The sequence below is a fragment of the Grus americana genome, chromosome 3 (assembly GCF_028858705.1).
Source record: "Grus americana isolate bGruAme1 chromosome 3, bGruAme1.mat, whole genome shotgun sequence".
NCBI classification, from domain to species: Eukaryota; Metazoa; Chordata; class Aves; order Gruiformes; family Gruidae; genus Grus; species Grus americana.
Window position 1 is genome coordinate 98,767,032 of NC_072854.1, and position 274,355 is coordinate 99,041,386.

At 39.5% G+C, this 274,355-nt stretch overlaps 3 protein-coding genes and 1 long non-coding RNA gene across 10 annotated transcripts; 2 read left to right on the forward strand and 2 right to left on the reverse strand.

The window, feature by feature from the left end:
- Positions 1 to 49,052: 49,052 nt before the first annotated feature.
- MTA3 (metastasis associated 1 family member 3) lies at positions 49,053 to 187,751 on the reverse strand. 3 transcript variants are annotated; one of them, XM_054821861.1, is made up of 20 exons: positions 187,658 to 187,751; positions 185,343 to 185,410; positions 183,351 to 183,444; positions 165,877 to 166,003; positions 151,807 to 151,870; positions 150,512 to 150,629; positions 134,436 to 134,538; positions 125,420 to 125,519; positions 120,091 to 120,279; positions 115,315 to 115,389; positions 110,443 to 110,501; positions 107,703 to 107,827; positions 106,266 to 106,417; positions 105,547 to 105,769; positions 97,061 to 97,147; positions 91,682 to 91,828; positions 80,005 to 80,036; positions 72,689 to 72,843; positions 67,175 to 67,202; positions 53,348 to 53,467 (listed from the first exon to the last, which is right to left on the reverse strand). In XM_054821861.1, exons 1-20 carry the CDS (start codon positions 187,683 to 187,685, stop codon positions 53,456 to 53,458), a joined length of 1,986 nt encoding a protein of 661 aa, XP_054677836.1. In that variant the 5' UTR covers positions 187,686 to 187,751; the 3' UTR covers positions 53,348 to 53,455. The 3 variants fall into 3 exon arrangements, with proteins under 3 accessions (XP_054677835.1, XP_054677837.1, XP_054677836.1); XM_054821860.1 differs by lacking the exon at positions 67,175 to 67,202 and having other exon boundaries at positions 49,053 to 53,467; XM_054821862.1 differs by lacking the exons at positions 67,175 to 67,202; positions 187,658 to 187,751 and adding an exon at positions 186,662 to 186,782 and having other exon boundaries at positions 49,053 to 53,467.
- Positions 187,752 to 206,273: 18,522 nt separating this feature from the next.
- KCNG3 (potassium voltage-gated channel modifier subfamily G member 3) lies at positions 206,274 to 222,436 on the forward strand. Of its 2 annotated transcripts, none has more exons than XM_054820858.1 (2): positions 206,274 to 207,678; positions 216,671 to 222,436. In XM_054820858.1, the coding sequence occupies exons 1-2, from the start codon at positions 207,023 to 207,025 to the stop codon at positions 217,314 to 217,316; spliced, it is 1,302 nt and encodes a 433-aa protein (XP_054676833.1). In that variant the 5' UTR covers positions 206,274 to 207,022; the 3' UTR covers positions 217,317 to 222,436. The 2 variants fall into 2 exon arrangements, with proteins under 2 accessions (XP_054676833.1, XP_054676834.1); XM_054820859.1 differs by having other exon boundaries at positions 206,274 to 207,645.
- LOC129204622 (uncharacterized) lies at positions 207,674 to 237,624 on the reverse strand. Of its 3 annotated transcripts, XR_008576442.1 has the most exons (6): positions 237,121 to 237,624; positions 221,494 to 221,626; positions 218,850 to 218,920; positions 215,386 to 215,515; positions 211,632 to 211,773; positions 207,674 to 208,414 (listed from the first exon to the last, which is right to left on the reverse strand). It is a non-coding gene; the product is annotated as an uncharacterized LOC129204622 (long non-coding RNA). The 3 variants fall into 3 exon arrangements; XR_008576443.1 differs by having other exon boundaries at positions 218,850 to 221,626; positions 237,435 to 237,624; XR_008576444.1 differs by lacking the exon at positions 218,850 to 218,920.
- Positions 237,625 to 237,835: 211 nt separating this feature from the next.
- Positions 237,836 to 247,690, forward strand: LOC129204621 (cytochrome c oxidase subunit 7A-related protein, mitochondrial). Of its 2 annotated transcripts, XM_054820860.1 has the most exons (3): positions 237,836 to 238,214; positions 245,797 to 245,931; positions 246,828 to 247,690. In XM_054820860.1, exons 1-3 carry the CDS (start codon positions 238,143 to 238,145, stop codon positions 246,969 to 246,971), a joined length of 351 nt encoding a protein of 116 aa, XP_054676835.1. In that variant the 5' UTR covers positions 237,836 to 238,142; the 3' UTR covers positions 246,972 to 247,690. The 2 variants fall into 2 exon arrangements, with proteins under 2 accessions (XP_054676835.1, XP_054676836.1); XM_054820861.1 differs by lacking the exon at positions 245,797 to 245,931 and having other exon boundaries at positions 237,982 to 238,214.
- The last annotated feature ends 26,665 nt before the right edge of the window (positions 247,691 to 274,355 follow it).

The window sequence follows — 274,355 nt, forward strand, 5'->3', positions numbered from 1 at the left end:
AAGTAAACTAACTTTCCTTTTTCTCTATGAGAACTAACTTCAGAATCATTCACTAAGGTAAAGAAAAACCCTTATGTTTTGGGTTTTGGGTTTTTTTTTTTTTTTTTTTTACAAGAAACAATAATTCATTTACATATACACATATAGCTGAAATAATGAGTTCCTCAAATTACCTAGTATACAGTACATCAGGTAGCGTATAGAAAGCCTACATGAAGGAAATTATACCAGAGTGAACCCAAACAGGCACAAAAGCAGATTTTGTAAAACATTTCCAAGTCTATTGAAATTCACCTACAAAGAGATTCCAAAGAGATGACAAGTGCTCAACGGTCATTAAAATATTCAAAAAAATAAGTACTCACCAGTACATTGAAGCTGCTACAACAAGTTTGAAGTTCTAGCATGACATAACAGTAAAAAGAGCAACTTACATTAATAAGCATTGCTCCAGAGTGAAGAAGAAAAAACCAATCTGATACCTGCCTTAGCAAACACAAAACTGGAGCAGCCAGATCTTTTATACCTCTTTCCCTTCCCTCCAGGTGTAGTCTTGATTTTACCAGGCATGAGTTAGGGGCAGGAATGAAGCACACTCTGCTAATCCCAACCTGCAGACTCTTTAGAGATCACAACAGCCAGCGTAGATGACAGGTTAATTTATAATTGGATGGGACTGATAGGGAACAAGTCCTAAAACCACTTGGCCCCAAGTAACTCTTCTCAGCCCTGGTCTTCATGGTGTTTGCTTGATCCAGCTGAAGGTATTCATCACACAGAGCCAATAGCTGATATCTTTACTCATTAGCTAAGGTCATACTTTAAAAGCTCTCCTTCTGCAATATAGTACAGTTAATATAGATCATTAAAGTCAGCTTGAAAAACATAGTTTACTTTTATGCAATCATCTGAAAGAGAGAATTTTATATCAACTCAAGTAAAGCTCCACACAATACCTAGTTTTTATATTGTCTTTAATTCTCATATCTATTTCAGATCTCCATTAAAACCGCATAACATTAATTTATTCAGGAAAGCTTAATAGTCTCCTGTTGGAAGTTTTCTCCATTAAGTTGATATTACTGTCGCTTCATGGAAGGCCTGAACAGATGTCCTTTTTTCCCTATAAGGGTTATTATTCAGAGCTATGCTTACAGAGACAGTTTCTTACAGTAAAATTGCCTGGAAATAAATGTTCTCTGTGATATACCATCTCATCTCCTTATCCTCTGATGGGTCCAACAATGACAAAACCATATTGTTCATTTTAAAGGACATTTAAGGACTCATTCATGAAATACATAATAGTGGTGGAGAAACCTATCAAGGAAGAGCAATGAGCCAGACTGTCGGCAGCCGCATCAGCTGGAGGAAGCCACATACATCCAGGCTGCACATGAACTCCTTGAACAATTCTACTCTGTTTATTTTTAGCGCTGAGAAACACTTTAAATTCTACTCTCTTGGGAAAAAGGAAGATGGCAAGGTTTAAAGGGACTTGTCCTGGGATTGCAGTGATAGGCAGCAGAGCCCTGCAAATGGGACAAAGGAAAGGATGAGCTAGAGAAGAACAAAGGCAGAGTTAATGCACAAATTCCTATACCTGCTCATCAGCTAAGTGTCCTGAAAGCAGGGTCTGGGCACAGAAACAACTCCATTGCCGGAGCTGAGTGGGGAGGGGATATTTATTCTCGCTGCCCCCCACAGCTAACATCACTGCCTCTCAACCTGGGCACTGGAGAATGGCATATCCTCCTTGTCTTTATTTGCTCCCACTGAGTTCGTTAAGTGCTTTTCTTCACCAGGGATGAAACTATAGAGTTGCCGAACATGCTATGCGTGGGGTTTTTACTGCATTCACTACCACATACAGCTACAAAGCATGTGGATAAGACATAATATGTCCCATGAGGCTCGGATAGACATTGCTATTGCTACATGCTCAGAGGAGTTTTTTCTTTAGGATTCCCTGTCCTCTGGGAGAAAGCTAACCCTCTCTGTTTAGGCTTGTGCTATTGCTGGAGACCAGGAAGGAAAAGCTGCACAGAAGGCAAATCCCACTATATCTGAGTGATCAATAAAGCAAATACTTTATGATGTAAGGCTCCGATGCTCAGCAAGACACTCTAAAAATTTGGATTGAGACAATCTGTTTCCCTGAGGCTTGTAGGCTAAATAGCAAGCTAGAGAAAGGGAGCTACGCAACAAGCGGAGAAAGGCATCTGACAAAAGCTTCATTAGCCCTCTGTTTCCTTCACCCACAGCATATGTTTGTTTGTTCTCAGAGCTGGCATTTCCGAAGGGCTGTACACTCAGTACTTACCCTAGGTATCCAGCAGTGAGAAACAAAGACCGCACAGTCTTCTGAGTTAGAGAGTTACATGTTAAAACTTTGCTTCCCTAATCACCCTATGTTGTGAAAATTCAGGTGCCCAACTGAGAAAAAGACACTTAGAGCAGAACAGAGATGACTAAGGAAAAGATTCCTGCCACTTTAATTGCTTTTGTATCAAGATATTACCCTTGATGTGTAAACATCAAATTAGCAATATTCTCAGGGTGAGCAGTAATATAGCGATCAAATAATTCCTTCCAGCTATATAGCAACAACTATGTGCTCTCCTGTCCTACCGTCTTTTCTTCAGTATTTGGCACACTGCACACCGAGTATACTTAAAAATATCCCTGTGCTGTAGACACTGTTAAATTCCAATTATTCTGTTCCTTTGTACTAACTTCATAACTTTGAAGCTTATCAGCAATTGTGTTTCCATTTTATAGAGGGAACTGTATGCCATGGCTGGCGGCAGTAATGTGGGAGTCAGTGAGCCAGAATGTTACTTCAAGACCTGTGTTTGTACACTGATGGCGCTCTCACATTCCACTGGAATCTGCTACAGCAGAATTCTGGCATTAGCCAAACCAGTTTCAAAATAACCTTAATATTTCTTAGCATTAAAAAATAACTTTTATGTATAGTAATTTTCTTTTTTTACCCATATTTCTAATTAAATCAGATCAGTTTTTGCAATATTACTGTCCTGTCACTACCTCACACCTTAATATCCTTTGTAATCTGAGTACGTACTTTATCAGCAGTTTAGATATTGTCTACGGGATCTTAACTCCCATTGCAAAAAGGGAACTATTCACATTTTGTAACTGTGAGGATGGCATGAGTTCATTCAATAAATTGTCTTGGAATACCCTGTGATTCAGGATGCACCTCTGTTGCTGAACAGGCAAGTGCTGGAAGCAAGACAGAGCTGTTCCCAGTCTCATCCCGCAGCTCTCTTCTGGGGTGTTCCAGCTAGCACCCTTCAAAATTAGGGAGTCCCGTGAGGGAAGAGCACTCCTAAGGACCCCTCCCTGCGGTATGAATGAGGTTACAGGTTTGTCTCCCTCCAGCCTTTGCAATCCTCTGGCATTACCCCACCATGGTTTGCATTCTCCATGACTCCTGGCATACCCTCGTACCACATCCTAGACCATAAAACATGTGGCACGAGCTGCTCAAGTGCACCATGTCCTCTCTAAACACACTATCATTTAGGAACTTCTCATTTAGACCGACTTGTTTTCAAGTCAAAACAAGCTTGCATTATTATTATTCACAGCTCATTTTCTGCTTCCCCCAGAACCACATCTCTGTACATTTATCCTCTCTCTGATGCATAAATTCACCTGACTATGCTATATGCATAGCTATGTTTGAATGAGTATTTACAATGAAAAAGTTGTTCCAATGAATGCTAGGGATGTGTTCCCTGTTCTCTGAGTTCAATCAGCAAAAACTCAATGGATGTCAACAGAGTCAGTCGGGATTTTCATCTGTATAAATTGGAGCAGGATCTGACAACCATACAAATTGCATCTGTTCCATTGCAGCCATCTGTAATTCAATCTCCAAAATATTAATCAAGTTTATCTGACATGATTTTTCCTCCATCATCAGCTCATGCTGCTTATTGCTTCTTGGTCTGTTACCATTATACACTAAGAGATTTTTATCCCCTTAATATTTATGCCTTTACTTTAAGAGAGATTGAGTTAGATTTATTGGACAACCTTTTTAGTGATCAATACCACATTACCTTCTCTTTAATCGTTCTATACATATCATCTGTTCACTGTATGGCTCTCTGTGGTCTGCTCTTTCTTTGCACTGCTAACCTAACACAATATGCTCAGGTTTAGCAGTACATTTCAGTATTATAACTCTCTATACACTCAAAGACTAGTAGGTCAAGCACCATCTTGATTTTTATGCCAATTTCTTACAGTTCAATTTTATTATCCTGAGTGCTCAGGCCTTACTCTGAAGTAAGGTTACATTTCATTTTTCTCAACAATGACAAGGGCTAGAGTACTTCTCCCCCCCCCTTTTATTAAAGCTTTGATTTCTTTAAGCAGTTTATTTCTGCTGGAATTCAGAAAAACACTACCTGTTTTGAGATCTGACAGAAATGGCTATACTATACTCTTTTTGAAAACCTGTTGATACTGAAGTTTTTCTTTGGTAAAGCACTGCAGTTGCACTATCACATCATTTTACCTTACTGTCTTCTCCGGGGATGACTGGCTGTCCCACCTTTTTTTTTTTTTCGCATTTGTTCAGCTGTACTTTACATTTTTTCCTCTAATTAATAAACCATATAAACATAAGAATCAGAACATATGTGCCTAGAGCTCTCCTACCACACTATATCAAAACACTTCTATAGTCCAATCTTGGCTACTGAATCCACTTAAATACATATGGGATTATTTCACCACAATTTAAATTTGCAACTTCCAGATATTATGTGATTTTGAAAAACCTCCGCTGAGCTTCCTGAAAGTATCTTCTTTCCAATTCTTGTTAGATCTCATTAACTACTCTAAAGAATATTTCAAGAGAAGCAAAGAAAATGATCCATGTGTTTTATGTTTTTAATAAATATCTTTGACGTCCCTCTAGTTTGACCAGGAACAGTCCACCTTTTTTGATCTTTGGGTCTTACTGATGCTATGGATGGTATATGGAAATCTCTGATTTTCTTAAGTAATCTTTTTATATCTTATTAGTCTTCTCATTACCCAGCATAGAACAGTGAACTAAACCAGTAATTTTTCTACAAGAATACATAAACTGTATAAGTCTACAATTTCTTGAATGGTTTAACAACAACTAACATCAGGTCAACAACAACTAACATTGGGTCGAGCCAATCATCTAATTTCCTTCTAGAAAAAAGGTAAGTAAAGGAGAAATAGTACCTGTCATATTTTGACCCCACTAAGGCCCAAAACAATGGCTCACATAGAAGAGAAACTAATCAAGAAAGTATTGTCTAGGTGAAAATACACGCAGTTGAACTTCAAGGGATACTTAAACCTGGTTTAATAAAATACTGCAGAGAATTGTTAGCTGTTGACTGGCAAAATGGTCTTGCATTCAATGCTGTATAGTCACAGTAATCTGGATGATGTGATAACATATGAATTTAAAACACATACAATCCCAAACCAGGTAGAATTGCAGTGTCCTAGAGGGCAGGCTTAGAATTCAAAACTTTCTTGATACATTTGTAGAAAGTTCTAAAAACAATAGAGTGAAATTCACTGGGGACAACTGTAACACACATAAGCGCAAACAAGTGAACTGCTTAGAAACATGGGCAACAACTTCTATGGGAATCTTCTCCTGGAAAACATTTGGAGGTTATTGTGGATCACAAGAGGAAAATGAATCATCACCAGGGCATTAGAAAGAAAAGAAAAGACTGCATTGAGATGCACAATCAACTCCCAAAGGAAATCCTTCCAGTCTATGGAGGACTCACAAGGCTGCAGGTAAAGTCTTGCTTCCAGTAGAGAGTACCACATCTCAGGAGGGAGGTAGGCAATACACAGTTACCTCCCCTCCCAACAACCACCCTGCAAAAAAAGTCAAAGTCTAGGTGTTTTGATTAATATGCAACATCTGAATACTTTCTCCACTAAGGTGGAAGAGATACTTGTTCATGAGCCTTCATATAAAGTTTATGTGCTAGTCTTCTCAAAGATTCCCATGATATCTTCTGCCTTTTTTAAAAACCCCAAATTGTATTTTCTTATTTTAAAAGCTTGTCTGTATCAGTTTTGGAGGGGAAAAATAATTAATTAGACACAGGCTAATTCTTCACATGAATGTTGATTTTAAATATGGCTGATAAAATCTGAAAGGCTGAGGTTAGTAAACCAGTGTCTCTGTATGAGGTGCTTATTCTTTTTGTCATTCTTCAAATGGAGACTTCAAATTAGAAAGACTTGACCTATTCAACCCCTGATACAGATACCAAGGAAGTCATAACAGACAAGAAGAGAGCTGTTTCTACCCAACATTACCAAGCAAAAGTCAAGAATCTTAAATGAAAATGACCTAAAAGTGACCAAAGGACAGCCAATGTTAATGCTGAATTATAATCAAATCTCAGTAAATGTTTTCTACTTCTGGCGTTGCAGCTCAAGAGGACATAAATTACTGTTTCATTCCTTAGTGAGCAATTTAGCTTTCTTTTTAAAGGTATTATAAAACCTTGTAAACTCCAGACAAGACTCTTCACATCTGGTCACTGCTCTGCAAATATTAAGGGTGCCTAGATTTTTAAATATTTTTAGGCAGTTTGTTTTGACATACAGCAACATGTCAATTATCCAATTTTGGCCTCTCTGTTTGCCCCAACTTTTTATTATAGTAAATCTAAATTAATACCAAGTAAATTTAGGGGAATTGATACTGATTTCAATAGCAGGAAGTTGTATCAGAATACATTTCCTAAACAAAGGACACATTTACATATGTTTTGTAATACCTAGTACAATGTCTATTATCTCAGATGGAACTGGCTGCCTTCTGCAAAAATTTAAGAGTTTACCCCTTAACAGTCAATATTGCTACTGTCAGATATTAAAAAAATCCTAATCACAAAAATTATTTAAAAATCATATTTGGTAAACATAAAAAAGTATTTAAGATTTCCATTTTTACCCATCTACTTTCGGGTTTAACCCATCTCATTTACAAACTTCATCGCATTATCTCAAGAGCTAGAGACATCTAGGAAGCAGGAAATATGCTGGGATTTATTCCTTCCTCTCTTCCTCACTGCCTCACTGCCAAGTACTATATGACTGAAGAAGAGCTGGCAATCCTGGTTATCAGAATTAAGATGACAAACTGAGTGTCTAGGGTCCAAGACCATAATCCAGCCAAGCTGTTGCTCCTTCCCTTTCCTCGTATTCATAACAGCATCTGTTCCCTCAATCTTCATAGTGAGTAGCAAAGTTGAAGAGGCAATTTTCCCTTTATTTACTCATCTGCATGGCCTGTTGCCTAACTACCTGCCTGCCACTCAGTACACGTAGCATGTGAAGCCTATTTCAAAAAGACATAGGCCACTACCTTGTTATTTGATGGAACGAAAAGAAGGAATTTTCAAATTGCAGTGAGGGGGGATGATTACAGAAGGCTCTCTTTGTAAGTGCTGCCAGCTTTGCAGAACTTGGCTTAGTAAAAGACAGACAAGTGCATGAAACATGTTTCATCATTGAGCTCTCCTGCCTTTTCCTTATCAGTAATTAGCATGAGTAGCAGAATGTGTGCACTTCCTCAATAGAAGTAATTACTGTGTAGAGGGCCAGAAGTTTTCAAACCGAAGCTTAAAAGACATCAAAATGACATAGGCCTTCTGCAGGATTTCTAGAAGAACAATTTTTTCGTCTCTCATTAAAAAAATAAAATTGTAACCATATATTTTTGTTACCACAGTCTCTATTGATAAAAGACAGCATAATAGTGATGAGGCATCCTTCAAGGCTGGACCAAAATTCCTGTACCGTCATGATGAACTATCCCAGAAACAACAGATATCCAGCACTGCTGTCCAGATCTTAAAGCATTTTTTTTGTCACTGATGAGTTAGGCTTTCCAACTTTACTCCTGTCTTTCACAAATGAGTTTTTCTTTTCAGGCAGGAAAAGACTGCAGTTTCTGGAAGGAAGAAAATAGGAAATTTGTAACCAGGCAAGAAATTGAAAACAACTCTAGGTTTAGGTTAAAGGCAAAACTCTCTCCCTCCCCCCCCCAATTAAATACAATAATTCTGCCTTCTCTCAACAGATCATCTTCTTCAAGTCACACAAACGCTCTTCAGTCTCAGGCGGAAGAGTAGAAGAGATCGATGAGGTCAGTGTGAGACAGGTCTTGCCTTTCACAGGACTACTGAAGACACTGAAGTACATCCAACAGTCCTGTGTTCATGCTTGTCACTCATTTGTGAAAGGTAACCAGAACCAGCGGGAATAGTTTATGATACTCAAGGTTGAACAGAAGAAAAAGAACAAGCATAGATTGAAGATAATGTGTGAAGGGAATAAAAAAATGGTAACAGTGATGAAGGACAGACAAAAAAACCCCACTGAAAATAATTACATTCCCATAAACAGCGTCTCACAGAAGAGGCTTTTATACTGGTTCCTACAGGGTTGAAAGGCGTAATGCTGAAGAGAGCAATTATTACTGGTAAATATGGAAGAATATCATACTGCCATAGCTACGAATAGATGTTCCCTTTCCAGTAACTTGAAAAGTGCAGCTAAATGTTTGAGAGAGATGTAAGTTTCCAAGCCCTAGTCACTAGCGTGGGATGCCCTAGTGGCATCCTAGCAGGTAAGTGACAGTACTATTTTGAAAGCTACATTCAGCATGTACCCAAATTAACAGCATCATAGAGAACACATTTCCTCTACAGTGTTCTAGGGAAGTTTCAGAAACTGAGATTACAACATGATACCAAAATGCAGCCAAATGTATCTGCTATTTTAAAATAGTCTAAGACTAAAGAGTCTCCTTAAAGCCATAGAAAGAGTTGTTCAACACCATGTGCCAGAAAAACATACTAATAAATCCAGCATTTCACCTGTGGCTCAAGATCACAGATTTCAGCAATGAAGGGCTTTGGTTTTGATAAGATGTTTTGTGTTCAACAAGGAATGGTAAAGCAAGAGAATTTGTGGTTCAGCCTGGAGGAGACCAGGATGGGTGTGCTTTGCCCACAGAGTATGTGTGCTACATGATGAAAGGGACCTTTGGGTACAAGCCTATGAACACTGTCACTGGTCATGACTCACTAATTTCATCTTTGTCATGGTCTCTATCATCATAACAAAACAAAACAGTTTTTGAAAAGGGCCAAAAGAAGCTAAGTACTTCATTCCCATGGAGGTCTTTAGGGAAAGAATCACACTATCATTGAACAAAGATCAAATTAAAACAGACCAAGAATTTTCCCATATTTGTAAGTGGGAACAGTTTTTAGGGTAAGCTGTTGTTGAATGGTCATGGCAGATAATCAGGTTTGTGGGGCAGGGTCTCTGGCTTCAGAGTACAATTAATTTATAAATATCATTTGAGACATGGACCATTTGGAAAATTACTCACCTGCCTCCTCATGGATGACCAAGTTATTTTCTTAGCTCTGTGTAACTAAATCAGTTAACTGGAAACTGAGTGATTCACACTTTATACAGAAAATTTTATCACATAGTTTACCACTAATTTTTTTCCCCTCCCATTCTTCTACAAAGAATTTAACAAGGCTGGATTTAGTGGATCCTTTGGCTTCTAGTTCTCTTCATGAAAATGATGCATGGATCAGATCTCCTGTTCAATCACCCAGCACTTTCTATTGATATTCCCGAAGTAACATCAACAGCTACATGAATTCTTAGCCTTTCTGCACCGCTGTGTAATGCTAAACCAGGCACATTCCACAGGCTCTGGAAAGGTCTCCTTAACTCCATTTGTTTTCTGGAAGGGGCTCATTCCATTAATCGCACAGACAGATGGGCTCACATTTTGTGCTATTGTCCTACCTGACACCGCTTTCTTTGGCTTTCATAGCAAGACATTCATTATTGTTAATGTCCAGAGAATAGCGGGTATGCCAGGACTCCTGTAGTGTCCAAGTGTCTCCTTGAACAATAGCATGCTCCTAAAAGAATCCCTGTCTGCTCTATGAGTTCCTTTTCTAAGATCCTTCCAGCCTTCTTCTTCCTGCTGGTGTCTGAAAAGAAATTAAATTAATGTTCTGGATATCTGGCCACATAATATATGAAAATGCTTCTTCCTGAAAGCACTGTATGTTTGCAGCCCTCACTAGAGTGTGCCTGCATAAATGTGTGTGTGTGTGTATAGTCCTTACCTTATATCTTAGTCAACCTAACTGACTCAAATTTTGCCATCTCAGAAAGGTGACGGTTAACTCCTGTTGCAGAATCTGGGGACTCCAAGTGCATAATAATGCAGGTACATTTTAGGACAGTTCAGACAGAAGCTTTATTAACTATGAAAGCTGGGACATCACCTGTCCCTCTGCTCATGGATCTCTGCCAAGTGTTTGCAGAGACCCAACCTATATACTCTTTCAGAAAAAAATGAAAAAAAGTGAGGAAAACCAATCATTTCAATGTTAACAAAGCCAGGTATCCATTCCTGGGAGGGATGAACTCCTTAAGTTGCTTGCTAACTGCCACGTTTCTAAGGAATAAAACAGTAAATAACATGACAATATGGAGAGATGTCTCTTGATGGAGCCTATAGGAGTGGCACAGCCAGTATTAGCTTAGCTCAAAAGTGGGGAGTTGGAAACAATCACAGACTGTTAGCTTTTAGTTGAAAGGAATGTTCTTTAAGTAAAGGTAGCTTTTTAGCCAGACTTCTCGATTTTAAATATTAATAATTTTACCACCCCAATCCGTCCATGCCAGCATCATAGACTATAAATTGTCTCAGCGTGTGGAGCATATTTTGTAGGTGTGGGAACTTACTGTTCTGGATTTCAAGCACAGGGTAGCTGTTCCTTTAGCAAGAATTACTACCAATGGACTTTAACTTCCCATATAACATGATGCCATGGGTTTCCTATACTGTCCTGTAAAGACACTCTGCACTTTCTGAGTGGGCAGAAAGAGTTCCCTCCTAAGTGAGAAAAACCAGCTGAGAGGAGATAAGACTACACCACGGATAAGATTGCCAAACTGCAAAAGACTGACTACTTAGCCAGATTTCAGAAAAACCCAGGAATCTTGAGAATAGAACTTTAAAAATAATCTTCAGACTTACCTACAATACATGACAGTTTTACAGTATCCCATAAAAGACGTCCTTCCTTTCAATGAAAAGTGAAGTTTATGGGAAGAGAGCATATCTTAGAGCAACAGAGAGAAACTCTGCTTACTCTTCAAAGTCTCACACTCAAGGTAGTGATTTCCTGTCCTCAGACCAAATGCAGGGTCCTTCTCTCAATTCCTTCTGTCCACATTCCTCTCCCTCTATATCTGACTATTCACATTCATAATCTACCAGGTGTGCCAGACACACCTCTTGCCTCGGCCCACATCATATGCCTGTGACGCTGGAACACCATTTTACTGGGGGCAACAATGGAGGCCATACTGGCACGCCATTGCTTCTAATGGCACATCAGAGGCAGAGCACACCATAACATAACCCCATGCAAGATAAGAGACAGGCAAACTTGCATGTCAGCAGGAATCCCAGGTAGCTGATCACAGGAGGAGGGCAGCCCATGACATCCTTCACAATGCTGGTAGCACACAAATAAGAGAGAGATGAGGATCCTCAGCACCATCTGGTTTGATCTACTGTTCTATTCCTGTGTGCTGAATTACAAATGTAGACAGAGCTCAAGAGAACTCATTAGTTCCCTCCAGAAGAGAGCTGGGGAGTAAACTAACATATCCATAAGTTACATAATCAGAGAACCAGGTCAGGATGCTGTGTTATATGACAGTGTAGATATACCCATTGTCACCTCTTTTTGCAATGACATGCACTGGTCCTGTAAGGAAACAGCAACTTATAGCAGTTGGTAACACCAAGGTAATATAATTTAAAAGAACAGATGATGTAGTCCATTCTCTCTCTTTCTTTCTTACCTACCCTTGCTACATAGAAAAGACATAAAATTTTAGTTAGATCTCTGATTGGTATGGATACAAAGGCACAAGTGATACTGCAGCAAAGGAGGAGCAAGGCATTACAGATGTGGGATTTCTTAGGAAAGAAAGTTAAAAGTAGACAGAAACCAGTTTGACTTAGATTCTTCCATGAGAAGAACATTTAAAAACTGTCAATTGAATGTTATTAATATTGTAAATTGGAAGCAAAATCCCAGTAGAAATTGTGGCTGGACCCAAACATGGTGGGAGCTGAAGAATGAGGAACCATCAAGCAAGTTACAGGAGACACCATTTTGTTGCAACTGAAAGTCTGGTGAACAAGGCTGTCAAGAAAAAATTATCAATCCCATATGCAATTCACATTGTTTTATTTAATCTGGCAATATACCAGCATATAACCAGAACAGTCTCAATGCTTATGTATTTTTGTTGCCTGCCCACCTTGTGTACAGGTTCAAGAAGAGATATTGCCTCCCCTTCAAGCTTGGTTTCTCCTGGATCTCTGGATCTTCAGACAATCATGTTTACAGCAGCAATGTAACTATCTCTATCTTACAACTACTGTTCTAAGCAACAAAAAAGTGTTGTGCATTAATATTTATATTACACAAGAACACTGTACTGAACCAGATTAACTCCTTATATATCTTCACTACTGTTTAAAGTGTTTTAAAACTTCATACTCATGTGGTAGTTGTTTTCTCCATGGTACCAAAGTTTCAATTACTACACACAGAGAAAGCTAATTTCAGGAGAGCTAACACCACTAATTTGTTTCTTGCTATCGCTAATTTGTTCCCTTTCTTTCTACAGTCTAGAGCCCGTAAGAGCACCCCTAATGTAGGAAAGCACTGTACCTCTTCTCCCCAAGTGTAATTTTATTTGATTTGCTGTATAATAAACATGATTATTACATTATTCTTCAAGTTGAGACATTTACTTCACATTTACATTTTTAAAATACTTAGCTTTTTAGAAAGAGAAGCATATAATCCACAAGCTGTAAAAGCCTGATGTATACTGAATATAAAGGCTCTTGGAAGATAAATTACAATAATGACTACCCCTTAGTATAAACACATAAAACCCCACTAATAAGAACTGTAAATGGTATTGAAGTGTGAACTGAAGGAGTCATATATAATTATTGTATATATGACAGACAGAGACAGTCATGTCATGCATTCTTAGAAGAGTGATCATTTCTACTTGTTCTCAGGGCAAAGAGGGAACTGGCTTCTGAATCTGAGGCTTTTCCAAGGCTAAATGATTTTTTTCTTTTCCCTATCAGGCACTGAAAGTCTTTTTTAGATTTAGCCCTACTTCTAGATGAAATCCAATCACACAAACACAAAAGCACAGAAATAAGTTTACTGTGAAGGAAGTTAACTAAACAATTAGATACTTGGAAGCCTCCGTTTGATAGTTATATCAATATATTTGATCAGCTTGTAGTCAAGTATTTCACAAAACCTCAGAGGAGAAGTGAAGGACTCAGTGTTTGTCTCCACAAAATGGCAGGCATTCTTGTGAAATATTTATGCCAAATTTTCAACAAAACTCGTGGGAGTTAAAGACTCCCACCAGCTCCCAGAAAAGCTCAGCATCTTGCAGTAAACCATAAATGAGCAAGAGGATAAAATATCTTCCTTATACTGTATTTGAATGCTTGTACATCAGAGTTAAATATAGGCATATTGGCTAGATTGAATAAGAAACGCATGTTACCTCTGCCAGTGGTATGAAAACTGTCGGTTTGGCAGCTTCCAAGAGTGTAATTTTGTATGTGGACTTTTATCAAGAAAGTTTCCTATTCTAGATCAACAGTGGAAACAGTACACAGAAATACATGTAGTCACCAGCATCTCTGTACTTTCTTATCTGTGTGACTCATCTCTCAAAACAGAAGATATTTTATGCCTGTGAGATCCTCGGACTTTCTGCTCTGAATTTTCAGCTAGGATGCCAAACACAATTAGTGTCAAACATACGATGCCTGTTTCTGAGACCATGAAGGTCTGGTCAACTGATCGCGAACTTTTAGCCAATTGTTTTCACTGAAGTTGTTGGGCCTTCTACTTCTTTCCTGAGCAGATAAAGCTATTATCAGTTTGCATAACACAGGAGTGGTCAGGACCCTTGGTAAGGTAGCACAATTTATAGTGTGCCTGGGTAGAAACAGATGTGAAGGCATGATCCTAGCCACCAACAGTTTCTAAATCTAGGGCCCTAACTCTCCTGTCTATGTTTGCATGAGTGTGTTCATCCCACTCTAGAGTTGACAATTTATTTATTTGTGTAAGGTACTACATATAATACACATAAGAAAATGCACAGATTTTCCATTCATTTCCTTATATATTTTAATTGTCAGAAAGAAGATGAAGTATCAGCCTTCCCCATCTGCCTTTCTACCCATTATTATCTGTCTTCAGCTCCTTGGACTGGAGGAGGATTGGGGGAGGTTGGTTTTCAAGTGGTCAAAGTCTTTGGGGGTTTTTACCCTCAAACTAAAACACCATTGAAAGAAGCCTACAAATATTGAGCTGTTTATTTTCCATTTCTGTTGATTAAAGTATGAGCTCATTTTTTACTCTGCCTCTTTCATACTCTTAATAAACTTATGCCCTGTGGTATTGGTGACTTTTACAAATCAACTTCTCAACTACCCATCAATCTTTACACAGCACATTAATGTTTTATTGTTCTTGTTCTGGTAGTAATGATTTTTCACTTCCTCTGCTGATTTTTTTAATCAAAAGTAATTTACAGCACTCTTCACCAAGATGAGCCTTTGCCAATTCTAAATACATCATATGTGTGTTCTCTGCCACTTGGTCAAATCAGAAATTTGACTTATATGTTTTGTTGGCTTTAAATCAAGCCATATTAGGTAATAAATAAAAAGGGCCTATAGGAATTTCCTTAACCATTTACATATAAAGAAAAAATATAATTTAAGTCACTTAAAATTCTGGTTTTGCAAGTAATTTTATTATTATTAACTGCATGAAATAGCCTTTAAAATAACTTATCTTGTAATGCTTTGGTCTGCAGTCTCATTAAAAAAAACAGGTTTCTTAACACATCCAAATGATTTTTCACTATTTATGAAACAATCAGTTTGGAAGTTATTAAGTTCATTATGAATAACTTAAAAGTTGTTCAGAATCAATATGAATTAAGGCAAACACCTACCTGGCTTTTCATGTATGATCTATTCTACAAGAAGCAGTTCTGATGTTCTCCAAGACCTCACTTAGCAGGTGATCAGCTTTGCCAAGGATTTTCCTTATAACATTGGCATAAACCTCACTTTCAGTTCTCTGCTGTGCAATAGAGATAAGACTATGTCCTTTCTAACACACTGTTTTGTGTGCTTTTAAGCTCATAAGATCCTTGGATAGTGATAGCCTTTTACTATAGGCATTGTATAGTACTTCTTATTACTTCCAGTAGGAAAGATAATAAAATTATAAAAATGTTAGACCTATCAGATCTTCTCAGCAATAATTTATAATGGTTTGCTAAATGCTCAGCAATTAATTTCTCAATCTTTTTTTACGTTGCTGCAACCAAAAAAATCAGCTGGTTATACTCATCTGTGAATTTTCTGTGAATGTGCTTTATAACATGGTTAATGCTTAAATCCAGTCAATATTTGTTAACTTTTTGAAACTTTAGATTTATGTATACCCAAATTTTTTCTATATCTTGGAAGTTTTTCAGAGCTGTAAGCAAGAAATTATCTCGTCCCTTGGCAGAGACATTGTAAAAATACCTTTTTTCTGTCCATCTCCCTGCTGTTTAAGAAATAGGCTGATGAGATCACAGACAGTAAGTGCTTCTTCCTTCAGACTCTATTGCCAAAAAGCTTCAGTCTAAAGAAGAGAGAGTTTCTTCTGCCAGTGTGAAATCCTTGAATTTTGAACAAGCTTGACATTTATATTATATAATTAGGAGTAGCAGTTATGTTGCTATGCTGCTTTTCCCATATGGCACAAAAACCCAACATCGGAGACCGAAAGGTCATGACACCATTATACATTCAATAGCCCATCTCCGCTGAAATATATTTTTCTCTTCTCATTTGTGTTAGATAGTTATCATTTTTTATTACAGGGAATACTGCCAGATTGAACAACAGAGGAACTGAGTGCAAAGGTGTGGGGGAGAGGAAAGAGTGCAGGGGTGACTTACCAGCTCGCAAGGTGCAACATAAGGACACAGGTTAGGCACATGACTGAAAGCCGCATTTGAAAAAGGAAAAACGAAGTACTTTACTTTAAAAAAAGATAAAGAACAGCCTACACTATAGTTCTTTTTTGGCTATGTGCTGTTTTTTGAATGACAGGCCCCTTAAAGTGCTTGATTCAACAGAAATGGAAATGGAAAGCAAAACTACAGCTAGGGTAGTAAGATCTACAGATCTATATGCTGCCTCAAGCAGCAGCTGAAATCATACCACTATCAATCATACATCAGGAACAAAGAAAATACAGGCCCCATAGCATTATAAATCATCATAAGGAAACATTTGGAAGAATCTGTATGAAACTATGAGGACCTTCCACCAGACTTACTTAGTTGCTTACTCTGTGGTATAACAGAATATATTTTATTTCAAAACTCTGCACAGATTTGCTATCAGGATGGTTATACATAATGTTAATATACAGATGTCTAATATTTTATTGAACATCCAAACATGCTATACCATATCACAGATGCCAGTGTCCCTTGGAAAGAAGGTTCTTATGAGCAAGAATATGACGTTCAGTGAGATCAGAAGAGCCCGCTTCCTCTCCTATCTTCGGTACAGACATCTTGTGATGTCTTGCAGCTGCTAAAGAGCTCTCACACTTTAGACTGTGAAGACAATATTGGGTATCTATTAAGCAAGAGGTCTGTCAAGCATAAATCCTGGGAGAAGAGATAGGAATGCAAATTAGCTTGTTCAAAAGAGTCAAAAGCCAAAGGTCTCATTTATTCTTTAAAAAAGAATAGATTAAGTCCATGGTCATTTCTGTTAAAAAACTGTTGTTGTCAAAGTATTACACCAAGGTTACAATTCAGGCAATCTCAGCTTTTAAATTCTCCCTGAATGCAGAAAAGGTAGTTCAGGCATAACCTTGATGTGCAGAAAATGTATTTCTAATGAGGCCTCCTGTCTGCATACAGCCCACTAAATAAAGCCATGACTAAAAAAATATATTTTTTTTTAATCAGAAAATACAGTGGAATTAACTGGAATTTGTGTTGGGAGGCTAAAGGGTCTTCACATATTCAGGACTTAAAGTGAAAAAAAAGTCATTTCAAAAGCTGAGAAAGAAGGATTTTATTAACGTCAGCTGGCCTTTTTCACGGCACACAAGGAAAAACAGTAGGACTACTTTTAAGATAAAATAGTTAAGCTAGCTTCCTTCAATGTTCTCAAAACACTAGCAGGATCTTCAATGATATCAAATGTTAGGGGAAATATGTATTTTAGGGCTTGCTTATGCATAGAAAGATTGCTTTATTCACATCTGTTCGTACTGAGGCAATCAGAGCACTATTGTAGACTAATTACAATATGAAAAGCAAATTAAATTATACCAGTGCAATTTCGTTCAAATAATGCTTCACCAAGAATAACTCAGTTGGAAGAAAAGATTAAAAAAAGTCATGGCTGGGAAAAACTTCTGTGCCAGGAGACAAACTGTGTGCAGACCAAACCTTCAGTATATGGTACTTATGAAGTCTCAGTGGTTATTTAACTTTTTTTGTTAGAAAAATAGAAGTAAATGCATCTGCATGAAGATCTTGGTCCTAACAGTAACTGCCACCTTTGAGAAAGGCATCTTCAGGTCTCACTGATACATGAAGATACTATTACAGGAAGATAATGATTTTCAGTAAGTGATTATACACAGCAGTATCAGAAGGACTGTTACAAGATTGCGCTTTAATATCTTCCTACCATCTATCAGTATTTGGCAGCTTAAATGCTGAAGCACATGATTTGGTATCTATAGAAAGACAACATAGCAGAGATAAATATATAAATATTTAGGGAAACTGAAGTAGTAACACTGAGCTTTCTGAAACTGAGGTGGGGGTAACTAAAAACTAACCATCTAATAAATAATGGGAAAGCAAACTCAGGAACACCCTATAGTTTGCTGTGATATACAGAGTCAGGAAGCTCACGGAGAGATCCAGACAACCTGAAGGCCTTGGAAAAATCAAGGTGAACTTCCAGAGATCCTCTGGGAGTTTCTGTGCAGAGAAACAAACATGGGAGCGCACAAGCCACAGCCCTGAGATGTGCACAGGGCTCAGGAGGATACAAACCCATGGAACCAAATGCTGGCAAGGGTCTTGTGCCATAGGGACCACTTTGTGTTCTGGGAATTCCAGATACTTGCCCATGCCTCACTCTTGTTTCCCTCTCCCCAAAAAAAGGGGAGGGGAAAGGGAATATGTTATTTTGTATAATGGCTCTTGTGTGATGCTCTGGTAGGAAGGAGCACTTAAAAGAAATAAGAACCTGTCAAGTCTCTTATAGTGATTAGTGCTCTGAGTCTCACAGGGCAGAAGAAAAGAGGCTTGAGAAGTCTGCATTAGCCAAAGTCTTATTTAGAAAGGGGAGCTCAAAAAAAATCAATGGAATTATGGGTGGAATGAATAGCGGAAAACAGAAAATAGACAACAAGAAATCAGCAAGCCAGCAGTTAGAAAAGCACATAATACTACTTTCACCACAATAATTTGAGGAGGGACTCACCGAGGAAGTACTGGAGTGATCAGAATGGTGTATAATCCCTCCACAAACAAAGTAAATGAGGAAGAAAACACACAATTATTTCTCTCTTGAGCACCTATAGAAAACGAAGCAAAACAAAACAGCAGGGAACAAATAAAAAAGATGCAAAATTGCCTGTGAAAGCCGTGATGACCTCAGACTGTGACTAAGCTCAGAGAACACCTGCTGTGTGAATTGCTTGGGCTTTTATTAAAAATTCAATTAATATAAACAGTTGTAATAATGGAACAAAAACTAAACAGTGGTTATGTACAGCCAAGCCACAGCCCAATAATCCTGTTTCCTTTCTCAAGCAAAAGCCTAATAAAAACAACAAAGTACTCAGAGCGCCTGCTTGGACAGGAGGGGTTCAGGGTATAGCAAAGGACGTGCAAGTGCTCGGTCACTGCGTTTGGAGAGCACAGGCTTCAAACCCACAGTCCAGAAAGAACACATATGAACAAAAAGCCACCTTTCACTCTGAGGCAATTGCGGTTGAAATGCAGTTGAACACAGTTGTGTGTCCTGTACTCTCACGATACATATCTAGCTGCCACAAGTATTCGTCACACTTTGGCAGCAGGTAGGTACAGATGTCTTGGACTGCAGCAAGGGCCCAACCTCTTCTGGCAGGCCCTAAACAGGAGAGGCAGGCATTGCCTCTCTACATTCATTGACATCTCTGAATTTCTCTCCTTCTCTAGAGATATTCAGCTGAGACACATCGTCCTGCAATGACCTCTTCTTTTGTGGTCTTTTGCAGATAAAGCTCTGAAATAGCATGTCAGAAGAAGCATAAACGTCGCAGAGGAAACTATGTCACAAGACTAAAGAACTCAGAATAAAAAAAACCCTCACTCCCTAAAGCTCCAAAGAAAACATAAGCTACTCTTTGCCCTCTCTTCACAAAATACATGCAAACCAATCAATTGAAACCTAACCCAACTTCACTCTGGGCATTAGCACAGGAGGAGGAATGTACCAGACGCAATCCAGCTAACCAACTAGATATGTCAGGAATCTGTCATATTACATAGTCCAGCAGTAGAAGGTGGTTAGAACAGTGCGAGAGGTTTCTACAAGTAACATTTGTGAAGATTTCAAGCTATCTTTTTTTTTTTCTTTTCCCCCCAAAATATAAATAATAGTTTTTGGTTGCAAAGCCTAGTTGTCTAAAAAAAAAGATGCCTTTATCTTTACAATTCATCATCTAACAAACTAATTCAAGGCACGGAAGCAATTAAAATGCAAAAATAAAACAAAACAGAGACAACATTCTGTATGTTCACAGCCATCAATGTGGTTTGGAGTTAAGTTTACATGGGCTTAGGCATGGTACGGTTGAAAGATAGAAGCAATCTTGTCATTAGACGAGTGTATCAAATCATAAAGCTCACGTGACTGGGAACAGCATTGCTGAATTTCTGTGTTGCCCAAAGTAAAGTATTCAATAGAAAACACAGCAAGAAATCAGCCATGCTGTGAAAGTGCAAGACATGAGTATCATGTTTACTTCTCACTATGACTTCTGCCCCTATTCACTAGCTCCTTTAACTCAAAAAACCAGACGTACAGTACCTCTCATAGGATTAATAACTACATCAATCAAATTGGAGCTTAAATTCATTTTGTTAATTTAGAGACCAAACAGGCTCATAAGGCAAAGTCTCCACTGGCAGTTCCGCAGGCAGAGTCTCCAGAACATCAGGGTGGATTTCATACTGCTCAGCATTGGTGCCCTTTCCAGAACCCATGAAGACACGACAGCTTATTTAGGCAGCCTTACTGCAGCCCAAAACCAGTGCTTTCGCTTTAGAGGGTTCCCAGGGCAGGAAAGAAAAGAATGTCTCTCTATCCTCCCCCACATCCAGGCATATACTAAGAAGAAGAAGGAAAAAAAGCCTGAGAAAGAGCCAAAACCCACCGGATTATCATGGGCTTTCTATGGTATTTATATTTTTATAATTTAATTTCCTTGTGCATTGCAACTATGTAATGCATGTGATAAAACTTAAACCAACAGAAGTCACTTGGGTCACTGTTACCCCATCTCACTCTCACAGCCAAACAGATTTCAGTTAAGAGGACAATTTGCCATTCAAAAACTTTCATTGGGATTTATGAGCAAAAAATTAATCTTATTGATTGGTGCCATGCAGGCCCTTCTGTAACTTCCTGTGTTAATTAGGGTCACTCTTTTATCATCAATACTGGAAGAAGGGGAATAGAAATATGACAAAATTAGCTGGGTTTTATACATCTTAACACTTGCTCTTCCTAACACTCTAGAGTAGTATATTTCTTCGTGACTACTTCTAAGTCAGTAATATTGGGAAAAGAAGGAAGAATATAAGGAATATAGTAAGGCAGCAATGTTACAAAATGTTCTGGGTGCCATCCCATAGATTTTTTTATATATAATATAAACACACATGTGCATTCTTCTGCAATGAATGACCAAAATGAATAAGAATGGCATTTTGTGTCTAAACTTTCCCCAAAATAATTTTAAATGGTTGAGCAGCAAATACAAATACATACGGAGCCTAGTTCTGAAGTTATTGTTGCAATTTTACATCCAGGATCTTGGTTTGCCAATCACACATTTCAGTTGAATTGTAAACATACTTCATTTGGCCTGATGTTATCCAAAGATAGCTGTGAGTAAATGGAAAAAAGGGGTTTTTTTACATGTTTAAGAAATCTTGTGTAAGCTGTAACTTTCTTGCATGTATGGAAGTTGCATCAAGAATTATCATAGCACTTTATATCTAAAATATAATGAGACAACAACAGTTCAAAGAAAGTCAGAACCACTGCAGGTGAAAACATCCTGTTAAACTTGAGAAACCTTTGCACGGTGATGCAAACTTTTCTATCAGCAAACTTCTGTAACAGTTCTGAAGTGTGCCATGAAAGACAAATGCTGCTGTACATTTTAGGCATGGCTTATGCTAAAAACCCATTCAGTCTAATATTTCTGCTGCTGTTATATCAAATATACTACTGATAGCTCAGATTTACTGAGCAATGCAGGCCCTCTGGACTTCCAGAATGGGCAGCACGGAGGGTAAAGCATGAAGTACTCCCCATGATGAAGAAGCCTAAGAACCTCTGTCCCTGCCTTTTCACAGCTATTGAGTTACCAAACTAACAGGCTTTGGGGCTTCTGAACACCCTACAGAACTGTAGAAAGGTTTTATAAAAGTGAAATAATAATTTTCTTATTCTCTTCTTCAGAACAGAGGTATTAATTCACATTATGTGACAAAAATCAACATGTCAATTTTTTTTTCTATTTCAAAATTATTTGTTTCTATTTAAGAATTTCTTCTGGTTTTCTGACAGCTGTGATATAATCATAAAAAACATAATTCTTCACATCACAGATGAAATGAATAAGAAGTACTGTGATAAATGCTTTGAAAATAAAGAATCTTTTTCTTATTTATTTCCTCTGACAACTGAAGAAAAAGGGGATATTCCAGAAGACAGCATATGGGAAATTAATGCATAAGAACACATTTTACAAGGTACAGACATGCCTGTAAAATTAATTTCTATTAGATAGCTTCAGCTATGTCTAGACTTCCTATAAACCTTAAGTTCATGTCCCAGTTCATGCTGAAACCGAACCATTTGGACATAAGGCCATATCTAGGCAAACGGTGTCTGCTACCCAACAGAACTAAAAGAATAAAGTGAAGAGCCTAGAAGTATTCCCTGGGAATCTAATATTTTAATGGACAAAAGGAAAAAAAAAAAAGAGGTTTAGTGACAATTTAAAAGATGTTACAACATTAAACATTTTCTTTCAGGGAACACTCTGGTATATCTGATAAGGGAGCACAAGGAGTCTTTCCCTCTTACCTGGCTTCTTAGCTACAGAGTTCCTTCCTTGTGATACCACTGTTGATGGCAGTTGTAGAAACAAAGTGCTGAACAGACACGTACAAAGACTAACGGACATTAATGTCCTTCAAAAGGAAGCCAGATGCTTAAATGCTTTGACAAATGTGAGTCCGACTATTACTCTGTACTTGTTGACTGATGAACACCGATCTGCAGATTTAGTATCCTGAATAAAGGAAACCACTTGTGGGTGTTGGACCAGTTCATGACACTCAACTAAAGCAAGAACAAAATTAATGGATTTAGTGTACATGTGGTTTTGCTGAAGACCTAAAAACAGTACAGCCAAGTTTTGCATGCTGTGGCAATGCTTTATCTCAGCAAATATTTCATTAGTCACCTCTCTCAGCAGTTTGAAAGAGTCCATCGTACTCACTATGATTCATAATTTGCATATAAATACACCACATCTTGAAACTTCACTGTACTTCCTCTACAGCTCACTTCACAGACTCTTGGCTAGAAAACAGCTCAGTTGTTTACCAACTCACTGTAGGCAGTAGGCTTTGAGCAACAACAACAACAACAACGATGATGATGATGAAGCCAGGAAAAGCTCCAGAACTGCAGCAATGATTAAAATGACAAGTGGACATTCTACAGTTTTAATAATTCTTGACCCTGTGCTTGGCAGTGGAATTGCTTTGAGATCTTTTGAGCTTCTATAGGAATTGCTAGAGACCAAGCACCACATATCTATTCAGCATAATTGTTGCTGATTTCTTACTGATGATTAGTCTGTTATTTCATATGCAGTACAACCTGAAAAGAGAATATTGGATTTCTCTGCAGTTTTGATCTATTCATGTTGCCACTGAACAGGACTGGGAGTATTGTATTTCTTGCTGTCATCACATTAGATTGGTTATTTAGAGTGGTTCATCTGCACCACCAGTTGAATAAAATATCAATAGTTTGTGCTATAAGAATAGCAGTTATGGTCTGGATTACTGCTGTGTTGCTGAACCTGCATGTCGTTGCCATGAAAGCTTTTCATTATGAAAAATCTTGTCAAAATTACATACCTGACCAGTAAGATACATGCAGCAGTTGTATGACATAAAACTTCAATTTGTTCTTGATTTCTTTTCTGCTTTTTAGGCATTTTCTTCAGTATTTTCTGCATTATCTTCAAACTGAAGGAGTTGGCTGAAAGGAACACAGTCCAAAGAGCTATAAAGTGATAATAAGCATTGTTCTTTGTTCATTGTTATATTGATATTGCCTGCTTCTTTCCTGTTCTTCTCTTTGTTCTGAATGACACTGTGGAAAGCATTACAGAAACTATTGGTATTGCAGTCACCTTATTCCATGCTTCAATTGCCTTTACATACCTAAATAATGTGCCTGAACAGGTATGTGTTGCTTTTAAAGTCCAGGGTTCATAAATAGATGCAAAAAAAAAAAAAGAAAGAAAAAAAAAACCAAACCCTACACCTATTTAGAGAGACTTCTGTAACAGGTAAGAGTGAGAGTTCAGCAAGAAATGTAGAACAAAGACTTCAGTCTCTCAAAGCATTAATGTTAGGAAAGTAGAACTACTTCAGAATTGTGTTTGCATCCCCCTGTTACTCCTGATTTTTGCCTGCTAAATTTAAAGGGTGGTTTGGGGGTTTGGATACAATATGGCATCATGGATACATGTGTGATTTGGATACGATGAGGCACTATGCCCCAGCATTTCAAGAAAAAGAAGCATGAGGAAATTCTTGGTTAACATTTATGGTCTTTTTCCAGCAGGTAAAACTTTGGGCAAGTCAAATGGCCTCAGAGTTTTTAATTGGCTTCACTTAATTTTGTATGTATTCAGCTAATGCTTTGTTTGATATTCTGGGACATTAAGGTTTCAGATGAAATCTGAGCTGCCCAGACTTGGAGTCTAGTCAGCACAAACATCACTGTAGTCACCAGAGAGAGACAACAGCACATCCAGAGGGTGATACATATCATAGAGAAGTAGACCTGTCTCCTTAGACTGTTTTTCTCTACCTACTGATTACAGAGGAAAGCTAGCATGACTCAATTCTTGATATAGAGACCTTACCTAAACTGCTGATAGTAGGTAGGGTGAATAAGAGTGTAAATGTTACTATCTCTGAAGTCCCAATCTCAGAGAGACTCAGCTTTCATTTAACAGGAGTGGAAAAATCTTTTCAGAAGCACTAAGCACTCTCAAAAATTAAAAATCTGGCCAGCGTAGGTTCTGGAAATCTATCCAATTGTCTCTGCCCCAAATGCTTTGCAATCTTTCTTTGACAAATCCAGATGTAGAAAGTTAAATTTGTCTCTCAGGAAGCCATGGGAGTTTTGCATTTATCTTCAATGAAGTCAGAATTTCATTTATGAAACAGAAGTATGAGATGAAAACTATGGTATAAGAAATAGGTTTTGAGACGCACTTTGAATAATGCAGTTTACAGGCTTGACACAAAATGAAAGGCTGGTCCAAGCACAGAACATATATCAGAAGAGGCACTGAGGTATGACGCAGAAGACGGAATAATAACGTGAGAGCAGAGGTGAACAGATGGAGCACTGGCAGAAAAAAGAGGAGCAGGGCTTTGAAATCATGGGACCACTCCAAACTGACACTCAAATACTAAGATCAGAAACTGGTTTCTCATAGTGTAAATTCTGCCTTGGTTACAAGAAAAGAAAATAAAATCAATTTTCCATGACTTGATCATCACAATCTAGAATCAAGCCCAATTTCTTAGTCCAAATCTGCTTCTCTTTGCATCCAGTGCAGAATGAACAGTGCACAAACAACATAATGAATAGCACATTGTGAGAAGTCAGGTCTGAGTCTGTTGTTTACATTATTACCTAATCTCTAGAAAACAGCTAAATAGCAAGACCAGTTTCTCTTAAGAAGCATATATCATGTTACGAGTTATCTTCTTTGAATCATGCAGAAAACAACCTGGGAGAATATTTTTATTGGTATCACTAGCTGATCCAGCTATGGTTTCGTAGTATTTTTTAGAAAGCAGCAGTTCAGTTCTGTTAGCATTGATTAACCTGGTATTAACTCAGTATTAACCCGGTATTAAATCAGGATTCTCATACACTTCATTTAAAGATCACAGTGTTTAAGTTTTTTATATGGCTGAACTCTTCTTGCCTTCATAAACATTAGGAATCATGTCTCATCTCCTCCTTTAGTGATAGTGGACATTGCAAAGTCAATGGACCAATGTCAAATTATATCAGTTATGAAGCTGGCCAAGGTTCAAAGTTAATTTAAAATTTCTAAGCTATCATAGAGTATGCAGTAGTCATGCGGCTGAAAGCATTACCACAAAAAACCACCAGCAGTAGGAGAAATATAATTAACTTCACCTGCTTATACCAGATCTAAATAAGTGAACTTAATGGCTAGGGATGGTAAGAAGTTGTTCAGACTTCTAGGTATTCTTCTTCAAATGGTCATGGAAAAATAATTTAACTCTGCTATTTTTTTCCTTTTTTTTTCTTTTTAAATGAGCATTGCTGCCTTAAGGGGTTGTTGTAAAATGTGTTCCTTGATAGGCTGCTAGATGGAGAGTGGTAGCAGATCACCAGTAATTCTTATCAGAGAGGCTTATTGGGGGTATATTCAGAATTACCATTCAGCTTCAATTTTCATTTAAAAATTCCAGAAGGAAAGGCTATGTCATATTGCTACAAAAGGCTGATCTGATCTTCTTCCAACTGAATGAAATCTACCTTATGCTGATATCATGAGATTAGAGTCAGGCCCAATGCTTTAAAAGGGAGAAGCTGTTTAAAAATCCTGATTAAAGCACATTGTGGTTTTATGGTTAATTTCATACCCTGCACATGTTCAGAGCCACAGCTGAGTTCTTTAAGCCCTTCATTTGTGTGTGGAATTAGCCCCTTCCTTTGGGGCTAAAGCAATAGCGCCGTAATATTTAATTTCATCTCATCGTATTTTTGGTAGCCACTGAGCAGAAAGAACCAAGCACTGTTTTCATTTACTGTTATCTCATACGCAACACAGTGGCATGAAGCTAATCAAAGTACAACTGGTGGTATGGAATCTTCTGATAGAAATTTCAAGAAGTATTTTAAACTGTTAAGAACTCCTCCAGTATGCCATCTCTGTATTTTTGGCTGTCGGCTGGTACAGAGTAAGATGCAGTGGGCATTGTTCCAAAAAGTTTGGTAACTACTGATGGGGTTTATTGCAATTCTTGTGTGCTATGAGAGTTCTCTGCCAAACACCTGTCCAAATACATTTTCCTCACTGAATGGGTTATTATTCTTAGTGAGCTAAGAATGTTTCTTCTCTGTAGTTGGGCACAACTGTGTAAAATTAAAACTCATTCAACCTATTTGGCACAAAGTAGTTTTCCTGTGCCTACAGATTACTACCATACATTCTGAATCAGACTGTCACAATAGTCGATGACAGGTGCTTCAGTTATACTTAAGGATATGCCTAAACTTTCTGCATTTTTTTCCTGCAAAGGGAGGAACCAACTACATCCATTGATTCTGGTCAAGAAATGAGGAAATTTGCATACCTGTTTTTTTGCAATATTTATTAATCTAAAACAACAATGGAAAATATTTCTGTCTAGCTAGCACTCTGTTTTGGAAGTGGCTTACACTTGCTTTGCCTTCTTTTGACCTAACACTACGAATACAAGACTCAAAAGCCAGAAAGAATAAAGACTTTTATCTGCAGCACAATCCTCAGAGTTTTGAATGAATTATAAGTTTTTTACTTAACTGAGAAAGGAAGAAAGATTTCTGGGATGCAAGTTCAACTACTGTTAAAATTATATCTTTGCAAGCAGACTGCTTCTACAACCAAGGGGTGCAGACATGTGTTTGTGTTGCATGCAAAAGTAGTTTTCAGCTAATCCACATCTGCTCGTCTGTGAGCACCCTGCACCAGCCCAGCCATGTTTTACAGCAGCCAAAAAGCTGCACCGGAAGCTACTGATCCACAGAGTAAGGATGGAGAACAGGACCACTAGCTGCAGCAAAGACAAGTCTCCGTAGAGAAACAGTGCAGCATCTGGGGTGCTAGGTTTAGGGCCAAATAGGACTTTGCAGCTCCTGAGCCTGACTGCATGCGAGCCAGAGACATCTGAACTTACCCTGAGATTCAGATCTATACCAGTGTCTCAGGGAAAAGGAACACCAGGCAATGTGGCACTGCTAAGCTCAACTCATTAAGTGGACTAAGCGAGGGATAAGCTTTGGCCGGAAAAGCTTTACACTCACACACACAAACCATGACCCACCCCAGTTACCACTTGAGCGGGTTGGCTCAGTCTTGCCTGGAGGAAGCGCGACACCCATGGCGATCAGACCCAGTGTCAGGCTCTGTTCAGCGGCTCAGCACCAACAAGTAACAGTTTCACCTTGGATCCTCCTTCTACACAAAGTTGGATATCTGTATTGCAATGTTTCCCTTGATCGCAATTACTGGAGGGTTTTACAGCCAGGATTTGGCACCGGCTGCCAATCAAATTAGAACTCAGTGATATCACTATCTTTCCAGCAGTTTCAAATAATGCACTTGTATACCATGTTGATCCACGGCCCATGCCAAGGCTCCATACACTCAGTTCTTGTTTGCATTTTCTTGTCAGATATTACTCATTATACCTAACTGTGGATGAAAGCATGGTCATGAAGGTACAGCGACAACCAACCTGGCCCCTTTTTCCTCTTGATCTTCCCTCTGACATTCCCTCCTCCCTATGGAGGAATCATTCATAGAAGCAAACCAGAAAATCCGAACAAAGATGTTCCTGCAACATGCTGCAGACAGAGCTCAATTCCTCGTCTAGATGAACCTTAAACATCCCGACTCTAGTCAGAGTGCCTATGCAAACCAATCCACCTACTCCAAAATCCAGTTCCTATGCAAACCTGACTAGACAATACCCTGAGAAAGCTTTTCTAATTCCCCCTTGAGTGGGAATGGAACCAGATGCCCTCCAGTGGTCCTTTCCAATCTATAAGGTCCTTTCCAAAGTGTTTTTTTCTATGATCGTCTGACATGATCTCCCTTCAACACAAGTTGTTTGCTGTTGACTTTACCACTTACATCTTTCCAATAAGAAAATCCTGATGCAACCCTGAGGCAATTTGCATGTACCAAGGAGACAGACAAATCCTCAGCTCGAACAGGCATCAGGAGAACTTTTCAACATCTCTCTCAAAGTACAGGGTAGAAGCCAGCTTTTGGAGAATATGCTTTCAGGGCACCTATTCATTGTAATAACTGAAGATGTCATAGATAAGAAAAATATTGGTTCTTGCTACTGGCCGAACAACCCTTTTTCTCTTTAGAGCTGCATTCAGGAACTGTAACACGTTGCTTCAATGCTGCAACATACTGAAAAAAAGCTGTGTTGATGTAATGTAAAAACAATCCATTGATCATCCTGACACCCAACAAATAACTTTTCCTCTTTAATCTGGAAATGATGGCTGTTGCATGTGTTACTAAATCATGCTATTGCTGTTCTACAGTCTTTATTGCTCAGCTTTATGTTTTGGTGTGGGTTTTGGTTTTTTTTTTTTTTTCCAGTGGCACACATTTCCAGCTTTCTCCTTCCAGGTGCCACTGTGACATTTCCTTTACAGGGGAATGTGAGTAGGGCCAGATGAGCTACTTAGAGTGTACAGTTCACACATTTGTTATTATCTACAGCTCACATGATACCAGAGAGTAATAAAAAGTCCTTTCCCCAAAGACTAGCCAGGATAAAAACAGCACAACCTAAAGAGACTACCAATTCAGAGCTGGGAATCCTGCTGGGATAAGAAACCAGTACATATAGATTTCAGTTCAGTAGACTACCTTTCAGCTGACTGTGCTGGCCTTCCTCATAAAATGCCAGTGAGACATTACATTGATTGAAGTGCTTCTTAACAATTTTCCCTTCCTGCAAATGACCCATGTGCAGATTTCTGCTTATTAGTAATTTGTTGCTTTTTTGAGATGTTAAAAAATGACTTCTAGGAATATAAATCAGACCGTAGATTCCCTGAGGAATACTTGCCATATCATTTTACTAGGTATTCACCGTTTATGCTTATTTCAGCTATGTAGCTGCCATGTTATCTAATTTACACATCTTACTCAGCAAACCCCAAATATTTTCCATGCAGCTTGGTGGCCTGACCCACAGCTCCTTTCCATCTCTCATTACCAAGTTTCCTTCCCACATGAAGAAAGCACCAAGGCAAAAGCCCAGCATACACATCTGAACCTGGAGTTCATGTTCACGGGTCTAGTTTAGACAGTCATATCCTTTCTAGCAGCATTAAATACAACTTCCAAATCAGTTCCCTGCAACGACCAAGACTACTCATCATTTTAAAAATAAATATTTGCCAAGAGTTGCCAGTGCAACTGTGTGAGTAGCATTAACATCACCAAAGACATTCAATTGGCTTCTAATTAGAAATGTGATTTAATGTTTTTACCACCCTTTTTTGTTTCCTTTTTAAAACATCCATATGTTTGACATTTTGTTCGTAGGAATATTCACAGAAATGAATTCTGGGTCCATGGTTGAGATACATAAGGAGATTACACTTTTTGTTTCAAGTGTAAGGCACTTTTAAAGGTTCGTTTGTTGAGTCAAAGAACTAAAATAGTAATGAACATTCATAATATAACATGTCACACAGCTTCATTATTAATCATGAATACTGACTACTCAACTAAACAAGCTGGTAGAAAAAAAGGACTTTTCCCGGAAAAATGCTAACAAAAATGAAAAACAATGAAGAAGAGCTATCAGCATTTTTATAAGGAACTATTTCTGTTCCTCACCACCATACCCACCCCCCAAAAGAAAACCTAACAGCAAAAATTATTTCAGAAGAAAACAAAATATTTCACTCCAGAAGTATCGCCAACTCCCTCCCAACTACAGGGGAACTGTAGTTCTAATATTTCATATTACTAGTCTCCCTCACAGATTTATCTTCTAGGTTGTACTACATTTTCAATGGTACAACATAATCTTTTGCATCATGAGAGAAGCCAGGTATGTCATGGAAGTCTGTGGTCAGAGCACATCAAGAACAATTTAATGGAGCTTGAGATCCCAGTCTTATAATCTAAGGAAAGACAACCATGATTCCCATGATGCGATGTAGCAGAATTTTTGAATGAAATGTCTTATTATCAGCCAAATATTGGCACATTCAACCACTTGTATTGTTGAAGAAAAATAACAGACCCAAGTCAGATACTTGTGAAAATTCTTGTTCTGTCAAAAAACACTTTTTCTACAAAATAGCAATATTGACTGTAAAAAAAAATGTACAATCAGCCCAGCTATTTAGAGGAAATGGATGTAAATACAAATAGCTACATTGGTTAGGGAAATTATTTACCTATTTAACTTTGCATTTGGGCTGCTACAGTATTTCTATTTCTGTTGGCAAGGCTGGATTTCATGGCAGTACATTGTCCCAGCAGTACAGTGGCAGAGAAAGAAGCTATACCACAGCTTTGTGTAACACTGTGCATGCAGAGTTACACATGGAGTAATAGTAAATACTGTTTAGAAGCCTTTGAAATGTAGAAGCAAGATAAACATAGTCAGGGAACTTTATTAAATGGAATAGTTACCTACTTGAAAAGGATCTTTTTCCCTCACATTCCTACATAAAATTTCATTTATTTCTGTGAGATTAATTGCATGCATCTGGGTTGCAAGAACCTCTGACAACCTTTGAGCAAACAAAATGGGTGTCTAAACAGCAGTTTTGCATTCAAAGCCTGTTATGTCTCTGCTCACCATCTACCATGATTATTATTGTTTCTTCTGAATGTTTAGTGCATTTGAAATGTCTTTGAACAACATTGTTCTTACTAGTTCTAAAATGGTTCTTATAATGGATTACCAAATTACTAATTCAATGCTTTGTCACAAGTCAGCCACAGAAAATAGCACATTCCATAATTATGCATTTTGCAGAGGTTTACTAAAAAAAAAAAAAAAAAAAAGGTAACTAGAAAGAAGGCTTTTCATTGCTGTTTTTACCTTACTTATCCATCTCTTAACTGTATTTTCCATAGTTGATGCAAAACTACAAAACTACCATGCAGGAAGAAAATGATCAGCAGACTGTCAATTCTCATCTCTTGATTACTACAGTGAGTAAATTTTTGATGCCTGAGTTCCCAGAGTTCAGGGATTATATGAAAAATTTAACAAACTTTTTGAAGTGAATGGAGAGTGTGGAGAGGCTTGAGAATATGCCTCATGCATTTCCTTGTGTTTCAGAGAGCTGAATGCTTTTTGGAAAAAAAGTAGTGCTTTTTACTGAGCCTGGAGATGTTGTTAGAAGTGTAAGTCCATTCTGACAATTTTTTTTCTTACAGGAATTTGATTATGTGTTCTTCATGCCAAAGAAGTCAGCTATTTCATATGCTACAGAGCGGGTCTCTAACACGGTAGAGCCCAGCTCACATGATGTTACACACTGGAAAGGACACTTTTTCCATTCCAGACAGAGGAATGAAATTGTCTGCATTACAGAACATTTTGCTGAAGCAACAGCCCCTTCTTGACTGGTTTCTAATGGACTTTGGAGAGTGATTCGTTACGGGCCAGGACATAAGGCAGGCATAAAGTGCTGCCCGCTTCCATTAGCAGCCCGTGGGGTTTACAAGGAAAACCTTTCTGCAGGAACAGCCAGACCAAAACTCAGAGTGACTGAAAGTGCGTCAGATTTTTAAAAGCTTTCTCCTAAAGCAGGGGGCCAGGGCAGAAAGGGCTACCAGTGTTACTGAAAACCCCATTATAAATCAGCTATCCCTGTAGCATAGCCAGAAAATGTCCATCACCAGCTCTGGAGAATTTACCACAGTGCTGATTCACGTGCTCCTCCCTGAGCACAGTGTTATAAACAGCAGCCGCCATCAAGGCCCAGACCGGCCATCGCGAGCCACCCGCCTGAGGCATGCATAGCCACTGGCCTCCACCGCAGCTCACCTGGAGGGCGGCCATTTCAGGGCAGCCGTTCCTAGGCGGCCATTTCAGGGCCCACACGCCCCACAACAGGTGCCACGCGTTGTGGCGGCCAGCATCCTGCTCTGAGTGCTCCTAGTTGCCTCATCAGATCAACAGTCCAGCTATGTGCAGCTCTCACCAAGCCTGTATTTCTTACAGCAACAGAATGCTTTCAATTTTTCCATGATCAATACATTTAGATTATGTACCTGTAACTATCATCTGGTTAAGTTTATTTTAGGATACAGAAGCCTATTTGCATAGGAGCCTGCAAATGCAGCATATACTTTTGAAAATCACCAGCATTTCAACAATAGGGCAGCTACAACTGTTTCTCAAATAAAGTAAGCTTTGAGTGGAAGAGGGCACTTGATACTTTCTTCTACTTTTAATTGAAAGTTACTTTAAGTGCTCTAGAAATAAAATTAAAAGATATCGTGGGATCATTCAGGTTGGAAGGCACCTCGGACATAAATATAATGAACTGCTTGAGGATCTGAATTTTTGTTTGCCGCTGCAATGAATATTAAAAGAAAAGCTTTATTTTCCCTTGCTCTTATCTTTAAAATTCTCATTTTCTTCTAATAAGATAGGAGACAGATATATATAAGCTTACAAAAAAAATGCAAAGTATTGGGAGCCTAGCCTGCATGTGCAACTAAGCACTTTGCTAGGACAAGCTGCTCTTTGCTCGCCAAAAAAAATGCTGAACAAAAATAAGGCTCCTGTAATTTAGTGAAGAGATAATGCTGTGTTATTCAATAATAAACCGTCTCCCTCACATTCTCAACAAACACAGCGAAGACGAGACATTAATTTTCAAAGGGGAAAATATTCCTACTGTGACAGAACCATTACCACGCCTTTACTGTCTTAATGTGAAACAATTGATTTGGACACAATACTAACAAGTAGTTTGTGGAGGGAAGATCTCCAGCACAGAAAAGAAATAGTCTTTTCCTTAGAGTAACAGCAGTTACTCATGCTTCTACCTTTCTGGTAGAAGACTGTTCACAGTCATTGAATTAGAAACATTTATTGGTACTTACCAACATTTAGGACCATGTAAGATCTCAGATTAAAAACTCAGAAGAGTAGAAAATTTGATGGGATTCTTTAATTTCATATTTTTGTGTCATTACCTTTTTGTCTATTTTTATATTTGGGGATGATTAGCAATAAGAGATTATGAGATCTGGCATACTGTGACAACTATATTTCTAAGGATGTGCTTGAGCTCAAGCTTGTGAACTCCTGGCTAATATGTCCTGGAAAAACAAATTTATGTAACACAAAAATATCTAAAGTTATACTTTAACCAACAGAATCTTAGTGTTGGGTGCAAGTTACTCATATTAAAGGCATTTTTTTTATTTGAATTTCAAAACAAGATTTTTACCATTTTCCTAAGTTTCAGAAAATCCCTAAATTAAATTCCTTTTTTCACTTCTACAGTTTAGTTTGGAACCCATTCTGTCATGGACCTTTTGGAGTGAGTTCAGAGGAGGGCCACAAAGACTATCAGAGGGCTGGAACACTTCTCCTGTGGGGACAAGCGGAGAGAGTTGGGGTTGTTCAGCCTGGAGAAGAGAAGGCTCCAGGGAGAACTTCTAGCAGTCTTCCAGTACCTAAAAGGACCTACAGGAAAGCTGGAGAGGGGCTGTTTACAAGGGCATGGAGTGACAGGACAAGGGGTAATGGCCTTAAGCTGAAGGAGGGTCGATTTAGGGTAGATATTAGAAAGAAATTCTTTACTGTGAGGGTGGTGAGGCACTGGAACAGGTTGCCCAGAGAGGCTGTGGATGCCCCCTCCCTGGAAGTGTTCAAGGCCAGGTTGGATGGGGCTTTGGGCAACCTGGTCTAGTGGAGGGTGTCCCTGCCCATGGCAGGGGGGGTTAGAACTAGATGGTCTTGAAGGTCCCTTCCCACCCAAACCATTCTATGATTCTATGATATTTGTGATACAGAAGTCTTCTGAAATCAATAAATAAATGGGATTGGTTTCACATGAATAGGAAAATGGCTGAATACCTCTAGGAGAACTTAGTCTGATCCCTACCCATTGCCTCCAATCTTTCCAGGCAAAGCATGGGAAGTGAAGGAGATGCCAAGCAGCTGAGCAATCACTGTATGTCGCACCACTGAAGTTACACTGTTTGCCCTTATACATCTATGAACACAGGATATTTCCAGAGAACCCCTTAACTAATTCCTTTCTGTATTATCTCAGATGCTGACAAGGAAAGATTTTTTTTCTTTTTCCTGATGTGGGTTGTACACAGCCTATGTGCATCTTTGTTGCTTTCTTCTTGGGCTTTTTTTTTGTAGTATTTTGTAAAAATGAAATAAAGTCCAAATTCAATTAAAAAATAGCAATCCAAATGAATTGCAGCAAATTCAATGGCATTGACAAATGTAGCATGCAGTCTTGAGTAAATTTACCCAACTTTGCATATTTACCCTAATGTTTTTCTTGGCTACAGAGATGTCATTGAAAAATGTCCCTTTAAACATTTCATTTAACATATCACATAATAAATTAATTACTGTTCTATAATTTTGTTTCATTTGTCCTCAAGTTTTAAACAACAGTAAAGTAAGAATAGACTGAGAAAACTAGATATCAATTTGCCCAATGGCTTTACTACACAACTTCTTAATTAGTTAGGAATATATGTGACCTAAAAGTTAGTTCTTGGAAAATACTGAAAGAAGTTAATGAAAGTCTTTCACTTTAATTCATTGTATGCAATGGTACTTACACATCAGGACTGTTATACCTGCATGGAACAGTCTGCAACATACACAACCCAACATCTTCATTTAAAAATCCATTTGAAAGCAAGTGGGGAGCAGATGCTCTTCTCTCTTATATGACACCACTGGAATTCAGAATACTCTGGTCTAAAGGCACAGTCAAAATTCATGCAGAACTCTTGAGTGGCTGCCAAAGTCAGCTTTAGCTGGAAGGCACAGCAGCTTTTTCCCAAAGGCAGCTCTCTCTGCACAGATGTGTCACTGGCAGATGGGCTATGGGATGAGCAGCTGCTCCACCCACCATGAATGGGCAGTATGAAATTTCCTGACCGGACTTCCCTCTGGCAGCTGAGGCAGAAGAGATGCTCTCTAAAAAACGTACCGGCATTGGTAGGAGTGCAGCTCCTCTCTTTTCTACTCCTGTGAAGGTCCAAGGAAGCATGGGGTCCCCAGCCTCTAGGAACTGATTATTCTGACATAACAAGCAACACAGGTTAAACACACAAAACTCATCACACTTCAACCCTGAAAAATAAGAGGACCTCTGTAAAAAATGAGAAATGTATTTAAATTTCCCACATACTCAAGTACTAAGATATGATATTCTGTAACCAATCTTTGGTGATTACCACATCAAGCTTGTCTCTCCACAGCATGTCTCCATTATGGTCTTCCTAATAGAGCAGGGGAAACAGCATGATCTGTTTTCAGTCTCTCTCTGTCTTGGTAAAATCCCTAATCACTTCTGTCATTACACACAAAAGTAATTTCAGGTGACTGCTTTCCATTTGCTAAGAAATGTCACAAGAGCTTGCCCCATACCCTACCTGCCCTGTCAATTCATATTTCCCATGTCAACAATGCTCAACTATGGACCTCTTTCTAGAAGTCATCAAGGGACTGTGGGTACTTTGTCCACAGATACAAACATCAGTCAGCTAGCATGGGCAGCCAGCACAGGTTACAGATAAGCAAAGTACTGTGGCACATCCCACAGCAAGGAAGCTGATGGCCAAAAATTTAGCGTTTGATCTAACCATGTTTTGGGGTGGAGGTTTTGGGTTTGGGGGTTTTTTTTGTTGTTTTTGTTTATTTTTTTACATACTGCCCTGCAAAGCAGAGGAGTGTGTTGCAGAAATTGGAATCCAAAGATGGAATGCCATCATCATGATGATGGCATTACAGCAGTACAGCAAATGCTGCAATTGCAGCAAAGCCAAGACCTGGAAAAAGATTTTTCATTCTTCTTGATCACAGCTACTGACTGAGCACGTATAAACTGTCTAAAAGCTAATAAGGTTCCTAAAGGGTGAAGCAGAATAAAAAGCTGTACTGTGACTAGCCTAGAGAAGAGAAGGCTCAGGGCAGATCTCATCAACGTATATTGAAATACCTGAAGAGGGGCTGTGAAGATGGAGCCAGGCTCTTTTCTGTGGTGCCCAGTGCCAGGATCAGAGGCAATGGGCACAAATAGAAACACAGGAGGCTCCCTATGAACATCAGGAAACACATTTTTACTGCGAGGGTGACCAAGCACAGGCACGAGTTGCCCAGAAAGGTTGTGGAGTCTCCTTCCTTGGAGATATTCAGAAGCCATCTGGACATGGTCCTACGCAACTGGCTCTAGGTTGCCCTACTTGAGCGGAGGGTTGTTCAAGATGACCTCCAGAGGTCCCTTCCAACCTCAATCCTTCTGTGATCCTGTGATAAATACTAATATGAAATGCTAATATAAAGTGCTAATACAAACCACAGCTACTTTACTGATTGGGATACTGCAACTTTATGTCAGTTCAACTTCTCTTTGTTTGTCCTAATTGATATTTCTGTCTTGTTCAGATATTAGACTACTCAGTCTGGACAGAGGTCTTCAGTACAGTAGAGATATTGCCCTCTCTCTCCTAATACAGGGAATCCTGATGAACTGTTCCCACTAGGGAAAGGACCAGTTCATCCAAGCTGTCCCTTGGAATTACACCAGAGCACCCCATCTACTCTCCAGTTAGACTCCAATCACAGCCAATCTGTGTTAACAATGGACCAGGAAGCACTTCCCAGCTCTAAGAGTTCATTAATTCCCTTGCTATTCTCCTGTGCCATATCCGAGCATCAAAAAGAGCTAACACAGAATCAGCTGCAACAGGCATTCTTACTAACCCTCATGCTGTTGGAAAGAGATAAAATTAAGTCATTAATAAGCACAATTTGATCTAAAGAGAAGCCTTTACAAGCAGTGGGCACCCCTTTCCTACGAATACAGACATAATGCCCAAAGGTGTATTTTAATGCAAGACGTAACCAATCATTGCTATTTATTCCCCACCTTATCCAGGAAAGTCACTGGTTTCACAGAGACAAAAATATCATTCATATTTGAACCTCATAAAAATCCTAATTTTGAAACTTAGCAAGAGCCTTTTGAGGACAACGTTCTATTCCATCCATTGCAAATTATCCACAAAGTATCATGAGATTGCGTTACAATGGGCTCTCATATCCAGCGATTTTTTAGTACTTGAGTATGTTTCTGCCATGCAGTCTATGCTGTGATGATGACATTTTTAACAGCATGCTTCTTCATTCTTCAGGATGACTGGCATGGCAAACACCCGGTTTCTTTCTGCTCATCCAATGATATATATCATTTCAGGAAGCATGATTTTCACAATAGTAAATCAACTTATTTCATTTTAGATTGAAATGGATTGCTAAAAAGAATTACTTTCAAGGAGCTGGAGGTTCAGTTCCACATTGTATTGTGACTCAGATACTGCCAGTGGCCACCTGCTTCCTTCAGAAGTTGAGAGTTTACTGTTAGCAACTGAGAATTCCCTGTCACAATTCTGGGAAGGAGTTTGTCCTAAAGAGAAAATTCACCCTTAGTAACACACTTATAATGGTAGCTGCATACGCACTTACTGAGATCTTGCTTTTGTAATACAAAATACAAGAAAATACAAATTTGAGTATGATTCAAATAAAAGAAAAAAATGTATGTGAATCATTATCTTTAGATTTTTTTTTTTTTTTAAATAGTACAAACATAAGATCACATACAGTCTAAAAAAAAATATCGGTCACATTAATGACAAGACAAAAACAGGTAAGGGATTAACACAATTATTCTTGAAAACACAATATGCAATAGACCTACATGAAAAATAACAGTTGGAATTTTCCATAAAGGATGCTTTTCAGTATAACCACAGCCAAATGTTAGTCTGCTTCTCATTTGGTCTTAATTTCCCTGTTCAGAGTCATTATATAAACCCTGCCTGTTAAACTAACCAATTCTCCTAAGGCTGGCTGTTTCATTTTTATAAGAGCAACAATATTTTAAGTATACTTGGGAGCTGCTCTCAGGAGTTAATTACAGGGGGAGAAAATGGGACCATGCAGGAGTATGGCTTTCAGACTCTGACACAAAGATGTATTCACTTATGATCAAAAAACCCCCAAAACCAAAACAGTTGAAGATTTGATGTCCCTGGACTTTAAATACATATATATATATATTTGAAAACTAGAAATGCAGATACCTCATTTGTTCAGTCAGGCAGTCTGTCTTCTTTCATGAGATACCTACAAATAATGAACATCTGGCAAGATGGGAATTCAGTGAGCTCAGCCTATTCCTTAACTTCACAGGTGGTACAGCAGTAGCACACAGACAGATGACTCGGTCAAGGAATAGGACTAGTTGCTACTTTTTCCACAGAATGAAATAACAGAAAAATGACAAAATTTTGACAGAATTATACTAGCCCTCTCAAAGCCATTTCAGTTGTGCTGGTAGGAAGCTTGGAGTGCTGGTGTTCAGACTTCCCCATTCACTGGCATCAGACCAGCAGCTCTCCTCTTCATTCACTGCCCTTAAGAATTTATAATTGTTCCGACTTTAACGTTTCGTATGTGACTGTCACAAGCACAGAGCCTTGACCCAGCACTGAAAGTGGCTACATAGACTGTGAGATCTGTGGTGTTAACTCTGCCTGGCTTCTGACCACAGTTCACGTTGGGATGTCAGATATCTCCTCCTCATCCCACATAACATGATGGCCCAAGCTGCTTCACCCATCTGTTAGATTTTGTCTTTTAAAGAAATTGTTGGAGAGGGTGAGGACCAATGAATGTTTGCAGTAGACTTAACAGTCCTCTAGTATTACAAAAATACAGCTGAAGAAGAAAGAAGTTAGGCCAAATCTAAGTGCTTTTAAAACCACACCCTTGAAAGAAAAGAATACATATCTCTGCATGCAAAATATAGAAAGTCCATTTAACAATCCCATCAAAAATTACAACTTTGCTTATTCCAGGAAGAAAAGGCAGAATGGCAAAGCTCTCAAACTATATTCCAAATGATAAAGCCAAATCCCCTGTGAGATACTGAAATCCTGTCTTGCCAGTAAAGCACTAATGGGAAGCGGTTCTTTTCCATGCAGATAACTTTAATAGCTGACTGTGCAAGGAGTATTAAAACACCTAGGAATTAAATGCTGAACTTTTTAGAAATTACACAAAGAAATGGAGAACCACTGAAGCAGAGCTTTCCAAGAGACTGCACCAGCAAATTCTCTTTGCTCTGTGTGCTTCAGGTAAGCAAAACAATTCCAGTAGTGCTAGAAGCAACACGCTTAACCCTTAGGTTGGTGGCATTTTCTATGCTGCCTTCCAGAAACCAACAACTTCGCCTGAACTTTGGTAAGATTGGAATGGAAATCATACCTTAGTGATGTAGGAGACTGCAAGTCTTTTGATATGTGTATGTGGTGGGAGGAGTAAGGTTGAAGACTGGTACTTTTAGAGTCCATAAATCATTTCATTTTTGCTCTCTTCAACATATTTCTACATAAGGGAAAATAAGCCGTTCCTGTCTGCTTTCTAGCCTCTGACCAAGTACACATTTGTGTGTGCTTTTGTAATCAATTTACCCATGAAAGTTCAGATCAGACACAACATCTGCTTTGCAGCAAGATTTTCCTTTCCAAAAGAAAAATTGAATTAGCCTATTATGAATCATTCAACAGTATTGATATTACAATCTGAGCTGAAGTAAACGTCATAAAACTACCAGACAGTAAACGCAACACTAATAAGTGTAGGTCATCTAACTTTAACAATTTTAAAAAATTATTTTCATGAATGTTTGGCATTGTCAATTTTTCTGACATCTCACCTGAATTTGCACTGAGCCATCCCTTTCTCTCTAGCCCAGTATGTATATTTTCCATTTGGCATCGCACTCCTAGACTGTATCAAATGGCTAGAGAGAGAAAACTTCCTCTGCCTAAAGAGGAGACCTCACACTGCATAGTCTTCACTTAGCATAGTCCAAAGAAAGAGAGAAGTGTTTTAGATGAAGGTATTTCCCACCAGAGGATCCCCCCGAAACACGCATTTACTGAATCTGTCCCCTACATCAGACAGCGTACAACTCTTACACATGTGAGGTGATGAACAGTTTTCAAAACCCAATGGTCGATGGGGTCACTCACAGTAATGTAGTTTTTATCACTTACTATCTGGACAATATATTTTGAAAATTCATTTGATGTGTGCTGCACTGGACACTAGATGTCTGTGTAGCGAGTCAGCAAATGATAGGTGAAGTTCAAAAGCTTTATCCAAATACAGCCACTAAGCATTAAAAATTGCAGTTATTGATCTGAATTATTTCAGATTAGAACTAGTTCACACAGAAACACAACATCAGAGCAAGGCGGTCTTAAGTCTGCCAGAGCACATGGGCCTGTTGAGACCAGTTATGTCCATTCCCAGAACCCTCCTACCTTGTTTGAACTGAGAAAGAGAAATGCCCCCAAATAGGCTTTTTTCTTTCCTTAGTTCTGTAAAAAGTTGATTCTCTGGGTGTAGTTTTACCAGCTTTGCTTTTCATATCAGGGCTTCAAATAATACTGTCTTGTCTGCATAGGCAGCCTCTGTTTCATAAAATAATGGCAGCAAAAATCCAAAAGGCTCTCAAGTCCAAAATTTAAAAAAAACTTGGTAACATCGCCTTCCTTTGTTTTCCAACTCCCAAAAGAATCATTTGCTTGACGAACAAATCATAAGCTTTTTTTTTTAAAAAAAAAAAATAAAATCAAATGGTAGATTTTGATCTCCTCTGATTTTAAAACTACTCAGAAGTACCCAGGGGAGCAGGAGGTCTTTCCCTCATCACGGGAGCTCTTGTAGCAAGCGGCAGAACCATGACTGGTGATGGATGCTTGAAAATGAGTAACACTCCCCAGCAGCAGCTCTAAATCTTGTTACGCTGAGGAACGTGAGGTGACTAGAAAGAGGGCAAAACTTATGGCCAGAGGGACTTTGCAACGCAGGTGCGAACAGAATGTATTGCAAACAGCAGCATGAAGTTCATTAGCAATGGTAATAATGGCTGGGCCTCTCCCGTAGCATGCCACGGAGCACACGCTGCATGAAGCAATGCTAATAGGAAAAGTATCAGCACACTGAACTTCTCACAAATGCACTCCACTCTGATCCAGGCACACAGGAAAGAAAATCATCTCTGACTGTATTCCAAGGCTGGGAAAGATCTAGAGAACATCTGCCAAGATACATTTAGCTGAAAGCTAGGGGTTTGGTGGAGCAGACAGTATCAACTTCCAGCAATGTGCAGGATTCGACATTCATATTTGCATGAATATACAAATATGTATTTGCATTTGGAAAAAACCAGCTGTTGCATTTTGATTTTTGTATTTTTAACCTGCTTGTAAATAGATACATCTAGTTTTCATGCATTTCATTTCTTGCATTTATTTTAAGTGCAAGCAAGTGTTTAAGTGAGGCACAAATTAAAAGGGGGAGGGAGCTCATAAGAATATATGTCACTTGAAGCTTGTTTTACTGAAAGTTAGCAGGACCTAAGCTCTGATGTGCTTGTTTCCTTTTGACATTGAAAACACACCAGCACTTCCACCGCTAAGTGCCATAATGAACTGGCCTTCTGTTTATTTTTTAAATTATTTTTATCATGCACACTAGATGGTGCTCAAGTTAAAAAATGAGTGCCGACTTCAATAAACTTTTCATGAGATTAGGAAAATACATGTTCTTCCTTTGCAGTACTTATAACAAGAAATCAGGAAAACCTGCCTATTTAACTGAGTCTGGTTCCTGACTGCTGATCATCATGCATTTTACTAAAATTGTATTTAACTGGCTTTGTTCATAATCACTACTGATTTTTAGTTGCATATTTATGAAATTTTTGCAGTCACTTATAGCATCCTGCATTATTGAGAGCTGAATGAATTACATGACTATAAGTACACAGCTACAAAATCCATGGAAATACATTTCAGCAGCCATCAGAAATTCAATATCTGTGCTCATGATGGTACTGGCTTGTGGAAACATTTGAAAATAGAATTATTTCTTTCTCAGTGATCATATTGGATTAACCTATTAGTTTATGGAAAAGTTATCATGTTACTTGACATTTCAAACAGATAAACTGCACTGAGTATGTCACTGACCTTTATCTTAGCCGCAGCCTGAGTTTTTAGCAAATCAGGCTCTTTCCAAGCAGAGGAGAGAGAAAGGACCAAGCAGTTCAGAGTCTGACACTGTTTAACAGGTGTCCAGTCCTGGCTGAAGACTGATAGACCCTCCTAAATTGGCAGTGATTGAACACAAGTGCTCGCAATCAGACTCAGATGAGAACACAAAATTGGTGAGGAGCAGACGCTGACAGCAATACTGGATTGCTCACAGGCAGAGATACATGCAGATGTCGAATTAGTCAGAAATATATAGATGCTTGAATCTGGCTGATGACATTCAATTGATTAATTTGAGATCTTTTCTACTTTTTCAATACCATAATAACTCCTCATGGAAAGTTATATATTTCTGCAAGGTTAATAATTCCTTAGGTAAACCCAGAGGCTTACTTGGGCTGTGGACAGATGTCCTTTTCCAGACCTAGGTGTGCAGCTGAAGATGCTGCTGACCTGAGCTATTTGTCTTCCATGGCCATCAGAGGTTCTTCTCTACTCCCCTCCCTCCTTGTTAGTGGATTCACACGAATCATCTTTCTCTCATTTCAGAAAATACCACACAGGTAAGCCTAGTTTTCAGGCTAACTTTGAAGCAGAAAACAGCAGAGTCCGTGCTATTCTCTCCGCTGAGAGAGGGCAGAACCCCCCAGCAGAGTATTAGTAGCAAGCAGCTGTTCCAGGGGGACATCTTCAGTCAGCACGACAGTTTGCAAAGTGAGCACCACCAACACCACAGCCTTAGCCCAGTCCAGCTACCAGCTCCAGATTTGGAAAAAAAAAGATGACAAATTGAAAATCAATGGTCTAGGGAAAAGGAGGTAGGAAGCAAATCTGAATTGAATTTTACAGCACTTCACAAATCTCTCTAAATATTTGCACAAAACCTGAAAGTGATCTTGATTCTTTTTATCCAACACCTGCTGCTCTGCCACAGTTCAGCATTAAAAAACAAATGACTCCAATCTGCTGGAAATAACAAAAGGCAAGAGAGTGTCAAGTGCTGTTTGCACAAAGAGAACTGTGCAATAAAGAAGTTCATAAAATCACGAGCAAAGTTCACCTTTATCCTCTACAAATAACATTTCAACTTCCCTGTGTGTGTGTATAATGAAAAAAGCAATGTTTCATCACATAAAACCATGCTGTACCTTTCAGCGTATTATCCTATCTTTTTTTGCCATGAAGTGAAAAGCATTTAAAAAGCTGTGAACAGAAACCACCAAGGATTTAAATGTGGGGAGACCATTAGGAGCTAGTAACCCTCACTCACCCCTTGATTCAGAGAAGAATACATCTTTTTCTTTCTCATATCAGTTAACAGCACACCTCTTCTGTAGATACTAGTGACATCCTCTTCTGTGTCCGTTGCTAAGACGACCCTGTATCTACTACCAGCTCTTGAATCTCTTTTGTTTTTTAATATCACAGACGTTGCCACAAAACTATAAAACTAAGAAGCATTTTTTAATAATTACAGGAGGATATCAGCCCTTACCTAAAGAGCTTACAGCTTAGCCTTCAATCCTACTTCAGGATTCCTTGTTGCTTTCAAGAGGATTTGCACAGATGCAGGAGTTCGACCAGAAGGGCATTTCTCGAAGCATCACGCGACTTTACAGAGATTAATTCTACAGTTCTTATGGTGAGCATGGGATTCTTTCAGAACATCCCCAGACAGGATAAACTGATCTGCTCAGGAAATAATTTCTCTGTCTATGCAACTCCACAGTCTTATATACTGCCACCAGATTTGAACATCCAGAGAACTGAATGGTTAAATGGATAGTCTGTCTGATTGTCTCCCAGGCACAAGAGAAAATTAATTGCAGAGTAAAGCCCCCTCTTTCATTGAGGATTTTACCCATAAGAAAGCAGAGGGTCGGAGTACGCTGTCATAGACAGCACTTTGCTGGGTTGTCAGGCTGAGTGTCTTTGACTTTGGTGATGTGCACCAATGAGTTTACACACTGGTTTTAGAACAGTATACACAGATTGGCCCAGATGGGCAGAAGGCTGAAATCAAATCAGCACAATGAAAAGAGCTAGTGAATCAGATTTTCTCAAATTAACTGCTATTTAAAAATAATAAGCAACTGCAATTGATTCTCATTAGTGCATCAAGGGAAGATGGAGAAAATCCAGAGCTAGGCAGTTACTTCATTTATATTCTTCTACTGATATCTTTCAAATTTAATCCACACAAGCAATAAACAGAAGAAAGCTACTCAGCATTCAAGTAGCAGGTCTAATTACAGGGTGGCAAGGCATGTGTAATAGGTACAGTCAAGCCAAATCCTAGAGCAGAACTCCTCTAAGCCTTAAGGAAGGGTAAAAAAGCCAAACATGTTGAGATTGCAAGTCTGCAGCAAGCCCCAGTCTTCGGGGGTACAAAACCACTGTCTCCAAATACCTGAGAAACTGAGCAGGTTTGAAACATCAATCTGCACTTGAATTCTGACAATTTGGCCAATATGCTATCTAGGCTTATTGAGCTAGAAGCCCACATCAAATGTTCAATGCCCTCACCACGATAGGTAAAAAACTGTGATTTTTTTTTTTTTTTTGAAGGCTATGTCTTATTTCAATGATGATCTGAGCATATTAGATGAATCTTTACCAGTAAGGGAAAGACCAATGGAAAGGAAGGTGAAAAGGAAAAAGTAATGGAATAAAAATGGCCTTAAACTGGAAATGAAGAAGGAGTGAGGGAGCAAACACTTCTATATGCTTATAGCGTCTTAACTATAATCTTCCTTGACATCATTCTGAAAAGTTTGTTAAAATTCATAGAGATTAGTATTCAAGGAAGCAAAGTAAACATAACATGGCAGGATTAGGGTGCCTGAGCATTGGTGAAGCAACTTAGAAGGGGAGTGGATCCAAATATGCCATTAGGATCCAAATATGCTATTAAATGAGAGGGCTGGCAGCGTGTTCCAGTTATGCAGCAGCGGAATGGGAGCATCTCCAGTGGGCTCAGCCTCTCCGAGCCGTTTATTACACTCCAAACTGCAGCAGTGCCACAGAACCTGCTTTAGCCACAGAACAAGACGCTATTGTGCTATGGGTGACAGCAGCACCAGCCAGCCAGGCTGTCGCCATACCTACAATTTTAGAATAAGTAGTATCGGAGTGGTTTGTAGTGCCCAGTACACAGTCTGCACAAAGGGACAGTCAGCCGTGCTCCAGCCTTTCCTTCTCCCAGGCATTCAGCAGCAACTGAGCCAAACCCCCACACACTAGGAAGGGGAGCAGCTTTGAGCTCTCTTTTCTTCTAAACACATATAAGAAGCAGGAGAGCAAAGAGAGACCATAAAAAAGCAGAAAATATTTAACCATGCCTTAACTGTGCATGTACAAATTAAAAAGGCCAATCAATATTTGACTTACTGTTACTAATAGGGAAAATAAACAATGGGGCAGGATTAACAAACAGCTAGGATAGTCAGGCTCCTGCAAGCAGACTGTGCAACACAACTACCTTATGGATTATGGAATAAACACATATCCTAAGGATCAAAGGCATTCAGTGTAATTTTTCTTAAATTCACTGTCTGAAGAGAGATTAAAATTCTAACAGAAATCTAGACTGAAGGAAAGAAAACAAATATGGAGCCATTCATCAATATTATAGTCTCTTAACTTCTATTATGTCTGCCCCAATAACTTACCTTATTGAAAAGTTAAAGTATGAATAGTTCCATTTTCCAGTATGTGACTACTGGGCAGAGAAAACCACATAAATGGAGGAGTTTGATAGATACAGCAAAAGCAAGTGCAGTGTCCAGGGAACCGGAACGGAAAGGACTGCTGGAAAGAATGATCCTTCAGTCATGGACAGTTGCACCCATGTAACAACAGAAAATCATGTTCAGTGTCCTGTTCTGCTATATCGTGCTAGTTAAAGGTTGTACATTCTTTACTTCTTAACTTCACAGAAATCCTTGTGAAATTCCTTTTCTTTTTTTTGCTATTATTATATAGAATGTTCTTTTATGTGCCTAAGAAGAAGAAACCAGGGAAAGAGCCACTTTTAGCCCAAAGGTGATATGAACTGCTTCCTCCACATTAATGAAACTATTGATTCAGATTACTGAGGAGCAAATCTCCAAAGTAATAACATAGCTAGCAAGAAGGGAAAAAAAACCTCCTACAAACAAATTAGGGAGTCATCATACTCCTCCAGGCTCACTGGGGCTTAACTTTGGGGAGGAATTTCTGCAGCCTTGCATCATTAACTTGGTAGGAAGAGAATCAGGATCGAAATCTGGCTCTAATCCTTTTCCTCCCATTCTATTGCCCAAAGCAGTACAGACTAAGATTTATTTCTTGCAGGAGATTTTGTTCCTTACAAGACTCTATTAAGCCACTTAAAAACAAATGTCCTCATCACATAGTGCTTAAAGAACATCCCAGCTACACAAAGAGGACTTTGATTTGAGTGTGTAGCTCAAAAATTATTGGCCACAAACAGTGCTTTGGCCTGGCATCTAGGTTTTATCATCATTTAAATGGGTAATAAAGAATTTTAATTTCCATAATTTTTCTCTCTACTTAGCTTATAAGAATTACACATTTAATGTACAGACAAATATTTGAAGAACCTTTGGTCTTGCCACAGTGGTAACAAGTGGCTGTAATATAACAGGGTCCTAAAGCCCATGTAGGGTTTTTATGTTAAGTTGAAATGGTAACAGTCACTCGTCTGCCAGTTTCCTATTATATAAAACAGCCAAAGTGCATCTGACTTCATGGAAAAGTGTCATGGTGTCAAACCAGTCTCACAGAAAATGTATTCTGCATTTACAGTGTTTTATGAAAGTTCTGCATATGCCAAGGACCAAGACAGAATTCAGCCCCTAGTAAAATGCCCTTTCCGATCATTTCTGCTTTCAAGTAGACAGCACAGCTTTTTTATTTATTATTTATTTCATTTTTTTTCTTCTTTTTTTCTGACTGCTAGTGCAAGGGACAAGAAAAACACTATATATATATGTCCTTTCATTGCTGAGGCTTTGTATGTGTGATCAATACCTTTACAGTGAACTAAAGAATTACGAGATTAAAGTGGTCCCTCAACTACATATTTCAACTGGACAAGGGAAAGGCTTTATGGTTGTACTTTGGAAGTGATGAGTATCTTGGACGTCCTCCTTTTTGACTGAGATTCCTTGTAAGCCTGGTTAAAGAGATCCCCATGTCCTCGGTTCCCCCAGCAAAGGACTGCTTCCAGAGATTATCCCCTCCTTGCTACCAATGCAACTCACCCAGAAGGACTAGTAAATGTAACTCATCTTGCCAAAGAAATCCAAACACCACAGAAGAACTTGAGTTTTGCGGCTTGGAATCTGCACAGGTCTCTTCAGGGGAGGGGAAAAATCCATTCTAATGCACATACTTGAAACAAAAGTTAGTGTGTGGAGCAAGCAGCATGGATCCACATAAATCCTGCCTTCCCCAAGACAGATGGGGGAATTAGGAAGTGGAAACAGTTGCCTTGGACAAACCTGTGAAGTAGCAGCCCTTACATCTGTTCAGAAGCTCTTTGTATGATTCTCCTTCTCTGCAAAAAAAATATCCAATTTCTTTGGGGAAGTTACTTCAGATGTTAGTAAGGAAGACAATTCAGATTATGTCCCATATTCACATAGAAGCCACCAGTTCCAGGTGCTACCCAATTAACAACATGCAAAGTTTTTGACACTAATAACGACCTGCAAAGTTTAGATGGGCTAACACCTGGAGACTGCAATGCACTGTAACTTCTAGTATTTTTTATGGACTATGAGTTGTTTTGCCTAGATTTCAGTTCAGTCCTAAGAAGTTTTCTAGTATTCCAATGCAATGCCTAATACCTCATCTCTCTCTGACTTTTGAGCTTTCTTTCCTCATCCCCATTTCATCTACTTGTGCCTTTAACTCTAGTGCAGTTTAAACAGCTCACCAGTTTTCCGTCTCTTGATTATTCAATAGCCTACTGTAAAATAAGATGATAGTGTCAATGCAGAAATTCAGTTTCCTGCAAAAAGGGCCAAGAGTCACAAAGTTTGTACACAAAGACACTTTAATGCAAATCAAATAGTACTATGTTTCATTCTAAGGTGCTCCACATCCTCACACACTCAACATTGAGCTTCCCAGTTTTACCATTCCCTTGAGAAAATCACTTTCAGTCTAAACAACAGAATTTTAAAAAGACAGCTCTTTAACGCCTCTATTTTTTATTTAATCAATACTGTATTTCAATACCAACTGTTAAATCTTCATGAGCAACAGGAGCATATTCTGCAAATTTGTTGATCACTATATAGTACAACCTCAAAACTCTTATCCAAAACCCATGTATTCCAAAATTAGGTTTCCTCCCTCAACATGCAACATTTGAATAAAAAAGTCCTGACTTACTCCAAAAAATTCCACTGTGCAGTTATATAAACTCAGATCTCTTGACACCCACTCTGGTTTATGAAGACACAGGTTTATATAAAGGACCTTCAACAGAAAATGAAAAATGAATATTATTTTGCTGAAATTTCCAGAGGATTCTAACACTTCCATTACCATAGCAGTACACATATATAAAGACACCGTGTCCACTATATTGTACTTTGCAATATAATATTTCTGAAGGACTATAATTGTTCTCTGCGAGAGGCTGTAGCATGTTATGCTGTGACTATATCAGAAACTTCTACACAGCCATTCCATTTTATTTAAGCCTTCATAATTAGGAAAGTACCTACACTGAAATTATAGTTATTAAAAAAAGGTAAATCTTCTTTTAGACTAATAAAAAGTGCACATTCTGTAAGTCCAGATTCCATTTCACCATTTCTACTGCTTGTTTGTTCTTCATTTCAGCTTCAATAGTCAGTTTTTCATAACATGCTGCAAGGTTTGGACTGCAGAAATGAAGGCTGTATTTACCCTTAATCAAAACACTGGTTTAAAAGATGTTGTTTTCATATCACCAACACATTTCAAGCAGTCTCAAGTATTTCAAAAGCTCATTTTTCCATCCTACAGAACCAGAACTTCCATCACTAAATAGGGGCCTTTAAAAATAATCTGAAAACAATATACAAAATACTTCCAAGAGAGCAGAATAGCCGTATAGTTGAAATGAGCAACATTGACATTTTAAAGGTTAAAACAATCTTCCCAATTTTTATATGAGACCTCTGGACACAAAAAGATCGTGCATTTTGCATGGTTTTCCAGCCCCGTATTTGTAAGAAGAGAGGCAGATTTTCAGATAGATTTCTTATTTAGCTAACAGGAAAATAAATCATACTGTGAATGCAGTGCTGATGCTGCCTAGATTCTCTTGCGTACATCCATGCTAAGTACCAAACTTCTTGTCCTTGCTTCTGAGGTTTATGTTTATACTCAGCGTCATTGTTGATGACTGATATATGTTAGCTAGTTTTAAAATAACTATCTTGGGAAACTTGATAAAAACACTACTGAGCTCTGATTTGCTGTGGATATACTGTTACAGTTTACACAGGAATGTATTATCTTTGCTCACAACCAGTAGAAAAATCTTTAACTCAACAGAAAGCATGGAGCTGTACGATACTGTGGTAAGGAGTGTCACAATTTCTACAAAAATTTAAATCTTTATGCCCGAACCCAGCAGGAACATGTCTTCAGCTAATCTTCCATCGATGCTTTCGGTTGAAATTCACAGGTAAATCCCGTATCCATCTCTGGAGAACATCTTGCAGGAAAGGTAAGATGGAGAGAGAGCAGGTAAAGACAAAGGTGCGATACACGGCGTGCAGTTTCTCTGTGCACTGTGTGCATTTTAGAGGAGGGAAAAGTCTCTGTGCAGCTGCATGCAAAACAACTTAATGATGGAGCAGAGGTTACTCCAGCAAACAGTCTCCTCCGTGCCTTACCCACCCCAAGGTCGGCTATTCCAACCTGTGAAATGACTCTGCCGGGCAGGGGCACAGCATTATTTCCAGTGTATCCAGATGAAGCACCTCCGCTTGAAGCTGCAATGATTCTTCCTTACCTTAGCTGTTTGACGCAAAAGATATCGGTATGAGGCAGCTGGCTGCGTAACAGGGAGTCTTGTTACCAGTATCTCTCTCTCTCTCAACTCAGATGGAAAGAAGAAAAAATGACTTCACATCAGACTATTACAGATACTAATACTTTTGTCAAAAGCAGAAACACACAGACATTTTACAAAATACTGGCTAGACACTGTAGCACACTGACTTAAAAGAAGTAATTTGAGCACAAGCTTAATAAGGCAGGGTAAAAAAGTCCATCACCTTACAGCTAATGACACTTTGTAAATGAGTCTGCTGTGTGTGGTTTCACTGATGCCTGAGGGAAACAAAGCTCTTTCTGTTCATGTTTTTCATACTTTCAGTCAAACAGATTGCTGAATAATCATGTTTTCTTTATTTTAATGGGTGAGGAAGCTATTATACAGAAGGTGTTTCCATATGTCGTAGTTAATAAAGGCAGTTCTTACTAATAAGAATAGGTTGTCTCCGCTCAGTTATCTGATGAAAAGAGCCCTCCTGTTGCGAGGAAAAAAACAGATCCTGTGGCTAGAAGAGACTCCTAGGGCTGCACACTTCAGCAGCTACTGGAAGGAACTGTAAGCAGATGAATCCCAGGTCTTCCCCAATTGAGTTCAAATCAGTGACATTCACTAGGGTGCTCAGGGTACTAGGAGCACTTCATGTCACAATCCCTCCTTCATATTCACCCTTTTCTTGCTGGTGTAGGACAGTGGACAAGACCTGGATCCATCACTCCAGAAAATCATCAGCAAGTCCCTTCAGGAGGTCAAGGTGCTTTCTTTTTTGAAGAAGCATCTGGGTCACTGTCTCAGGAGCAGAAAATCCTACATGAAAAGTATGGCTAGTTATAGGCTGAGATCACAGATGCTCTTTCAGGCTGAAATCATGAATCATATGAGGGGAGAATAATTTGGGGGGAATCACCCAGAAGTATTAGGCACTACTTACATCTTTGTCTAACCACAGAGCTGAGTGCACGTCGACAACTGGATGAAAACCTCACATCTATACTATACTGTTAGAGCTATTGAGTAAAGAGATTTTTTAAAAAAAAAAAAAGTCTTGAAACTCATCTCAGCTTATTATGATGTGTTCAGTGTCTGTCTGCCTCTTCAAAAGCCATACAGAAACCAAACCTATTAAAGGACACAACTTGCCTCAGATAATCAACATATCCCACCTAGGTTTACACAGCAGTGCTACACACTGGTTGCCTCTTGATTTCAAAGTAGGGCAGAGATTGTTCACCTGTAAGTACCTGAGTAGAAAAAAAAAGACCTGCCTCTGTTGCCATTCCCACTTTCAGGGGGATTGACAGTTTCCTACAAGTAGTCTCAAAAGGCACATCATCTCTCCATGGTTAAGTTTCCACCTGTAGCCTTACAATTATGAACTTCAAAGCATTCTGCAAGACATATTTTTATCCAGACGTATCAAAATGTAGAAATTATTTTGTGGAGAGACATTTCTAATAGGAAATACTCTATTTCTTCATGTTTTCCTGGGAACGGTGTTCTGCTGGTTTTCACTATTCAGAATAGGCTTCAAGAAATGCAAAAAATACCCAAAGAAATAGGTGGATGCTTGCAAATATACAGACAATGGGACCAGTTCCTACACGTGCAACTAGTCCAGCTGGATGTTCACTGCCACACATAATACTTTCCAGGATTTTAACCAAAGTTAATATGGCCAGAATTCTGAAAATTGGCCTCTATGGGCACTTACTAACTCAGTCTGAGTTTCAGAACCGCTAAACAACTCCTTGTCCTCATTCCAGGGTCTGGATGCTCAGCAGTTCAGAAAATCAAATCCAAAGCGACTCAAGTCAATACTGGAAAATATGAACACCCAAAGTTTGCAGCTGTTTTTGAAAATGCAAGCCTCTCAATGCTAAATCCCACTTTAAAGACACTGCAATAGTTTTGAAAGCTGCATATTTTTGTATCAAGCCACTAGAAGGCATACACAAATGTGGTGGGTGGACCCTGCATCCATACTCCTTCAGTGTGGTCAGTGCAAACAGTCCCTCCCTGACCAGCCAACACTGGTGACTGGGAATGGAGGGAATAGCAGGACAATCCGGGATAGGCCTGCACAGTGAACCAGAAGTAGCCCTTGCAGAGACGAGGGAAACAAGGGCTGCTGTTGGATCCTGCCCAGAACACAGAACCCAGCCACAATCTGTCTGTACGGTGTTTCTGTCTTGAGGATGTGGAAGGTCCTGTTGTATCTGCATTCACAATTAAACATGATTCTGACATGATTATGGTGCTGATGCTGTTATATCTTCAGTGCATGATGGTTCCTGGCTCTGTTCGTGCCTGCCTATTGTTCATGAGACACTTTGTCTTTGCAATGATCGGAGAACAAGGTGTTCTGGAAGCTCTTTTCAGCTGTGATCTGGTGAACTTCTTACGGATTTTTCTGTAAGGAGGGAAGGAGGAAAGGAGGGAAAGAAGAGAGAGATAACAGAAGAGATAAATCTCAGTCTTTAACAGAAGACTGCTCAAGAGCCAATAACAAACATAACAAATACTCTTACCAGAGCAGAAGGCTAGTTCATGGAAAAGAGACTTGCAGTCAACAGGAGTGAGCCCTGTCCATCAACTGATGATTCACAGTTGTCTCCAACTAGTAACTGATAATTGCTCAGTGAAAAGTGAGTTGGTGTTAGACAATATTTGGACAGTAACATTTTATTGTATGAAATCTTGGGCCAGAATGCTCAATGGTGAATCCTCACATGTGATATCAATATAGGAATGAAGGACCACAGAAGAATGAACCTCATTAGCACCCAAGTGAATGTGTTACCTCTGTAAAAAAGTGATGGACTGGGAGTAATTGTTGTTATTTGCACTGTATCAATTCTGCAGATAACACAAGACCTGAGTGTCTGGGCTTTTTGTTCTAGTGCCTTTCAAGTGCAGTAAATTCACCTTAATTTTAGACTTTTAGATGATAAATCAAACGAATTAACTACAGGCAGCCATGTTGTTTGTATTGTAATCTTATACATTCAAGGATAGTTAATTCTTAAGCAAAAAGCTTTGTTACGTTCCAACTGCTCTGCCTCTCTACTATTATAAATCAATAACCACAATGCTGAGTGTATCCAGGATACAGTATCAGAAAACACAGAACTGACACACACAGAGTATGTCAAGAACCATATTCATTGGCTGAGTCTTGAATATTAGATGTTACTGGAAAATATCCTATTTTCTGAATTCACTCAAGTGGAGAATCCCAGCTTTTGTTTAGGTAGTTTTATAAATTAGAGATTTTGAGCTCATGGAAATGAATTAAAGTAAACTAGGGCCTCTAAACACTAAATGAAACCAGGCTTTCTGACTCAAACTTTCCAAGTCGAAAATATGACCTGACTACAAACTACAGGGTGATGATGTGCCTACCTGCATCAAGGCTTTGAGATGGTAACTCAAGATGTGATTTGTCCCTTTCATCTTAATGGGCTTTTAACTCTGAAACTGAAAAATGGTGGCACATGACACTGAAAATACAGGATCAGCTTAAAATAAATTCTATTGAATACTAAAATACTAATTTGCATATTAAATTTCAAACACATATTTAGTTACTGGCTCAATACTCCCCAGGAATGTAAGCTTCCAGTCAAGTAACTGGACCACAGAAGAGAACATAATCAAAGACAAACCAAAAAGTCAAAAATCAATTGAACATACTGTGCTCTTACAGGTTAAAGGGAGCCTGAAAAATACATCTATTTTGGTTAATATATTTAAAAGGTGCAGAGAAGTATTCACTTCAGCTGCCTGAAAGAAGGATGTCATCAGCATGTCATGGCCTGGAATACCAAATTTGGATTTAGCATCATTCAGTAACAAGGACAACAGAAGAAAAGGAAAGGAATTGCCAGAAAGTTGTTTAGGCTTTTCACACAATCCCACAGAGACACAAACTTACTGTTTGAGTACTTACTTTACATGGTCATCTTAAATTAAGCCTAAGAAGATATTAAACTGATTGACAAGATATTGCATACCTTCCAGAATGGTAAGATCATAGAAATGTAACCTGAGGCTTATAGAAACATGTATTTTTAAAATAATGAGACAGCTAGGTTTTATAAATTCATGTGAATAGACAATAGCTGTTACCCACACTGATTATTAATGGGGATCATTCCAGCAAAAGCTTACAGAACTGGATCCCTTTTGACATATTTGTTTGTAAAACTTTGTATTTATTTACAGAACAAATGTGGTCATTAATCATTTCAGAAGCCCACGGTTTACAAAAACATTAGATAATTGTTTGTCCCTTCTGAATTTTTAATATGGCAACTTCATAAACTGCCAAGACGTTCTTCCTAACGAAAGCAATTTCATTAGTTCAGCAAGGCCAATCGGGGCAATCCCAAGCACAACTACAGGCTGGATGGAGAATGGATTGAGAGCAGCCCTGAGCAGAAGGACTTGGGGATACTGGTGGATGAAAAGCTGGACATGACCTGATAATGTGCACTTGCAGCCCAGAAAGCCAACCATGTCCTGGGCTGCATCAAAAGGTGCATGACCAGCAGGTCAAGGGAGGTGATCCTGCCCCTCTACTCTGCTCTGGTGAGACCCCACCTGGAGTACTGCGTCCAGCTCTGGAGGCCCCAGCATAAGAAGGACATGGAGCTGTTGGAGCCAGCCCAGAGGAGGGCCACGAAGCTGATCAGAGGGCTGGAGCACCTCTCCTATGAAGACAGAATGAGATAGTTGGGCTTGTTCAGCCTAGAGAAGAGAAGGCTCCAGGGAGAACTTCTAGCAGTCTTCCAGTACCTGAAGGGGCCCCACAAGAAAGCTGGAGAGGGACTGTTTACAAGGGCATGGAGTGATAGGGCAAGGGGTAATGCCCTTAAGCTGAAGGAGGGCAGATTTAGATTAGATGTTAGAAAGAAATTCTTTACTGTGAGGGTGGTGAGGCACTGGAACAGGTTGCCCAGAGAAGTTGTGGATGCCCCCTCCCTGGAAGTGTTCAAGGCCAGGTTGGATGGAGCTTTGGGCAACCTGGTCTAGTGGAGGGTGTCCCTGCCCATGGCAGGGGGGTTGGAACTAGATGGTCTTGAAGGTCCCTTCCCACTCAAACCATTCTATGGTGATGATAATTTGCAGCTGACACTAAATATAAGGACAGTAAAGTATTTGTGATTACAATTTGTGAGTATTTTGTAAGGACAGTAAAGTCGAAAGATGTAGGTATTCTCATTAAATACTGGTTTGAAACTAGCATGAAGAAAGGCAGAAGAAAAAAGGGGGAGTCCTCCCATTATTACATCAAGCAAACCACATAAAGAGTCAACTCCTCGCTTAGTGTAAATGAAAGTAGCCCTATATAGGCTGTCAGAAGAACTAATCTGGTATGCACTCTAAAAAGACAATTCAGCACTTCTATTTAATCAGGAATGTGAAAATGCTTCCAGAAATTAGCTTTCTGGGATATAGCCTTTCAGAAATAAAATTGGAAGAACGGAAAGTTCCGCTGACTTCACTAAACATAAGATTTAAACAACCATTTCACTAAAAGCCAAAGCTATTCTTTTTACTGCGAAAAAAATACAGAGGGTGGAGGGAACTGATTCTTTACACTGAAGAATTTAGCATGTAAATACAGTCAAGCTTTTCAAGAGGCACTGATCAGGTTTTATAACGCTTCAGAGGTTTTTTTAATACTTAAGCATGCAGGTTGTAATAGTAGCTGACGAAAGGCAGGAAATTCAAAGATAAGGTTGTCGGTCGCCCTTTCACTCGGAGCACTTCAACACACTCTCCTCCCTCCCCCAACGATACAGTGAATTAAGGGCAGAGTCACCTTTAATGTTCAATTTCCTGTCCCTTTTTCAGTTAATACCAGCCATATGTTTTAATTGCATAAAGCTTTTATTTGGTGATGGCAAGTAAATGGCTTTAATATCTGTAGCGTTGATAACATCCTTTGCAGTTGTTATGAAAGAGTAATTGCCATTTTCCCCTGCTTTTTCCTTTGACTTTTGTACTAGTGCTTGAAGTATGATGCATTACAGACTTCATTTGAAATGTGAATTAAAAAGTATTTTAAAGCCTTTGCCCTTGTGAAGCCTTTTCTAGCCCTCCTGAGACCAAAGGTATGAGAATGAATCAAACTTTTAATAGGTGATTGGTATATAAAGCCTGCTGTGCTCATTTTTGTGTCAAATGTGATGCACTGCTGCTAATGTAGGAATAAGACAAATTCTTTATGTCTGCATGATACTTCAATTAGTAACTGCAGATAAAGGTATGCAAGAGCCCTGGCACCTATTCAGAGAAATCTGGAAATGTACGTAGAGTACCGCACACTATTAAGACCTGTCTTCTCTTTGCAAGTTTCATACACAGCCTGGAACCTGCTGGGTAGAAGAAGTAATAGTTAGGCTGTACAGGGCATTCATGCTACGCTTAAATTGAATCAGGCAAACCATTTCAACGAACCAACCCTTTCTCAGGATCCAAGTGAATTCCATGTAACTAACCATCTGGTGAATTAAGCACAATCCTATATAATCTGTTATGTCCAGATTTCTCAGGAGTAGGATGGCTTGTAACAAAATTTCTCCTTTGTAAGAACTGACTCAAAGTTCCCTGCTCTAATTATGCCACGCATTAAAACAGCAGCAATTTTTAAACTTAAATAAAATAAAGAAAGGTGACCTTCAGTTGATGTTAGTCAAGAATGTGTTTTTCATTCCTTTTCTAATAGGAGTTAAAGGCATTACTTGCTTTAGCGCTGTTGATATTGGGCGTATCTGTCTGTTGCTGCTTCTATATATAAACTGCTGTGCATCAGTCTTGCCTCCTCTGCACTAGCCTCAGAGTTGTGATGCCTAGAGTGACTTTGGTCTATCCGGCTATACCAACAGTACTTTAGAAGTTATGGCAGAACTTTTTACTGTGAGAGAAACTAATTGCATGTAAAGGTCCGCTGAAATTTTAGCAGCTGACAAACCTTGTTTTGAAAGTGAACGGAAAGAAACATTTTCCTATGAAGGGACACACACACACACCCCCCTCCCCATAACACACACAAACTTTTGAGATGTCCATAACCCTTCTTAAATAACAAGGTCCAGAAAGTAGTTTTGATGCTCTGTTTCCACTAAAAATACATTAAGGACCTAATACAAACCTGGGTACAGAGTTTTAAGCTGAAGGGCACAGTATTACGTTTCATGCTCTACCTAAATTGGTTTGATATTTTTGCTTGAGTCTTTCTTAGACTGATGCCATTCGAGCAACATCCTTATATACAAAGACCTAGCGCTGTGAAAAGGTATTATTATCCAGTTGTTGGTGACAGCACACGGAATATGCAGAGGTCAGCAGCAGGCATAAGGGAACCGATTATTCCCTGGACAATCACAGCTGAAATTCCACCGGATCTCTAGATTGGGGTGAAGTATTCCAGTATGACTTGCCAATTGTAAACAGCAACTTAAATGTGCCAGGTGCACAAAATACTGCCAACCCTGGAAGAAGATGGAGTTTTAGACATTAACTACAGCAAGGCTGGATTTTGCATTCTGGCACAAGTTTTCTGTGAAACTTGCAATCAGTCTAACCATAGAGACATTCAGAGAGAAAACCTAAACTAGAAAAAAAACAATAACAACAAAAAGTCTTCTAGACAAAGATTCGTTAAGTTGCTGCTGCTCCAGGGCAATGTAAATTTTGTGCAATGTAAATTTGCAGTGCAAGCTCAAGGCCAGTTAGCAAAAACAACTATTTAAAAAATAACCATCATTCCTTGGGGGTTATTAGATCTAATTATCACTCATTTCTCTGAGGGCTTCTTGTATCCAGAGGTACACAGTAACTATTCAGTGGATTAAATTACAATACAGGGCACTATCTTAGGAGGTTGATAGGCTTTCTATTAATTTCAACAGGCTTTTAAACAAAGTGAAAGGCCAAAACATGTGCAACGCTGAGTCTGCTGAAAGAGAATTTAACTGGGATGAAGCCGTAGGCACAGACCCTTAGAAACCTGACAGGTTACAGAGAGACTCAATGACTCACAGCGCTTCCTACATTTCTACCTGTGTGGAAATGAGAAGTATTTTATTTAACTGTCTGTTTGGCTTGCTGGTTTAGACATCTTTTTTTTTTTTTTTTCCCCTCAGCACTTTGAGTCTAAAGCTTACCCATATCCCATTAGAGTTTTAATCTAACCTCAAAATGACAGAAACTAGGAGAAATATATTTGGAAGGCAGAAGTGGGTTGACACTGATAGGCCTTTTAAAAATAAGACCCTTTGTGAAATGTTCATTTATAAAACAAATCAGAAGTGTTCTAATAAGCATCAGGCTACCAGAAAGCAGTTGCCATGAGCCACTTAGTTGCATTATAAAACTCACACAGATGGCAGATAGAGTGGTACAACCTTTATAAGATTAAAGAGGTGCTGCTGTAGACATGCCAACATCATTTAAATGTTTTAAGAGCTTGTCTTATTTTTCTCCTCCGAGCAAGGAAATGTTTTCCTTTGCTGGTGTTTATCTTCCAATTTGGCACCAATATTTATGGAGCAAAACTGTTCTCTATGGACAATAATTTATAGACAGATCAGTTACAAATTATGGTGTCAGACCTTCCTAAGCAGCTTAATATAGTACTCTCAAGCATTGCACCACCTTGAGGGCTTCTTTGATGTTTTGTGTTTCAGAGCAACAGCTTATAGCTACTACATATATAAATATATACAGCAATAAACAATGTTTTTTGAGCATTTTCTTTAGTGGGAGGAAAAAATCCAGGCCAAGAGTTTAAAGCACAGACTTCTATGACTGTATCATGCCTGACCTGTTCCATGGAACAGGCCACCTCTCTGTCTCTTTCTGCCTGCTGCTAATTTAAAATCTACTTAGATCAAAATGTCCTCAGAGCAGAAACCATCTCTTTGTGTGCATTTTTAGAGGGCCTAGAACAACAGGAACTTTACCCATTATTGAAAAGATTTATATCCAGGTTTACTGCAAGCAATTGGCATGGCTTTTGGGAAAATCACCTCATTCAACAGATTTTTCCATGCTTTCATTTCCCCTGAAAATGGCATATTTCATTAATATTTTAAAAATGGTTTAGGATGCTAGAGAAGGAATTAAAGAAGTGCAAAGTCTTATTCTCAGCGGTACTATTCATTTTGCAGTTGAATGCTGGAACTGAGAAAAACTTCTAACCCCTAAGAAACATTATAAATAGATGCTGTCATACAGCAGTCATCACATGATGGCTGAATCTAAATCTTAACAATCAGCAATGAAATTATCCTCCCGCTTCACCTGTGAGCTTGGTACTTACCACCAAGAGACCAAAGTTACCTACTGCAGGTGGCTAGGACAAGAACGATCACACATCAGTTTCGGTGCAGCGCTGACTTTCCGCAGAAGCCGGCAGCACGGAGGCCCTACCAGACTGATACGTGGTAGGCAGAGTTTAAAAACCAAAACCCTTGATCTAATTGGTAGGAATGATGGACACCACAGAGCTCAGCATGGATTAAGTAGCTCAGGACTTGCCCCGCATCTTGAGTGGAGCTTTGTTAACTCAGCAGTGCCGCTACCTCACACGCGACGCAGGAGTGATGATGGCAGAGGCATGCTCAGAGCCATGTTCCTCAGGCAGGTTTTTCCCTCGAAGAAGGGAGAAAAGCCTGGTTTTGGATTCACGGCATTTCACCACAGCATCCAGCTTCATGGAGAGGATTAGAACCCATAAGACCTAGCAAAGGTAGCTCGATGGAATGGGTAAAAAGTCAATTATTCATACTCCTTAAAACAAAACAATGGCTCAGGCTTCGACAGTCTTGTCGCCTAAGCTATGGAACAGCTGCTCTGCACCTTATCTGAAATTCATTAGCCTTTCCGTAGTTACCATCGACTTCAGACTTTTTAAGGCATGAAGTCTGCCGTACTGAAGAAAGAGTTGCTTGACCTCTCCTCCCCATGAATGCACACACAAGATCACTGCAAATCAGTCAATATGTAGGCACCCTGGGAATCCAAGAAGCCAGAAAACCTTCTACAGCTCACAGGCACAAACGCCAGAAGATCTCAAAGCTACTGCGTTATTCTTCCTAACTGCATCAACAGGGTGTGGGTGAAGTCCTAAACTACATAACTTTATACTCTACCAATAGCAATTTTCATCACCATCTAGTTATTCAGCAGAAGGATGGCCACGCTATATATTGATTAAACATCACCTGCTATTAGATGAAAATATTACCCACATGGCAGCATATATTTTTTCCTAAGTCAGGCAAGAAATTGGAAAGAAGATGCATCAGAGCCGGCTAAGAGTGGAACGCAATGTTGCTTTCAACTAATCCCCTAACATCTTGCAGATCAATTCACAATTCCAGCTTTATCCCAGACTTTAAGATGACAAAAATATTCAGAATATACAACTTCTGTTTCTGGGCTTGGGCTACAAGCATTAAGTGCCATTTCCCCAGCATCACTGAATACTATGTTGAAAATTTTCAAAAATACTGTGTTAACTAAATATGCTTATCTAAGTCCAAAATAGCAGAAAACGTTCCATTATATGCTCCATAGGAAAAAAAAAAGAAAAAAAAAAAAGATCATTTACTTTTGTTGCTGTTTCCAACTTTGACACACTTTAAACACCCCATCTTAACTATTTTAGTATTTTATTTATTAGAACTGTTTCAACACAAAACTTTTTGTACGGCTTCTTATTAGTGTTTTTCTTTCTTTCCGTATCTTGTTTGATTACTTCAGGGTAGGTTTCATGTGAGGGTTTTGGCCTGGACGCTGTGTTTACTGTATTACAGCTTGTAATATTACCTGAGGCTCAAAAAAATTGACAATATTTTTCTCTTTATCAATTATGCATATACTTTTTCTGGAATAATATATGTTCCAATAGAGTATATTTGGATGAGCTTCTTGGCATTCTGGCTACTTGCTATTAAGCAAGGACTGAAAATCAAAATTAATCATTCTTACCAGAACCAGTTGGAGAGCACGAGTTCCCTCACAAAACCGTCCCCTGGGGCTCTGCTCCACACCATCAATCTTTGCATGATCAGCGCTTACTCTACACACAGAAGCTCCGATGCAGACTACGGATTAGAAATCTGTACTGTGGCATCAACAGAGGAAAGCTTTGCCACAGAATGATTCGATGCTAATTTCTAAGGTCAGCTTCATTTTAAAGACTGGATTTTCACCTTTTTTTTTTTTTTTTATTTCCTATACACGTTACCAAAGGTCTATTTCAAGTTCACTTTCTGCTGCTCATCCTGCTCTCCACTCTTAAGGCCAGCACTTTTTGTGTCCGTAGCTCATAATGCTTGCTGGACTGCTTAATTAAAAACTGCACAGCGTCTTTAAGAGTAGGCATACATCAATATTATTCAAGTTTACAGACAAAAGTGGAGCTACTCAGAGGTTAAATGACTTGTCTGGTGTCTCACATCAAGGAACAGAGGCAACCTAGGAATTTTAAAGCACGGATCCTTGCTTCTTCCACTAGAACAACACTTCTGCTGTATTTTGTCAGGTAAATATTTTAGCCTCTAACCATAGCACAAGGAAGGAAAACAGCCAGCCACATCTCCTTAGATGTTTGACAAGAACAGATAGTTATCTCTGTGATTGGTTTTCACAGTCACAGGCATTATATTCTCTTCAGTATTTTACATTTAAAATGCCTATGTAGTTACTTAGCCAAGTTTTGTCAGAAAAAGAGACCAACTAACATTTGTTTTTCCACAGTCTGCCTTACATTAATTCCAGAGGGTCATGCATTTAAAAGATCTTCATGAGTTAAAAAAAATAATAATTAAAAAAAAATCAAACACCTGTCAGAGGAAAATTATAAGAATAAATGATTAAATACCTACACTGAAATACAGACCGGCTCAGAATTAAGTCCTCTATCTGTAATTTTAAATGAAGAAATCAATACAGGACAACTTAAAAATGAAAGCTAGTGGGCAGTCCTGTGTGAATTTTAAGAGCGTGAGGATCACCGACATTGTATTTTTGAACATATTCACCACAGTACAGTTTTATCATCATCTTTGCTATTTAACAACAGTGTGTTCACCACAGGACTTACCTAGATTCTATATCTGCGTTCAGATTATTGGTGGGTATTCCTCTGCCTTCAAATGAAATCATTCTTAACCCTGTGGCCAGCTTCTACTCCTTACAATTGCTCACATAGCGGAGAAATTGTAAAAAGGGAAAAAGATCTCTTAAGACTGATGTCTTGCAGTGTTTGAGGACTAAAATCATCAATAGCTAAGATTTAATGTGATAAACCTCTGTGGTTTAGGAATGGTGAGAGTACACTAATTTTAGTCCTAAAGCAGTGTTTCTCTCGCCTTGCTACAGGTAACAACTGTGTAATTGATCTTGTCTTTATCTTTTCTTTGATAACTGAAAGATGCAGAAGCCTATGCTGGTCTGACAAGTTAGCATTTTCACTGTTGTTTTGTATGTTTCCCAAAGCTTCCAAAGAGAAGCTGGCTTCCCATAGAAAGATGCTTCTTTATAGAAAAATTTCTTCTTGTTCAAAATGAAATTGGTTTTAACTCCCACAACAGAAGATGACCAAATATTACGAGATGACACATTCCTACTGGGGATGTGGATTTAGCAAAATCCTGAGCAGCATGCTAACAAAAAGCTAAGCCCCAAGACCTTCAGTTAAAACATCCTGTAAAAAGAGGATTGGGTTCAGTTACACCAAATCCTCTGCGCAAACACAAAAGACAGCTTCTGAGGGAAAACCTTTTGAAATGGCCAACCGTACTGCAGAAAATTCAAAATTTGTCAAGAACTGTAAGAAAACAGGTTAAACGAATTGCATGACGTCCCAACTTAACGTCTGACATACAAGGTGTATCACTGCCTGGGTGATGCACGCTAGCGGAGCGACTGCGCTCCGTGGGAGTCGCGCACGCGTTTAACAGCTTTGCTGAGCTGGGTTCGGAAGGTCTAATAAAGTGAGCGAGGTTTATGGAAAAGTTAAGTACTTACACAGGAGCTTCGCCAGCAACATCTGTGTTTAAGGCAATCCTTAATGCACTTATCAGCCCCGTGTTTCATTTCAATTCTTTTTTTCTCCCCCCGCCAAAGTTTCTCAAGACAATAAAATTTTGCAACAAGCCTCATTTCAGAAATTGTATTTCCCTTCCCAAACATAAAAAGCTCTGGCTACTTCTGCAGCTACTCTCTGAATGTGAGATGACTGTCGTCAAAGGGAGCGGAGAAGATTGCAAGTGGTTGAGTAACACCTCTAAATGTGTCACTGCTCTTTAGCTGAGTCATGTGAATTAAGCACATTCAAGCTCCTACCTAAGACGCAATTGCAAAATATACTTTGGTATCTAAGCCACCAGAAAGAGGCAGCATATATGAATTTCTGCTCGCACCAAGGCAGGATCAGACACGATCATTTTACAAGATCCGACGGCGTGACTCTTCAGGCAGCAGTAACTAGGTCATTTACAACCATCTGTTCTTAGCCTCTGTCTCCCTGCGGTCGTCACCCGAGCTGTGCACTAATTAATTTTCACCTGCTAATTAGCGGGGACACCTTTGAAACTAACAAATCACCCAGTTTCAGTCAGCAGCCTCTGGACTCCTGTGGGCAGCATTGCCATGAGATTTTGTTACCAATAAAGGTAAAAAGTTTTCTCGGAAAGAAGATCCCCCGTAAGGCTTCCGACCTGCTCCGTGTGCAACAGCCCTGTGAAAGAATAACGTGCTCTTCCTCGGATTCTTCAGACAGAGAACAGAAAGTACATCAACACTTGCCTCCAAATCTTCAACAAAGAAAGCATTTAGGCGCCTTGTTAATTTTGATGTGAGGAGTCAGGCATCTAAATGCTTGGAGATACGGACTTAAAAGACCTGATGGAGGTCTCAAGGGAAGTAAGTCTAGGGGGGGAGCAGGGAACTGAATCACATTTTCCCAAGTCGTAGGTGAGCACTCCAACCACTGCAACACCCTTCCCTTACCCCGTAGCTTTAAACTAGGCGAGTGGCTTACTACAGCATCACTGAAAATTCATCTTAAAACTGTGAGAAGATTAATACCTAGCTCCAAACCAGAACGGTTTTATTTCATTTGTTCTGAAGACTGACAAAAGCAAAACTATTAATGTCACACATTCTTCAAACCTACCAGCTCTACCTAATGGCACAATTTATACTGAATTTGGGTTTTGTTAGGTACATATTTTCCACGCATATATCTATTATTCCTTTTATATGTTAAAAAAAAATTTTAAAAATCACATTCTTCAAATGAGTTGATTTTAGCTTCATGGAATATTCCTGCTTTTAAAAACAAACGTCTGCATTATCATAGTAGTGTTACTTTGACTTCAGGTATTGTAAAAGATGCCAGAGGAAAATCTCACGTAGGGAAATAGAGAAAGCAAGTATCTGCAGGCCCATGAAAACTGCTCAATGAGAAACAAATGGCAAGAGATTATGATCTAGTTTCTATACCACTGGTTGCGACTCTGTATCACAGTACCTCAGCTAGGGCACAGAGAAGTATGATTTAAAAGGTGTGAACAGTGCGCGGCATTCATGAATAGTCCACACTAAGTAAGGTCAAAATAACAGCTCCCAGAAACTATCAGACTATGGGGTTTCACTCTCACGAGCACGTAACAACTTTGAGCAGTCGCCAGCCAAGTAGGACGGCTCCTGAAGTGCAGCAAGGACCATTCCTCCCCAGATTCCCACTGCGCCGTACTGGGTACGGTTGTCAGCTCACCTGTGCTCAGCTGCAGCCCATCAGCAAGATCTTTGCAATCCTATCAGGGAGGATTAGACATAATTCTACAGGATAGATTCTGTAAGCCCTGCTTTTCAAGAGGTATGACAACTATATAATACAGCAGAAGGAACCAGGAAATTACATCCTTAGAGGCTGATTTTTTGGTTAGAGGGTAGTAGCTGGTGCATCACATTCCCAGGCTTGCAGCGGATGCTCCAAGGGTGCAGCCAGGCATCTTCATGCAGTCGGTTACAGGGTCGGGGTCTAATGGCCACAGCACCATGCAGGTACGAAATGAAAATGCACTATGCCCTGGATCCAAGTATGGTGATGTTCAAAACCAGGATCCCCACTCAAATCGAATTGCCTCAACTTTATGAAAAGCAGAGGTCATCCCTCAGTGTATATTAAAAATACTTTTTTTGGTGCACAAATTTTTTTGCACAGTTGGGGACAACTGAAAAAAATAAAAGAACAAACACATCTAGGAACATTCCTGTGATACAATTTGCACATGTGAAGAGGAAGAAGGAGCAGAGCAGCTACACTGGAACTCTGACTTCGATCTAGACCTGCACCTATGTGCTGTAAAGCAGACCCCGGGCACTGGAGACTTTCTCCTCCACTTTTCCCTTTACTCCCAGCAGTGTGCTACAAGTGGTAACTCAAACGCTGTGCCTGACCTTGTCTAAGCATCGATTAAAACACTTGTGGGAGGGAGAAGGGTCAAGGGCAGGTCATTCACAACTCTTAATATTGGCGACAGTTAAAAGGGTTTGGTTCACCGGAGTTTTTGGTTTGCTTTTCAAGGTACAGATTAGGGTTTACACTGATAACGCTACAAGGCAGAGAGCGCTGGCGGCATATGCAGGAGCACGAAGGGCCGTGAGCACTAGCGTTACTCTCCCCCACCTCTGCAAGAGAACCGGACCGCTGACGGCAAGGCAAGACTCAACATTGTGCTGAAGTCGGCTGTCAGCCTCACGTTCTCTTCTTTCTCAACATGCAACTTCGGTTTTGAAGCTTTTTTGTGTGCACTATGAGACATGCATAAATAAAAATGAGTGGTATCAGGTAATTATCACAGCAGTTGTGATATCTTTATGCAGTACCTCGACAAATCAAGGGAAGCTTTTCCTTTTGGAGACAGAACATAAAGTGAAGAATATGAATAGTGCCTATATAATGCTGCCACAGGGATGCCTCTCATAATTTTATTGGCAAAAAAGATGCAATGTCTGCTGGTAACAGCTAAAGATCACGTTCTAATTTTAGCAGTTGCAGTTAACTCATTCCCAATGGAGTTGCACTTACCGTGAGAAGGTTTCTAACTGCTTCAGCACTGAAAGGAAACAAGCATCGAGTCATTCAACTGCAGTTCTATATGCAAATATGTTTTTTGGCCCATGAAGGGAAAGCATATGGAATCTGCTGCTATAACCCATTCAGCCAAACATTGCCAAACATTTCCACACATTTCTTATAATGCAAATGCTGAAAAAAAAATTTTATTTGCCACATGGTGTTTTAGCTGTCCCTATACAAGTACGACCATTATCATGCACATGCGTTCTGTTATGGACAGAGCATGTGTATAGGAACTGTATGCACACTGCATACCTAGAATTGGCAAGAAAAGTTTTAATCAACAGATACATTTCCCTTGACATCCAACAGCAATATTACTAATTTTATTCATAGATTATGCCTTATATAATTCAACAGATATTAAGCTGATATATTACATTTTTATTCAACTTCTGGAGACTGTAATATGAATTTTCCCATTTTTTCAATCATTATTTAACTCCCAGAGTGGTGATTCAGTATAAAGAATTTAATTTCACACAATATGGTCATTTTCTGCGTTAACCTCTAACCGGCCCTACAAAAGAATCCACATTACAGCTAGTCAACAAAAGGGGAATAAAACCCAGAAAGCTTTCTTATAGCAAAAGTGATTTAGTACAACGTCCTGAATAAAATTCTTTTGTAGTTATGAGACTTTCGGTTGATCCTAAAGCATGCACCTAGTGCTAGGAGAATCCTAGCAGCTAATATCTAAGTATATTAAAAAGAAATAAGGAGTCTCCCGTGGTGAGTAATGAAAAATGTAAGGCTCTTTAAAGAGTGATTTTTCAATGACTTGTGTAAACAGATTTGCACTTTAGAAGAAAATCTTGAACAAGTTATTTCGCAGTAGGGAATGAGAATTCCTTTTTTATTCAAAAAGGGTAAGAATAAAGGAAAATACAAAAACGTTCAATCCAGCAAAGGTCAACAGAAAATTATGATGTAATGTGAAGGTAAGTGTTCTTGAACTGTCACCTGGTTTTCTGCCTAGATTAATCCCTGCTTTGAGCCTGTGACTGAACAGAGGTGTGGAAATCCCAAGCCAGCTGGACTCCCACAAGCATCAGGACGGCTTCTGACTGCAGAGCGCAGCCTGTCACCACAGACGAAATGGCAAAACTCTGTATTTCCTGGCAAAATTCACTGAGCGTGCCGACAGGTATTCAGGAAGGGGATCTCTCTATATAGATGTAGAACAATCCAGACATTCACACGGGCGATTCATTCGTGGCACTAGTACGTAGGCAGATGCGAACTCGCTCTGTCCCTTCCCCACAGCGGCCAGGGGCTGTGACAACTGGGGCTACGGCACTGCGCTAACGCGCAGCCCAGCTTTGCAGAGGCCTCTGGGCTTGGAGACGGGGGAATACAAGTGGGATTTATGCCGGTATTTTTCCCCGGATGTGCAGATGCTGATACACAACGGGGGAGGAAACTGCTTTCAAATAGCTACACCTTCAAAAAAAAAAAACCCAAAACAAAAACCAAACCTGAAATGTATGAGGATGCAGATTACAGCTGATATAAAGTACATTCCTGTACCACTCTGAAAAGCAGATCAGCACCTAAAATATGTTGAACTTCAGACATAAACTCCAGTCTTTTTCTTTCAATGATACATACGCTCACACTAAATTTTAAGCGTACCTGCAGGCATCGTTGAACTGTGGCCTGAAAGAAGAGTGAAGGGCACTGCACCAAAATTCTAGGGCAACTCCAAGGGTTACCTTGGAAAGTTTAGATGATATATAATTTCTACAGTTATTTTTACTGCTCTGAATATTTAGCTCCCTACTCTTTCATCACTACAAACATCTGGAATCTGTGAGCAATTAGATACACAATTATTTAACTTTACAGAACTATGAGTGGTGCTTAGAGGCATAAATACATATATTCATCTTACCTACTGATAGATAATAAAATTTAGAATGCTGATGTTTTGCATCTTTGGCTTGGTTAGCATGAAATACGCTGGCACCTTATTTAGTTTAGTAGCAATATTACATTTTTCTTCCTCAACCAACTATTGTAGTATAACTTTTTTTTAGCTAAATGTCTGTAAAAATTTACCCTCTAGACTCCCTACTTGATGTTTTATTGAAATATGCATCTTAAACTTTAGTTCACTGCACAAAAAAAAATGTTTTAGGATGGAGAAATGAAAATTGTTATGGACCACTGCAAACAAAACATTATACTGAAAAATATTTTTCCTTTTGCTGTAATTAGCATGTGCTGGGGCAACCACCGGTATCAATACAGGCTGAGGGGATGCAGGGATTGAGAGCAGCCCTGAGCAGAAGGACTTGGGGGTTCTGGTGGATGAAAAGCTGGACATGACCTGACAATGTGCACTTGCAGCCCAGAAAGCCAACCATGTCCTGGGCTGCATCAAAAGAAGTGTGACCAGCAGGTCGAGGGAGGTGATCCTGCCCCTCTACTCTGCTCTGGTGAGACCCCACCTGGAGTACTGCGTCCAGCTCTGGGGGCCCCAGTACAGGAGAGACATGGAGCTGTTGGAGCCAGTCCAGGGGAGGGCCACGAAGCTGATCTGAGGGCTGGAGCACCTCTCCTGTGAGGACAGGCTGAGAGAGTTGGGGTTGTTCAGCCTGGAGAAAAGAAGGCTCCGGGGAGATCTAATTGCGGCTTACCAGTACCTGAAGGGGCCTACAGGAAAGCTGGTGAGGGACTGTTTATCAGGGAGTGTAGTGACAGGACAAGGGGGAATGGGTTTAAGCTGAAGGAGGGCAGATTTAGATTAGGTATTAGGAAGAAATTCTTCACTGTTTGTTAGAGTGGTGAGGCACTGGAACAGGTTGCCCAGAGAGGTTGCAGATGCCCCCTCCCTGGAAGTGTTCAAGGCCAGGTTGGATGGGGCTTTGGGCAACCTGGTCTAGTGGAGGGTGTCCCTGCCTACGGCAGGGGGTTGGAACTAGATGGTCTTTGGAGGTCCCTTCTAACACAAACCATTCTATGATTCTATCATTCTATGTGTCTGTCTTACATATATTTTTAATGCACAAATACAGAGACTAAAACAGACCAGATCCTGATGCAGCATGAAGCAAGTGCCCTAGAGAACGAGTTGTTACCTTGACTCAAATGGGATGATTATTTCTGAGCTGAATGTTCAGAACATATTTAAAACACCTAATGGCTGCTAACTGGCAACTGATTTTGGTTTTTTTTTTTCCCTATGGCAGGACTGGCTAAATTGCTTGCTGTGTTTTCACAAACGTCTCCTCCCCAGATATCTCCTCCCATTGCAATTATACAATTATATTGCATTCAATTGTGTCACGGCCGTGCTCAGCTAGGGGAACTCCTATCACAGGACAGGCTGGCTGCCAGGGACTAGTGTCCATTCCCTCTTCCCCCTTGTTCCCCAAATGAGCAGAGCGTTTCATTGTCATCTCGGGCATCAGTGCATTCCTAGCACCAGAACCAGGCAGCGTTTTCCACTTCACGCTGTAAAGGACAGAGGCGAGTGAGAGCCGAGGGGAGAATAAGCTACACCGTCTCTTCTAAATAATCTTGAGTAAAGGTGGAGGGAATCAAAGGACAAAGTTAGAAAGGAGAAAGCATGCCTGAGGTAGGGAAGGAATCAGTGGGGATGGGATGGGAACGGGGGGTGGGAAAAAAGAAAAAAAAGGAAAAGGATCCGATCTCACGTGAAACAGAGTTTCAAAGAAAAAAAGTTGCTGTCTCCCCTTAGTTATAGTTTTAAAGGTTAAGGTGAGTGAGGCACTGTTACTCCCCACATGCCACCAGCACAGAAGGATGGTGCACGTGTATGTCCTGACACTGAGCCCCTGGCGTTAGCCCTGGTCAGGCTGGGAATGGGTGTCCGGGGGGCTCAGTGCTCCTCCCCCCTGAAGCGCTGCGTCAGCACGGGCGAGCGGGACGCAGCACCACGGCCTCAGGCGCCTCCTCGTTTGAGGGACTATCAATAAGGTCTAACCGCCCTACGTTCCCCACACCAGGAGACTTCAAATGTTGCTTTTTTAAACATTGAACGATTTGGAGAAGAGTAGCAGACGCCGAGTCCCGAGGACTAAGCCCCTCGTTTACCCACCCCGCGGGTGCGCAGGGGGACGCAGTGCAAGTTCTGCCCTGCTGCCTGGCCGGGACAGCGTGTCCGCAGCCACGGGAGTGAGGAGGGGGATCTCCTGGGGTGGGAGCAGGCAGGGCTATCACGGATGAGTGACTTGCAAAGGCAAGACTCATCTCACCATGCTTCAATCCCCTAGAATTTAATCATCTAGTCTAGGCTAGCTGCCTGGTCTACTTCTGAGATCAGTGCGGAGAGACAAACGCTGTCAGTGTAGAACTCATCTTGTCCCTTGGCAGGCACTTCTCTGTAATAATTGAAAAAAATATTGAAAATTCTAAAACTTGGAAAGGTTACCAGTCTCACTTTGAGGGTATAATCACTAGGGATTAGTCTGATACTACTAAGCTCTTTGCATCAAACAACTCTCAAAATAGTGAATGCTATCAATCTGGGCTAGATATCAGAAGCCTAAGAGCTCATCATCCTCCTACCACTCTCTCTGAATTGTCGCATTCCTCATACAAAAGAAAAATGAAGTGTCGTATTTAATTGGTCTTGAAATAACCACTAAATCGTCACGTACCGGTATTTTGACTTCCCTAGCTGAATCTACCATAAACGGGACTAAATATGCACATTTTCCTTGGTTAGCTCTATATTTACATATGTTCTTTCTCTTCCCTCATTTTATTATTTACATTTTTGTTCAACGACAAGCATTTCTAGGCTTGTGAAATAATCACAGGAGTGAGGAGCAGTCTGATGTTACTTGTCGTAATAATCCCCTTTCTTAAGCAAGATTTTAAAGGTGTTTAAATAACAGGCCCAGCAACCACAGCTTACAAAAATAGTCTGTAACTTCTTGTCTTAGTCTGAATTAAATCAAGGAATGGCCGGATCTTAACAGGGGAAGAAAAGAACCGAGAAGCCTCCAGAAAACTAGTGACTCTTCCGTGATATCAAGCTCTATTGGGAAAAGCAAAAGCTCATTAATTTTTACCAATTAATCTGTAAATGAAAGACTGAAAAAGATGATCATCTTAGTTGCTTTTAAAGGAAATTGATTTCTAGCCTGGAAAAGATGCTATCTGCTACATATTTCTCTACTGGGTGAGTATAACCTACATCGTGGATGCATTTACATTTTGCTGAATGATCAGAAATGCCTTAAACTTTATTGTATATGAACTACAATTAGTAACAATGAAAAAGTTCTAATCTTTCCCACAGAGAAGTAGCCCTGATTAAATAAGTCCCATTAACGAAATACAGACAATATTAGTATGCAAGAGATGCAAAGTTGGGTGTACGTTTTGATGCAACATTGCTCTTCACTGTAACGCAACCTCCAACAATCATGTCAAAAACTGTGATTCAAATAGTGAAGAGCAATCACTGTCAGATTTCATTTCTCTTACCTGGTCTCTTCTGTAGCTATAAAGAAACCTTCATCTGAAGCATCAAGCCAATTTTGCCTCTGTCTCTTGATCACTGGAATAGTGCTTGTCTTAATGGCACTTGCACTGGCTTGCAAGGCTTTACCGTTAGTCATGTGAACATGGGGAGCAGCATGCTGAAATCATAATAAAAGGGAAAGGTATTTGCCTGAGAGTAAGCATAATTCTGTTTGCTGCTGCTGCTGCTGCTGTAAAGGGCAGCCTATACACAGCACCCTTCTCCAACACTGGCTAGTCTTCCTCAACCAGTACCTGGGGGTCAGATAACACCCTGTGCGCATTCACGTGTTTTATCTACAGGTCTTAAAAACGACATTAATTATTGCTAATGACATTTTATACAAAGAAAAACTGAGGCTTGAATCATGCCACGAACTAAGCAGTTCCACAACGGAAACCCATTGATTTCAGGAGAGAATTCACATTTTCTGAGTAAAAACCCAGCATCCCAACCAATGCAATAAGAGACTTGTTATTTCATCCAGGTATGGCATTAATTTTAAAACAACCATACTTCACACTTCCTATGTCCTTACCCTAGCTCTCTTTCTTTTTCACTAAAAGTCACTGAATAAGACAAGTGGTTTGGTCCTGCTGCTAACCAAAATGGGAGCAGGGTAACAAAGGTCTACGTCACCTTGCTGGCTCTGAGGTTTACTCACCAGTCATTACATATTAGAGCCGACTGCAGTATGTCTGCATTCATTTGAATACCGATAATGTTAAATATAAACCAATGCATTAATTGTCCACTAAACCTTTACCTGGAATAGTCGTGCAACAAGAGAGCAAGTACTCAGATCTAATGAGAGCAGCTGCCTTCTGATAAATGAAAAGGGAAGAGTGAAAATAATGTTTTCTGTAGGCAACATTGTGGAAGAATATCCCATGACAAATACATTCATTTTGGAAATTTGAATCTTGCTTCCTGCATAACTGATTATCAGCAGGACTAATAACGCTATTAAATTAAAACAGATATGAGAGAAGACATTATGCAAATAAGAAAGTTTGCTTACTTTCTCTCACACGGATTCAACATCACATTTTCTTAGGAAGATGTACTATTTTCATGGTGAAATAATACAAGTACTCCACATTACTGATAGCATTTTTGTAATATTCCTAAAATGCGCACAACGCTGCACATTCACGGGAGTACCCTCTAAATCGGGAACCAATTCCACAGTCACCGAGCAAGGAAGGGGCTGGCAGCACCCACAAAGACTAGCAGAACAGAACACAGAACTGATCTCTTAAATCACATCAGAAAAACGTAACAGCCAAAAATAATAAACAAGGGCCTCATTTCTTCTGCACAACTCTTACTCTTGTAATCAATGCATTATATTCAGATTATGCCACAACTTTCAACACCCCCTGAGATCCACACCCTTTTCTCCCTCCAGTAGGACAAATTTTGTGCATTGGATGGAAAATTCCAATGTTCATTATTTTAGTGCAAATAACTGAACAATCTCCTCTACGACTCCTTAGATCTGAGGTAACAAAACCAAACAACAACAAAAAGAGCAACAAGACATCAAATTTGAGTGAGTCACGCATAACCCTTTCTTAGAGCTCAACTATCTTCCTTTGCCTTAAACACAAACAAGGTTTATGGTGAATTTAGTTGTTGTTGCACATAGGGCTGTAAATCTGTCTTTGCAGTCCCTCTAAATACTTGCCTAATTTTTTTCCACTTTTTCATTCAGTGTCGAGACTGCACTTTGGTTTTCACTTATTTTTTTGTATTGGCTTTTGTGGGGAGGAGGAACTAAAGGTCATGCTACTAGAAGTAATTCAGCTGTTATTTAGAATAAATGCAGGATAAAATACAAAGTTTGGAAGTAGAAATTCATAAAGGTATTTAACTGATGACCTGTTAGTATACAAAGTGGATAGTTCTCAAAAAGTGAGTAAGAATTCATGCATGGAAAACACTGCCATACATCAGATTTCATAATAATTTTTTTTTTCTGGCAATTGCCAGTGTTGTACCTTCCAGAGGAACATTCGAGGGCTCAAAAGGCAATTTTTTGCTGTGCTTTCCCAGTCAGAAATGGGTCTAAGTTATCAAACATAATGGTTTATATCTTTTCCCAAGCTCCTTTAATACACCACTGAATGTTTCCTTTACTCAAGACAACACACCCAGGAAACACACGATGTACAAAGAGCACATTTCCAATGGCATAAACTCTGAAGAACAGTTAAACCTGTTGGAAAAAGTGATTTTTTTCATAATACTTTTCCCCTTGGCAGAGACAGATGTCAATATTAGTTCTGAACTTCTGCTTTATCGACTTTATTATTAGACCCTAACTCTTATTCCTGGCAAGAGATATCATTAGAGAAAATGGCGCAAGGCTTACAATATAATCTCATTTCTGCTGCATCATATTGGTTATAATTTTCTCTTTTATTTCCCTTCTCCCCCCAGTCCTTTCAAGCTATTTGAAGAAATTAATTACATTTCACTTAAGGACATGAGAAAATAAAATCATCGTTCTCCAGTCTGTGCTAGGGACCACGTTATCTTTAATTTCCAGTTAATCAAAACAATTGAAATTCTTGAGTAGAAAATCAGTTCATTAGTTCCTCTCAAAAAATATATTTGCCACTGCGTATAAAAATAAGCATTCACTGCCGCTGTCATACTAATATCAACACCAAGAGCAAAATGAACTTTCGCACAAAGTACTTGTAAAATGCTTTTTTAAAAAATTATGATAATTTAAAATTTCCCCCCTCTAGCACAGTTATGCTAGAAAGGTCACGAAAGCCTGAGGAATAGTGCCTGTACTACCACAGAAGCCCTATTCATTCAAAAACCCCGCATACAGAAAGCTCCAATAATTCCATCACAACACTGCCGCGTGCAATGAGCAGCCGGCCTTTGGATGTTGACCACGTACATCACTAACAAGCTGTGCTGTGAGTGTGCAGCAAAGCCCCTGCTACTCGGAGCCCGCACACCCGTGGCAGATCACAGAGCAGCACGAGCTTTACCCAACCTTTGCTAACCCCATGTCGGACAAATCCTCCTCCCTCCTGAGTGACTCCTTTCTCCCAAGCTTCTCCTCACCTCGATCTGGACATGTTCGTTGAGACCTCTTGCGTCACAGAGTGACCTGGGAAGAGTTTCACCTGCCGAACAGGAGGTCCCCATGCTGCAGACTGAACACGTCCTCAGAGACCTCCGAGACCACAGGCAAACTTTTCAGGGTCTTCAACATGGAGGAGTTCACGGGAAGACCATTTGTGATCATGTCTTCACGGCTTCACCCGTCCCCTGCTAACACGCTTCTCTGTGGGCGCCATTCTCAGGTACGTCTCTCGCGGGCTGGTGCACAGCTCCATTTTTGAGAGCTGCCTGCAAGCGCTGCTAATGGAAACTCAGCGGGCAGGGGCATGAATTGCCCATTTGCATACACAAGCGTTCTTTTCCCGGTGAGCGTCAGACACCTCCAATGGTCAATGAATGCAAGCAATAGTCCCTTCCATGAAGAAGCTACGTAAGAATGTGTTTCTCTCTGCTAAATCTTCTGGAGGCAGCAGCACTCACGCAACCAGTTACTTAACTAAACCCAGGTCTTTCAACGCAAGGGTGCACAAGGCGTAAGGTTTTTCTACGTCTGAGAAACAGAGGAATTAGCTATACAGCATCACTATACACCTGATATGCGCAGTAGGGACAGCCACCAGTCCAACAAAGTTTAGATAATATTCAAAAAAACACCTACAAAGATACTCCAAACACTTTATAGCAGAGTGACAACTTAAGACAGCACCTCTATTATGGAGGGCAAATCTCCTGTCCTCGCCGGCTCCCAGGGAAATTTCGAGCACAAGATATTAAGATGCATGTTGGAAAGTCAGAGAGGAATCCTGCACAAATTCAGCAATGGGACTCAGATCCCAAATCACAGTCGAGGTTCCTGTCTATAAGTTTCTCAACTTGTACCGGGATGTAAATGGCTGAGCATTTATCCACTGAGAGCCACAAAGATGCTGAAGAGACATCGAGCTTTGAAATAAATATGTAACACCAACAGGCATTGTAAGTGTAAAAACTAACGGTGAATGCTTATGCTGTGACTGAAAATGTTTAACTGGATTATCATAAATTACTAAGTGGACTTGAATTTATGATCTCTTACATTTTCCCCCCATCCTTTCAAAAAGGAAAAAAATGCCTTTGGCTTAAATTAGCATTTTTTAAACTCTTGTCACCTCTAAACAAAAAAAATCAAAACAAAATGAACAGAGTAAAACAAGCTCACTACATGAAGAAAAAAAAAATTACCAGAAGAAATCAGGCATGCTCAGATGATTGGTGGTAATCTATATTAATTGGCTCAATATATTTGACCTAGTTATACAGGATATGGTGTAAAACAAGTGTAGAATTACATTAAGTTTAAATCAGGTATTGATTCTTTTTTGCAACACCTGAAGCGTTCTTATTTGCAAAGGCATTAGCTCTGCACCTCTAACAAGCATCAAGGTTTGGGGCTGGTTTAGTTTACTTATTCATGGAGATTTGAGATGAATGCAAAAATTACAAAACACAATTTCCAGACAGCACAGAGTCACAAACCATGATATTAGCATGCAGGCACACATTCATTCTGGGTGCAGAATTTCATTTAAGCAGCCCAAAGGGTATTAAAAAAAAAAAAATTCAAACAACAGATCATCTACAAGAAATTAACCAAATAGTCAACACAAGTATTATTTCTGAACCTCCTGATTTGCTATCAAACCTTTCACGAAACACCTAGAATAGATGTAATGCTGAAAATCCAAATGAATGACTTTGTGTGCAAGGGGAAAGAAAGAAAAAAAAAAAAACAAACAAAAAACCCGACAGTTGACTTTCTAAAGCATCTGGGCTAAAATATTACAATGTTTATAGCCTCTGTACTGCATGGAAGTTACACAAAAGCCGAAGCAACCGTGTTTTTAAAAGCAGCATCTTTAAGTAAACATTTATTTATAGAAATCAGTAAATCAGTAATGAAAGACTAACTTGGGTGCCTAGCCACAGAATAAGAGGAAATTTGTTTTATATTTAAAACATAGAAGATCCCCTCTGAGACCCTCAAAAAATTTCCAGTTTTTTTATTTTTACAAACAAGAATCTGAAACAAAAAATAGACGTTATTGTATTTAAATATGGAAGAAGAATTCTTGTAACGATCTCAGAAAAACTGCACTTCTTTTTCCTTAGCAAAGTATACTCTCTTCCTCATTGGCTTTGATTTTAACATAAATCTGAATCTTCAGAGACAAGATCGGATTTAATGCCTTCCTTACGTTATTCTACCACCTACAAATGCAACTTAAAGGGAGTTCGAATACTTCGCCTTGGTAAGACAAAAGCTTTTTTACATCAAAGCATCCGAGACAGTATACAGATTTGCTGCTCTCTCTCCTACATTCTGATTGACTAAAGATCACGCTTTAACTTTTTATCTGTTACAGTATTAACCATAATCGGTCAGAAGAAGGGGACTTTATTTCAGAGTACTTATTTATTGCAGTAGTCATTCAAAAAACGTATCTCAGCAGTACTGCTTTACTACGTATTGAATAGATAACCTCATACTGTTTCTAACGCAAGGAATAGTATATTTTCTGGCTTTACTGACATATTCTACGTCATTCTTCTCTCATTGGAGAGTAAGAAATTTTCCGTTAAACATTCAGTTATGTTTTTAATTGCAGAGAAGCGCGGACGTAGCGTTATAACCTCTTCACACTAAAGAGAATACTAATTTTTAATTGTACTTGTATTTATTTAAGTGTAATGGGCAATTACTGTGCCCTGCAGAACATCAGTCTGAACGGTCTGAGCTGACAGCAGAGAGGTCTGGAGAGGTTCACAACCCAGGAACCTCAAGAACTCAAGTTGTTTAAAAACCTTTCTCCTACCTCTTTGAAGTCTGGCCATGTTTTGGTGTGAGGACACATCTATATAGGCAAACCCCCTATTCCTTTGGGTCAGTTTTTAGAGCTGTTCTGATACTTTAATGGAAAAGAGAGACTGACAAAATGTGTTATCTTCAGACTAAAATTAATATGAAAAAAATAAAGGGAAATGAAGAATGAAGTTTTCACCGGCTTCAGAATGAACCTCTAGCCCTCTTCCCAACACCAATGCAGAATTGGAGAAATACTGATAAATTTTTCAAAATTTATAGCACAAGAATACGCTTGAATAACTAAGCATCTTATTTTGAAATGGGTCTATTTAAATCAAATTCATGACAAACAAGGATTACATCACATCCACTAGAAAACAGAAACATCACTTTTTCCACACTTATCTTTTGAAATTTTGTGGTCTGTAGTCCTTATCTATCTATTATCCATTTGCACTGGATTATTAATGACTATTGATGATAAAGGCAATTATTCACCCTTTGTCCCCTGTTGAATCAAGTATCTGTGTGGGAATTTACGTGTCCCACAAATGCTGTACATACACAAGAGGTAATCAACTTGAAGGGACACCCTGTTTTGTTGGGTTTTATTCTAAAATTTCAAAACTTGCCTCAAAAATTGGTCTTCTTCCAAAAGTGGATAGCCTTCCCCCCAAATATCTACAGGATAGATATGAATCTTTCCCAGAGAAAGGTTTTCTTAACGTGAATTTTTGTTCAGTCCTTATTTAACTTTTTATTAAGAGTTTGAAACAGAAAAAGACTGATAAAATTCCTCACTCTATAAAAATCCAAGACAGACAATAAATCCATGACATTTTTATGCAGAAAAAAATTTTTAATCTCATTTTTGAAGCTCTGTCTGTCCTTTTAAACATTTCTCTGTTTCTGGAACCCAAACTATCAAACTCAAGGTAAAGTCAGAAACCAGCCTCACAGGAACATGATGCAAGAAATTACTCGGTGTATGTTTTGAACTTTAAATTTGCTCTGACTCAAGTGATACACAAACAATGCAGGAGATTTCATCAACATTAATTTGACATAATCAAAAATCACTTACATACATAACACACAGCATTTAATTAGATTTCTCACCTATTCAAACTGACACCACTGCTATTTCTTAGGCTATTCAACCTCACTTTTTTCCCAAGATTTCCCATGAAATGCGGTGGCAGACGGACTCATCGTATCTCTACGGTGATACTGGACTTCATAAAAAAAAATATGCCAAAGGCTGAGCATACTACTATTATATCCACTTTGTTTGCAAAGGAAAAATCGTATCTATAGATCGATACCTGTAATCTCCTCTATACTTACCATTATCGTTCTTGTTGTATGGCTGGATGATTCTGGAAAACAAAAGAACCACAGCATATTAGAGTACTGCCTTTACCCGTAAAAGTCCTATTTTCTGATGCTCACCCTGAAGGCTGAGATGCTACTGTTCAGCTACAACAACGAATATATCAGAAATGCAGAGATTGGAAAGATTTCTCATGAAATGAGCATGAGAATCATCGCTGGTCCTGAAAATATACGGCACAGTATAGTATGCTGTTAGCTGCACTCATTCTCTTCGCTTAATTATCCTCTTCTGCAAGAAAATTTAAAAATGGAACTAATTCATAATTCATGTTTCAAGAAGTGGGTTTTTTTTGATTTCGCTTTTAACATATGGCATCATTTCACATAGAGGATTAGCTCCACAGAAAAAAATACAAATAGTATCAGCATAATTCCGTTGCTATCGCCATTTGAAAAAACTTCATAAAACTAGACAATCCTTTTTCCTGAGAATTTTGAGATGGATTCTCAGTTTGAAATTGACAAAGTATATTGAGAAGTGTAACAGCCAGAAATCGTAATTATTCTCTCCTACATGATAAATCAGGAGTCAGGCAACTGAATTCATGGTTATATAAAATTGCTGAGGAATCATGACTAGGACAACAGCTAACATTGATTTCACCCCACCTTTTAAATTAAATTTTTTGTTTCCACAAGGAGAAATCTCACCCTCTTTGCCTTTAAAATGCTACAGTTGTCGTATTAAAGCCGCGTTCTTTTTCAAAGCAGCACAACTTCGGTAACAAAACATCCTCCCAACCAGCTAAAAAAAAAATGCGAGAAAATTTGCTGCTGATCTGTAAGATGCAAGATAACGCTACCAGCAATCTCATAGACTTGCTCCAAAATTGGAGTAAGACAGCATATCGGCTATAGTACACGAGTTCTGAAGGAAGAGACATTTAGCAACACTACATGCAGTTCTGGGTAGAACGTACACAATTCTGCACGGATTGAATCGGCAGCGTCTCAATTCTGCAAGTAAGATAAATGTACGATAATTACAGTGGTTTAGTTATTCTTGCCCCGGTTCCAAATTGCGATTCTTACGGGCGTCCCAACTGGCACCACTTACACAAAGAATTCTCCAGGGCTTTTGTTATTGTTAAAAATAGTATTGAATAGATTAAAAGGACATGAGAAAGAACAGCTGCACATCTCTTTCTGGAAAAAAAAAATGGTAATTACACTCTCAAACTGGTGTTTCTCTTTCATTTTGAGGAGTCATCTTAACCAGTCTGAAGGTACAATTCAATCACTGATAGAAACAAAGACAAGCCATTTTAAACATCCCAAACTATTTACAAACTTCAGTCTGATATTCAGCAGTAATTCCTGTATCTAGTTTACATATTTATTTTCACAAGACATCTTTAATTAAATCTAATTTTAAAAAAAAAAATCAATACAGGTATCAATAACTTCCCATTGATAAAGGTTCCGTGAAAACCTACCTAAAGCCACCAATATTTTAGTTGTGAGCTCTTGTCCCAGTCCCCTTTCCCTCACAAAAACTATCATATATAAAAATACATTTAGGTCACCAGTCCTCCAGGCACGTTTTAAGCTGGTAGTATAAAAATGAAATACTGTGACAGTCAACAATACCAAATATATTCAGATATCAGGAAACAGTAATCAAGTAAGAGAAGCTCACTGTAAAGAATTCTATAATGTGTTCATTTTTTTGTCTTCAGAGTAAAGTTATTTTTGTTATTACAAGTTTGTTTATTTTTTTGACATCCCAGTGAAATAACATTTCAGGACTTCGATGCTCCTGAGAAAACCCAGAGACTGCATTCATGGAGGTATAACCATCTGAATAACTCTTGAGACAAAGACTCATTCTGTTTATAAGTTCAACTCCCCAGAAAAAAACCCCATCCCATCTCCAAGAGCACAACTGCATTTGCTGAGGAATCTTCAAATTAAGCAGAATGATCAGTCACACCCAAAAAGATTGAACTGAACGAACAAAAATCCATACTTTTTATACTCAGATACCACAGTAATAACTTCTTCACTCTTCCTCAGAGGTGCTATGCTTTTGGCATAGCTTTATATGCCAAATCTATAAAAACTATGCTTAGCCGTGATTGTCCCAAAATACTCAGTCACTCTCGCAGTTCCGCAGGCAACCGTGTGAAACAGAGAATACCTCCCTAAAGGGAACGGAGGAACAGCCGAAAGTACCCGGCGGCTGTTAAACAGCGTAATTTTGAAGAATACCTTACAGACACTCCTAATGCAATGCCAACGGCTGTTAACTCCAGGATATTACCATACTGATAACCTATTAATAACACCAGGCAGAGAACTGAAGAAAGATCTGTTGTATTTGTAGAGTAATATCTCTGTGTTATATCAGCGGTTTTTGCGTATCTTTTTCTTGGCTTTAATTGCTGTAGATACTGAAATATCCTCTAATTTGCCAAATGTTTTTTAGAAAGACCTGAGTATGTTCATAAATAAAAAGCCATGGAAAGAACTATTTAATAAGCAGACATAGTCAAAAAATTCTAGGGTCTAACAAAGACTACTAACTAAGGTGCCATTGTTGCACAATTTAAACTCTTGCATACTCCGATACCCAAATATTCAGAACTGAGGAGGCCCTTACTTCTTCCAGAAAATAGTTACGCCCTGATGTGGCAGGATTCTGACTAACATTTATGCATGAACACACACCAGCCAATTCTGTGGAAAACTTTACTTCTAAAGACGACAACCAAGGAAGCAAATCCTCGCTTCCAATTAAAAAGGCAGTCACGCAGCATTCCAAAAGGTGCGTTTTACAAAAGGTCTGCGCGCCCGTGCAACCTCCGGCGCAGCTTGAGGGCAACAGAGCTTATTTAAAACCCGCAAATGTCTTTGTGTTCAACAGAACGGAAGACAAAACCTTGGATTTTTCAGTTTTATCTGCCGAGTTTCAGAACGCCTTGGGGAATTTAAATAATCAGGCTCGAATTTCAGTGAAACTGGCACCAGTGGACGCTTGGGTTATAAATGAGGCCTTACAGCAAATGGTTTTGTGCAAGGCGATAACCTGTGCTCGCGCTTCTCCAGTAGAAACTCCAGGATACAGAATGATCCTCCCCTTACGGCCGATGAAGTGCTAGCGACGTGGATTATTCCACCAGAAATGGTCAGACAGCCTCGCTAACAAGGGGTTTTGGTGATGTGATGCGAGTAAATTACAGTAAATGCAACTTCAGTCCTGTCAAGGTGTTTAGAAGTTTATTGTTGCGGAGAAATTGATGCACCAATGGCAGAAACTGCCTAAGCTGCTCCTTCTACAACATATTTATTTGAACTCAAATAGAAATGAGTAAGTTGTAAAAAGAAATGTCCTCCCATTAGAAGTTGCTTTACCAACCGTAGTGACCAATGAAGTGGCTCTCCCTGTTTATGGGCTCTAGGAGACTATAAAATTTCCCACTGTAAAACCATTTAAGGCTAAATCAGAAAAAGTCCAGTGCTAAGGGATGGTGCCAGCTACAGAATTATTTCAAGCTTACATATAACTCCCCAGCAACATATTTTTTTTCCCTTAATGGTTCTTCAAGCCAGGACAGAAACCACATCCTTAACAAAGCTCCAGTCCCTTCCCAGCTGTTCATGTGGTTGTTTTATATGTGCTATTCTTTAGTTCTGCTGACAGGAAACTTAGTTATCTGATAGTCATCTTTCTTTTTATATTAATGAGGTCATCAGCAATACTAATGGGTGAAAGATGCCCTTTTCCTAAACCTTCCAGAATAAATATGCTTCGAGATAATGTCATTTAAGCATGTGGGAAATAAAGGCAGACAGGCAATAGCAGAGGTGTTTCATCCTAGTAACGCTCTCAGTTTATCACGGTGCACAAGAGCATAAAGAACCTTTTCACCCAGGATGGACTACCTTATGAAATAAGCTGAGAAAGGAAAATTCTTTCATTATTTCTTCTCCACTTGGATTATGAATACTTTAAGTAACCAAACTTAATTGTTTATTTCCTACCAGTCTATAGCAATGCAACAAGTGACATTAAGTGTTACTTCAAAAGTATTATTTATAAATATATATATAAAAATGTATCTTATAATCATACTAAGTATGAGTTTGACTTAATTTGAGGAAGACCCTTAGTCTCCCAAGACAGAAATTTGAAACACTGGAGATACAGATGAGAAAAGCAAAAAGCACAAAACCGGACAAAATTATCACAAAGCATTTTCGCCAGGCGCAGGATCTTTCCAGTCACACTACCGAAGCGCTTTCTGAAGGTGCCTTCCCTAGTGCATTAGGTACTCAAATTGTTAAGAACTATTGCTCTGCAATCACAGCTTAGAAAAAATAATCAACCTACTTGTCAGTAATCATACACAGAAGCACTTTAAGTAAGAACTCCAGATCTCGAATCCAGAGCACGTAATTCACGAGGTAATACGCTGCTAATCCTGTTACCCACCAGACAGGATTCTCTTTCTGCAACTTTAATTCTTTAAAATAATACTAGGGGAAAGTAGTGATTCCAGGAATTAGGTTCTGGTTATCTGCATTGTGTTTTAAACGCTAACTTAATTACAGTGTTGTTCTTATTGTTTGCTGTTTTAAGAGCTGATTTATTCTGCCAATTAGAAAAGCCAGTGTTACGGCAATTTCATGCCTACACGTTACCTGCATGCAAAAAAAAAAACAAGAAAAAAAAAAAGAAAAAAATGAGACACTGATTCAGCAGCAGCAGCAGCAATGGGGCAGCTCCCCACGAAGTGCCCGTTCCCCCACCTGCGGTCCCACACAGCTTGCTCCTCCTCACCCCGGCTGTTGTCAGAGTTACCAGAAGCACACGTTACGCTGGTGAGTACACAGACACGATGCCAGCATCTTTTCGTAAGCGTTCCTTTCCTTACTACAACTGACGCACGGCACGCTCAAAGGGGTGCATCAAAGCATGAATGGTATTCTAGGTCTGTGCTTTTTGTGAATCAAACGTAGGCAAAGCAGCCTTACAAGTCCAAAGAAACGTTCTTGAAAGGAAATAAAAGCAAAAAGAAAAATAAATCCCCTATTCAATTGCTAGCGTACTTGCACCCTTGGAAAAAACTCGCGTTTCACGAGATACAGTAAGCCTGAGAACTGCAGCTGAATGAAAATTGTGTTTTCACTTCGGTAAAACAAAAGCAATCACTGTCTACATTGTAAAAATCCACAACACAGTGCTACGCTATGCTAACGCTTAGGAACAGCTCTTTCTCAGAGGAAATTCCAAAGAAACGTAGGTTTGCAGAAATGGTTTTGCTCCTCCCAAGTCCTCCTGTGCCCAAATTCATGGTAGCCAAGTGCCACTGCTTACCTGTGCCCGCCGAAAACACACCCTGCAGTCTGAGCAGTCGCCGGACACAGAACGCAATTTGTAATCAAAGAACTTTGAATACTTGGGAGATAATTGTAATGTGAATTCAGTGTAGGCATATGACCACCACACATTTAGCACTGCAAGGCAATAACTCTTCTTCTCAACTTTAAGAAATTTCTCATCTATTTTTCAGACAAAAATATTTTCCTGCTAGTTGATTATTTTTTGTGTTAAGTCACAGTGTCATTTGCATCACCGGGGCTGGAGGAATGAAGAGCAAAGTGGGGAGGGGGGAATCATCAACTCATTGTAAAGGAACCGAAAGAAAAATATTGTTTCGTAATATAGAAGTTTAAATAGGAAAAAAAAATACGGCTTGAGACGCGCAAACATGAGATGTAGTAGCTTAGTTCTACAAATGACTGTCAATGTCAGCAGTAACACCTTGCGGTAACTAAGGTCTGCATCATTTTTCCAGGTACATCATTTGGGCTCTGGAAGTTGTCACTAGTTCTTCATCTCCAGTATCATCATGTGTACCTCTGCAAAAACAAGCAAATACACTGGCCGCAGAAATGCAGGCTTCAGAGCATTTTAGTTTTCTACCAAATATTTAAAATGATTGCTTCCAATCGGGCAGTGAAAATAGGCAGAAATTGGCTACTTTTGTGCAAGTTGCAAAAATCAAAGGCAAAAAGGTTGTTCGGTTAAATCTCCTGAGGGTCAGAGAAGGCTTTAATGACTGTATAGAAAGGCACAACAGGCTCTTACCATAAAGCATTTCACATCATGACATAAATAAACACTCTGAGTAATATATTTTGGGAAATAACCAAGAGCATAAACACCCTTTTCATAGTCCTCTGCTTCTCCAGTAAATGACAGTAACACAGCATCAATTTTTCCAGCGAGATCTACCTGCCACGCTCACATTTCCATCCACAGCAGCGCTGACATTTCACTAAGAGATCTGTAGCCAAATATTTCAAAAGGTTTGCTGGCTATACCAAGGACCAAAGCTAGAACACGCATGCCCAAAGGAAATTTCAGAGGACAAACTGTCTGTGGAACAATATATAACTTTTGTTTCTCGCTTTTGGGAAGAGTGGGTATACACAATTCAACATTAATCGTATTTTGTGTTTCAGCATGGAAGAAATGACAAAAGTGGATTGACACAGTAGCTGGTTTATCACATCTCATTTCTTCTCTTTCAGTTGGAAATCATTGGTATGTAAAATAAGGTTTATAACAATTTAGGTAGGCTTACAGCTTATTAATATGTAAGAGAAAATTTAAAGTTTTAAAGTAATAGAGTGCCAGATGGTTTTTGGTATGCATTTCATGCTGCTGGCCTGCCACCACAGTAGAACATCTCCATCTTTATCAAAAAATAGTATTGTGATAACAACAATCGAACACCTTTGAGAAGAAAACGACTCCCTCTGCTGAGAAATTCCATCCTACAGCAAAACCTCCTTCCCTCTAACGTACTTTCACATGGGGTTACGTGAAGTTAACTATGAAGAAGCACATATTAGAATTGTTTTCTCTGTTTCAAGAAAATTTGGGGCAGGAAAGGCTCCAGTCTCCCTGCTTGTCAGTTCAGCTGCTTATATTTCATGTGTTTGTCAAAGGAGAGTCTCAAATTCCCCATGGAAAAACAGGAGTGAAATATAAGCCTTTCTTCCTTGCTTATCTCCTCAATAGCCAATACTCTTAGTCATAAGCAGAAAGAGAAGGATTGACCAAAATAGCATCTAAGAGATAGGGGTACTTTTTTTTTTTTCCTTTTTTTTTTACTTTTTTTTTTTTACTTTTTTTTTTTGAGGTTTTTCTCCCTTTGCCAATTACTCATGTCACTTTCTCAACTTGCTGTGCCAGAGACGTGCGGGTTCCTAGGAAAACAGACCCAGAAATTGCTGTCTCATTCTCAGATACAGCTGCATTCTTCAGTGTATTCAGGAACAGAAATCTGACTGTTGAACGAATCCTCTTGCAAGCACCAGGATGCCTCAGCCTGAAACACAGCATTAAAGGTCTGGGCAGGGGAAAAGAGCGGGAGGAGCGGGGCTGTTGATTAAAGTCTCTTCAGCTACGAACAACCGGTTCGCGTATTCCTGCCCACAAGTCATGAAAACGGTATCAAGAGGCACAGATTGATTTCTGTACCTCATTAGTGATGTTCATATCTTGGGCATTCCATGGATATTCTGGTTACGATGCATGTAAAAGTAAGGGAATGTCTGGCAGCTGATGGAGATTATACTTATGTAAAATACCTTTACCTGATCTTTCCAAATATTATATGGAAAATTATCATTACTCACTCTGCCAAAACAATAGCCTGACGTGAAACTTGACTACCTGGATGTACCGTTGCTCACAGTTAAGCAGCTTGTGGGTGAAAGTAATTGCTCGGAATAATTTCAGACACTGCAATTTAAAGATCAGATTGAAAATATCTACAAAGCACTTTACAGTCACACCTAAATCTTCCCATCGTCAACTCCAGTCATAAAACTGGATGCACGTAACATTCTGCAACATCATGATTTTCTGAAGACAGAGTTTTCCCACTTGCAAGAGACTGTCTTCACTGCTGAGAACCATTTAAATATCTTTTGTTGACTTTCTTTTCAGCAGCGATAGAAATTCTGCTTCTCAGAACACTTTAAAGCAGCAGCATGCATATTACACAAGAACTCCCCAAAGTACTGTGGTATTTTTCCAGAATGGAAGAAAGTTTTCTGGCATTTTTCATTCCACCCTACAGAATGTGAGATTTGCTGCTGTTTGAAAACAAAAACACTTTTCTAAGACCACCCAGAAAAAAGTCTTTCTCCTACAAGAAAGGACACAAACAACTACAAGATCTTCTATCTAGTTACAATACACAACGCTGAAGCAGCGCAATTTTATTTGTCTGCGCCTTATACGTGGGTTCACGCATACAACTACGTCTCAGCCACCAGCGACTGACACTCAGATCACTTAACAGTAAGATATCAGAGCACAAACGCCGCCAATTATGAAGAGATAAACGTGCTCCCTCATCATTCTCGATAAAGGCCGAGCAACGGTAGTCAGAAATGACAGGCTCCCGCACCCCTATCAGTCGCAGCAGACTCTTGCTGGAGGTGCATCCGTGGGGAAATGAAAGGGAAACTTGCGCTGCGTTGGCCAAAATCAAGACTCGAGCCAACATAAGTCTTCCCTAAGAAATGCTAATCACGTTCTTATTTATTACTCTTAAAAGCATTAAACCAAGTGCTAATGATGTTTCTCATCATCTCGCCCAACTCCCCCATGCAGGCATGAAGAAGTGCCATTTCCATATTGCATCGCTTTATTTCCGAGGCAATAATCATTATTTTGTTAATAACAAATTCTGTCAAAATACAGCACTCAACTCACCTAGGCGGTAAGACTGACTTAAAATATGCCAATCCAAATATATATTTACACAAGCCTAAGTGACATTTACTTGAATGCTGTAAATTATTGTATATCTTAAGTAAACATATTTATATGACTTCTTTACAAGAAATTTCTAATACTGTTGAAAAAAAGCAAACCTGAACACGCAGACATTTCTATGCCAATAACATTAAGATTATGAAAACAGCACGAGATAAGACTTAATACAAGCCCACTGTGCTCATTTTTGTTTGCTCATTTAATCAAAGCATATATTGAAAGACGGAGCATGTCATCACCTCCATAGGTGGCTTTCTGGATACTGTTAATTGATACAATGCAATAACCCCAGCAACAATCAGAAGTATTTTGGAACCAGAAAAGCTTTTTAGTGTATTTATAGTAACACAGAAACTCTGGAGGATGCAAAACCTTTCATTGCACAGATAGGACACCCTTGCCAGCGCAACTACACAGAAACCACCGTTTCCCAAGCTGGTCTGGTCACTGAGGTTTTGCTGTTGTACTAAAGAGAAGCTGGATACGTTACAACCCCAAAACCATATCTGATATTTACCAATAACCAGAGAAAGGGTTCAATGACAAATATTAAAGGTAATTGTTTATAAGTCAAAAGGAACAGAGGATCTGTGCCGTTGAGAATCATTACTACTGGTTTGATTGTTTTAGAGGGTTTGGGTTTCTTTTGCATTTTATTTACGCTTTGCAGGCTTTTAATTAAAGAGAGGGGCTAGGGTAAGAACCGAAATAGCCATTTTGAAATACTAAAATAGCCATTTTTACCCTAACAACATACAGATTTCAGTTATTTAGGATACGTGCTTTCCAATAAGTTACGTTTTCACAGAAAATAGATAAGCAGAAATAATTATCTCCTAAAGCAATGACTTACAGTTCTCAATACTCATTTTTTAAATTAAATGTTATTTTGTGCAAATTGCCTTAACATAGTTAGCTGACCGTTTGATACAAACCAATCAGCGTGGTTAATGACTGGTTTTATAAACTCTTTAGTTTGAAGAGAATATCCGTACGAAGCAGAAGAAAAATTTTAAAGACTTCCAAGCATGCCTCCTTACTGGGACATCATCACAATAATATTTACCTTGAACTTATTGCTACAAGTCTTCTCCACAGCAGAAATGTATCATCATCTTTATTGCCAGGTGAAAGTCATTCATCACTCAAAGCTCATACGGAGAGTCCAGGCTAATGGCCAGCACTGGGGGTGCGGGGAAAGCACCCTTCATCCACATTCCCACGTGGCAACTATCAGACCATCCCTGCAGAACTTCACGCTCAAAGATCGCAGCGGAAATTCAGCATTTATGGCTATGCCGGTTGACAGCATCATCTTTTCTTCCAAGTACAAGTCACTTCTTGGGCCACCGTATTGCCATGCATGTTATTTGCTGCCTACTGCGTAATGCCTGTTTGCAAGCGATCCTCTCTTCGGCGTATACCAAAGACCCACGTTTTGTCAAAGCATGCAGTGATTTCTATCTAGGTATTATTTAATGTACAGTAGATGTTTTCACTGCAAGATACAAATAGCGTTGGCAATGACAGAAAAACACGATCATTACGGGAAGATGATGGATAATGGATCAAGTTTTTCTTCCTGTATTTGGAATACTATCTCTATTAGCTTGTCTAAAAGGCGAGTCCCTCTCATTTCTACCTCGACCTGTTCTGTGATGCATGAAAACAGACAGTCAGCTGTTCTGTGCAGATCGTGTCCTGAACAGTCTATTCCAGAGCCTAACTTCTTTTAAATTTTTAATCTCAACAACCTTATTCAATTACAGAACAAATAAGCTAATGGCTTACAGAAGTTACATCTCACAAAAAGAGAGTTCAGGAACGCATGCATTTCTTTTCAGTGCAAACAAATTATATCCTGCTAAATTCTCCTCTTATTTGGACATGAGGTAAAACTGTTCACAGTTCCAGTTGAAAATCTTTCTTTTTGGTAATGATTAAAAAAAAAAATAAAATCGATAATACACAGTCACTTTTCAGCATAAGAAATAAAGACTATTTGAGAAAAATTAGCCTTACCCACAAATTTCCATCTGTGGTTTTTTTTTTTTTTTTTTTGCACAGCTTCATGTGTGCTCTCCATTTGCACCACACTGTAATGAACTGGCTGGATACACCAGGCTTAAACATCACCTGTGGCGCCGCACAGTGTGCAGGAAAAGCCTCTCCTGTACCGCTGTGACATCCCTTTTGCTTCCTCCTCTGCAAGTGCTATAAATGCAGGGACAGTCGCTTTTTAAGCAGCTCCTACCTTCGACCAGTCCTTACTGCCAAGACTACTTCTTGTTTTAACCGACTCCGTGACACTGGTCTTGGGATGCCAGATGCCAGAAGCTATTTTCCCCTCTATTCCCAATCACACTGTTGAGAATCCAGACTGAGCCGTATTTAGAATTCACATACTAGCAAAGAGATTGGTTGTAAACTAGCAGGTCCGGTACATATCAAGAACTTTCACAAAGAGCAACTCAAAAGGTCTTGCACATTTCTGCAAAATATTTCTTCAAATAAAAATGCAATGCGGCAAGCCAAGATGAAACATGTTGCATCTCTGCCTTCACCAAATTTGTTTTATTCTTTTCCTGTCCTTTCACATCAAGAAAAATGGTGAAAGGAGTTTTTGTAAGAGATGGCAATAATATATCCACGTTCAATGAAAAAGCACCACCATTCACTGCATTAAGAATCAACGCTATAAACATGCATTCCGTATCTTACATTTCTGTCGGTCTTTACCCCCTTATTTAATGTCATCTCAGGTCCACAGAAAGTTTTGCAATTCAGAGAACTTAAAGAACATTTCTTTTATATTCCTTCACATACCATCAAGACCATTATGATGGCTGTAGTTTCTTTTTCCCAAAATACTTAATGAAGAGTGATTGGAGGGTGCAAGCAGTCGTTTTGCACTTGAACTTTGAAGGCTTGGTGTTGACCTGATTACATTGGGTTTCACTGCAGGATGAATCTCTGTTTGAGACAAAAGAGAGAGAGAGAGAGAGAAATTATACATACTTGAGTTAAAAAATAAATAGTCTATTCAACATATTAAATTTACATTTAAATTCCTAGTGAAAGGAAAGAAAGTTTCTTCTGCGTGAGTGTGTTTACAGGACCTTGAATAACAATTCAAACACAAGTCTTCATACCTACAGTTCCTCCAAGAAAGAAAAAAAATATCTCTCACTTTAGATTGCCCGTGTTCCATACTATGGTGTAGATGAGTAAGGATTTCAGAGGTCAAAGAGATAACAGACCAATCTGAAACAGGCTTGCGATTACATTCTCCTACCCTTTTGAGGTTTGTATCGGAGCTGCGTGCCTACAGATTTTTCAGCAAGCAAATAAAAAGCATTATACTATCGCGAAATCACCTCAGTACTTCAAGCTATTCAATATTTTCTGTCTCAATAACAAGTTTCAAGGGATCTTCCCAAACACAAGCCACCAGGTGCAAGAGGCAGGGGGCCAGCCGCAGCAGGGCTCTGAAGCTAAAACTACCCAGAACTGCATCAGGAACACAAAAACCATTAAGGCTGCGCTGGGTTCCCCAGGTACTGCCGGACTCCCACACCCAGTCATCACTGGGGAGCTTCAAACACAGCAGGGTATCTATTACGGTTCAGAGAGCAGGATTATTTCGGAGGAGGAGGAAGGGAGGCGGGTAAGAGGCAGAGAAGTGCACCTGGCCAGCACGCTGCAGGGCGGCAGCTGCCGTGTTTGCCGAAAGCCGATACAGCTGTATGGAAATTTCTCACGTATCTGCCAGAGGAAAGCGGCAGCAGGAAGCCTCGGCAGAGTCTGCTGGTCCTGCACCAGGAACTTGCTGAACCAATTTATTCCCATCGCACAGCCGGGTTCAAAATGCCACCGCCACGTACGTCCTCAGACAGACCCAAATTTGGGAGGGAAGCCAGAGCGCCCGCGGGCAGGTCCCCATCCCTCTGACACAGCCGCCGGGCACGAGCTGCCGGCAGCGCGCGGGTTGCGAGGCGCTTGCAGCCCAGCTACAGCCGGCCGCCCTGCCTTCCCCACGGAGCGGAACAGACCTGCGGGCTGAGAACGGGAGGGCAGAGGGGCTGGCAGACGGATCAGGAGAGGCAGCTGCCCAAGGGCAGTAAGATCAGAAGACAAAAATTAAGTACTTCCTCAGTGATAGCCCAGGTGTGCACCTCCTGAAGAGCGCTTCTTTCTGCTTTTCTGTTTATATAATCGGGCGTAGAAGCTGGGAATACGCAACATCTAAAGCGAGGTCAGGTATCCAAGGAGGAAGCCCTCCAGCCTCTGCCATTCAGGGCTATCACGCAGGACAAACACAAACCACTGCAGAAAGGCAAAGTCCACTGCGATAGCAGATTTTTTTCCTCTTTCAGAAACACAAGGAAGTCTGACGTCCAAGCGCTCGCCTCACACTCTCGCCCCCACGGCGAGCCTTCCCTGGCAGCCGGCAGGTACCCAGCCACCCCCACCAGCGACCGGCCGCGGCTGCAGGGAGGCTGGGGCTGCACCGCGAGAAGTCGTGGTAGCCTTTAAAAGGCAGATACATAACGGTGGGACAGCCGAGCGGTTTCGCCGGTAGCCAAACCGGTGGAAAGGAGTAAGATGGCCGCCGTGGCTTGCCCAGGCTGTACTGGGAACGGCATGCCAGGAGGAGACAATGCCAACAATTTTCACATTTGAGAAGACTTTGTTTAATTGTTAACCACTGGTTTGGTCAGAGCACCCTCAGCCAAGATGCTTCAAGAGGGACAGATAAGGAAGAGCAGAGTAGGGCAATGCACGGGCAGGTGTTAGAAAAGGACAGAGCTAGGGTACGGTAATTGCTTCAGGGCAGTCCTGTAGGTTTGGGTGTGCACATAAACGCTAGTTTGGCGTCACAGATCTTCTCACCGCTTGTTTAGATGAGAGCTTTTTACTGCCATTCACTGCAGTACTCATCAGCTTTCATACAAAAGAGTTTAGGAACACCGAGCACCCAGCACGTCCCATTTTTCATGGTGTAGAGAACAAGCGTCTATTTTGCTTTTTTACTACAATGGGAACAGCAGCGTGCTTAATGCTATGAGCACTACTGATTGCTAAAGCAAAACTTTAACCTGAAATAGAAAGGTTTGCACCATTTGCTGAAGATGATTGGAATTTGGATTCTAAAATGCTCATTTGTCAATCTTTTCCAATTTTCTTAAGGAAACAGTTAATTTTCAGGGCTAACACCACGGAAATCTTCTTTGCCAAAGAGCTCCAGCAGCAACCACAATAATCCCAGCAGCTGCATCAACATACAAGAACTGATAAACTCCTCCTGTGTACAGCGTATAGGAGATGTAATTTTATACTTTCAGGGTGAGTGAACAGTTGAGGAAGGAAGCGTTTCCTTCGACTTTTCTTCAGTTTGGAGGTCACTAATCCTCTATTAGTTTACCACAAAGGCTGTCCTTTCTCTTTCTGCAGTAGAGGAAGCTAGCAAGACCACGATCTCCCTTTAAGTTCTAGTAATGAACTTAATTAAACACAGCCAGGTCCACTTCCCAATGGATCGAGTCCTTCCTGAGGGGTCTTTACACCTTACGCTCACTCACCCTCTACGAATAGACTTGCTTCAAATCTTTGCAGGCTTTAGACCAGCACTTTCTAACTAGCTGCTTCATCACACCTGAGGGGGTAAATGAGGCATTTCAGGGGGTTTGCCTGAATTATATTGTCCCATCATATTACTGTATTATGGAATAACAATAATTAGGGATTTTTTAATTCCTGCTGCTCTTACCCTTTTTCTATTGCCTAGTGCTTCACTGAGAATCTCCCAGCCACCTGCACCTTCTGCTAGCTTGGAGAACTACCTATAACATCCAAATAAGCCAAATTACCCCTTTCCCTACAGAAAAAATAACCAGTTGGCCAGATTCAGACTGTATGATCATTTCTGAAAAAAATAAAACAGGAGCAAGAAACAGTAGCTGAATGATGAATTAGGAACCCTTTTTATAAGGCCAGGTTGCAGCCACAAACAAGTAAATAGCAGTAACAACTCTAAAAACTTGTTCCATTTCCACTAGGCTAAAAAAAATAAAAAATCCAAAGCAAAGAAAGAGAAGTTGAAATCTCCTACTGAGTCTTTTAAATAAGCATCCTGGATTCCAGAGGTGCTTAAGCAGCTGCGCCTCTCATCTCCTCAACGCGCATCCCAGCTGGAAACGTTAGCCTGGTTCCCTCATCACCAGGAGGTAATACAGGACATTTAATTAGCCCAGGGGTCACCTCGGGGGGGTTGTTTAGTAATCACGGTGATGACTGAAGAGATTGCAGGGGATTAGCCCCAGCTCTCTAGAGGACAGGGCCTTCTTTTAATGCTTAACCGACCTCACCTGTGGGACTGGCGGCCAAGAAGCAGAACAGGGATAAAGGGAAGCGATGACCCAGGATGCGCTGGGCACTGAAATCCTCCCTGCCTTACAACTAGGGCTGAAAACAGTAGAGCCCCGAGACACACGCTAACCGTATGCCAATAAATGTCTGTGAGAATAGCACGGAAGGAATTTTAAAAAGAAAACAAATGCCTCCTCTAAAAGCTATGACATGAGAAAAATAACGCAAGCATAATTTAGTCACTGGAACATGCAAAAATCCAAAATAAACAAAAAGAAAAAAAATCACAGACTAAATTAAAAAACCCCCACCAAGCTAAATGGCAAACAAAAAGCCATTTCCTAGCCATCCTCATACAGCTGATTCAGATGCGTGTATTCAACTACAGTGGGTACACTTCATATCCCCGTAACACATATTATTTGCTTTCAACTGTAATGAGATACCTTCACTTCCCACACAGTTAAATGCTAAGCGGACTCTGCAGATACCTGGTATATTTTAGCACCGTTAATCTTCTACGAAACCTTCACCTAAGTACACATAATGCTGCCTGACACTGTTCATCCATTTACTCCCATTAAACTACAGACTTACGCTTCCTGATGTATCAAGACGACCCCTCACCGACTAAATAACGTGGCACTAAAAACATGCAGTATTTTCTAAGATTACACACACTTTCCCATCTCTTCTCCGGCCGCACAGGGGGGTCAGTCGGATGAACCACCTCCTGTCTGATCGCCCGCCCTCACAGCCACAGCTCCACCAAGTCAATCACTGCACTGCTTTCCTCATCCGCTCTGATGGCGGCATACGGCGCGCACACAGCTGGCATGCCTCTAGGAAATTATCACCAGCTTTTTTCTTAAACTCCAGGGAAGGAGGAATCAAAATTCAGTGAGAGCGGGCATGAACTCTTCATTATCCAGTTTTCTGTTGTTTGGATTTTGTTAAGATTGATGTTCTGGAAGAACAGTTACAACTACATTAATAGCTGATTCCTGGTTCAGTAAGTCAAGAGACTTATTGTTTACGTTGTTCTAGTACAAAAAAAACCCCTCCTGTTGACTGAAATTTTGAGCAAAACATCTAGACTGAGCTCTACCCTCAGCTTCACTTCTGTAGGATAGGATTAATACACTCCAGAATTATTTACTGCTGCTCTGATCAAGAGATCAATTTCTATACTCAGCTGAGGATTAATAAAAAGCCTCTGGGCTATCTCAACTCTTATATGACCGTGTAAATATTTAATAGTCAGTGGTGGTTCCTTGCAAAGAGGATGGTTTTCATTTTTTTTTAATAAAGAACCACAATTACTAGAATTTCTCCTATCCCCATTATTGTCACAACTGTTTGTTGTCCTCTTGGCTGCGATCCCAGCAGAGATTTCATTGCATCTTTTAAAATTATGTCATCAAATTACAAGATCAGTGTCTTAGTGTGGCTCAGGTCTCCTCCTTTTAAGTACATAGGAGTATTACAAATGGATTCAAGGGGCAGAGTAGAGCAGCACTGAGCGTACCGAGTATCTCCCCTTTGGGCACTCATTTGTTTATTCAGACTACCAGACTATTTTTCCCATTCTAAATTACATCAGGTGACACTCTGCCATTTTAAACCAATAACAAAGCGCCTTCTGCCTACATCCTGCAAGCTCAATCATGCCGTTTTGCAACTAATAGCGGACCAGAATTTTTATTAATTTATTAACTTTATAGTTTTCTTGTTACTAAAAGCATAAATCTCTCACTCTATGTATACAGGATTTTTAAGTATCAGTACATGCTGAATGTTCATTTGGTTCATTATTCTCCGGAGGCAGATACGCACCTAAATACCCAATGATACATGACAGTGGTTTTCTGGTGCTTTTTATCTTCAGAGGATTTCCAGCAAGTTCACAATGTCGATCCGCATCTGAGAATTTTAAAGAATAAAACTCAGTTTAAATATTTTACCATTACAAATATAATTAGGAAACACCTACCAGCTCCTGACTTGCATTTTTACCACATTTTTTTTTCCTTTCAGCACATCATCTTCTTTTTTTCACCAACGCTAACAACGATGGATATTTAAAGGCAGGCCATGTCCTCATTCATGCAAGTGATATTACGATTTTTTTTTTTTTTAAGTTCATGTAAGTTCTAACACAAACTTGATTGCATTTTTTGCTTACAAAGTCTTTTTGGAGACAGTCAGCTAGGCAAATGAAGCGCAGATGAAAACATGAGTACTAAAATAAAAGCAGCTCTGGCTATTAAAAATAATTTACATTGAATTCTTCATTGTTTTCTACAAGCTTGTCTGGCTCTAAACAAGGTAATACAGATGTAAGAAGGATTTAAAGTTGGGACTACTGATTTCTGTCACGTCTTACTCGCATGAGTGAGTGATTCATGTAATTCTTAATAAGCAAAACAGAACACAGGGACTATCATGGCAAGATGAAGCTTAAAAAAAAAAAAAAAAACCCACCAAAAAAACCAACCAACCAAAAACCCCCTTTAGTATAAGCTTTGAACTTTAGTATAAGCGGTTAGTTGTGACTGAGTACGACAGAGCTCCAAGGTCTTAAAGATCGTAACTTCCTGCAAAGTAAATGAAAATAAGCGGTTCAGTAACTACTTTTAATTTGGTGTTACAACTGTGAAGTCACATCTTTAAAGGCACTGTGACTGCACAAGCAGAGAATCTGTCTACATGCCCCAAACACAGGAAGCGCTACTATGAAGAGGTTCATGCTTAGACAGCAGAGTCAATCAGCCTACAGCAAAAATTCACAAGACACCAGGTTTCAAGAAATAGTTTCAAGACTACTGGAACTATACTACTTTTTTTTTTTTAAACTACTCAGAATGATTGGGTTATCTGTCTTCCAAAAGCACGTAAGTAATCCCCATATAGGGCTTCCAGCATCCCTAGAACAAAGTATGCTGGTTGGTACAAAACTGCATTCCTATGTTGTGTAGATCCAGAATTCTCTCACATGGCACTACTCCCCACACACGCATACCTACACGTACACGCTCTTTCTATAGGCTTCACGTATGCACACGCAGATCTGCGTCTTCTAACAAGCTTTACAATAGCTAGATATTACAAATAGATTCTAATAATTGTAATCCCACTGTCTCCACCTTGTCTTTTACCCAAAGGTTCCTGTTTGCTTCATTCCTGCACACGAGATGGAGTACGTAGTCACGCGACCAGGGTAAGACACTGCACAGAACAATTTACCATCTCTCTCTATATTCTCTCTGGCTCTGTGCAAAAAACACGTAGGTCACGAAACCACAGCAATGACTGAAATAAGTATTTCAGTATGTTCACGGATGTTTTCAACGCAGCAGACAATGCACAACTTGTTTCAATATATTAAGGAATCTACTTGAAATTCTGGAAACGCCAGCTGGTACCTGGGCAGCCCAAAGGTTCCAGAGCCCTAATGCCGAGTACACAAAGTACTTTATTATCTTGGTAACGAAATACACTCTTCCCAGTGGAAAAAAAAAAAAAAAAAAAGCACTGAACCTGGTGCCTGGAATATTTTTAATATTCCACAACACTTGAAATATTTTTAGTGAGAGCGTAGAATGATGTGTCTCCACTGTCTCCCTTAGTAAAATAAGCACAGACTATAGGGTATTTTATAGTTACTTTGGGAACAGCAAAGCATCACCTAAGAAGTAATTAGCAAGAAAATTTTCCATCTACATGTCTTCACTGTAAAAAAAGACATTGAATCCTGGTGAGATATTAATATGCTCACTGAGAATACAGACTGCAAAAAGAGCACAATTTCCGTGCTTGAGGCAAAGTGTGTTCACCAAAGGTACCGGGTGGGTATTCCAAAGCACACCTATCTATTAAAACAGTTACATATGGTTAACAGCAGCAAACTTTAATCCACAATATGGTACTCCCATAAAAAGTATAATAAAGTTTATGATCTTTATGCACTACATACAGAAAACCACAAAAGTTAGATTGTGCATCACTCTCAAGTGTAAAACCATAGAATAAAGTTTACGTAGGAAGTTGTCAAAAACAAAATTGAAAACAAGTCCTAAAATCAAGGATGAGCTTCCACATGAACAATAAAAATCTTAGTAAGATCAGTGAAACAGTGGAAGCAATGAGAAAAGAAATATTTTTTAAAAAGAGTATTCTATTTGATAGTGTATTTTTTCAAACATATCAAAAGCAGGAAGTGTACCAGTGCTGTAGCAACAGGAGATGATCAAGGTGTGAGAAAAATATACAAGAAAGATAAAGGCATGGCAGAAAAGCCGACTGCATTCTTTGCATCAGCATTCACTGCAGAAGCAGCTCACTTCCAAAATCCTTTTACGAGGAAAGTACGAGAACCGTGTCACATCGAAGCGGCCACAGGAAATATTTCAAAACAAACTGGTTAATGAATAAAACCAAGTTACCAGCACCAGGTAGAATTCATCCAAACAGAAACTGCTCAGCACGTACACTACTGGTGTTTAACTAATGCTTAAACTGGTCTCGCTTCATGAGAACAGGAACACGGCAAACGTGATAACATTCCTCAGCAAGCAGGTCTGCAGCCTGGCAAACGGGCTGAACTATTAATAGAGGCACACAGTTAAACATGGAAACGCCAAGGGAGCCAACAAAGACCTTGTAAAGGGAAAACACGTTTAACGTGTTCACATCGCTCAGCGGTGCGTCCTTGCAGCAAGGAGGACGACGGCACCCCGCGCCTCGCCAGCGTGGCGAGAGAGGTAACCCTTCCCCTCCGCCCTGGTGAAACCACGGCCAGACCCCGCGTGGAGGTCTGGGATCCCCACTACAACAGAGATACGGACACGCTGGAGCACGTCCAGCTATCGCAGAGCTGGCTGGGGGCTGGAGCGCAGGACGTACAGGGAGAGCCTGAGGGACCTGGGCTGCTCAGACTCGAGAGGTGGTGGCCACGGGGAGACCCCGCTGCCGCCTGTAACTGCCTAGCGGCAAAGCATAGGAAAGATCGAGCCAGACCCTTCTCGGAGGCACGTAGGGATAGGACAGCATACTCGTGCTGTCTGTGGCAGTGGACACAAACTGGGAGATGGAAAATTCTCATTATTTACTGTGCGATTGATCAAATGCTGGAACAGGTGCCCAGAGAAGCCATGGAGTCTCCATCCTCAGAGACACACAAATCTCATCTGGACAAAAGACCCATGAGCATGTGAACTTTATGCAGGGTGGGATTAGAGACCTCCAGACGTCCCTTCCTACCTACACGTCCTGTAAACCAGCGATCACACGTGTCACGGGTCTGCCAGGATCCTCTGAAGGAATCATGACACGTACACACGCAGCTGATCCGATCTGGCATCCAGCTGGGCATTTCAATTACCTTGTCACCAAAGACCGTGTCTGTCCAGCTGTTACAGGGTAAAAGAGAAGGTGTTTTTCAGGGATTATCACCTGATTAAAAACAATTGCCTACGAAATGCCCAAAAGATCTGTGCTGTTCAATATATAAAAGATTAGGAAAAGAGGCGACTAGGGAGTCAAACGTTTCCCGGTAAGAAAATACTCAGCATAAGCAAAGCTAAAACTGACTGCAAACGACACCAGCAGGATCAAGCAATAAATGTAAATTAATTCTTCAGGGGTAAAACAACTGTAACATACAGATATAATGACGGGTGCTAAACCACCACCGCCCAAAAAAGAATTAATGGAGTCGGTGTTAACAGCTTTCTAAAAATATCTAGGCAATACTAAAGAGTAGTCACTTAAAAAGGAATTAGAATCAGAATATTAGAAATGATGGCGATAGGATGAAAAAGCAAAATAGAAAACAGCACGTGACCCTCTCTAAAATGATGGGAAACCCGTATCTTGAAATGCATGAAATTTGGGGCACCATAATCCTAAAAAGTATACAGTACAATTAGAAAAACTACAGAAAACATGAGGAACCACAGTGCGAAACAGATTCTTTATGAGGTTTTAAACAGACCGAGTTCTTAACCTAGGAAAGTGATGACTGCTGTGGATATTACAGAAATCAACAAAACCGTGAATGCTATAGAGCTTAGAGACTCTCATTGGGGAGTTACGTCTCTTCAGTATTCCATCATATCTCTATCAAAATTCAGGTTATCTAGTCAATCTACTGTGCTCTGTGTATTCCCTGAATTCTGTTCTTAGAAACTCCGGAAAAAAACCTAGTGTGTTCCTGTAGTGGTTTTACTGGTTACTAAAATCTGGTACATATTCAGTAGTAACAGTAGAGAAAATATTTTCATCCTTGATGCAGCCAAAAGATCTTCGATAGCTATCAAAATCAAGGATGTAAGAGTTATTTGTGATTCAATACCTGTAAATGTTACTCAGTTCAGAGGAAAGGATAGTTTTACGTCAGTAGAACACAGCCTGTGTGCTTACAAAGGAAATCAGTAACACCATCTTTGCATATTCTACTTACCTTTCACATCTTTGTTTTATCAAACCAGATCATGACAAGCAAGTGCTGTGTACCAAACTTGTTATTAAATCTGCAGATTTAACGGTATGTTAAGTTTTGATCGTGAACAGTATACCCATTTCCAGATAATTATATGTTTTATATATATAATGCAGATAATATATTACCATCCACTGAAAACATTTTGACAATCACCTCTACATAGATGGAGTGTAGTTACCCAGATTTAAATTACTATAATTAATACCTATAGTTATATTGATATAACTATATCTGAGCAGGGCAGGGGGGGGGAATTCCTGAAAAGTCTTCCTGTGCTGCTGAAGTAATAAGGTTCACAGCTGCTCAGCTCACTGCCACACGTGCATCAACGTGCCTGTAAGCTGGAGACAGATCCAACCATGTCAATGACTGTCTGGAGAAGAATGCCCACTTTGGTTTCCTCTAATTAAGAGACCTTCCATAGACAAGAGTTTTGCTTACCTCCTAAAAAACGTGCAATATACACAAACTAAAAAGAAGGAATTTTGCCTAATTTAGATCATGGGAATTTCCTCTTACCGAAAGAGCTCACCAATTCCAATTATTCCTGAAAATCCATCAGACAAGTTTATTGCCAACAACTTCAGCACGTCTTATTATCTTCAGGCAGAACAAAGTCTGAGATTTCCACAAGAGGTTGTGCTCCTAGCAGGAGAGGCCATGCCTTCTCCACCTTCTGCTGACCGTCCCTACATTGCACTGGGATGTAAACGCGTCTCCACTACCTCCTGCTGGCATCTGGGCAGGGGTCATGCTATGGCATGGTTCACTAATGAGAAAAATCTAATTCTCCGCACTAAGTGAAGGAATGAAGATCATAGAATAGGACCTCATTTTCTGCCAGTGGATGTAATTGGCTGAGGGAGGCGATGTGGGTGGAATTACAATAATACAAAAATGCTCGGTCTGAAATCTGGGTTCACCTAGAATATTGTTGGGCCCGAGATTAACATTCTTGGAGGCTTCCATGCCCCTCCAAAACAAAGTAAGTATCTGCAGATGAGTTCAAGTGGACTGGAAAAATCAATTAATTTTACCAGCACAAGGTCTGACTTTTTCAGACTTTCTTTCTCAGAACTGGGAATTAGTTTCATTTACAAGCTGGCACTTCAACAAATCGCATATGACTAAGAAGGAATAAAGCCTGGCATGCTGCTGGGGTAAGTGCCCCGCCATCCTTCTGTCTTTTGATTTTATGGCTTCTGAGCATTGGTATGGTGCCTACTGCAATACAGTTGTGAAATGCAGTTACGTTTTCAAGCACTGGTTTGGCACACACAAAGAATCGGGTTAGTCTGACTAACCATCTAAGCAGTCATTAGATTCAAGTTGTTACAGCACGCCAACGCGGAAAACAAATTCCAGATCAGTTCTTGGATGTCCTATCTCATGCCATATCGCATCATGGTGACCTGCTACTCTGGCCAGGTTATGATCTAAGCACGATTCTATCTTTTGTAACACCAACACAGATATTTGTTCAATACTGTAATTACTCAACATTTGAAATCAGTACTGTTAATTAAGGATCTCATTTAAAAATTTAAAAAATTATGAAATTACTTGCATCAAGCTATCCTTAGAAAAGGATGCGAGGCATTCAGGAAGAGCGTCTATTTAGCTATAACATTAAAATCTACAGAGTGCACTGAACACAGGTCACCAGATATAATTACAGGAACAAAACCAGAAAATATTTTTTTTATTTACTCACTAGGCTTTACTAGAGTGAGAATATGACAATGACAATGCAGGTAAGAGCATTGCACGATTCCAAAGAGAGAGAGATTGCCAGAAACAGAATATAGATTATGTGTGTGTGTATATATACGTGTGTATGTACACACAGAGAAACAGGAGTTAAATTAACTGAGGTATAACCTGGTTTCCACTACTTTAGAGTAACTTGAAAGTTGTGCTCAAAAAACATTGATAACTGTGACTTTTTTTTTTTCCCCCAATCTGAGTTAGGTCTAATCAGGAAGCATCAGCATTCAAAAAAGACAAAATTGCAAGGTCTGAATTTTGCTTTAAGCAAAAAGAGTAACGAAAGACACAGATTACAGGAAAAAAGACCATCTTTCTGCTCTTGATGTTAATCTGATGTGGCAGTTGTTCATTCAAAGGAACAAAGAGGAAGCACTGCCAGTCTGATACGAGAATGACTATTTCCTGCTGAAAAGCTCGGCCTTTCACCCCTTTGTTTTAAAGTTGAACTGTGCATATAACACTTGTTCTAGTATGATGATTAACAGTTGGACGAAACATTTTTTCCTTCTGTTTTTTCTCTTCCTTAAATGCTTCATGTTCTTTCAAACTGACTGACTGCAGCGAGTGAGAAGAAATAGGGATAATGATAAAAAGATTCAAGGTTCAAGTGAAGTTCTAAAATTAGTTTTCCTCCATGATTCAAGATAAATCAGCGCCAGTTACATGATTTAAAACATACAACGCTTTCCCCTCAGAAAATAACTCTTATTTTGCATTAAGGTTTAAAAATATAATCCTAGTCCCGCTTTAGACACACTTCTTCCATAAAGTACAACCCATTTCATTCACATAGCAGACATACGGTTTCCTTAAATCCGAAGATGTTCCTGACTTGCACAGCTTTGAAAGAAGAAAGAAAATGGCCAACAGGACAACTAAATAAATAAGACAAGGACAATGAACAGAAATATTCGCCAAGTTCTGGACAACTGCAGAAATAGGTGAAGTGTTTGCATGTGAATAGTGGCTGGTGCTAAAGTACATAAGGGGAAAATAATTACTCAAAACCAGATTTTAAGCCTCCACGGAGTAAATTTCTTATAATCCTCACTGACATCATTGGCATCCCAGTTAAGTATGCTGGGAAAACATTTAGCGTTAATCTAGTAAATGTGATTATAAAACCAATATCTAATATTCTAAAAAAGGTCTCTTCAATTCTAATACAATTGACAGTACGATGAGCCAGCATGGCTCATCTTGGAATACCAAGTGTCTGCTCCAAGAACTGCACCTATGGAAGACTGGGAAACACAACCAGACAGCATGCGCAGTAAAATGACGTGCTCAGCACAGGTACAGAACCTGCTGAAATATTCAGTGATTTTGCAGTAGAATTTACACACATATGCACATAAAGAGACTTACTGTTGCTATCTACAACCACTCGTAACTTTTTGTTATACTACTAGTGACTTTATCTGTTCTTTATATCTTGGCTATAAAAAGAACAAGCATAATATAGAATTTTATTTAAAAATAAAATTTAAAACTGGGACAAAAAAAAGCAACTATGATGAAATAATAAACACGGCTATCACCACCATCTGATCACCACAGTAACAAAGGGCTGTGTTACAGGCCAGACTTAAATTCTCATGCGTCTTTGGCTCCTTATTCCTTGACCAACGCCACTGAGAAAAAGTAAAACATGTACAGATCTATACTTTCTGCTCAGCAAAAGAACAAATGAACAATAGAAAAGTGACCTTCTTTCACACTGCCTAGTAGGAAGCATGGTTTTTATGTCATGGGATTGATTTCCCCTCCCTGCCCCTGATTTTTTTTTAATGGCAATTTTTTGTAAGTGAATGAGGTAATAGTTATCCCCTTTTTAATTCATTTGAAATGTTTCCCCAGCCTGAAATCTGTTCAAGGCAGCCAGATTCTATCCAATGTGTGGGTGATATGCTGGACAAATGAAAAAAAAAATGAAAAGCAAAAGCGTATAGACAAGAAATGTTTATTGAAAAAGAAAATAAAATTAAAAGACAAAAATGTGTGGGAAGCACAGCACACAGAACTAAGAATTAAAAAAACATCTTACATTCTGCCTTAATGGCAGCACAGTTAATAGGGACAAAGGGACGTCTTGCTGCCTGCCGCAGCCGGAGGGTATTTTTGCAGACCTGACGAGCCAGTTTTGTCCAACACGTTGTGTGAAGGAAGAAAGCTTGACGTGTTTTCACTGCCGACTTTGGACTTCCAGTGTTACGAACTGGAGTTCCCTGTGTGGCCTGCCGGGACATATGAGTTCTAACATGGGATTCCTACAAAACCAAAGCAAAATAATTGAAAAATCATCACATGTACGTCTGAATTACAGCATGAAAAAAATCCACAATTTGGATAAATTCACAAGGTTAATCAAATAATATGTATAAGCACTATACAAAAAACTGGGACTTATGCAGGAAGCTATATAACACAGTGGAGAGCTATATTGAGTGGATGTCATTCTATATGAGATATACTATGTCATATTCATGTTTTATAGATACGCCATTTGATTTACAAGATGACATTTGTCCACCAAAAATGCATGAAGTGGATGTTTGTTTATCTAAGACTTGGTCATATAAAGACATGGCAGGACCTGCACACTGTTCAGTTCTACTCAGGACAGGAAAAGGATTAATAAATTAAATTTTGTAACACTAAAGTTGAACACACACATAAAACCCCATTCTATTAAATATTTAAATCGCAGCAATCTTGTGAAAGCACCACACTTCCTTTTAGGAAATTTTATCTACCCAATCCTACCTCTGTAGGTTGGCTGGAAGAGAGCTTATCTTCATCTGTCTGTGTGGGCATTTTCAGGCCACCGTATTTCTTCCAATAAATCCAGCAAGATGCACACAGTCTACATTGCATATTAGGAGGACCCCAAGAATACCACTGGTGAGACTGTGGAGCTAAGGAAGAAAAAACAGCACAGCTAAAATGGTGCATGCTGAATTCAATATCATAAATCCAGATGCTGTAATAGATGGCATTCCTCAAGACCATTATATAGATAAATATTCAATACGTTCACATGGAGAAAATAAGACCTTGGATTTTTAGTTTATTTTTTAAAAAAGTGACCCAAAAGTCAATTCCAAATGGAAATTTCAAAATACTTCCCTACTTAATTTCAAAGGAGGGGCTTTATATTGCCAAGAAGAGATCTTTTTCCAGGGGGACTAAAAGAAAAAAACAACAAACCACAAACCAACCAAATAAACAAACAAAAAAAACCCCAAACAGAAAAAAAAACCCAACAAACCAAAACCCCAAACCCTATAAACCCTCCACCATTTCTAGTGAAGAGACCATGGAAGAGAGGCTTATTAAGTTGCTTGCTACTGATTAGAATTACTAAAGATCTGGGTTTTTACCCAAGTCATGCAAAGTGAGTACTTGTAAGTCAAGATCGATATAAGTAAAGGACAAGCACTTCTACTGACCTTGGAGATGCATGGGTACCTTTACCTTGTGCATGTGGAGATTCAGCAGGAAACACTAATTTAACCTTTTTTATTTTCTTTTTGTAATCGTTCACAAGAAAACTATTCTTTATAAAATGTGATTTGAAAACCAACAAAGCATATAACTGGAACTTTCTATATACAGAATATGATTTTAATTTAATTGGTGTTTAAGACACAGGGAGCCATACCAATGATAAGTAAAGAACTCTCATATGGTAGACCTTTTCAATTCTTCCCAGTTCTGGATTTTATTACATATTCTCTCATATAACCTATGTTGAAAGCTGCTGTTTCAAGAAGTCCACAAGGGACCACCAGAAACACTCAAAGTACTAGGAAAAAAACCAACACCCACCCCAACAACAACAGAAGGGGAAGAGAACCCAAATAACTCAAAAAGCTTTGCAATGTTACAGGAGAACAAAAAATAAATTTGAATCTAGTATTCTGAAGGTAAACAAAAAACGTATCAGCGTCATCATATTATACTACTTTACCCTTCTGTACTTTCTGAATCATTAAAAAAAAAATCATAAAGCAGACTTGAATATTGACATTCAATCGACATGTTGAAGCCAGCTCTAACTTATTTCTCCCACACAATTCATTGAAAATTATACTCTATTTGTAGCATGCAAACAAAAGTACATACCTTTGTTGTTAAAAAGTGCATATTAAGATTAAAAATTAGTATTAAAAAATATTACTTACTTAAAAAAATACTTACTGTAGCAACTTTCACAAGCCCGACCTATTAGCGAGGCCTGTGCCTGATAAGAGGCTCCCATTGCTCCATTGACTGCAGCAGGTTTCCCATTGTTGCTGGATATTTGATTGGGATTTGGTTTATTGCTTTAAATAAAATAAATAAATAAATAAATTTTACTAACCAGTTAGTCGACATGAAAGCAAACAATCTAATTCTGGAATTCTGATGTGTGGTGACAACATCTGTAAAAACTGCTCTGAACAGCAAGACTAATTTTTATAGTCCTCTAGTATTTTCAGCACTGTAACAGACTTGCTATGTAAAGAGCGGCTTTGATACTCAGCCTTACAGATCTTTGTAAAACGCTCTCATATGGCCCAAGCTACCTGGCAATCTACTAAAAGACCAAGTTTCAGGGTAAAGCATTAACACGAGCCTGACACAGCACAGAGTTTAAGAAGGGCATTCCAGTCAACAGATGAAGCTTTACAAGGTGAGGCTGGGCTTAGGGTGAAGTATAACAAGTAAGAGTAGTAACACTGGCTACAATACTACAAGGCTGTCCACCCTAGAAGAGGGCCTGCTGCCTTGTATCTCAAGCAGAAGTACATACCTCTCCACCAACTGCAGTAAATGCATATTTTCTATAACCCTGGCAGAGCTCACTCATGTATCAGGCTGCTCTCCCTGGGCTGTGTCCTAAATTCCTTTCACACTCTGAGAAGGCTGAAGAACTCTTCTTGGATTTTTTTGTTATATTATGATGATGATTATTTTGCCTACTAATACTTCACTGACTGTAAGGTCAGTTAATTCAGAGAGAAGTAATATACTCCTCATTAGGTTAAGTACAGTACTTCCAAAGCTCCAACTTTGTGTGTGTTAATTACCCCTCTGACGAGCTATACTCACAATACAATACAAGGCTGGATACATTGATTCCTAAGATGATTATTCATTACTTTATGTAGCATAAAGTATATCCAAGATTAGTTAAAATGACTAACTGAAGAAACCTTAGCTGTATCAAGTCTCTACTCCAAATGTCAGCAAGTCTGTCTCCTGCCTTCTCCTTTGTCACTATATCCAGTGAGAGACTCTCTTACAATTTCCAGATACTCTTTATCAAGTACCTTCAAGAGAAGTACCTTGGGCTCAAAGTACAAAAGAGCAGAGATTACTGTCTCCCACGTTATGATCTGTTGCTTAGATACCTTCCAGGGCAACCACGAAGTGAAAGGGACTCTGGTTACTGAGGACAGAACCTTGCTTTTACAGGAAATACCTTATGATCAAGTTCAAAAAGGTATTCAGCTCTGAGAATCAATTCTACTCAGATTTCAAATACAATAAATCAGTCTTGAAACAGAGCATTAAGCAATCTATTTGCCCATGAGCGCCCCAGATTGCACAGTTATCAGACTTGAGAAGTCCTACCCTCTTACCATTGACTATGGATTTTGTCTTGACATGAAGGGAAAAGACAGACATTAAGAAAAAGGCAAAAATCCTACATTTCAAAACAGGTTCTGTCACCCAATATAATTAATCCCTACTGTGAACATATTGGCAAATCCTGAATTGTCCACATGGACCAAGGAAATTAAATTGAAAAGCATTATGTAAAGACTGAGCATCTCTCAGTTTTCCTAAAGCAGTCACTTCCTTGAGAGGGTTAGGGAACACCCATGCTAGAGTTTTCAGATTTTTTTAAAAGGCATCATTTATTAGAAACTTGAGCTTCAAAACTCACAACATTTCTTCAAGAGTAAGATTAAAAGACTGTTAAAAGTCTGCTGTATTATTAAATCTGTTTAAGAGACAAAAGTCTGTATGAAATATAGAAATGAAGCTCTATTGTATGTAATTTATACAAGTCCTCAAAAAGACAACAGTGGATTTTCAAAGTGTTTCATTTGGTATTCTAGTCTTCTGTTATACAAATATTCGTAACAATGGGAAATTCACATATGTGTAAACTGAATATACCCACAGAAAGCTTAAAAGAATGTTATCTGTAATCCTTTCTCTTCTCATAATCTTGAGAAAATTATGAATGGAAGACACAGATTATATCGTTTCTGTAAACTACATGTTAACAAAAGCAAATACAGCATCAAGTTTAAATGTAAAAAACCAGATTAAAACCCCCTCGGAAGAAAACACATTTCATTAACAAGACTTGTTCAAAGATAAAAGATTTTGAGCTCTGTGCTACCTTTACTTTACAGCCAGAACATCTTTTGCCTCTAGCTGAAGCACAGACTGTATCAACAAGGTAAAACTGTAATGGGAAAGTATCCGATTTTATTTTATATAACTACATTAACAACTGCTTCTGTTTTGAAATACTGCATTTACCCAAATCTGAAGTGTTGTGCTACAGGGATTCGGAAGCAATTATTCTGGAGAAACTTCTTTTTAAATGATAAGGCCCTTCTTGCATGTGAGCAGTCCATGTAGCACTTGATCAGCCTTTGTAAAACCAGAACTTCTCACTGTTCCCAAACAGGCAGTTTGCAGGTCAACGGCAAAGGGCTCAGTTAAGTACGAAGGTTTCACTTATGACAAGAGTTTGTGACATATTCTGATTATATCTCTGTATATTCTGTTTGTATGTAACAAATACTAAGTAACTATTAAAAAGATGACTAAGAAAATATGATGCATGTAACTGCATGTTACTGTTTCAATTTTACCTGTACATTGTTCAAAAAAAAAAAACCCAACAAAAAAACCACGTTATTGTTATACTCACTAGGTGGGGATGTATACTTGTTTCAATTTACTTTCTGCTTCTGCCGCTTTCAGACGTTTCTAGTCAAAAATTAACACATTAAAATGTATTATATTCAAGTACAAGATATCATAAAACTGCACACAATCCATCTTTAAATTATTTCTATTTTGTGTTTTCACAAGACCCTCCAAAACAAGTGTAGAAATCTACAAGATGAAAACCATGAAAAACAAGTTCTCTATTTTTATTATTAGCCTGAAATGATAGTATACTGTCCTCCCTAGTAAAACTCACAGGCCTCACGTATGACAACAAAACTGTAAAAACAACAAGTTACATAAGTTACATCTGTGTAAACATGTACGACATTGTGGCTAACCCTCATTGCAGAGTAAGTAGAAAATAAATGAGTGAAATTGCACATGATGAGTTCCTCATCAGTCATATAACTCAATACTTCTTGTGTACTCTGTCAAGCCTCAGGCTAGTATTTTATAAGCAGTGTAAGAAAGGGGAACAGTAAAGTCCACTGACTGTTAGAAATAACTAAACATCTACTAATTTTATTACAGAGGAGGAAAAAAACCAAGGGGTGACATTGATATCCAGCAATAATAAATCAACACTACCTGCCTGCCTCTCAAGATTCCCCCTTTCTTTATCAGGTATTTAAAGTTCAGTCCTCCATTCCTCCTACAACAGCCAATTCTCTCCTCTGCTATACTCCTATTTTCTCATAGCCAATCTCTGCAAGGTTCACAATCCAGGAAGGTATTTTCCACCTTGAGAGAAGTATCATCAAAAGGCTCTGTTCTGAGAGTCTCTTGCCTGAACCGTGAAGTTACAGGGTTAATCAGCTTTACTGGTCGAGCAGCCTGAGTAAACCTCCTCGTGTAAAGCACAGCTTTTTTCCATTTCAGAAAGCTGCCTCTGTGCTGTCCATCACTGTAACTCTCATTTATAAAAACTGCATCTTTGAGGGGCAATCTACGACAAAGAGTCCTTGGCAGTCCACACCATTATGAATTAATTCCCATGCAATATTAGAGTCCTTTTCCATTTATTTCCAAGACAGGCTTTTTTGTTTTTAACAGGATTTTGCTGTTCACAGATGCCTAGTTGTGTTTGGAGCTACAGAAGTAGAACCACTGATACATCTGGTGCAGTTGTGGTCTTTCCCCAGCACCAGGTTCGGCAACAGCACGCTCCCTTCGACAGGCCCACAGCAGAAATGCAAACCCAGTACGCTCTGCCTGCTCCAGTCTGTTTTTACAAGAGCAAGGAGCAAGAACAGTAGCAGCATGCTACAAGTCTCATAAACTGCCATGTTTTTAGTCTGAGAACATTTCATAGCCCCAGCAGAAGAGCTCTCAACGGTGAACTCTTTCCGTTTAACAGCTTCAGGCCCCAGGCTTTCCACCGCTCTTTTTCCTTTTCGTGTTATATCCAACAATACAGAATTTGTTTTCAAACTGAAAAAGCATGTGAGACTTCAGGTCAGCAAGTAACACCCGTTCCACAGAGGTTCATAACAAACTGGTCCCATTCTACCAAAAGAAATGAGTAAGTCTCACTGCACACCTAGTAAGATCATCAGAGCAAAAGAGAAAAACACAATAAAGGGAAAGAAATGAGGAAAGTAGCCTTGAAGCACTGTCAAAATGTGAAGGCATTTGTAGGAAAGCTGTATTAAGCCCTGATGGCAGTGTCAGAGAGAAGTGACTATAGACGTTAATTAAATTTTAGCATACTTTTAATACTGGTATGGGGGTCGTAAGGAATGCAATTTTAGCAATTGCTTTCCTCCTTTATTAACTGAAGGGAACCATATACTGCCTTCTACAAAAGAATCACAGAATGCCATTTCAGTATAAGCTATATTTTTATGCACTAAAACTATGGTTAACATTGCTCTGTAAAATCAACAGAAAATGTCACAGGTGGAATTCACACTGACCTATCAACTTTTAAGTACTGAGAGAGAAGAAAGGATGCAGAAAGAAAACTATGAACAAATAGTTGCAATTTCTGAGACGAAACCTCTGCCTGTTGAAATTTAGAGGATGAAAACTGGTAAACTGTAAAGGTTAGAAGTTCAAATTGGAAACATTTAGACAAGAAACAAAGCATCAGTTTGCAACAATACAGGTAAAAAAATCACTGGAGCAATGTAAAGGAGAGCTGATGCTTTTCCTAACGAAAAAAAAAAAAAGTATTTACATCTGATCTTGAACAGTAACTATTTCAAACAAGTCTTACAGACTGCATTGTAAGGGAGGTCAAACTACACACCAACCCAGCTTTTCACCTGGGCTCTATTACTTTTGATCAACTACCCTTGAAACTGAATGTTATTCCTTTTTAAGAACTTTTGTTATGAATATCAACTGATGAATATCCCAAGAAATTACCATTTTCCTACCTTAGTACTGTTTTCAACAGCGGAAATAAAGAAATGAGAGAGAAATGTAATGTATTGTTGTAGTACAGTAATTTAGTTATCCTTACATATGTTGTCCCTTTTTCTGTTGCAAAGTCTCAGTAAAAGTCTTTTTGCATTGAATCAGATTTTTGAGGAGGACACCACAAATAATGACAACACATTTCATTCAGTGGAACGAGCCACCTGGCCTTCCTCAAACACTATATAATGTAGTGGTCACGAAAAGCGCTGTATCACCAAGAATGATTACCTGAAGTCTGAATTAGTTTTGCTAGACAGGTCCAGCACAGACTGAGAACTTTAACATATCTTATTTCCCTTCACCTTGACTTGAAGGGAACGTTGCTCTGCAGGCAACGTGGCAGCGGTATCTCCACTGCCATTAAATCACCACCTTTAGCTACCAAGCAAGAATAACTTTTAGTACCAATTATGACAAGGAAAGCTTTCGCATGCCTGACACAATGCAGGCAATACACACAAAGAAATAAAGATAATTAAAGAGCAAATTTTCACATTAAATCACACCGAACTAGAATTTGGAGACTGTATTTTATGCATAAGATTCAAGTATGTACATCAACCTTTTTGTCTTGCCATTCCCCAAGCTGCCCTACCCCTCAAGCATGATGTTTAGAGAAGAATGACTCTGAAATTGCTACTTTCTTCCTGAATGTATTTTCTCCCTGAAACGCATTCAATTATCACAGTTTGTTCTGATGGGGGGAAAACCCCTACAGATACCGTTTTTACTGAACTGTATGATTTATGCCATTCCAGGATGAAGTTCAGATCTCTCATTGGGAAGGGTTACAGAAATGAGGTATTTGGCCTACACTGGTTTTGTTAGTGATGATCACGCGTGACCTTGGAAGAACGTGTCTAAAGCATTAAATCCTGTGAGGTATTGCCACATTCCGAGTTAGGACGTTGCAAGTTTACTTAGTTACAAGTAAAATACAGGCATTTATAAGAGTATTCAAGTTGTAGATAACCAAAAGCCTATCTGTTTTTCTCATATGTAAGACTAAAAAACCTAATCCCACAAAACTCAACACACCATCACACACGTTGATTGTTGTAGCAATGGAATCATAATGAAGCTCTAGAGAACTTTAGGAAAGGAGTCTCAGTCTTTCACCAACCACTCCAGAGCAAGTGTTTCAGAAAAATTTCATAGGAAACAAGATCAGTCTCTGAGTAACCTAAGCGTGCTGACAAAAGTAAATTTGCAGTTCAATTTATCCCTACACCATGGCTTTCAGTATCAATAACATTTTATTATCTGATTCTTCCAGATCATCTGTTGCCCAATCCTTAAGAGCTGACAAACAGCACAGCAAATCTCTGCTGGCACATCTTCCTAGGATAAAGATTAACAGTGCAAAAAAAAGAGTTAAAAATGAAATGAATGGAGACAAACCCAGAAAAACATGCTGTTACACATAGCATATTATTTTCTATTTGTATTATCCATAGAACTAAAAAGGTGCTAGTGATAGTCCAAGATTCTACTATGCGATGAGAGATTTTTCCATCACTTTCCATACCCTAACAAGATGATGTAGAAACACTTCCAAATTAACCAAAACAACCTGAAGCAATCATCCTTCTGACACATTGTAACAAAATCAGGAACAATTCCAAAGATCCATCTAACAATGCAGCTATAATCAATACAGTGTAACATGTATTTTCAACATGCTGTACACGCATCACCACTAATTATGTGGCAAGTAAAGGAGCTACAGACTTAAATGTTAAATCATAAATTAAAATGGGGTATTTTAATTTATTCTGTACATCTAAATCAAGGAGTAAATCTATATAGAGTGCAACATATAAAAAGCACCAACACTGAAATTTTGTCTAAAACTGCTTAAAATATCCCAGTGTAGGTAGCCAACATTATTTTACTGTGTTTCTGCTCTAGAGTAACCCAAACAATTCAACATTCAAACAGAAGGATGAACATGTCCACTGTGTGCTGAATGTTCTCAATTCTGTTTTTTAAATCCTGGTAATGCCAAAGTAATGTTCTACCATGGAGTATCTAGAAAAGGTCCATAACATTAGGAGCCACCTTTAACACAACATATATCCCTTTTCCTTTGGTCTCACACACAGCTTCACAGCCTAAAGCATTTGCTCCGCAGCCCCTTTCCTTCTTATCGCATACTGCAGTAAGAACCAGGAATCACACTGCCACAAAGCAGCACACAATACAAATGGCTTAAAAAGCTCTTCACAGCTATGTGATGTGCAGTAGGCATCAGAGGATTTGACAATGCCCCCTGTGAACAGCACAAAACCACTGGTCTATAGCTTAACACAGGCCTCCCACCATATTTCTTTTAAAGAATACAAACAGATTTTTATGCTTTAACAAATTCAGATTTTTTAAGAACGTGGCAGACTGGTTCATGCTGAAATAACCATTAAATTACCTGCTGCACATATCTGTCAGTGGTTTTCCACATGTAATAATACTCAATGATGCTAGTCAGCGACTTCCAAGGGAGCTGAAAAACATTTGTTTCAAATTAAAAGTGGTTCCAAGAAATTGCCATGTCCACATCTTATTAAACACATTAAAATCAAGTATAGATGATACACAAATACTAAAATGTAAATACATTAAATGCCTACATTAAAATCCATATGCAAATAAATACATATTACTATTAGTAATACACAATCTTTCATTACAGTTAAAGATGCAGAATTACAATATTACCCATCCAAATCCAAATGTAATTTATTCTCTTTAAGCCATATGGTTAAACAAAATGATCAAAACAGAATCCAGATTTCCATCAGGAAACACAGAAGGTAATATGTCTATTATAAAGTGTATCAGATGGAGAACAACATCAGGACTAAAATAAATCATCTTGACAAGACCGTGTTCGAGTCTCATGACAATTTTACTCTTAAAAAAATACAATGGTTATTGTACTTAGTTCACAGGTTTTTCAAGTCTCATAACAACTCAGCTGCTTATACAGTACCACTAGTTTTGCACAAACCTCTGCATACTCTTGACCATTAAACAAGAAACAAAAGGATCCCCGGAACAAATGCTACCTTGAGCAACAACAGTGATACTGACAATGGATATTTCACAATAATCTTTGTGCAAACTTGGGGCAAGTGATGATGATGATTTTGGGTGCCCATGTTCATTGGTAAAGTGAAAATATATTAGACTAAGTTTAGGGGAGAAAATTAAGCATACAGTAGCCATTTTTAATTACTACGAAATCACCTATTTAACTCCATAAATACTTCCGACCATTTCAATTAGTAATTCTCTTACAGAATTCAGGCAATTTTTCTTCATAACCTGAAAACATGCTACTATTTTGTGCATGTTTTTTTTCTATAGACATGCATTACGGCTAATATTCTCTACTCTCCAGAAACAAGGATGATTTTTAAGAAGTCCCAGACAATATACATGTGGAAACATTATTTTTCCAACCTTATTCAACTCCACTTTGGGGCTTTCTCCATGTCCTAAGCCAAAATAATATGTTCCTGAACCTCTAATTATGTTTCTAAAAGCAACAAATGAACATTGTACCAAGATGTCCCTCCCAGCATGCAAGAGCTCACAGAGTTTTTCAAGCTGCTTGCTTGCAGATACTTAAAGGACCAAAGTCTGGCTCCCACCTCTGCCTCTCAAGAGCTGGAATTCAGGTCCAGACTCAGTTGTGAAATCTTTTTCAGGCAGCGTACGACAGTGTGTAAATCCCTGGTCCAAACAATAGCAGTTTTGTCCATTTGCATTTCACATGTAGCAGTGTAACGAATACAAAAGCTGATGTTGCAATAGATAGCAACACAACTGGGTTTACTAAAATCCCTTTACTTTCTCAGGTATATTCTGCCTTAAGAGAAACCTGCCCAAGAAAAGGCCAGTGGCAGGAACATGTGTTTGGTGTGAGGTGACAGATGAGCTGCTTCTCAGTCTCTATGTCCATATTCTTCCTGGCATCCAGATGAAACAGTCACCCCATCTACCTGCCATTGTCAACTAGTATATTTGAGCTTCTCCTCATTTATTTTTCTTCCTGAACACTTACTAACACATCCACGCTATAGATTACGTTTGACATTTCTCTAGAAAATACTTTAATCTGTTGTAACTACGATTGTGACACCTGTATGTCATTCACTCAGTAGGCATCTACAATTAAAGAAAGGTAATTAAGGTGCTTGGACTAGATGACCATAATCCTTCTACACTTTGATTCACAACTCAGAAAACCCGTTTGACAGAATGACTATGACTATCCTGTGTTCTGCTAACCTACACACCTAAAGGACAAAACACTGTAGACACACACGAATTATCCAGAGGTTGCTCTCAACTGCCAGAGAAGCTGTGAACAGCCATAGAATAATGTACTCGCATTACCTGATTTTATTAAATGCTAATTGAAAGAAGTAAAAATGACCATCTGAAGACATTTTTGTCAGAGAAAATTAGCAAAGAGTGTCAGCAGTATAAAAGGAATTTTCAGTTTCTTTAGTTTCTGCAGGGTAAAAGCGTACAACTCAAATCCGACCAGCATGAAAAACTTAGCACGATAAAGTACTTTAAAATGAACATGTTAACTTTAAGGTATGTTTCCATAATTTTCTGAAGCTGGAAAACAGTGGCCCCTGTTTTCTATAAACAGTTCAAGTCTGACTCCCAAGGCCTCTTCTGTCATACTTGAGATGTAACAGTTATAAATTTGTGAAAACCAGTGATAATGAAAAACTAAGAATTAACAAGTGTAACAGCTGTCTCTTACCATTAGGAAAATAGTTATTATTTAGAGAACATAAAATATTCACAGTCTTCTCCCATTCTACTACCATGGGAAGTAATTCGAGTAAATCAAGTAAATTCAATTAACTTAAAAAGTTTAGGTTGATTAGGATTCACATAAGTTCTTAGAGACAGCAGAACCTCAACAAATGAGCTCCTCTAACAGTTGGTGAGTCAACAGCTGATGAAAATGTTTATTCAAAGGCTAGACTGGTAATTTGAAAACAAATGAGCTTTTCTATTAAAAAAAAAAAGGTAAACTCCTTTACATCATTTAATTTAAAATAATGGTCTTGCTTACTAATATTTAATGTTTCTAGCATAATGCTTGTGCTGCACATTGAATGTCAAATAGCACCAGCTCTTACTAATTGCTGGAAACGTAAATGAGCTTGCCCTTTAGAGAACTATCGTGTAAGGGCTGCAATTGCAGCTGCCATGCCCTGCAAATCCGGGCTGATTCAGAAAAGGCAACTCCTCTGGCATGTAATGACTCAAGCGGGTCCTACAGAACTCTGCTGCTTCAGGAGACACTCCCAACCACTTTCTGCCGTGCAACGTAAGTCCGGCCTGTGCTGTGGCACCACTCACTGCGTGACTGCTTAGATTCAAGTTTAATCTCAGGCGCCATAGGATTTAATTTTATCATTAGATCCTATATGGATATTCAAACAAGTCAGCATGTATGCTACCAGTCCATTAGCTTCTTTGTCCATGCTCTTACAATACATGTGAGTACTTAGTTTTCAGTGACTAGCCATTGAAGAGAGGGATGATAATAGATAAAATCACTGCTTAAGTGCTACATATTTACACCTACCTCACCTTGCAGAAAATTTTCATATATCCATCATCTAAATCTTGAAGGACTATTTTAGATCATTACTTAGAACTAAAGGTTTGTTTTCAAACCCCTATACTTTTAGAATGATACATAGGAAGTGAGAACACATACATTTTACTCTAGAGAAATTAAGATGTCCCAAGATTACACAATGATTAAATAAAACTGAAAGATTTCAAATTACACAGAATTAGACCCAGACTGTGTGCACTACATTACCAATACCATATAAATTGATATGTAAAATAGATGTTCTTCTAATGATGTTTTAAAAATGACATGCCAGTTTTCCAAAGGTTAAAAAAAACCTGACAAAGTAGTAATACGGAATTGTAGTTTACATTAAGATTTCAGTTCTAAACTCTATAATTCCACCCGTATTTTCTTGAGCTTAACAGAGCTATTTCATCCATGATGCAATTTTCAACCTTGTGATGAATGCAGCGAACATTTTCTCCCATAGGAATCTCAAAATTAAGTACGCAGATATAATACACCTGTTAAAATGTCAGTTTTTCAGAAAAACAATAGCCTTCCCTTCCCACCTTCATTCAATTATGCATTTCATTTCAGAACTGTGAAAGCGAAGATGACAGCTTAGCTCAGTGCCAAGCCTCCTCCCACTGTCCCGCACTCTGTCTTGGAAGGACTTCTACATTTACCATACAGTACTATTTTCCCTTCACAAAGATTATTAATAACATCTGCAAAGAAAAAAATAAAATCTGATCTCTCAGAGTCAAGCAGAATGGAGTTCTGAAAATGCTTCAATTAACTTCAGTCTTAAGTAACAGAATTCCTTTGGGTCAAATCCTAACCTTTTCACAAAGCCTAACTTGAACTTAGTACAACAGAGGAAATCTTTTTTTCCTTACAAGAAAGAGTCTCTCTAAGAAACACACAAAACATTTGCAGACAAATTACTAGCAAACCCAGCGATCAGTGTTAGAATCAATTTCTTTTAATTACTCTGCATTAGAACAGCAAATTAAAGCTTTGCTACCCTACAGTCTGATACTTCAGTACCAAAACCAGTGTAGTTAGACCATTGGAAAACGTTTCCTTTACTTTTCAGAAGTGCCAAAATACCTAATATGTCAAAATAACTCCCTGTAGTGCACTTTACAAGCTATCTGAGTATCAATTTCTCTCTGCTAACCATAGAAGGAAATCCCAGCTTTCAAAAACACTCAGGGGAGTCGGCCATGTAGTTGCTCATGAATTTCAATGGAAATGGTGGAAAAGTTCTGAAAAGCTGCTGGAACTTTGTTCCTCATGCTTGTAAAATCCTTGTAGAAATTCTTACCAAGACAAATCAGCATGGGATATCCTACCTGGTATTAAGCCATTAAACTGATTACCTTCTGTCAACATCTTTCCAAAGAACGGCACCAAACAAGAAAGCATATATGACTTTCATCCAGATAAAATGTATATGTATATTAATTACAGCTACACATATTTCTCCTCCAGCTAATCTTCCAAACCTACAGAAAGCAGTTATGCTCACCCATGTGAAAACACAGTAACAGAAAAGCATACTACTTTCATACTTACAAAGTCTTGTCGAATGTCATTGAAGTCCTTCCCATACTTTTCCAATGCCTCTTCAAATAAACTAGCTTCTGATGCTGACCACTCTTCCATTTCATCTCTACACAACACAGGCCCTCCAAGTGGCACTAGAACACTGATGGCACTGCTCAAATCATAGTTGTGTTTATGCAGTGTATCCATTGCATGAAACTAGCAAGGAGAAGGAGAGAATAAAAAACTTGCTTAAATAGACAGCAGTCCATTTCAGTTAATGCAAATGGAATGTATTCTGTCTATAAGCCATGCAAGAAACCTCAACTAATGTTAAATTTAGAGTCTATCTTGATATCATAGGTTTTCTGCTGTGGAACACAAGGAAAATAAACTGTTTATTACTTAATTTGGGAAAGGAAATGCCTTAATAAAATGTTTACTAAAAATGACATTAGTTTATTAGTTCCTGCAAATTACTAGCAAACATTTCTAGAGAATCTTCAGTTGGTAGAAACTGGTTCCAAGTAACCCAATACAGACAGTGGCATATATTGACTGAGGGGCCATTTTCAATTAACAGAAGTTCTAAATAGTAGCTAAATAGTTGTTGAGACATCTATGTGCTCAATATTCTCATTGCTGGGGAAGGAAGTAATTTATTGTTTTTATTATCATCATACTAAAAAGCGAGCGAGATTTTTGTCCCTTGCTAAACTCTTCTGTCAGAGATGAGTAAATGATGTCTCTGTGCTTACTTCACTTTCCTTTATAAAAGGGGAAAAGAGAAAACAAACAAGTTATAGCATTTCGGTTTAGAGGTAACACTGAATGCTCACATGAGTAACTGGTGATGAGGAATACGAAAGGTAAGCAACTACATCGCAAAACCGCCTGCAGGGAAAATGAGCAACATACAAGAAGCCTTTCTGACTCAGCATCCCAACAGACTTCACCACTGCAATCTTAAATAGTTGTGCTGAAGGAGGTAGTAGACAAATTCACCAGCCTTAAAATGAAGTATTCCAATACAGAAATATGTAACATAATGTCTAAAATACGTATCTTCAGATTACAGAATGTAAAGTGAAACCACTGATTTACCGCTTATCATTCAGGCAATGAGTAAACCAGGCCTAAAGATTGAACTCTCACAGTGTATGTGTTACCAAGGTTTAAACCTTTGTTTAAATTGCAGCCCTTGTGGAAAAGCAGTACATAACAGGCATTTTCCAAGCAGCTGCTAAATCCGGTCCTATTCATTGATATCAACTTAAAAATGACAACAGAAGTTAATAAATTAGGATCTTGCTCTTGCCTTATGTTCATTTTTCCATCTATAATAAACACCTGATTCCACAAAGCTTTTTCTGGTATTACTAAAGAAAAGATTCATAATGAACTCTGTGGATAAGTACTGTCTTCACTGAGCTTTCTGTGACAGAAGACCACTGACAAGTTTCTCTGATAACACACAGGTTTGTCAGCCCTCACCTGCAATGAAATTCCCACACAGCAGTGAGTAAATCGTGCCAGCAAAAGCAAGAGCAGCCTGAAGACATTACTAGAGCCCAAGACAAAAAGTCCTGGAGTATCTCATTTTTATCTGCTTTACCCAAGGATGAGAGGACTGCAAGAAACAACTAGTGGGTTCCTGACACCTAAGGAGCAGGAAGCTGGGAAGACCTGGCATTGCCTCTCCCAAATAGAAGCTTGAAGAACAGAGGAAGAACCACCCTGCCCTAGGAACTCTTGCCCAGAGCATACTGTCCAACACACACAAGGGGTCCCACCAGAGGAAAGGTATTAGCCACACACATAGAGGGAACTTCAAATCCAAATTTAAGCAGGTGAAAGAAGAAACTATCCACTCAAAGCCTAGAAAGGGCAGTATGGAACTGGGAGGAAAGGGAATGATAGAACACGAGGCCAACAAGCTCTAACACACAGTTTCCAGAACAGCTGCAATTTCAGTAGTCAGTTAAATCAACTAGACTGAACTGTCTCCAACAAAGCACTGAAACTAGAAACAGAGTATGTATTCTATAATTCAATAAAATTTTAAGCATGTTTATCTTAGGAGCCACATATATGGAAGTCTAATAAAATGCATTTAAAAGTTGTTGTTCAAAATGCAAAGGAAAAATCTGTTAATACTTTCCATTTTGAAGAGACATCTGAAACCAGATTTACTTCCTTACAGTAAATTAGTATGGGCTCTTCCGAACAAGCCCACCACAAGAATCAAATGATTCCATCAACCTGCTTTGCTTTAATGGCTCTCATTGTCAGTGTATGCACAACACAAGGTTAAGAAATCTGAAACAGGAAGTCTTCCCACTTTCCTTCTCTTCTCAGAGATCAATTTTCATTATAAAATAAAACACTGCCTCTGAGAAGGTCAGAAATGCAAGTTTCAGTTGGTTGGTTGTCTCACAAATGTTTATCACTGTAGGAAAAGGACATTTGCTATCATCTAAGAAGGTAAACACACACTGTTTCATGTCTTTAAGTAGGGTTTTCTAAAAGCATTGGTCTTTTCCTGCTTTGTCTCATTACCTTCCCCATGTTTTCAAAACAAGGAAACCTGAAAGTAGCCTCTCACTTACTGTTAAGCTGCAAGACCTCCCTAATGTGTACATCCACTGTGAATTTACTCAAGTTTACAACCTATGAATTTTTTTTAAATTTTTTTTAAATTTTTTTAGCATCAGTCTATTTACGGTCATCTCTAATTGAAACAACTAATTAGGAATACTGGAAAGCCACAGGTGTGCTGTACAGAAATCCCATTAATAGCACTTCAGGTGCAAGGGTTATCTGCCTTGCATTAAGAACAGAGACAGTATAATTTTCTTAGTGTTATGCACCTTCCGAAGCATAAATAAGATAACCACAAGTTCTGTGAAGGTCTGTACTAACCTTAACTGCTGCTCAAAATATGCTCACAATTAACATGGGAATATCTGAAAGAGTAACTATTATAATGACAAATAACGTCTTTTCTTAACTTAGAAGGAAGTACATTGCCAAAGAGCAAAAGAGAAGGGCTTAAAAAAGCTGTGGGGGTAGGAAAATGAGAACAGACAGACACAATAATTAAACCTGGGGTGGCTCCTCTGGTGCCTCATTATAAGATATGCCTTTCATTAAGTGAAATGGAACTTAATGGATCATTTGCAATGGAGAAACATTTATATGGCACTCAAACACTAAATGTATCCTTTTATTAGCAGCACTGCACATGTACTTTCAAACAAGAAGAAATTGCTACAAAGATGAATTTATTCTATTAATCACTGAATACAGCAAGAAGGTTGCACAATGTGTGGGATTTATGAGAAAATCTTAATCCAATGAAATCTTCATAAAATGAAAAATGTTAAACTAAAGAACTATGTTGATGGAAAAAATAAAGCATTTAACATGAACAGAATTGTGTTGCTAAGGTCATATCGGCAAGTGTGAAACAGAAAACTCACTTGGAGTATTACTGAAAACATTACATTTTGCCACTGCCTTTACTACGCTTCCATAGTCTAGATTAAATCAGTATTCCTGTTTAATAGCCTTGGAATACACCACAAAATGTAAGAAATGAAGTATTTTTCTCATAATACTAATGAATCTATTTTATCTGGGATATAAGAACTGCCCTACTGAATCAGACCAGTCATCCATCTAGCCAAGCGTTCTGTCTCTGACAGCAGCACAAAAGGACATTACTTAGAGAAAACACACAAGTAAGTTTAACCACAGTCTGAGATCAATTCCCATTTCATTCACCAGCAGCTACAAACCTTGGGAATTAGGAATCATAGAATTGTAGGATGATTTGGATTGGAAGGGACCTCAAAGACCATCTAGTTCCAGCCCCCCACCATGGACAGGGACACCCTCCACTAGACCGGGTTGCCCAAAGCCCCATCCAGCCTGGCCTTGAACACTTCCAGGGAGGGGGCATCCACAGCTTCTCTGGGCAACCTGTTCCAGTACCTCACCACCCTCACAGTGAAGAACTTCCTAATGCCTAATCTAAATCTGCCCTCCTTCAGCTTAAGGCCATTACCCATTGTCCCAGCACTACAATGCTAGACAGTACACCTCTCCCTATTCTCCTCAGTACCCATTCATGGACCCATGGTCCATAGTTTTTCTAACCCCTTTTTTTAACCTGCTGATATTGTCTGTTCTCAAGAAATTTTGTGTAACTAAATTCCAGGGGCTCTCTAGCCACTTTATAAGGCAGTACCTTAACTATTTTAAACTGTTAGTTTCATCAAGTGTCTTCTAGTTCAAACACCAAGTATCTGATGAATAGTAGATCTACTTTAGCCTTAACTATCATCTTCATGATTCTGTACACAAATTTCTGTCTTTGGAAATCTAAGTCAAACTTGATTCTACGAAACAGTAAGATTTTTTTGTTCTCACACAGTTTTGCTGGCATGCTTTTATTACTGTAGCACATCTTGTCATCTCAGCTAATATGAACATACAGAGACAAAATTTTGGTCCGTAATTGATATATTTTTAACATTCTCTAAAAGATGCAGGTGCTTACATTACAGTGAATACTTCAACAAACTAACGAAACATCCTAAGGATATCCTACAAAAGCATTCTTCAAGAAGTTGCTTACAAAGATTGCTTATACTTTATAAAATTTACTGACATACACATCTAGTAAGTACAAAATATTATCTAAACAATTTTCAATCAGCTTTATTACCACCACATACTTTAAATCACACTATTGATCAATTATACGGAATGAATCCCTATACGATGTGTATTATCCACTCTGCTGCGCAAATTATCACATATGAAGATATTATATTTAAATAGATTTCAAGTAAAATCAAGTAATTCACAGTATGATGTGCACAGTACACAGTAGTGTAGTGACAAGCCAAGGGGTAATGGGTTTAAGCTGACGGAGGGCAGATTTAGATTAGATGTAAGGAAGAAATTCTGTACTGTTAGAGCGGTGAGGCACTGGAACAGGTTGCCCAGAGAAGCTGTGGATGCCCCCTCCCTGGAAGTGTTCAAGGCCAGGTTGGATGGGGCTTTGGGCAACGTGGTCTAGTGGAGGATGTCCCTGCCCACAGCAGGGGGGGTGGAACTAGATGGTCTTTGAGGTCCCTTCCAACCCAAACCATTCTATGATTCTGTGACCAGAAGGGCAACACCAACATGCTTACAGAAACACACAAGATGATCTACAATACACGTAGGCACCCTGCACGCAGGTATCTAAAGGAAAACAGATAATCGGAGGACAGAGAATCTGGAGTAATAGATATTGCTGAAGTCACAGATGTAGACGAAGTTGTAGGGTTTTTAAGGAGCCACCTACCAGTGTGATGTCTCGGGAAGCAGCAGCTGCACTCATGTGTAAACTAGGCTGCCTGACAGAACTACTGCAGTCCAGTGCTCGAGCAAACGTGCCAACCGCACTACAACAGAAAAACAGCAGACAGTAAATGCATAGGTAGATTTAACCTCTTTTTTATTACCAGACTCTACGTCATATCTATAAAAGATTTCTTTTAAAAATAAAAGTCACATACTGTTACTCTTAAGATTTCAGATCTTTGCTATGAAAGGACAATTTGATGAAGTCAAATCACCAAGTACTGCAGTAAAAATTCTGACCTTCTCCCCCAAAAGTCACAACCTACACAGAAGAACAACAGCACGGAAACAAAAGATACTCAAGTGAATTCTGATGTACCATTTTTTTATTAATTATGAAGTCAGTTTGTGCTTTACAATCGTGACTATTATTTTTAAAATTAAAAAGCCAAAACACTGTTTAACAAATTACAATACAATTAAGAACACGGTGAACTCCCTTTTTTATGAGAAAATTAGTAACATTTTATTTACTTTAGTAATGCATGTTCACTACTACTTCCATTAACAAGGCAAAGAGAGTTTATTAGCTTAGAATTAGGTACCTCCAAAACCTTTTCGGTCACAGGTTTTATGTAATAATGAAATACATGGATCTCTCAGCCTACTTAATAAAAGCATTCCAGCATTACTGAACTGGACACATTTTTCCCCAAACCTTTACCTTTTTGCTGCACCTTTGTTGATATATTGTACATGGCATTTATTAGACTTACCAGACCAACAAAAGATAAGGAATAAAGATGGAGAATTAGTGTGATAGTGACTGTCCTAAACTGCAAACTTTTCTTGGAAGCACATCTATGATATAGCATACATGGTGAAGGGAAAGAAGCCTAAGAGAATTTGACTGGACTCAAGGTATCATAGAGGAAATGAGCAAAGATGCAGTGACATATGAGAAAGATTATTAATGAATCAAACGGGAGCTGCTCCAGTACCCTGAGTGACTCTTGAGGTGCATTGTGTCACTACGATATTAGAAAAAATGATTTGTTGCAGTTACGACATAAGTCCTCCTAAAATCAAAGAGACGATTACTCCCCTATCATTTTTAATACAGTGTAAGCCTCTGGACTAAAGGACTGGAGTCTTACTCAGCAGTCACATTTCACACAAGTTCTAAGCGTACAATTATACTAATGAGGAGTGTCAGAGATCAACACACTGAAAGTGTCACATTACAGTGTACTGTAAATCCAATATTCAACAATAATTTAACGTGCACCAAGATTTTAAGTGCTAAGGTATATCATTAATTGTGGAAAAACTGGTAATAACATCTGATATTGCAATTTTATCTTGAATCTCAAAACATTTAATACTGAATGCGTGTTTCAGTACTCACTGCCAAAAACTTGTAAGATGCAGTTAAGATTCAACAGCAGTGATTCACACACTCCAGATATTAACTGCTTAAATTTCTAAAGGCTGTGGAATAAATAAGTTATATTGGAATGTTGTTCCACAACCTTTGCCCCCTCTTTGCAGAGATGGCAAATATGTGTGTGACAAGAACACACACACACAATCTATTTTCTCTTGTCTGGCAGTACATAAGAGAGTATTTGTCCACAAATCAGCCCCAAGAATAAGGCTCTATTATGAACACATTTCCTGACAGTCAGTCAACCCCTTTAAACATGTTGGCATTGGTAAGGGTTGTAGCTAAACAGTCTTTCCTGTAATCCTTCTGTTGCTACTGTTCAAACCAGTAAAGCAGCATGCGGCACGACTGCATTTTCCTTCTGCTGCTACCTACTAGCTTATCTTCTTTTTGTATAATTAACACTATTTTCTTTTGACCATATTTCTAAAATAAAATTAGAGTACACTAAGGAAATTACAGGGTATGTCCTCACAATGCGTTCTCTAACACATCAAGCTGCCTTTTTAGGCTGACTTCAGAGCCCAAACATAGGTGAATTATGTTGCCCAGCAGGTAAAGTCAAAATTAAGACACAATATATATTTTGAGTAAGTGATGAAGAGGTAAGAATTGATGCACTAATCGACATGGCTTCCAGTGCTGTACTGAGTACGAGAGGATCACAACCATCAGAGGAATGATGTGTGGGAATACGGGGTATGCGAGTGCAAAGCAAGAACCACCACAAACTGTAGGCAGTGTGCCATTTTGAGGGGGCAGAGAGGAGTGTGTCTGCCTGTGGCTGTATCTTGAAATGAATGTAACTCCCAGATCATCTTTCCCTGGAAACTTTTGGAAAACAGTGGATATTCCAGATAATCTGAGTAAGTGTAGGAATTCTAGAGTATTTGGCTGTTAAATAGTAACTAGTCTCAAGTTTTGAGACTTTGCCATGCAATCCAAATCCAATATCAGTTTTAGAAATCATTAAAATATCTTAATTTTTATGTTTCTCCATTTAAAATACAATTATGAGGAAACATTTCCTTTGTCATTTTTCCTTTTATGATTTTTTCCTATTAATACCATCAAAGAATTATTTTTAAAAATGTTAAAATGAAAAAAAAAAACCCGCCAAAAAACCCAATGCCTTTTTCCAGAAGACACACTATTGTCTTCACCTACCTGCTACCACAATAAAATTCAGTATTAAACCAACACAGGCTGAACAGTCAGACCCTAGCTACTCATTTTTTCTTTTAAGCAGACTCTTTAATGTAAATGTTCCATTAAGTTGGTAGAATCCAAAGAATAACTGTAAATATTTAATTGAAACTATATTTAATTCACTAATAACAATAATAAACTCAGGTAACCAAAAAAATGTGCTCAGCAAGCTAGTCACAAATTAGTTATTCAACGAGTAATTAAAGTGCTGAGACTTCAAACAGAAACCAACACTCCCCACGCCTCCCAAAATAAGCTAAAGCCGAAAGGCATACAGACAGTGAATTAGACAGGTGGCAGAGAGATGGACAAAAATGATAAACAATTGGCGATACCAGCAGAGAGATCACTCTCTGCACAGGCTGTATCAGCAAGCAGGTATAAGAGCTTTAAGAGCTAGACCAAATTACCTTAATTAGGTTTTCATTGTTTTAATTATCTTAAAGACCAGAACGAAGAATGTTCTCTCAAGGACTTAGAGATTGCAGCTGACAACTGTACAAACACAAAACAAATCAAGACAATCTGGTGCCAGGATCTAAGACTATGGAATAAATCCACAAATTCAGCAAAACTCAACAGTATCTACGTCCAAAAAAAACCCACCTGACAGCAAACCCTCTAGGGATGAAGTATCTCATCATCATTTTGTTGTGCCCACATGCCTTGCATTCAAGCAAATCGTCAGATTAGGTACTGAACACAGAAAATATATCGCTCCAAATTTCTTATAACTCAAGTCTAAGACATTAAAGGAAGTAATTGTTCAAATTTTTGCATAAGATTAGTAGTAGTGGTAGCCAATGAAATTATGAAGCAGCAAACACAAGACACTATCATAACACATTTCTAAAGATTCAATTGCTCATCAGTAACTAGTTCTGAAAAAGGCCGTTATTTACCAAAGAAAATCTGGAACCGCTGCAATGATACATCAGGATTAAAACTGTCACTAGTCTCCCCGGTAGCAACAGCAATCTGGCATCAAATCAGATCCAGAAAGTTCTGGATCCAGGGCAGTAACTCTCTTACTTTCTTCTACCTTGTATTCTCAAAAATCCAATTGAGACAGAGATCCTTTTTAATCTGAGGGTGTTTATTTTAAAAACCTTTGCTTTTATACATTGTTTCTCTGTGTCAGTGATACCAGATGAGTAGTGGGCATACTCCGGATAAATCTGTTTAAAGTGAACCACCTCTGTGCATAGATGAATCTGCAAATTCACAATTTTCCTCACGTACTTGTAAACTAATGAATGAGACCTGTGCCTCACCTCAGACTTAACATTTTTGAGGAGAATAATTAAGTGGATCTTCAGTGGTTTCCTGCTCATTAGGAAAGCTTTTTGTTTTCCTTATTATTACATCAATGTTCCCCTTCACTATGAGTTGGAAACGGTCCTAGAAGATGACCTCTTAGACTGCTATCAATAACAGCATTTTACAAACAGCCAATAAATATCTGATTGCTCCTTAAGAGAGTCTCGTGATACTTGAAATCTTGGAAAGAAGAAAAAAATACTTCTTCAGTGCAGATATATCACCAGCACAATATTAATTAAAATTGAAAAATACTCGAGATTTTTACTACTGGATAATGCAAAATCTGATACGAAGAACATATTCATAGTAAAATGATGCTGTTCCAGAAGACACATTTTCCATGCATTTCTAAGCAATTATCTGTACAGTGCTATGCTTCATTATTATAACCTCAGATATTTAGAGCGCAAAGAGAGATGACAGGATAAACATAAAAAAAGTCGCCTGCCACTATTCCTTCTCTGAAAGACTCTCAAAGTTAGGGTAGGGGGTGGCATTACATATAATGTCCTCTAAGGGCCACAACTAACCTTCAGTTTCGTTATTAAGTGAACTGAAATGGAACACATGTGAAATCTTTATTATTCAACAGACACAGAATCTGATACCCACAAGTAGTTTAATTCACAGGATATGATTTAAGTGATCACCTGTACTCCATCCAGAAATTTCACGGTCAAAGAGGAGGAGATTTACAGCCCCCAAAAAGCAGGTCCTGGAAAACGCTGCTGCAGAAATTTTTTTCTTTATAATACAATAGATCAAAATTCATAAAAAAAAAGATGCGAAAAGAAATTCAGCTCCAAGCCTGCCTTAGTTGTTTTCAAATGAATTTGGTCAAGAAGAAATACAGTAGCAGAAAATGCACAAAGGAACAGCCAAGCATGACAGGCAGAAACATAGTATTTCTGATACTCCTAGTAAACTTGACATGAACATATTTTTCCTTTTTAGTGCCAAACCATCTGCCTACCATTAATGCTGTAATTTACCTTACTAGCAAACACCTAGATTTTTGAGTGCACCACATCAATATTTTTCACTATCTTTACTGCATAATTTTATGTTGTGATTCTGCCATTAAATTTCATTATCTCTTTAATGAACTCCAATTCCTCTTACTTCTCACCACCTAAAGAGAATCCAGAAGCATGCTAATACTGAAGCTTTCAAAACAGTGACTTTTATGTGTTTATTTGCATTGATGAGCTTTGGAAGTCTTGTCTACTGCCACTGTCTATACTGAATTATCTTGCAAGAACAGAGTATTACTATTTGAGCATACTTTTAAATGCTTTTACTTATTGTTCTCAGTTGACGATTGTGTTTTTTCCTCAATGTGATGAAAGAGACATTGCTAGCTGAAGCTGCATTTTGTTCCCTTCCTCACTGTAAGATAAATTCGTGTAACAAATAAACCGCTATATACCATGAGAACTTACAACTAAATCAATAGTAACCAACAGAAAACTACAATAATCATTTTCCTAAAGAAATGGAGAAGTGGAAACAACACAAGAAGGATCAAGCTCTAATTCAAAATTACTAACACATAATTGTCCATTCTTCTGTGACTTTACACCAAAAAAAAAGTGGGCAAATAAAAAGAAATATATTATGTTAGCCAGAGGCATGCAATGCCATTTTAATTCCAAAGAAATGAAAGACCAAAATTTTAAAGTAGAGATGTAATGCTTTAAGGCTATTTTAATTAGTCTTCAAAACTCTGTTTTAGTTTGAAATAAGGTGGGACCAAATATGTGTGCATAATAGCTGGATTTAGAGAGATATTCCTTCCAGAAGACTATGTTAATAATATAGTTAGATAAAGCAGAATAAAAGAACTAAGTTGTTAGCTGTTTCACTGCATCATAAATGGAATTAGAATGTACCAAAAGCTTATCACATAATGAATTATAAACCAAAAAACCCCACCAACAACCAACAAACAAAAGGGTCAGGTCTACAGCTCTCAGCGTCTGTCCAGACTGAAGCTCATAACTCCTACCACATTTGAGTCTGGCCAAGACTATTTTTGACTCCTTGACAAATTTAAAAAAAAAGATGACAGGGCTATGATGTTATACACACAACAGGAAAGTTTCTATTTCCTAATACTATGCAACCTGGAACAGAGTTAGAACATAAGATCTCATAAGGAAATGAAGTATGCCTTGTATATTAAGAATGATAGAGACTGATGACTGGAGAAAACAGGGTGCATCTACATCAGTGTTTTAGTTCAAATTAGGAATGGAGTTTCAAAGTAACTGTCCCCAGCATCTTTACCTACTGCACTTTAACCAACATCAAAAGGTATCTTGCAGCATACAAACTGGATTCCTGTTAAGAAACAAGCCAAGACTACTTAGGGAGCTCAAGGTTAAGGATCCTTCCACTCGAGTACTCTTACACTTTTTTCAAAATCTCCATAGATTTTTCTGGCACTGCTACCCTCTGATTTCTGGACAGGATAAGCATATTCTTCTATTTTTATATCGAGCAGATTATTGCACACTAGGGCTTAGCGACAAGCCCAGACGGACCAAGCATATAAACCTAGTAAAAAGGCCTCTCCTTCCTGAGACAGTAAACAAACCTTGTAAGACTGGAAAAGCACATGCCCAAGGCCAAACATAAACTTTCTTTCAAATGGACAACACAAATAGAAAAAGAGAGTATTTAAACACCTTCTGAAGAACCAAGTGTGCTTGTGTGACTGAAAAAGCTAAAGCCTGTAAGGAAAAAAGCAACTCTTCCTTCCACCAGAGCACACTGAAAAAAACGAGAAGAAATACTCCATGCCTTTAATGCACTATGTAAAAAGGACCACGTGAAAATGCTTTTAAAATTTCAAACGCAGATAGCATATACACACTTAACCAAAAATCACATATAGGAATGCATTTAGGAAAAAGTTCTTACTATCAGAATTTCAAATTTGCAAAACTAAACATAACTTCCAGGAACCAGAGAAACACCATTCTCATTGGAAACCCAGCAGGCACAGTGAACTGCAGTTAGCCCGCAGCAGAGCTATCGCCTGAGTCTGTAAGCGCAGTTTACCAGATCATAGTATCGACTCCACTGTTACTCAAGCAGCTTTTAATGGTCCAGTATAATGAAAGCCTTTACACACAAGCACACAACATACTGGATTTAAAGCTGCCACAATCATCATAGGAGAACTATTTCTCCAGATATTGGTGAAAAATCTGTCTCAGAAACACTTAATGCAACAAAAACGTGACCTTGCAGGCTTTGAATATATGTATATAGAAGCTTGGAAATAGTTTCTGTCAGTTCAAAAGTAGCTTACAAAGATGAATGGAGTTTTCTGGAAGAACATCAATAAAGTGGTACCTGAGTAACATCTGATTACAGATGGTCATTAGTGATTGCCTACTGCAAGACCTTGGATAGCTACAATTAGTCGGCTATGACCAAGACCCATTCCCTTGGTAACAGAAACCTTTTTTACAGTAATTTATCAACTTCTAAACAAATGCAGTCTTCGTCAGGGCACAGCATTGCACAGGACGTCTTAAATAAGGGGACAAAGAGAGAAGAATGTTTTTCTCTAAAAATTTCATTTATTCTCTGCAATTTATTCTGTCACTTCCCAGCAGACCGCTTACTGGTACACTCCTCTGGGAACATTGTCAGTTTCACAGTGTACTACTACAGCTCCCCGGAGTGGCTGCAAAATGGAGAGGGGAGGGATGAGAAGGCAATGAACTCACTCTTCAAAAATGCATGTAATCTTCACACAGATGGCATTTTTAAGGCACCCCACAATGGTTTGCCCATATATACCCAGGTATTACACTGCTGATGGTAGAAGTAGTTCTGTTTTCTGGGTTCTGTTCTATGGAGCATCTACCAGGCATTGTAATCTTCTGAACAGATGAATGTTCACACCTATAGCCTTCTGGCTTGCCTGGAAATTCAACAGGGGCAGGTAATTTTTACTACCGCAGAGAAATGAGACAGCACTACAAGAGTGGGAGAGAAAGAAGAAAACCAGGTGGATCAGCTTCTGAACTGTAAAACAATAAATTAGCAAGCCATTTCACCATACACAAGCTGGAAAATATAAAGCAACTTCTATTTCCTTCCTGAAATGGTTTGTTCAAAAGGGAGAAAGAATAAAGAACAGAAACTGGAAACAACGTGAAAGGATTATTTGCCTAAAAGATTTGACACTATGCTCTGCAATCAGGTTACAGAAACACAGGACATAGAGTGATTCAGGATAAAATCCCTACATTAGCTGTGATTAACAGTTCTCTGCCATCATTAGAACAGTACTTTTGTACTACATTTGTAAGTACAAATTACAGGACACGTGAAACATGCTGTATCTTATGAGTGTAGAGGTGTCCTTCAGTAAGAAGCCTATATATAGAGTTCTGAAAGTTCTTTTTAAAAGTAGAGAAATTATTTTAAATGTATTTATGAATTCCAAGGGCTTTGATGTTCCTCTTATAAATCTGCATAATCATGTTAATTTATAATAGTGAACTGACCAGATTTTTTTCACTAATGAAATGCATCACTTCAAAACTTTTATTTCAACATTCATGCAAAATAATTGCACTGCATATTATTCAGTTTATATGCAAACTGGGCAAGTTCTGCATCCATTTCATTTGTTAACATTTGATTTCTACTCTTAACTTTATATTACACTATGAAATTCCAAGTACTATAGTACAAGACTAAAATATTAGCACTAAAATCCTGTTTCATTTACTCTGAAGGGAAAACAGACTGATATCTACATTTAAAGCATCAAATTCTACTATAACCTGAAATACAGGCAGCGTGGCATTATTCCAAAACTCACTCTCTTTTTCTCTCTTCTGTATTGGTAGCTTCAATAAATATGCAGAAGATTATGGTCTGATTTTCTCTTTTAGCTAACTGTGGGAAACAAGGGCTCACAAAATGGAAAACGAGTAACACGATATAGGGGAATAAATAGTCAGTAGGAAAAGGAAAAGTAATTTTTTTTATTAGAGGATTTTAATCTTACCGTGCTACAACTAAAAACTGGTCAATCTGACGGTCAGTAAGGGGGCTATCTGGATCCCATACTTTTACTTCCAGCTTTGCCTGTTCTCTGTCATCTAATTCTCCTGTCAAAAGGTAGATGGGACAAAACACTTATTACTCACAATGTTTTTCTCTATGTATTTCTTGTACTATGCTTAAAAGAGACATTGTACATTTTTAAACACACACACATATAGTACATAACAATCAGCAGTTATCCATTTAAATTCCACAATGCAGCATCAGTAAAATAAATATCATCCCTTAACATCAGCATTTCAATTTAAGGAGGCATTCTTAGGAGGCGTAGTATCAAAGAATTTCAATAAAATGTGATTATAAACTTGAAACCATAACCTAAGTAACCAGCAGTTTCTTTAAATTGCTTCTCAACTATATCAAAGTTACTGTTTCACTGAAGCCTTATCAAAATTAATTTTACACTTAACCAGCTTTAGCAATTAAATTCTATCCAATTTGTATTCTATGCCCCAAAACAAAAATCATTATGAAAAAATGCTGTTTACTACATTTTTTTTTCAGCTCTTGCTCTCAGCCACATTATCTGTATCGTTAACACAAATCATACTATTAAAATTGCTGTGTATGTTGACTAGTTATATCATCTTATAAAATAAAGCTACAGCACAGGAAAGTTACAATATACTACTCCATGATTTCCAAACTCCATTTTTCTGAAGAGAACATTTGTGTACATGCATGTGGTCAAAACAATGGTGGTGGTTTCCAAAATTTAATTTGCCCCTTATTCATTATTAAAAGAATACAGCATTTGTACTGCTTGGAAGAACAGTGAAGCATGAAGAGTCTACAATGGTTCATGTTCATATGGAAGCCTAAATCTTGGCTTGACTACACCAGTAACTTCTACTGCAAAATGAGAAACATTAGAGAGGGATTAGGCAGGCAACACATACGCTACTAGTATGAGAAGATTTACCTATGGCATGTGGCCAACACATTTGGGACCACAAGAGATGATAAAAGCAAAGTTAGGATCATTGTCTTTCCTTGGTATTTTAGAATACAAGCACGTTCTTCCTTCAGTGAACATGTGGAAAACTCCCATGTTTAGTCAGATGCCAGTACTTTTATGAGCTACTAAAGAATAACAACCCAATCTCAAATATAACCATTCAATTTCCTTCGGAAATCTAGGTTGTGTAGGTACCTCTCTGACCGCACCGATCACCACTTTATTCTGTGTTATTTCTTATGACTTTAAGAAAACAGCCAGTTTACACATGCATAGTATCATCAAGACATGAAATAACCTGGACACTTCTGCAAACCAAGCACTGACTTTTCTGAAATCTGATCATATATGGCAAGTTTCTCTAGCACATTCATTCTGGAAGGAAATGAAAATGTGGTGTAGGTTTATCCCTACCAAATACACAAGTTAGAACTGCACCATGCTGTCTGGCTAATGTTTCAGGAACAAATTTCACAGTTACATTCTCAGAAAAATAAATTACTTCTGATACACAGGCAATAAAGAATTGTCTGCCTAATGGGACTTATGCTTGTTTTAGCTAATTCACATCCAGTACTGGAGATAAACTATTAATTTCTGGCCATCTTGGGTAGGATTTTAGGTCAATAAGTTTATTCAGCAGACTACACACTTGTCAATACATTCATTTTAGCCGGCAGCTAAGCACCACGCAGTCGCTCACTCACTGCCGCCCCCACAAGGGTATGAGGAGGAGAATGGAGGAAGGAAAAAAAAAAAGAAAAAAAAGAAAAACAACTTGTGGGTTGAGATAAAAACAGTTTAATAGGATAACAAATGAAGAGAAGAATAATAGTAATAACAATAACAATAATTAACAATAATAAAACAAGCAATGCACAAATGCAATTGTTCACCACATGCGGAAGGAAAAAAAAACCCAAAACAAAAAACAACCCGATGCCCAGTCTGTTTCCGAGCAGCGATTCCGCCTCCCGGCTAGCTTCCCCAGTTATATACGGAGCATGACGTGATATGGCAGGGAACATCCCTTTGGCCAGCCTGGGCCAGCTGTCCTGGCTGTGCTCTCCCAGCTTCTTGTGCACCTGGCAGGGCATGGGAAGCTGAAAAGTCCTTGACTTAGTGTGGACACTACAACTACCTAGTAACAACTAAAAACATCAGTGTGTTATCAACATTATTCTCATCCTAAATCCTGCACTATATTGGCTGCTAGAAAGAAAATTAACTCTATCTCACCTGAAACCAGGACAGCACTTCATTCCAATCTGTTAATATATAGTTTTTTAATATCTTTAATGTTAATTGTTTCAGGACATCATACCCTGGAGATCAATCATCATTGTACAAGTATGACAAAACCCAATACTCAGGCAAGGTATACTTCTCACAATGAGAAAACATCATACAAGCAAAGCAAACAAAACATGTCACTCTCCTGAATCAAGTTTACAAAAAGATGAAAACCACTGCAATACTACATGTCTTGCTTCAATTAGAGGTAATTAAAAAATTGCTACTACAAAATGTTGTTCTAACTGTTGATAAAGGTAAATCTGAAACATTGCCAAACAGTATTTTGTAATGGCAGTAGACATAAATAGATTACGAGCAACGAAATATCTATACCAAAAGAATCCAAACACAAATAATGTAATATTTGCAATATTAAATATTACTGCAACAATGGTAGACAGGTTTCCAGAAGATATGTGGTCTCTGTCAAACTGCACTTACAAAAAAATACTTCATTCCTGATTTTCCACTTAAATGGCAGGATATTATCACTTAAACAGGAAGAAAAGTAACCTAAACAGATTAAATCATGGAGGCAGTGAAGCAGTGCAGTAGAAATCTTTGAAAAGTTGATTTCAGGAATAAAAATTTTGTTTATTTCCTTTGAATGTGCTGAAAGAATCAGAGTAGGAGGATCACACAAGATAAACAGGTCTTCTTTCCAGAGGTCTTCTTTCAAAATAGTAATTGTAAAACCCTGTGTGTTTTCCTTGAGCTGTCTGTCCTTAGTTAATTATGCCTGTACCTTATATTATAGGATTTTTAATGTGGCTGACCCCTTTAAAACTATGACACAATTTCTCTGTTAACACCTCTACATTTATCTTTTATATTGTTGAATTTGACACAGAACTATAAAACATTCAAACTGAACAGGTATCAACGTTGCCATAGTATTCACTCCTTGTACCGCAAGCTCCAGGACACAAATGGAACAGGGGAGTTTAACTTCTGACATTTTCAGTGTTGCATCTGAGAAGGTTGTCAGGTTCTGTTTTACAAGTGTTACCTTCCCTCACCACCACCGACACACCAATTACGGCTTCTGAGAAGTGCTAGACTATTTTTTTTGAATGGCTGATATAACATACCAGTGTATCCAATTTATTTTGAGCCCTGCTTATGATTTTATTATAGCCAATCTAATCCTGAAGATTAATTTTACTGGAAAACATCAGTAGATGGCCAGAAATATACCTGGTTTTCTCCTCATCAATCATTCAATGCCTTACTTCCAGTGGTTCTCTCCTAATAAAAAGTAAAAAATTTTTTTCCTTAAAAAAAAAAAAGTTCTGCATTTCAATTAGTCATTTTAAACAAAGGAAAGCATGATATGCCCTCCCAGAAAACAATTGTAAGAAAAATTTTACAAAAGTAAACCAAATGCAACTTTTAACTGAATGCAATTAGGATGAACTACAAGATCTGCTTAGTCTTTTAGACTTCACTTCCTACAGATAAATACCCCCCAGGTAATTAGGACATTAGATTCAGCATGTTCTTCTTATAACACATACAACTAAAAGAAAATAACTTGTAATATTAATTATGAGCATTTTCTTAGAGTGCAATTATTTTAATTTTAGAGATATATAATAACGCTGCAATACTATATCCTTTTAAGAAGCTGAAATATGAAATCTGTAAGAGTTGGATTTTTTAAAAATGGTTTTCAGGGAAACAATGTCAATTCCACTTTTAATGACAAACAGTTGAAAGGTATCTGACTGAAAAATAGCCAGGAGGACAGTTTTCAGAGACACTATTTGTCAGGTATAATGTCTTATTTTTGTATTTTCCACAATTTGCACTATTTTTCAAAATACCTTTTTATTTTCCTTTTCAAAAAGAAATTTAGCAGTCACTTCAATCCAAACTAACAAACTAAACACCTGCAGTGCACAGCTTTCTGAGTGAATCTATCTTTCATGACACACAAAACACTGGTACCAGCTACTGCATCCTTAATCATATGGGTCAAAAAAATCTGTAGTTGCGAATTTTTGGTCAGACATAGTCATGGGCAGCAGTTGGACACCACACCAATAGTTGGTACCGCAGAGTTCATCCTACTACAGAAAGTAATTCAGGGCTCAATATAATCTCTTGAAATCAGCCAGGAGTTTTGAGTCATGCATTAATTACCCAGACTCACTAGATACCTAAGCACATAAACACAAAGGCCCTTGTAAATATTTATATTCTTAAAGCTTGGCACATATCTAAGAAGTAAATTCAGTGACTTCATCTTTGTGCTTCAGTTTTGTACCTGTGAAGCAGGAATATCTCTTAGCTACATTGCAAGGATGCAGAAGAGAGATCCTTGTCAGTTCTTAGCCTCCCTGAGTCCAGTTCAGCATGACACACAGTGAAATTGCTGTTATCGGAATGTGGGATGAGATTTAGTAGACACAGTATTTAGCAGATTTTTGTCAGAACTGTTGGGCAGTATACTAACTACAGGTAATCCTAAATGTCTTTTTGAACATAGCTTCACGTGCTATGTCACACTGTAAAAATAGGCAACTAACCTTTGAAAATGAGGTTTCGATTCATGAACCGCCTTCTCATGCTGCTAGTCAGGCTTACTATCTGCAAACTTTTTCTCCAACTTAACAGGTGAGAAAAATAGCATCACATTGGATTTTCTCACACCGTTGAGCTATGAACAAAGTTCCAGATACTGTCTGTCCAGAGTAAAATCTGAGCTTTCTCCTTCAATGAAAAGTTCAGTGCTCCCCCTCTAAACCACTCAGCATATTAATTCTGCATAAAATGAGTTATACATTCATTCACAGAGGTTAATTATCACAAAACTTTTGAAAAAGCTTCACACAGCTTTTGAAAAACAACTGATGGGGAGGGGGGCACATACAGCTTCACTGAGAAAGCCGGTTGCAAAACGTCGAAGTAATTGTCACTGGGAAAGTAAGTTTTACATGAGATATAGGAGGAAAGACATCTTTCAGATGGATTTACAAACTTCATCTACTGACACTTACTGAGTTCAACTGTGCATAAATTGAATTCACAGTAAACAGCTAGCTGTTGGTCTTAACTAAGAGAAATTACAACCCTTCTCACTATAAAAGCTCTGCAGACATAGAATTCTTATTACTCATTTTTTTATTTTTTATGATCTGCAGTTCTCATCAGTACTGATAATCAAAAATCATCCAGGAAGAAAGTTCAAAAACTTACACTCAACTCTGCAAAAAATAAAACTGAATTATATGCAAGTAATTTCTCTGATTAAAGTAACATGAGAAAGCTTAGATTATCTTAAAAGCATTGGCCAAAAGGAAAATCAACTGTTTACCTTTCAATTGCACAATTCCTCCCTCCCCTTAGCTTGCCTGATAGATGTATATCCAAGATTTCAATTAGTCATTCAGATAGTGAGCTGCATATTTACACAAATCTTATAGTAAAGCTCAATTTATGAACATAACACACATATGAAGACTAGAAATGAAAAACAGACTATATAAAGACTACATGTATAGAGAGTACAAATGAAAGATATCAGGTGATGAGACCCTTATTTGTCTATAGCAACTTAAACTGCTACTGACCATTTTCTAAGCCAGTAAAACATGCATAGTTCAATCACCTCCTATGCTCTACAGCTCTAGCCCGTAAAAAAAGTTCAGTCATTTTTCACTTGAAAAATCGCTTTCAAATTAAACTGCCTCCAACTCCAATGACCTTAGAGCTGTCTCAGTGCTCAGCCTTGAAGTGCTTATAAATCAACCACTGATGATCAAAAGACAAGACCTCACGAAGCACTCAAAAGAGCTTTAGTTCATCATGTTCTAGATTCCTAGAAATAAACAGAAAAAATTACAATTGGGCTCAGAATAAACTAAACTGTAACCATGCAGTAATAACAAACTTTTCCATAATGCTGCATCAAGAATGGCTAGCTTATGGGAATGTCCAGTGCTAGAAGAAAGGAACAAATAAGGTTGCCTCTTTCCCAAAACTCTGTAGAACAGTATGAAAAAAGGAACTTCCACAAATCGGAGAACACAGAGACATAATGTCCTAAAATCACGCTATTCCTCACTTTATAGTCCTTACATTAAATCACATTTAAGTAGAATCCCCACTGTTACAGGGATGAAATAATAAAAAGTCCTTCCTTTTTAGCTTTTTATGGCCATTCTAAAGGCAATGACCTAAATTAATCTATTGCATAAAGCTAAAAGGTCACTTTCAGTTCAAAGGCAAGGACGAGTATTCAACTAATGAAAAGATACCTGAAATTCAGCTTTATTTTGGAATTGGCTTCTTGTACTGCTTTGATATCTGCGAATAAACCTGTACAATGTGACTTGCACCAAGATTCCCCACCCCTCACCTCCTTTTTACATTATTTTTTTGGTTGGTAGACAGTGGTCTAGCACCTATTCCAATCGGAATACAGAAAGATTTCAATAGTTTTTCTGAATTCCTGAAATAACAACACATGAGGTAATACAGTTTTCAGGAAAGCATAGTGGAAACGATCCTGTGTATAAATAACAGTACCATACTACATCTGAATATTTACAATATTGAAAATACTTGTTTTGGAAAGAGGAATACCGCAATGCACAGACATTGTATTCTTAAAAAACAACCACTAAATTAAAATGAAATCTCTAGTCCTGCAATTTTTTTTTTTTACATAAACTTCCTGTTACAAATATGCAAATTCACTTTGACTATAGTATTCTAAAGATAAATAGGGCTATTCATTTGCATAAATTTAAACATATAATTTAGAGAACTTTTTTTTTGTTAGGATGAAATGTATTTTGACTTATTCAAGTGTAAAAACCACATTTCATCTGCATCTGAGATTTGTTTTTCATCTTCTACAGAATAAACGTAAAAGAAAATCAGACTTACAGTAAAACAGCAAAGGGAACAAAAATATGAACTTATTATAAGTCCATTTAGGCAAAGTTACTGAGGTAGAAAAAAAAAAAAAAACAGTAAAGTCAATTAAACCCTAAGATGTTGCGGCTTGAAAGGCGATTTTAGCACTCACTGTGGTACATTATTTGGGATAATAAGCACATGCACAGCATACAATAAATAACTGTATCCTTCCTAAGACCAACTACCAGATAGAACCCATTTAGCATTTGAACAATCTCAGCCAAGGCTCTACAGCTATTATTAATAAAGAAATCTTTCCAACAGCAATCCTGCACAACCTTCCACACCAACTATGCAGCACAGCCTTAGTCTCCTTAGGAAGCTAAAGACAGCAGGGGAAATCATAGTGCTCTTCTTACGAAGACTCCAACTAACTTCAAATACAAAGCAAACTTGAGAAAGGTAGCCTTGCTTTTACAGTTTGGGGCATGGACAGGTATTAAAACCATTCCAACAATCCCCAAGCAGAACAACCTGAGTAACTCACCTCAACTGTTGAACAGTTTTTATAAGACGTAATTGCTACACAGCATAGTTTCCAACTCTTCTAATTTACCATTTGAGTGTTAATGCAGAAGTTGCAAATTATCTGAGAAATGAAGCTCATAAATTTCCATTAACACATTATATCAGAATACTATAAGTATAGTAAGTATACAAGGAAGAAAAGAACCAACTTAATCCACCTAACTGCTTGTTTCATCAAAATTATACATGCACTTGATACCTCGATGAATTGTACCAAAAGGCAACAAACATTTTTAAATAACATTACTAAAAAGACTTCATAAAACACTATGTTTTATAATGTAAAACCTCCAAATACATAATTGAACTTCTGTAGTATATGTGGCTCCCAACTAAACTACAGATTTCCCTTGCATCTGCAAGGTCAAGCAGAAGTAAATGGAGTCTTTACCGAAAACAAAGAGGCTGTTTACATGTGCTTTGTTTAATTTATAGTAAAACTGACAAATCTATAAACATGCATTTAATTGCCCAGGACATAAGTCACTCCCTAGTAGAGAGATTGGCAAGACTGATGTAAAGGATATCATAATGCTATTAAAATTTTACATGAACAATATTGAAAAGAATACTATTTGTGATGATCATGAATTTGACAGTTAATTACGAAAAATTGACTCCATTGAGCTTAATAACAAGAAAAAAACCTGCAAATCAGACAAGTGACTACCATATTTAAATTTGCTAACCCTCAAGAAACAGCTCCTTCTTTTAGAAGGTATTAACGAAAAAGCTTTCATGTTAACTCAAAGTCAAAAGTGCAACCAACAGAAACTCCACATGAGAACAAAGTATATCTGAGTACACATAAACAGAAGTTTTATTCTGTTGTATTACCTTCAGCTAAGATTCATCTTAGCTAACCTTAAACATCCTCTGATCTATTTTAGATACCCATCTTCAGCAGAGATGAATCAAGTCTGTGCAACATTCTTCTACTCTGACCATAAAGGTCTTACTGGGTTAGCACAATCACATCTTTTCTGTCTCGCATTCCATTCCAATTTCCACAAGCAGAAGCTCCTGAATCTGCTTGCTGTACCTTTTGTTCCACGCATTCCTTCTGAAAACTTCATTAAAATAGAAAGTCATCATCTTTTACTTGAACCAATTGCCCTTAAAAGTCATAGAATCATAGAATGCATGTGAAGTATGAAAAATGTCCTAAAGAAAGAATATAATTACTTAGAAAGATGCTCCTTCTAGAATGAAATGAGCACTGGCCAATTTCCATGCTGAGATCAAAATTGAGGCCAATGTTAATGTGCTAAGCATGCTTTACAAAGCTACTGTAGGAAAAAATATTATGCATGCAGAACAATTAGTTGTATCTTGGTAGGGTTTGGTTGGTTGGTTTTTAATAGCAGAAACTATCACCTTTACAGATTAATTCCTTTTGCCAAGGTTCAGGGTTTTTTAAAAAAGTTTGTTTTAAAGACCACAAGCTAATAAAAGCATAGTTATAGCTTCAGTATGAAGTCATCCTGCTTTTTCCTGGGTCAAAAATGTCTTTCCGATGTCTTTAGAATGAGGGTCCAGAGATCACAGAATCATAGAATGGTTTGGGTTGGAAGGGACCTTCAAGATCATCTAGTTCCAACCCCCCCTGCCATGGGCAGGGACACCCTCCACTAGACCAGGTTGCCCAAAGCCCCATCCAACCTGGCCTTGAACACCTCCAGGGAGGGGGCATCCACCACCTCTCTGGGCAACCTGTTCCAGAGCCTCACCACTCTCACAGTGAAGAATTTCTAACATCTAATCTAAATCTGCCCTCCTTCAGCTTAAACCCATTACCCCTTCTGCTATCACTCCATGCCCTTGTAAACAGTCCCTCTCCAGCTTTCCTGTAGGTCCCTTTAGGTACTGGAAGGCTGCTATAAGGTCTCCCCGGAGTCTTCTCCAGGCTGAACAACCCCAACACTCTCAGCCTGTCCTCATAGGAGAGGTGCTCCAGCCCTCTGATCAGCTTCCTGGCCCTCCTCTGGACTCCCTCCAACAGCTTCATGTCTTTCTTGTACTGGTGGCCCCAGAACCAGAAACAGTACTCCAGGTGGGTTCTCACAAAAGCAGAGTAGAGGGGGAGAATCACCTCCCTCGACCTGCTGGTCACGGTTCTTTTGATACAGCTCAGGATACAGTTGGCTTTCTGGGCTTCAAGCACATGTTGCTGGGTCATGCTGAGCTTCTCATCCACCAACACCCCCAAGTCCTTCTCAGGGTTGCTCTCAATCCATTCTCCATCCAGCCTGTATTTATGCTTGGGACTGCCCTGAGCCATGTGCAGGACCTTGCACTTGGCCTTATTGAACTTCATGCGGTTCGCACAGGCCCACCGCTCAAGCCTGTCAATGTCCCTCTGGATGGCATCCCTTCCTTCCAGTGCATCAACCACACCACACAGTGTGGTGTTGTCATCAAACTTGCTGAGGGTGCACTCAATCCCACTGTCCATGTCGCCGACAAAGATGCTAAACGGATGTGTCTGCTTCTGGTATATTCTGACTGATATTTTGAAACGACCGTTTATTTTGCTTCTAACTTACTTACTACATTTTCCAACAACTTTGAAGCTTCAATGCATTTCACACTGAACTTGGTGGAATAGATTTCTACAAGGTTCCTGGGCGTCTTCTTGAAGCAAATGCAATTTAGGCATAAATGTTTCATTTTATACTTGCTCCTGAAGGTAGTTCTGGTACCAGAATTTGAGCTTTGCTTTCTGCTGTCTAGATCCCAGCACGGTCATCTTGAATTCACAGGAAATCTGGTTTTGGACAACAGGCTATGGACACTCAAATTGCTGCATGTGGAACAAAAGAGGTGCACAAGCTACTACACAAATGAGTTCTTCCACCCTATGTAAAAAAGTACTTTATAGTTCACAGATTTTTCCACAAAAATCTTTTCCTCGCATGCCAACACACTGCTAATGGAAGAGCCTAAAGCTGCTACTGCTGTTGTCACCTTCTACGTGTACAGGAAAAGCAATTCTTTCTTTGATGACTGTACCTAAGCAACTGGGTTTAAACTAAATCCACCGATTTGTTCTTGTAATTGCAATTTGGTTCACTCACAAAGGAAACATTAACTACTTCAGGACCACATCGCCTCAAAATCACCAGCCCTCATGACTCCTTAAAGCCAGTTAAAACCAAAAAGCTAGACATACACTATTTGTAAAATACTAAACTCCAGGAAAAAGAGGCAATATTTTCTGAATTTTATTTTCTAAGAACTGCCTATTGTACTAATGTGTCCAGTTCTCATATCCGGCAATTGTCAGTAAGACTGATCACTTAAGAGAAATTATGGACCATATTTTCTGAAAAATAAGAGGTCAAAGACATATTTGTTTATCCTGTCAGACATTTCTCATCGCCACACATGACCTGTCTTCAGAGCCTAACAATTTCATGGCTTTCCAATTTTTAATACTTAAATATTAAAATACAGAATATTCTAAAAATATTTCATATTACCTGATAAATTTTACCTTCTTGCAACAGAAAGAAATCATTGCAACTACATCAACACTAATAGTGATAATCCAGCACACAGATTTTTGACAAGAGCATCAGTTGCGCCATTCAAACAACTCCTGCAGGTCTCTGGCTAGTATGAGTGATTTTCAAATTCAGCAGTGATTCTTCCAAAAAGTATTAGGTACCGTGAAGTAACAGAACATGAGATTACAGCTGGGTTCCACTATTCTAAAACATGTTTTTCATTTATTAAATTAAAACAAAATTTCAGTGTATCTGGGAAGCATTTCAAGAACCAGAAAATGCAATACACTGAGTCTAGGCATCCTGCACTTTCATAACGTTAAAAATCCAAACAGTATCTAGATGAGTTTCTTATTTGTCTCTTTAGTTGTAACAATTTTAAAACTTAAAATCCTGGAATTCCAATATTCCCAAACAGTAATAGGCTTGAACTCTGAGTTTAAAAGTTTCTATCTGATATATCCAGTCTATTAAAAACAACATGCTCTTACAACTGAGTTGCAGTAAGAAGCAAAAAAACCCAAAACAACCAAACAACAAAAAACCAAAGATGACATTAGGAAATACCTCTAAAGGAATTATTTTGTTCTTTTTCAAAACAGAGAAAAGTTTTTGAAGTGTTGGATACAAGTTCTCTGAACATCACTCAAAATTTACAGCTTAAATTTCCCCAACTGCTCCCCTTCTTCCTATTAAGCACTCAGCTACTTGAACTTCATTAATTCTAAAATGCCTTGCCTTCACGAAATGGAAGTGACTGCACAGCAAGTGCTATTTCTAGGAGCCCTCTGGTATCTTCAGATGGACAAGAGGGATTCTAGGTTTTTATACAGATACTTTGACTATAGTTTATAATTATATTTATCAAAAAGAAAAAAAAAAAGCTTTGTACAGAATGTCTTTCCTACAATCCAGAGACTCTAATTCCTCTTCCTCTCTATGTCTTACTAAAGAGGGTAGTCCTCTTCCCTACCAACTCCAAACTCTTTGTACTGCTTTAAACAGCCAGAGAGTAACTAACTGCATCAAATTCCTGCTCCATAAAGAATTCCCCAGAACAGTGGTCTCCTTTTAAACCTAAATATAGCAGATAAGCAGCACCGGGCTAGGAAAAAGGACTGCAGCTGGGAGTGGACCATTAGCATGAGAAAAAAAATCCCATGCAGCAGTACAGAGAGATCCCCGTAACAGTGTTTCTAATTAAGCTCAGCCCTCCAGACTAATTAAAACAGGGATTTGCAAACAGTTTGCCACTGCTGGTAGTAGTACTCAATTAGGACTAGGAGTACTTAGTACTAGCAGCCAGTTCTTTACATAAACCTCTAAACCTAATCATTCCCCACCACACCTGTCAACCTCTTGATGCTCATCTCCTTCCATATACCTCTGCATGGAGACTAAAATCTCATTTCCCACCAACTGCCAAACAACCCTAACCCTTCGTGAATCCATCATCACACTTCCCATCCTGACATGTCTGTTTTGCCTAGTGATCTCTAGCTCCACACGACTTGCTCAGCACTCGGCATCCTTACAGCAGCACTATGAGCAGAGCCGGATGAGCTGACAGAAGCTGCTGCTATACATGGGCAATTAATTAGCAGTAAAAAACATTCTTACCAGGCACTTTCCACTGTTCAGACAAGTGTGTGCACGCTGATGGCTGCTAACTGCTGACACTGAGATGCTGCCCATCATAGGCTGGGAATCTTTGTCTGCCCAGAGACACCCTTCAGCCACCTGAACAACTTAGGAGAGGTAGAGAAAGTTCAGAGGTCAACTCCCTCTACAATCTACTTTCTAGCTGGTGCGTTTGTGCTAAATCTCAGGAATTACCCCATGTTTTTAAAAGAGAGAAACAAAGTTTTTAAAGGTTAGTAGCTGCTCTGTTAACTGAATCATACTATGCATATGTTATACTTTTTCTTATATTGCAGTATTATAATCTAACCATACTGAAGACTTTTTGGTAGGTATTAATGCTGTTAGCTTAACATTAGTGCTTGCAATTCCTAATCTTCAGGTGTTCCTTTTATTTTTAGACTGAGATTTGCTAAGAGCTCAACATATTGTCTCAAGCCTTTATGGAAAAGTCAGCTGAAACTGAGCACGCTAATGGCAATGACTGAACACATACAAAGAAGATGCTACAACCCAGCATCATCACTGGGGGGAAGGTGACTAAGTAGCAGTTTGTGGTTCACTAAGTAGCAATTTGAGGCTTCTCTTGCAGCTTCCCTTAACGAAATATAACTGCAGGTAAGCAAAGAAGATGTGGCCTAAAATCATCTTTGAAGCACAGGTGTTTAGATTAAACAACTGTGCACTCACATGCTTGTTTAATAAGACGTAAACTTCCAGTCCCAGCTCTTTCTCTACAGATAAAGGGTTCCCCAAGGTAAAAGGCAGAAGACTGGGCTGAATCTTGTCACTAGGTTGTTAATCTGGAGCACCATAGTAGGATCAGTTCAAGTTGGAAGGGATCTCAGGAGGTCTCTAGGCCAACCCTCTCCTCAAAACAGGCTCAGCTGTGAGGTCAGACCAGAGCTTTATCCACTTGGGTCTTGAAAACTTCTACGGACAGAGATGACACAACCTCCCCAGGTACTTGCTCCATCACCTGACTATCCTCATGGGAAAAAATTCTGCTCATGGCCATTCTGAACCTCTTATTTCAAGTTATGTTTGTTTTATCTCATCCTCCAACTACGCACCACTGTCAAGAACCTCCCCAGTCGCTGGGGGGCTGCTGTTGGTCCCCTCCCTTGAAGACACCTATCAGCTTACATAAAGACACAGTAACAGCTGAATCATCATCATCTTCTCCTTGAAGGTCAGAAGGCTACAGAAACATTTAGATAACTATCAGTCAAAACTACAATAATTCAGATGTTTTTATCCTAAAATCAAACTTTTTTTTTCCACCAGCCACTGGAAATAAATGCAGATTAATCCAACTAAACTGCCAAAGAAGTGCTCTGTATATCACCAGACCTTTGGTTTGTGGGAAACTTGGTGTTTCTGAACCTGAATAACTGATGGACTATTATTGCCTACTGAAGACAGCAAGAAGACTGCATCACTTACTGCACTTTGGGGATTAATGGGGTGTGAGAAAAACAAGACAGTAACACACCGTGAAATCCTGTCTTCATAAGGTAAGAAAAAGATCTTCTACTCATTTTACTGAATCACGGATTTAACTCAAAGTTAAGCTCCAGATTAATTCAGTAACTTAATTCTTAATCAATACAGAATTTAATTTTAGAAAAAAATTAAGTAAGTAAAATTTCCATGGGAAAAACATTTCCTTTATATGTAGTATTCATTAGGCTCTGTCTTCAGTAATTTAAGTAGCAGAACTCAGTGGGAAAAGACTTCCTGTCTGGCAGACAACCCCAGCTCATCCTGAAAATCCAACAATTCAACCCACTACTTCGGAAGCACATCAATGCTTCCTGGCTACTTGATACACACATTGAGACAGTCATTTTCTCTTGGTCCTCTGGGAAACTTTCCTCTTGAGCATATGAATGCCTACATAATTGTTTCCCCATGACAGGCACATTTTACAGCAAGAATAGCAGTGTATCATATTCTAGTCATAAACTTGCTCTGAAACAGGTCTATACACCTTATAAACCAATATGGAAAAGATTTCCTGAAGTTTATTTCTGGTTATTAAAAGAAAAGTCAGAATAATAATGCAGGTGAGCTACTAAACAGCATCCATTGTAAAATAATCTGCCACTTACCAGAAATTAAGTCATTCTTGTTTTATACAGTTTATTAGATAAACTTTGTAGAAATAATACTTGTTTTGTATGAAAGAAAAAGTATAGCAGAAAAAAAAGCAGCCCTTGACAAATGGAAAACACATCATTTAAGGTTACAAATATACATATTTGGGGCATTCAGAACTCCTTTGACTTACTGCAAGTGATATTCCTGTCACGTATCTTTTCTTATTAAGGAATAAATAGCAATATTCTTGAAAATAGTATCTATGTATAGATACTTCTCAGGCAACTTTTTCTTTCGTTAGCACTCAATGTAGAGTGCACATTTCACTGACAAAACCAGCTCATTTTAAAATTTACTAAGCAAATATAATTACAAACATAACAAGGCACAGCTGCTCATGCTTCTTAAATAACATCCAAACACTAAATAAATATTGTACTTGAAATTTTGTTTAAAAGAAAAAAGTTCCTATGTAGCTAAAGACCTAAGGCACAGGTAGTTGTGCTACATTATAAATAAATAAAATTTTAAAAATACCAGTGATTTTAAAGATATGCCAAGGTTTGAAACATTTGTTTCAGTCCTGCTACAAAACAGACCAGATGCTTTGATGGAAGCCAATGTTTTAAAATAAGACGACACAAGGACACACATCCTCTATGCAGAGCCTGCTTTAAAAGGGAGAGAAAGAACACATTTTTCACTTGTTTTGCTACCGTGTTATTGTTCTACAAAATGGGTGGGCCCTCAACGTCTTCTTTCCATGAGGCCTATATCAAAGAACTAACCAGACTGTACAATTAAATAAACAAACACTGAATGTCTAAACCCTGTTGTGCACAAACTGGAAACAGACAATGTCTTTTCAATAACTATTCAAGTGTCCTTTCTTTCTTGCCTCGTAATATCTGCTGGTATTTGTCAATTTTCTAAGACCTACTATTTTACTTTCTCTGCCTCTATGCTGATTAGTTTAGTTCAGAAAGTCAGCACAAGTCAAAATGCAAGATGAGGATTTTTTGTTTTCCCCCTAATGAAAGATCATATATTTACCTTCTGCAAGCATGTCTGGCACATCTGCTTGATATCTAGGCCCCACTCTGATTTCTCCCTTGTCTGCTAAAAGCGTTTTCAGTGATGGATCATACACCAATGAATAAAAAAAAGTATCCTGAAAAAGAAAACACATTTGCAACAGCGTAATGATTTTTAAAATTACATTTGTAAATCTGTATCATCTTTCATTTGGAAATTATTAAAGTAGCCTCCCTTACACACTTTGACAGAGCACAGGTTTGGTACATTAATCCTTACTTTAAATAATGCAGATGTTTCATGAGTACTCTTAAATGGCTAACTGAAGCTTCTCTCATTGCTAGGAGTTATTTCAGAACAGAGCAATAATGAAAAGATTCATACACAAATATGTATCAATAGATTTGAAAAGAATTGCTGTTAACTGCTTTCTGAATTTAACACATTTCCTCTCCTAAGTATCTCTACCATACTGACTTTGCATTATAAGTTAGTCTCAAAAAGCATAAAACACTGTCAGTGTCTGAAAAGAGCTTACACAAAAATAGTACTGGCATATTCATACAGTCACCTGAAGTACAGGGCAAGTCCTGCTTTCAGAAACATTTTTACCCATTATCAGTGTTTTTTAAAAATAGAGACATGCTAATTTCAGCTAAAAACCACTGTCTGCCTGATGTTATATTAAGACACTCCAAAGAAAAATGCATTTATTTTGAAAGTATTTCGCAATACAATTATCTGTCAAATTCTTGGGGAATTTTCTTCCCCTCTGGTAAAGTTAAGCACCCTAAATTCCTTCCACAGGAAATGAAAGGTGAGGAGATACTTTCCATACAATAATTCAGAGCCCTTAAAATTACACTCCTATGCTAAGTTGCCCTCTACAGGAGTCTCTCTTGCTCTCTCTGTCCATTGACTATGGAAGATTCTTCTTGCTAGAACATCTCGGGGAAGGAGGGGGGAGGGTGTGAAGGAAAAAAATAAGAAAGGAAAACAAAAAGCCATGTGAATTCCTCCTTAAGTATCTGCTACAGGAAACAGTCTGTGTATTTTTCTTTTGTAACATACTATACGAATTACTTTGAATTATTTATTTCTGAATACAACCATATTCATCATAAAAACATAATTTAAAAGCATCAATTATGTTTTTATCCAACAACATTTTAAAAATCAGTGTTTTCAACAACATACTTTTTCTAACTTTTTAAGGAAAAAATTGTCAAATTGTTTGCCCATTTATTAAAAATACAGTTGTAAAAGACCATAAACCCGTCCCAGTATTTACCCAAATAGAAGTCACATATTACCTCTTTCTCCAGATACGACAGCACAGACTCTGTCTCATTCAGAAGTGCAACACTGCATTTTCCCCTACACAAACAGAAGGAAGAACTGTTACTTTGTAAAAAGTTCAAATTTTTATTAAGTCAAAAAGTTATTTGCATAAAACAATCGAGACATACTTTAAACTTTTACATTAAAAATAGAGCAAAATGCACTTTGCCTTACTTTTAAGATACCAAAATTAACATCAAAGCAACAAAATGAATCGCTGTACTGACCCAAGCACTCAAATACATAAGAGTTCTGCCAAACTGGGAAATAGTTTCAGAAATAGAGAAGCAATGAAGGAACAAGAAATATTATGGCAAACAATAAATAACGCGTACAATAAAAAGGCGAAACATCACCTCCGAGTGACTTACCTCCAGTAAGTTCAGTGCCTAATTTGAAAACAAATAACTCAAACTTGAAACAATATCAAATGTAAAAATAAAGCGCTTTTCTTTTTTGAATGGAATTATTTCTAATAACTAATCATGAAGTTCTATTCAGTTGTACAGCCACATTAAAATGCTACCTACCACATTTTTGTGCAGACTGCCAGTACAGAGCTTCCCGTTGTTCAGCAGTGGTACAGAACTGCCCACGTGTACCGCACGCAGATAACACAATGGGAGTTCGACCCCACTACCCCCACCCCTTTCTCTCCCCTCTTTCTCATCCCCTTCTCCCCCAACACTCCTTTGGCCTCAAATTCTTCTGCCTCCAACATCTTTGCAAATAATCTGCAGAATTATTTTTAACAAATGGTATTTTAAAGAAACACACATAGATGTGGATGAAAAATGTTAAGCATGCTGAATCATCTTGCTAGCAACTGGCAGTTTTATGTTATCATTTTCAACTGAACTACCCTTTTATAATTATACGTATTTATTACCCCTTACATACATCATCTTGTACTTCATGCACCTGAGTTTTATTCAATGTCTATCAGCTTAGTTTTTATTTATCAGGAGGCTCCAGTGGCCTTATACATAAGGCTATAGGACCCCTGCCCTAAACGCCCTTCTCCCATGGAACAGACCAGCACACAAATGTAGAAAAGGTAACTGTTTCCAGAGACCTCCTCTATTTTAAGATAACACCAAAGATGTTATTGTAAAAAGTGTAGTTCATTTCAGTGAATGCTGACTGTTAAGCTCAACCACAAGCATCAGATGCCAATTGTTAACAGCTGATCATTAAGCAAACATACCCAGCTGATGTTTCATTATCATTGCACATCACAGGAAATGGGGATAAACCACGCATTCTGTCTGCAGTATGTAACCTCCTCAATTCCTCTTCGTCTCCATATTTGTCAGGAGAACCACATCACCAAAGAGAAATAGTGGGAAGATGAGCCAGAAAAATCTGTGCACAATACACACCACCAGAGGAAAAGACTCCTGCAGTAGAGAAGTAGGAAACATTCTCTACACCCGACCATGTCTTCGAATGGTTTTTGAAGCTTCTGGCCCTGGTAATTCCCTAACACTCACTTCTAAAAATTAATTATACATTGTACCATGAAGTCAGTTTGTCAAATTTCAATGGATTTTTTTTTTCAGTGTTAAAGGCTAAACAGGAGTTTACCTTTCCAGTTTGCTTCTGTTCTATATACCGCTAGTATGCCTTCTCTTCTCCACTACAGCCTACCCCTTACTTAACTCCAATTATTGCAGAGACGTGCCTTCACTTGCCATTGCAACTGCAAGAGTATTGGATTGACTGACCCTCTACCTTACTGCTGGTAATTTAAAAAAATTCATTTTATTTCATTAAGAGACAAGATTAATCCCCCCAGCACATCTTCTAAGACAGTGAATTTCTGTTTGATATTACATTTCTTTGTACAACATTTTAACCATCTAATGGCTGGAGTCACACACAGGTAACCTTTTCGATGCACACGATATCTCACATGCATGGACTAGAGTCTCAAAAAAGACAATACTAGACATACAGTAGTAGATACCACACTAAAATGAAAAAAAAAAAAAACAAAACAAAAAAAAAAAAACCCCAAAAAACCAAACCCCAAACTATTTGAAAATAGGTAAATTACACAGAGCCAAAATTAGAAACAACTGTCTGTATTACAGTTACCAGTTTCCATAATCTAGAAACCTACAATACTTAATACAAATTATTTAAAATCTTTACCAAACACATAAAAGCCTACCATTCATATAGCTTCTCTTTTTTTCCATCAGAGGAAATTCCTCTCAGCCTATTGTAAATGGTCTACTGGGCTGAACCAAGCATCTAGCTCATATTGCCTCCAGCATCTCTCAACCATGGATGCCTAGGAAATAACTTAAGTCAATACAGATTGGCAGCGATATGTCCCTAAATATTCTCCAGCCACCACTGCACTTTTCACCTTTTCCTCCAAAACTAATAATCAAAATGCCCTCGAGAGAAAGTTAATGTGGTTTAAACCACATTACAAGAAGACCTGGAGTTCTTTCTCTAAGCATGTATCTAAAAAACCCAGAGCTTCTCCAGATTTAAATATAATATTGTCCTTCTCAGAGTGTTCTGCAACTTTGTTCATTAACGTTTTCAAACCATTTCAGATAACTGGGACAGATGGACCTATATCAAACAAAGAATCAATATAACAGGGTAAAATCTGACTATTCTAACCTAAAGAGAGGGGAAAAAAAGTGGGAGCTAGCTACCTACAGAGACAAGTGAAAGAAAATACATACTGCATTTACCAGATTGTAAAATCAGCTACACATCAAAATAAAATGATACTCTTTTCCCAAAGACACTAGGATTTCTGAAAGTTTTGAATATTATTTAGACTGATAGAGTATAATGCCATAGTTTCATTGTTCTATTGGTGGAGTCTCCTGCCTGAAATGTGTCAAAAAACCTAACCAAAGTAAAAATTACAAAGAATTACCCAGCTTTCATGAAATGAAAAAATATTTAAAAAATTGGAGAGTTGTCTAATATTTATTCAGACATGAAACTTTCTTCCTGTTATCTGACTCTGCTTCTCTGATTTAGGCTATATTCCTCCACCAAGCAGCATTCTAGTAACTGGTATCAACAGGATGAGTTACTAGTAAATAGCATCAGGAGGTCTCAATGATGTTAAGATTATATATCTGGTTTTGATCTTTTTCTCAAATTAAAAATATTCAGAAAAAATATTTTTACTTCCTACTGAACTAGGCAAAATTATCTTGTATGAATGTTGAGGGAAAGTTTCAGATACCTCAGCAATGTACAAATAACCACAAACAAAAAATAAGTTAGCTTTTATGTCTTCACTTACAATTTAATTCTGATGAGACTAAATTGTCCTTTCAGAATCCTTTCTGCTCTTAGACGTACTTCATATTTAAACTGGTCACAAATAAAAAGTTCTTCCATTGAGCTGACAACAATACCAACAAAACTTGTTATAGGATTAAATCAGTCAGCAATAAAAAAGTAATTTAGAGGTCTTGAAGTAAAGGAGACAACAAAGCTTGCCTATACATATGCTCATGGTATTATCAGCCTCTATCATATAAACCACTCAGGATTCAATTGTTTCCCCTGTCCTAAGAACCAGAGTTAGAACTCGTAACTTCTTTCTTTCAAGCATTAACCACGTGAAAGCTGTTTTCATGTTAGACCTTCCTTCGCTCTCATTAGTTAGAAGCTTTTGTCTGCTTGCAATTTTTTTACGTTTCAGGTGACTCCACCAGTAAGTTGACAATTCTTGATTGTTTACACCCATCAGGTAAGGGATGCCTGACAACCTATTTCTCCACACCTACAACCTACTTCCATGCTTCAGTGATGCCCTTCTGTTACATTATAGAAATGAGACTCAAACACGTTCCACAAAAATACTCTAAAATACTACATTGGAAAAAATGCCTTAATGATTTTGTAGAAAAGGACCTAGCAGAAAGCCAGGACCATATAGTCCCAAAATGCTAACCATCTACAATTGAAACAGCAAAGCACAGAGACGCTAATAAGGGTTATAAGGAAATGGCAAGACATACTAGTCATCATGAAGTCTAGGTAGAAGTCTCAGTGCAGTGAACATAAGGATTTTTTTTTTCCCCTCTTGTTTTGGGGAGCTATTTTTGATTTTGTTTTGGGGGGTTTCTTTGGGTTTTTTGTTGTTTGGTTTGGTTTTTTTTACTGTGGAACAAAGAAAAGGAGACTAAAAAGAAAGAACTAGAAAATAAATGGCAGCTTTGTGAGACACTCATAGATAAGACAGTCTTGGACAAGTCAATAAGGAGCTAACAAAAATTAACACTCTATATGAAATGTCAGTTAGCATGTCAGTCCTGAAGGAGAGACATCACAGACAGTAAACAGAGATAGGACCTAACAGGCCTTGAAAACTAAAGACAAAAGCGCGCCACGTTTGAGTGAGACCCAATGGAGGAGTGAAAAACACATGGGAACATCGCTCACCCAAAGCCATGACAACAATCAATATTTAGAACAGAGAAGTACAACAAGACTGACCTTACCAACCTGTTCCATTGAAGACACAAGACAATGATAAACAGCTCAAGAATTTAAGATGTACAAAAAAAGTCATACCGAGGCTATTATACAAGACAATGTTATGAAAAGATTTCAGTATAGCCTGGTTAAACAACCTAGAGTAAAATACCAAATTCTTCAGAACATACACTAAATGCATATCTGGGAAAAAAAAATATCAGGCTTCTTGTTTGCACTGTCTGGGTAATTGTCCTTTAATAAGTTTTTTCTTAAAGCAAATGAAAATATAGCTTCAAACCTTTACCAAATTTAAAAAAAAAACTGATGTAAACACTGAGCTTTTAAAACTACCAAAATGAATCAAAATCAACAGCAACTGTTTCGATCTTTTAAAGTCCTTGTTTGTTTCAGCACAGCCCCTACTTTTAAACCAGTAGAAAGCTCTACAAATCCTGTTCTGCTATTCTTGCAGGCTATTTCTTCATGTTTTCACCAGGTAAGACAACCCACAAGATACAAATCTGATTTTAATAATGATTTCTTGGGACAGGAGGTATGCAAACAAAAATTACAGAAAGAAATTACAAAAGAAACAAAAAGTATTTAGTGCCTGTTAACCAGGACAAACCATAGGAGTAGAAAAGGCACCCTCATGGGTATGGTATCATGCGGTGTAAGTTTCCTGTTGTAACGCAGATGCAGTCTGGGTGGGATCAACGCAGTGTAAGAACTCTCAGGACTCACTGCTCTGGGTTCCCACCGACTCACTGAAACTTGATATGCATTGGTGATTCAGTTGAAGAAATACAGATAACATATGCAGGCATGACCCCACAGAAATAGCAGAAATTCTGCTATTAACAATTATTAATTGCCCTCCTGAATACGACAGAATGATATTGGGTAATTCTGTACAGATATACCACATGTCTCTTGCTGATCTTCATCAAGAAACGTTGGTATCTCAGTAGAGATTTGGAACACAGAAGCGTGAGTCACTAGCTAGACAGTCTGAGAATAAAATAACAGGAGAGAATATTAGAAAATATTATGCTTGTGAGGAAAATCTGATTTGTTTTTAACATATGCTGTTACTCCAATAACAATCAGAGATTATACTAAAAAGAAGGTACATAATGAAGAGGGGCAGAAAGGGTTTTTGCAGGAGCAGAACTCAGGAGTAACCTTTCCCGTATTTGGAATAAAGGGAAAGAAGGGGAAGAAAAAAGGTACAGTAGAGGAGGAGAGAGCTCCCTTAAATAAAAAAGGTTTTTCCTGAACTGTCTTAAATGGGAAAGTGTTTTTAAGATTTCCAATTAAACAACCACTTTGAGCCAAGTCTTGATCCCTTACAAGCAGTCTAAATTGCAGTGATGATCATCAAACCACAGACTAGGAACTGCGGAGTCCAAAGAGCTTCTGCTAATTATATGAAATCAATTCCCCAGTTATGGGAAGCCAATACCAAGAGTATTTGCGTATTTTACTTTTAGGCGCAGTTTAAGGGGCACAGAATGATGCTGACAGACACACACTAAAATCTTTATAGCAAATTTCAAGTTCTCCAGATTGCAAAGGTCTTTAGAACTGGAGAGCAAGCTATTGCACAACACTAAAAACAAGAAAACAGAAGCATCATCGTAGTGATTTAAATCTGCAACAGACCTCGAACTAGAGTTTGACTTTTTAAATAATCAATCAATATCTGGAATTGACAGAAGATCTGTATTGTACTGATTCATACTTAATTGGCTCGAGTTTGGCTCTGCTCATTTACAGAGCCATCTCAAACCATGAGAAAAAAGCCCAACAAAACAACCCACATTTGATAGGTGAATACTACTGGGATTTGTGTCTCTCAACAAAATGATACAGATTTCCCAAACAGTACAAGATAGTGTATCTGTGGCCAAAAGATCAATAAACTTGGTATTAACTGATTAACACACACTCTTAATCAAATAAAATTAGAAACAGAATGCACAGCAAATTGATTTATGTACCTCTAAATGAACCAGGAAATGCCTGGCATCTAAACATATGCATAGATCATATGGATGGCCCAGGCTTTTTATGCTGCATGTGGCTTTTAGTCAAAAAATTCAGAGTTTTAATCTTAATTAGAGCTGGAGTGCTGATTTTGAACACTCCAAATTGGTAACATTTAAAGACAGTCTCTTGGAGCAACCACACACAACTGATGTGGATTTAAGAGTAATTTGTAGATAATGTTCAAAATTATTGCATATTCTTAAGGTTTCAACTTTTAGATTGTGATTAGACAACTACATAACAGGAAAAAAGCATTCCCAATGTGAAACAAATTTACAAAAGACAAAATTAAAGGAAACTTTGCATTCAGTAACAATTTACACAGTTTATATGTTTAAACTACTATGTTGTTAGCTGAAGAGGCAAAGCATTCAACAACGCTACCAGCAGATCTTACCTTAACAGTTGTAGGAAATGTTAAGAGGTAAATGTATGGGTCTATCAACGTACATATATTTGAAACAAGCTTTAGTGCATTATCACTTAAAACTGGATTTACACTAAAATTGTTCCAGTCTACATTACTGACTGAATCTTGTGTTATGTGGCTGAGGAGGTTCTGCAAGAAAACACCAAGTAGAAAGAACACTGCACTGAGTGCCACAGAGAGGTAAATTTTTCTTGGTCTGGGCTGAGTAAAAGTACATGGTTTGATGTCTCAAAATAAGCATAATCATGTATATACTTTCTATAAACTATTGTAGGAAACTCAAATCATTGATATTTTTCCTCTAAGGATCAATTCTTGCTAAAAAGTAAAAAAATTGTTACCTTGTAGCACAGCAGCAGCAATGCACATGTACTGAACAAAAGCACAGGAGGCTGGTCAGGAATGATTCTTCAGTGTGAGATTACAAGGCCACCCAGTTCAGAAGCAATGCACATCACTCCATGCAACTAAACTTAAAGTTTTTGCACCATATGAAAGACTCCTACTTTGTAATTATGTCACTACAGGGCAATATGTACTGATTTTCAGGTATTTAAGTGACCACCTTCTGCCAATAAATACACTTTTTCTTATACTGTTACTAGTACTGGCTATCGACCACATCTGAAAACAAGATTCTGGCCTAGATTGAATTTCCATCTTAATTCGTGTAAGAATTCTCTGAATTCTATTGAAAACAAATTAACAAACAAACAGCTCCACCAGATACGCTTTGAAAGTCCCTTTGCTCTAAATAACTCAATCCAGAAAGGAAGAATTCCTTTCTTAACAATCCAAATCATCAGGTAAGTACATGCCTATGAAAAGTAGATTCACTCCTTATCCAGTCTGATTTATGTCAGAAACTAGATCAGGCTTATAAGGCTCAAAGTAAGTTTTTAAAAATTAGCTAGAATTTGTATCTCATATATATACACACACAAGGTATATAAACACATACACACACACCCCCCATATGCCAGAAACTTCTAATTTGCCAAGAATGCCAAAACTAGAAATCCTGAGGTAATACCACTAAATCTTAAGGTGCCATGCCTTAAAAAGTCACAACATTTCTTCTATAAAATGGGCTTCCCTATCTGTCTTGAGCTCCGCACCATTCAGAAAAAAAGTATCTCTCTACACCTTAGTTGTCTGAAGTAGCAACGTTAGTGAGTCCTGATGAGATCATGGAGAAGAAAGCACAGCATAAAGACAGGTGTATGGTAAAACGGAGTCATTTATTATGCATCTAAAAAGCATCGCAGTCTTACAAGCAGTTTGTAAGCACTACATGTTTTTATAAACTGCACAAACTTATGTTACTTTTTCTGATGTCTACAAAGTTACTTTAGTCCACCCAGGAGACAGGATAATTTAACACCACCACCACAGCCACCAAACAAAACCAAAAAACACCAGAAAAACCCCACACTGTTCTGGACTGCATCACTGGTCAGAATGATGTCAAAAGATACAGGGTAGAAAAAAAAAAAAAAGAGTAAAAATGTATTAAACTAATACAGGGAACAATTTCAGAACTGAGGGAAACTAAGAGTCTTATAACTTGACACTTTAGAAGTTTAAGCACACTTTTTTGTATACTTACATGTAGAAATATGCAAAGGCTCCAAATTTCTTGATAAAAATTAAAGAATTCTTCTCATGATTAGACTATTTGGAAGCCCTTTATCACCACACATGCACAGGCATTCTGCAAAAATATTCACCTTCTCCCCAAGCACATTAATCAGCTTTTAATAAAATGATCTTAGGCAGTCACAATCTTTACAACACTCGTGAAGTCCTTTCTGTGTGGGATTGGAAGCAATACACCAAGCAAAGAGCATCTTAAGATAGCTTTGTGGTTTGATACTTTTTTTTAAATAAAGGGAATGTACGAGAAGGATTCATAAATCAGAAAGAACTGAAGATTTCAGAATCAAGAGTTCAGAAAGTTTTTCCAAATTAAGGCCACAGGTATACACAGAAAGCTTGAATTTGCTGCTTATGCCAAGCAAGAAATATAATCCTCTAAGAAATATAAGAAACTGTTAGTTCATCCAGTGACAAATGAAATAAATACTCCCCATTAAAGATTAGGGTTTAGATTTATTACAATTATTTGAATAATCTCCATAATGACAAACATAATGCACAGGTATCATACACAGTCATGTTGAGTTCCGAAATCAAGCTCAGCAAGAATTTCAGCATCTTGAAATTGTGTCCAAGAAAAGCAAAAAGTACTCAAGGAAAACACGATCTCCAGAAAAAAAATAAAACAAAAAAACCCCCAACAAAACTATGTTACCAAAATCCTTGCATTTATAAAGAAAGCTGAGTGATACAAATACACGTAATTAGCAACTGACAAAACTACAAAGAATACAGTAAATTATCCATCACTTGGAAATTTTTCCACCAAGCATGGATATCTCGATGAAATATACAATTTAATTCAAGCATAAACTGTTGGGATGATGTCATCCCAAAGTCACTGCACAAAATTGTGTGGCCTGAATCAGGTAAAAGAGCAACTAGAGAGTTCATAACAATCCCATACCGCTCATCTGTGGTCCCAGGGAAGGACTCTTAAAAACTTGTATTCAAACACTAACTTACCAGAAAGATTGTTGAAGAGAAGTAATTTGGCAAAGTTCATTTTTATTTACCCAAGTATTTGTCACCCTGCTATAACTAAGCATTTTGACAAAGTAGTTCTTTATTCTTTAACCCTAACAAAAACCCACACAACTGTATCAACCAACTAAATCACCAACATGATAGCAAACAAATAATGTAATATATATTTGAAATCTTCTTTCCCTTTCAAAACCAGCCACCACTCTTTGAAGCTTTTCTCCATTCTTAAACTACTTTGACTTTACTCAAATAGTCTGTATACAAGCCTTTTTACTTTGCATAAATGAGTTTGTATTTCTTTTCTTTTTAAAGGAGGGGATACTATTGCAGTATACAGCAGTCCAAAAGATTCACACCTGATTTTATTATGACATCTGAGAATGCTTGGCTTATGCTTTCCAACAATAAATAATAATAATACACAAAACCCCACAACCCCAAGACTGAAACAGCGTTATTAGCAAACAAGAACTAAGCAAAGAAAATGAAATGGCAAGATGAACCCTGATGGATAAATAAATTCATCTACACAACTCATACGAAGTAATAAATTTAAAAGCAATTACAAATTATCTTAGAAGTTAATGCAATCTTTTACAGCAATCTAAATGTGTTTATCACCTATTAACCCTCGGAACTTTAAGAATGAAATATAAATTTAAAGCCCAAGTCAGATAACCCAGTGCATCTTTCCAAGAAGATAGCTATTGGCAGGTTTTTATACAAGGGTCCCATTTCACCACATGCTAAGTTTTATGGTGAACTTCCCAACACTGGCCAACAATTTCACCTTTATGACAACTTTCAACACTTTATTCCCCCTGTGCCTTCTCATGCCTTTCCAAAATGCTGTATTTGGTAATGCTCAAATCTCTGAAAACCCAAGTTAAAAGTACACAGCGCTTCAGCTCGACTCAGCCCCTCTCTGGAACTGGCATTGCTTACAGGAGCTATCTGCACGAATTCCGGGTGCATTCGCTGTGTGACATTAACAAAGGAGAGCGTTCAGTGAGTCTGTCTGGCAGTGTAACTCTGTTAACAAGGACATCTGGGGATTACAGTGCCTGGTAAAACTGCATCTGTAACAGGCAGGGATTAGGAAGGAAGGAGATAATTCACTGGAGGGGTGCTACTAACCTTACGCAGCAGACGGGAGGGAATAGTTTCACTTGTAACTTGGCAAGCAAGCACTGAAGTAACAAGGCTTGTCTTTGAGACCCAGACTAATACATCAGCTTGTACTGCACCACATGCCATCACTGCAGAAAGGTGCTGCGCTGAGCTAGGCAATTAGACCTTCTTAAATGCATTCCACTGCAGGAACAGTGTCCACAAGGCAGCGTCGCCATGTTTAATTACTACTACACTACCCGCTTCTAATTCTTTTCTAAACCTGGCTTTTTTTTTTTCTTTTGTGCCAATCCTTATACCACTTCCTAAACCTACTAAAACGGCATAGTGACACCTAATGTAAAGGGGAAACAAGAAGTCATCTAAAAAAATCCCAATATTTACAACACAACAAATTATATTCTCAAGAGAGTAACATAAAATGTATATAGAAAAAAATAAAGTATGAGAATAAGGAAACTGCATTTCAGTAATTCAAAAGCAAACAAATTACATCAGAAGTATTCAAAACTCAACATTACAGACCAAAGAGCTTTAGCATTAGACTTGCACATCAAAGAAATCTAACCTGCTAAAATAACTGCAAGGCATCTCGCCTATAAAGTAGTGGCACCAGGTGTATAAATGAGACATTACTGTATTTGTAATTGTGAATTAGAATAAAAGTCATCACCATCATAGTTTGGGGGTTTTTTTAGGGGGGAAAACTGTAATTTTCTCTGCTATTCGGTTTTTAAAACATAAAAAGAGTAAAGTTAAGAAAAGAAGAAAGGCAAAACAAAAGCAGAAAAAGTATATTAGTAAAAATTAAATAAAAATATATCGCACCAGGTAAAATTATTTTATTCCATTAAATCACAAGCAGAAAGGCAACCAAACTCAGTTTCTTTTCTTGGCTGAGGATGTCAGTAGAAGTTCAAGATCTGCAGCTGCCAAAAGCAACTGTAGATGGTTCAGTCTCTTCCATTCTGTTCAAATCACTTTTAGCTTTCTCCTCTTCCTTCCAAAGGGACTGAGCTTCTGTATTCTTACTCTTGAGAGAACTTATCTCCGTTCCCTACTCCATTCCATTGTACCATTTATTTTCTCCTGTAAATCCAAGTGTTCCTATCTAGGAGCTAAAACTGCAGGTGATAAGAGCAAAGGCCCACAGAATGGAGCTACTCACACTTTTATGGCATGAGTATCTACTAGTTTACTATATGGAGATGACTGGCTTGGTAGACCAGTGATAGCAGTGAATGTCACCTACCCTAACTTTAGCAAGGTCTGCAGTGTGTCCCATGGCGTCCTTTAACCAGACTGGTAACATATGGACAAGGTAAGTAGACAGTAAGGTGGGGAAAAAACCTAGCTGGATCACCAGGCTGAAAAGGTTGTAGTGAGTGGTACAAAGTCCAGCTGGCAGCTGGTTTCTGAGGCATCCCCCAAGTGCTGATACTGGGGCCAACAATTTAACAATCTGAACAAGTTAACTGAAATCATCTGCAGCCTCATTGAAAGTGTAACTAAACAGTATTTGTTCATTCTGAAGGTATGACAACTAAAGGGAGAAATCCTACTGCTGTCTTCAATTACTTAGTAAAAAGATACATGAATAAGACGGAGCCAGGCTCCTTTCAGAGAAGCACAGTGATAGGACAAGAGGCAGTGGACACTAAGTTTTGACAAGAGAAATCCCAATTAGATGATCGGGGGAAAAAAATTTCACCACTACAGTGGTCAAACACTGAAACAGACACCCAGAGAGGCTGTGAAATCTCTGTCCTTGGATATTCTGGAGTACTGATGGGAGAAAGTTGGAGGAGTACCACCTTCATAACATTTTTATCCTCTTCTACAGGATAAGCAGTAAAAGTTATGAAAACTACTGAGAATCACAGAATCTGAACATTAATAAGTTAAAAAGCTAAACAACAAATATTTTGCAGAGTATTTTCCTTTTCGTTTCTTTTTAAAATAGTTAAGATTGTTAAAGTGTCATTAAAATACATAAAGCTTGTTCTAGAATTTGTCTGGCAAAGGTCTTAGTAACACGTGACAGCACAGCCCTACAGCATTCATCTGTTCTGAAAAGTAGATGCAAGTCATCACTCTGCATTTGCCTGCTGTGCAGTGCTGCATGCACTATGAATTCACGTGTTTTTTTGGCTTCTTTGTGAAGTGTGTACTCGAGAACCTCTATTGTATTTCCTCCCTGAGTTGTGAGGTGAAAAGACATTTACAATACTTCTTCTATGTAATCTTCTCTCGACAAAGAGAATACCTTATTTCGATATCTAAATGTCAAAGTAAGTAAAAGAAACTGCGCGGGATTATTATCTCTATGCTATAGTTGGAGAAGCAGAGATTTGACAGTTAAATGACTTTCTCAAAGTCAGAGAACAAGTAGCTGAATCAAGCACAGGAAATTAATATAAAAATTTCCAACTTCCAGTTTTTATGTTGGCAGTGAGAAAGATAAGCCACACATTTGCCAATGAGAGAGAAAATACATATGCACATACAAAGTGTTTCTCCTATTGGAGCATCCACACTGTCATTTATGGTCTGAAACGGCTGAGGGGAGCCGGATGTAATGAGAAAATGAAAATTCCTTCAGAATGCAGTGCACTCTCCCTGTCACTGTGCTCGCTCTTTTCCATTTCCAGGTACATCACACACACCCCCATCCACCCAAAACCAATTTGCTTGACTGCTAAATAGGAGATGACACAAGCGCTTACATCGTTTACAGAAAGAAATCAACAAACCCTTTCTGAGCTCTGGCAAACCTCTTCCTACATTAGCATTAGGACAATTTAAAATATTTGAAATGCTTTTGCAACATTTACCAAATTCAATCATGACTTCTCCTTCACATTTACTAAAGTTGGGGTAATTTTATTTTTAAATGCATGCAGCCCTAAATTGCAGCTCTGACCACTGAGTCACGGTCTCCTTTCCAAACCCACCTGTGGTTTCTCTGGGCAGACAAAAGGGTCAAAGTTCCTCTGGCCAGCAGAAGAAGAATTAATAAAACAACTCTTCCAAAGTAGGAATAGATGGACTTTATACCACATTATCAACTAATGCTCTAATTGCCAAGCCACAGTTCTGAGACTCTTGTCCCTTCCAAGGCTCAGACATGAAGTAACGGAAGGAAAAAACAAGGGCGGTTCCAAAGCAGTTCATGGGACAACCTGGCACAACCCAGCTGTGATCAATCACATCCTTTTGCAAGATAAAGGCTGAACTGTTCAAGCAGGTGGACTACTGGTAGGCAATCCACCTCAAGAGAATACACAGATAAATGATATTTACTTTTTCTTACCTGATGTGCGTTGCTGGAAGGGACTCATACTGGCGAGAAAGGAAGAGCTCTCTGTGCTTCAACTGATGTTTCTGTTTATCCGTCAAGTCAACCTCAATTGTAGTTTCAGACTCTTCTTCAACTTCTTCTGCAGAGAAGCAGAGCGTAGGTCGAAATTAATTCTGTTGCATAACACCACTGCAGCCACTTCACTTGACATCCCCCCCACCCCTTAGCAACCTCCCTTAGTATTTCAAAGAAGAGATGAGTGTAACAAGACTACAGTTTATGTAACTTGACAGAATATTAAGTATTTTGAATTCTATACCTTCTACTTAAACTCTTCAAAAAATTATGCTCCTCTCCTACTGTACTACGCGTTGATGTCTTTCACACAGCTGTAAGAACAATCCTGACATTACTCATTCTTTTTCCATCTTCTTTCATCTGGTTTTTTCTCTGGGGGTGCCTCTTGCTTGCTGAACAGTTCTGGTTTAGATTTTCTGTTCCTGATATTGGTATTACTAAAACTTTTACAGAAGTCCTGAGGAAAAACATACTTTCTATGACCAGAAATTTACTGAAACACAATTGCAGTTTAAGACTGCCAAATCACGGTCTAAGAAAACTGAAAAAGCCTACTGCCTTTCTTTATGTTAACCTTATCAGACACTGACAACACTACAGTTTATTTTCATATTTAATTAAGATTTTTTCTTTCTATTTTAAGCAAGACAGCACTATTTAATCTAGAAGATAGCATCTATAGCAGCAAATCTTTTATAGCTACTCTGATCTGAAATTCTCTAGTGCTACCTCATATATGATAAAACCAAGAAAATCATTCCCTTCTAAAAATTTAAACCAAGTGTAAACTGGGAACATAAGGGAAGAAATAAAAGCAGATACTAGAAAGCATCACATATAGAGTTAAACACCAATGTTCACAGTGGTTGCTAACATGTCCTATGATGAAAGGCTCTCCACAATGGCTACCCTGGGATCTCCATGGCTGCAATTTGCCTTCCTGGTGGATTCTTGGGACACGTGGAACTTGAATCTATACCTCCCCTAGCTTCCCAGAAAGGACAAAAAACCTCCATGAATACCATATGCAAAAAATACAGATACTTTAATAACTTCTCTAAGATTTGGCAATTTTCTACCTGCCAAATTATCCATCAGCTGCAAAACCAAGTGTACTTTATAAAATATGTCTCAGAAATTAAACAACAAACCCTCAGCATTAGGTGGTGTTTCACATAACTATCTACAACAGATCACCTTATCCGCTCTTCCAACAATAACCATTTTTACCACCAACCTACAGACACTATCTCAAAATGAAGCCTGCCTGTATCCTCATGGCAACCACAGTTCTCTCCAAATGCAACACTTTTTTTTTTTTTCACCATGCCTATGTGTGGCTCATTCCATTTCTAATAGTTCTTTCCACAAAAGTGATAAAACAACACACTCTGATATAATCAACTTCTTCAAACCCAATTCCATACACTTTATCTTGCTATAGACCCCCCAGTCGCCTTCCTTGTTTTGGCACATTTTGCAGGAAGACAGAATTAAAAAATAAAAATGAAAACAAGACACCCTCCCCCAGTCTCATCTGACACCCCACAGCCTCACCTCACACATGTACAGGTTCAAGTCAGACCACAACTCAGTTCAGAGTTATTCTGGCATTTATAATACTAACAATAAATAAAGCTTAAAAAAAATTGTGCAAAGGCAAAACAATTTTTTTAATTAAGCAAGAAAAAATATAAATTAATGTTAAAAGGTTTATGTTTCAAGCAATTAATAGCTACAACTGTTTATTACAGTAAGTGACCATTGCAAGCTATATTTGTATTTCAAAGTTCAAGCATTAATATTTCTTCTTAAAATACCAAGACACACCAGTAGCTGCTTTATTGGTTTGGGATTTTTTAAATAAGTGTATTGCTTGTAGTATTCTACAGGTCCAAAGTTCTCAGATGGCTATTTATTTCCCCTCTCCTTCCTGAAAAATATCAAAGCAAGGTAATCTTGTATTATAACCATCTGATAACAGCTGACAAAAAGCAGTTCATTAGAAAGCAATTTAGGCATCCAAACACAGGTGTCTGGGGCCATTTTAGATTGACATATCGAGAAACATCTGACTGCAGGTATGGCTCAAAACACAGGAGAATATGTGCCATTTTAAAGTGGCTGCAGGGAGCCAGAGATAATATTCCAGAGAGTTTAAAATGGCTTTAGACACCTATGCTCAAGTATCTTAACAGCTCCCTCAGACTAAGAATTGAAATTAAAAAATAATTTAGAAAACCTCCAAAACATTAATCACCTATTTATTGTACTAATCTTACATAAGCCAAGAAAGTGTGGATCCAAGAGCCTGAAGCTGAAATTAAACGTGTCTTACACCTCTTAAAACACTCCAAACTTAAACATGAAACAACGTAACTTTTTCTGTTGTATTTTTAGAAATAAAACATTTATGTTTTACTCATGATGATCTGACAAGCACAGTAAGTAGGACAAACCATGGCCAGACATAAAACAGCTTCGCTCTTAACACAATATAATTTATCACCAGGATAATTTTACAAATTTCTTTTTCCGCATTGTAATATAAAAACAATGCTAACAGTAGGATTCGCTTTTAGTAAAATAAGTAATAGTTTGCCCCAGCAGTAACACAAACCAGTACCAGGGAAGGAAACACTGGATACCATAAAGAAGTGAGAAAACTCAATTTGCTTGATGGCAAATACAAATACAAAACCAATTTGCTTGATGGCAACATAAAGAGTTCTGCATTTGAACAAACCTTTAGATAGCTGCTTTTGAACCAGGTTTTTGCACAGATCAGACCTTAACACCTATTAGAAAAGTAAGGAAGAACTTCAAGTATTTTTACATCTCTCTTCATCTTTTTGACTCAGATTTGCAGCAAATATGAAATTTCATTTGCCATCCAAGGAGAGATTATTCCTGTCAAAAGGAGTGAAATGGTAGGTACCTATGGGGAATCATAAAGTAGCACTAAGCTAAGCATATTTTCAGCACTTAGAAAGAAAAATAAAGCAATGGCTCAGAGTGAGCAAATATTTTAATGGAGCAATATGGTGATGACATACACAGGCCTCATTGTTCCAAGATCAGAGAGAAAACAAAATTCAATTTAAAATTGTTCAGCTTAAAAAATATTTTGAAAGTCTTAGGTATGACCACAAAGATGAATAGAATCAATTTTTGAAAATGACACAATCCTCTTTAGGCCTTGGGCGAAGTTTAAGATAACGCTGTTCTGCAGTACTTCTCCTGGTTTACAAGAAATATTTCATTGTTTAAAGGAAAAGTCCTGGAGAGCAAAAGCAAGCATCTCCAGTGAGCTTTTAAAGCTTTAGGTCTATTTATTATACATGGGCTTTCTAATCAGCAATTGTAAATACTTAACTTTGATCCCGAAAACCAGAGTGATCTGATGATACTTTCGGTGGCAGTGCTGCAGACTTACCCTTTCCCTTTTTCCATCTGATGTAAGTAAGACTTAAATGACTCAATTGAGCAATGGATACTGGGAAGAAACTGTAATCCTCACTCGGTTTAGATACGCATCATCACTTTTAAAAATGTGATGAACTCTGGTGTTGACTTTTTTCCTCTTCCATTCAATTTGTGGGATTCACTGTTAGAAAATGGTGGTGTTAGTGAGCGGGAAAAGAAGAAACAACCATCCATGCCACCTGAAGTTTGTGTACAGTGTCTTTGTTTATAGTTAAGTAATGTGATGACTCAAGTTTCCCACTAGGAAGAACGGCTTGTTTTTACAACTAAAATCAAAATAAACTGAGGCAAAGTCTCTAGAAACACAATACACCCACTTAATATAAAATGGTTTAAAAATAACTTTTAAAAAAATAATAATCCTGACAGGCAGTTACAGGTTCAAATACGACTCAAACCACTCTATAGTTAACCATCAGCTAACAAAAAAGTTAAATTTATCAGCAACTTTCCTGTATCAGGGCCCAACACTGGATGCAGTGCCTAGATGTGATGCAACAAGCGCTGAATAATCAGGGGGGATAATCACTTGCCTTGATCTACTGGCTACGTGCCTGGTGATACAGTCCAGGACGCTGCTAGCCAACTTTGTTGCCAGGGCCTCGCTGTCTGCCAGCACCTCCAGGGCCTTCCCTGCAGAACTGCTCCCCCAAGCCCCTCTGTCCCCAGCCTGTATCCCTGCCAGGGGCTCTTCCTTCCAGGTGCAAGACTTGGCAGTTGTCCCTGATGAGCATCTTCAGGTTCTCGATACCCCATTCCTCCTGCTTTCGACGAATCCCTGACTACCTGCCCTTCCCTCAAGTGCATCACCTGGTCTTCCCCTGCAGCGTGGTGTCACCTGCGAACATGATGAGAGTGCACCACATTGCCTCCTCCGGTCACTGATAAAGACAGGTCCGCATATAGATCCCTGTGGGACTCCACACACAGTATGAACCCTAAACCACCACCCTCTGACTCAAACCATGCAATTAGTTTTTTATTCACCCAGTTGTCCCTCAAATCCAGATCAATTCCAACTCCTTAGCCTGGTGTGCCTACCAAAATTGCTAGTGCTGGCACAAAAGAGAAAAGCAGGAATAAGAGACTTAAACTGGGAAGACATGATGGGAAAACCCAAGACCACTCCTTCCAGCAGCAGCACAGCCTGATGCCGAATTAAATCAGCAGTGTAACCAAAAACTGAGGTGCATTAACTTCCTACCTCTTAAACTTAATTGCTTCCAATTCTGAAACCATATCTCAGCTTAGCTACATCCAACTTACGCAAGCTTAGATAGAAAGATTTACATCACTACCAGAATTTGTGGAGTTAAGTAGTTTCACTAAGTTTGTTAAAATACCATTTAAATGATATTAGATCAGTGTACATTTCAGTTCAAAGAATGCCACTACTATTTACTTTCAGAACAGTTTCTAAACTTTTTTCCTCTCCGGAAGACATTTTCTTCCATACTCAGCCCAAAAACTATATACATCACAAGCATTGCCAACATATATTTAAAACCTACAGATAAAAAACTGAGAATGCTGAACAGCAGCAAGTTTACCTCACACATCAAAGGAAAGACAGTAAGTCTCTCTTAAGCTTAGCTGGTTGTGGCAAACACATCAAGCGTGCATTTGGCAGTTAGATGCTACAGCAGTAAGAATCATAAATACAGGTTTTTGAGGGAGAGGGAGTAAATCTATTTACTGCCAAAATGAGTACCAAAGAGACAACATTCAGTCTAACCATCTGAACAACTCTATTGAGACTGTGAATGAAGAGCTGTCTTAGGTGAGCAGTTGGCCAATTTGCTCATCTGCGTGAGGCTTCTTGCCACATGTTGTCTTGTACTAACTTAGTTGTGATATTTAACCCCCTAGTGCTGTAGTAAAGCAGTTTAATCAACTTTGTGAGCTAGACTATGCATAGTTATACTGTCAATTTGAGAAAGGGTTTACCAAAGCTGAATTAATTAGCTTCACTTACACCATGTCTGTTAGTACAATGCTCAGATGGCTGTTAGAATATATAACATCAATTTGATATTTGCTGTTACTGTCAGATAGGATTAGCAATCTAAAGCACAATTTGTATAGATTATGAGTCATTCAGATGGCATATTACTATCTGAAGTACAAATCTGAGCAATTCTGCAGGTAGGACAAAAAGACTGATCGGCTGCATTTACCTGCGGGAACAGGTAAACTTTTAATTCCTATTGGATAGCACAGATACACATGGCCTCTAAGGGGTTATCTGGTTTTCTTACGCAATTTTCCAGGCGATCCTCCCACACTACCTCGTCATTATTTTTCTAAAGGAGGTCACAACACAAAATAATTATACTGCATAACCATTAAGAACAAATATGCCACACCTACTCTCCAATAATAAAAATTATTTCTAAAATCATGCAAAAGTTTGAGTACTTCCAAGTAGCAAGTTACAATAACAACAATTCCCAGCATGACAGTGAGTTATAAGTAACTGGGTAACTATCTCATGTTCATCATAGACCTGTAGCAAAAATATTTAATGAAAACTATTACAGTTTTCATTACCAAAAAACTCCACCTTCCAAAACTTTATGGGTGGGGGTTTTGGACAACTGGTTTTGGAGATTTTTGAGAGCAAGGAGCTCGTGGGTGGAAGGCAGGGATGGATTACCTTCATAAGTAGTATGAATCATGATGTGCTACATTAAATATATCCTAATAAATTAAATGCAACATGAATAAATGCAAGAGTAAGAACATTAGTTTTTTAACGCTATTATTCAGCACTGCAAACTAGTTTATGACAACACTACAGAACAAAAGGGTCCCACAGAAGCATGAAAACAATGACATGCAGGCAACGGTGAAAGAGCTGGCAATTCTGTATCATGAATCTAAACTAGATTTTTCCCCTCTCTCCCTCTTATCTGGTTTCTGTCTCACCTATTCAAATGCAAACTCTCCAAACAAGAAAATATCCTGTTACAGGGCTCAAAATGTGTTTGGTCAGTCATGTGTACACCTGTATGAACTGTAGCAACCTGCTGCAGCATGTATGGAGTAACAGTCCTGGGCAGTGTTTCTTTAAGCAGATCATTAGTAGCAGCAAGCAGCAGACTCAAAATAAAAAAAAAAAAACCCAAACAAACCAAAAAAGGAAAGTTTTAGTTCTATCCTCAAATCCAGGCTGGCACACCACTCCACAGAGCAAAAGTGGGGAATCTGACACTGACCAAGAAATCATTTTTAAATCTATCATCTGGCTCAAGAAATACAAGGGCTATCTGCAACAATGCCATGTAACCTGCATGAATAATTATTAGACCTGATTTTGAGAAAAGGGAGATCTGTATCTTCCATTTTCATGAGACTGATGCAATTAACAACTTTTCCCATCACTTGGATTTTCATCATTTCCATACAGACTTCCTGCTCCTAATATCTTGTTAAAACAAGACAGTCTTTCCTTCAGAACAGGCAACAGGTGTGCCTGATCTAGTTAGTTAATAAGATATATAGTTGCCTCCTTAATAAAATGCAGTGTAAATATTAAAAAAAAAAAAAAAAGTCATGTGGAGAGCTAAGAACACCAAAAATCTCTTAAGTTTTCTGTAAAACCCAGAGTCCACGTTTAAGATCTACACTGGCATTTTCTTTCACTGTGTGACAATAACCACAGAGCTTCAGAGATTTAAACTGCTTTTCTAAAATACAATTCATATCCTCAACAGCAGATAAACAGTTTTTCAAAATTTGTTGGCAGAGAGGAAAAGGCACAGATTGTACAAGCACTTTTCTACCCCTACTCAGAATGGCAAATGATTCTGCTCATAAAACACAAATTATTTATCTTCTACAGTATCTCCTTCCAGAAGAGCTGAATTTTGTTTGATTTTTTGCAGGGAGGAAAGAAGTAGTGGGGAAAAAAAAAAAAGAATCTGTATATCCTGTTCTTGAGTAAACTTAACCAAGACACATTAAAATTCTATGCACAGGATTTTAAAATGAGCAGAATGTTATCCAAGATAATATCTACTCAAGGTCTGCATGGTAAGAAAGCTTTTCTGTTTATAGACCTGACGAGACAAGCAGGAAGAAGAGTTCATTCACTCTGATGCTCTGTGTAAAACTTAAAAGTTCAGGTTTTTACATCTCCAGCTATGCTACAGATTTATCTTCCAGGGTATATTATTTCCTTGATGCATGTACAGAGATGTTAACATTATAATTAACTATACAATGAACTGAGAAAAGTATAGAGAGATATCAATATATGTTTCACTTTAAATTATTAAAACCTTTTGATTTATTAATTCTGATGCCAGTGGGAAAAAGCAAATAGAACAGCATAAGAATAAACATCACATTGTATTCACTAGTCAAATCTTTAACACATATGCCATTTTTGTCATTTTTTTAAAAATAAATGGAAATAAAGATCAAGTAAACCAATGAGGTTTTTCTTTTATACTGAGTACTTTCTTTTATACACTCTGCATTCAAATACCACATTTATTATATTACCAAGTAAAATATCAAAAATCATAATTTATTCACTTCATACATGTTGAATGTTCGGTATTCTGATCCTGGCTTTTTTTCCTCTTATTAAGAAAAAAATCAAAAACAGAAAAAAAAAAGAGAATAGCATTATGAAAGTATACGAAACTAGTCATTCTTTGAAGGCAAAAATAAATATATAAGCTGTCCATATATCAACACCCTTTTTCTTGTATGATACTTGGCAACTGAGTCCTTGGCCCCTTGAGGCCCTACCGAGAGTAACAGCATCAGGATTTCACTCCTGACAGCAGCATCCATCAAAGGATCCAGCCTAAGGAACTCTCACGTAGCAAAGGGCCACAGTACCCTGTAGGACTAGGTTACAGGTCACTGACCCTGCCAACACGAACCATTTCTGCACTGGTTTAAGCCAAAACAAGACTGCACTTTTAATACAGGAAATTGAAACATGACTCTCTTCAGCATTGCATATCACTGTCACAATCCTTCACAGAAACGAGAACAGACAAATGAAAATTTAACTCTATCACTGTGCATATCAAAAATGGGAAGATTGCTAATTTAGTTGTGCTGATTTTTGACAGATATTTAACCTGTTGTACAAGTAGAAAATGCACGCGTACTTACGTAACCCCTGTATATATGCATATATAGTGCTCTACGCATAGCCCAGCAACTATGCAATCTGCACAAAGACATCTTATGTACTTTGATAAATCTGCAAACAAGTTTTGGATTCAGACAGTGGATGAGAGTCAAAATGAACTACTTAGCTCCCCAAATTCTTTTAGGAATTTGATAATGTAGAACAGGCTTTTACTGAAAAAATAAAAAAATTGCACTTTTTAATCACTCAAATCGGGTTTGTTTATGGGACTAACGTATTCTACATTAGTACAAAACACCTCTCTGCAAGGATCCTTGCAGAAGCACTTGTGTGGCACATCAAAACCAGAATCAAAGCAGGTTCACAGTACAAATCTTCCCTTGCTCAGACAGGGTAACAAACAGTAGCTGAGGTGAAAAACAAAGTATTGATCAAACAAACAAATCCCATTGCCAAATAGCACAGCCATTCCAGCCACTCACTCTGACACTCCATGTGGTTCGAGGCATGTCAAACTCACCATACACAGTAACTTCAACCCCATATCCTGTTATTCGTGCAGGCTACATTTAACAGAGAGTTTACAGACAAACCACACTTTACAGATTAATCTTACTTGCTACTTCTACATTTTCCACAATACCTCACACCATATATCTACACAGCATTGCATGAATCGGCTTGGGTAGGAAGCACTACATTAATTCTCACACGGTGCTTTGCCCAAGCTAATAAGCTCCATCTCTGTCATCATGCGTGAAGTTACAGGCACGAATGAGTACTACCGAAGAAAACTACTGCAGGCTTCATTCCACCGCATGATACAGACGTTCAAGAATTACTGCTGGTAAGCCTTTAAACCATCATGCCTGATCCCCAATTCATACATTTAACTGCCACTGCACGATGGGAAAAAAGTCTTTCTGTATTAACAGTGAGTTTACATCATTCAGATTTGTAAATGATATAAACTACTGATTCAATTAGACTATCAGAGAACTCTTTGAAGATGTAAAATGCATCTCTAATTGGAACTTTACAGATAGAGATCACCTAGCGATGTTTTTGTAGTCTAAAATTTATGCCCCAGGTGTTTAGGTACAGTGTAGGTACAACTGAGGAGAAAGTGGGAAGAGTCACTTAAAATTACAAGCTAAGGAGAGGAAAAAAAAAGCAGAACCATCTGAGATTGTGGAAATCTAGGAGGTGCAAAACATTCTATTTATCTTCATAAGACAAAAAATTATGTGTAATAGTATCAATTTAAATGTGACTAGTATTTTGGAGGTCATCAAGAAAACAGCGTGGGACCATTGGCCTGCACAATTAACAAACATTAAGGAGGCAAGAAGGTTAGCTGCTGAGAGATGAGAGTTACGTGTTTTCCACAAATCAAAAGAAACCCAGAACAAGAAGTACAGTAATACTGATGCACGTATTTAAACTTGACCATGGGGAAATGAATCCTAAGGAACACAGGGAAACAGAGAACGCACAAAGCTTTGGCAGTTTTCTGTGAATGCTGTCTCCTTCCAAAAACTCAAATGTGAAGAATTTATGAGTAGAGCTCAAAACAGTGCCACCTTTTGTACCCCACTGAGTACCTCCCCATGGAAGAAACAAACTAAAAAAGTAATTCCTGTAATTAGGTAATAAAAATAAAAGCTGAATTTCAGATATCTATTAAACAGTTTTAAGCATAAATATGAACTGGTATTTTGCAGCTTTTCACTCTCCACAGCAAACTTATGGAGTTAATCCAGATTTTGGTTTCAGTTTGGTTTTACATTCACAGAGATTGGCAGCAACACGTTCAAGCCTTTTAAATTATGTGTTCAGAAAATAAGATTTTTTAATTAAAAAAAATAAATCTAAGTATGGCTGCCCAAAATTATAAATCTATTCTTAAAAGGTCAAAAGATGAAGCTAGCAGTTACTAGCTAGTTTGCTACTTCAAACAAAAATTCAGATGCAGTTATACAAACTAACTGCATAGAGTGGACAATACTTTTGTATGTGCAAAATCCTACATGTCTAAATGCAGATCACACACACTCAGGTGAAAAATATGTATTTATGCAAGTTTTCCATCAGAGCTAAGAACTCCTAAAACTATAAATTTAGTTGGAAATCCATTCACTCCACGAGAAGATCATTAACATTCACAATCTAACAAGACATTCTGCACCAAAGCAAGAGTTTGAACGGCCACAGCAGTTAATAATTCCACAAGATACTTAGAGCTGACAGTAAACTTATTAATGAGACAATATATGCTACAGTTAACTACTAATTCTAAAATGTTATTCACAAAAAGAAGATTCAGATACTGTCAGAAGCAAAAAGCTCCTCATTACTGCTTATCGCTTTTACTGTTGAGGGAAGAAAAAAAAAAATCACAAGTATGCAGTTCTTGCACAAAAATCAAATGAACAAAACACGTAATTTATGAGACTAACCAAAGTACCCTTGAAAAGGATAATTGGGAGCCTTGAGACAAGTTTCTCCTTGGCGACAAGGATGTAATTTTGGACAAGGCTTGCTCTATTTCAGCAAGTTCTGAGTTTTTTCTCCCCCTCTCCAAATAAATTACAACTGAAGGCATTCTCTTGGGTAAATGAAGGAAAACTTCATGTTCCCTTGTCTCAGGAAATCAAAAAGGCCATGTTTCCTCAAAAAAACCCACTATTCTTCAAGCTCATTTTCAGTGAAAGCAATAGTTACAGTAACAGAAAAATACCTTAGCATAAAAGCTACTCTGCCACTAAAGAATTTGTTATCTGTATCATCCTTAAATGGTCCTCCAGGGTGTGTCTAACCCACATCACAGACTTCAGGATACCCAGAAGCAACATAACATACTCGAATTTGCTAGTGCTTAGTTTACATGTCTCTATTAGTTGACTGTAAATAAGTGTAACATGTAAAATTCCCGTCTCAAGCAAAAAAGCCATTGGAACTCATTCTCCTAAACTTTCCTGGCTTACTGTATTTGTTTTTGTCTCTGTTCACCATCCCATCTTCAAAGCAAACTGAAGAGTCTTCTGATGGCTTGCTCACCGACAGACTTCTGAAAGACTTGTCTTTCCCTCAAAGAAAAGATGGTTGATATGTGACATCAAAAATAATTTTGTCCTAATTCTTCAGTACTCAGGGGGGATGGACACACACACATGACATGAAGCTGCAAACACTACTTTGTATTTACAGAAACCTTGAGATTAAGAAGGTAGTATCTCACTGAACCAGTTACGCAAGTCTGCTCACCCACTCCTTGAGTATATCTACCAGCCAAGCCTCCTCCTTCCTCCTTATAAATGCTCCAAGAGATTCTCCCATCTTTGATTCCCAGCCCTGCCTTTCCACACCTTAGCTCCTTTCCCTCCTATCTAATGTCCAGCAAAATGGTATCCTTCATCACAAAGTAGTATCGACAGATCTGTTTGCTTAACACTAGGCAAGAAGGAGGCTTTCTTGCTTAGTGCAATTAAAACACGAACCATAACCTAACAGAAAACCTTCCAGAAGTCACCAAATTCCATGGAAGAGTCACACACTACTGTAAGAGAGACAAATCAATTGAACTCTTGAGCTCTAAAGATTTATTTTTGCACTCATGTGATCATAAATAAAACCCAAAAGGTTTTGTTTCTGGTTTATTTGTAACAAGACCCATGCAATACAATGAACTTTTCATTCAAAGGACCACCCAGTAAACAGGTAGCTAAAAACTCTCTCTGCCTCTGAGCATCACTTTCCTCTAGCACAGATGCCAATCTCTACTTGCACTACCAGTAAAGTGAATAAACTGTCTATATTTATTCCCCTGGTAGTTGTATACAGGATATAACAATATAGGCATTTACCACAATTTAAAAAAAAATATTATTAATTATTTCAACATTTAAAATTATGAAGGTGGAAAAAATGGATCATATTCAATGGAAGAATTAACATTTGTCTCTCACATTGATTTGATCAAAGGTACTTCTAGCTAAATTTAGGCTATGGAGACAACAAGTATTCAAGGGAATTAATGGGACCATAAAAAAAAAAGTCAATTTAAGGTTTCAAATAAATTCTCCAGTCAAAAGATACTTTTTATGCTAAGACACTGTATGATTTGAATTAGGTAAAGTCTCTCATCTTAAAGTGAGTTTTTAGAAAAGGGATTATGATTAAAGAAACATTATACCCTTTCTGAATAACAGCTTTTTAGTTTGATGTACAAGAACTACTATGATGAAAAAGAACCACAGGAAAAAACCCACCAGGATTTTGGTTGTGTTATCATCTGATTGGACAAAACCAGCCCTGTAGTACTAGCTTATAGATGTTTTGAATTACACTGAGTCAAATACATAACTAAGAGAAAAGAACACTGAAAAACACAAGGCATTTTACTCAGGAGTTCTTTACTGGACCCCCAGGGTCTTCACATACATATCTTTTTTTTTCTTATAGACTGAATATCTGAATAGTCCTATTTCTGTTTTAGTGCTATGTACACTTCAGAAAAATACTGAAAACTGAAACTTTCTAAGTTGTATTTTTTCAATCATTGGAAAAGGCAGGAAAAACTCTCATGTTTTTCCTGGAATTGAGTATTAAGAATACCACTATGCAAAAGCAACCATATATTAAAAAAACCTGATGACATATGAAAGGAATTAACTTTTCAGTTTTGTGTATCTTTGGGAATATTAATGAGTAACTTGCATTACTATTAAATATATTAAACAATATTTCTCAAGTTAAGCTCATTGTCTTGCCATCTTCTGTGCTACCTGCTAGCCTGCTGCTCTACTGAAATAAAATGCTTCCCAAAAGTCAGATGAAATATTAACAGCTTCATTCTCTCGGATGCATCAAGAATGTTTGGCAATTATTATGATACTAATGTAGATTGTAAATATGCAAAATAATTGGTTTGGGTGGGTTTTCTTCACAAATACAAAGCATCTTTACATAAAAGCAAGAGAGCTCAACAACAGCAAAAGTACTGTGTAAGATCGAACCATTTCCAGGAGTGCTGGAACATTCTTGCTATTAATATATAAAATAAACTCTTAGTTTTTAGGCTAATTATGTGTAAGGTGCTTTGAGATCTTTTAACGGGAGCTATAAAAATGTATTGATATATTAAATATTTTCCACCAACCTTAATAAGAGCATTACTTTACAGATAAAGAAACTAAAGTACAGAGAGAATACTTAATTTTTTTCTGATCACGATACATCAGTGCCATACCAAGGTCAGAAACGAGTACAGACTCCAACTGTTCAAGAGGAATCACTAGATCTGTAGTAGGACTCTTCCTTTCTTCCTAGAGATCTATTGTGTACAAAAGTTCTAAGTTGAGTCCTTCCCTGTAGCCCAAAACTAGTGCTGGTAGAGTGCTAGTACAGTCCCCCCTCCCCAGCTATTAAAACCTTGCCCTACAATATTTACATCAACTCCACTTTAGATAAAGGATCATCTAAATTTTACAGCTCCAGCTGGTAATTTCTCTTTCAATCACACCATTCAGTTAGAAAACATCTCTACGCCACTCCTTTATGTTTGCTTCACCCATTTTAACGAGCTATGTGGTTTTGTCCCATCTCTCCGAGTTCATTTGCTTACATACTTCAATCATCCGTTGCAATAGCTCTTGTACTGCCTGCTGTTTTCTATTCATCTCTTTTCCCCATAAAGTAAGCCTTACTCTGCTGCACAAAGAAAAGAACGGCCCCCTCGCAATGACCCTATGGTAATGGCTACAACCTAAGAGCTGGTGGATGCTACATTCCACCAGAACTCCCCTACTCAGTTTAGGAGGCTGCACAGGATCAAGAAGCTGATCTTGGCCAGTATTTTGTTTTGGCTTTCAAGTTGGCCTTATCATACACCCTGTTTTATAGTAACAAATCAAAGGGGGAAAAACATAGTGTCTTCAAGAGCCCATAAAACATTCCAAAACCCCGGGATTTCAGTGGCTACATTTAGAACTATTTCCTGATCCAGACTGACATCATACATGATGCTCGTACACAAATAAAAATGCTTGTTAATTAACTTCCACCTGAAACACCAGTGAAAAAACAGGAAATGCAATTTCCTCACAGATTAGTGTCAGATGCTTTGAAACCTCTGTACCCGAGTATTTTAGAATAGCCTAAGGAAAACTTAATTTCCCCCAAAAAACATTTCTTTTTATATCCTGAAACTTTTTGGAAGACAACTTAAAAAAAACAAACAAAAAATCCCACGAATAAACAGTATATGGACTCTTTACCAGTGACAATGTCATAGATCTACTTCATTCCATTCTTCCCGAACATTAAAATTGTTTTGAAACTTCTTCAAATCACTGAAAATTTGTTCTTAAAATTCCAAAATATTTTCTCACAAAGCTATTTTCTTCTCTTATTAAATGAGACCATAACTACATCACAAAATGCAAGCTTCAGAAATTGAAGTGTCATCCAAAAAAACCCAATCCCCACCTGCTAAAATCTTCAAAAGTGCATTACTCAAGAGAGCTTTCTCTACCATAAAGAAAAAAAAAATAATTGCTAGCAATATAAAATGTCATTAGAAAAGATCAAGCAGATTTTATACTTAAGACTTCTCTAGACACGTACACTGGAGTAACCAGTAACTGAACGAGAATTTCCATTCTGTAAGAAACTCGTATCTTTTAGCATTTATTTTATAACACGCCAGGTAGAAGTGTTGAAGCACCAACACTTTCAGCTACATAAAACATTCCCAAAACATTCAATTCATAAATATACAAATATTTTGTTTACACACATCGTATTTTTAAACAGAACACTGTGGTATTCCAGAATCAAAACATTTAAATTGATTTGACATTTAACTACATCTGCTGTATGAGCTGTATGAAGATCCAGACGAGCAATCCTTCACTATATGCTGTCCCCTATAACTGTAACATATATCTCATAAGGTAACCTAGCTTTACAGATTCCACAGATTGGTCAGAAAGAAAATGTCCACAGAGACACCTAATTCATAAGAACGATGGGTTAAAAGACTTATGATCTGTGAGACAGAGAATTCTAACGATGCTTGTTGAATCAGCTAGAAATTACAGTTTTATTTTCTCACTAGAAAACAGCAAGAGAATCTCGATAGAGAAAATGCGATGGAAGATTCCATGGTACTTCTACTGACACCAACCCCTAGTATGCTATAGTGGAAGAGCAACAGACCGTCAAGTCCTTTATATCAAAGTGCTGACAAAATGGCAATCCAAAACTCACAAAGGAAATAGAAAAATCTTATTCACTCTTCCAGATCAAACAATGCCCACAGAACTAGCACATCCTTTTCTAAAAAAATAAGCCAAACAAACAAACAAAAGAAAAATCTCTACAAAGATTCACCTTTTAAAAATCAAATTAAAAAAACAATAATTGTATTTCCAGTAAAATTGTTACCCTTTTCATCATTCCCTGCCTCCTCCATTAGAAAAGAAAAACAAGGAAAATGTGCTGGAAAGCTTCGTGAAACTCACTAAAAGTTCTATGTTTCTATGTATTTCATATGGAACAACTCAAAAGACTATAATGATTGTGAGGGCAGACTACAATACAATAGGTCACCAATAATTATAAAGTGTACCTAACTATATTAGAAAAACATTTAAATAAGTCATCCCCTTAGAACATAAGCAAAATGTATATTCTTTCTTTAAAAAAACAAGCTAGTACTTCATGCTACATACTCAAATCACCTCTACTTCTCTATGACCAATGAAAGAATAAAACCAAAGGCAGCTGTGTCTCATCACTAAAGGCATTTGTATGAGTAAAATTATCAGAATTTGACGTTAAACGAATTGTAAGGTATTTTGTAAGCACCTAATTACTCTATCATAGAACTGCACATAAAATATGGCATTAGCTAATGTCTTTGAACAGATTCATCCCAATATATTATAGAAGAGATACTTATAATCCCTATGTCACTTATTTACATACTCATTTTGAAAACTCAAGTATCATTTATAATCAAAATGCTATTTAACAGTATATGGCAAGAGATTTACCAGACATTGACATTTGTAACACTTCAGTTATTGACAAACATGAGCTCAATGTTTTGCAAATAACTATCTTCTCAAACATCTGTTTTTCAGGTTCTGTTTTTGTCTTCAGAATTATATATTTAATTATAAAGTTATGGAAAAATGTGATATTTCAGTTGTAGATCAAATGGCAGCTACCAAAAAAAGCTAAGTTCATGATGCAAACGGGCCTTTTTGCCTATTACTACTTGTTGATTTTCTGAAAACTCAATGAGATTATGCTTACTGTAATTTAACTGATATCTACATTTATCATAAATGCACATAACAGCTATTTTACAATCTCCAGTGATTTTCAGTCTCCAATGATACATTTCATTCTTCACAGTAAGCAATACACGTTTACGTCTAACTAAAAAAGTGAAATCAAATCCTCACAAACACTGTTAAGTTTAAATCAACTTACACCCAAGATTTACTGTTGATATAAACAAAGAAATATAGCTCTATCTTCCAGATGAAGAAAGATACTATTTTTTTTTTCCGATGGAGACTTTCAATCACTTTAAATATAGCTTAACTTAAGTCCTGGAAGTAAGTACTAGGATCAGGGCCAGTATCAGATAATGCTAAGCATCTAACTGGATATTAATTAATGCCTAATATAAATTATATATTCCTCATGCCAAAGAAATGCAATTTTAGGTAGCTGCAGAAACTGAACAGGCTGTGATAGAAAGAAAAAATGCCCTATACAATCTACTTACTAGCATGCTTATCTGCAAGCATTATAAGGCTGTTGGAAATATCTCTTCGCCTGTAAAAACACACCACTTTTGCTTCCACGTTTCCATTGGCAGTCTACAAAAGAAAGATTAAACAGAATCAGAATGTATCCTTCCTCAGCTGAGTAACACAAATTAAATGCCCTCTGCTTGCAATTATCCCTCATATAAGTAGTTCTCACATGATCAGTCAGGCTGAAATCAACAGAATTAACTCAATTAAGTAAAAACTTCCTGACACAGGCCAATATCAATTTCAGATCAGATAACAGTATTGACTATAATTATTTAGTCCTAAGAATTTATATATTATTTGGCTGTTTAGAGATATAATGCCAATATTATGTTAACATGAGAATCCTTAAGAAATATTAGAAGCTTGTGAGCATTTCTTTGCAACCCAGCTTTAGGCAGAAATGTGTATTTCAAAGTACTCTGGCACTTTTTTGGAATCATATTTAATATAACATGGTTTATTTGAAAATCCACTGCAGCTTGTAGGGGAAAAGAGCTATTTAGTTCACAGTTGTTTTCATGACTCATTACAGGGATCATGCTCTTTAACCTGAGAATCTACTAATATCTGAAGAACTGTACCTTCTTTCTTGTACGAAAAGTACAAAATTAGTTCATTACTTTGAGTTACTTATTTAAAACTTGAGATGTGGCACTGAAAAGTAACGTGTTTTAATTAAGTTTCTAATGAAAAAAGAAAGCATTTTATATCCAGTAAAATGGTAACCAAACCATTTCATTACATATTTGCGTAACATCTCTACGTTTGCTCAATGCCTTTAACACATGACAGCACATAATTCACAATTAAGATATCTGGACTACATCCTCAAAACTCTCTTAAAAAAAAAATTTTAAAAAATCAATACATGACTGTGCTCTATCATCCACAAGCAAGATTAAATTATAGCAATGCAGTTTAAAGATAATAAACATGACATTCAGAACATGATTGGAATCACTTCAATTAGTGTAAATAAAAAATATTCTCCAATAAAAGACCAAAATGATTTACCATGCACAAGCTCAGTGGATGTTGTGTTGGACAGCACTGACAGGTAACATGGTTGATGCCTGCTACGGAGTAGTGTTATGTTCCATTAATAAGAAAATCGTTTGCAGGTCACTAATTTTTTAATTTACTTTCTAACCACAGGGAAAAAAAATCTTTATCATTATTTACATCACAATAAGCATTTTGATCATTAACTTTTGACACAATGTATCAGTAAGTTTTAATACTGTTTGATGGAATAGTAAAAACATGCCATGCTAAAAAAAAAATAAAATCCCACATCACTCTTAGTAGTATAAGAACGAAGAAAAATAATCGTACTTTTCCCCAAAATGACACTCTGAAAAGCCTCCATTCTTTATAAAAATAGACTGAGGATCAAGAGAGAGAATAGTCTATTTCTATTCAAAAGCCCATCCTTCATTCACAGCTGCCAATAAGCAGAGCAATAAACAGCCACAGAAGTCACATATTCTGTTATTTGATCACTGCAAAGTCTCACTGATAGCTACTACCTCTTTACACATATATCCAAAATCAGACACATTACATGATCGCTATCATTCCAGATGGATTCACAGTGTCATCACCATACAGACAATTAAATTCACTTCCTCAAGCATTCATAGGATTGGTTTGGAAATTTTTACAGCAGAGTACTCCTGCTCACCAGGAATGATCAACTGTGGGTTTCCTTAGATAACAGGGCAGAATTACAAGATAACACATAGCAAGATTTCAGTAACTGAACCATACACAAAATACACAGCAAATCTCAAGAAAGTAAAAAAAAAAAACCAAAACCAAAACCAAACACTAAACCCAGGAAAAGAAAAACCAGAAAATTCTACAACACAAATCTTATGGGATGGAAATCATTCTGGTTTTGAAAAGTACATTGACTGTTGTCAAAGGTTAAGCAAGAATCATAGATACTTGAGTACCTTGTTAAGTTCTTCAATTCTCCTAATGAGATAGGGATTGCTAGAAGAATTTTCAAAATAAACGTAATCTGCAATGAAAAAAGTAAAGATATTGAAATACAAAAAAACCCCAAATGTAAAAGCCTATCATAGTTAGTGCAATTTTTTTCTTTTAAATCTAGAAGCTGTTAAAAAGCTGAGCTCTCTTAGTAAATGTGAAGTATTTCTATACTGAGAATTAACATATTTTGTTCCTAAATTCTGGTCATAACTGCACTACATGTGCTTTAAGAATCATGCTGAAATCAAGTCAAATGCCTTGGGTTGGAGCTCACACTGTAATTCAGTAACCCACACACTTCATAAATCTTGATATAAAAGTGGTGGTTTCTCACAATTGACTAGGGAAGATTAAAGAATCAAGCGCTTTAGTGAGCTTCTGTATTATGGAGATAAATATTTCTGTAAGATATGCTACCTCACATTTATTATCAGGTGCTATGGTAGTACAGTTGTCCAAATAAGTCATGTATATTTTATGATACTCGCTTTTGTTGTCATCTCTGTTCAGTAACATGCAAACTATATTAAGCAGTAACAGTCATGAGGTTAGCAAGGTTCTTCCAGGACAAAATCTCTTACAGTATCATTAATATAAAAATATTTTCACAGAGTATATGGAAGTTTACTCATATCCTGAAAGCCATTCCCATGTAACATACAAAGAATTGACATGCAGCACGTTTCCTTCAGTAGTTTTCTCAAAACTTGTTTTTGTCAAATGAAAAAGTACCTGTCAAGTGCTAACGACACTTTACATCTGGTATTTGCCTTCTGCACCTTGCAAACTTTATTTAAAAAAATATTTGTGTGCAGGGGACCATAATGATGTTTAACACTCTTCCGCAGCGCTTTCATACCGCATTACAGTGAAACGGAGCCTCAGGTAGCTCATTTAGCTCTACAGAAAGAACATGATCTCGGGATATTGTTCACTATTACTTATTAAGATTAAAAAAAAAATAAAAAATATATAGCATTGATGACCTAAAAAGCAAACCCTACCCAGATTTCAACAGTGCTGCTCAGAGAAGGATTACTTCCATGAGTAAAGGCTGATGGGATTACAATCTAAATGCCCTAATGAGGGAGTAATGCAGAGAGATGATTTGTGGATGTATCAACATATCTCAAAACAGAGGCAGAAAGAGATTCCAACTAACTACTACCACCCCTCATTTCTCTGCATCTTCTCTCTCACCTCAGGCTGCTGAGGAGAGCAGGAGGAGACAAGCCATTTTTGAGCACCAAGTACTGAAAACCTAACTTGAGCAGTGTACCTGAGCGGCAGCGCCAGGAACACAGCCACGTTCGCTCCCTAAGGGAGGGCAGCACAAAGTTATCCGTGTCTATTTCCACAGGGTGGGAAGAGAAACGCTGGCCGTGTTTTTTACCGCCTAAGTACCCCCCTTCGCCAGCAGTCCCGTATCAGCGCACTCCTCGGGGGTCACGTCGGTAAGCAGGAAAGCTGACAGAAACCCCCGGTTACACAGCCGGATTTATTATTTGTCCCTGGGAGATGAAGGAAGGCGCGCAGAAACTCTGCCGCTGAAGGGAGGGAGCGGGGACAGGGGAACGGCACGGTGGGAAGCGCCACCGGGCGCCCCTCGGGGCGGCCACCGGCTGCCCGCGCCACGCCACCCGGGCCCGCCAGGCCGCAGCGGCGGCTGGGTTGGGCCGAGGCAGGCTCCCGGGCCGGGGGCGCACGGCCATGGTAGGCCGCCCCCTCGCTCGCCTCGCAGGCGGGGCAGCCTGCTGCGGTGCGGTGCGCTGGCTCGGCGGGTGGCCGCCGGGCGGCCCCTTCACTGCTCGCCGGGGAAGGAGGCGAAGCGCGAAGGGAGGCCGTGCCCGGCCCGCGCCGCGCTGAGGGGGCAGGAAGCCGGCAGCGCCGCTCCCCCCCTTCCCCGCGGAGGGCGGCGCTGCCCTTCTCCTCCTCGGCGGTGGGGGCCGGCCTCCCACCCGGCGCACAGGGCTGGCGGGGGAGGAACCTGCGTCCTCCCCCTCCGCCCCGCGGAGGGCCCGGCGGCCCCTTTGCCGGGGCCGGCTGCCGCCTCCCGCCTCCCGCCGCGGCCTGGCCGCCCCGCTCGGGGCCATGGCGCTGGCGACGGGAGGCGAAGGGGGCCGGTGCGCCTCTCTTCACCCCGGCGCGGTGCGCGCAGCCCCCGGCGCGGCACGCACAGCCCACGGCGCGGCTAGGCCCCCCGGCCAGGCGCCGTCCCCGCTGCCGGGCGCAGGGCCCCCCGGCGCCGAGCGGGCGCTGCCCCGTCCCCACATACCTCCCACTCGGTACATGTTGGCCGCCATGTCTGCGCTCTGCGCCCTCCTCCTCCTCCCGCCGCCTCTGCCGGGCTGGGCAAGGAGGGAGCGGCTCCCGCGGCCCCCCCGCCCCGCGCTCGCCCCCACCCTGCGCCACCCCTCCCCGCCCGGGCACAGGACACAGCGCCGCGCCTCACGGGGCCGCCGCCGCCGCCTCGGCCGCTTCCGGAGCCGCCCGGCGGGGAAAGGGTTAAACAACCGCCCCCACCGCTTTCCTCCCTCCCCCCCGCACACCGGCCCCGGGGCGGGTCGGAGGCAGGGGCCCAGCGCCGCGGGGCGGCGGCCCGGACGCAGGTGGGGCGGCCCGAGCCGGGACAGGGGCCGCAGCCGGGCGTTCCTGGGGGAGGTGCGGGTGTGCGGCCCCCCCCGGCCCAGCGGGGAGCTACGTGCCCTGCCTCAGGGCGAGGGCTGCCCGCCGTGCCCCGAAACCCGCCACGTTTTGCGGACTGCCGCCGCTTTGTCCCAAAACTGGGAACCCCCGCGCTGCGCGGAAGAAGTGGTGACTCTTTCTTCCATCTCCTCTCCGTGTGTCGTGTCCCCCCCCCGCTTTTTTTTTTTTTTTTTAATGGATGGTTGCCTCTCCCCCGGCGCCGCTTTGTCCCCTGCAGCCGAGGGATCTCTCCCGCTAGGAAACTCCTAGTAATAACCCAAAGAAAGTTTCTCACACGTGTGTGCGCAGCACCTGTTGTTGGTGATCGATTTGGCGGCTCCTTTGTTCGCTTTCGGAGCACGATGCAGCCCCGGGGCACGGGCGGCTTCGGCGACACCAGCCCGGCTCTGGCAACGGGGGCCCGCCGGCCACGGTGCTGCCCGAGCTGCCCGCCGTGCCGAGAAGCCAGCTTGCTCGCAACAGGCAGCAGAAAGCATCTACGCCAGGGTAAAGATAAATCTAGCAGCTCGTCTCGGAGTCGGGAAGCGTTGAAGGAGATGCTTACAAATCATCTGCTGAGAGGGATGCTTCAAAAACATCAATATTGATGTAACACGAAGCCGCTTCCCCGTGTTTATACAAAGTTCACACCATCACAAACAATCTATACGCTTTACAAACAAATTGATCCTGCTGTGGAATGCTTCCTTGGGAGAGAAATGCTTTTTATCATTTTCTCGCAAGGATGGTGATGATTTATTATTTTTTTCATGTCCTGGATTTTTGTGCATGTAGCTTGAGCATTAGCAAGCTCACATTTCACTTCACCCTGAGCTGCGGGGAAACGTGTTGATTAGAAGGAGGATGAGCTTCCCTGGTGTTTCACATGAACGTACGCTCTCTCCCCTTCCCCCTTTTAAGTGAATCTGGGACTATTAGGTTAAGATTAGTTCTAGGGCAGTTCTAATTTCCTGAGTGACGACTTTGTGTCAAACAGGCAACTGAGTACCAAATTCCTGAAATACGTGAAGTTGGCATACAAGACAGTGATTTAGTCTTCTTTAATAAACAGCAACACATTCGTGCATTGAAAAGAAAAATTAAAACCTTCCTCTCGTGTCTCCCGACAAGAACATCTGTGGGAGCCAAAAAGAAAGTCTGCAGAAACTCTTTGGGACGTAGCAGCTCTATCCAGCTGGTTATTTCTAGAAGCACAACACCACTACTTAGCAGAGACCTAAATACAAATAGCTAGAAGTTAAATGGTGTGTTATTTTTACTCTGGTGGTTTACTGCTTGGTAAATGAAACAGGTTAAACTTTCAAGGCAAGAGAACAGTTAATTCAAATAGTTGGCTTGTCACAGTCGTTACCAATTAAACAAAATGTCTCCAAGCTTTTTTCCTCAGCTTAAGTCTCCACTGCGACATTAGAGGAATTTCCCACACTCTGAAACTCACAATGTACCCTCATCCAGCAAGGAGCAGATTTTGACAGAAACCAACTCTTGCTTCCATCATCTGAATGCATGGCCTATGAAAAAGGCAGGCAGCTCCTGAACACACAGAATGCGACTCTCAAAAACACGAGAGAGCAGCCCAGGAAAGCCCATGGCCCCAGTCTGCCCTTTCAGGTTGACAGCCTGAAAATAGTAAGATAACCCCCTTTATTTACGGTTGCCCAACTAAGGCATGCATCACAGACCAGATAAATAATGACGTATATATACCTTAGTACTGAATCACTGGGCCTTATTATTCAGACTAATACAGTTGGTATAGCCACAGACAGCACAACCTGATGCTGACCGGTATCAGGCTGTTGCATAGTTTAAAGTCACTGCTGCAAGGTGAGGGAGGCAGTGGGCACAGCTAGCTGTGGTTGTGTACCGAGGTGCAGGACTGGCAGTACATTTTGCTTTGGTGTAAAGTATACAAAAGCCTGGACACAGTTTATTTTCTGTGCTATCTCAGTGCACGGAATGGGAAAAATCAAAGTTATGTAAACATTTTCATTTTTCCAGATTAAATATAATGGAAAACTCTTGTTTCAACCACAACATTGTTGAGAAAAAAAATTCAGATAAGAGATTTGTCTTAACCTGGTAAATGAAATGCATTCAGATACACACTGAGATGTGGCAAACTAAATCAAAGTTGCAAAATAGATTATAGCTGTCAGAGACACAGACTAGCTGGGAACTTAAATTCACATCTTTTTTTCTTGTGCCATCCTGAGCAGCCCAGCATTCTTCCTCATATTCCTCCAAAAACAGGCAAGAAGGGATAATACAAAAAGTTTCACTATTTCTTCATAAGCAATTTAAGGCTTCTGTCTCGTGTGTGGAATTGGTTGGACAAAGGGAATTGGAATGTGCTATCAGAGAATTTTGTTCCCAAATTTTCATTTTTAATTCCCTATAGCTTTTCAGAGACCAAAAGCTGCATTCAGCCAGTGGCAGAACTCTGGCTGTTCACATTAGTTCAGAAGTTTTAGGACAAATCCTCAAGGATTCTTTCATCAGACACAAAAACTTACCACCACCGATGCTCTTTTCCCACTATTGCAGAGCCAAGATGAAAGTTTCAAAAAGCTCTGACAACCTTATCACATCAAGAAAGTGGCAGAATAAGGGAATTTCCATTGCAGCTGTCGTGCAACATCCTGTTTTGTGTCTGGAGAACTTAATTTCAAAGGTTCCAGCCCAGCATCTTCTCTAAGTAATAAAAGCCTGAATCTAACAAAACAAAACACAAAAAACCCACAAACAAAAAAATTCCCCAAAAATTTGCTCGCAGAAAGACACCAGTACTGAAAACAAATCTTCTTCCTAAATTACTTGCTTAAGGATTAAAAACGGACAGTTCAGAGGTCTAAAGTAAAATATATTGATAGAAGTGTGTATAAGAACAGAATACTGTGGAATCTTACAGGCAGAAACGTCACATTGAAGTCAACAAAAGCACTGGAGAAGAGAGCTGCTTGAACCTTAATAAAAGGTGCTCAGCTCCTTGTAGAGCTTTCAGGGACTCACCCTCGTGCTGATGCAACAGAAAGGCAAAGGCATTTAGCCTTTCTCAACCTTGGGCCCTACTTACAGGACCTGCCTAACTCAGAGTGGCTGAGCCTAGAGTTTCTTTCTGGCATGGGTAAACTGGAAGCACAGGAAACATTCAGCAGTTCAAGTTTATGAGTTCACGCCAAGGGAACGTGGCTTCCTTGCTAGTAAAACTTTGCTACAATGAATAAACAGGCTGCATGCCCGTAACCCGTGCAAAGAGTTAAAAAAAATACAGAGGACTTCACAAATGATCATTTCTTATCAGCCTAAACTCCTACTTACACTGGGAGTAATTCACCGCCACAGAGGACTTTGGTAGTTCACGGACTTGTCCTGCGGCTGAAAAAATAATATGTAGTCTGTACAAAGTCACTTTCATCTAGTGTGAACAAACATGCCAGCTAATACAGCTGCACATCCATCAGACTGGCTTCCAGGCAGCTAAAAGTACATGTACTTTTTTTATTTCTACTAATGCAAAGATACGCCATAGCTTGCAAAACCTCATTAATGAATTTGTAGCAGAAACAGAATTCATATTGCTGTCACTTAATTAGTCACCAAAGAAAAACATTTTCCATGTTGATACTCATGATTATATTTATAAAAACCTTAGATAACTTCCATTTTGTAACAGACATCGTGTAAGATTTTTTTTTTTATTTAATTTACAGGAATATAAAAGTCAATGTTTATTATCGTAAGCACTAGAAAATTTTAGTTGCCTCTATTGACAGAGAAGCTAGGTGCAATCTGTAATAGATGCTTCCATATCAACTTCTTTATAAATCAGAGAAAAAAATCCCAACCCTCTCACAAGAGAAAATCATCTTCTCTTGGCATCAGAAATAACGTTGGCTTTTTTATTGACTCTGTGAGTCAGATCTCTCAAGAGACTCTTAGCTAAATATGTCACTATTTTCATTAAACATGATTTAAACAATAGCTTAAAGTTAATTGCTGAATTATCATCAGTAGTCTGCAGATTTAGATGTTCAATCCAAGACTTAAAGTTGTATAAGAATACTACTAAATCCATGTGCAGAGAGAAATGGCGCTTATGGATGGCAACAAGTTATTACTTGAGTGGGTAGTGAAAAAGAGATATTTGGTAATGGTTTTTCAGGAAGTATCATGCTATTATCTAGATAGATGCTGTAGCCTGCCATATGGCACTGCTTTGACACCAAACAGAATTTAATTTCCCATAAATCATACAATTGAATTAAGGACTTTTTTTTGTGCAAAATAAGTCAGATCTGGACCTGTATGTACCGGTCATCTTGTTCTGACTGAATTTGCTTTAATGAAAATCATTCTGTTGTGATGGAAATAATACTATAGGTTTGAGGGAGGGAGGGATGGTAAGGTAGGGTTTATTATTAATCTACTGCTAAAGACTAGATATGCAAGAAATGCATTTTTTCCACTCTACAGGCATAACTCTCACAGGTTTTGGTGATAATCTCAGTAACAGAATAAAGATCTTAGTTTCTAATGAGATTAAAAAAATAAAAGAAAGTTTGCCTATCTAGAGCTTTTGTTATACCTACCAATTTCTTTTGCAGTCCACATCCTAATGAAGAAAAAGCCTACAGCTCTAGGATTCGGTTTCGTACCCTATTCTATTTGCCAGTTTGAGAGAAGACTCAGGTTCACATCTTGTTTCTGTTGAAGTCAACGCGAGTGTTGTGGCTGACTCCAGCAGGACTAACACGAGACCTTTATATACCTGTGTTATCTCGGACGTAAGCAAGGTTGCGAATCGGAGCAGTCAGAAGCACGCTGGAGCGTTGCGTGCGCCTGCAGCACTCCTGACTGAAGCCATTTGGGGCTTGAACACAATAATCCTAGACAGACATTCAACACACCACACTGGATCTACTCTTTGTTTCTCCCTTTCTCTCAACCGATCTATTTTTTGTGCTAAACACCTGCTAAAAAGCTGTCATAGGTGCTTAATGACACATATTTCAGTAGAGTACGGTACATTCATCTGAGCAGAATTAATTGAAGCCAAGGACTCAGCATCTGTTCAGTTTTTCTGGGGATTGAATGATTACGGGCAAGCAACACCAAAGTGCAACTTATTGATCAAATGTACCCTCAGTGCCTTACTGCGCCTCTAAACGCTGCCTTGCGTTTCCATTACACGTTCGACTTGAAATTCTCAAGTACTCCTTTTACTTTTAGCTTTGAAAATCAGAACAATTTCTTTACACAGATAGCAAGTCACCAGGTCACCACAGTGACGATTCCTTGTTATTCTGCTGGAAGGAGGAACTTCACTTCTGAAATGGCTGGGTGAATTCCAGGGACACATTCATCAGTGGTACGATACACACGCACCTTTCCCTTAAATCAGGGAAAGCGTGCCTGCTTACACACAGTGAATTTGTGTTCAAGTGACCTTTATTTCTAAAAGCAGGCAGTATCACAGAGGAGGTCGGTTTGCCTGCCTGATTAACAGGCTTCTGACCAGATGACTTGCTACAAAACAAAAAAAAACAACCAACCAACCAACCAAAATCAGTCTGGGTACCAGTGAGGAAGAACAGCAGCGCTCCGCAGAACGTTAGTAATGCTGTTATTTTGGAAAGTATTGGCAGTCGCTTTTAAGGGAGTCTTTTACCTAGACACAATCACATACCTAGCTGAAGTCAGTGAAGTGCATGAAGTATTTGCTCAGGACGAGTGGAAAGAACAAGCAATGTACCTTTAGGTAGCCAGATTACTGCAGATAGTTAGTCACCACACCAGGCAATAGGTGATAACACAAGAAATATTGTAAGAATGACAGGCTCCCTAGTTGCAAAGCTGGCATGTTTTTTGTTGCTGCTGTTTGGATTTTGTTTGTTTTAAATCAGCTATGCATTCTGCCTGGCAAGAAGAAATAAACCGTTTGGAAACCCTCTTCCCCATAGCACCCAATGGGCTGACAGAGACCACTTGTGCACTCAGAATACCCTGAGTGTTCCCCCGTATGCAAGGGAACAGGAGATTTTACGTATTTCCTAAACACGGCTACAGCAAGGAGCCTAACTTTGGATGTCATACAAACTGTCAAACTTTAATAACGGCTGTTCGTGCCAAAATAGACACAGGAATAGGCAATTTGGTGCCAAATCTGGCTGTTTGTACCAAATAGGTACAAACAAAAAACCTGAACATATTACCTGCCTCTGAAACATCCATATTCAGTGAAAATTTCCCCACTATTGCAGTTAAGTCTCCTTTGTAGGGAAGGCAGATGCCAATTCTACTGTCGGATAGGTCTGCCATGTCCATGCTCAGTCTGTCAAGTTTTAATTCTTCTCCCTGGCAGACCAAAGATTTTTGGCTCTACAGTCTTCAGGCCCATTTATCAGATGAGCCTCTCACTGTCCTTTAACCTCTGCAACCAGACCTTTTTGCAGCTTGTGTCTTGGTTACAGCTAGGGATGGAAACCTGTAACATCTGGATACTCGAGATTAACAGTCACAGAATCATAGAATGGTTTGGGTTGGAAGGGACCTTAAAGATCATCTAGTTCCAACCCCCCTGCTACAGTATTCTGCAAGTATCTGGGTTTTAATATTCTACCATATTGTCTAGAATACCAAGGAATATTTTATGTGGTTGTAAACAAGTTGTTCTTATCATTTATGTTTCAATATAAACAAAAAGCACGGTGCATCTGCCCTCTTCTCCTTAGGAAGCTCCACTGAGAGGCAAGAATACAGCATATAGCTGAGACTAACAAACACAGAGCCAAAATTGAATGTTGGCATTCCCCTGTCTTTCCCAATGCTATCCAACTACTCTGAACTAGTGGAAAAAAGAAATTCTTGATTTTCAGGAAGAATATGACAGAAGAAGTGTGTTTTACAACATGCTCTTTGAAATAGCCTAGATTCCTTGATCCAGTGGCTCTGCCATAAACTTAGAAAATATTTCATGGTCCATAGAAAGGAGTGAGTGAGTTTCAGGCTCACATGCATACAGTATGCTTGTTTTCCTATTCTTTTAACACAAGAATAAGCTATACTGGAATAACCCCCTTCCATACTGTTACAGCTACGTTCCCTTTAGGGACCTGTAAAAGTTTTTAAACTAATGCATATTGGTGGCAATGGAGGGGAAAAAAAAAAAAAACAACCCACCCCCCCCCCCCAAACCGCCAACAAAACAAAAAAAACCCACTGGGCAGCAAATGCCCTCCACAGCACCAAAAAAAGCCCAAAAACTAGGTAGTAAGTTATTCAGGAGTATTTTCACTGAAGCTCAGTTCCTGAATTTCACCAGAATAACTACCAGCAGCCAGGTCAAAGTACAAACATCTGTGTACGTAAAATGCCCAGAAGACAGAGAGAAAATAAATACAGCCCATGGTGCTAAGTGACATATACTCTGAGACAGAAGGGGCCTGCTCACGCATGTTTCTCAGATCTGCTTCCAGAAGTTCTGTCTTCTTCCCAAATGAAGACTCGTATCCCTTTGAGGGCTGGCTGGGTCTGTGAATAAGCAGTGGTTAACATCCAAACCCGTCACTGTAGGGCTCAGTGCTTAGAGGCGCTGAATGCCATCTGCTTTCATCAACGTCAGCTGGGAGATTCATGATGTACAATACAGGCAGAAGACCCTCCAACATTGCAGGGCTGGAGAGTACTGTATAAGTTCTTGTAATAATTATTCATAACATCAGTTCCCTACAGACTTCTCCATGAAAATAGCCAAAAAGAGTACACTGACAGGGAGGGGGAAATTGCAATAAAGATATCCTAGCCATACTGACCGTCAAGCCTTTCAGAATACAACATTTTTAATGAATATTTTAAGAAGATTTCATGTTTTGATTGGGTTCCTCTTCCGTAGCTGCCCAACATTTTGGGATGAGGAAGGTTATTTATGATTGTTTGCTGAATATTTTCTTCTAAACATGAGTCATTGTGTATTTGGCTATTGACCTTTCCTGTTTAGAAGAGAAAATAACAAATGATTGAATATAGTGTAGTGATCATCTGTTGCGATGGGAGAAGCAGGAGGAGGTGCTTGGGCCAGGGTGTAGTGTTGCCTTCTACAGGGTGCAATCTGGATGCCACAGACTTTACATTACTTAATCTGACATTTTACCTTAGCTCTTTATCAAGCTTAATACAGTCTATAAAGCATAGAATATGTTAAGTTCACGTTAGTGCTACCTTTAAAACTTGAAGAGGTACACTGCTTAATAGCGATCATGACTTAGAGGTGACTAGTCATTTTAAAAGGCCTTTTCCTCATACATCAAAATGTAAAAATGCAAGCATCAACTTGTTGTTTAAGCCTCTCTGTTTTATGGGACAATCGGTGTTGCTGAGCAGCTTTCTTATTCACGTACAGATTTCTATGATGGAAGTATCACAAGGGCAGAAAACAGTATTTGCTGCTGTGTTAGTTCTTAATAAATTCAAATACATTTGTGAATGTAGTGCACGTTCAACAACTTCATTGTCCGGGGATGAGCTGTTCCCTACAAACACCAGAAAACCCCATTACACTTTCATCAAAATTATTTCCCCACCAGAGAGGACAAGAGTAACTACACTTCTTCACGATCTTTCTGGACTTGTGTATTAAATCGACATATTCGCTTTCTGCTGGAGTCTGCTGTTCTGAACAGCAAAAGGTAATGCTGCTATTTCAAAACACACCAGTCATGCCATCCCCTCCGAGTGCAAAACATTGAGGCACACAGAATCCATCACGTCACCATTCATAACTCTGAAATTTTCCCCATCACTATTTCCATTACCAGCCTCTGTTCCAAGGTTTATAACTTGGCAGTAAAAGTTCACGCTAGGCTGAAATTTGTCCTGCGAGGTTTAAGGAACCCAAGAGCTATTTTCTTTTTTACTACAGAATTACTTCTCCAGTTGTAGGAGACAAAGAGGATTGCTTTTACGTCAACAAAATAGGCAAAGAATCTAATGCCTGCAAACAGTTGTACCAAGCAATTTGTCTGTGAGAAATAATTTTTCTGTTACTCAGAATATCTGTCTCTCGAGCCAGTTGACCTAAATGCTCACAGTTTCTGCAATGCAGATTCCTTTCAATAGAATTTATTATCTACGTGGTAAAAATTCCTTAAATACAGTTAATATGGGAATACTAGGCAGACCATCATTATTAGCAATGAAAATGTATTATTTCATTTGCCTACAGAGACTCAGAAATACCGGGCCATAATTAGCTCCCAGTATACCACTGTAAATTCAGAATAACTATTGATACCATTGAGTTAATCCACAGGAATCGCAGTCTCGGGGAAAGCAAGAGAACTTGGTTACGGGGTTACAAAATTCAGCTTTAGACACGCAGTCTGCTTTTTATGGGCTTGAGCCTTAAAGATTCAGTCTAGCTGCTCCGTTCCCAGTATGGGATGGGAAACCGCACGCTTCAGGTCAGTACCAGGTCTGCCAGCCCTCCCCTGCAGACTGGGGGGAGGAATCGACAGTACATCTCAACAGGCTTCCTCCCACAAAGCTGCCGAGAAGCGTGGGGTTAGGGATCACAGCTCCACAAGCTTGTCTTCCTCTCTGCTTTCAAGGGCTGCTCCTCTCTGGATAGCGGAAAGGTAAGAGACTGCAAAAATCAGCCCTATAACTAGACAACCTGATGATGTATTTTGCAGCAGCCGAGTATTTTTCACGTTCTGTCAAGTCACTGAAACGTTGAACTTGAGAGACATAGCAATTGCAAGGAACGTTTTCCAAATAATCTCTGGAAATAGTAAAAGGGTGAGTACCAGGCTCCGGCACATCCCTAATTTCTGCTGCGGCCCAGGCCACAGCCACTGTGCGTGTCTCCGGACGGGTGACCCCAGCCCTCCAAAATTCTCTCCAGGCTGTGTGGGGAACTCCTCACCATCCTCTTTTCTAAAAAGAGGCACAAGGTGCTTGGGCCTAAGAAGAGAGGATAACCCTGATGGCTTACTGAGTAGGACACTCAGAAGTAGGGCTCCCAATACAGATCCTGGAAAACAGAAGCACAGGATTGCAATCCTATGTTTTAATCAGTACTTGGGATTTGGAGGGGGGGGGTTGGTTCGGTTTTGGGGCTTTTTGTTTTCTGGTTCTTTTGTTTGTTTGTGTTTTTTTAAAAGCTTCTTTTCCCTATTCTTGTCTTTTGAAGAAAAAATAATTTTTAATATATGAATTACAAAAAGCGTTAGGTGGGAGACACAGAAAAACAGCGATATAAATTGGTGAATTAAAGATATAACCATAGGAAGAAAGAAACCAAACAAACAAGGCACTGCAAACATGAGATGTCTGTTCCCAGTTTGAAGTCTGTTTGGCACCACAAATGTTTAAACAGATGAAATTTCTAAAAAAGAGAGAAGGAAGAGAGTCACATTTAAACCTGCTGAAGGAAAAATGTGTTGATGATCTGGTAACAATGCTTTTCAGAAAATTAAGGAAGCAAAATGACCTTAAGGTCATGTTTTATGGTCTTCAGCATAAGATCACAACAGAAAACAAAACTACTAATAACAAACAGGTCCAAACCCCCAAACAGAAAGAAGCTCCTCCGGCCTCTGCAGCATGCCAGAATGCTGCAGTCTATGGACAGAGACTTTCTGCTAAGGGTGGGAGCCTTCTGAAACAAGCTTCTCTGATTGTTATTATAATTTCCCACTTTTGAGAACCAGGGCAATATCGTATTTATTGAAATGCAACACAACGCAGTGTGTCTCATGAAATGATGTTAAGCTTTTCTAGAAAGATATGTGCAAATTTCTTACCACTACGATTTCAAGATTACTGATGTCCCCTGCCTTGTTTGTGCAATAGTTTAAAAAAAACCCCCAACCCCCCAAAAAAACCAATAAACCAACAGAAAACAAACTCCCATGGAACAAAGGAAACATGATTTAGAACATGAAATGAGCGATCTATTTTACTCTGTCTCTTGCAATTGAGAGGCACATCTATAAGCCTGCCTGGGCAGCTGAACATGCAAAACCTAGTAGTACTGAGAATTTACCAAAGATCTTTATCAGAATAAACTTGCATAGCTCTGCAGACAGCATTAATTATTTGTTTCTTAGCCATAATTTCCAGGAAAGATCCAGTTTGTCATCAAGATTGTGCCATTTTGATTTTCTGCTATATCCGGGCTAGAGTCAGTCCCAACTTGCTGGCAAAGCTGTGCCAAACTCACTCCAGGCTCAGCAGTTCAGTTCCACAGTTTATCGCAGCGGGAAGCTGGGAAATTAGGGGATGTCTAAATTGCTAACGTCGGTTGATTAGCTTTACATCCTGCAGGTACATCAGTAGCTGAGTCAGAGAGGTAGCGGCCGTTACAGCAACACAGGCGGACCTCTTGCTGTTTGCCTTTCAGCGTGACACAACTGTGTCTGAGCTCTGCAAACTCCACCACCAGCACTTTCTAACACACCCTGTGATGACAAAGGAATATGTCTTTTATCAAGTGCAATTTCATTATGGATTGGATGTACATTATAGAGGAATACCACTGGCAAACTGCTCCTCCTCTGAATCCCACTCCTCCCTCCCCAAGGGGAGTGTGGGGAGTTCACCTTCCCCTCCTGTAATTAGTAGGAAAAAAACCCCCTGAATTAGTGAACATATTGCAGCTTTCCAAGAAGTGACTCAGGAACTGTGACTTTAGTGACACTTGACTTAAAATGTGGGGGCAGGTCTGCACGTAGGTAGGATCTGCAGTTGCCAGCGGAGAAACAAGTGTGCTGAAATAGGCGAAAAAAAAACCCAAAAACATGAAGTCAATAACTGCACAAAATGAAGCTGTAGTAACTGATACCAGAGAATAACACAGCATAACACTGGTACACAAATGTATATTTTTACAGTGTGAAAGAAAGAAAAGTATTTTCTCATGCAGTTGTTTAATCTCAAGAACCAGATTCTCAGATATTTTGCTAGGAGGCCATCAATCTACTGGATCATTCTGGTAGATTTTGTTGCAAGTATTTGTACCTGATCCAAACCATCAATGATTACATCTTGAAGTCATAGTCGAAAGATACCATCATGATGAATATTATAGCTTTGTAAAATGAAGGCAGAGAAAAAGACAGACTCGTTCTGGCTATTGGAGACATTTCTAGCTGCGTAATGGAGATAATGGTGTGGTCACTTTAACTTCCAATTCAGAGACATAATCTGATCTCTTATGTGATTTAGGAAGGAATAATTTGATGTAAGGGGTGAGAAGTTGCCACTCCTGGAAGCAGATACCAATTTGCACCAGCGGTACAGCACTGCATGCAGGGAACATCGATGTCATTTGCTTAGATGTTGACGGTGATTATGTGGGCACCTGGGGATGCCTGTACACAACTGCTTACAAGCAACCCAGTTTCACGTAACCTTTTTGCTAGAAGCCAGAGTCCTCTCCAACATATTGCAGATAAGTTACAGAAAGTACTGAGGGATCTTTAGTTTATTTCTGCATGGCCACGAAAGGCAAGCTGCCGTTTAACGCCCTACGCGGTGAACTCAGGCTGGAGTGGCTTTATTGGCTTCCCTGCAACTGTAATGGAGCTATACTCCACTTCTTCCCGAAGCTCCGATAACGCAAAGGTTTTAACACCTCGGTGCACCGCAGCACCAGCTCTGCCTACATCCCGAGGAAGGATATGAGCACGCCGCACTCTCCCGTGTTGCGAGAGGCTCAGAAAAAGAGGATTTGTTTTTTACAGAGAGGTCTGATCTCATTTTCACCAAGAATCAAAGGATTTCTTTGTGAACAGAACACAAGACACTCCTGGTTTATTAATTTTAACTGGATGAGTATTTGACTACAGATTTAGTATGTTAAGAACCTGAGCATCATCTTTAAGTTTTACATAGTTATGCAAATGTTTATCTAAGTTAGCAAGCTCAATCATTTTAATAAGCCAGTATAGTCAACAGGAGTTTCTGGGACTTCTGGAAGACCATGTAGGATTAGTCTAAAAAGATGACTAATTCTTTTTAGAAATAAAAACCTGCATGTAAGGGGTCAAAGTGACTGGATTTTCTATACTCGAGTGTTATATAAGACCTGATTCTGCATCATTTATTGTAGTTTAGTACAATCGAGTCGTCAGTAGTTAACAACACAACATTTGAGAAGAGCAGTATTTAAGAAGAAACTATCCCCCCTATTCATCAGGAAACAAGTGAAAGGGTTTTCAAAAACGCCTTACTTAACTTTATTTCCTCTGAAGTCTGAGGCTTAGAACAGTTTAACAGCAAGAGAGAATTTCTAACGCTCCTCTCCTTCCCCTGAGAGCTTAGTACCTAAAATGGAAAAGTATACTATTTCTCACTAAAGAATAAAATAAATTAACCAGTATTTCCAGAAAATTCTCTTTAGAATATATTTTTCACAAATCCAGTAAAACCCTACTTGTGGGACACTAACTCACTGTGCTTAAGTCTCGCCTAATTAGACCTCCAGACGTACCACCTCCTCTAAACGAGCAGGCAGGGCTACATGTGCTGCCTTCAATGGCTCTGCAGAAGTCCCCAGCAATGGGATTTCAGAGTCCCAGCTGTCCAAATTCCCTCCCCAAAGGCCATGGGCAACTCACCAGGACATCTGACCCAAGTCCCAACCAACGCAGCTTCCAAGTTTCCAGTCCTGTTCTTCAACGAGGCAAACGAGATGCCTAGGGCTCAATTCAGTTACCTAAACGTGGGCATGAAGTATCCCCCGTACAGCGTCAAGGACCTCCATGGGGGCTGGTGGACAGGACACAGAAGACTGATGCACTGCTGGAGCAGCAGGTGGGCAACAGGGGGGACGGAGGGCATCTCAAGTGGCACTAACTCATGTATGTTTAGGCAAGTGACCTGAGCTCATAGCCTTTGCTGAGGATGCAAGGGGAAAAAAACCCAAAAAACACAAACTACAAAAAAAGCACAACAGTAACTCTATGTTAGTTAATGAAAAAAAAAAAAAAGTAAGCTCATGACAAAATAATGTTTATATGTGTTTATCTGGTCTGGTTTTCTTCCTCTTTGAGAGCATACTTTGGATTCACCCACACACAGGGCTTCTCCAAATCCTAGTATTTCTCTCCATCTTCTCTGCAGTTTCCCTCCTCCTTGGTAGGCATTTAGAAAAGGAGCTCACTGGTGTGAAAACACATTCCTGTGTTGTACTCTCCTGTGAGAATACGTTCATGCCTTTGAATTCCCCATTAGCAAGTCTCCTTCTAATCACCTTCCCCAGGCAAGCAACGTCCTTCTCTCTATGCTTTGTATCTGCCTGGAGTTCAGATGTAACAAACTCTTTTAAACCCAGCTGGCAACCACCTCTGTCCAAGAGGGCTTCATTTGATTCGATGATCGTTGAAATTTAACAGCCTTTACTAATTGTCCCAGCCTTTAATAATTGCACAGCATCAGGTGCAAGAAGTTTTGCTGGGATTTTCTTGATGTGGAGGTGAAGGACAACAGAGAAGGCAGTTGTCTCTCACATTAAAAAAGTTCGCAGTCTGACCTACAAACACATCGAGTCCCCAGTATCAGTTGTTCGCAGCCAAATTTCCCAAATTGTTAGCGTGTTTCATGCAATAAGTTAGTCTAATTATAAATGTCAACTACAGACTGTATTCTGTGCACACGTATATATATGTGAATACCCAGCTCCCTACTAAATGTCATTCATCCACTTTTAGAAACATTCATATTCAAAATTATTCAGATTTTCATAAGTGCCGCAGTGACAAGGGAACTTGTACTCTTATGTCAGGTGCCACTGACAATCAAAACTGCATCTGTCATTAGGCTGTTTGTTTGGTAATTATATGTGATAATAGGCTCATCTCCTGAAAGGTTTTCTACATAGCCCACAAATCGCAGCAAAGTAGAGGGGCTTTGGTGCAGAGAAGTTTGATTAAAGAAAAAACATCTATTGGAAACCATTTTTCCCCCAAGACATAAACTAAAGATAAATGCAAACCACAGTCCATCTGTGCATGCAGAACCTTTTGAAGCATGTGTTCTAGTCTTTATGTATTGCCTCTTCAAATAATCAAGATTGGTGTTTAATGTACTGCATTTGGCCGTATCTAAAAGCATCGAGTTACCACCACCACCGACACTTTTGCATGTTCCATACTGTATACTCGCTGGCCAGGAAGCTCTTTTTGTTCTGCATGTCCAGGTCTGATCATCATGGCAACCTGCTCCACAGCCAGAGTTCCTACGTGTTGCGGTCATAAAAATAACCAGATTCCTGACAGAAGACACCCCAGCAAAAGCCAGTTTTGCCTGCAGTGAAGTCAGCAGCACTCAGTGGGAACAGAATCTCATCCTGAGTTATGAAAAATGCCTGCCATCAAAATACACCACTTTGTTCGCATACAAAATGTGAGTAAAGAATCTCGTATCTAAAAAGCGAACATAGAGCTTCACTCAAAACACAGAGCAATGGTCTCAGTGCGGGGCCAGAAAGATTTGGAAACTGTAGAAAATATTTCAAGTTCATTAAATACCCCTAGGAAGCAATAGCACAGTGCAAGCCATGAAAATAAATGTTGACACAAAGAAAGCTATTTTTACATAATGACTATTAATTGTGAAATTCCTCCTGGGCAGCAAACGATAACAACTGTAACACCAGGAAAAAAGTAATTGCTTTGATTCAACATCCCAGCATGTATCTCTAGATCATAAAACCCCCAAACACCTGACCTCAACTACTTGAAAGAGGTCTTTATTATAATTTAGATTATTAGCCAGCTCAGTCCTTCTAAAAAATTCACTTCACGCCTCAAGCTTTACCATTTAACATACAGGTTGAATACTCTTCACTAATTTCTGTGTTGACCTATTTAAATGGATTTGTTGGCTCACTTGTTTTTTACTAATTAGGTACCATCTTTCAAATAATGACAGCTGGAACTTTCAAACACTTCCCCCCCCCCAATAGCCTTTAAAAAGATCTTTTTCCCAATAAATTACTAAGTGTTTTGCTTCAGGTCACAAAAATTCTAAAATGTTTTGTCTCTTTCAGGCTCTCCATCTTATTTTTTTCAAATTTCTTAAGACTTTCACTCACAAAATTCAACAACAAAAGAAGGTTACTCTCACCGAAGTTTCCTGGAAAACAAGGCAAATACACCACAGCAACCACTGAACTTGTAAATTCTGAGTAATCCCCATGAAACAATCTGAATTACCACCAAGCAGCTATTTCACAACTGCAATGGGGTGACCAATCTCAAAATGCCAAAAATCAGAACATTGACTGGAAAATTACAAATTCTATCTAAAATCTGAGGATTTATTCCCAGTAAATTGCTGCTCCCAGTGCAAGAAGGTATTCTTTGTAGCTATTGACATCAGCTTGCTAGAACGCTTCTCCTCAATTGAAAGTCAGTAATTATAACTAAAATAACTAAACTCAAACACACCAGACGACAGAGGAAAAGAAAACATTGCTGTTGTCAGGTTAGCTTTGCTTACATTTAATATTTGACAATGTTATTCCAAAGAAGGAGATCATTGTATTCTATACCTAAAAGAAACTGAAAACCAGAAATAGGCATCAAATCAAGCTTCCTGAAGTAATGCACTTTAAAGATAAAGCCTGACCCTTGTTAGCCCAGCACTTTACCTGTTCTGCGATACAGCTCCACAACACAGCACGTAAAGCTTTGTTTGTTGTACAATGATTTCTAGAACGTACACCCCAGCCATACTGCTATACAGATAGTACGCACATATCTTCAGGCCAGGTTATACGTACTCTCCTCTGTTCCTCTGCAAGCTCCCTATGGGGAATGTAGGGGGTTAAAACGTATGGAGCAGGAACCACGACAAATTGCAAAGCCAGAAGCACCTGGATAACTCGTTATCACTGTCAGAGTGCTAGTCAGGTCTTGCTATTTATTTATTTTTTCACAGATATTCCAGTAATTGTTCCTGAAAGACGCATACACATCAAAGAAAGGTGAAGAGGTTTAAAATGGTGTTTGTTGCTTATAAAATTAACAACCAGCCAAGATACATTAACTGAACGCAGCTGCAGGATGCAAAAACCTTTCCAGCTCTGTAGAAACAGACACCAGCATGACTAAAGAGAGATCAAAAATGACCTTACTGTGACACAACACGCCGGCGTGTGTACTTTACTACATTTTGTAACTGGAGTTCGGGTGGGTTTCTGGTCTTCTCAGTAAATGAACAGAGAAAAATGACTAATTGTGACCTCTAGTGGGTATTCTATAGAACAACCATGGCAGAGCTTGCACAGTTCTCTTAGTGGTGCCGGGGACGTCTGTTCCAATCTCTCTCAAAGTATTTTTTTTTTTTTTAGAAAGATAACAAATAGGGTGAAAATAATAGTGCTTCATTGCATTCTCCTTTAATTTTTACCACACAATTAGATGACTCTCCATTTCTTTTGATACACCTATGTGTGCCTTACAAGTCTCAGCTGAGAAAGTAACATGGCAGCAACAAGAACAAAAAACCCCAAACAACCCCCAACACATGAAGACAAAGCGACAAAGAACGGGGATGGTAGAACACTGGTTTAAGCCGGATGTCCTTGAGCGACAAATCTTTGGCATCGGTTTTGAAAGGATATATTCACCTGCCGTTCCTCCTGACAGCTGGAGGCACATCCGCAACTGGGAGCATCTCACTGAGAGGGAGAGCTGTATCTTGGGTGATTTTACCCCACGATGCTCCAGATGTAAATAAGCCCAGAAAATACCTCAGCCTGGACAATTGTCATACTGGGGGGTGGGGGTTGGGGGGGGGGGGGGTGGAAGGGAATAAACCAATAGTGGAAATGAAGAACTCCCTGCACATAGTGCCACCAAACGAAATCAAAGCTTTAGAGAGCAGACAGGGTCGTGCCAGCTGATGACAGGTGTTGGACACAAGACTGTGGGGAGCTGCGGGAGCACAGGCATGAGACGGAGGTAGGCAGAAGCAGGGACGAAGGCTCTGCCCAAGGCACCTGACTCTTCCTGGTGCCCATACACTGTGTGAGGACGAAAAAGAGAAGCGTGCCCCTACCCAGATGTGCACGGAGGATGTGGGGGACGGGCTCTGAACAGCAGCCCGCGTTCTGTAGGAACCCCCCGCCGCCCAGCCCTGCCGGGAGCCGCCCGCCGCACCGGCTGCCAGGGCCGCGGCGAACAAACGAGACGGGAGCGAGAGGCGCTGGCAGCCGGCTGCCTTAAGCCAGGGGCGAGCGGTGTGGTGCTCAAACGCTCCACTTTCAGCTTCGTTTGGCGGAAAAAAACGCCCCCAAAATTTTACTTGGGTTTCGCGGACAACTTCGCCTAAGTGCCAGTTCTCGGGGCGGGCAGCGGGGCCGGCTCGGACGGGCTCTCCTCCGCTGCAGCCGAAGCCCTCTGCCCGGAGGGGGTCCGCGAAGGGAGCGGGGCCGGGCCCCGGGCGGGAGCCCCGCGGCAGCCCCCCGCGCTGCGCTCCGCCATGTGCGCGGGCGGGGGAGGAGGCGTGTCCCCACCCCGCCGCTGCCGCGCCGCCTCTCGCTCGCCTCCGAGCCGGCACCGGCGGAGCGGAGCGGTGCCGGGCGCGGAGCTCCCCGGCCCCGCCATGCCCGCGACCGCGCCCCCGCCCCGGCGGGGCCCCGCGGAGGCTCCCGCCCGCCGACGCTGAGGCGGCGGCCGCACCTGCGAGCGGCATCGCCGGGGGGGCGCACAGCCTCCGCCGCGCCCCGTCTCCTGCGCGGCCGCTGGGGCGCCCGCAGCGGCGCCTCTCCCGCCTTCTTTCCCTCCCCCCCTCCCTCCCCGCCCGCCCCGTCGCCAAGCGGGAGCCGCCAGCGGTGCGAGCACAGCCGGAGCCGGGGCAGCCTCCGCCGCCCGCGCTGCCCCCCGCCTCGCCCGCCCTTCCCCTCCTCCGTCCCGCCCAAGCCATGAACTTTGGCCGCGGCCCCTCGGTGGTGTTGAACGTCGGGGGCACCCGGTACTCCTTCTCCCGGGAGGTGCTGAAGGATTTCCCGCTGCGGCGGGTGAGCCGCCTGCACGGCTGCCTCTCGGAGCAGGACGTGCTGGAGGTGTGCGACGACTACGACCGGGAGCGGAACGAGTACTTCTTCGACCGGCACTCGGAGGCCTTCGGCTTCATCATGCTGTACGTGCGGCACGGCCACCTGCGCTTCGTGCCGCACATGTGCGAGCTCTCCTTCTACAACGAGATGATCTACTGGGGGCTGGAGGGTTCCCACCTCGACTACTGCTGCCAGCGCCGCCTCGACGACCGCATGTCCGAGACGTGCACCTACTACGCGGCGGAGGAGCCGCCGGGGGAGCCGGCCGGCGGCCTCGAGGGCAAGGGCCGGCGGCCGACGGGAGCCGAGGGCGGGAAGTGGCTGGAGAGGATGAGGAGGACTTTCGAGGAGCCCACGTCTTCCGTGGCCGCCCAGATCCTGGCCACCGTCTCCATCCTCTTCGTCATCGTGTCCATGGTGGTGCTGTGCGCCAGCACCCTGCCCGAGTGGCGGGCGCCGGAGAACCGCAGCGTGGAGGAGCAGAGCAGGTACACAGCAGAGTCAGTGAGGGAGCCCTCAGGGTAGGAGGATCCTTTATTTTCCCGCTGTCCGGTCCCCGTGTGTCCCGTCCAGTGTGTCCTGCCCCTCGTCCTGACGGTCCATAGCTGTAGCCGCCGCCGGCGGAGATCGCCAGCGCGCCTTAAAACCCCGGCCCCGAACTGGGGAGCCGGGGCGGGCTGCGGGGGCGTCTCGGGGGAGCGGGCGCTGCTCTGCAGCTCCGGCTCCCACCGGGCTCTGCCGGGCGCCCGGCGGCTCCGGGTGCAGGGGACGGGCGTGGGAGCGGAGCCCCGCGGCGGGCGCAGGCAGCGGCCGAGCTACAGGCAGCCCGGGGCCGGCAGGCAGGCAGGCAGGCTGGGGTCTCGGGCAGGCTGACAGCAGAGCAGGTGCCATCGGAATACGGCTCCTGTTCTGTGGAAGGGTGCCTCCTCCTCTGCAGGATCTTGGAGCTCTTATCCACCCCCACCCCCCCTTTTAGGAGCCACGGGACTCCTTACCCACATAGAGAAGTTCAAACACTCGGGGAATCATGTAAGGCCTTACGATCGTGGGGGAAAAAAAGGAAATAAAACCCTAAAAGAAAAGAATGCAATTCCATTCTCTTTTCCTCTGGGAAAAGCACAATCCTGTATGTACTCTGCGTGTATTCATACAGGTCCTTCTGCTGGAGCAGATCCAGTGCCTGTTACGGTTCTCATCTTGTAAAATCTTGTATGTGGGAGCAGCCTTACCCCCGTTCCTCTTCACATCTCACATTCTCTGTGTGGGGAAACACAGGAGAGGATCAGACTGAGCATTAAGCTCTTGCAAATGCATCATATAAGCACCCCAATGTATGAAAGTAACAGATATTTACATTTCCTTTAGATAAAACGTGTAAACACACTAAACATTGCAAAACAGTTGCAGAAACCAGGGCACGGGGTATAAGGCTCAATCCCAAGCCTTATTAGTAAGAACAACCCTTTTTCATCTTCTTTGTGACCTCAGCTTAGGGTTACATCAATGCAACTCTGCTGACTTCAGTATCATTGCGCTCTCTCTTCTGTTCCCTAGAGAACAGAATCAAGACTGCTCTGGTAGGATTTCTCCCATGAATAAGACTGACATATAAAGAAAGAAGTAAATGTTTCTTGTATTTGCTAGCTTCTCCCTGCTTTTAAAACAGGCTATTCAACAAAAAGTTTTCAGCTTCTGCTCTGCTAGAGGGGCCCTACAGTGAAATCACAGCCTTGTCATTATGAAATCATCATCTTTTACCATAGAGTTAATTGGAATGTGATATATTATATCGTAGTAGCCAAATCAATTCCTTGGGAAGTATTTTCATAGTTTCCATTAGCTTAATGGAAAACTGCACCTGTATTTCTGATTGTAGCTGAGCCAAAGAATTAATTGTACGAACAAAAAGAAAGCAGATGCAGATTGAGTTGTTGTTGATTCCTGCTTAATTCAGGTATGTCAGAAGTTGCTCTTACAGATTCTTCCCTTTAAAAAGGCGTACTTAAGCTTTGCAAGGTTATTTCAAAGGGTGGATGCTCTGAGTGATCTTTTTGTAAGGCAGCAAATTGCTTAGACATCCCCAATAGACAGTGGAAAACAGAAGCAACACTACCACAGCATTAATGACATCGGTCATATCTTTGTTCACATCTTCACCATGTGGGAGTCGTCAACCATTTTTATCTTACTGAAAGAATTCAACTTGCAGAGTAGCAGGGCACATGACGTGTAATTTTTCCTTCATAGCGTCTTTGTCTTCAGGAAGATGTGTGGATTCTACACACATGTAATTTTACTTTTCTGAACGATTGCACATTGTATACCAAGTGTTTGAAGGATAAGATCCTGAATACTGGTAAGATGCAGCCAAGCACTTCGCAGGGCAGTGAAGGCCACGTTAAAACCAAAAGGACCTCTATCAACGGTAGGGCGAGTTTCTTCAGTACTGGTTGTAGTACTCCATGGAATTGCAACAGAAAGAGAGAGATAACTGTAAACGTTGTGGCTGAACAGTTTCTAACCATCTTCTTGCAAAAGTCTGTCAGGTATAAACACCGATACAGGCTGGTTCATTTCACGTGTGACTTAACCCCTGTGCTCTCGCTGCACGGGAACTGGTAGCAATTTAATGGTGAACACATGGAAAACAGATACCGATGCGTTCCTTTCTGTCCACAGCTGGTCACCTGCCGAGGTGGCCTTGTTCTCTTTCGGGAGCCACTCCTTTCTTTGTGGCATATGCTGCATCATGACTAAAAAGCCTGTTATAGCTGGAAAAAAAGGTGTGAGCTACAGTTGCTTTTAAGTGAGTGATCCAGTTTAGTTACAACTACTTACACATGCCATGGGATTTGACTTAACAAGCCCAGTTGTCATCTGACTTTATTTCCCTTTACTTGTTTATATTTTCTTTTGTTTGTAGTTATTTAATTTAAAATGAGTTAGGTTTTCAAAACCTAAGCAGCTAAGTGGCTTATTTGAAAGTCTGACCGCAGAAATCACACAGGAGTGTCTGGGATTGTCTGCTGTGTCTGGCACTACTGTCCATCTTAGGTGAGAAGGCTTTTAAAAATCTGGCCACTAGTTTCTGATACATTTGAAAGTTTGAAGCCAAATTCTGTCTTCTGTGTATTAATCAAGGTTCCTCACTGAAATAAAAAAATAATCTGTATAACATGGTAATACAATAATATAAATTTTTTTGTCAAGAGAAATTGTGACATAAATGCTGCATACAAGTGAGTTTTGACTCACGTGGCCCTGTAATTACTAGTATGAAGACTACGTTATTCTAAAAACATATTTTGAAAACTTTTAGAAATGAAATTTGAATGCCTTATCTAGAAGTCCTTAGGCTGTAGATTTTGGATGGAACTGACTATTCAGATCAGCATAAGCCACTGCTTAGAAGAGATGAGAACTACCTCATGAAATTCAGCTACTTTGAAACCTGATATTCTCTCACACGTTTACTAATAACCCCCCCCCCATCCTTTCCTTGACGTTAGGTTACTTTTGGCTCAGAAAGGTGCCACGTAGATCATTCCCGTGGCTGAACTCTGGTAACCAATGCACAGAACCGCTTTGGGCAGCTGTAGCAAACACAGCTGTACCAGTGTGTCTCCAGCTTACCTTGACATCATCTCCGGGAGTGAGGGAGCCACTAACTCTGTAATTTACAAAATCAGCCTCTTTAATGAGATTTGTAATGAGGGTTACTACAGCCGCCAGCTAATACCAGCTGTGTTTATTTTTCTTATATGAACACCTCATCATCAGAAGAGGAATTGAGTCCACCCAACTCTTCTCAGAAACCATTACATCGTTAGGACTTTTCATGGTGACCGCGCTCTCAAAGTGTAAACAGCTTATGGCTATTTCCGAGCCTTTGGAGTAACACCCTTTAGAGGGCAACAGAGAACTCCACAAGTAAGCGCTTTTAAGGAGAGAGGGATGTGGAATCTGACCTCTGAATTTCACAGATCTTACAGAACTGACAGTACAATTCCCTGATTTGCAGAGGGCTTGCCTTCCCCAGGTCCTTTCTCAGGATGAGGGATGAGTTATTAAATTTTTTGCATTTTAAGATTTTTTTTTGCTCTCTTCCCTGCCTTGGCACGTTTCACTTATCAGAGCTAAAGATTTGCATCGGATTTGCACAGTTTAGGAGCAGACAGCAGGGACACCTGTCTCCCCTTCTGTTGCTTCTGGCAATTTCAAGTCGTCTTTGCTCTCCTCTGAACTGTGCCAACAGATGCGTACTGCGAGTCTCTGATCAGGGCCCGGCCATACACTGATCGTAAGCGTAATCTTTCGGGGAGAGCTTCTCAAGCCTGTCATAGGAAGTCATTTGAAGCTGCTTGACTTACTGCCAGCGCAGTTCCTTCTACCTGCCTTTAAGCTATTTTTCCAACACTAAATAGGAGTAGCTTGTTCAGCACAAGGGAGAGACTGCTGCCCCTTTTCAACTTACCAATCATGATTAAATTTGTATTGAAAGAATCCCTCGGTTATCAAGCCCGTAAGATTGCTGTGTTCTTGAGCAAAAGCAGATAAACACAGTAACTTCTCCAAACAGCAGCTCTCAACAGATGTCAGTGGGCTTTTTTTCATCTCTGCAAAACATCAGCTTAAAAAGTTGCATTTGAATTTTAGACACAAAAATCATTATTCCTTTATGGTTGTGGAATTTCAGAACACCCGAATGCTCTCATCCAACATCTGTTCAAAAAAAATAAGAACTTCTTTTTTGGGTGAGATCTAACCTGAACCCCACATTTTTGGCTAAGTTCTGACGGTAGACCGAAGGTAAAGATTGGAACTACAGACCTAGGTTAAAAACACGGACATGGATTCTTCTAATGAATTTTAAGAGATTTTTGAAAAACAGAGATAACACAAAGAATTGATGCGTATCACTGCCTGGCTACAGGAGAACCTTGACGAACTCACCAGGGCTAGGTGCTGCTCCTGTTCAAAGTATCTGGAAAAAAAATGCTGAGGACCCCAGGGCTCGAGATGTTCACATCCAGGTATCCCTGAGAGCTGCAAAAGGCATTTGCCCCTTCCCTGGGGAGCGCTGGGTCCTTAGAACCTCCCACATAAAGCACCGGAGTTTAATGCATCAAGACATATTATTGCTACCAAATCAGGGACAGAATGGAAAAAAGCCAGCAAGGGTTTTAATGTAGGGAAACTAGCTGTTCTGTGCTCCTTACTCTACAGTTTGGAGTGAGACAGAAATCCTCTTGATTTCAAAAGGATTAAAAAAAAGACATTTGCAGAAATGACTAGGAGGCTTCCTGAGCCGGAATTTGATCATTCTGGCTACTGCTTGGACATTTTTCAGGTTTAATGTGCTTTACATGGAAATAGGCTTTAGCAACAATTTAACAAATCACTGCTGACAGACTTTAATCTTTAATCCTGTCATATACTGTCTTCAATCATATCATCTGTTTTCCTCATGTGTCCCGTTGATGTGTATGTTTTATTTACAAGCTTAATAGATAATAGTGCCACTAATGAATATTTTGGCTAGATTTCAACCAGCTCACCAGGGGATACTGAAAATATACAAATCAGCATGCTGGGGCAAAGAATAATGCTAAGTTGAAATATTCTAAGACATTCACAATATGATTTTTTTAGTAATAACAAACTAGTCTTGTAACTGATTGAAAAAATAATTTCTGAAGTGGTTTAACTCATTGTACATAAAATAGCTGATTCTGAAAGGACGTTATCAGATGGAACAGAAAATTGAACAGTGATGGGATTACAGTAGAAAGGAGGCTCACAAAGGCTTGATTTCCTGTTTATGGACAAAAGACTCATTAGAGCAATCTTGACAGACTGTTAGGTACCAAGAGGCTTAAAATTTTAGGAGAAAAACCCTCTTTCATGTGCTTAGGTCTGGGACAATGAACAGTAAGTTTGAGCTGGAATAACCTATAACTGAATAAAAATTAGGATTTCGTATTTTCTCTAATTATTTATAAATTTTGTGGGGAATCTTCAAGGAAACACTTCATGAGTTTGTTTTTAATTTCCCCTCTCCTTTTGCATACTAGCTATTTAAAAACTGAACTGATGGGGGAAAAAAAACCAACCAAAAACTATGATGGAAGTTTATAAAATAGGTACTACATTTTACCAAATAAAGCTCGTGATTTAATTATATAGATTATAGATTTTAAAACAGCATTATTCCAGGAGTAGGCAATAAAAGGCAGTCTGTCCTGTGAATATGCAGCAATTATTTTAAGAATTGGTTACAGAAGATACAGTAACTTCAGTCTTCTGAGTGCGTGCATTTTACTTGGATTTAACTTCATACTCAGTTAAGTTCTCTTGAGGACTGTTAAATTTGCTTTCCTAATTAGATGTTACTTATGCATTAACAAGGTTAGCTATAACGATAAGTCACTACAAGGAGAGGGAGACTTGATCTGAAAGTGGAAACGTAGTATGTAGCACTCCAGATTTCCCAACAGACCAGGGGTTTCTAGTTCTGCTCACCAAAGCGCTTTTACATGATTCAGCAGGACAGCCGAAATCCATCTACACAGGCAAAAAGGAGTGACGAGAGAGGAAAAATGAAAAGTATTTCACTGGTGGCTAAGAAGTAAGGAGAGGAAAGGAAAAAATAAGGGTCGCTACCCTTCTTCTTCATCTTCTCGCTAGCAAGGATGCTTATAACTGATGAGAATGAAGGATAGATGTAGAACGGAGAAAGGGAAGCACAATATGTAACAGTGTGGTGGTAATGCGTCGCCCACTGTCTTGATCTTGCTTTGTCATTTTTGCATCAGTGATGTTCCTTAGCTCTCTTCAAGTCTGTTCTGCAATAAAAGGCTCTCCAGTCCTCCCTGCGTAAGTATAACTGATTTACAGTATCTATTGTGATAGGAACTGCCAAAGTAAAACAATGGATTGATCATATTTCATGAATTTTTACTTGCACAACTATTCCCCAAAGTTATACTGGACCACTGAATCAATGTTGATTTATAAAGAAGATTTCTACTGAATCACAATGATCAGGACCCAACTTCCTTACAGCTCAACCCAGAGATAACCTGTCTAATTTGTGACAAAATGGAGAAATCACATCTCCAACATTATCAGGGCATCAGGAGGAAATACTGAGTGAAAAAGCTTTAAACTGTAAAATTACAAATTGCTTTTTCATTTAAATGTCCCATGTCATAGGATACAGGCAGCACTACCAGAGAAATCTCAAAATGTAATGAAATAGAATCTGTTGGAATTGTTGAATATTCCTGGCTGCAACTTTCTATCCAGATACAATTTTTCTTTTAATCACTATATGATATCTCAAATAGCCAATATATTAAGTACATTCCGACTTTATCAGTGGATCCATTACCACGATCTTGCTGTTTGACTGATTTTCCTAGGGAAAGTCTTAGGTATTTCCTCTATATGTGTAAAAAGGATTTAAGAGAACTTAGTAACGTTTTTTCTTGATTTTTTTTTTTTCAACATAAAGGAATGATAATCCCCATTCATATAATAACTTTCATATATTCTGTACATGACTTCTGTTTAGAAGATCTGAGCATTTTTTAAAAGAAATTAAATCTGCATCTGAGGTAGTTACCACTCACTGTCATTATTAAAAGAAGCACTAGTATTTTTAAAAGCTTAATTTTTAAGAGAACACATAATTCTTAAGAGCACGCTATTTTTTGAAATCCACAGGTCTTTCTATCAAAAGGTGCTACGATGAACAAGTGTTTTATAAGCCCTTTATGAAGAAAGGCCACTTGCTTACAAAACTTTGTTATTCATGAAACAAGAAAAACAAGGTCTGATTTTATGTGAATAATTGTAAAAGTCGTTAATTTATGTTCATTTAAATTTGCTGTGGCTGGAGTTACAGTGAACCTCACGACTTTACATCAACTGACCACTACGGTTTCCTCCATTTTTTTAGCATAAAACTAAAGTGAATGAATGAATAAAAATTAAATAAAACTTTAGTGTATGAAACTGTTATAAAAGTTAGTTTATAGAGTCTAGTAGTATAATTACAGCAGTTACAGAAGGATATTGTCTTTCTAACAGGCTGTTGTCTTAATAATAACAATAGATTTCAGAACTGGTACAAAATTATGCAGATGTGTTAGGGAAAAAATTTTTAGGTTTGAAATGACAGCCAGATTATTATTTCCAGAATATTATGTTTCTACAGACACTACCTTGTTAGGATCCCTGCGGTAGCAAAAAACCTTCTGCTTGTAGTAGTATTTTCAAATCTCCAATCTCACATCAGTTTGGTTTCAGACCTTTTGGTACGAGAAGGCACTGGTGATTGGCTTTTTCTGCAAACTGTTGGTGAAAAAAAAGATAAAGGCAAGAGGGAAAGATTAGCTCCCATTCCCACCTATACTAAACAAGTGAGCACAGTCTGAATTCTTAAGAAAAGGGTTTTTTCAGATGGGAGATTTGAAACTACATGCATAACAGCTATTAAATAATTTTAGAGCAATATTTTCATCTTCTGTTTCTATCTTCCAATGGTTTCAAGTTGAGATGTTCTCAAGTCTCATTCACTGCACTAGGACTTGAAAATATTTAAGAACATACTGAAATCACCTTCCAGGATTTCTTGTCTTAAGACCATTATTTGTATTTGGCAAGAAGATGATCTTGCCTATTGCTTTGGTAACCTTGACATTTTTGCTGCAACACACTTTAGGTGGAGTTATGTTTAAAACACAAGAAAAAAATTCAATACTGCACAGTGTAGTGGTAAATGGGGAGACACAAGCTTATTACTTTGTGTGCCCAGTGGTGAAAAATAAAATACCATCTGTGTTCAGTGGCAATACATAGGAAGTTCTGAACATAGTTCTAGGTAAGCCCCTGTTTGGGATGCAAATCATACAGACTGGTTTAGGTTGGTTCCTGAAGAGGCAATCTGCATGAATTATCCAATGCAAAAGTTGATTTCTGCCTACTCCACCTTCACTTTCATTTTCATGTAGCAGTCTCGTTCTATATGTTGCTGTTCATAACCAGCCAGTTCACTGATCCACAGTCTTTGGCATCCCCAAGTGGATCAGGCCACACATATTTAAAACAAACAAACAACAAATGAACAAAATCCCTCAAAACCTAACCACCAACAACAAAAAAGGTGTTCTAGATAATGTTATACATTTGCATTGGTGGCATACCATTTCCCATAGGGTTCCAGTTTTTGTAGGCATATTTGCCCAGTATTAGGACAAGTAACAATCTGTAATTCAAAGAAAATGATCAGTGAGAGAATTCTTAGCAATGATCAGTTTAAACTCCTCACTAGATCCTCAGCTTAATTGCTGAAATCTGGTGCTACATGCCTAGGGTAAGAATAACGTGGGTTTCTGTTTGTCGTTCGTGAAGGTCTGAGTGTCAATTTGGTAATATCTGTGAACAAACCAAACATCCACTGAAGCTTTTGCACAGAACATAAGTACTGTACTTTGTTTCTTTTGACAGGATAATTGAAGCTATCTGCATAGGCTGGTTCACTGCAGAGTGCATTGTGAGGTTCATCGTCTCCAAAAACAAGTGTGAGTTTGTCAGAAGACCTCTCAACATCATTGATTTACTGGCAATCACTCCTTACTACATCTCTGTTCTAATGACGGTCTTTACAGGGGAAAATTCGCAGCTTCAGAGGGCTGGAGTCACCTTGAGGGTCTTAAGAATGATGAGGATTTTTTGGGTGATTAAACTGGCTCGTCATTTCATTGGCCTTCAAACACTTGGTCTGACTCTGAAGCGCTGTTACAGAGAGATGGTGATGCTACTTGTCTTTATCTGTGTTGCTATGGCAATTTTCAGTGCACTTTCCCAGCTTCTTGAAAATGGGCTGGACTTGGGAACAAAGAATAAGGATTATGCCAGCATTCCTGCTGCTTGTTGGTGGGTGATCATCTCAATGACCACAGTTGGTTATGGTGACATGTGTCCCATCACTGTACCAGGAAGGATTCTTGGAGGAATTTGTGTGGTTAGTGGCATCGTTTTATTAGCCTTGCCAATCACTTTCATTTATCACAGCTTTGTGCAATGTTACCATGAGCTCAAGTTCCGATCTGCTAGGTACAGTAGAAGCCTCTCTGCTGAATTCTTAAATTGACCAAACTTGCATTCTGTTGTAGTTACTTGCTAAGCTTTGTCTTAGAAGAGAATGGTGGAAGGTCCCTTCTCGTGTCCTCCTTGACTGGATGGTCCTATGGAACAACATTCTTGCCAGCCTGGAGAAAGGCCGTCACCATTCAGACAGGAAGGATGGCCATCTGCCTTGGGCACCTTGCAGGGAGAGGGAGTGATGTTTCACATTTGAGAGAACAAAATTAACAAAAGAGGATTCAGAACTCCTCAACCAGACCAGTTGTGTCTTCAGTTTGCCTTTCCACACAAAAGCAGAACAAAAAATGGGCTTAACACTGAGATCTGTCATTCCCATAGTTACATCCTATACCATTCTAAGCAACGTGTAGCAGAAGTTTTTCAGAGATTTCAATATCTAAATGCTCCGAAGAGGCATTGATAATTTCTTGCCTGAAGTATCTCCACTTTTAATTCAGATAAGCAAATCAGATACCGAAGGAGAATCACTGCTACTTTTGAGCTTCGCGACAGAGTAGAGCTGGTTCTGTAACTCAGGAGAGATGAAGAATATAGGTCTGTAGGGCAAGAAATCTTCAGTCCTGATTCTGATCTTTGATGAAGCACGCAAATCTTCTGTAAAACCAATGAAGTCAATGGGATTGCTCTGAATTTGGTAAGTCAGAGTGCAAGAAGTGCACCTCTGAATGCTGTAGCAAGGACTTCCTTAACCACAAGTAATTTCTTCTTTGGAACAAAACCTTTACTAGAAGCAAGTGTTGTACTTTATAAAGATCAGCATAAAAAAAAATCAGGCATCGATAAATATATTTTCTGGTAGCTTAGTGGGGGAGCTATCCAAATCTTACATATATTGTTTAACTCCATCCACCTGAAGTTACATACTTATAAGCATAGATTTTTTTTTTTGTTCCCCCCCATTTAATTAAACATACCATAGTGAAAGTTCTCTAAGACAAATTGTAAGATTCCATCATTTGAAACAGTCTGAAGAAAGCACTGGAAAGCAAGAGTAGCTGCTCCCTGTCAGATGAGACTCTTCATCTTTAAATTCTGCAATCCTTACTGAAGGATACACTTTAATGGGAGTTTTAAAAACAACTGTAAAAAGCCCAGAGCATACCAAAGAAAGTAAAATATAGAAGTGTGAGTTGCACTTGGCAAAATGGTATATTCTCCAATGTAACTAGAAAATTAAAATGAATCAAGTTAGGTTCTGAAATAGTTCACTACATTTCTTGTGTAGTATTGCTTAATAGCACTGTTCAGTATAATTCTGAAAGGCTAGAAAATGTGTAGAAATGTGCAGTTAGATACTAAAACACATTAAGGTGCAGCTTTACAAATTTGGGTACCAATAAACAAACATCAACAGGGAGCTTTCTTACTAACATGGAAGTTCAGAGTCATCAGCATAGTTGAATTTGGTGTGCTTGCCTGAAAATACCGCATTTACTATTACTGTGCTGTAGAAGCATCTTTTCTATACATATTTGTTAAAAGCTTTAGAAGTAAACCGAGAACCACCTAGAAAACACACCTCTGGAATTGCTTACTTGATCAAGTCAAAGTACCACGTTGGTCAGTAACCAGGACATTGAAGGCTCTACCCTGAAACCAGAAAAATTCATTATAATTTGAAGTGGTCTTAGTCTTAAGTAGTCTTAAGGAATTACATTGCAAACACAATTTTTCTGAAGACCTGAAAAGAATTTTAGTAGCCTTCTTACAGACAAGCTTGACTTTTCCTTCAACAGTATTTCAAGACTGTAAGTAATGTTACAGTCATACCTCTGTTTCTTGCCACTGACGCGTTCCGGCGTTCAGAAGGTTAACTCTGTAGTTCCTGGCACTACTATATTTATGCCTTTTATATCAGAATCACGTCATTCAGAAACCGGCTCCAGCATTCCACAGAGAGGTGAATATGAGATAAGCAAAAATTTCTTAGGTGAGATTCACAGCTGATCTTAGTTAGGCAAGTTGTGACTTCAGAGACACTTAGATGTTTTACACCAGCGGAGATGCTGGCTCTGTATTCCTGCATGTGTACCTATATATATATCCTGCATATATTATATATTATAGTCAGTCAAAATGTTGGGTTTTTTTTCTTTTCTCCTCACAAAAAATTTCCTTCTTGACAAAATTGAAATTTCAGACTTTAATCCAAACACAGCTGTTGAAGAAAATTACATTTTCATCTTCTAATGAAAAGTTTGACAGTATCAAAACCATTTTCAAGGAGAAAATCGCTGTTTTTTTGTATTCTGCTCCAATTTCTTTCCATTAAAAATAGGTTTAAAAAGCCCCACATAAGAACTTAACCCTATAGATTTTCATATGCTGTTTTTAACGCTTGGGAAAAATACTGGTTTTCATAAAACTCCTTAAAATTTACTTTGTCTTTTGTCCATGTATTGTATTTAACCAAACCAATACTCCGAGATACAACCACCCTCCCACAAAACACCCAAACCATCATCACAATGACAATAGTTTGAAATCCACACAGAATGTGAATATAATTTAAAGGATGTCGCAATCTTGATTTCAAAACAAAATAAAATGCATTTCAGCACTGCCTATAAATCTAATCTTTAGATGCCTGTACAAAGGAAAAAATATAAATTAATGCTCATAATAACTTGTGAATACCAATTTGCACCATGAATCATTTTGCATAGGCAATTAAGGACAGGAAGTTTTCAAATATCCAGGCTATATGTGGTATACAAACAAAATGTTTGATCCTTTATAAAGTGTTTCCCAGCTAAAGAATCCTTTCCCAGTGTAAAAAGATTACCTAATGAAAATAATTGTGTAAAGGAATGAGTCTGTGGAGATTATCTTAAGTCTTTTTTTTTTTTAACAGCTTATGTTCACTTTTTATATGGCAAAATGTGAACAGAATGACCTAATGTATTTTTTAATTTGAGTTATAATAAAATACTATTTTGAAACTGCTCTCTATATAAGCCCACTAAGGAGAGATACTAAGGTGTTTTGGGTTTGGTTTTTTTTTTCTTTTTTATTGATGTATGGTTATCAGTGTGTAGATTTTAGTTTCCTTAGAAACCAAGTTGAAGTAACTTGATCTCAACGGTAGCCTTAAACCAGTATTTTGTAGTAATTAAATAGGGTTACTGATTTCTAGTAATGTAAGTCATCTTATTTTCCATGGACCAGTGTTTTTTTAGTGAAACTTAAAAAAACCCTAAATTATATGTGTAGTCAAAAATAAGCATACTTTTAAACAGATGAAACTGTTTTAGTAGAAGTTTAATTGAGACCATGTTTTATGCAGACACAGGGTGCAGCGCTCTATTTTGCAATACAGCATTTCAAAGCCACGTGAAGACAGTCTGGTTCATTTCTCATCGTTGCCACTTTGAACCCTATACAATAAAATGCTGTAAGGGCAGTAACTCTTTCAGTATCTGAAACATTCACAGTTGGAACAAATTACATGAAATATAAATATAATAAAACTAGGGATAAAAGAAGACAGCTTATATAATTGTGATGCAGGCTCTCTGTTCATCTAAAACTAAAACCAATGCCAATGAGTTCTGAACTGCCATTGTATGTTTTGATGACAACAGAGGTTAATCGTACATTATATACTAGGTTCAATCCTTAGGACTGACCTACCGGGAACTATAGATTGGCTGCAATCCTTCAAGGTACTGCGTGCCACTTAAAAACATTTGATCATTAATGAAATCACTGGAATGGAAAGCTGTCCAGGGTACATTTTCCTTCTACAGTTCTACATGAAGCACCATCTCAAAAATCACAAAGAATGGAGGAGGATTATCGTTTCCCTTGATGTAAGACTTGGAAACGATATTGTCTTGATGAATATCCACCAAAAAAAAAAAAAACTGATCGATGATTTAAATATGTGATATTCATACTGTACAATGGCATATCCTGGTGTACATAGGAGCAAGTTTGAGGAAGATAAAAATCCTGTCAATGTAAGACTGATACCTTGACAGCCATGTATTGAAAGGAAAAGGTACTGGGTTTTCAAATCATGTGTGCAATTTGTGCCCGTAAAGGACTCTCTCTCAGCTTTTGTAGCATTCAGCCCTCATGTTTCCAAAATAAAATTGAAGTCCTTATGGGTTCAAAACACTTGTGTCTTCCCCTCTGGGTACCAACCACAAAAATCTTACCAGATCTGAACGTCTGCCAGGAAGCGGGCATTTGCACACACCAGCCAGCTCAACGCAGCAGCCAACCAACCAGCCGGGTTCCCGGGAACCAGCACAACGAACAAGGTCTGCTCTGCTCTGAATTTTCTCTGACCTAAGAGGTTCAGGATAAAACTACTGATTAAAGTTTGATCATTTGAAGTACCTTGAAAATATTAGAATTATCTTTTTGAATGAGCTTCTAAGGAGATATGTGCTGGAAAATTAAATAAGCTATGCGTAGCAAGACAGATTATATCGCTTTATAAAAAACCTTTTAACTAGGATTTTAAAAAAGGAAATTGACTCTCATTTTCTGTTATTTGTTTGTAAAAGCAAACATGCAGGTCAGTATATGTGATGCTAGTTAAACTTGCTACATAAAACTGATCTCTGTTTAAAGTAAGTAGGCTTAGTGAGAGAGGTCTTCCAGCTTTGCTTGAGCTGTAGCAGTTTACACTAGCTGAAGAGCTGCCTCAGCCCATATGGAAGAAACAGCAAAATGCTGGTTTCATAGTGAAAAACTAATACGATGTATGGCCTGTGAATCACAACACAAAGCAGGGAGCATCTTTTGCAGATCACAGGATAGGTTAAGCATCAAGAAGGCTGCACAGTGAGCAACCAAGACTGACAATCTGCTTGACAAGAAATTTTAAGAGCCGCAGAAGAATAATAATAATACAAATCTTTGGTCAAATTAATCAAGTGTGAATGCTTGCAACTACACGTTTTAGACTCCTTTATTCTTTACAAACGCAAAGGTTTATAATTTTGTAGAACATTAATTTTATATATTGTTTGCTTATCTGTAAAGAAAGATGTATACTATAATTTGAAAAGGAAATAAATGTGGTTTTTTGATGTGGATACAGGACTAGATGCATAAAATCACATAATAAAATTTGCTGGTCTTGTTGCTATATTTCATGGACTAGTGGTCAAAACACAAATGTTTATAAAATGCGTTCTTTTTAACAAATGAATTCTGTGGGTATTCATATTGGTATTGTACCTCGGCATAAACTCTTTTCTTTCAACAGTTTTTGGCTACTGAGAAGTCTGCCGCTTGGAACCTAGGAGTTTTACTCAAATAAAATTTAATCAATTTTAATATTTGATCCAGAAGTTAGTCTAAGCCAGAAAAGACCATTAAACCTACACAGGATTATTCTTCTGCAACGGAGTACCTACTGTAATTATGGACAACAGAACGGTCAAAACAAAATGAAAAAAAGCAGCCATGTAAGGCATACATGATTCCTCAGGGATTATTTATAAGAACAAATCTGGAAAAATGGATTAATTTGGCTTCAAGTTTACCAAAATGTATTTGTATTAAAAACCCCAAAAAACATCAACATGGTGTTCATTCTGGAATTTCAAAACAACCAGACGTTTCACCAGTGCAATGCTTGCATTATTGTGAACAGATCCGAGACACTCTGGTGACTCTTTAAATGCAGCCATTTCAAAAGTACTTCCAAAAATAATCACAACTAATGTTCTTTAAAAAAAAAGTTTGAATATTTTAAGACATTACTGAATTATGAACTATTCTGGCACCAGCCCACTGCATTATTATGAAAATGAACAGACTTTCATTTAGAAATCATGAGTGTTTTTGCTTCTCATATTTTATTTATTAGTTTTAAAAGTTTTACATAAAATCAATCAGTGAAGAAATGAAGCAAGTGTCCACATAGTCAAATAAGTATACTTTAGAACTGTTTTTCTAAAATAACTTATAAAATATTTTGGAAGCAGAAGGGATTTTTAGTGTTTTAACAGTGTTATTTTACAGATATGCTGAGCACTTACACCTCCTAGCAATCCGAGATACATAGAACTCCCCAAAATAAGATGGATTCTTGCTGTCTTGGGGAACATTATATACAGTTGTTTGCCACAAGAATTATAAAAGGAGAACAGTAAAGATGTTCATTCACATCTAGGAAATCTAGAAGTTCAATACTGGAATTCTTTCCCTTGTACTCCAGAAATCCTCCACTTCAGTTTTCATATTTCTTTTCACTGCTCTTTTTACCAATATTGAAGTAGTGACTAGGAACTACAGTGAGGCACAGGCTTCTGTTGTATTAAGTGCTCTACAGCCATGGATCAAAATTGCATTGCTGATCCCAAAAAAACGTATAATCCAAGACTGAAACACAAATCAAAAGCTGTATGCACACAACAGTGCAAGCAAACATGGCATTTCTCTATAGCATGAGTGTAGCTTATCTATTCAGTCAGATACACTTTTAAGTACTAAGTGTTCAAATACAATTTTTTTTCTCTTCAATTTAGAGAGGTTTCCCGAGAATGCAGCACTTAAAGCCTTTAGCAATGTAGAAAAGACTGTCAACTGCATTGGCTGTGCCAAGACAGCAAAGCCTCCAACCATTACTTTTGTTGTTAGGGTTTAATATTTGAACTGGATGTCATTTGATGGGATGCTATGAATGAGTAAAGTTAGGGCCATTTACTAGAATAGCATCTTGAATCCTTGATGCTATATAAGGATGCTATTATATAGATGCCACATAAAAGAGAAAAAACAATCCCAACAGTGTATTCACTAAGTATAGTCATGCAGAGGCCCACTGAAAAGAAAAGCATCAGTAACAAAATTACTTCAAATAAATACAAATCTGAAAGTGTGGATTCCTGCTAGAGATTCTTGCTCATAGCCCTCAAATTTACATAGATTCCTTGAGTACCTCTGCCTTTGGGTGCAGTGTCTTTAGGCTGTACCTGTTGGGTCCTTTGATACAAGCTAAGCCTGTAGGTCACAGCAGCTTTTTGATCTCCATTGACTCAAGAGGCTTAAAACCCAGATACAGCTGAAGAGAAAAATTTTCAAGCGAGTCAGGCAACCAGCAGTGAATAAAAGCTAGTAAGATGAATTTTGCTTTGTTTTAGAAAATCTATTTGTCATCTGGGTTATGGAAGACAAAGTCTTGGATGTAAATGTCAAGTTACCCTCAACACAAGACCAGGGACCATGAAGCTCATCTGCTTCCTTCTTTATAGCAGATTCCATCTTCAGCATCTCTCTGTTTTCTGAGACCTTTCTCCTTTCACCTGATCCTCACTCAAGGAGCATGAAGGTTAAACGTAACATCCAGAGACTGAGGCTGCTGTTACCTTTGCCTTCTCTTCATACAGTCTGTCCCGTTCACATCTGAAATGCAGCTCAACTCCAGATTAGATAGCTGAGAATAAATATCCATACATTTCTCTGTCTCAGTGTAGGATAAGAAGCTCTCTCCTCCCCCACAATAAATGTCACATATAATGGGAAGAAACAGTCACGCAAAGCAAAGCTTTTTACAAAGCAATACAAAATAGCTGTGGTGGGTTGAGCCTGGCTGGGGGCCAGGTGCCCACCAGAGCCGCTCTCTCACTCCCCTCATTCACCAAACAGGGGAGAAGAGGCATAACGAAATGCTTGTAGGTCGAGATAAGGACAGGGAGAGATCACTCACTAATTATCGTCAGAAGCAAAACAGACTGAACTTAGAGAGGGAATTCATCTAATTTATTACTAGGCAAAACAGAGTAGAGGAATGAGAAAATAAAATCAACTCTTAAAACACTTCCCCCCACCCCTCCCATCTTCCCGGGCTCAACTTCACTCCCGGCTTCAACCTTCCCCCCCTCAGCGGCACAGGGGGAAGGGGGAATGGGGGTTGCGGTCAGTTCATCTCACGGTGTTTCTGCCGCTTCTTCATCCTCAGGGGGAGGACTCCTCTCATCGTTCCCCTGCTCCAGCATGGAGTCCCTCTCACGGGGTGCAGACCTTCAGGAGCAAACTGCTCCAGCGTGGGTCCCCCACGGGGTCACAAGTCCTGCCAGCAAACCTGCCCTGGCGTGGGCTCCCCTCTTCACGGGTCCACCGGTCCGGCCTGGAACTTGCTCCAGCGTGGGCTTCCCACGGGCCGCAGCCTCCTTCAGGTGCCTCCACCTGCTCCGGCGTGGGGTCCTCCACGGGCTGCAGGTGGAATCGCTACACCCCCTCATCCTTCCTCCATGGGCTGCAGGGGGACAGCCTGCTTCACCATGGCCTTCACCACGGGCTGCAGGGGGATCTCTGCTCCGGTGCCTGGAGCTCCTCCTGCCCCTCCTTCTGCACTGACCTTGGTGTCTGCAGAGTTTCTTACATCTTCTCACTCCTCTCTCTGGCTGCCAAAAGCTCTAAGTGTTTTTCTTCTTCTTAAATATGTTATCACAGAGGCGCTGATTGGCTTGGCCTTGGCCAGCGGCGGGCCCGTCTTAGAGCCGGCTGGCATTGGCTCTATCAGACACAGGGGGAGCTTCTAGCAGCTTCTCACAGAAGCCACCCCTGTAGCCCCCCCGCCACCAAAACCCTGCCACGCAAACCCAACACAATAGCCTAAATGATCCACATCCCACCCTTCATCTACAGTCTTACCCTGGCACCTCGCATCCCGCAGCCCATTCAAATCCACTCATAACTCTGCAGAAAAGATCATCTATCTGCCTTTGACCACCGACTCCTGCCAACACAAGTGGATCCAACAGCTGAATTGCCAACGGGATGTCAGAGTTACAGATTTGTACTTCTTTACTTTTTGGTTGATTACTCTAAATTGCTGTTTCTACGAAGAAACTGTAAAGCAAACTGGCCAAGCTTGGGCAGTACATTTCCACTGGCTAGTTGACTTCCACCAGCACATAGTAAGAGTCATGCTAGAAGGAACTAACAGCCTCAGAAACTGGTAGGCTTTCATTCTAGTATTAAAGATCCCAGTTTAAGATCCGTAAGAGGAATTACTACTGTTATGTTCCCTACTTTGGGGATTTATGCCTACTTAAGAATCCAGGATTGTCACGCGAACTGAAAGAACATTACAAAGAGCAGGTGGAAGACTAATAAATGGGGGGAAAAAAAAAAAAAGAAAATAAATGGGGTAGAGGGATAGGGAGAGCTTAAAAATAGTAATCCAACAATGCAAAAGACTCTGGGACGGTAATGAAGGCCCTTCTAAGTGACTCACCAAAAACTAGGAATGTGCAATGTAGGTAATTCTCGGACACTAAACACAATAGGACTTCGCTGTGCTTTTCAGACTTCTGCATCATTGCTGCTGTCCTGCCACACCCTCCCTGAAAACACATCTCTGCTTTCTTCCTTTGCCAGATTTTTTCCATCCAGCTCCTTTCCTCTTTGTTTTTTACCCTTTTCCTTGCTGTGCCATTTTCTTTCTGCTCCTAGCCATACTGGAAGGCTTCTGTACTAGCACCAAGTATTTCTGAAATTGCAGTGGCAGCCCACTGCCTGCCATCCCATCCTGTCCATTCTTTTCTGATCTACTGTTATTTCTGTAGGTACACACTTACAGTGTCCTGCCCCTCAAGTAACTGTGTTAAAAAGCAGTTCCCCAGTCCACTCATCCCTGGTCAGCGTAACCCAACTGATAGCTGCCTACTGTGCTAAAAAGAAAAGCTTTCACCCATTTCTCTGGGTTGCACACTGTGATAACTTGTATTGTCAATATTTGTGATTTACTACTTCCCTCTAAATGTTTTCTGTCTGCTTGCAGACGCAGTCTCTCAGATCAGGAGAATAAAGAGAATCTGGCACCGTCTCATCCCATTCAGCAGTCGCTTCCCTTTCTGTCAAGCACTAATGACTACCAAAAAGCATAAGGCATCCACAGTAAGGGGATCCTGCAGGCTACAACTCAAAATAAACAGAAGGCTTTGATTTAAAACCTCCCCAAACGTCACATCCTTTCCTGTCAGAGATGACCACTGGAAAATTCCATGAAAACGTGGCATCTCGGCATGGAGGGTCCCTAATCTAGCCTTTAATCATGATAGTTGGCACACTAAACACAACCTTTTGCTGCTTACACAGGCTCAAGATGTGGTCAGCACCATGTCAGCCATCTCCTCGTACTCTAAGGCTAACAAGAACTTAGGCAGCAAATGCTGCCGTGTTCAGCTCTAACTTGGGCTCCCAAGCGACATCTTTATCCATTTTCTCCTACTATTTTAAAGCGGGATATACTACAAACAATAGTTACTACTTTGCTTTTAAAAAAGAGTATTAAACAAAAGCTCTGCTAAAGCACCATAAATTACCTTGGGGGCTACACCAAGAAGATAAGCACTACAGTACTTATCATAGAATCATAGAATGGTTTGGGTTGGAAGGGACCTTCAAGATCATCTAGTCCCAACCCCCCTGCCATGGGCAGGGACACCCTCCACTAGACCACGTTGCCCAAAGCCTCATCCAGCCTGGCCTTGAACACTTCCAGGGAGGGGGCATCCACAGCTTCTCTGGGCGACCTGTTCCAGTGCCTCACCGCTCTCACAGTACAGAACTTCTTCCTTATGTCTTACCTAAATCGACCCTTCTTCAGCTTAAACCCATTCCCCCTTGTCCTGTCACTACACTCCCTCATAAACAGTCCCTCACCATCTTTCCTGTAGGCCCCTTCAGGTACTGGTAAGCCGCAATTAGATCTCCCCGGAGCCTTCTCTTCTCCAGGCTGAACAACCCCAACTCTCTCAGCCTGTCCTCATAGGAGAGGTGCTCCAGCCCTCTGATCAGCTTTGTGGCCCTCCTCTGGACTTGCTCCAACAGGTCCATGTCTCTCCTGTACTGGGGCCCCCAGAGCTGGACGCAGTACTCCAGGTGGGGTCTCACAAGAGCAGAGTAGAGGGGCAGGATCACCTCCCTCGACCTGCTGGTCACACTTCTTTAGATGCAGCCCAGGACACGGTTGGCTTTCTGGGCTGCAAGCGCACACTGCCGGCTCATGTTGAGCTTCTCGTCAATCAATACCCCCAAGTCCTTCTCCTCAGGGCTGCTTTCAATCCATTCCTCGCCCAGCCTACAGTCATGCTTGGGATTGTGCCAACCCACGTGCAGGACCTTGCACATGGCCTTGAACTTCATGCGGTTCGCACGGGCCCACCTCCCCAGCCTGTCAAGGTCCCTCTGGATGGCATCCCCTCCCTCCAGCATGTCAACCACACCACACAGCTTGGTGTCATCAGCAAACTTGCTGAGGGTGCCCTCGATCCCACTGTCCATGTCGCCGACAAAGATGTTGAACAGTGCCGGTCCCAGTACCGACCCCTGAGGAACGCCACTCGTCACTGTTCTCCACTTGGACATTGAACTGTTGACCACAACTCTTTGAGTGCGACCATCCAGCCAATTCCTTATCCACCGAGTGGTCCATCCATCGAATCCACATCTCTCCAATTCAAAGACAAGGGTCTCTGGGTTTCCTAACCTGATCCCTGGCTGCTCAGACAGTTTCTCTGCCTTGATTAGGCATTTTCACTGCTCAAAGGAGATATAAGCAGATCTCCTGAATCAAAAGTTGCTCAGCTTCCATGTTACAGATCAGAAGGAAAACTGGGTAAGTCCATTGTAGAAATCTGCAGTTATTTACCAGTAGTCATAAATAATCAGTAAAGTCTCTACTAGGTCTTTTATTTCCTCCTCATCTACCAAATGTGCAAATCATATTTTATGATTTCTTTTTTCTGTAACCAGCTTTAAGAAAGTTTTTTGAGCTTTAAGGTTGCAATCACCCAAAAAGGAACAAAAGGGAACACACATAGGTATTGCTCCAAAGTTCAAACTGGTTTATGCGTGAATCAAAGTCAGCTCTCAGATTACATTGAAAATATATGGGACCTTAAGTAAAATCTTTTAATAGCATTTGGAGAATGTTTCCCTTGTCTCTACCCATAAAACTTTACTGTAAGGCAAGCATGTAGATCTCACTCCTAATTCATTTCTCCCTGAAGCACTACAAACACGATGCTATAATTCAATAACCTAGTGAAAGCAAAGAAAAAACTTGGAGTAATTTGGTTCCCATTACTTCAGTGTAACCTCTACACTATAAGGCAAGTGTTTAGCCAGCACTCAGAGGCTTTAGTCTGCAGGTTCAAATTATATTGATACCGTCTGGTGGCAACCGGATCTGGGACAAACAATTTAATGGGGTCAAAGTGGTGCCTCCAGCAATTCTGAAGATGCATAGAAGCAAGTTTCCATTCTGCCTTTGAACAGTGAGCAACAAATACAGTAGTCTAAAGGAGATGGGGAATCCTTCAGGAAACCATAATCACACCAGCTCCACACGGCGGATTCTAAAGAGAGAACTAAATTGGGTAGGGGAAACAATCAAGAGTATGCAAAGTAAAAAGCAAGTAAAATCATGGTGCCAAATCTCCCTTTCCACACCTCCTCACCACCTCTTTTCAGTTCCCTCAGACTGCAGAATAGGATATAGCACTTTTAAATGAACATGCCGGCACCACCAGTGGTACTGCAAGCTCTGGTACTCCCTGGGAAAACAGAACTCAGATTTTCCCATTAAAAAGCCCAGGCTCCTATATATTGAGCCAAACGAAACTCTCTGTTAGCAATTGGCATCACAGAACCTACGCAAGACAAGGGAGCCAGATATGGTTCAGCAAAATTTACTGTGAAAAATCTTTAGGAGGGAGGATGTTGTCAAAAGACGTGTTTTCAACAAAACTTTTCACTCAGATGTTAAGTGTGGTCAGCAACTGAATCACACTGCTTCCATCCACATACCTGCACTTGCACAGGTCACCTCTTGCTTGGGAGCAAACAGACGTGAAGCACAGTACAAAGAACCCTCCTCTAACCATAGGCTTTGTAAGGCTGTGTGCACTCTGCCAAAGCAAATTTCCTGCACAGCGCAGAGGCAGATGTTGCAGGCAGCATTTACTTGGAGGGCTCCCTATTTCATCAACTATCCAACCCTTTAATGTGTACAAGGATTTGGCTCAGGAACAGTACCTTTCAGATTTCCCTGCTGTTACTCTGCTCACTCAAGCACACTTCAGTCCTTTTTTCTGCAGAGCTGCTACTGAGCTTCCCTCTTCCCTTCACTCTGGACTTTATCAGTGTTCTCCCACACTGATACCTAATCTTCTGAACTTCTTTCTCCTATGCAGGGAAATGCTCGGATAAGGAGGTAAATAGTTCTTTCATCTGCTTGTACTCCCAGTTTTACAGTGTCCCTATTCTGATAGCAGTAAGAAAGCACAGACAGGTATACAACAGCTGACAGAATATTTTAAAATGAAAAAAAGAAAAGATCATTTATAATGTGGCAAGGCAAAAGGGAAATGCATCAAAAAACCTGCAAGACTTCCTGAAACAGATCTGAGTTACACTACCATATGAAGAGACTAAACCAGAATAGTTAACGTGCTTACAGAATGTCAGTGAGGCTATAAGATGCTGCAGGAATGATAATTAGGAGACTTGTCAGTTTTAAAGGTATCACAGGGTAATGATTCCTGCTGCTGGAAGAATACAATCCTCAAAAATAAATATAGTCAAAACTATGCATTATTTTCAAAGCAGGAGACACTGATCTCATGGCAGCAATCTATTTTTATTATGTTACCTCTGATGTGCTAAATGATTCATAAAACAAGAATATTTTCTATGAGAAAGATTTCTCTAGTAACCAGACAGTTGACATTAGTAGAACTAAATTTAAGTATGCCTTTTTTTTTTTTTTATCAGTCAAATAGAAACCCCTTAGAGTACAGCCTGCTGACAAATAATCTCAGCAAAGCTGGGCCTTCTGAGTGAGTATGGTGAGAGTTCAGCCAGCTCTGAATTGCTTCATCCCATGGCAGTACTTGGAAGAAGGGATTAGAAGTAGTAGCTGTGAATGGGATTCTAGGCAGGCATTAGGATCTAGAAAAATCCATCCTCACACCCCATCTTCCACAATTTACCAGGTTGTGCCTACTGTGGGAAGCAGTGGGGACAAAAGGAGCGATGTGCAGAATGAAACAGCTGATGCTGAGGACCTGCCACCCACACCATACGCATTTCAGGGGTGTTACTTCAGACTAGTTCTAGCCTGGTCCTACTGTCTGAATGAACGTCCGCTAGCAACTGGAGCACATTAGGTGTGTTCCTTACATGCTCCTTACAATCAATCAGAAAGTCCAGCTTCATCCAAAAAGATATCTCATCTGTAAGCTCCAAGCCTGCTCAGTGATACAAACCAAAGTACAGTTAACAGGAATAACTGGGAGGTTCACTTCAAAAGCATATTTCTGATTAAAAACTTCCCAGTTGAGCACATCTGGAGAACAGTTTTCTTTTTGCTCCTTATGTTTCATTTTCTCCTATATGTAACATACTGAAGATCTGTTGTTTTCAACCTTTGTGGATCCACAGAACTGCAAACATTTCACTGGAGTTGCAGGTCCAGGCTTTTCTCAGACTGCATCTTGGCTGAGCAGCCACGGCACACTTCATGGCCCTGGTTTCCTGTTCACTCAGTCGAGTGACGCAGCCAAAGGCTGCTGTAGCTTCCTTCCCATGGAAAACTGTGTCCAGGAGTAAATTGGGAGATGACTCTTTGGCTCTGCATCCTAGAAATATCCTTAGCTAAAATGCAACCAAAAGATTTTACAAGACATGTCTAGTGCTCTCACAAGGATGCCTGGATATTGACTTCAACAAAAAAGTAAAGTACTGCTACCTGATGGCACCACCTTAAGAATTATTAGCAAACAGTGATCCTCTGGTGGAAGAATTGCTGTTATTTTTGTTTCTTTGTCCTGAACAGCATGGATTGAATGCACTCTATCAAAGAGAATTGCCTCAGCATGTACCTATAAGTCACTCTGCACTATGTTGAGGGTGGAGCTCTAAGGAACAGCTTATACCTTCTTCAGGAAATTATAACCCAGAAGTTGCCAATTTTTGAAAACCCAAGCTCATTATTTTTGAACAGCTGGCAGTCCTGCGTGTCCATCGATTACTGCCTCTCCAAGGAACTGACGGGATACAGGGCAGTATCACTGTTGGGAAAGGGTAAATTAAGCCCAAGCACAGCTGTATAAAATGTTCTGAAATGACTAATAATAACTGATATCATAAGTATGAGCGACTAACGAGCAGGCACTGGACTTGAAAGTGAAAGACTTCAGTATTCAGGTCAAGCCACCTGGTATAAATTGCCCCATGGGTTTCCAAGACAATTGTATTTTAGTTGTTAGCACTGAGAAACAGCGGATGGGATCTGTCCTCAGCCTGACACTACCCTGCTATCTATCTGCCTCATGCTGTACAAGGGTACAGAGCATTTCCTCTAACACATGTGCAGAGGAGGGTTTTTTTGTCTATAAATCATCTCGCCTTATTCAGGGAAGTTTGTTACAGTACTGCACTAAGGATATGGTTGTCTCTGGACTCCAGTCTGTGGATTTGCACATGAAAAGGCTGACAAGAAGAAATGAAATACAAGACAAGAAGAAATGAAATACAAGGACAATGCATCATCCTCCCAGTATGTACAACATATCTGAGGAGAAAAAAAAACAAAAAACATTTTTGCTGTGGACTGTTGATGAAGAAACACTTACAGCCTAGGGAGGGAGAGGGAAGAAATGAAGGAAGACTTTGGCAGCAGCATGAAAACATAAAACTTTGCGGATACATTTTACCTCTTGATGTCTAGAGATACTGTTCACTTTATTTGGGAACCTATTTCACTACCTGTACAATGTTTAAAGGAAAAGTTCAGGAAGAACAAGGTACTGCCATCCTTTCCCTTCTGGTTATGAAGGGAAAAATATGTCACAGCAGAAAGCACGCAGATAGAAACTTCAAGCTATAGTTGTCCCTATCAAAGTCAACGGCAAGGGGCAAAGGATCCAAACTTCAGCATTTCAGAAGTGGTGTTATAAGCCATAAAGATAGGACCTGGGGATTTCAAGATTACTTTCTCAAAAGTAGAATAAATAGGGCTTTTAGGTTGTTATTATTATTTTACTGACAGCCAACATTGATGTCTCAATCTCAATCAGACAAAAAATTCACCTTCGCTTCTGCAATTCTGAAAATAAAGTGGAGGGGAAGCAAAGACAACAAAGCTGAAAAGCAGTGAAAGCAATATTTACTGTAGGTTCCTATAATGCTTCTCACATCTGGAGACTGAAGGATAAAAGAATACTTCATTGCTAACCTGAAATAGACCATTGCTTTCACAATTTCCATTCTGCTGTTAAACTGGTAACATGTAACTGCAGAGAAAAGTCTATAAAAAGCATAACTTATTGCCCCAGAAGCATTATTCCATCATTAGGCTTTACAATAATTATATTAAGTTTTCAATTCCTTAATTTGCTTTTGCAGACAAGTTCTGCCTGAGAACCTGGAAAGAATACTACCCATGTGTAACAAGGAGTAGATACTCCCAAATAAAATTCAACATCTTTAAAAAGATTCCTGATCCCCATCATACCACAGTCAACACAATGCCCTTATTGTCAAAATTGCTATTAAGTACCTATTGTTATCAAGTATTTCACATGTAGAAGCCTTACGTCAAGACAAAGCACCCATGAAACAGAAGTGAAATATGGAATTATTTCTAAATTCATAGAGAAGATATAAATGGCAGCCTCTTTAATCCCATCTCCCTCAAAAATAAGCAAAAATTTTGTTATGAGAAAGATACATAGTAAAAATTTTGGTTAAATTTATATTAATATTGTAACTCTATAGTTTTAAAATTAAAAACTATTCATAACTGATTTTCAGTACTAAGTCAATCAAAGAGAAACCTCTTAGTTGACAATAGTAGTCTGTTTCCAAGAGTCATCTGCGCTGTACATATGGGCAAATACATATGGGCAATAAAGCACCAACACATTCAGATACAGGTTTTAGAAGTAACTACTGCTTTATTCTATGCATAGACTTAAATTTATTTCTTTCTTTCAGTTGATAACGTGATCTAAATGGAACATGTTTACCATGTCAGAGTCTCTTGCATTAATAGAGCTTACGCTTGGTGATCATCTAGTTTGGGGGTTTGTATATATTATGTATACATACATACACAGAGACACACACAAAGCAAATACTAAGCAAATGCAATCTAGTACTCTTAAAAGTGAGTACTGCATAAACAAAACATAAGCGCACATGGCAATTTCATGTTCTAAATCCACCCACACAGTTGTTCTCAGCAATTCAGGAACAGAGCTGCATGGGCAGATTCACAGAATTTGAGTTACAGACATCTGTGCTGAAATAATGATCAGCATATGAAGGTTTTGTTCATTAAGCAACAGAATAAGGTCTTGTTTTTTTATTTATTTTATCCTCAAAAAGAAAATAAATACACAAAAATCACAACAGCAACAAAAAAGCAGAATAAGCTCAAGGTACTCTGCTTCTTTCATTCACTCACAGAAATCTACACATCTTGAAGCAGAATCTTAGTGCTATTTCAGGAACAAGCCATGATAAACAAACTTTCATGTATGAAATCAGTTACCTTAAAAAAACTTGAAAATATTGAATAGATTAAACTACAGTTTAGCCTGTGGCATAGTATTGTCTTTAGCTGCTGCCAATACCACACTGCAGATGAAGATATAAAATCCCTAACACCAGATGTAGAGCAGCCAGTCCCCATGTCTCAATGTCTAAAAGTCAGAGCTCAGCTTAAAGTCCAACACAGGAAGTCTTTTCCTTCCGGAAGACTTTGTTTACATTAACTCTACATAGTTTTATGGTCCACAAAGATGCCTAGTCCTTCTTTGAACCCTGCTAGGGTGAATGGCCTCATTTTTGCCCCAATTACTTCCTATGGCAGTAAATTTTACAGTCTAATTACCCTTTATGTCAGAAAGTCTGATAAGCAAAGCAGTCTTGGCAAAAGTCTAGAGACTAAAGCAAAAGATGGACCAAAAGCCTAAGGCAAAAACAAGTTTCTTCCTGTAAAGGAAAGACTTTATGCTATTCTGATTTTACTTTCCTTTTCATGGAACATCTCCATGCTCCTGTGTTACAAGAACACCACCACAAGCTTCATTTGTAACTGTAATTTTATTCATGTCATCCTCCCATGCATCTCTCTTGCAAAGTGAACAATTCCCCATCTTCAATTTTGCGAGCTAAAACAAGAGAGAGAGCGCACCTAGGTTTTGTTCCAACAGCTCACAGCAGCAAAGTTTCACATCTTTCTTTTAAGCATCAGAACTTTCAAGTTGATTAACTGAAAAAGGGGACAAATTTGTACACTTTTCACAGCCTCCTCAGAGCTCCAGGGCCCAAACCTTTACTTTCTGCAGCCTTCAGTCAATATTGAATGACTTCTCAAGAACTTGATTCAAAAGCATCAACCGAGCAAGACCTAGTTATACAATGGCATTATCTCCATGCATGACCTGCCACAAAACCTGTGCTCCTCTGGGATTATAGCATGTATTAATACTGGAAAAAAAAATGTAGAAGAGCAAGATCTAAAACAACCTTAGTAAGCGAGCTTGCCAGGCACACCTATTTATTCTATATCTGTCTGCACCTGCAGACAGATATGCCCAGGGAAGGTTCGAGAGTAGTTATAATACAAGGCAGATGCCAGAGATTTCAGTAGTCAGGACTGTTACCACACAAACCTAGCCGTGATTCACAGCATTCCACTCTAAAAGAATATGTATACCCCATCTTCAAGGTCTTCTGCTCCCTTACAAGTGGATTTGTAATCAAACATAACTTCTAGTTTAGTTTTCTCAGAAATAAGTAGAATCCTGATCAGCAAATTCTTTTACCATAAATTATGCAGCACATGTTCCAGTTCATTAATACTGCCTAGTCTTGAAAGCGACAGGGATTTCACAATTCTTCCTGTAACATTTACAAAATATTTCCATAAATTTCCTACTTACTGAGCAAATAACATATCCTCTCCAGTTAATGTTCCTAACACAGAGTCAGAACATCAACTCAGGGTATCACGTATGGAGCATCCAGCTGGGTCTATCAATGAGAGGACAGCAGGGACAGAGTTTGTGGAACTGCAGTCTCACCAAGAGGAAAACCTGCCTCCAGGGCAACAGGCACGGATAAGAACTAACGCAGCGAGGACCTACGCTTCTGGTTCATAGCCCTGCTTTCACAAGTAAACGGACACACAGGGCTCATGGCGGCCTCCTCATTTCTGAGCAGCAGTTATCCTGTATAGGACGTATCTGTTGCGAAGGGGATAAATCCAAGAAGACTCAAGGCTCTGTTTTGCTGCCACCAAACTCAAAGTCTAAGTAGAAGGCGTTACACGAGTGGGTAAAGAAATCATATGATATATATTTTTATATGGGTATCTTACTTTCAAAAACATCTCCTACAAATAGATCTTCCCCCAGTTTATAAGGAAAATATGTTTTAATAGTTTTAACTCAGTGCATGACCACAGATATTTTTATAGCAAGCGTATCTGCAAAACTGTACATGGGACTCCTAACAGGCAATGCTCTATCTGGTGCAGGTCACTAATGTTTAAACATTACCAAGAAATGATCCTTTTTTAATAAGGCCTCAGTATGTTTAATCGTAACAGAAGGAAATTCACAGGGTGAACTCAAATTATGAATTTGCAGTGTCAGACTCTGGTAATAGCAGGACGCTCTGGATTACGAAGACGATGTCAGTTAGCAACCGCCCATGACCCAAGGCGTCCCAGAAGCCACGTGCCCAGTCAGTGCCCGCAGCCCCTCACCCTGTAAGCGTGGCCAAACCCTACCACATCATACCTTCAGCCTTCGGGCTGCTGGACTTCTCAGGAACATTAAAGCCACAACAGAAGCAGCATCATATCACGTTCTCCTAGCTCATCATTCTGACATCGTTTAATGAAAGCCTTATTTTATGAAACAAATTACAGATTTCAGATGTTTTCAAAAGATGGTGGGCAGAGAAGGGAATTACTTCGTAGACTGGAGACACAGAGATTAAGTTCCAGGAAACAAACCCGCTGCTGTTCCTCCTTAATTTCTATCGGAGAAGAAGCACTTCAAAAGCCGCCACCACCACCACAATTAAATACTCGCCAGATGCCCGTGACTACCTCAGCGGCGGCAAAGCGGCGGCCCGAAGGAGGGCCGGAGCCGCCAGCCCTCTGGAACGGAACGGTGGGCTGAACCACCGTGAGGAGACCACCAGGCACACAAGCCCTGTTTTACCCGTACTCGCCCTTCCTCACAAGCCACCCCCGCAGCTCCTACAGCACCGCGGGGCCCGCACACCGGCTTCCCCCCGCGGCGGGACGGGCGCTTGCCCCGCCCGCAGCCCCTGCGCCTCCCCTCACGGCCCGCCCTCTCGCTGGGGGGCGGGGCCTCACCTCCCGCTTGCGCTGATTGGCCGACGGCAACCCCGCCTCTCCGCACCACCTGCCGCTAGCCCGCGTCCCGCTACCCTTGCCCTTCGGCGGGCAGTGGTGCGCACGCGCACTATAGCTCGGCCTGTTAGGGGCCCAGCCTCTTGCCTGACTAAAAATTGCCGGCGGCCTCAACTTTGAGCGCGGCAGGCATTCGAGAGAGAGGCTCTCCCACCGCTTTAGTAGCGAATCCCGTATTTCGCCGGATTTTTTTTTTTTTTTACCCCGCTCCTTTGGCGGCTTCCTCTCCCCACCGCTTTCAGGCCTTCGTGGCGGGGGTCTACGAGCTGACGGGACCTTGCACGTTAATGCGTCGCAAAAAAGCCGGCTGGGGTCCTTCCACTCGAGGCGTCGCTGCCGGTGGGCCGTTGGGAGCGCGCGTGCCGGTGCCCCCCCACCATGTATTACAAGTTCAACGGCTTCACGCAGAGGCTGGTCGGGGCAGCCGCGTCCGCCGCCTACAACCCCCAGGTAACGGGGCCGCCGCCCTGGGCGCCTTCGCGGCGGTGACCTTCGCCGTCCTCTTCCTTGTGCGGCGCCGCTGGCTCCCCGGAGCCGCTGGAAGAGCCCGGCCCGCGGGCGGAAGGGGGTCGCGGGGAGCTGGAGGTGCCGGGCGAGCGCACGCTCCCGGGCGGAGGAGGGCGCTTGGCTGCTGCTCCGGTGATCGCCTCCCCGGCGGGGGCTTCGGGACCTGGCGGCGCTTATTTCGCTGGGGAGGGATTTTCCGCCCCCTTGCCCTGCGCCTGGCGAACCTGGCCTGTCGTGTGACCTTGGGCGAGGCGGGACGCTTCGTTCCGCAGTTTTGGGAAGCCTTGGCTGTTCTAGCAAGTAACTAACACGCTTTGATGATGTAGGGCTGCCCCTGAGCTAGAACGGTGGCTGGCGGTGTTTTAAAATTGCAGCTGGCACCTCTGAACAGCACTGCAGGTTTGCCCCCCCCGCCTTGTCTGTGCATGCAGAAGAACTAATTACTGAAAGCATTAAAACCCGTGTTAGAGAGCACACGCATCTATAGAAGTTTGTTTAAAGCAAAAATGAAAAACATCCTTTCCTTTGTGTGATGCTGACAAAGCAGATACAGGTTAAAGGTTGCATTAAATAGGCTTAAACTTTCCATATTTTATAGCTAAAGCGTGTGGTTAATTCTGCAGGTGTAGAGGGGAGCTGAGGGAGGGGAGAACAAATCCTGATTGCATCAACCATTTCGAGACATTGAAGAGTTTCCTATCAAAATCATACATCAAAAATACCACAGAATTTGTTTGCTTTTATGTACATCAATGCACATTCTTAAGTAATACTAGGAAGGTTTGTAATGCGATTCCGTCATGGGGCAGATACAGCGTGGTTGCTATACCACGTTCAAGTTTCTGAGTAAACTTTGAAAAACTTAAGATCTTACAGTTTAGTAATAAAAAAAAAAAACCCAAAAACTGGAGGTTAAGGGTTGGAAGAATGATTTTTTTAAAAAGTTCTTCCAAAGAACTGCCTCCAGAGAGCAAACATGCTGATCGACTTGAGATTTTTAAGAAAACAAAAGTAGATACATGTGTACACACAGAAGTGAAATCAAAGTTATGGTTTATCTTTTTCCTGATAAACTTGTTAATAAAAGATAACTAAAAGACACTACATTTTTGTAGACTAATATGTATAGTTGTGATAGACAAATAATTCTATTTCATTCTTTCTTGCCTAATTCTGTTAGCAACCTTCTTTACAGTTCGGCTTTCCTGGATATCCTTGACTATGCAAGTTTTATTGGAAAATCCAGTCATCTTCTGCAAGCAAGAATATTGTATTAAACTTCTTTAAAATCTCAAGTTGTTTCAAGGGGCCCAGACCAATTACAAAGCTTTTCATTTTGAGTTGTTTTTTTTTTTTTAAATTAAGATGTCATAGTTTAGATGGATAGACACTTAGAAAGGTTAAGAGAACTGGATGATCATACTTAGCATAGTGGTTAATGGGTCATACTCTGCTGGGATGATTATAACAAGTGGAATACCACAGTTACTGCAGGACATTATCAGTTACCTGGACCAGACAATAGAGTGCACTCTTGCAAAGTCTACAGAAGACATCAAAGCAGTGGCTCCAAACTGTTTGAAGTAGGGCTGCCATTCAGAGGGACCTATCTAAAGTGGAGGAATGAGCTGACAGGAATGCTATGAATTTCCATGAGGAAAAAAGGCAAAAGTTGTGCATGTGGGAAGGAAGAGCCTCTGGCAGGGATACAAGCTGGGGACTGACAGGCTGGTGGGAGCAGCTCTGTGGTGGAGACCCCAGAGGTACTGGCAGACAGCAAGCTTGGTGGAAGCCAGCAGTGTGTCCTGTCTGTAAAGGAGGCATCCTGGGCACTATCACCATGGGCATAGCCAGTAGATAAAGGACAGTGATGATCTCCATCTACTCAGCACTTACTAGGTACTGCTCCCCAGTATGGGAATGTTCTTGATCAGCTGGAGCAAGTTCAGCAGAGGTCACCAAGATGGTCAGGGGGGCTGTAGTACTCCCCTGTTTAGGAGAGAATGAGGAAATGGGGTTTATTCCACCTGGAGAAGAGAAGGTGTGGGGGGGAGGGGGGCAGGTGCAGACCTAAGCCCTGTCAGTCAGCACATACAGGGAGGTTATCAAGACGATGGAGCCAGGCTCTGCACAATGATGCATAGTGGGAGGGCAAAAGACAATAGGCATAAGCTGCAATGAGAGAGATTCAAACTGGGTATAAGGAAAGACATTCTCACACTGAGAAGAGTCAGGCAGCGGAACAGGTGCCCAGGGAGGTTGTGTGGCCTCCATCCTTGGAGGCTTTCAAGGCCAGACCAGACAAAACCCACAGCAACCTGGTCTCACCTCAGGACAACCTGTTTGAAAGAGCAGTTTGGACCAAAGAGCACTAGAGAGCCATTCCATCCTGAATTACCCAATGATCTTAATTGATCTTTGTAAATATTGAGGTACCAGTGACCTTCTGATGGGGCAGTTTCTGTCCCAAGAAGACTTGTGTCCTCCTCTTTTCCCATCTGTCTTTGGAAGGCTTCCTGGGTAACTGCTGAGAGACAGGGGTGCAGGGCACAGGGAAGACAGGAGATTAAATAATATGTTTTAGTCTAAAAGTATGTCTGTTCATTAAGAGTATGTCCAACAGGCACCAATGCTAGAAAACACCACTACTGCAGTGTTTCAGGGACTTCTTACCTCTTCTACACAAAGTTATATTCAAAGAATAAATATTAATTGGCTCTTCATTTATGTAGAGAAACGCAAAGGCTAGGGTTACCATGGAAGGGGGGGAAGGACTTCAAGCCCAGGCAGGAAAGTACCTCCTTCCTGGAAGAGTATAGCTTAGAACGCTATGTATTAGTCTCTAGGTCATTGTGACTATTTTTCTGCAAATAATGCATCCTTTAGAATCCTAAGAGAAAAGCCCCAACACAGAAGTACAGAAAGCTCTGATAACCACCTGGAGTAAAGTTGTCCTAAAGACAACACTCTTGGCTTCTGGAGCCCAGGTTGTGGAGTATTGGTTACCTTTCTGTTCAGCGGGCTCCCCCCATCACATTATAACGATCATCCCATTTTAAGTACATCTTTATTTGTTAGGGATTAAAAAGGCAGAAGCAAAATAAGAGGGGAATACGGAATTCTCTGTCATCCCATATTCTGTTAATGAATATTAGGTAGGTATGAATATCATTGCACTAGATACAGAAAGACACGATAAATTCTGAATTCTTGACATCATCTAGATTAAAATGCTTAGTATCATATCAAAATTGGTTCGTAAAGGGCCTGTGCAAAACTAGCTTCATGTATAGGTATCATTGCAGATAGGAAAAAAAAGTCTAGATATCTCTGTTCTGCAAAGCAGGAAAGAGAATGTCCAAGGAACAGAAATACTTTTCTTCTAGAACTTTGTAGTGATTTCTTTTCTGGTCATCATAGGTCATTGTATTTCATTTTGGTGCCATCACTGAAATGTTTAAAACCTAATTTTTGAGAGAACATAGTTGAGAAGATGAGATTGTATCCAAGCAGGAGATTTCACATAAGTCTTATGAATACTGTCTCGCTTTATAAATGTGGGTTTTTTCATATTGATGAGAGAAACACTATCTTTTGTGTTTGGCTCACCATTCACACAACTTAGTCCTCAACTGTGGCATGCAAACATGCTATACAATAGAATAGCTACATTTTAAAACGTTATCTTCAGTCTCTTTTTACAATATTCTTGGGCCAGCTTTTTGGTAGAATTTTTTTTATTTCAGTTTGGCTCTACTCCCAGGCAACACATTCAGACACATAAGACTGATAGGATTGTTTGCAATAATTAGAGATTAAAATATGAAAGGAATCACATGAGTACGTAGATGTTAAATCCAAAATGAAGTAAATTTTTTCCTATTGATTTCATTGCTGAGCATGTGAAATGATTTGCTTTTTATGTTTCTATTTGCCGTGATGTTTCTGGAAAAATGAAGACATCCTGCGATTCAAATTGTGCTTGGTCAAATATGCAGTATAATACTTCACTCTATTCTGTAGTGTTACATTCTGGTGTTTCCCAATGGAGTTTTGTTCTGATGCAAGTTTAAGCTTATTGTGGGCTTACAAAATACCAGTCAAAATGTATTTCAGAAATTTGTTTGCTGACAGTGACATAACTAACAGCTTATACTAACAAAAATATCTCTTAGTTTGAAACCTATGTTGTTCTTTCCACCTCAGTCTTAGCATTCTTAGAAGACTTAATTTGGCATTTAACAAAGTTACTTAAAGTAGTATGAACAATTTAACCTGTTTGAATAAACAGTAACTTTCTCAGCTAGTGCAGGTGAAGAGTCAAATGGCTTAAAAACTACTACTCATATTTAAGAGGATAATGACTGCCATAACCATTACAGATACAATAAAAACTATTAATTCAAAGAGTTGGCTTATGTTTAAAGTACAAATAGTGGGACCAGTTGCAAATTCCATCAGACGACTATATGAACTTTTCCCTAGTTCTTCAAGGCTGACCACGAGCCTAGTAGAAATTTAGTTGTACTGCCATTATCTTTACTTGATACAGCTTATTTTGCTTGTAGCTATTTAGAAGCTCCACAAACCACAGATCTTTTATTTTAGCTGTTATAAATTGCTTGAAGTTTGTTGAGAAACTACAATGGTTAACCTTTTATGCTGTAGATGATACTTAAAATGTACACAAAATCACTTTTACTTATGCATGTCATCCCAATACAAACAAAGCCTCAAGTGATCCTACCTAAAAGCATCCTTGTGTTAGTGGTAGCAAATATATTTAAACTCATACAATGAGATATGTTCTGCTATGAAGGACCTGCTCTTTAGGTTAGAAGTGTCTAGGTTCAGCAAGCTCATAAAAGTTACTTCAGTGCATGTTCTGAAATAATAATTCGCAGCTTAACTTTCCCGTTTCCCCTTTTCATTTTGATCCTTACCTCGGCTTTCTCTACTTTCTCATTCTCTATCTGTTTGAGCAATTCCCCTAACACTTAAGAACTTAAGTGTGGTGCTATCTCCATTAAATTGTACTCCAAATCCTTAACTGTTTTGTGCCGTCAGGAAAATGTAACTCTAGCTTGGGAATTCATGCTATAGCAAGGCATAAGTTTGTTTTAACTTTGAGCATGTTGGCCAACCAACAGATTGATTGGGTCCTAAGACCTTCAGACCTCTGACAGGAAAACAAACAGACTTTACAGAGGGGTAGGCAGAGAATTTTGTTTGTTGTTTTGGATTAGCTACATGTCCTGACCTTTCATTGAGGACTTTGACAAAGTAATTGCTGTAGCATGCTGATGAAATCAGCAGATGTTGACTCTTCTGCACAAGTAGATATGCTGCACTTTAACAGGAATTTGTTCCAATTCTTAGACAATGTGATTAGGAATAAAAGATTAACACCTTAATATCAGAAGAGGAATTATCAGTGTGAAGCATAGGTGAAATGTTTAGAGGCATTCATTCCCCAGTAGTATCTTGAGTGTAGTGAGACACTGATGTTCTTAAACCTGCAGTTTTAGTCATGTTAAATATAAGTTGACAATTAAGGGTCATTTAGGGTGTCCTAATGACTTGCTTTAAAAATGATCTGTATTGAAATTCTTATGCATAATACTGACGATTTCTCTTCAGCCACGCTAAGCTTAGCGAGCAGCTGGGTGTGAGACAAACCACTTGCCACTTTCTCTCAATAAAGACAGACAAGAACCCAGTTGGAACAGCCACGTGGTTACACTAATTTAGCTGAGCTTGGCTGGAGCAGACCATAAGATTCACAATTCATGGGCAGAATTCAAGATGAAAGATGCACATTGCTGCGGTACTAACAATCAAGTAGGCAAGAAAAGTTTTGGAGAAAAAGTCAGCTGCACATGTGGTATAAACATCTGTTCTATAGTTCTCTCTATCAAATCACCCAGCTTTTAAAGACAAATCTAATAAAGTACTTAAAGTTCTTATGGACAAAAATACTGGTCCAAAATTGCTTTCTTCAAGTATTTTGACATAGCTGGTACTTACCTTTGAATATATAGCCAGTAACTTCCCCTGGCTAACAATAGTTTCTTAGTTGCTTTCTTCTTACCGGTGTGACCAGAACAGCTTAGTCTTAAATAATTCCGTACTTAACTTCCTGCACAAGCCTGTTCGGTAGGAAGGCACTAGTTACTGAACGTGTCAGGGAATCCAGTTTTGGCTGCTGTCTTTCAAAACTTAACCAAGAAGGTCACAAGGGATTCTAATATTTATTCAGGAACTAGAAAAGTGAGAAGCTGGACCCATGTCTTCAGGATGGAGCCCAGATGACCATTCCATAAGCTATTTTGGGATGTTGAGAAATCTGGTCTTTCTGTTGAAGATGCCTGTTGTAGCAGAGAATTTATGTATGGAAAAAACATGTCTGGTCTATGGCAAGTATAAGAGAAAGAGAGTGCCAATCTGCTTCCAGCTCCAAATACTGTTCAGGCAGTTTTCTTAAATACAAAATGCATCAACTATACCTTTGAACAGAAACTAGAATTTAAATGCAGCCTTAACTTGACCCATGGAGAGCAATTGCTGCTTCTGTTTGTAATGAAAACCTGTTGCATTAACCTACTTGTACAATTCTTTTAATTTTTGTGACAAGTTAGGAAAAAAAAATTACGGCTGTTTCAGGAGCCAGCATGCAAAACATCACTGCTATGTGTCCAGGCATAACTGTTAAATCTAACTCCTAATAATAAAGGCAAGGAGGCCACCTCATGATGGCTGTGATTTTGTGCACTTAATTTTATTCATAGAATTGGATTGTGTAGTTTTTAATTATGGCAAATGTAGAGTACAACTGTCTGAACTGAAAGGAAATTAAGTTATGATGCTCATGGGGAGTACAATGAGGGGTAGAAAGTTGCAGCAGCATGTGAATTGTAGGGTGTAGTTACCCCTGCATAAAATATCCACTGTGTCAGGGCTTCTGCAGTGTCCTTGAGCACCACTTACTACTTTTCTATGAAACAAGTGGCCCTAACTCTTCCCCATCCACCCCCCCCACCCCCCCACCTTCAAACTACACATCCAAATTATTTAAGGCCCAGTTATTCATGGCCACTGCTTGCAGCATTCAGGAGGAAGAGCTCATTGAAGTCTCCTCACTCTCTTTGACCCAAGCATCAGGGATTCCCTGCTTCTAATCCTATTACTGAGATAGAGCCCGAGATAGTCTGACTATGTGTGAAAAACAAGCAGCAATTTCAAACAAGTACCAGCACAGAAAAACTTATGATATAGCTATCAATTTATGTCATGAAGAAAGCCGAAAGGAGGCTTCTGTTCTCCTTGCTAAGCCCTGACCGAAAGTTGTAGCTGAGAAGTGAGTGGGCGAACAATATGTCTTTAGCTCATTGTCACAGGTCTTCATACCAGATAAATATTCTTTGTAATATATCCTCGTAACGACTGGCAGCGTGCCTGCCTAATGTGACAATTGGTACATTTGCGAGTGTTATGTACCTTGATATTTTAATCTTTATTTATGCAGGGACTCAAACCAATAGTTTCCACTGAATCCCCAGCTCTGATTTTTGGGACAACAACTAAACTTGCTTCAGATATACCAGCAACTGATTCTTTCTTGGGTAAAAACAAGGTGCCAGACCTACAGAAACTTTTTCAGGTAACGACAACTTTGAGAGTAACTTAAAGAAAACTGGAGAGTGGGACATATCTTTCCTTATTTTAATGTGGCTGACTACTTTTGTCATTCTACAATACCAAAATTTTGTAAAGTCTAGTTAAGAAAGTATCAAGTACAGTATAACCTGTATACTTTTACTGTATTAGAAGGTATATATGCCTTGTATAGGAGATAAACGCAGAAAGGGGAAGGTGTAGTAACATTGTCTGTCTTTTCACTGGCTTCAGAAGATGCTTATTGTATTATTTGACTATTGGAAGCACTTTCTGTCTGGGAATCCAAGTGTATGCCTTAAAGCTGATCTGGAGGAGTAAAGCAGATCATTACTGTTTTGTGTATAATAATTTGAATATTACTGAAGCTGTTTATAATGCAGGGTAAGAAGAGCACAGTAAAGTTTTCAAAGCCAGTTTGTTAGCTATGCAATTTCTAAGTGTACTAGGACTTCTCATAAAACAAATCAATTAAGCATTTTTTTTAAAGTGTCAAGAATATGCTTTATATAATGTACCTTTTTCTCTCTTACATGCCACTTGCATTTGGAATGTGTCAGTCTGACTTGGTGAATAACCTTTTATACATATCTTTTCACATTTTTCCGTTAGTGACACTTCTCCCATCCAGGTCCTCTTTAGAAACATTTCAAGATATATTCTTTCTGCCTGCACTTAACAGCTTTGGCTAATAAAATTAACTTGCCTTTGCATTTCTCTTGCTAAATGAAAAACACATAATACACTTGATTGTAGATAGCCTATTTGTCAGGAGGCTTCCCTCATGGAAGTCTCTTGATTTACCTGAGGTAGATTGTTCCTTGTGGCCTCGGTATGGGTGTTCATTTCTTGTTTCGTTTTCTTTTTAACCTCTTCCCACAGAAAGCAGATGGACTGCCAGTACACCTGAAACGAGGAGTTCCAGATAAGCTGCTTTATCGGACCACTATGGCTCTAACAATAGGCGGGACTATCTACTGTCTAGTAGCACTGTACATGGCGTCACAACCAAGAAACCAAAAGTAAATGAACCACAACTCATGGGACTCGTGACACTTCTCTGAAGGACCTCCTGCATGTATCTCTTTGCACTTGCTTTAATTCTGTGATCGTATAGGGTTCATTACTCAGATAAAATTTCTTGGAGAAAAGGTTTTTAATTTGGTTGCCTTATGTGTTCTAGAAATCAATATAAACAGACTTAAAGACATCATCTTAACATATGGTTGTAGCTTTGCATTTGTTGTCTTGCAGGAGTGTATGAACAGTTGGAGAAAGTTAAGCTTTTCCTTCCTTCCTCCCTCCCTCCCTCCCCCCCCCCAACTTAAGCAATGTTAGAGGTAGGACAGGACAAATACTTTGTGGGCTATGCTCCACATTCCTTAGTGGGAGGATGCTGCTGGTTTCCAAAACAGTAAAAGCAAATCATTTAATAATTATAACATACTGGGAACCTGTTTCTGTCATACACAGCTCATTTTACATAAGCAGGTGGCAGTGGAACTTTTCCAAATGCTGGTATATTATTAAATATTTGTACCTCTGGTGGTAGGACAAAGGGCTTATATCCTTGGAGCACTTAAAGTGGATTTATTCCATAATGTTAGCATCATTGCATGCAGCAGAGTGCACCAGTATTGTAGCATCAATTATACCAGGTTTTGGACTTTCATTTGTCAAGCTATCTTATTGTGTAATAAAGATAACTACATGAATAATAAAACAGGCAAGTCTTGAAAGTTTCAGATTGCTTCAGCTGGCCTCGTAATGAAATAAACATATTGGTACACTTTTGTTTAACTTGTAGATCTCAAACCAGACAATTAATTCAGCTACCTTACTGTAATCTTTCTGAGATGGTAATCCTCTTAAAACCCTCTCTCAAAACTCATTGGGTGTTTAACTGTAATTTTTGGGGAAACAAGTCACTGTCACAGCTCAGCTGTGTATTATTTTCAGTGCACACACATATCTATGTACCCACATACACACACATTTAATTTCCTTTGCTATGTGAGTAGAAGAGAGAGAAGCCAATAAAACCCTTTATTCATTTTCTTTCCCTTGTAATATCATAGTCTTGAACTGCAAGTTTCACACAAGTCTTCCCAAAAAGCATCCTCTAATTTGATAGATCCTCCTCTGTCTGTGAACACTGGTTACCCAGGCTCTGGATAAGCATGGATTCACTGGCTTCTGTAAGGACCCATCTCTCCCAGAACTACATAGAAACCATCTTCCATGTAAATAAGGAAATAAGGAACCTAAAATTCCCATTTCTTCAATCTTTTACTAGAAACATTCTGTTTTTTTCCAGTGAAGCTATATCAAAGCCTTATTACTGTGCCATAGGAAAGAAAATAGCTGCTTTGACTGAAACCTGAGATCATAGTACATGTTGGTATTTCAGGATGGGAGAGATTAAGTCACTGAAAAAGAAATTTGTAAGGACAGCAAGACTCAAAGAATAGCAGACAATAATTAAGTTCTCCAGGAATTGACAGCTGTGTTGCCTCTACTGATAAAATATTTTATCCTCAGTAGCCCATGCTTCCACGTAACTAAGAATCTTGTGCTGTAGGCTGTTAAATCCTACATTTAAAAAAAAAAGAGAAAGAGAAAGCAGCATGGTAGGTTAATGGCTATCTGCCCTGCATATCATATATTAAGCACTGCCTACAAGAATCTTCTAATAGAGGATACTTTGCACACAAACTTGACAGGCAGATTTTCATGAGGATGAGTTTTGCTCAGAGAATTTCTAGTGTTTTTAGGTTTGGGATTTTTGGGGTGGTTTTGTTTTTTTGTTTTGTTGTGGGTTGTTTTTGTTTTTTTAAGAAAAACAACTATTTTTAGAGGTCACATAGAGGATAACTCTGTTTGTTGGCAAGGCAGATGTGGATAAAGTAACTAAACTGCTATTCCGTAGCTCGTTAACCAATGGAAATCCTCTTCCAAGTACTTGCAGAAGGAACAGTAACAGAGACTTATCACTCAGGTCCAGCTTTCTTAACGGGGACTCAACTGGGAGATTGGGTTTATGTATTGCTATAGAGGCCATGGTTGGAGCTATGGATATCAGAATTGTCTTCCTATTGCCTTGGTTCTAGCTTTTTCCAGCTGTCAGCAGCTAAAAACATGCGTGCTAAAGGGAAAAGAAAACACCATCACATTTTGCAGATAACCAGATACTATATAATCAATTCTTTTCTTTGTTTTTGCAGTGTTTGGGTTTTGAAAAACTATTTTCACTTTGCCCTTCTCAAAAAAGCTGACCCAGTTGAAGCAGGATAAGAACGCTGCTTCAGTTTGTCAGATTCACATCCCTGGTTCAACTGGAGGTTAAAGGAGGAAGAGGCATTGCTTGTCTGCAGCCTTTCGGCAGGGCTCCAGTCAAGAGAGAAAAAAGGAGATTGCTTTTCTATCATTCCCATAGCAAAGTGCTCTGAAGAACAGGATAGCTTGCAAGCTGTAACCAGAAGGGTAGGCTGCGGCAGGAAAATCTTGCCCCTTTTCTCAATTAGTTTTCAGATAATCCTAAAGAAATTACAACATGGTAAATCATTTTTCTGCCTAGAAAAAGAGCTCTGTTAATATAGATTTAAAAATATTTCTGATGCTGGACTTCTATGAGGATTCAAGAGGGTTTAAGTGTTTTGAATTACTGTTTGTGATAGAGACCCCCTAATCTTATTCTTAAGTCCTCAAGAACACCCTTACCTTTAAAAGGAACACACTGTCCCTCGCCTGATGTTAAATAAAGTCTTAAGTAAGGAGAACCAGGAATGAACTGCAGCATCATGAAAGCTACTTCAATATTTTGACTTGTCATCACTGGAAGTAAGAATCTGACTTGGGTACTACAACTTCATTGTGTGTGTGTTATGTTCTGGGTTTTTTTTAAAGAGCCTCTCAGTTTTGTCTTAGAAATTATGCAACCTACCAGCACCAAGAACTGAGAAAACAAGATGCATTTTTAAGCGATAGCTTATACTTTAGTGTTTTGGCTTGAATGCACAGTAGAGAATATATTGTAATAAGCTCTCATACCCCAAGGTGCTGGGTTTGGAAGGAAAAGCAGCTGAGATTTACAATTCTTGGGAACAAAATTATCTCCTGGATAATTATCTATCCCCCATTGTCTTATTGTTGGGACACAGTGGTTTTCCTTCTTAAATGGTCTCTCTGGCAACCTAAATTCAATAGTTATATCTTTGTAATGGTTTTAAAATACGATCTCCTTCCCTACTTTATATGTGGGAGTAGTAGAACAAATGCACTTGAGAAGATGTTCATAGTATGTATGTATGTCTTTCAGCTGCTTTAAAAATGAAAGTATGTTAAGGAGAGGATTCCACCACAGTATTTCAGTATGACCATATCATCTCAACAGGCTTTTGCTTTAACATTTCACATTGTCAGTAGACTGATTATTTCAAGACTAAGACATTAATTGATTGATCCTGCCTTAAAGTAAATCTTGGCAAATTAAAAGGCACTGTAACGAATAAAAGTAAGAGAAACTAGGAAAATGGAATCTAATCTTAAAGACATCAAAAAGCTGAAGGGAGTGTTTAAGAGCTGTTTCCTCACACATATGTACATAGTACTTACTCCCTCTTTACCCTCTTTTCTCTAAATTCAAGCCTTCCAAGAGGCTTCAGAAGAGCCACAGATCAGGTTTTTTCCACGCCTCTCACAACTCATTACCCCCACAGATCTCAAAATTTAAAAAATCTAAATGCTTTTACATAAAAAGAAAAAAGTGCATTGGGTATGTTGCATGTAAAATCATGCTAGAGTATTCTAAAAAAATTACAGGCTACCTGCATATTATGACATAGTATACTAACTTTTTTCCCTCTCCAGCCCTTAACCTCAGTCAAAAGTTTCACAGGAAGCCAAAGTTTGATCACTGTTTCAAATAGAAAGTGGGAAGAACTTTCCTGTAATCTAAACATTAATTTTAGCAATAGGCATGAAAAACAACCTTTTAAATATTTTGCATATTCAGTACTAATTGCATCTTAGTTTATTAAAGATTATTAATTTGAATCAGTTCCAGTTAGCTGCAGTGCAAGCGATGCATAGATTGCTAAGAAGTAGAAGCATATTTGCTGTGAAAGGGAGTGCAAGCACGCCTGTGGATCGAGAAATAGGGTATACTCTGTTACATACCAATATGGCATCTCACTAGTACCAGATCTTATCTCCTGCTGCTTCTTACATGATCCCAGACTGCTTTTGGGTATGGCACTAGACAGAAGGAACCATTTTATTTGTACATTAATTATCTCAAAATACAAGAAAGTTAAATTCAAGGGTCGGTTTCTCCCCCCTCCGCAGTCTGTTGCGGGCAGCCTGTATCTGGCCTACAAGAAGGCATTTACCATGCTCTGGCTCCATGCTAAAACATTTTTCTAAATGACTTTTCCCAGTGGATCCACTGCTGCAAAACTAAGGAGGTGGGAGGGAGGGAGAAATACTTTGCCTCACTTTACGTCAGCTGCATACCACCATCGCTTTTCTCCCTTCCTCAATCCCACATTTTTATTCTTAAAGACTATGAAAAGTTTTCCAGTTTACTTTCTTCTTTTTTCCACAGCATTTTTTAAATATTCGGTGCCACAAAAGGAATTAAATTCTTTCTGAGTATTTCAGAAGTTCTCTTGAAGCACTTAGAAGGTGTATGTTTGTCACGTGTATTTTTTCTCTGCAAGTTGGAACAAGCTCTGGAAGTCTCCTTTGTGAAGTACGCGATCCTGTCAATCCAGCAACTCGCATCGGCTCCAGGTACACAGGTGAACCCCTTACTACAGCGGCAAGTCTTAGAAGAAGCTGTTCTACTGGTGTGCAAATGTAGGGGCATCAAATGACTTGCTGCTTCCAGGCACCCAACTGTATTTCAAAGAAATACAGGAAATACTTCTTCCCTGCATCATTCTTACAGTTTGAGCCCTGTTACCTCGAATTTATATGGTACCCATTTTTATATCTTCATTGCAATTCAGTCATGTGCATCAGCCCTGCGATTAATTGCTTATGATGTGCTGCTACTTCAGACATCTTAGATTCCCTTTCTGATTTCATCGCTAAGCTCTAATTTTGAGCACCCAAAATTAGAAGTTTAAGCATCAATTATAATGTGTGTCCATTACAAAACTTTCACTTGAGGCATTAGGGCAGAGACAGCTAACGGCACCCATAGCAGAGTTCAGTGCAACCTGCTACCGTAAGCCAGACGTTCTTCCAACCACACAAAGCCATCCTTAGCATTTTGCATAGTTCCTCTTGTTACACATAATCATTAGTAGCTTACCTGCTTGCAAGAGAAGATTAAGCATTGTCTAATCCACGATACTGCACAAGTGTAAATTGTGTCTTCCCTTAGACTAAAACCATAACAGCACATCTTTGGAAAAAGGCAAGGAGAGCACGTTTGCAGGAGCGGAGACGTCGTAAGTGTCAAGTCCATCAACTTGATCCTGAGTTGTAGCCAAGAGAGCAAAACTAATGAAATTCAGGTTTTGTGGCATAAAGAGCAAGTGCTGCTTGTTAAAGCTTATTCTTGCATAAGCCTAAGGGAAATGTATTAGTCTTCTAATTGGAACTGATTAAGCAAGCCTGCTCATATGCATAACAACACGCTTCAGCATACTTATTAATAGCAGCATGACCCTGCAGAATTAAAAGGAGTCAAGACTTCAGGCTTTCATAAACCAACAGCTGGAGCAAACCCCTACGTTGTGATAAAGCAGGCCAGAGTCCACACAGGTTCACCGAGATGTGGAGAAACCAATGGGCCAGCTTGTAGCACTGTGCCCTTCTTACACTCTCTTTGCAGAAAAGCGTACTTTAAAAACCAGACTGAAAGGATGATTTCTGGCAATCTCAGGGACTTGCTGGTTTCCCAGAAGTTCACCTGGGGGTCTTTCTAAAGCTCCGCAACAGCTTTCCATGGCCATGGATGAGCAGCTTGCTAGACAAAGGTCTGAACTTTTGTTTAGTCGTGTTCCCAGCTATGCAGAGCCTGATAGATAATGCCTGTCGGGTCTGCCTGCAGAGAAGCTGTGTATCTGATCCCTCTCTACTACAACACGTAGAAAGTGTAATCATAACACAATACCCAAGTGTGACAATATTAAAATGTTTGAATAATTCAGAGGCACATGCCCTTCAAGAAATTTCTCATCTGTGCGTGGCATATTTTTACTTTCACTGACCAACGGGTTGCGAGAAAACCTACGTAATACAGATTTCCTGGATTACAGACTCAAATCCCATGTTCTTTATTTAAATATGCTATGGGATAAACTGAACTGAGTTAAAATAGAAAAATCTGTCACTAGCAATATTAACCACAGCCATCCCTTCTCCCTGGTTTGCAGCCCCTCTTTTCCAGGAACGGATGTCAGTGCCTGTCCTTTTCCTGCCACTGTTTCTGGGAGCAGCAAGCAGTCACACACCTATTCACAGTAGTATTTTTTCTTGCTTCTAGAACAAGGGAGATTGGGTGGCCGTAGAGTAACCAACTTGTTTCCATGACATTGATTCTTTTCTTTGTGGATGCGACAAAACAGCGAGACACTGCGGTTTTCTCTGAAATTGTAGCCCCTCACATGGCCTGAGGTGGCAAGATCTTCATGAATACTCTGACTGGTCTACAGGGCGGCCCAGCTGCCATGGCTGGCACTTAGGTGCAAGTGGTGAGAGTAATGGGGAAGTGATACTTGGGGTCTCTGGAGCCAGAGCCATCAGGACTATGTGAAGAGGTACCTCTAAAGAGCACCATCTAACGCCAGCAGGTCTACTAGGAACACCACTTGTGATCGTGTCAGATGGTTATTCCATATAGACATATATATATATGCACATACACTATTTCAACTGTAAGTTTTGGGTTCCATATTTTCAAAATTCAGGAACTTTCACCAGCTAGATGACAATCTGTTTTGTAAACACTTGTATATGCCCTTTAATTTTACATACTGTAAACTCAAATGACCACCTCATACATTTCATCAAGATCACTGATCTGTGTTTATCTTTTTATCTCCGTAAATTTTAAGTGGCTGCTTAAGAGTCTTCAAATGCTAGATCAAGCCCAGACTGCTCTTTTAACTTCCATTATTTTTTATGAAGTATTTCTACTAAGTGTTTGCTGGACAGAGCTATATAGTATCTGACCTCGTATGAACGCTTCTGCTCCTAATAACTGAGCCTGAAAGTTGCTGAACTCAGTGCATGTATGAGCGATTATGTGCCTTATATCTTGGGACTAACATACAGATAGGCATACATGAGGCTTGCAGGTTTAATTCTGTATTTCAGTTGCACTTCAGAAAAAAAAAAAAATATTTTCAGGAGCAGCAATAAATAAGCAAACAGAATCTAGTACCTGTAACAAATGTATTTTGCCTGGTTTGCACCACTGGCTTGAGGAAATTAAACTATGCAAGACTCCAGCAAAACTTGTCTTCACAAGGCAAAGGAGAAGTTTAAAAAAAAGAGTGTATTTTTATCTAACCTATTGAAATCCACTCTACACAACTTAGAGTTTAACTATTACTGTACTGTCTACCTTTGAATGTTAACATACATTAGGCAAAAACATACTGCTACGCCTTTTTCTCATTAAATAGCTGTTTCAGTTTTACGCTGTGAAGAGGTGCTCGACTGCTCTAGAGCTGCGAACGCTGGAGACACGACGGTCTCCAACTCCAAGCCAGCCCCCACTGGAATCCTGCCTATAGACCATCCACGGCTTGTGAAAAGTTTCAAATGAGTGGCTTTCTAGTCACACATTTTTGTGTGAAAATTTGCAAGATCCTATATGCTATCATTTTTAGAGTCAGCTTTGCTAGTACACAAAAGAGCCCTGCCTGGTTGCCATGTGTCAGATGGATTCTATCTCCTGGGCTGAATCAGAACAAGTCTTGTTTCTGGCAAGGTATAAACTCATTTTTAGGTTTTCTTTCCGTACTCTTCACCATATTATCAGCAGAAATTCTCTTATGTTGGTTCAGGTTTGCATAGCAGCCTCCCCAAGTTTAATTCCTACTGCCAAAATCTGGGCCAAAATGGGTGCAGTACCCGTGAAAGAAGAAAGTCCTTTATGTTTCTGTTACAACGGTGTATTACACAAACATTCAAGGTTAAGGTGAAGGGCATTAGAAAAAAAACAAACAAAGAAAAACAACCCAAAACCACACAAAACAAAAGGCCTGGCAGAGTTTCTGTCCATTTTTACAGATTATGACAGGAAATCCCTACAGATTTTTTCCCTTCTCAAGACTCCTTTCACATTTCATTTCTCCTGATCAGAAAGACCAAGTATCAGAGAACAGTCTTGTTTTTACGAAGCAGTTTGTAAAAAGCCCACATCTCTGCAGCTCCCGACACAGGACTCACGCTGACATCAATGGGAGCGCTAACTGTGACTTTGTGACAGTATGTGTGACCCAATTTGATACTCTTTTGGGACTGAAAAGTTAATGGGACACAAAGTATAGATCAAACTATAGAGCAGTTTACTAAAATTGTCCTTTTGCCATCCAAGGTATCCCCCATAAATCTGTGTTGTCATACCTACCTACTGAAACAAATACAGTTCTGATTGTCCAGCCTGCAGAGACAACATAACCTGGAGGCTGGAAAATGGGTGACATTGCTGGGTTTTATATCTCCCCCTTGGTTTCTGTGATGGGACCATAGCATTTAATAAAAGCACTGTTTGCGTTTACCAAGCACTCTGTTACAGCAATCACCAAAAGTATCTTTTTAAAAATAATATAAAGTTACAGGCTTTTTCACGGAGTACCAAGTAATTTATAAACCCAGGATGATGATTTGACTCCATTCACAAGGACAAGTTGCTTTGGCTGATCCTGGTGCTACCGCCTTGTTCTAATTTGTTTTATTTTTCACACTTGATTTTCCCTGTTGGAGTAAAAATAAAGAGTGCAAGAGTGACATGAAAAATCTATCATAGCTTAAGCGTGCAGGAGGAGCAAGAACAAGCCTTGTACAATTAAGACTGAAAGTTCCTCAGAGTTATTTTGTAATGTATTTCTATAGATACAGAGCTCCTTGAAGCACTGCGTTGTATTTTGTATATATTACCATTTACAATTCTTGATTTTGATCAAAGTCCTTTTGATTTACTGACAGCACTCATTACAACACACCCAGCTGCGTCACTGAAACCAAATATTACAGCCCATGCAAATTCTGGCTGGAGTTTCATCTGAGTGATATATGAAGGAGGGTTGTAGAACCCAATATAGAAGTAACTGCATATTTGCTATAATTTTTGCAGCAAAGAACTATTTATGATCAGACACGCTGGAATAAATCTGAAGTGTATTAACTGTCTTAGGGTTACTCTGAAACCACCTTGGTCTCAAAGTCAGTTATCTGTTCTAAGATACCGCGGCATTTTTAAGTAGTGATGGCACTAACAATTAAGTTGTGTTTGCGGTGAGCAGCTGGGTTCTGTGAGCCAGAAGAGACCATCAAATCTGGCAGACTGAATGGCCATGGAGCATCTTCTTGTCACCATAAATTTAATTTTTGTAGAATTTAGGACAAACTCAAGTATTAATTGCAGTAGCTCCATTTTTACAATAGACAAATGCAAAACAGTCCTCTATTTCTAGCTATTTGTATCATTTTGGTTACGAATCAGATGTGAGTTACCCTATTAATCCTTCATTAATAGCATTTTGTTAGGAATGAACTACACAGGATATATGGATATTCATTTCAATACAGTAATAAAAGGCTTGACATGCATTTCATGGCATGCACAAGAGGAATTGGGAGGGGGGAAGAGAGGCCTGGTTCTCACTTATTTTTATCTGCTGCAATTGTTATACCCATTCAGAATAAACTCAGGATAATGACATTTTAATTCAGTGGCCAGCTAGGGGTAAGAAAAATTCTGGGACATTTCTATTTCAAGTTGATCTTAAAGCAGTGAATTCAGTTTGAAACAAAATGTTCTGATCTCAGGTAATCTAACCTTCAGAAATTGTTAACTTTAAAACGAAAGTACATACTATTTCTGAAGCTTTAAATGACCAGCCCCTCCCCCCCCCCCCCCAAATGCTAGAACTTCTGGAATAAAACCATCACACAGAAACACATTCACTATTTCTTACTGTTTTTTCCTCCGTGTGCAGATGAAACTACTCACTGAATTTAACCCAAGCTTGAGTATCACTTAGCTTGCACAGAAACTGACTCCCTTAACAAAAGGTTTTTAAGAAAACAGATTAAAACTCATCTGGCTCTAGTGTAAATGGCTTGATGATGTTCTAACAAGTAAGTGCATTTACCCACCACAGAGCTGAACTACTACAGCGTGTGTGCTAGAATAGGGCGTACAAAGCAGGAGAGAATAAGAAATCAGGACAGAGACTAATTTTAAGGCTAATTTAGCATCATGAAGACTGTCAGAAAAAAGTATAGAGAAAAAATTTGAGTGAGGTTTTACAGTAAACTATTAGAGATTTTAATAAAAATACATGGGCTGAAACCCAGACTCTGTTTCTTAAAGGCAAAACTGAAAGCTGCATTCAGATAACAGAAATTATATAAATTGTGACACTGACTTTCCCTGCAATGTTTCCCTAGAATGTCCGAACTATTATGCAAAGTCATCAGCCAAATAGTTTTACTTCTTACTGTTCTATTAGGGCTAATACAAATAATTGCATTTACAATGGAGACATTGGTCTCGGAGCGGATGGCAGAAGGCAGCCCTTCCATTACAGGCCATTAGGAGTTCTGCGTGAGCAGAAGCTTATTTCTCTCAGAAGGCAGGGAGGGTGTTCAGACATCTCCTGAAGAGGGTTATTTGTTTGCAAGTGTTTCTCAGACGAACGTATGCTGAGATCGTAGACCCCAACATGAAGAGGTCTGCGGATGAGCACTTCAGAATTACTCGATTTCTACTATTTAGTGGAACTTCAGTGATGCAGAACACTCGAGTTTAATAACACAACATAAAGCAGTGTTTTCTGTCTGGTGCTTAAGACTAAATTACTAATGAAAATGACTACACTGCTTTTTTTAGCTAGAATGATTTGAAAATAATTTCTGATTCATTGACCTCTGTGTTTTACCCTAGCTATTGAATTTTGATGTTGCAATGTTTCATGCAAATATGTTTTTCTTTTCCTTGTCCATGACCTGTCTTCCATTCCAAAAATACGGAAAATTTAAGATAATATCTTCAAAATATTTTCATTTGAATTTGATAAGTAGCTGATATAGATGCAACATAAGATTATGCCAAGACTGACCACCACTTTGAAAGGAACACATGGCTTCAGAAAAACATTTCTGAGCCCCCAAAGGGGACGTGAGGCATTAAGAATGAGCAGAAATGAAGGTCTGTATTGTACAGGGCTGTATGAAAGGCAAACACGAAATGCTGGTGAGATGGAATATTCTCCCTGGCTTTCCTCTTTTCAAACATTTTCGTTGTTGTAATAGGAGCTTTGCCGAAAATCTGCAATATTTTATTTTACTATGAGCCCTATCAACATCTCTAACCGACTCGTAGCCGTTTGTCCCCGTGTAGGACTATGGCCCCCCTTAGATTATTGAACACTTGCAGCTCAGCTTCGCACAGGAAACGGTACGCGTTCCGCGCTTGGCAGGATGACAGCGTGGTGGCCATCACGATTACTTTGCCCGAGACTGACCTCGGGATTTCATCTCATTTGTAAGGCATGGAAGGGGAGAGGAAATAAGCTCAGTACCTGTTTTAAACAGGCAGCACACAAGAGTTAGGGGCCATCGGTGGGAGACAGAGACTTGTGAATAACAAAGCTTTGATCTTCAAACTGTAAGAACCGATTTGTTTCAACACCCAGTTGTACGGATGGTGCCTACCTACCTTATGATCTCACTGTGCCCAGTGTTTTGTTTTCTCGAGGTTCTTCTCGTGTCAAAACCAAATCCATGTGACGTATTTGAATAAATCCCTATTAACTGACTACTTAGGAGAGGATATTTCCAGCCAAAGCTGAAAGGGCACTCCACATTCACGGCGCAGCGTGGAAGGCTGCAGGTATGACTAAAGACAAGCTGCTCTGTGTGCAGCAGAACTATTAATGCCTGCTCCTCTACGGTAGTCATGCTTTGTCTCTCAGACTTGCTCCCTTCCCTTCGAGGTAATACTTATCCTAGGGCCCCTCTAATATTTTAATCAGGTAATAGACAACACACAGACAATCTGGAGCTACTGACAGTTTGACAGACGAGATTACAGCTGGCAAATTAGCCCCAACAAATCACACTGGGAGCACAAATCTCTCAGCTTTCTAGTCTGTCAAGGCATCAATTTTAAGAAGTTTCCAGGAATTTAATTTTCTATGATTTGAAGGAGATGAACAAACAGGTTTAAATCATTATCAGTGGGGGACTGACGGACGGACAGTAGATTAAATCACCTATTGCATAACTGACTCACTGTGTTGCAATAAACCTTACTCCTCGATAGAGTAAGACAGAGCTGCAAACGAGCCCTTTGGCCAAAGCAAAGGGGAGAGATGGCAGCGCATCAAGACAGTGATACTCCGTAGGAGGGAGGGTGCTAGCTACTATACCTTGCCACGGCCCACAGGACCCAAACAACGTGGCCAAGTTGGTTTGTGAACACGACTGTCCTCTTTGAGGTGCTGTGACTGCATCATGTCAGAGGTACTGCATCACTATCCTCGTCTGTCAGAGTACTGAAATTCAGCTGTATCTTCTGCCAGGCACGGTACTACTATAAGGTCTACTTTTCTCTTTTTAAAATGAGGCATTGTAGTCAATCTGCAATTCTATATTGCAGTGTAAATGTGCATTTCTTATAACAATATCAATGAAATATCTGGAAGAAAATCCACACATCTGAAAATTAGTATTTGCCCCTGGAAAATATGGGAATCCTGGATACTAAGGGATAAAAAGGCAGCAAGAAATGGGCTTTGCCCTAAAATACTTGCTGGCAAGCCTCATATTTGTAGATAAAAGTACAAGGAGGTACAGGTCACTGAGGCATGTAGCAGTTTAGCAGCAGACAACAGCCAGAGCTTTGGAGAACCCTACTCACTGCATGCTGCTACATCTAGAGTACCATCGTCAGCCAGCAATATTGAAAATACCTGTGCTGCAGTAAAATGCCATTTAACTAATCAATCAGGACAAGTGACATTAACAAACACTGTAAACTGCATCCAACTTTGTGGGTCATCAAACAGTATTTGTGCTCAATAAAATAAAAAGATCTAGCGAGTTACCATCACGCCTTAGGCATATCCTCTCCACACGGCATTCACCATGCATCGTGCAGCACCATTCCCTAGCAACACGAAGCATAATTATTAGCAACTTAAGTCCCAAGGTTATTAATGAGATATGAACTCACAATACTCAGAAGATCAGAAGATAAAAACCTCTAATACTGTTATTGCTCTCATTCACCAGCTGGTGTTTTAATCATAACATGTTGTCTCATTAAAAATCATTATATTAATTCCGTATATGATTAGAATCAGCAAAGCCTGTTGCACATGCCCCCCCAAAAAAAAGTCAGCTTCCTATAGTCTCTCGAAGTGCTTTCAGGTTTATGTTAAAGCTTTTTCTGAGAAAAGTGTAAAAAGGAATAGCCGTACGCACTGGGGTTTTCCCCCGAGGTAAAAAACAAAGCCTGTGAAAACAAAAGCCTAAGCAATTAAAGCGGGCTGCATGCTGAAACTGTCTTTGGGCAGTTGCAAGTGGAAGGCAAGCAGACTGCCTAAGTTTTAGCTTTAGCCACCAGGCTGCGAGCTCCCAGCAGAGTGAAGCATTTTTCCCACATTTCCCCCAGCACAGGGAAGCATTTTTCCCCCATTTCCCCCAGCACAGCAGTGCCTCAGCCTTATTCTCAGAAACGCATCTCACTGGGCTGGCATTTGCTACACGGGACCCACACGTCCACTAGGAAGTTTTTAGAAGCTCATGAATTGTATTAAAAGTAAAAGCATTGCTGTAGAATAAAATCCTCCAGTCCCTGGAAACACAGGTGAGGGCTGCACCCTTCTGCTCCACAAGTAAATTAGGGTTAGGGAAGACCTTCAGCATTGTCGTGCTCTACGTTTTGCTGGGTCAGCCACAGACCAGGTCCCTCCTCCCAGATGAAACGTCTTCTTCATCTTATTTTGTCCTTCACCCTCCTTATTAGCCTGTTTCTGCTCTTATGTGAGGTGGTACTTAATCAGTTTACAGGGGATCGGGTTTGGGAAGAACTAGTTTTGCTGAGAAATTGCCTTTCCTGCCCTTCCAGACTTGCTCTCCGAGCGCTGCTCTTGACCGATATGGCTGCCACACACGGCATGGGATGTAGCAAGGAGCCCTCATTTGTTCAAGTTGCCGATTCAGACACACAGGATGTCCGAAATTTCTCCTTTCAAGCTGTTGAGCACCACAGCTCTACTTGTGCAGCATTGCTCTCAATCGCGGTGCCAATGAGCTGCCCTTTCCCCCACCACAGGACTGCTAACTCACATCTCAACAGGGAGCACTGAATCACTGTCTAAACAAAAAGTAGTGAAACAAGTCAGGAGGAGGGAGGTTTCCTGACAGCGAGGATGCCAACGTTCAGAAGCCGTGCAGTTAGCACTTCTCTTTAATGTGCAAGACAACAGCTACCAAATAGAGCCTGGGCTGTTTTCAAGGGGACACTCACCATGAAGGGAAGGCAAGGCTGCCATCTGATCTTCTTCTAATTCCAGTTATAGACAATATACACAGTTCCCAACTCATTCCATCTAATGGCAGGGTTGTGAGTCCTACCGAATATTTCTCTTTTTCAGGGAACATGGAGGGAATGGGAACTGAGACCGCAAAGGCGTCGTGTCACTCCCCCTCCTGCCGGTCACCCTTCAAAAGGGAGCACCGCGGCTTCCTCCCAAAACTCTGAACAGTACCATGAGGCAAATAAGGGTGCCTCCAAGCCTCAGGTCAGGCAGGCGGAGGAGGTAACCTCGACTCACCCCATTTGGGAACCATTTTGCTTTGCGAGATCGCTGAGTGCATGATGAGTCTCAGTCCTGTCATCCCACACCCTGGGCACGGTCCTGTTCCAGTGACAAGGTGGGACAATAGCTGGCAGACTGGTTTATGGCCAGGCTGGTAAATTCACACAAACTCCCACTCGTTGGCGTAGATCAAGTAGCTGAAATACTGCATCAGAGTACTGCCAGATGCCTCCCTGCCAATGCAATCTCACCAAATGGTACCGATGGTATTTGTTTGCATATAGAGATGTTCTGAATCTTATCAGCCCGAGCCATAGCATTTCTCACTACCAAGCCTTCCTCTCCACTCCTGACACTTAACACTTGCATTTTGTCTTCCTGAGGTAGCAAAAGCATTCCCTGAGCAGAGATGCCTTTGGTTTTGCAGCTTTTCTTTCAGAGGCTCAAACTCACAGAGCCCACAGACTCAATCCCTGTCAATCCCTCAACACAAACTACGGGATTATAAATTCCCCTGCAAAAGGAGGATGGCTGTCCTCTGGGACCAGGGGAGTCCCTAGGGCCAGGACAAGGAGGTGGTCTCAGCGCAATTCAGGCTATTCCTGTGTTTACAAGGCATCTGAAAAAGAAGGTTCTGGCTCATCCTCAATGCCAGTCTCATCCTCATGTCCCTTCCTTTCTGTCACTGAGCTTTAAGCAGAATCTTCTGGGGATATTTCTAATTTAGCTTGCCAGTCGTCCTCCTATTCAGCATGCAGAAGCAACTTTCCAATTAGCAGCTATTCTTTCGCTGTAGTCTACACTAAGACTCATTAGTCTAAATTTATCTACAAATTGAACAGCCCTCTTTCCATCTGTAATCAGGCCAGGTACTAGCATGTTCTAAATCCTTCCTCATCTGACTACATTACTGCTCATTAATTTTCTTCCTTAGTGGTGGTGTTCCAGCTTCACGGTACGGGGTCGTCACTGACTATTGACACAAACAACTTCAGCTAAACAACTTAACCTCTGCTTGTTTAGTCTTTAATATCAGTAGAATAGGCACATTTACGTTCACATGTCTTTGTAAAGCTGAGTCCTGTTCATAAAAGCATTGTGTACCACTATGAAGAATATCTGCAGAGAGAATTGCGCAAACATTTCCAGTCTAATTTCAGTTTTTAATTATTTTTTCATCCTTATTTTTCTAGCTGGAACATGACAAATTTCTGTCTGAGGCTGCATTTAAGAAACATGAGCACTAGATGGTTAAGACAAGAACTAAAGACAAGGGAAGAATATATACCTTCTCCTAACAGGAGAATATTGAAATAACAAAAAAAACCAAAGTAAAAAATATTCCAATATGAATTATTATATATAGTTTCAAATCTGAAGACAGACATCCAGTCTTGCAAACCTCTTCACTATGTGATGAAAATAAGCTGTAAATTCTTAAAGTTACTCTACCCCAAAACATAAGAAACACATTCATATCTGAGATGGACAGAATCCAGACCTACGGTCAACCAGGTTTCCTCTTACTTTGTCCACTTTGAGACACCTTGCACACCCCTTTCACAAACAGTTTGCAACTCCCCTCCTGGCCCCTCCACTACTTGTGTTTCTGGTGCAGAGCCCTACGCTAGCAGAGGCACGTGGGCATAGCCAGACCTTTCACGCCCAGAAACTACGTCGCTTTCGGACACATCTTTCCCTGGTGGCATCCCTGTGTACGAAAATCCAGATGTAGTGATGAAACGCAGCACGAGCTGCACAGCTACCCCGGTGATTCTTCCAGTTAACACCAGATTGTTGCTTCACCCTACCTCGCCAAGCATTTTTCTCACCATCCTACCCAGTTTAGGATCCAAATTTTGTATCCAGATCTAGTGTTCAGCAAAGCCCTATCATCTGCAGCTGTCTCAGAAAGTCGCTGCGTGAGCCAGAGGACGGGCCCCTGCGGTGTTCCTGCCCAGATACCCCTGGACTAGAGCATCTGGCCACCTGCAAAAGGAAATCAGATTGAGCCCCTTCAGGCTGTGATAACCTCCCCTCCCCAGAAGAGGATGAGAGCAAGCAGGAAAACACTGTTTGTCCATGTGTCGTTCTCAAAGGCACCAAAAACCCTTTAGGAAGGTACAATTTTTCTTTCTGAAAGCTAAGTAACACTGAGAAAAGACACTGTAACACTCTGAGGTTTCTTCAGGCTGACAGCTTTAAATGCTGTTTCCTTCGATCTTCATAGACTTCAAATTGAACACTTGTTTATGCTTCCAGTGAAATACCATTATTTTTACTGCCTTAAAATGCTTCTTCCAGTTTTCATACTAAATTTTTCCAGCTCTTATACTCTGAACCATATAATCTGTTATACCTTTTATCTTCACACTAACCACCGCAGGAGCAATCTGTGGATATCCTAATCCTTCCCTATCTAACACCATAATCTCCTGATCTTTAATCAAAAAAAAAAAAAAAAAAAAAAAAGATTTGCAAAGCTGTTCTGTGCCTTCTTTTCCATGTTAGCAGTTGCTAAGTCACTTTGCAAAATAATTAAGCAGCCGAGCTTTTCTGCTCTGTTTGATGTTTTCTTTTAGCTGTGCTCCCTCTGTTAACCTTCCTCTGTTGCTTCATTATGCATCATTTGTTTCTTCAATTCCTAGATTAGTTTCATAGATCTTTATTACTCCTTGGCATAGCTTGCAACACCTTTCCTCAGTGCCACATTTACAACTGGCACACGATACTTTATTGAACTAGACGTGAATGAGGAAGATGCATTTTCCAGCACTTCCTAAGATTTTTTGTTTTGTAAATGAAGGCAGATTAGACGGAGTCTGATTATACCAGACAGGATGCTCACATGAAGTGACTTTATCTAACATTGAAGTGAGCCCCACTTGGACAGCAAAGCCGGACTACGTGATCTCCAGAGGTCCCTTCCAAACTACAGTGTTCTATGACTAATTCCAGTCTTCCCTTTGCTCAGTTCTGTCCAACTTACTTTTTCCTTAGATCCTTCTCCTGCCTTGCCACTGAGTCTTTCTTTTACCACAGGCGACATCAAGTCCTTCTCAATAAGAGCATGTGCCCACATATTGATGAAGGGCTACACTCACAACACAGCAATTCAGGTTGAAATATTCCCTGCCTACAAACTCACCCTATTCTCTCATGTTCCAGAGAAATGCTTTAAATATCTGCCACAGGCTACTTGGTGGCTTACTTTTGATTTCTTGATGCACTTTCACTTTGCACAGACTACACAGCAGAGCCGAGACTGAGGTCTGCCTTCTCCAGGTGAGTGCTCTCACCACCAAATTGCACATCATGTTCTCACCCTCTGGTTTGCTCTTCATCCTCTTCTAGGTGAATACTCGACTACTTCACAGTGGTATATAATAGATTGGAGGGGAAGAGATTGTGCTGTCATCTTTCTTTTGTTTTTAATTATGAGTTACCATAACTATTGGGTTTGAATGGTGTACACACACTACAGTCTCTGTTTAAAAGGGAAAAAACAAGCCAAGAACAACAACTCCCTCCCTTCCTTTTTTCCCTCCTAGTTGTTCAGATGAAGCCAAAACTTGTTTTCACACCCCCAGCAGAGTACACACTGATCATTTCTCTTGCGTGGTTCCAAGCCAATGAAACAGCACCAGTAACTCCTTTTGAACTTTATTAATGGCACAAAGAATAACACTGGGATTATTTGCCACTTAGAAACTAGTTATAAATAATAACAACTTACTTCCGTATCCAGTCCAACAGGAAAAGCTGTGACTAATGCAGAGGCCACCATTTTTACATCTATGAGAAAGCGCCACATGGGAATAGCAATTGCTTGTACCTAAATGCTTCCTCAGGGCCACTTCTGAAGGGAGACAGAAGGACCAAGATGAGCTCCTAAGAAGGCAGATCCCTCTGCAGATCCCACCCAACACTTATTCCACGTTCTTCAGAAGAAGGGCTGTCTCATCCAACGTGCGGGTGTAAGGGTGCAGGACAACAGTCTCTGCTACACCTTAGGACACTACTGCCACAGAAATAGCTGACAACTGAGGTCATGGTGCAAAACACAACTACAGCCTGAAAGCTTCATAGAAATAAGTATTAAACACTTCTTTTTTTGGTGGATGAATTTCTTCAGTACAAACAACCAGATGAAGACTTTGAAGGAGTGTGCGAGAATGTAAGTGGGAAGGTAATGAGCGAGCAGGGTGGTATTACCATGCCCCTAAGTGAATGTTATCTCTGCACTATGAAAGAAGCTAAAAATGTTACCTACCAACTATGGAACTTTTGCTGTTTGAAGGAATAAGAGATTAAATAGCTTGATGAAATGGCAGAAGAGGTGGAAAATTATTCAGTGAGGCACCTAGACCAGTTTGGAAAAAGAAGGCTTGATAGGACTGTTTCTGTACGTTGGCAGCACTGAAGGAAAAGCCTTCATGTTCTAGGTAACCAACAGAATAATAATAATAATATAAATAAATAAGAGAATCCATGGTCACCACAACAACAAAATAATGAAGAACAAGCAAGCAAACAACCTCCCTGCCCCCCAAACCTCACACTGCAAGAACCATTACTTCATGAAGAGGATCCAAGAACTATTTAGCAGCGTCCACTCTCTCCTCTAAGCCAGGAAATCCAGCTCATATATTTTGGGATACATTTGAGGTACCCCAAAATATTTTCTTAGTAGAATATTGAGTTTTATTCTTGCCCTTAAAATAGTGCAACAAAATAAATCAAGAACTGTCTGTTACAGAAAATTTAAATACAGAAACTATGAAGGGGAGAACCTTGTGTGACATCAGGGAGATACAAAGGGTATGATTTCCTTGAGATTTTTAGAAGAAAAGTATTTTCATTCCTCCCTACTCCCCTCCCTTTCCATCAGGTAAAAAGAGAAGTTAAAGAAACTGAATTCTCTTCTGCTGGGGAGAAACTCGCTGTACCATAGCAGCGTCTCTGTCCAGACGTATAAAGATTAGAGACAATTACACTAACCTTAACTGCAGTAACAGAAGCCCTACATCACCATCTATTTTATTAAAGAAAATACCATACACTTCAAGAGCACATGATTACCAGATTCCTGCCCTATCAAAATTAAGCATCCAGACTTTTCAGGAGCTTTTTGGTCTTATACAAGCAATATCAAAATACACCATGATATGTTCTTTCAGAATGAGCACAATAGCCCTTTGCTTCTATTGAAAATAAATACTAAATTCAAGAAGCATACCAATTTACTGCCATTTTAATTAATTCATGCACTCTGAACAACTGTCAGCAATTAACTTTTTTCCAGCAGGACTCTATCACATGTTATAAACATCTTAAAGTGAATGCAATTTTAATAACTTTACTCAAAGAGATATAAAATTCACTTTAGCTCATCCAAAAATCCCTCCCTATGCTCAGTCTCCACACAAAATTCAGCTTTTCAGTTCTCCAAGTCTACTTTCAGGTGACTAACAAACAGCACATCTTCCACTGTGGTGCTTTCAGAATTGTCTGGGATCCCGTACTGCAGCCATGTTCACATGAGGGTATCCTCTTGTGCTTTCAGGCTCTGACAGGTAGCTGTTCACCCCATGGAAACTACCAAACTCAACTCAGGAGGACTTCACTTACCTCTAAGAACAGTTGAGCTCCTCGAGCACTGCCATTCCTGGGCTGAGGAAGGACTTAGCAGCAGGGAACCAAGCCAGGGAAAATTTCCTGCAGGAACAAGGAGAGGAGCAGCAGAAGCAACCCCCAAGCAACTAGTGAGGGCAACACACAGCTGATACTCTCCAACATCTGCTGATTACGCATTTATTGCCTTGCTATCTGGCTCCTTCTGGTGTAACCCCCTCTGTCTCAGTATTGCTCTACCTGCCCTTCCACTCTTCTTCCTCTCTGGTAGAACATCCTCAAAGTCTTACCCTAAGAATTAGGAAAAAAACTCTGAAAGCCCAGGGAAATCCTCATTTTTCAAGGGAAGAGAAAAGATAAGTGGTCATCAGAAGAACAAGCTTACCACTGCTGCAGTCCCATTGATTGCTCTCCCTACACTTTATGTATGATTTTCTATCCTTCCCATTTCAAGTCTTCACTCTTTGGAAGAATAAGAATTCCTAGCTGCTCTGTATTTGCGTATTTTTTAGCATACATGGGCTTTGTTCCTGTCTGGTCCTTACTTCGATCATTATAATAATAAAAGCTGAACATTCAGAAATATTACAAAAATTATTAGACAGAGGCCTGAATATTAGGAAACAAAAATAGTTGGTTTAAGGTGTAAGCTGGTTTAGAGACTGATTTTCTTCCCCGACAGACAAGCTGTGAAAATCTAGACTTGACAGTTCAGTTTGGGTGTGAGAATTGCCAATGTTGTTGCGAGCAGCCTGGAAGATAACCTGGGATGCAACGCACCTGTGTTTGCAAGGACAAGTTAAGTAAGCTCAGTTTTCCTTTTGAGGGCTGAGGCAATCATTTGTGCTCACTCGACAATCTTCCCTTATAAAAGAAAACTATTAAAATATTTTGTTATGAAAAAGGAACGAACGCATGTTAAAGGGCATGCTGTCATGTCTGATCAAAGAGAATTAATAGATCTTTACCTTTTCAAGTGAGAGAACAAACAAAATGCAAAGAAATATCACAAAGTTAATTTTATATAAAGTTAAAAACAAATGAGCAGCCAGGTCTGCAACTGACCTACACACATTCCATAATTTGAGTTTTAGGTTTATTTCAAACACTTTTTTCTTTCTTTTCTCTCAGAAGAGGATTTCATTTCTGCTTAGAGATCTGTAGAGGAAATCAGCTATTATAGTTGAACATGTCCCATCTTTTCTTCTAGTTAAAAACTATTAGTCCAAATGAAGAATTTTGCAGAAAATGATTGACCTCCTTAGATATTCTTATATTTCTCTTGGGGAGAGAAATTGTTAATGGTTTAAAAAAACCCCACACAATTTCCAACCCATTTTCCAAGCAGTTCTCTTTTTATAACATTAAAAATCCCCATATTCATAGTCCACCTTTGTCTTCAACAATTTTCTTATTCCAGCATCTTTTGTACTTGTTTGCCATTTCAAAATCATATTTACAGAAATGCACCACATTTTGAAGTCCTCATCCAAAGACAGTTCACAGAGAAGATCTCCTCATGGTTTGACATCCAGTTTCAGCTGCTTTTTCTGCCTTTCTGCACCTATACAGGTAGGTGGATTTTTGCCTTCAGCCAATTCTGCCTAGAGACAGCAATTAGTTGGCCAATTAGCCATGGGCATGCTCACAGCTTTGTCAGTTAAACTGACATTGAAAAAGGGATAATATCAGGTCAAAGGTTTGTTCACCAGTCACACTAATATTTTTCATTAGATTAAAAGAAACATTTTACTTTTCTTGTTTACAGGGATTATTAGGGCAATTTTAGGAAGAAATGGAAGACCTTCAGAGCTATAGTACTGTGGTGTGAGAAGTATCTTCAGGCACAAGCTAACCGCTTTGGGGAATAGTTTAATTGCTGGTCACAGGACCATTTGGTACTCTCCAATAACCACTTTCAGCTGAGAAGTCTAACGGGGATTTGCCCGAGTGCTAACCCATCAGCATGACTTTAATACGAACCTCTGAGTAACACACTGAGCAGTTCCAGATAGCTCAGGATGGTTCCTCTTCGAGGTGCTGTACTCCACGTCTTCCTTTTCTCAGCCAAAAATACTAGCAAGAATTAACAATCAATAATAACATCATACAACATTTCAAATACAAGTAATGACCGACTGACTCAGCTAGCAAGATCTGCGTGTCTTTGTTATCCTGCACTGCTGCCTGGCCACGTTGCTCTCCCAAAGTGTTGATGCTGCGTAGGCAGGTGCTAACAAACGTGAATCTCTTGCAATTTCCTTTGAATCAACTGAAAATGATTACATGAATACAATAAAAATGAAAAATGTGAGTACTACAGGAACAGCTACATTTGGCAATAAATCTACCCTTCATCGTATGTTTTTTTTCTAGTGCTCACTGACTGAAGACAGTGAGCTGGCTCTACTTTGTATTTCTAGAAAGTTTCAGCCCCGGTGAGGCTTTTCAGTGGTACAAGTTTTTTTATATCAAGGCATCTTCTTAATCAGCTTTATTTCTGGTATCAAGTACAATGCAGAAATCAATCAGAGCCAAGCTGTCTGATCAATGTTTGGTTCATTCAGTCCTGTACGACTGGTTTTGTGTAAAGAAAACCTCTTTACAACACATCTGGTGCCACGGACTCCATCAAAAAGCTCTTGCAAGTGCAAGCATAGCCTGGTATAAGCATGTACTCCAAAGCCACGCTTGAATTACTGGAGCTACACTGAGGCTGTGCTGCTTCTGTTGCCAGAATCTCTAGAGAAATATCTTACTGTTATTAGCACTGCTCCAAGCCACTTTGAGATTGTTTTGTTGAAAAGACAAAAGTTCAAACCCCCTTTTGGGAGATTGTGGCCAAAATCATCTCCATTGTCATATTTTTCAGCACTCCATGAGGTACAAAATAATCCATTTTTTAAAAATTCTTTTTAGGGTATTTTTTTTTTTCTGATGGTTTTCTGAAGAGTAAAATGTCATTGTCTCCTTGAAGAAATATCATCAATGTTCTGTTTGCAATACTAATCTGGTCCTTTTTGGTCATTTTATTTCCTTTTCTTATAAATTAAATTGATTTGCAGAGACAGAACTCTTCAAAGATATTCCCATAAGATCTCTGGTTAGATTAAACCAGTACTTCAAACGATAATGAATCTGTTTCTGAAAAACAAATGTTTGTCTCTTCCAAATTGTGCCTGGAGTTCCCTTGAGCTTTACAATTCAGTGAGCATTAATGTTACATAGCACAAATGATGGGACTTCTCTGAGAAGACAGGATGCAGCTGCTTATGCTTAATTAAAACTTATAAGATTTGGTGTGCTGCTTTGATCTCTTGTTTTTTTTGTTTCTCCACCTTTTGAGCAAAGCATCTATCAAAGTCTAAACGTATGCTGCATGTTTGTCTCTGAAATTCATGCATAGGACTTGTCTCTGAAGCTTTCAGAAGAAAAGGGCAATTTCCGTCAAGGTGAAAACATTGACACGTTTAGCTGTGTTTGCATTCAATTTTTAGATCCATATTAACAGTATACACAGCTTCTATATTCAGATGGTTACAAGCAGATGACAGTGACATAGTCTGCACACGCCAACAAATGTACGTGCCAAAAGCCATAGAACAGGTGTATATACCTCCTTTCAGTGAACATCATTTATGCAGGAAGCTTATACCACATAATATACAGTATGCATCAACCCTACAGAAAGGTGACACGTTGGGGCAGGACAAGAATTAGTCAGAGGCGGCACAAGATGCTGCTGGAATGGATGAGAGTCTGTACCGCTGCGTGAGTGGCAGCAACAAGGATCTCACTGCCTTCGTATCTGCCCAGCGAGCAGCACAGCTCCTAACAGGAGGGGGACATTGCTTAGCATCATTTGAGGAAAAGAGGCTATTCTGTACCAAGTCAAATCAGAAGAAAAGCAGAGAAAACTGCAGTTCTCCCTCTCCTTTCTGTATTTTGCAAAAGGCATAGCTAGGCTGGGTACAGGAGCGTGGGGCAGAACGTCTGAGCTAGCAAAGACTAGGGGGAGGTGTATGAATTTGGGCACAGACAGACGTAGCCAAGCCACTTTAAACCCTGAACAGTCTCTCTGTCCGATGGTGCATTGTATTGCACAGATGCAGCCGTCTGGAAACAGCTTGGGAGTCTCTGCACTCCGCATTATGCACACTGACCAAGCCCTTGCTTTAACCCCTGCAAGTGCTGGAGCCGGTCTATAGCCTAGGAAGCAAAGAAACCTGAATGATGTCTCCTCGGTCTCTGAAGAGCACATACGACTCACTAAATTTACATTTGCCTGAGCGCGTCTCTCATCAGCTACCAGGATTAATTTTCCTCATCTTCTCAATCGGGTCCTGGAAACCTCTCTAGTAAAAGCAAAACCAACATCGGACTATTTCACTCTTTCAACTCAGTGGTTAGATTGTCATGTTGCTATTTCAGGCAAATACAGTCCAAAAATAGCTGTGTTTTGAACATGACTTTGTGCAGAATAAAGTGCTCAGTGGGTTGCCTCGATCAAGCCACCTGGGATGAAGAAAAAGAAAGAATTCCTTGTAATTTTAGCAGGATTTGTCTAACAACTCTCTTTAAAACATCAAACGTTCATTTACCATAATCTTCAGCCACTGTTGTTGCCATGAAATATTTAATGAAAAGAACACCCAGATCAGTAACTTTTTATCTTTAAGAGTTTTTAAATGAGCAATTATAACACAGAATAAAACTTCACTGTCCATTGATTTTGATCATTAGTGATTTCCTAAGTCATTGCAAACTTAACACAGCCACAGAAAAATTATCTGAAGAAGGGGGGAAATCACCTCTGAAAGAATAACTGGAAACATATGCCCATTTTAGGGATCTTGATTTATTGAGAGAAAAATTTTAACAAAAATTAATCTATGTGATTCATAGTCCTTTGAAGCCAATGGAAGCACCCATACTTACTCTAAAATTTTTATTGGTTTCGATTATAAACAAAAGTATCTTTAGGGTTACATTTTCAAAAGTGCCCACATGATTAAGGAAGTTAAATCCCACGGTGCTTTGAAAGCACTCCTGTTGGCAATGGGGTTTGGCTTGAAATCTCTCCGTGCAAGAACAGTTGCCTGACTTGCGAGCTTGATCACAAGTTTGTAGGAGGGACACATCAAGCCGTCCGAGACAAGCTCAGCCTTGCTGCCCCTTCTCCCCAGCGGTCCCTGCTCTTCACAGCCTCCACAGCTGCCGGCAGTCGCTGCTTCCCTCTTCATCCTCTTCCTCCTCTGGCCCAGCCATTGCCGCAGCGGCAGCACAGTCAGCGGAGGTTTTTTACAAGTCCCTCCTGTCCTGCCGTTATTTTGGCTTTGTCATCTCCTGTGACAATTCTTCCCCGAGAACTGTGTGTCAGGGCTTTCCCGCTGCACCCTGACAAGGAGATTTTTGGGCGCGAACCCTAATGAGCAAGGGTGCTTCCCTAAAGATTGGGCTTCAGCACCTGAGTGGCTCTCTGCAAGTGGCAGGAGGCGGGCAAACGCTTTCCCTAGGCAGAGGCTGATGGCTGGCTACAGGGAAGCTTCGGGGTCAAACCTGGAGCCACGATCCCCGTTAAGACTTGTGCTATTAAGCATAAGGAGATGCACAGCCCTGCTAATAAACAAGAACTTTAGCCTATCACCATTGCCCTTCAGTAAAGTGGGGTGTGAGAAAATTCACTGAGGAAGGCACAGAGGAAAAAACAGTTTGGGGTAAAGACACCATTGCATGGAGTCTGCAGGAATTTTCTCTGGCATTCCCCGCGGCCAGGACTGCATCCTCACTTTTCTTCTTGGAAAACAAAAAACATCTTGTAACTACCACTACTAATTTCATATCAACAATCCTTAAAACGCAACTTCACCACATTCCATGTGTTTCCATCCCACGGTGCTCACCCGTTCCACAGGGGAGGTGTGGTCGGTCCATACCATCGGCCACGGGTGTTCAGACGTAGCTTTACACAGCCTTTGTACCTTATTGAAAACTGTTATGTAAGAGTTTATCTTTCAAGATTTATATGGCTTAATTTTGAACATTTGCCACTTCATTTAAATACCAAACAGATTACTTTTCTCTCTGTCAGATCAAAAATATTTAGGGTCACAACCTAAGAAGAGGATTGAAGAGTAATAGGGAAACCTTAACCATACATACAGTGGTATTAGAGATATGTACTGCTTAAAGCTCTTACGATAAAAGACAAAAGTCACTCATCATCCACAATCACACCATTGAAGGTAGCATCCAGCTACTGGATGAGTGCTACTTGTATTTCTTTACCGGTGGATAACAAGACGTTTAGTGTTAGAGTCTCAGCCTGCTATTACGGATTTTTAAAGGCATCCTTTTGTTCTACTGAAAGCAAAACATGACGTATACAAACAGAATTTGTGCTTCTTTTGTTGCCATCCACAAAAAAAATGCAATGGCATGCCCTAGGGAGTGGCATGGCCGTGCTGCCTTTGCTAGCACCTGGAAAGCCAGGCTGGCTGCTGCTGCTCTGCAAAGAGACGGCTGGCCATGTGAGGTGGTGGCTGTTGCTAGAGTAGCAAGTGGTACAAACACAAATGACTTTCCAGGACGCAGCTGTCCCTGACCTACTCTCAGCCATCTCCTCCCCTGAATGGCAAAAATTCAGCATTACCTGTAGCGCTGGCAAACCTTGAGCCAACAGCTATGAAATGAGGACAGAAATGAGTTGTACCCGTTGTATCCTTTGCTCCATCTAAGCAGCTACGAGCTTCCAAAAGTT

Coding starts and splice junctions, on each gene's coding strand:
- MTA3 (XM_054821860.1), bottom strand. CDS start 187,685: ATGGCGGCCAACATGTACCGAGTGGGAG. Junction 150,630..151,806: donor TGTCGTATCTGGAGAAAGAG/GTAATATGTGAC, acceptor TTTCTTTTTCAG/GATACTTTTTTTTATTCATT. Junction 120,280..125,419: donor CTTCCCGAGACATCACACTG/GTAGGTGGCTCC, acceptor TCTCCTTGCTAG/TTTCATGCAATGGATACACT.
- KCNG3 (XM_054820858.1), top strand. CDS start 207,023: ATGAACTTTGGCCGCGGCCCCTCGGTGGTGTTGAACGTCGGGGGCACC. Junction 207,679..216,670: donor TCAGTGAGGGAGCCCTCAGG/GTAGGAGGATCC, acceptor TTCTTTTGACAG/GATAATTGAAGCTATCTGCA.
- LOC129204621 (XM_054820860.1), top strand. CDS start 238,143: ATGTATTACAAGTTCAACGGCTTCACGCAGAGGCTGGTCGGGGCAGCC. Junction 238,215..245,796: donor CCGCCGCCTACAACCCCCAG/GTAACGGGGCCG, acceptor TTATTTATGCAG/GGACTCAAACCAATAGTTTC. Junction 245,932..246,827: donor ACCTACAGAAACTTTTTCAG/GTAACGACAACT, acceptor CTCTTCCCACAG/AAAGCAGATGGACTGCCAGT.